Consider the following 215,208-nt stretch of genomic DNA (forward strand, 5'->3'; position numbering starts at 1 on the left):
GCTTCACTGAAATATTGGGTGGCTTCTGGATTTGGTGCAATAAAAACTGATATGTCAAACATTAGGTGCAGCAACGTGTCACAGGTGTTTTATGGAGCTGGCCTTCCACAAAGGGAAGCATGGGCTCCATGTTGAATGCAAAGCCCTGCGCAAAGTTGGTGCTGAATACCTCCATAACATTGACCACATTTAAAGATATGTTCACTGACCTTGACTATTCGTGTGGGGCACTGCATCCACATACATTGGGGCTTGATTCCTGGCATTGGCTGACATGGATATGTAGTTCCATTGCTCTCACAAACATTGTCTGGAGGGTGTTCACACTCCCAGTGGATAGATGTCATCTCTCTTCCTCCTGCACCAAATTATCAGAAACCTTGAAGACTATTGTCTGCCATCTTTTGTCATTCTTCTTTCTGGGCCATTGTAGAAGCAGTTGTCAAACAACTTTCAGCAATTGCTGCACCAGAAAATACACACTCTTGAAGAAGTGCACACTGGTTTAAGTAGCACTGGCAGGTTTTTGACTTGAATGAACCTTTTGCAGTTTTACAGCTCCTACTCAGGCCTGCAGACATTCAACGCCACTAAGCATTCTTGGTGCAGACTGAATGTTGCAATCATTTTAATTGCCAAGAATGGGCACAGGGTGATCCAACAATGTGATTCCTGTGCATGTTTGCGCACCCTGACCAATTTCATGGCCATGGACTGTAAACTGAGGTAGCACAAATTACGCTGATGGCAATACACATTGAGGACTTGGGAAAGGACTGTTCCACTGTACATAGATGACAGCACAGAATGCCTGGGGTTTGAGTGTAAGCTTGTTTGAGCCAAGTATCAGAATGGCAGAGGAAGTGTATAAGAAACATTTGTTTCATATATCGCTGCACTTCTTTGGGCCGTGTTTGAAAAGAAGTGATTTAAGATTATGTGGCATGGATGGATCTGCCTGACAGGATTGCCTCAGTACATGTTATGTAACTTGAGATTGTTCAAGCAGGAAGCTTCACCTGGACTGGACATAAATGTAAACATAAATATATGAAAATATGCACAACATGTACTGAATAACATGGTCAGACAAGATGAGCAGGATATGCCCAAGGCCAATCTACCAAGGGTCATTTGTTACAAGTGACAGTAACTTGCTTTAGTTTAAAACTCGTTTTGATTTATGTCACTCCTAAAAGGTAACATAGTTAAATAGGTTTGCAATCTGATCATAAATGTCACTCCTAATCTTTCATCAATATTCATAGCTCTGTGAAGGACACATCACATGACATAAGTCGACCCATATTGAGAGCTTCATCAGGCCTGCATATGTGTACGTTGTACAAATCTTCACATTCTCCCTATCAAGCTCTCTGTTTATCCAACTATCCTTTTCACCAAATCTTAGAAATACTTATATTGAAGGAGACCATTTAGTCTTTTTTTTTAACCTCTCACTCTGTTTCACTTCCCAACTTAAAATCTAACATGAAATTCTTCATTTTGATTGTGATAATATTGTGAAGTAAGTAAAAAGGAACTAGATGGTGCAACTTTTGCTTTGATGTGGGAGATAAATGTAAAGAGCTTAGGGCCATGAATTTCCTCTGCAATTTGCCTGAAATCACAGGGGGACAAGGAAAAGGGTGAAAGAAAATATCAGTGGTGGGGCTGATTCCAGCATCACCATCTGACTTTTACTTCTAGTCTCTGTCCACATTTCATTTGTACTATCATTGGCCTTTTTCTGGTCAATGCAGCCACCTACCACCAGTGGGAATCAGCAGAACCCAGATTCCTAGTGGAATTTCCATCCATCCACGTGTATTACTCTCACTGCTTGGAGTCCGAACAGGGAATTTTAGTAAGAAAAGTGATCACAGGATCTCAGGACCTCCCGTTGAGGGAGAGTATTTTGTAGTATATTCCTCCTCTCCTTCTGGCAAAGACCTCATTCTCTATTGACATGATAGCTAATTCCTTTACATTTAGTCACATTAAGTTACAATGGCATTTCACAGCTGAAGGCTCCCACTTGGCTACACCCAGGCAACTGGCAATGTTGGAGCATCGGGTGCCCTGCCCCACTGGAATACCACTGATGAGGACAATTCTGCTTTAAATGTGTCTTAGAATTGATCTGGATGGTTTCTGTGAGCTAAGAAAGACAAGGGAATTTATAGGAGGATACCAAAATATACAATTAATGCAATCTGCAATGCTTTGGGCCACGATTCTCTCATCCTGCTGTGCTACTTTTTTATTAGGAAATCAGGAGAGAGGCTTAAAGATCATTTATATGGTCACTGGAACATAATTTAAATGTAATTAGCAGGCCTGGGACTGAAGTCTCCAAGCCAGCTAGCATCTCTATCCCAGCTGGAGTGCTTCATTCCAGTGGGGTTTAAAGTAGTCCCTACTAACGAGGAACTAAGCAGCCTGACCCCACTGAAGTGAAGGAGAGGGCAATCAGGCTCCTCAAAGGGTTGAGTGGCAGGAAAGGCAGGATGTCCCTGGGCGCTGGCACCCTGGCAGTGCCAGCCTGTGCCCCCGACACTGCGGGGGGGGGGGGGGGGTGGTGGTGGTCAGGACAGCGGGGAAGCTTAGGACCGTGGGGGTAGGGAATCGGCGGGGGGGGGGTGCGGGGGGGGGGGCGGCTGGAGATCGGGGTGGGCCAGGGGAAGGGGTAGTTCAGGCTGGCCTGGGAATGGTCAGGAGGGCCTATGATTGGGCTGTTGGGAGCTCCTTCAGTGCAAGAGCTGCGGAGCCAGCAATCAGTAGGCCATTGGTGTGCATGCTCCAATCTCGGCACTGACAGGTCGATGCGTGCACAAAGGCCAGCTCAGCGCACTGATTTCAGCCTTCCCAGTAGGGATAGGCCCCCCCCTCCCCATTAATTTTTTATGATATTCACATTGGTGGCCCCTGCAGTGCACAGTGTGGGAGATTCTTCTCTGAATTCTCACTGAAAAAACAGTATGAATGACTCCAGTTTTCACACCAATTCGACACTTAGAATTTTTTGACAGAATTCCACCCTTGGTCACCAAGTAGCATTACTCAAAATGTGTTGCTACACTTACACATAAAAAGATTCTAATCATACTTGCTGGGAGAAAAGTCCAGGGTAAGAGGAATGATGTCAACTTTTTTTTAATGCTTGCTTTTTTCCTGTTTGTTCCACACCTTTCCTAAAAATGTCTGTTGATTTTTGGCCAATTCTACATTTAGCAACAATTCCCTGCTCATCAAAGTGCCATTCTCCACATCAGCAAAGATAGTCAGTGTTGGAAGATATCACAAATGAAGGATACATTCTTCTGTCACATTTATATGCATGCAATTTCCAACAACAACTATTACTTGTATTTATAAAGTAATGTTATACAGAAGGTTTCTCAAGTCATGTCATAGAGGTTTAGACTGGAATTCTCTGACCTCGCATCCCCCCAGCTGGGATTTGCACCAAATTCTCCATTCTCACCAGCAGCAACAGTGGGGCAAGCGAGAATGGAGAATTCTGGCCATAATCAGGCAAAAAAAAATCCAAACAAAGGAGATACTAAGAGAGGTGAAAGAAGTGGGCTAACAGAAAGTCTTAAAAGACGATGGGGAGATGGAGAGGCAGCGGGGTTTATGAAGGGAATTCCAGAATGTGGAACTTATACAGTTAAAGACACGGATGCCATGCTGAGTTGAAGGGAGTGGAATGTATATAAAAGACCATTGTAACAGGAACAGAATGTTTGGGGATGAATAAGGATTGTAGTGCTGAAGGGATTGTCAGATCACGATTTGGAACTGGAACATAAATGATTTTGCTTCTTTCTAGCCCCAGGGATTTTAGCTAAATGTCGTCCCTCAAGTGCCATTCCAAAGGGATGAGCTAATTCAGCACACATCAGGAAACTGCATAAGGCTTGAGCTGATGCATACATAATTCTGAGCTTCTGAGTTCCAGACAAAAGCTTGAAAGTCTGTTATAAACATTATCCACCTTTGCAGCATATCTTTGGCCTTTGATATCATTTGATTGGATTTACATAAGAACATAAGAAATAGGAGCAGGAGTAGGCCATCTGGCCCTTCGAGCCTGCCCCGCCATTCAATAAGATCATGGCTGATCTGTCGTGGCTGATCTGTCGTGGCTCAGTTCCACTTTCCCGCCCTCTCCCCATAACCCTTAATCCCCTCTCTTATCAAAAACCCATCAACCCGCTTCTTAAAAATATTTAGCGAGGCAGCCTCCACCACTTCAACGGGCAGAGAATTCCAGAGATTCACCACCCTTTGAGTGAAGAAGTTCCTCCTCAACTCCGTTCTGAACCGCCCCCCCTTTATCTTGAGGCTGTGCCCCCTAGTCCTACTGTCTTTTTTGAGCGGGAAGAGTCTTTCCACCTCTATCCTATCCATCCCATTCATCATCTTATACGTCTCAATGAGATCTCCCCTCATTCTTCTAAACTCTAACGAGTACAAGCCTAGTTTATTCAGCCTCTCCTCATAGCTCAACCCCCTCAACTCCGGTATCAGCCTAGTAAACCTCCTCTGCACTCCCTCCAAGGCCAAAATATCCTTGCGCAGGTGCGGCGCCCAAAACTGCACACAGTACTCCAGCTGCGGCCTCACCAATGCCCTATACAGCTGCAGCAAGACCTCCCTACTTTTATATTCAATCCCCCTCGCTATGAAGGCCAGCATCCCATTCGCCTTCCTGACCACCTGCTGCACCTGCAGGCTGGGTTTTTGCGACTCATGCACAAGGACCCCGAGGTCCCTCTGCACCGTCGCCTGCTGCAGTTTTTCGCCACGTAAGTAATAGTCCTTCCTACCATTCTTCCTACCAAAGTGGACCACCTCACACTTGCCAACATTAAATTCCATTTGCCATTTCCTGGCCCATTCGCCCAGCCTATCTAGATCCTTCTGCAGACTCTCCACACCCTCCGCACAATTTGCCTTTCCCCCAATCTTGGTGTCATCAGCAAATTTCGACACCCTACACTCGGTTCCCTCCTCCAGATCATCTATATAAATGGTAAATAGCTGAGGCCCCAGCACCGACCCCTGGGGCACCCCACTAGTCACCAACTGCCAATCCGGATAGCACCCATTGACCCCCACTCTTGATTTATCATTGTCACATGTATAAACATACAGTGAAAAGTATTGTTTCCTGCACGCTATACAGATAGAGCATACCATTCATAGAGAAGGGAAGGAGAGCGTGCAGAATGTAGTGTAACAGTCATAGCTAGGATGTAGAGAAAGATCAGCTTTATGCAAGGTAAGTCCATTCAAAACTCTGACAGCAGCAGGGAAGAAGCTGTTCTTGAGTCAGTTAGTATGTGACCTTAGGCTTTTATTTCTTTTTCTCAAGGGAAGGAAGTGAAGATAGAATGTCCAGGGTGCATGGGGTCCTTAATTATGCTGGCTGCTTTGCTGAGACAGCAGTAAGTTTCGACAGAATCAATGGATGGGAAGCTGATTTGCATGATGGATTGGGCTACATTCATGACCTTTTGTAGCTTCTTTCAGTCTTGAGCAGAGCAGGAGTCAATCCAAGCTGTGATACAACCAGAAAGAATGCTTTCTATAAAGCATCTATAAAACTTGGAGAGAGCCGCAGCTGACATGCCAAATTTCCATAGTCTTCTGAGAACGTAAAGGGGTTGGTGGGCTTTCTGAACTATAATGGTGGCATGAGGGAACTAGGACAGGTTATTGATGATCTGGACACCTAAAAACCTGAAGCTCTCGGCCCTTTCTACTTCATCCCCTTTGATGTAAACAGGAACATATTCTCCTCTGTACTTTCTGAAGTCAATGATAATCTCTTCCATTTTGTTGACATTGAGGGAAAGATTATTATCGCTGCCCCAGTTCACCAGATTCTCTATCTCATTCTTGTACTCTGTCTCATCATTGTTTGAGATCTGTCCCACTACGGTGGTGTTGTATGTTGATTGGCCATGGAAGATTGCCCCTTAGTACAAGGGGACTAGCAGGATACATATGTGAGGTTAGAAGGTAGGGGCTAACTGGGATTGTGGTTGGTACAGGCTTAATGGGTTAAATGACCTCATTCTGCACTGTAGGGATTCCATGATTCTTGTATCTACCCACTCAAGATTTTTATATATTTTAATAAGATCACCCCTCATTCTGCTAAGAGGAGAGGCTGAATAAATTACAATTGTTTTCACTGGAAAGCCAAAGGCCAAGGGAAGACCCTGATAGAGGACTACAAAATTATGAGAGGCATGGACAGGGTGGATAGTCAGAGGCTTTTCCAAGCGTTGATGTGTCAATTACAAAGGGGCATAGGTTCAAGATGAGAGGGGGAAAGTTTAAGGGAGATGTGCGGGGAAGTCTTTCACACAGAGAGTGATGGTGCCTGGAATGCGCTGCCAGAGGAGATGGTGGAAGTAGGCAAATTAGCAACATTTAAGAGGAACCTGGCTGGGTACAAGAATAGGGAGGAAATAGAGGGATACAGACCAAATAAGGGCAGAAGGTTTGCTTTAATTAGGGCTTTGTGATCAACATAGGCTTGTAGGGCCGAAGAGCCTGTTCCTGTGCTGTACTTTTCTAGGTTGGTCTTTGTTAAATATTTTGACCACTCCCCCCCAAACCCCCACCATATCTTCAAATTTATCTGATATCTTCAAATTTATCTTACGTTTGTATTCTCTGCCCCTTCCCGCCACACTCTGGTTATCAAACACTACTTTACTCTATTACCTTGTTGTTTCCCTTTGATTTCTCTCATCTCCTCTTGCATGATCCCTTCCATCCATTACTTAGTTTAAAGCCGTCTCTAAAACCCTAGTTATGTGACTCACTAGAATACTGTCCCAGCACAGTTCAGATAAAGACCATTCTACCAATACAATTCCCATTTTTCCCAATAATGTTGCCAATACCCCATGAATTGAAACCTATTTCTCCCCCATCCAGTCTTTGCGCCCCACATCTTCATTCCTCTAATCTTATTTACCCTATACCAACTAGCTTGTGGCTCAGGTAATAATCCAGATATTATTATCTTATTAACTAGTGCCATAAAAAGGTGTCTTCTCCTTGCCTCCGGTGCTGCAGCCCTGGATAGAAGGCTAATGGCAATCTGCTGTGCTGCACAGACCTCACCCGGCTTGAGTTGGCAGGTCGGGGCTGGATTTCCAGATAAGAAACTATGATCAGAGTGATCTGACTTAATTGCCACTGCATCAGAAGTTTTGGCCAACTATTAACCAAAGTAGTATCCCAATGTTCTCCTGTTGGCAAGGACATTGGAGCATGGACACATGATCATGGTACGGGCCAGGCAGGGAAGACTAATTTGATTCCCGTTCACCCCATCCTACTGGCAACAATACTGCTGTTTTAAAAATCCCTTGTCAGTACTAATCAGTAATAAGACAGTTAAACTGGTGCACACAATGTCAATAACAGTATCTGTTATAGACAGTGAATGCTAATTATTTTGAAACAAAAACATTAAAAATGTTTGTTCCTTACTCAACAAATTGCGTGAGGATCTGTAATTAATATCCATTTCTCCTGAAGCTTGATCCTATTCCCACTGACCTCTCTAAAGTTCCAGATCATGTTCTCACTGAATTATTTGAAGCTCCAACCCTGCCAAATACATGCACATCCAATTATGTGAAAATTCACATCTGTTCATAACGTTTAAAGTTAACTAAAAATTATTTACTTGTCAATTTGATTAAATAGTCTGGTAATAGATCATTTTATTCCAGTAACCATAAACGTCCTTCAGTACCAGGTACGTCCGATTCACTAATTGAGAACAAAAAGGAAGGATCTGCTCTTAAAAATCAAGCAATAATTACGCCACACATTGAAGCAAGAACTAATCTAGTTAATTTAACCTTCTGTGTCTTCTAGACCTCCACTAAAAGAGTGAGTTGCATAGTTTAACTTCAGCAAATTTGACCGCTTAAGGTTTGAGATTTTACAATGGCAAATCTGTGTGACAAGATTTTTAGACAGACACTTCCAGACAGGCATGTGCAAAAGAAAACAAGTGAATTGAAAGAAAGGCAGAACAACCAAGTGATAATACAACCTACCTTTCCTGTGTAGTGTATTTCAAACATTTTCTTTTTTATTGCTGAAAAAGCACTGTTTTCCCAATGAAGAGAATCGATTTAATACAAAGAACACAAGGGTGTGAGGGGATCTACAGTATTGGCAATCTCTTTGAATATACTGGTCCATTAGAACTAGATAGAGACTTTGAAGTTAAATTGAAGCACATCTGTGTTGTTCTAGAGATACCAGCTTTTCAACTCTAACCAGGTGATGTTTGAGCACAGCATATTGCAATGTGAGGAAGCTGCTACAATCTCTTGCAATGATTGAATAAACAACTAATAATGGGCAGCTACATTCTGATGATTTCTGCTGTATTTTAGAGTGCCAAAATGTGTTGTACCAAAATGCAACATTTGAAGAAGTGTTCAAAGAAAATTGAACTGACAATTTATCTGATTGATTGTTGCACGTTGGAGGCAATTAGCTTTAAAACAGTGAGGCAGAAATTTAAAAAAAAATTTATAGCTGAATATCAATCCATCAAAACATTCAGCCTTTGTAGAAGGTCTAACTTGGAAGTGATACTTCAAAATGCATGTGTTATGTTATGTACATTGCATGTTTGCTGTTACCTGTTAATATCATTTTCCAGAAGGAATCAATAATCCAAATGAATGAACATATTTCTTTTTCCCATTAAAAATGCCCTTTACTTCATGCAAAACCCAGAAAGCTTCAGACACTTTTAACAAGGTTAAATGCATTTTTATGTTAGTGCTGGTTTCAGGAGCATCTCTTGATGTTCCATCTCTCACTTGCATTTTAATCCGCTACAGTACTTCAATAAGTGCCACAGGCCAATGCAAAGCTAATCAAAACATCATCACCACAGCGTTGAGCAGTTTATACTGATAATTGTAGCAAAACAGGAGAACTGTGTATTTACCTGAAGCTGCTGCTTCATAACATAAAAGCTGATAAAGGAATAAAAGCAAATATTTTTCCAACAACAGCTCAGACAACTTGGAACTTGTGTTTTGAAATTGTGAACTACTATAAAGAGATTCATAATGATTGTGCCACATTTGTCCAAGAGAAAATGAGGGACAAGCAATATCTGTGTTTGTTTCTACACCTTTATTAACTTTCATATTATGAAGCAGTAGCCAACGGTGAGGGCAGAGTTCTCCTGATGTATCTTTTTTTGGGACAGCATTGATGATATTTTGATTGGTTTTGCATCCACCGGGCACCTATGTGCCACATGACATTGTGAAAACACAGAGTGATATGCTTTGCACAAGTGCTACTCCCTGTGACCTAGGCATAGGTTTGTCTCTTTATTTTTTATTTTTGAAATAAAAAAACACTAGATTTAAAATTGATAGTGCTCTCTCTTCACTAATCTAAGAACCAAAAACAGACATTCAAGTTCGCAAGAAACAGGTAGTTTATAAAAGGATTTGTTTGATGGCTGGATAAGATACATTGAGGATGTTAACATACACAGCTGACAGATGGACATAAAATTTCTATGGCATTCAGCAATTATTGAATAACTGCTGGACACAGAGAGTTCAGTATTCCATGAGTGCTAAACCATTAGACAATTTATTGTAAATTGTGATTCGGGATTGGCATCACTGTCATGGGATAAAATACAATTGTTGCTCTGACAGCTAATTCAATCTGAGAAGATGAGCAATATTATTCTCAGTAACTATGTTTCTATGTCAAGGGAAAAATGGGTTCATGATCACATAATCTAAGCTGACACATCAGCGCAGTTTACAGGGAATATTGCATTGTCAGAAGAGTCACGTATAGGGAAAATTTCAAACAAGGATTCTGTCCATCCGTTCCAGCACGTGTAAAAGATTCCTAGGCCATATTTGAAAAAGAGTAGTGAGTTACTCCAATGCTGGGGTCAGCATACCTCCTTCAGTCTTTACTGCCAAGAACAGGTTAACTGGCCATTCATCTCATTTGCTGTTTTGGCATTTTGCTGTATCCAAATTGTCTGCTGAATGTGTCTACATAACAACAGTTATTGCAACCCAGAATTAATCATTTGGTTGTAAAGAGCTTTGGCATGTCCTGAGGATGTAATAAAATGTTATGCAGTTTGATAAATATTTTAGCTTTGTCTCCTCTGAATATTTCATATGACTATAAATCTTTTAAAATAAGTATAATCTAACAATAACACAGAATTATTACATTTTGAGAATACCAGCTGGGTCGCTTTTTAGTTTTTGTGCCAAACTATTACTGTGTTTACAGCTTTGACTTTCAGAAAATGTAATCATACAGGTCATTTCTCAAAGAAACAAGTGTGGTGGAATTGTGTCCATTTGTCCTATGGTTCCAGTACAGGACCTGACGCCAACACACATACATATCGTTTGGTAGCACACCTGAGCACTTCATTTAGAGGAATAACTCCTGTATAGTGATAATGCTTTCCAGATGTTATGTGTACCTGTGAACAAATTAACTAATCTTATCAGATATTGAGGACAAGGCAAGTTTTCTAGTGCCCTTGATCCATCATTCAAGACATGCTGGGAGCCACAAAACTTGTTTTGTGATATCAGTTGTTACGATCCATGTACAGAAAGGTAACTCTTTCAGAGGAAGGGATCCCCATGATGAAAAACCGATGCACGTTATTTCACATTTTAAAACTTTTACCACAACAATCAAACAAAAATCAACAAAATTTAAACATTAATTAACTGCTAAATTCTGGTCATCCATTTACAGGAAGCATGTAGAGGTTTTGGAGAGGGTGCAGGAGAGATTTACCAAGATGCTGCATGGATTAGAGGGTATGAGCTATTAGGACAAGCTGGACAAACTAGGGTTGCTTTCTCTGGAGTGGCAGAGGCTGAGGGGTGACCTGATTATGAAAGGCATAGATAGGGTTGATAGTAGAAAATGTGATACTAGAAGGCATGTACCTAAAATGAGAAGGGGAAAGTTCGAAGAAGATGTGAGGATCAAGTTTTTTACACAGACTGGTAGGTGTCTGGAATGCACAGCCAAGGATGGTTGTGCAGGCAGATACATAGGCGTGTTTAAGGGGCTATCAGATAAGCATGTGAGTATGGAAGGAATAGAGGGTTATGGACCAACCGAAAGCAGAAGGGATTAGTTTAATTTGGTGTCATGTTCGGCACAACATTGTGGGCTGAAGGGCCTGTTCCTGTGTTATACTGCTGTATTTTCTATAAATGATACTTCAAATCAAAGGTAAATTTCAAATTTACAGCAATGATACTTACTACTCGTAATGACAAGCACTTGAATCACTCCTCACAAAAATGTGGCACTATGAATAATCTCACAGTCCTTCCAACTCCAACACTAGTAAGCACATAGTATCTCTTACTTCCCACACAATGGGCTTGGCAGTCGGTCGGTTTCACCAGCAGCTGTATTCCACTCAAAATTCCCAGCTGTGGTCAACACTCAAATAGCACACCCCTGAAGAACCTTCCCAGCAAGGCTCATAGCAGTCTTAATGGTACATAATGTCCAGGAACTCCCTTCTCCAATTCCTGTGAATAGTCTACTTGGCTCAGGCAAATTTGAAAGTCCAGCAATCTTGTTTTTGTCCCTTTCCAATTGTATAATATAGGATCTGTTCTGTATTGCTGGATCTGAGGTCAGCTGTAACCTGATCTCCAATTAGCTTTGTATTTACCCTTTGCTTTTTAGCTTTCATCGCCACAGTAACTACAGATCAGAGGGGCATTTATTAGAACTAAAATGCTTGCTAGGAAGTCCAATTACATCCTTTTAGAATACTCCTCAATTTCACTTTGGACTGAGTGCTGTACTTGGTTGAAGTCATCAGGTTACATTATAGCTTCATTTGAAGCAATTTTTAAAAGCGGCATCTCAGCCTTTTGGCTAAGATGCAAATGAGATCAAGCCTTGGAGGAGGTGCAATGCCCACTCCAATCAACTTGGATCACATAGATCGAGCCCAAGAGGTGAGAGCCCTCTCATGTCAGCTTGGATCGGGAATGTCTCAACTTGATGAGACTCCGAATTGGGCTTGATTGGACTGAATTGGATATATAAACAGAAAAAAGGGAAACCACATGTTAAAAAAAGTTTTCTCCTCTCAAAGCACAAGTGTTATGATAGAGTAAAGGGATGCGTGTTACTGTTGTTCTGTACTTAATGGAACTTAATTCTGCAGTGCATATGAAACTGAATGGCATCAGGCAAGAATGATCTCTTCCATTTTTCCCAGCATTTCTACCGAAGGTGAAAAACTCATTTATACAGCATTGCCTCAGGAATGTGCCAAAAAGCTTTGCAAAAACAAATTACTTTGAAGTGCAGTTACAACTTGGATGTGGGCAACTGAGGCAGCTATTTTATACTTAACAATGCCCAGAAACAGCAATGAGAAAGTGATTCGTTAACTAGTGAAAATTTAGTGATGTTGGTTCTGGACTGGATGTTGACCAGGACATAAGAAGGGCCAGAATCCTCCTCCCATCCACATCCCTCCCCCCACCCCACCCCACCACCACCGCCACCGCCATGGGAATCGGAGTAGGCGAGGAGCGGACAATGGGAAGATCCATTGATCACTGGTAGAACTTCATATTTTCAGGATGAGCAAGGCCATAAAATCCCAGTCATAATCTCTCTGCTCTTCCAGCGCATTTCGATGTTTAACATCCACATATACCACCTGAGAAATAATAGGTTTCAGTTCAATGTGTTATCTGAAACAGCCTGTCAACAGTACTACACTCCCTCAATTCTCACTGAAAGAGCAATCTGAAATGGAACCTGAATCTGCAATCTTCTGAGTCAGAGGAAAAGCATTATCAAACCTGAAACACACAGGCCGTGCAAAATGCCAAACAGGAGCAAACTGTTTCCTTTTATCTGTTGTATACTATTCACATACAGGAGCTACAGGAACGAACATACAAGCCATTTCAGGCCAGGTAGGAGTGAACTGTTCCCTTTTTACTCTTTATGCGTTAGTGAATTATTCTCTTTTATCTGATGTGCCAGTAAACAAACTGATGCTGGGACATGCAACAAAATGGTGCTAACCAGGGGTGCATTGTTTACCCTTACCCAGTTGATCTTGTAGTTGAGCAGATACAAAAAGAAACAAACTATATAAAATAATTCTAAGCAAGACATCTCCCTTTGCTTAGTGTAGATTGCATCCATACATGGATGAGCACCAAAACAAGCATAAGCATCCCAATATTATATGTGTAATCATTACATACTCTCTCCAAGTTACTTGTAACCCTATAAGACTATGTGCCTCTGGGTCAGCATTCCTAGATTAACAGCTTCAGGATGTTAACCAGCCCAGAGTTCAGTGTTTACTCTCAACTGATTGCTGTCCAGAAAACGAAGGTAAAGAAATGATATTAGAAGACATGGGAAGCCTTTAGGAAATTAGAATTGATCTCGTAGTTTGTTTTTTCCTTTGTCTGCCTGTTGGAAAGTGTTTTGCCTTCCACTTGGCAACTAACCACAGTAGCATTCAGGAGTTCATCGTTTGAGGACTGACAGGCACAGATTTTACTTCACAGCCCAGCATGTGCTAGCATTCTGGAGTGGGCCTGAAGGAAGACACTATGGGGAATTTTGACCCTGCACAAACAAATGATTAGTACTTACATCCTTCCAATGATGTGATTAAATTGCTATGTTCCATCTATTTTGTTCTATATGCTGAACAGCATGTAAGCATCAACATTCGTGATATCCTCTTCCAGGTACTCTCTGGGGTCAGATATGAGTTCAAGGGTTCAAAGCAAATTTGCAGCAGATGTGGTGTGTTGTGACTTTGAATCAATTCCGGTTGCTCTGAGCAAATGAGTAAGGTGAAAGGCCATTGAATATCAGTTACTCCAAACATCCGTCTATTGTGTAGTCACGTCTGTGACCACCAGAAGCAGCTGAGGCAAACTGTGTTTGTGTCATGACTCTAAAAGGCCAGCCAACATCACAGGCCTCAGCCTGAACAGCATTAACTCCAGTGAATCAGACGCCACCACAAATTTCATCCCTCGGAGGCTTTTACTGTGCTCGAGCCTCTGGATAATCAATAAACTAAATTCAAACCCTTTTATATGTGTGCCGCCACGTATCACATTTCATCAAACTCAGTTACATCAGTAATATGTTTGGCTTATCAATGTGCAGATAGGCAACATTGGCTTTACTGTCTTCTTTACCTTCACATCTCTGTCTGAAGGCTGGTCCTTTGCGATTATTCACCAAATCCTGGCATTATGCCATGATTTTTATTAGTACAAGTGTGAAGAGGCAAGCCCTGAGTCTATTTTAGCCTGATTGGGATAAAATCTTGTGCTAATCCTGTGTTCATCTGATCCGGGTACTAGTCATCTAGCCAAATGACCAGTTCCCCCAGGTTTTACCTATGAAAGAAAAAATTACGCTTAAATTATAAATAGGAATTACTGGAAATTAAACAGGTATTTTGGTCTCAGGTGTGTTGCCTTTTTCATTGACTTGACAACTTACATTTATAAAGTGCCTTTAATTTAGCAAAACTTCTCAAAGTGCTGCACAGGAGCAAGATCAAACAAAAATTGACACCCAACCACACAAAGAGATAAAGGGTATGGGAAAGAGGCAGGTTTTAATGAATGTCTTAATGGAGAAGGGGTGGAGTAATGTGGAGGGTAAAGGAGAATTCCAGAGCCTAAGGCCCAGAAAACTGAAAGCATGGTACAAGGTACAAGGGACCATTATTGGAGGATCACAGAGGTTTGTAGGGTTCGAAGAAATTAGAGACAGAGAGGCACAAAGCTATAAAAGGATTGGAAAAGAAGGATGATCATTTTAAAACTGAGGTGTAGGCCTATGCACAAAGGGGTGATGAATGAATAAAACTTTGTGAAAGTGGGAAGACAAATAAGAGTTTTGGATGAGTTCAAGTTTATGCAGACAGAAGGTCTGTGAGGAGAGCCGGCAAACAGAGACTACCATTCCTGCTGTGATTACTGGGACTCGACACCTGCCAACCATTTGATTGGCCAGCAGCTCTCAGAGGCAGGACTTCTTTCACCACAATCAAACGGAGGCAGACTGAACCCCAATTTTCAATAAGGAAAGAATGGTGGCGAGGTGATCACCTCCACATAAATTTCCAGTAAATGGCATTGGTATTTCTAATACGTAGTTGAAGGAATATTTTGTAATGACCTCAATAAAGCCCATGAGGTTGGCCTCTTAGAGTATGAGCTCCCTGATTCAGGTAATGATTGCCTGCCCAGTCAGGGAGTCTCACCTGTGTATACTATAAGGAGTGCCAGGCCTGCTGACACTCTGGAATCTGACTTTGTATCTAAAGCATTCTTAGGAGTGGAGACAAGTTTGTCAGTAAAGAGAATCTGGTGAAGACACACCAGCCTCTGAGGACTTACAACAAATAAGGCAGGTAGGAGTTAGTAGTCTTTTTAATGATATTTTTATGATGTTTGTTGTCTTTTAATGCCAAGGCCAAGTTGCAATGATAGCTAATCTTTTCCAGAAAAAGTTAAGGTTATGATTGCTAAATAATGTGGCTGTTAAATAATATGGTTAAGGAAGCTGTGATAAGGACAAAAGTTCAGCACTTAAACATGATTTGTCTGACACTTTATGGTGAAATAGAAATTACATAGTATCGTAGTTTATAATGTGTTGAAGTTTAAGGAACAAGTCATTGCGTGGAGAAGCAAACTGATAGTCTAACTATAAATATCAATGCCTTAGAGAACACAAAAGTGGTTACGCACCTTGTAAAATGTTTAGAATTTGTTGTACTAGGAAATTACTTGAAATGCTACGCAGGATTGTGACCTTTGAAATCTTTTACAAGAACTATTGAGAAGAACAGGAAACCTGTGAAGGTCTGTGGACTCAAATGTAAGGAGGTTATGACTTCAGACTAAGAATCATGTAAGAGAGATTGGGTATGCCCAAACAATGCACAGCATCAGGAAAATAGGATAAAAGGTGAAGCACTTTGAGACATTAGTGAATACCAATAGAAGAAGATTCAAAGATCATCAGTCAATAGAACACTTGAAGTAATAGTACCACAGCTGTCTGGGAGGCAAGGACTGAAGTCATGGGTGATACAGCTATGTATCACTGCCAATGTGAAAAACTGCAGAGTTTAACTTGTGTTAGTTAATAAATTTATTGACGCTCATAATCACAATCTATATCTGTGGCAGTAATATGGAAGGTGGACTGGTCATTAATCAGTCACAAATGAGTTTCAAATCTATGAATCTAACAGGTACAGGGAGGCCTTAGCCTAGTGATATTATCACTATTATTCCAGAAACCCAGAAAATGATCTGAGAACCCCGGGTCAAATCCCATCATAGCACATGATGGAATTTGAATTCAATGAAAATATCTAGATAAAAATCTACTGATGACCATGAAACCATTGCTGGAAAAACCAATCTGCTTCACTAGTGTGCTTTAGGGAAGGAAATCTGCCATCTTTACCTGGCCTACAAACGACTCTGGACACACACCAATGTGATTGCTGCCCTCAGGTGACTAGGAATGGGCAATAAATGCTGGCCAGCCAGCGACAGCCGTAGCCCATGAATAAATTTTAAAAATGTTAGAATCAGAATTTACTGTTTTCAGAAACTGACTGCTTTGCATTTCTAGCGTTTTCTGTTCTCATTCCAGATATCCAGCATTTGCAATTTTTTTGCAGATTATTTTAAATTGCTAAATTCTAGGTAAGTACTTCATTTCACTCTTCTTACCTCAAATAATTTTGCTTATATTCAGCAAATGCACACTAAATCAGCTAATGAATCAGAAAGACAGGTTAAAGGTGATAAAAATTACTTGGTTCCTGGATCCAGATTCTACTGCTGGGCTGACAAATATTTGAGAGTCTAAATATACTGTGGGCTCCAGTAATATTTTTAAACAGGATGACTACAGTATAAAGTGAATAGAATTTGGCACAAGTTGGCAAAATATTTGGGGGTTGGGGTGATGATGGGGCATGATGGTGCTGGAACTGAATGTAGGGAAAATTATCTGAGAATGAGGGTTAAGAACAAAAAACAAAGAAAATTACAGCACAGGAACAGGCCCTTTCGCCCTCCAAGCTCGCACTGACCATGCTGCCCGACTTAACTGAAACCCCCTACCCTTCTGGGGAGAATATCCCTCTATTCCCATCCTATTAACGCATTTGTCAAGACACCTCTTAAAAGTGACTACAGTATCTGCTTCCACTACCTCCCCTGGCAACAAGTTCCAGGCATGCACTACTCTCTGTGTAAAAAATCTCCCTCCTACATCTCCTTTAAACCTTGCCCCTCACACCTTAAACCTGTGCCCCCTAGTAATTGATTCTTCCATATGGGAAAAAGCTTCTGACTATCCACTCTGTCCATGCCTCTCATAAGCTTGTAGACTTCTACCAGGTCGCCCCTCAATCTCTGTCGTTCCAGTGAGAACAAACCAAGTTTTTCCAACCTCTCTTCATAGCTAATGTCCTCCATACCAGATAACATCCTGGTAAATCTTTTCTGTACCCTCTCCAAAGCCTCCACATTCCTTCTGATAGTGTGGCAGCCAGAATTGAACACTATATTCCAACTGTGGCCTAACTAAGGTTCTATAAAGCTGCAACATGTCTTGCCAATTGTTAAGGAACATTGTGCAACATTGCAGACAGGACATGAAAGTAAGGTTAAATAGGACTTCGTAAGATAAACTGCATAGAAACAGGCCATTCAGCCCAACCAGCCCATGTTGAAGTTTATGCTCCACTCGACCCTTCCCCTATCTTTCATCTAAATCTACCATCATAACAATATACTCTCCCATGTGCTTGTCTAACGTCCCCTCAAGCGCATCAAAACTCGTTGCCGCAGTGAGATGCACATTGTCACCAGTCTTTAGGTAAAGAAGTTTCTTCTGGATGCCCTATTCTCAGTAATAAAAGCAAATTACAGCGGATGCTGGAATCTGAAACCAAAAGAGAAAATGCTGGAAAATCTCAGCAGATCTGGCAGCATCTGTCAGGAGAGAAAAGAGCTGACATTTCGAGTCCAGACAACCCTTTGTCAAAGCTAAAAGGCACAGAAAGTGGGAGATATTTACACTGCAGGGTGAGGGAATGAAAGATGACTCATAGCCACAGAAACCAGGAAAACCAGCTAATAGCTGTCCACAGAGAGAATAAAGGGTGTGAATGGCCAAATGGCAGAGAAGCTAAAATGAAGATCTTGTGGGGGAGGGGGGGGGGCAGAGAGGAGGGGATGGGTGGGATGGAGGTAAAATTTAGAAAAGGAGAAGCAAAGTTAGGGAAGGGGCATAAAGGAGGGAAATAGAGTGGGAAGAAAAATGGTCCTATACTCACTAACTATCTTATATTGTGGCCTCCAGTTTTACTCTTCCCCTCAAGAGGAAATATTCCCTCTGTATCCACTCTATCAAAACATTACATCATTTCAAATATTTCCACAATATTAGACCACCCATTTGCCTTCGTTTTGCAAAAGAGACCCAAAAAAGGCCTGCAATCCTTTCCTGACACGAATACCTACAAACTTCTGGTGTCATCCTCATAAATCTTCTCTCCATCCAATCTGGTGCCTCTATAACCCTTTTATAAGACGACGATCAAAACTGCGTGTGAAGTTATGTAAGTGTGGTCTAACCAAAGTTCAACGAAAGTTTAGAGTAACTTCCCTACATTACAATTCTATATTTAACCTGAGCAAAATGTACAAGATGTACAAAAAGATCTTTTCATTCAACAGACTTAGCTGTTATCCTGATTACCAGGAAAAAAATGGTGAATCAGCCTGCAGCACCTGGTGATAGTTTCCTCTTAGCCAAAGGCAAGTTATTAATATTCAAGAGAACCATTGGCACCATTAACAACAAAATGAATTTCCCACCGGATAACAAAAGGAAAGCTGAAATTCCTATCAATTCATAAGACATCGTTTTATGATCGCTTTGATGGCAGGTTTGCAGATTGGGCTGTCTGTAAATTCCCCAGACTAGATTATTTGCTCAGGTTAAGCTCCCCCACATACTAAAGTGTAAATTTCAGGGGAAAGCCCACCTCTGCTTGACCAATTCATCCTGCTCTAATTCTCTGTGCAATGGCCCTTTAACTATTATATAGGGATGGAACTTCCATCCATCTCCAGAAGGAAATCCCACCTCATAAATTTGTCAACAAGTTGTGTACCATACACAGGTTCCATATCCACAGCTAGCATTGCAGGAGGCCCACCACCATCTTTGTCCTTGAGCCCCTCTCACCAGCGGTACAATTGTGGCTTGTGGGAAACAATCCTTAAGTGGGCATTCAAAGGCATCATGAGGGTGGTTGAACTGCCCTGGGCTTTGACCAATCCTCCATAAAAACGTGGACAGGTTGTGGGTGAGTGGAAAGGACACAATTTTAAGGGTGGCAAGGAAGTCATGGATGCACTGCCCATCTATGACCCATTAAGTGGGCAATCGATGTTCAATTAAGGGTCTTGTTCCACTAATGCTCCAATTTAATGCTTGGTAAGAGAGGCCTATGCTCAACATCATCAGAACTCGAAAGGTCAACTCTTTTCTTTCCTTATAATTGCTGCCAAATCTACTGAGATTTTCCAGATTTTCTCTTCTGTGCTGAGTGTGTTGTCTGTGAGTGTTATCCTTGTGGTTTGCTGGTCAGTAAAAGGGGGATGTCTACCTCCTTTCTTAGCCCCCTGTGCTAATCAGAGTCCCTGCCACAGGATAGTCTAATTAGAATCTCTGTCCCAGCCCTGGTGAAATCCTGGATGTCATTGGGTTTGGAGGCAATGTGAGCAACAGGCTGTGCCAAAAAGCCAGGCATTGCAGCGCTGGGCCTTGTTGCTTTCTTCTTCACCTGAAAGCAGCTGTGGGACAGCAGGCCTGACCAGTCACACCGCTGACTATTCAGCAGCAGCCTTCTCTTTTTCATAGAATCCACTAGCGTTCACATGGAACTGTTGAACATAGAAAATAGGAGCAAGAGGAGGCCATTCAACCCTTCGAGCCTGCACCACCACTCAATATGATCATGGCTAATCATCATGCACTTTCAGTATCCCATGATGCCTTTGAATGCCCACTTAAGGGTTGCTTCTCACCAGTCACAATTGTACTGCTGGTGAGAGGAATTCAAGGGCAAGGGTAGAGTGGGGTGGGGTGCAGGACTGCGGGAAGGGAGTAGGGGTAGGGTGGTTAAGTCTGGCAGATCACCCTGCTTGGGCCTTGGGTGAGAAAGCTGCACCACTAACCTTCGCTTTTCAGTTGATCTCAGCTGACGAACTAGGTGCAAATTAAATATTACAGATCACCTCAGTGGTTTTGGTCTTGGCAAAGAGAAAACTGGATAAGATTTCCACACTTAGTTATTTTTCGGGGAGCGCTGCTGGAAATTGCACACACCAGACCTCTGTGTAGGCAGGATCAGGTTCAGCTGCAATGCTCACCTTAGTCAAACAACCAGCCAACAACCTAAAGTCACATGAGGAATGGGTGTTGTCAGGGATCAGGAAATCCAGTTATAAAGAGAATGCAAGAAGTTAATTTGAGCTAAGAGCCCAAACCAATGTTCATTTAATAGAGGCCTTCAGAATTATGAAGATTTGTGATGCGGTACATGAATGGTTTTCAATGATCTGTAAAATAGTAACAAGTGACCACAAATGTGAAGTCATCATAGAAAGGTTTGGAAAAATTAGAAAGAACATGATCAGAATATGTAAATTCCCTGCAACCTCATGTTAAGACAACAATATATTTTTTAATGTAATTAGGTAGTTCCTTTAAGATAATTAATGTTAAAATATGTGGGGCCATGCAGATGAATGGCTAGTGGTTCATATGGGGAAAAGATCTGTACAACTTGATGGGCCAAATGGCCTCTAACATACTATAATTTTAGCAGTTTGTCAAGTTTATGAGAGATTTTTCAATAGGCTCTATTCAATTAATGGACATGGAATAAATGTAACTGAATGCACAATGGACAAAGATCCCAATTAATGTGACAGATCTCCCTCCATTTAGCTTACTAGCTGATTTTCCAAGCAGGCTTAGAATTAGAAACAACAGCCAGTTAGCAATTAATTATGTTTAAAATTATCGTGCAATTGCATTACTTATATGTCCATGGATCCTCAGTGTTTTTGCCAGTGGTTTCAATCATGCACCCAGCCATAAATGAGTGTCCACCAGCTACCCACGACTCCACACCTCTCAGGGCTGCATCTATCTGTGTGTGTGATTTAAAGATTTTACAGAAAGATTTGTACTAGCACTTTTTAGGATAATTCTGCATCTTTTCTATCTTTTTGGTAGAAGTAGAGAAGCAGTAGAGAAGCAATGCCAGGTACCACTTCCCACCTACGTTAACTGGCAGCTTTGCTACGACCATACAAAACAGTCTACACAGGCTCCAGGTCAAGCCAACCAGATGTGCACTCCACGTCAAGTACACTTGAAAGTTTTAGCCTGGCCCAAGGAGCAGGAAGTGCATTAACAGTCAGGCAGATATTTATCAAGCTTCAAACTGCTGCCACTTAATTGGAAAATCTACTCAATTTCTTCTTATCCTTGATTCTTTTAAGGCATTGAAAAATAAGTTTCATGTTTGATTATCCTCTCCTGCCACCTAGTGTAAAACAGAGGTAACTGACGTATCTGTTGAGTTAACAGAATATAAAGTTGTATTAAATAACATAACAATAGACTGTCCTAAGAGATGGCTATTAAAAACCATAGGTTATGCACTGCATCCTGGTGGCTGCTGAAAGAAATTTTAATGAGGATCAAACCTGTCACTTTGGCTGAGTGGTATCACTTTCCATCTTCGAATCAGAAAGTGGCGGACTCAAATCCCACTACAGATTTCAGCACAAAATCTGGAGGCAGGTTTTAAGAAGTGTCTCAAAGGAGGAAAGCGAGTTAGAGAGGCAGAGAGGTTTAGGAAGGAAATTCCAGAGCTTTAGCAGCCAATGGTAAAGCCACCAATCGTGATGCAATTAAAATTAGGGATGCTCAAAAGACTGGTATAAATAACCTGGAGGTTTTTAGGGCTAGAAGATATTACAGAAATAGGAAGGGACACTCCCACAGAGAAAGGGATTTATTAACAAGGATGAGCATTAAAAATGGATGTTTTAAACTGGTCACCAGTGTAGATCACTGAGCACAGGACTTAGGAATGAATGATATTTGGTACAAGTTACATCATGTCCAGCAGAGGGTTTGATGACCCAAGTTTATGTGGGTTGAATGTGTTGGAAGTCAAGTCTGAAAGTAACAAATACATGGATTAGAGTTTCAACAGCAGGAAAGATGACAGGAGGCACAGCAGAGACAGGTACAGGTGGAAACAGCTGGCCTTAATATCTGGTTCAAAGCTCATCACGGGTTTACCAAAAGTCTAGGTCAGTCTCAGGCAGTTTCCGGAAAGGGACGGTATCAGTGGATTGATACTCTCCCATTAATAAAAGAGGCAGTTTGCAGCTCCTTCAGTGACCCTACTAGATAACATTTTAGTCCTACAGGTTTGAAACAGCAATACCCTAGACAATGGAATGAAAACAAATACAATACAAACATCAAAAACGTTTTTGTGTTCGTCATTCACCCCCTCCCCACGAAAAAAAACAGAAATAACAAAAGCTGTGCAAGTCTTCCACCACCAAAAATCTCAGTAGATTAGAATGGCAAATAATGGAAGTTCCTCTGTACACAAGGATTGTCTAACTTTTACAAATGCTCACATTTTAAAATGGGACTGCTAACAAATTATGAGAACAATTTTAATTACAAACTGTTAAAATTTTCCTAAACAAATTAGAATTTTATTTCACAAATATTATTTTAAAGTTTAATGCAGGTGCATATATCATTTTTGATTCAAATTAAGGTTTAATTTGTAGATAGAATATTATTTCGTAATGTTTATATTTGCAGTATTGACAATTAACACTGCTGACTAGCCACAACTAACTATTATGACACAGTTTTAACCACATGCACTAATTTTAGTGGAAAAATGAATTGCAGGCACTCACACAGTACACTTTTTGGTTATTTGTTCAAAGCATGTGGGCTTTACTGATTCAGCTAGTGTTTATTGCCCGTCCTAATTACCCTTGACAACATAAGAAATAAGAAATAGGAGCAGGAGTAGGCCATCTAGCCCTTCGAGCCTGCCCCGCAGAGAAGGCATTGGTGAGTTGCTCATTTGAACCACTGCTGTCCATATGCTACAGGTACATCCATAGTGCTGTTAGGGATGGTATTCAGGATTTTGACTCAATGACAGTGAAGGAACAGCAATATGTTTCCAAGTCAGGATGGTGAGTGGCTTGGAGGGCAACCTGGTGGTGTGTTCCAAAGTAGCTGCTGTTCATGTCCTTCTAAATGGTACTGGCTATGGGTTTGATAGGTACTATCAAAGACACCTTGATGAGTTCCTGCAGTGCATCTTGTAAATGGTAAAAACCATGGCTATTATGTCGGTGCTAGACGGAGTGAATGTTTGTGAATGGAGTGCCAATCAAGTGGGCTTTGTCTTGAATGGTGTGAAGCTTTTCTTAATTGTTGTAGCTGCACTCCTCTAGGCAAAGGGAAGAGCTTCCCATCACACTCCTGACTTGTGGATTATGGAGTGGCTTTGAGGAGTTGGGATGTGAGTTATTCACCTCAGAGTTCCTAGCTTCTGATCTGCTCTTGTAGCCATAGTATTTATGGGTAGTCCAGTTAAGTTTGTGGTCAATGGTCATCCCCAGAATACTTCACTCATATGCATATTTACTTAACATCCAACATTCAATAAAAGAATGTAAAGTCTGATAATCACGTGCCCTGAGAATCCTGAATATTGAGATTGCATGCTCAATACAGTATCTACTACTCATTTTTATTTAGTAGTTTGAAATGCAATTAGCTACATCGGAGTTTCCAAATGGATAGCATATTGCACAGAACTAATTTAGTGAGCAAAGCTTTCATTAAATAGTCTTACAGTGTTAGAATCATAATGTTCTCTTCAAATCAAAACTACAAATGAGGAACAAGAGTAGGCCATTAAGCTGCTTGATTCTTCTTCACCATTCAATAAGATCATGGCTGATCTGATTGTGATCTCAACACCACTATCCTTTTGATTCCCTTGTTAGTCAATAGTCTATCTTCTGCTGCCTTAAAAATACTCAATGACCTTGCCTCCACCCCTCGCTGGGAAGGAGAGTTCCACAATCTTACAACCTTCAGAGAAAAAAAATCCTCATCTCCATCTTCAATAGGAGATCACTTATTTTTAAAGTGTGTCCCCTAGTTCTGGCCTTTCCAATAAGGGGAAACATCCTTCTAGATCCACTCTGTCAAGGTCCCTCATGATTTTATATGTTTCAAAATTCCAATGAATAGAAGATCCAACCTTTCTACATGGGATTACTGTCCATCATTCCCTGCACCACCACCCTCCTTCCCCACCATACAGCCATCCAAGCTTCTGAACTATCAAGTATATCCAAATAATTATGTAGACAAAAACTATACAATTTCTAACATGAACAGAAAATGTTGGAAAATCTCAGCAGCTCTGACAGCACCTGTGGGGAGAGAATAGAACCGAAGTTTCAAGTCTGGACGACCCTTCGTCAGACTCATCCAGACTTGAAACGTTGACTGTTCTCTCTCCACAAATGTTGTCAGACCTACTGAAATTTTCCAACATTTTCTGTTTTTGTTTCAGATTCCAGCACCCGCATCATTGCTTCTATCCAATCTCACATGTCTGTTGAAAAAAGGGTTTAAAATGTCTTTGATAGCCAACTTTGGCTAAATATTAAAGTTATCAAATTGTACATCTATATTGCAACTTGCTCTAAAATTAAACATTCTAAGATAATTTAACAGTGCAAAGTGTCAAACTGTAGACATTCACCAGAGATATTACTTTATTCATGATTAAATTTAAGGAGCTAACTAAACTTTCACATTAAGTCGACCTTCTAATATTCTTTCAAAGAGGAAATCATTTCTGCTAATCACTGAAGCTCAGAATTTGCTGGAGCAATTTATTTTTGCAATGAGCATCATAAGTTGTATGTTTTTCCTCACGCTTAACCTTCAACTAATTATGTCACCCATCACTGGAAATGAGAGTTGATAATGGAGCTCAGAGGTCAGCAGGGCACTTAGCACCTAGGTGTCTGACAGGATCTACAATATATCTCCCTAACCAACTAAATGTAAGGATTTGAATGAAGAGCAAATATCTGAAGTAACAGCCTGAACATCTGATTACTTAAATGGCGTTTATCACAGTATCACATACAGGATATTGTGTCTGCCTATGAAACATGACACATAAACCTCCAGCCTAATGTGCAGATTATTTTTTTTTAATTCATAAAATTCAGAAACTGAATACAGCTGCTGCCTATGTGGAAAAATGAAAATGATATATTTTATAGTATTTTAAGGCATGATGTTGTTTATGGAATCAGCATGGTAATTGTTGATCATTTAAGATTGATGGAATGACATATTTTGCAGGGCTATGGGCAACTCTAAATTCTGGCAAAGTGAAATGAACTTAGCATTGACACTAAATCCACAGTAAATTGATTTCTAAATGGATTCAATCCGTTAAGTAAATCAATTTAACTAGCGCCCTGGTTACACACTTTATGTGACACTGTGGAATGAATCATCCTTTCACTGATAACTAGTTTCAAAAATAAAAAGGTCATTTGGAAATAAAGCAACAGGGTCACTATGCTGCTAAACAGAAGTCCTGGATTTCAGTGACAAACTTTATTTTTATTGTGCAAATGCAGCATTTTCTTCTTAAAGCTAATGAGGCAGTTGACCTTCAGTTTTGCAAGGCTAAAGGCAAAGCAGCACAAACCACCCAATAGTTTGTGGGTATTCACAACTCACAGCACATCTGTTCTTCACCATAAGTTACTGGATTTATCTTATGCACTAATAACAACGTGAATCTTTATTACACTATTATTTTTTCAGCAAATTCTGTGGCTATGCATAGCTATACGTTCAAAAGGAACATATTTATAATTTCACAACTAAAATCATTTAACATTATGGTATGATGAAACCACACAATACAACTGGAGGAAATCAACCCCAAGGGTATTTTAAAATAGTTATTTCATTATCCGCTATCACTCAGGGAAAAAAGTTAATTAAACTTACCTAAAGCTATTCTCTTAGAATGCTGTACTTTCCTCTTTAGCATGCTTCTCATGTTGGAAACTTTGGGATAAATAAGACGCCAAATGATTTGCAGCCTTAATTTTCAGTTCAAATTTACCTTCAGCCGCTCAAATCTGCCACTGAAAAGACAATTTTTCAAAATGTTCCTTTTGAAACCGGCCATTGAAAGAATATTGTAATCTATTTTTCTGCAAGTATTAAGAACATTTCTTTATTAAGAACATTTCTTAATTAAGATCTCTTGGGGAAGAGTTAGGGCTCATCATAAAAACTAAACCAAGAAATCCCTGTCTCCAATTAATTCAAGGTGAGATATGTAAAGTGTCAGAAGACTTTTGTGCCAAAGATTTGTTCTGAATTTGCATCCAGGTTCCAGACACCAAGGATGATGCTTTAATCCATTGCATCGTAAGACAATAATGGAAATAGAGAGACCGGAGAAGAGTGGATGGTGGAGCGGGGGGCAGGGGGCTGGGTATGGCAGTGGTCGAGGGAAGTGCTTTCTATGTGTTTATTTAAAGTACTGTACAATTTTAAAATACATCTAACTATACATATATTTGATTTTCTTTTAAACTTGCACAAAGAAGTTCAAATCTACATGGCTAATCTAGTGATACCAATTTTAGAGTGCAACTTCAAATTAGCTGGTAGGCCACACCAAAGTAACGTCTGTTTCTTCCTCCAACCATAGAAAACTATACTACGTGTCGAAAATCCAAGTTTCCAGACTGTATCATGATTTCATAAGTAGCTCCAAAGCGGCCATCAGGCTCGATTATACTAGGATTGTTAAGTGAATTGAGCAGCCTAGCAAAATCATACTAAAACAAATCCATGCCAATAAAAACAATTATAGAAATATCTGCTGAAAGTATATTTGTGTTATAAAAGAGATAAAGGAGAAAACGATCCCATCTCCAGTTTCCTTCACAAAATAATTAGAATGAAGAAGGTCTTCAGTCTATTTGATCCAATCCTAATTCTAACACAAATTCTAACTTTTTCCAATACAATACCTAGCTAGTTCTTTTTCAAATAAGTCCAGTATCATGTTCCCATAGTCCTGAAGGACCAGTAGAGTAAGATTGTGGTCAAAACTGAGCTACCAATGTGTAGATTTCCCAGAGCAAAAAGGAAAAACAAAACTGGTGAAACATCTATGCCCTTCCTAACATGCCAGCTTCATAGCAATGTTGGTAATAGTTAAGGCAGATGTCATCGGTCAAAATTTGACAGAACTAAATGTAGAAGTGAATACTACCAAATGAAATTTAGGAGAAATAATGGGAACCATCAAGTGGAGAACTGCGGAAAATATAAAATGTAATATTTCCCCTACATATCAGCCATCTGGCGGCCAACTAACTGCAAAATAATAGGGAAGCCCATTACATCCCTGCTCAAAAAGGTAGGCATATTGTAGTTCTATTTACTATTGCATACAGACAAAATAATGCAGCAAGCAGCCAGAAACTTAAAAACAATATGTCCAGTGGGATACTCAGTCAGTTCTTCTAACAGTAATCTATTCAAGTGGTGCTTTTTTTTAGTAAACAAATGACAACTAAGCTTTAGTTCATGCTTTGTAATTGCACACTGGGTCATGCATTTTCTTGATCAATGTTGAAGATGATGTAACAAGTTTCCAAGTGATCAGATCCCAGCCGATGCTCGAATTGAGGTTGGAGATCCTCGGGGGTTAAACCCTTGAGAAACTGAGAAGCAACCTCGTGGAAAAGTGTCTGACCGATATCATCTGTAAACAAAGAAAGATGTCAACAATTTGGTTACAAATTGGGCTGACTGTTGATAAATGAAAATGCTTCAACAATCAATTTGAATAAAACTCAAGAATTCTAACTCCAACCAACCTTAAATGTATCAATGCTGAAATTGCTGAGGCCAATCCATTAATGCAATATGGCAGAATTAAAGCCTCGCTTCCCACGGCCAAAGATGTGAATGCCATCTCAAAGCCTGGGGACAGGATTATTTGCATTACTGTAGCCAGAATTTCATACTTGTAAGGGTGCTTCAGTGGCACCAGAATCTGGTAGTGGTGAGAAGGCCAAGTAGTCATCTTGGGGAAGGCAATTGAATTCTTTCCAAAATCAATTACTTTTCCTTCATAAATGTCTGGAGTCTTCCCACTGGAGCAACCTTTCCACTGGAGCAAGTTGCACTGAGGCACCATAAGGGTATAATGGTTGGAATTTCCTGACAGAACTTGAGGGCTCCTCTGGACATAAGGCAAGACAGCAGTAGATTTGCCAATGTCTCCCTTCCACATCCGAATATAAAGCTGCATCCTAACAGCAAAAAATCATTTATTTAAACCTACAGGAATTGTCATGATGAAACTGTTCACTGTTTCTCTAGCCAATTATGATGCAGAACTATCAGGAATTTTTAACAACCCACACAATAGCTCACTAGTTTGCTATCCTGCAACAAAAATGATTTATGATTGCTGTACTGAGTCAATAATTCCCTGTAACTAATAATTTTTACAAGTACATAAGTACAGTAGTTCAGACTAATCAAAAACCAGTATTAAATGAGCATTTAATCAAGGTTCCTGATACCATCTATTACAGTGTCCAAGTATTTTTTTGAATGATGCAATTTGAGAAAAGTTGATATTGTCCACCAGTTGAAGCAGACTCCTCAAATAAAATAATTAAGAAACTGTGGCAGAAATAGTCAAAACAAAAACTGAGAAATACCCAATTAAAAGCCTTTTACCACCACTAGCACTCAGTGAGGGGAAGAAAGAAAAATAATCATTTTTGAAGAGTGGAGTTTAAGAAAAACATTTCAGAAGAAAGCTGGCTGTCGAGTCAACATTTATGGTCTGTCACGTATTCTCTAACCCTGCAAGCAAGCTTATTATTCCAAATCTGATGTATCCTCCATCCTAAACTCCTTTTCTTCCCCATTTAATCATTTGTGAGAATCTTCATACTGCAGCACTCTGGTATTGCCATTCTAAATCTCTTCATCTTGCTATTGCTTACCCAATCTTCAAAATGGATCTCCTTGGCCTACTTTCAATCGCCTCCCCTAACTATTCTCCCACTTGATTAGCATCCATTACTCCTTGCAAATTACTTTGAAACATTTTATGCGAAAGATGTTAGATAACTGTGCCTTTTAACTCATAAAAATAGATATAAATCTCTTTATGTGAAAACGTGAAGTATTCCTGAAACTATGCCTCCCAAAATCAAATAGTTTTCTGTTCTCCTTTATAAAAAGTATAGTAAGTACTGTGCACCACAGTTAACACAATTTTCACAAGAATACATTGTACCCAATATTTGGTCCAGGACATTTAGCAATCATTCACAAATAGCTTTGAATACCTTAGACACAATTATATAAACAGCGTAGATTTGTCCCGATATAATAGAGCTATACAGCTAAATGGCCTTTGAATCAGACCAGTACACAGTGTGCTCATTTAAAATGTGTTTAGCAAACTTTGATTACACTTAAGAAAATTCTCCCATTGTAAAAGGATAATCACACAAAAACCCAAGATGTCAATGATCTCATAGAATCGTTACAGCACAAAAGGAGGCCACACGTAACTGCACCAGCTCACCAAATAAGGAAGTGATCTAGTGCCATTCTCCAACATTCTCCATGTAACCCTGCACATTCTTCCTTTTCAGATAACAGTCTCTTTCCTATTTTGAATGCCTCAACTGAACTTGTCTCAGTTCAGTCAACTCTCAGGCAGTGCGTTCCAGATGCCAATCACATACTGCCTGAAAAACCTTTTGCTTCTTTTACAAATCATTTTGTACCCTCTTGTTCTTGACTCTTTTTTAACAGTGAAAACAGTTTCTCCCTTTTCATTCTGTCAGATAACTCATGATTTTGAATATCGATATCAAATCACATTTCACCCTTCTCTCCAAGAAAAACAGTTCAACCTTCTCCAATCTACTCTCATAACTGAAGTTCCTCATTCCTGGAACCATTCTCATGAATCATTTATGCATTCTCTTCAGTGCTTCACAACTTCCTAAGACATGGCCTTGGATACAATATTCCAGCTGAAGCTAAACTATAGCATCATCTGAAGCAGTTTACTCAGATGATCCCAGGTATGGAGGGAATGCCATATGAGGAAATATTGAACAGATTGGGTCCATACTCCTTGAAGTTCAGAAAATGAGAGGTGATATGGTTGAAACATATCAAATTCTTGCGGGGTGAGGAGGGATAAATGATGGGAGGATGTTTCCACTCATGGGAGAATGTAGAACTAGAGGGCCCAGTCACAGAATAAGGGGATGCTCATTTAAGATGGATTTGAGGAAGAATTTCTTCTCTCAAAGATGGAATCTTTGGAATCCTTTACCCCAGGAAGCTGTAACAGCCAAGTCATTGAATCATAGAATCCTGACAGTACAAATGGAGTCATTCGGCTCACCGAGCCTGCATTGACATCAATCTCACCCAGGCCCTATCCCCGTATCCCCATGTATTTACCTTGCTAATGGCCAATCAATCTAACCCGCACACCTTTGAAGTGTGGCAGTAAATTGGAGCATCTGGAGGAAACCCACACAGACATGGGAAGAATGTGTAAATTCCACACAGTTGCCCAAAGCCAGAATTGAATCTAGGTCCCTGGAGTTATGAAGCAACAGTGCTAACCACTGTGCCACCCCTGAATATTTTCAAAGCTGAGATGGAGAGGTTTTTAATCAGTAAGGGAATTAAGGGTTACTTAGAGAAGGCAGGAAAAGGAACTTGGTGTTAATTAGCCATGATCTTATTAAATGGTGGAGCAGAGGCAAAGGGTTGAATGGCCTTCTACTCTTATTTCTTATGGTCTTATTTGTCTTAATCTTACGCATGTTTCCCGATTGCATTAGCAGATTACTCCACAAGGAACTCAGTCCCAGTTCTATTGAAGTTCAACCTGTACAAGTTCCACCTCCCTTAGAGCTGGCGCCAACATCCCAAAAATTTAAAGCTCTCCTTACTGCATCACCACTCCAGCAATACTTTCATCTGCTTTATCCTCCTTTTATATACTAATTTAAGCATGGTACCAGGATTAATCTGAAGATTACTAGTTTTGAGGTCCTGTATGGTAATTTTGTACCTAGCTCCTTAAATTCTGATAGTGGAACCAGACCCCACTTTCTGCCTACATCATTCATATTGATGTGTACTATGACAGCTAGCTGTTGACCCACCTCTCAGAGTGCTATACAGCTGTTCAGTGACATCCTTGACCCTGACACCAGAGAGACAATACACCATCCTGAATTTGCATCTGCAACCACTGAAACTCCTCTCTATTCACCTATCACTGTTGCTGCTGCATTTCTGGTGTTCCTTATATCCCCCTATACAGCTAAGCCACTTGTGATGCTTTGGACTTGGCTCAGGCTGGACTCCTTAAATGAGCCATCACTTTCATCTCAGTGTTCAGAACCGAATACTGGTTGGAGAGTGGGATGCACTCAGAGCATTTCTGGACTCCCCACCCAGCACAACATAAGAACATAAGAAATAGGAGCAGGAGTAGTCTATCTAGCCCTTCGAGCCTGCCCCACCATTCAATAAGATCATGGCTGATCTGAAGTGGATCAGTTCCACTTTCCTGCTTTCTCCCCATAACCCTTAATTCCCCTGTCTATCAGAAACCTATTTACCCATGACTTAAATACATTGAGCGAGGTAACCTCCACCACTTCAACGGGCAGAGAATTCCAGAGATTCACCACCCTTTGAGTGAAGAAGTTTCTCCTCAACTCCGATCTAAACTGCCCCCCCTTATCTTGAGGCTGTGCCCTCTAGTCCTGCTATCCTTTCTAAGAGGGAAGAATCTCTCTACCTCTATCCTATCTATCCCCTTCATTATCTTATATGTCTCTATAAGATCCCCCCTCAACCTTCTAAACTCCAACGAGTACAGACCCAGTCTATTTAGTCTCACTTCATAGGCTGACCCCCTCATCTCTGGCATCAGCCTAGTGAACCTTCTCTGCACTCCCTCCAAGGCCAATTTATCCTTCCGCAAGTGCGGCGACCAAAACTGCACACAGTACTCCAGCTGCGGCCAGTACCCTGTACAGTTGCAGCAAGACCTCCCTACTTTTATGTTCTATCCCCCTTGCTATAAAGCCCAACATTCCATTCGCCTTCTTGATCACCTGCTACACCTGCAGACTGGGTTTTTGCGACTCGTGCACAAGGACCCCCAGGTCCCTCTGCACCGTAGCACGCTGCAGCTTTTTGCCTTTTAAATAATAATCCCTCCTACTATTATTTCCACCAAAGTGGATAACCTCACACTTACTAACATTATACTCCATCTGCCAGGTCCTCACCCACTCGCTCAGCCTATCCAGATCTCTCTGCAGACTTTTCACACCCTCTACACAATTTGCTTTATCATTCATCTTCGTGTCATCAGCAAATTTCATCACCCTATACTCAGACCCCTCCTCCAGATCATCTATATAAATGATAAACAGTTGAGGCCCCAGCACCAATCCCTGTGGCACTCCACTAGTCACCAACTGCCAACCAGAATAGCACCCATTGATACCAACTCTCTGCTTCCTATTAGACATCCAATCCTCTATCCATGCTAACACCTTACCCCCAACTCCGTGCACCCTAACCTTCTGTAGCAACCTTTTGTGAGGCACCTTATCAAATGCCTTTTGGAAATCTAAAAACACCACATCCACCGGTTCCCCTCTGTCTACCGCACTAGTCACATCCTCATAGAAATCCAATAAATTTGTCAAACACAACTTCCCCTTAACGAATCCGTGCTGCATCTGCTCAATCAAACCATTCTGTTCTAGGTGCCTCACTATTTCTTCTTTGATGACGGATTCCAGCATTTTTCCAACTACAGACGTTAAACTAACTAGCCTATAATTCCCTGCATTTTGTCTGCTACCTTTTTTAAACAGCGGTGTAACATTAGCCGTTTTCCACTCTTCCAGCACTTCCCTGGAGTCCAGCGAATTTTGATAAATAATTACTAAGGCTATCACCTCTGCCATTGCTTTCAGAGCCCTGGGATGCATTCCATCCGGTCCCCGGGAACTTGTCTACCTTCAGTCCCGTTAGTCTATCAAGCACCACCTCTCACAAGGAGCAAAGAAAATTACAGCTTAGGAATCGGCCCTTCCAGCCTGTGCTGACCCTGCTGCCAACTTAACTAAAACCCTCTACTCTTCCAGGGACCATAATCATCTATTCCATCCTGTTCATATATTTGTCAAGACGCCTTATAAGTCATTACCGTATCTGCTTCCTCTACCTCCCCCCGCAACGAGTTCCAGGCACCCACTTCTTTCTGTGAAAAATCTGCCTCGCATATCCCCTTTAAACTTTGCCCCTCACACCTTAAACCTGTGTCCCCTAGTAATTGACTCTTCCACCCTGGGAAAAAGCTTCTGACTATCCATTCTGTCCATGGCTTTTACAATCTTGTTTACTTCTACTAGGTCGCCCCTCAACCTCCGTTGTTCCAGTGAGAACAAACCAAGTTTCTCCAATCTCTCCTCATAGCTAATGCTGTCCACACTAGGCAACATCCTAGTAAATCTTTTCTGTACCGTCTCCGAAGTCTCCACATTCTTGTGATAGTGTGGTGACCAGAATTGAACACTATATTCCAAGTGCAGCCTAACAAGGTTCTATAAAGATGTGCACTCTAGAAGTTGGTATAGTCTTGCCATTCCTTTATATGTTAGTTAATAACCTTACTCCTGCTAATGAGCCTCACAACTGCTGATATGTCTTACTATGGCTAATAAACCTTACCAATATTAATATACCTCACCTATATTAATAACCCTTATGAATACTGATAAACCCTTATCGTCCTCAATACACTTTACTAATAAACTTACTAATACTGATGAGCTCTAATAATACTTAATCCCCCCTTACTATGAAAAGGAAATCTTACTTTAGAAAAGATAAGACAAATTAATTTATTCCATTGTTTAGAAAAGATGAAGAGGAAATGAAATTTCCTCTGGGTGCTCTGGTTTCTTCCTGCAGTCCAAAGATGTGCAGGTTAGATGAATTAGCCATGCCAAATTCTCCCTCAGTGTACCCAAATAGGCGCCAGAGTGTGGCAACTAGGGGACTTTCACAGTAACTGCATTGCAGTGTTAATGTAAGACTACATGTGATTAATAAATAAAACTTTAAACTTCATCAGACAACTGCCAAACTGTTACTCTGTGAAATTTCTTCCCAAATCATTACTCTGAAACGACATCACGCCTGCTGGTGGGGGAAGATAGCCCCACACCCCTCGTTGTTTCCTGCTCACTCCAAGAAAATACTTGCACTCTTCATGCTGTCTTAGGACAAGCTCTGTTCACCAAGTGAAGGCTTGCTCCTCTCAATCTGTTTGAAATCTCCATCTGCTCTCACTGTTTCTTAGAGTTCGCAACATCTTTTTTTTTAAGTCTATCCAGTCTCTTCACAGTGACGCTGGCCTGTTTCACTCAACTCCGGGTTCCTTCGCAGTGATGCTGACCTGTTTCACTCTCCTCTGGGTTCCTTCACAGCGATGCTGACCCGTTTTTGTTTCGGTCTTCACGGAGGAGGACGTGAATAATTTGCCGGATGTTAGAGATGGAAAGGTGGTAGGACTGGAGGGTCTCAATGACATTACTGTTACTAGAGAGGTGGTGCTCGACAGACTGGAGGGGCTGATTGTGGACAAGTCCCCAGGACCGGATGGAATGCATCCGAGGGTCCTGAAAGAAATGGCGGAGGTGATGGTGGATGCCTTGGTGGTTATTTTCCAGACGTCGCTGGATTCCGGGGAAGTGCCGGAAGATTGGAAAACGGCTAATGTTACGCCGTTGTTTAAGAAGGGTGCCAGGCAAAAGGCGGGGAATTATAGGCCTGTTAGTTTAACGTCTGTTGTAGGTAAAATGTTAGAATCCGTCATCAAGGAGGAAATAGCGAGGCATCTTGAGGGGAACTGCTTGATAGAGCAGACGCAGCACGGTTTTGTTAAAGGGAAGTCATGTCTGACAAATTTACTGGAGTTCTATGAGGATGTGTCTAGGGCGGTGGATAGAGGAGAGCCGGTGGATGTGGTCTTTCTTGATTTTCAGAAGGCGTTTGACAAGGTACCTCACAAGAGGTTATTGCAGAAGGTAAGGGGGCATGGAGTTGGGCGTAGGGTGTTAGCGTGGATAGAGGACTGGTTGTCAAATAGGAGGCAGAGAGTGGGGGTCAATGGGTGTATTCAGATTGGCGGATGGTGACTAGTGGAGTGCCCCAGGGGTCGGTGCTGGGGCCTCAGCTATTTACCATTTATATAGATGATCTGGAGGAGGGAACCGAGTGTAGGGTGTCGAAATTTGCTGATGACACCAAAATTGGTGGAAAGGCAAATTGTGCGGAGGGTGGTGAGAGTCTACAGAAGGATCTAGATAGGCTGGGCGAATGGGCCAGGAAATGGCAAATGGAATTTAATGTTGGCAAGTGCGAGGTGGTCCACTTTGGTAGGAATAATGGTAGGAAGGATTATTACTTACGTGGAGAAAAACTGCAGCAGGTGACGGTGCAGAGGGACCTCGGGGTCCTTGTGCATGAGTCGCAAAAACCCAGCTTGCAGGTGCAGCAGGTGGTCAGGAAGGCGAATGGGATGCTGGCCTTCATCGCGAGGGGGATTGAATATAAAAGTAGGGAGGTCTTGCTGCGGCTGTACAGGGCATTGGTGAGGCCGCAGCTGGAGTACTGTGTGCAGTTTTGGATGCCATACTTACGCAAGGATATTTTGGCCTTGGAGGGAGTGCAGAGGAGGTTTACTAGGCTGATGCGGAGTTGAGGGGGTTGAGCTATGAGGAGAGGCTGAATAAATTAGGCTTGTACTCGTTAGAGTTTAGAAGAATGAGGGGAGATCTCATTGAGACGTATAAGATGATGAATGGGATGGATAGGATAGAGGTGGAGAGACTCTTCCCGCTCAGAAAGGATAGTAGGACTAAGGGGCACAGCCTTAAGATAAAGGGGGGGCGGTTTAGAACGGAGTTGAGGAGGAACTTCTTCACTCAAAGGGTGGTGAATCTCTGGAATTCTCTGCCCGTTGAAGTGGTGGAGGCTACCTCGCTAAATATTTTTAAGACGCGGGTTGATGGGTTTTTGATAAGAGAGGGGATTAAGGGTTATGGGGAGAGGGCGGGAATGTGGAACTGAGCCAAGACAGATCAGCTATGATCTTATTGAATGGCGGGGCAGGCTCGAAGGGCTAGTTGGCCTACTCCTGCTCCTATTTCTCATGTTCTTATGTTCACTTTCCTCTGAGTTCCTTCACAGTGATGCTGACCTGTTTCACTCTCCTCCCAGTCTCTTCACAGTGATGCTGACCTGTTTCACTCTCCTCCGGGTCCCTTCACAGCGATGCTGACCTGACTCACTCTCCTCCTAGTCTCTTCACAGCGATGCTGACCTGATTCACTCTCCTCCTAGTCTCTTCACAGTGATGCTGACCTGTTTCACTCTCCTCCGGGTTCCTAGAAAATCCCCTAGTCGCCACTCTCCGGCACCTGTTCAGGTACACTGAGGGAGAATTTAGCATGGCCAATGCACTTAACCAGTGCATCTTTCAGACCATGGGAGGAAATCAGAGCACATGAAGGAAACCCAAACAGACACAAGGAGAACACATAGATTCCACACAGACAGTGACCCAAGCTGAGAATCAATCCAGGTCCCTGAACATAAAGCACCTTTCCATTCTGTCCTCTCAGGTAATAAGCATTTAACAAGGGGGAACTCAAAGGAGAAATAATTTGGCTGAATGCTCCTATGAAGTATTTGTTCTGCTTCTCTGTTCACACAGTTAACCTGGAAAAAAAAGGAACACATTGGGAAAAAAATCCAAAATTACTCTGGAATTCCCATTGTATAAATTTGTACTTTTCATTAGATCACACAATGTTCTAAAGTATTCTTATTAAGTAGTGATATAATAGCCCATATACTAATTGATATATGGCAGGATAGTAAGCCAGAATCTATGCACCGTCTCTTCCAAGACAGGATATTTGAATAATTCATATGCCTCCCTACCTATACACCTCTCTCGCAGAGTCTTAATGGTGGTGGACAGATTGCCAGCAGCTTCTCCTTGATCGTCTTTTTCTTCTCGAAATGCTTCATTATTTGCCTCAAGGTCCATGGCAGACCGAGCATTGCATACTATCTCTGCAACATCGTCCTCCCATTCCTCAAAATCATCGGGGTATTCTGCAAAGTCCACCTCATCAGTGGCTACTAATCATAAATATAAAGAAAGATTAGAACAGGTATATATGCTTAGTTACAACTTGTTCATATTCTCAAGGTGCCCAAAACATACCTCCTATCATACAGTGCAATGTTATTTTAGATGACTCTGGGTTTACTAAATAAACGGCACAAAATGCAAACTTAACAATGTGGCATCTATCTCAAGCATTTCTGTTCACACAGTTTATACTATGTCTGGCACAAAAGCTGATCACAAAATTTGCGGGTACTTAAAGAACTAGCAGACCAAATTATTTTAGTACCCGTATCTGGACTCCAGTTGTGCTCAGCCAAGGAATGCATGATAACTTTGTGAAGGGAATGCTGAGAAGGTAGTGAAAAGCTGCTTCAATAGTAATTTCAATTTAGCTAAACAATGGATAAATAGCAGGATAAAGAATTCCAGTCAATGCTCTTTTCCATTAGTATCTATGTATATAAAATGCACTGAATGATTTTTTTTCCCCCTCAAACCTTAGGTAACTAAGCATTTTGAAACTACTATGTATTTCCTCACAATTGATTACAATTCTCACTCTTTTACATGAACTAAACCATTTCTGGGAGGAGTGCTTGAGTGTGGAGGCAGGTGGATTGAGGGTGGAGTGGGGCATGGTTGATGATGGTGGTGCAATTGCCTAAATCTAGGTTTGCATCAAGTTAATGTAGTTGCTTAACCATCTAACACCATTCAACTTACCTGTTTAGAGCACTGTTAAGTTTTCCACAATTTGTTCAGCTTTGATAATGAGGTTGCAGGATTTCCTGGAAAATAGCAGGCAGAATTCCAAGGCAGCCCATCCAGATCCCGTCAACATACAGCTCTTCACATAAAGACCCAGCTGCATGCCCTAAATCCCAGTTTTATGCTCTTAATGATAAAATAACAATCCCTAATCCATATATACTAAAATATCTTTTCCTCTGTAATATGTATTTTTTTTATTTATCATATACACTTAATGCTGATATGGGACACCAATCAATTACTGCATAACACAATGCTATCAATCCTGTCACCTGCAATAATCTGAGATTTAAAAAAAGCAAATAAATAACGCAACAAGAGATGGGACTTCCTGGAATAGGAAACTGAAAAGAAACTTATCCTGTAATTGCTTTTGAAATGTGCGAATAGAAAGTATATGTTTAACCTCTTTGCAAGGATTGCAAGGCTATGAAGCACCAGGTAGTAACAGCTTGGCTACCATGCACATCACAAATTAAATTCAGGTTCGGATAACATTTTTGAAGTAAAATACTAACCTTAACATCTTGATAAGCAATCCTCAGGTACATTCCTTCAGATTGTATCACTCTTTTTTTTTACTGCTCCTCTTTCTTCCAATAGACTACTTTACTGATGGCATCATTGGTAAATCTCAGGTAAACCATTGCTATTGTGTGTTCAACTCATGGCACCAAATGGAACCAATTATATAAGGAGAGGGGGTGACATTATTGTAGCAATGCAACATATAATGAAAATTTCTGATGATGCCGGATAGCAGCATTGTATGCTGGAAGTACAATGCAATGAACATGGGATGGCTGTTTGTGATATTGTGCCTTCTTGCCTGTCCTCAACCAGGAGCCAAGTATTACCCCATCATATGGAGAGACATCAGCTACAGAACAGCACTTCTATAATTTAGGGGAAGTATGATGACTTCAAAGATTTTCACATAGAATTGTCCAGTTGTTGTCATGTAGAGATCTCACAAATAGCAATGAGATGAACCAACAATTTATCTGTTTATATGGTGCTGTTTCTTAAGGGATGAATGTTGGCCAGAACACCAAGGAGGCTATTTTATCATTTGGATTCTAAGTGCTGAATCTGGGCATAATTCAGGTCCGACATGGAAACCTGTTCTCAGGCGCACCCAGACGCAATTAGCCTGAAAAAAAAATTGCGAGTCTGAATCGCGCTGTGGACGTGGCTTATTGCACTCAAAATGCTGCTGCCCCGATTGGAGCCTTCAACTGCGCATGCGCAGTGAAAAAAATTTGCTCCTGGTCCGCAAAAAGTGGATAAAGCGGACTGGGAGTGGTGCCCCCCAAAGATATCGCCCCAATCCCATAACATAACTAACCCCCTTATCTACTCACCCCTCGCCACTACGCAGACTGATCACGATCCCCTGCCCCCCTTCCCCCCACCGATTGCCCGCAGAGTGACAGCGGATCCCCCTGCCCACCCCCTTCCCCCCACCAGAGATCCATCTGGCCTCCTCCTCCCCTCCCATTAGAGATCGATCTGGCCTCCCTCCACCAGAGAATGATCAAGCCCTCCTCTTCCTCTCCCCCCTCACCCCCCAGCAGAGAATAATCTGCCCTCCCCGCGCCCCCCCCCCCAACAAGAGAACCATCAGCCTCGCTCCCCAGAGAATAATTGGCCCTCCCTCCTCCCCACCAGAGATCCATCTGGCCTCCTCCTCCTTCACCCCCACACCAAATAACGATTTGGCCCTCCCACCTACTCCTCCACTGCCAGAGAATGATCAGGACCCTCCTCCCCCACCAGAGGTATATCTGACCTGCCTCCGCCTCCCTCCTCCCTCCTTCTTCACTGCCAGACAATGATCAGGACTCCCTCTTCCTCCACCAGAGGTGCATCTGACCCACCTCCTCCTCCCTCCCCCTGACCAGGGAATGATCTGGCCTGCCTCCCTTCCCCTGCCCCGCCAGCAATCTGAGTTAGAGAGCTGTTGGAAGATCTGAACTTATCTCTTCAGAAGCTGGAGTACCTGAAACAGCTGTTTGCCGAACATGTCTGTTTCGTGTTAAATCTGGATGACAAACACGATGGTAAAGGGGGAAATGCAGGTAAGATTGGGCGTCCAGCATGCAAATGTATTTAAATTGACATTGTGCCTGTTTCGGGCGCGGTTCCAATTGCAGCCATTTGATGAAATTTGATAAAATGGGAATCTGCATGGACGCAGGTACAGATCACGTAATCACCTCATACCTGACTTTACCAAGTTTTTGCGCCCAAATCGGACCCCAAGCATCAGTAAACAAAATTACAGCAGAGTAGATTTTTGGATTTTTAACAAGATATTATGTATTACAATATGGAAGACATCAATAGCATTGTCACTAGGATTTCAATGAAGCATAATGATAAGAAATGTTCAACTTAAAGTGATAATATGAAAACCTACAAAAAGTGTTTTTGGAATTTACCCTTCCAAACTTGGATTGTGACAGAGATGATACTTGATCATTTCTAAATGAACAAGTGTTACTTGGACGTGTTATAACATAATGGTGAAGGACAGATGAGTTATAGATTTGTCACTTCTCACTGATAATCGTTGTGGTGAAAATGATCAGAATTAATGAATTAAGAATATTACTGAGAAACATATTGGATCAAATAGTAAAAAGTACCAACAATATTTATCTGCTTTGGCAAATTTCTATAGATATCAAGTAACACCAGAAGTATGCTTATATTGGGGATTGAATAAAATGTGTTAAAATTTATTCTAAATTCCAAACTACCTTCTGTCTCTTCAGAGGTTTCAACACTTGAAGGTGGTACTGATATTTCATCCTCCTCTGCACGCTCCTCTACTGAGGACAAACTATCCTGATCAAAGTCGTCAGAGTAATTACACTTATCTCCTTCATCAGAGGGCCCCATATTTTCACATATCTCGGCGGCCATCTCTTTTATATTTTTATCATCAAGACAATGTGAAATTGGGACTACTCTGATGCTCTCGGGACACACGCCCTCTTCACAGTGATCCAGAGATTCATGTGGATTGTCAGTAGTCTCATCACTCTCCTTCTTAGCCAAATGCAAATGTTTTACAGAATGGTATTTTGTAAGCTGGGATTCCTGATCTCTGATGAAGAGCTTGAGGTGTTCTTGGACATAAGGTATTTTCAGTATAGTGCTGGCACTGGGTCTCTCTTCAGGGCTCTTGTTGAGAATGTTTTTGATCAAGTCTCGCAGGTTTTCTGAGTAGTTCTTGGGTACACAGGCATATTCTGCCTTTACAATTTTATAAAACAAGCTCAAGAGGTTCCTTGCATGAAAAGCAGGTTCCAAAGCACAAAGTTCAAATAAAAGGCAACCAAGTGCCCAGATATCAGATTTGGAACTATAGGGAATATCTTGGCAGAGTTCAGGGCTCAAATAGCATGGTGTACCAACACAAGTATTTGCCATATCCAAAGTGTGTGCCATCACTTTCGAAATTCCAAAATCTCCAAGTTTAACTGTGCCTTTCTTTGTAAGAAAGACATTGGATGTTTTAATATCACGATGAAGAATCTTCAGGGAGTGAATGTAGTGAATGGCCATAACTAACTGAACAAACCACCGCATAATATCCTCCTCAGCAAAGGAACCCTTTGCTTTTTGGGACTGGATTAAGTCATCCAAAGTGCCACCATCACAATAATCTTGCACAATGAAGACATACTCTTCTTGATCAATGAAGTACTCGTGACAAGTGACAACGTGAGGATGCTTGAGTCTGGTCAAAATGGTTGCTTCCTGCATAACAGCTTCTTTCGTTCTTGTCTTAAGCGAGGAATCAATCTTTATTCTTTTGACAGCATATAACTTCTTTGTTTCTATATTATTCATTAAGAGGACCTCTGCACTTGCACCCCTTCCTATTGTCATAACTTTCTCGTACTTCTCCATGTTACGTTGTTCAGTTACAGTTGAGAGGTCTTGGAGTTATTCTATACATGCACATAAAGATACAAAACAAAAAAGTCATTTCTGCTCAATTTGCATAACCAGACCATTTAAAAACTATAATTTATGGTCCTTAATTAATTGGTTGGCAAGAATTATTTCTGTGGCAAACGAACAGTGAAGTGCCATTGAACTGTTGAGCACAGACTACAATTTGTGATCCTATACGGGCATGTTCCTCATATTTATGAAAAGGCTGAAAGGTCAATGCTCTTTTGTGGAAAGAGAAAAAGGGAAGAAAATGTTCAATCTTTACATATCTTTGAGAATGAGGGGGAACCTGATGCAGGTTTACAAGATCATGTCAGGCTTTAACAGAGTGGATAGTCAGAGTCTTTCCCAGGGTCAAAGGGTCAATTACTCAGGGGCATTGGTTGAGAATAAGAGGGGGAAAGTTTAAAAGAAATGTAAGGGGGAAGTTTTTCACACAGAGGGTGGTGAATGGCTGGAATGCACTGCTGGAAGTGGTGGTGGAAGTAGATTTTGTAACAATGCTCAAGAGACATCTGGATAGATACATGAATAGGGAGGGAATGGATACGGACCACACAGAGGCAAGAAAATATTAGATTTGAGAGGCATCTGTGTCAGCACAGAGTTGGTGCAATGAAGGGCCTATTCCTTTGCTATGCTGTTCTTTGTTCTTTATGTTATCACAATAGATGTTACAAGTGTATGTATAGTTTTCCCTACTGAAGGAAAAAAATACTAAGGAGCAAACTTTGTATTCATATATTCCCCAGTCAGATATGGAGCAGGGACAATAAAAGTTGCTAAAATGGGAATGGCAAATCTTAGTAATGGGAAGAATGTAAGATCTGAAACTCAGCTCAGGGGGAGCAGACAATAAGGATATCAAGCGTCTGTTCTAATCCATAATAATGGTCTAGGAATATAGCAATAGTCTTGTACAGCCTGCGGCAGTAGTTAGCAAAGGATCACAAAAGCATCACTAGCCAGTTTCAAGACACAAAGCAAGGAATGAGAGTGAAGGATAGATTTTCATAGTAGCAGAAATTAGGAAGCGGTGTTCCACAAGATTCAGTGTTAAAACCACTGCTCTTCACAATTTATATTAGCGATTTGGACTTTGGAATCAGCAACACAACTCAAAATTGGGTAGAGGACTTAAACTAATTACAAGAGGATATTAATAAACTTGTAAGATGGGCAAGTAATTGGCAAATGAAGTTCAATACAGAAAAAACGGAGACAATACATTTTGGTATGAAGGATGGGGAGTTTACTTATTAAATGGAAGATGGCAAGTCGAGGTGAGAAAGACAAACAAAGGACTCTCAAGAGTCCAAATATACTAATCACAAAGATTTGCCACAGTTTAGCAAGGCTATTAAAAATAACCAAGTTAGAGGAATAAAATTGAAAAGTAAGAAAGTTAGGCTTAATCTATATCAGACCTTGGTTAGAACGTACTTAAAAGTACTGTGTGCAGTTCTGGTCACCATATTATAAAATGTAAGAGGTACCACAGAAGATGCAGAAATGTACAAAGATAATACCAGAGATGAATGAGTATACACATCAGGAAAGGATTGACAGGTTCATTTTCTTCTCTTGAAAAAGAGCAATTTAATAAAAAGTCTTAAAATTATGAAAAGAGCTTGATAGAGTGAATGCAAAGAATATGTTTCCTCTTTTGCTAAAGAGCAAGCTAGATATATCAAGAAATATAAGAAATCCAAAATCATGACTACCAGATGTCTCAAAGTGCTTTACAACCAAGGATGTACTTCTTGAAGTGTAGCCACCGTTGTAAAGCAGCAAATGTGGCAGCTAGTATACACAAAGTAAGCTCCCACAAACAGCAATGAAATAACGACCAGCTAATTTGCTTTTGTGGTGTTGTTTGAAATATAAATATTGCCCCGGACACCAGGGACAATACCACTCATCCATCCCGAGAAGGCAGCTCACCATTTCACCTGAAAGATAGCACCCCCAACACTCTCCCACTACCCAACTGCAATATCAGCCTTTATCTTTTCCATCGACCCTGGGGCTTGAACCCAGAAACTTGTGGCTCGGATGTGTGTTATCATCTGAACCACTGCTGACACAATCAGCAAGAATGTGGAACTTGCTACAACAGGGAGTGGCTTAAATGAATAGTCTGGATAGATTTTGCAATCTAGACAAGTTTATGAGGGAGAAGGAAATAAACATTTACGATGGTAGATCTTGATAAGAAAACTAAGGTGATGATTTTTGTGAAGCATAAACACCGGTATGGGCTGCTTAGACCAAATAGCCTATTTTTGCACAGTATGTACTATATAGTCTGCTCCAACTTGTTAAAGCATTCAACAACAACGAAACTGCCTAAACATCACAAGACAAAATATGACACCAAGCCACAAAAAGAGATATTAGGTCAGATATTAAAGCCTTAGACAAAGAGGTAGGTATTACAGAATTTCTTAAAGGAGGAAGCTGAGGTAATGTAGCAGAGAGGCTAAGCAGCAAATTTTTGGGGGTGGGGGTGGGGCAGTGTCCTTCTGTCCCATTTGATTGCGAGGTGATGCAGTCATAATTGAGAGTGCACAACTGCCAGAATTCGAGTGCCAGTTCAGAGGGTTGTCCAGTTGACTGATTTATTACTGTCACATGTATTAACATAGTGAAAAGTATTGTTTCTTGCACACTATACAGACAAAGCATTGAAAGAGATTACAGAAATAAAGCAATAAAAAATTCAAAAGGAAGATGTTGCTTGGTTAAGAGCTAAAGTAGGTCAGAAAGCATAGGAGTGATGAGGAACAAGAACAGGGCTTGGTGCAAATGAAAACACAGGTTTTAATGACCTCAGATTTAAGGCGGATAGAATATGGGAAACCAGCCAGGAACAGTCCGGTTTAAAGGTAACAAAGAGGGTGTCATCAACAGATGGGTAAGATATGGGTGAAGTCTAGTGATGTTACCATGAAATTAGTCAATCTTAGCGATGGCACCAACGAGGTCTGAAGCTCACCTTGAAATCAAATGTGCCACCGAGATTATGTGCAGACTGGTTTAATCTCACACTGTTGCCAGGGAGGAAGCTGGAGTTGGTAACTGGTGAACAGGGAATTTCGGGTGCTGGTTGCTAGGGGGGGGTAAAATGGTAAACAGTGTGCCGGCAATGACCAAGGTGGGTGTGTGTGTGATCCGTGCGGCAAGGAACCCCAAAATTGCTAGCGTTAACGAATGTAGCGGCCGAGCGAAGATTGGGTCAGGCTCGCCTTCTGCTGCAGCCTTTCCCCCACGGCGGCTGCAGCCTTCAGTCGCTGGCTCGCGGAGGGGGCGGGTCGCACTGCCCCCGCTCCTGAGGATCTCTCTATTGCCCCGATGTCAGGGCAGCTTCGCCCCTCCCCCGTCTTCGGTGGCTCCGTTCTACCTGTTCACCTGCTTCCGGCGTGGCCTGGTCTCTCGGGAAGTGACGTCGTGCTCACCTGTAGCAGCCAACCTAAAGGGTAAAGGTCATTAGGTAACCACCCACCAGGTAAATGCCCAGCAAGACACTTAATCTTAAGGGCATGAACTGAGATGTAGGTCGTTAAAATGTTAATTCTTAACTTTGAAGATTACTAGATCCTCCATCTGAGCAAAGCCAGTTTTCTTAACTTCGCAATTACCCTAATCTTTATTCAAACCCCACTGCTTGGGTCAGTGTCCCTATTTTAGTCCTCTATCCCATATATGGTAAACGTGGAACTCTAACTCGTTTTATCTGAAGGGCTGTGGAAGATTTTACTACAAGTTTGGCGTCATATGTACAACTGGAATCCAGCCTTCTTGCATTAAATTGACTTTACTGCCCATCATTCCATCAGTGCAAACATTTGCACAATTGACAAGAGTTTGAAATCTCAGCTCCAGTAGGATATGTAAGATATTTAAAATAAAAGATCAATCCTGCTTTACAGTTCAAGCCATTTCTTTATTGAGTATGCAAGTTAGACAAGACAGTACAAATACTAGGATCAGTTCAATAAGAATCTGTTAAAATTTTATATACAGTACTTTGTAGGGTTTACAATTGCACAAATCCAAGAGTTTACACATTGGCAGTCTACAGTTAGACGCACTATTTAATTTAATCCAAACATCTAGCTGGTTTGAAACAACTGAGTCATTGGCTAACTACTTAGGTTACTCAGAATTTCTCTATCCAAGTTAGAGCTAGTTGACTTCATACTTCAGGAAGTTCACTGATCATACATGTAACAGCCAAATGAGTATGCTATCCCAACAAAGCATGTAATGGCAAGATGTCAACTTTTGCTGAAAAAGAGTGCAGCAAGCTGGTGATTAGGAAAACAAGACTAGCCGAGTGAATAATTGAGAACATGAATGCTTCAAACTAGATAGTACAGCTTTCAATTCTACCCGCATACATTTCAGATTATGTTAACCCTTGAGAACTGCAGTAGCCAAGATTAATTTCTTTCAGTTCCAATCTCCTGGTACTGCAGAGAAGTTAAAAGTTAAGATGCAAAATAAATTGGGGGTTTAAAACCAAAGTGCATTAGTTATTTTTAAAATTGTTAAAGTTTACTGCTCCATTGTATATACACAATAGTGAACAAAAAATAGTTGCTCACTTGTGAGTTTCCTAAGCCCCCCTCCCATTGTCCTGTGCTTTCTTCTCTCCCACCCTCCAGTTAACCCCCACCCCCTGCATAATTTGTGCATCATGTAGGAAAAAAGTTACCCATGATGAAGGTGCAGACATTCACTTGTGTAATTTATATCAGGGCTGCCCAAGGCACCTAGTGAATTACCCTCAAGTGAAACAGTATGGCTTAAAAAGGTTACTGCAGTTCAGATTAAACAACTTTGATGGAGTCCTAATTTTTGCGAGTTAAAACTTTACTATTTACACTTGGCTTGAAAGGATTCCTATTTTGATTGGTTCAAGAGTAACAGACTTGACAACTTTAATATAAAAGATGGACAAAGTTTTAACTGAAATTTGATTACAAAAAAATCACAATTATAAATAGACTACAAAATCACTCTACATTAAGTGGATTTGTTATTTCATTGACTTTGCAGAAGGTTCTTGGGCTACCCACTTTGCCCATTTCCTGCTGCAAATATGATTATCTTCAAAAAAATCTCAATCAAAGTGTTGATATCACAGGCTACAATTGCACCATGAATTAGACAGATTCCCATAATGGTAGCAGGAACAAGAGAAGAGAAGCCTTCACTGCAATTAAATCCAAGGGCAAGTCAATGAATGAATTTGCTTCATAGATGTCATTAAGTAGACAACATGAACAGTTCAATTTGCTTCAGCATGCATTTTATAATAATCATCTCAGAACAAGTTTTAGTGCACTCAATTCTTTCTTAAACGTGCTAGCCAATTGGCAATTCTGGATCAGGTTCTATTTGCACATACAAGACATTGCAATCATGTCCTTGTATTCCTTGTACACAATGTGATCATTTTGCTCCTTCAATAGGACACTAATTGGGCTATATTTCAAAGGCACACAGGATGGACGGGGAACATTTTTGTCAACAATTTCATTGATAAAATTTTGCACTATTGCATGATTTGGTGAATGGTAACCATAGTGAAGAATTCTAGGACAGTCACCCCTGCAAAACTTGGGATTGTACCTGTGAGGAGCCACAATCCAGTGATCCCATCCTAGTTGCTCAAAGCTTACCCAGAATGAATGGAGCTTGCATCTGTTCCTTGGAGGGCTTCTGTGGAGATAGTTAGGAATGTCTGAGCCAATGTTACTTAATTGTCGTGGCTTCCTCGATAGCACACGGGATTTGGATGAACTCTTCAGAATGCGCTTTTCTAGTTGTTCTTCCTTCCTCTGATGTGCAGTTTCATCTGTATCATTCAAATATAGCAGCAGTGAAGGCACATGTAGATGAACGGCATCATTTTTGTCCAGAGTTCTTTGATTGACCTTTCCAAACTCCATGCACTTGTAACTGATGTGCAGGTCGACTTTCTTCAAAGAATTCCCAGGTGAGGGTAAGACACAAGGAGTTACATCAGCCTCTGCCCATTGGTCATTCAAATTTAATATAAACCTGATGGGCAATTCTCTATCAGTGCCATTCTGTATAGAGTTTAGGTTAACATAATTTGCAAGACATTTGATTTCACAGGAAACCAGAAATTGATTGGGAAGAGGACTGTGCAAATACACAACTACAACTTTAATCAAATGCTCCACTTCTGGAAGATAGCGCAGATTGTACTGAACATGTTGAATGTGCCAATGACCTATAAAAAAGAAATATTGGCAATTAGCATCTAAATGTTTGCATCTTAAAATTAATTCATAAATCTCATCATTCCTCAATAAAAATTTATATTGGTGGTATTTAAAATTCAATCCTGTTGATATTTCAAATGCACAATTTCAGCATAAATTAGGTTGAATGCACATTAGGGGGACAGAGCATTCTTCCACCCTTTTCAAATATTGAAGCCAGAATTTTTCTCCCATTAGTCAGAGATTTACAGTTTGGAAACAGGCCCTTCAGCCCAACTTGTCCATGTTGTCTTTTTTAAAGCCATTAAGCTAGTCCCAATTGCCCACATTTGGCCCATATCTCTATACTTATCTTGAGTGTTTTGACAGTCACAAAGGTTAAAAAAAAATTGTATCCACCTCTGGCAGCTCATTTCAGACAATACTCTATGCCCCTCTGGGGCCTTTTGTATCTCCCCTCACCTTAAACCTATGCCCTCTAGTTTCAGTTTTTCCCCCCCAAAGGGAAGCCTACCTAGCTGATCTGCACTTTTTTTTAAAAAAGGTAGGCCTCTACAAGATCATCCTAAAGCTCTTAAGTGTCAGAAAAAAGTCCCAGCCTAGCCAACCACTTGGGAGCAGCTTAGTACATCTTTTCTGCACTCTTTCTAGTTTAAGATCTTTTCTATAATAGGGTGACCAGAATTGTACACAATATCCTGTGTGCCCTTACCAATGGATTGTACAACTTCAACAAGACATCCCAACTCCTGTTTTCAATGTTCTAACCAATGAAATCAACCATGCCAAATGCCTTCATCACCATGACTCCATTTGAGCTCTGAAGCTGTATTCCTAGATCTTTGTTCTAGGATTCTCTCCAGTGCCCCATTAATTGAGTAATCTTTCCCTGGTCAACCAAAATACATCACCTCACATTTATGTAATCACCATCTGCCATTCATCAGCCCAATTGATCAAGATCCCAATGCAACCAGATAACTTTCCTCATGGTCCACGATGCCAATCTTAATGTCATCTGCAAACTTACTAACCATGCCACCTATATCCAAATCATTAATATAAAAAAAGTGACAAAACAGTGGACACAGCACCAGCAATCCTTGTGGCACACTGCTGGCCACAGGCCTCCAATTTGAAAAACAACTTTCAACCACCCTCTGCCTTCAAGCCAATGTTACATCCATAGAAGCCATCAAGTTAACTAGGCAGCAAGTCCACAGCAAAAGCCATGATAAATTGTCCCATGGGTTGAGCTATGAGGAGAGGTTGAATAAACTGGGCTTGTACTCGTTAGAGTTTAGAAGAATGAGGGGAGATCTCATTGAGACTTATAAGATGATGAATGGGATGGATAGGATAGAGGTGGAGAGACTCTTCCTGCTCAAAAAAAAAGACAGTAGGACTAGGGGGCACAGCCTCAAGATAAAAGGGGGGCGGTTTAGAACGGAGTTGAGGAGGAACTTCTTCACTCAAAGGGTGGTGAATCTCTGGAATTCTCTGCCCATTGAAGTGGTGGAGGCTGCCTCGCTAAATATTTTTAAGACGTGGGTTGATGGGTTTTTGATGAGAGGGGATTAAGGGTTATGGGGAGAAAGCGGGAAAGTGGAACTGAGCAGCGACAGATCAGCCATGATCTTATTGAATGGCAGGGCAGGCTCGAAGGGCTGGATGGCCTACTCCTGCTCCTATTTCTTATGTTATGTTCTTATAAATTATAATATACAAAGATACTGCAGAATCTGTCAAATGCTGGAAAAGCCTCAGCAGACCTGATAGCAGATGAGAGAGTACAGCCAACATTCTAGCACTTTCTGGGTTTTATATTATAAAAGTATAACAAGAGGAAGTGAAAATGAAACAGTTGTTTGTTGTAAGTCAAGGGTGTAGTAATTTCCACGAATTCATAACGTTAGGCACTTCCAATTGCCATCTTGCAAAGCAAAACCATGTACACGAGCAAGTTCTTAAAATGTGAGTGCAGTATCCTATCGTGAGCGAAGGTGTGAATAGAGCCAATGTAAATCATCTTGCCAGGAAACTGAGAATGAGTTACAATCCCCATGATTAGTTACTTGGTTATCTTACAAAAGTTCAGACGTTTAAAGGATATTGGCAGTGAGAAGGAGATCAACATTCTCGAACAATTTTTCTTCCAAAAGCCATCCGTGAACTTCACTAAGTAGCATTTACGAGTACTAGGTTTAAATCAAAGTGAAGGTCATTCCAGTTTGTGAAATTAGCTAATAGAGTCCACCACACTTGAGACCAACTCACTAAAGTTTGAAAGACACCATTTGTGAATATAAAGTGCCCATATAACTCGAAGTTCCTAGAAAGTGTTGATTTACCTGAGTCGGCAAGCAGGACACTTGCGCTGGGTCTGACCAATCGAATGGTGTTAGTCAGAATCGTCCGATCAATTTTGGGCTTCCCATCCCAGTCTGCCAACTGCTTGTAGAGACTAGCCATGTATTCCATGTGTTGATCATCTATCCTCTGTTTGGAAAGCAGCGGAGGGCGGGGGCTGACCTTCCTAGCCAACATCTCGATTAGGGGACCCAAGTCCCTGACTTCCCTCCCACCAGGTTCTTCACTCACCCCGACTCCTTCATGTAACGCTACAAGCTGCAGCAAACAGATCAAAATGCGAAATACATCGCAATTCCAAAGCATCACCCAGCACATGTTGGCTCCAAAAGGTATCACCATGCAGGTTTCTGCAAGCCAGGTGGGACCATATCTCTTTGGCACTACTAAACTCAAAGGCGTTTCTCGGGAATGCGCCATAAAGCAGCTTGTGCAAATTACCTCCTCATTAAGGGTCATCTCATGTGATATCATCTGATCGTGACGTGGTTTAATTTCCATTTGACATAATTGACTGAACGATTAGATCAGAAATGCTGCACTCTCGTCGTTGTTCATTAAGAGGCATCATGTTTAATATATGAGAGTTATACATACGCTATTTTATTATGTGCTTCACTGTGTCCAGATTTCGGAGGGCATCAAGTTAGGGGGCTAATTGGTTTTCTCATCATCTTAAACGGGCATTTACAAAAGTCCTGTCCCATTGGAGCATCAACTTAGATGAGAGAAGTCTGTTTCCACGTGCGGTATTATTGACCATTCCAGCACGCCTTAATAGTTCACTGAGAAGCAACAACAATTTGATTTTGAGCAAAGTCATCTAAGCCTCTCTGTACTTTCCTCCAGTGTTCTTGCGCCCATTAGTAGGTTTGTAATATCTTTAAAGGAAAAAAACACCCTCCTTCCTTTAAACTGATGGTAAATATCAACAGTTAACATAGTTATAAAACCAGTTCAAAGTTCTGATAAATAAACTGGAGGACCTTTGTTAGCTGTATGTATTCTTCAGAACCAATGTGGAACAAGTCTTACCAGTAAATAATCCACCATTAACAAAATTATAAATTTTAATTGAAAAATAATATGTATATATATAACATTTATAAAGGGAAATCTGGAAGCATTTTTTTAATTCAATTGTTCTGTTGGTTATTTTATAACACAATTCCCCATCATGATCAGCATGTTTTTTTTCTCTGCTTTCCAATATTACAACTGAATGTGAAGAGGGAAATATTATAAGGAAAACTTTAATAAACAAACAACTTTAATTCTGAAGGTGCATACTAGATGGATCCCCAGCTGCCTGTTACTCATTGTAAACAGTGACTGCAAAAAGCTTTCCTATCTTTAGTGACCATACATTTTTATGTTACCAAGCATGGGTAATATTTGCTAGTTCCTGATGCAGCGCACAATTAACATGAGAATATCAGATTATTAAAAATAATAGCAGGAAAAGACCATAACGCTCATCAAACTGTCCTGGTCTCCTCATGCCCTCAGTTAAGAAAGCCCACCAATGCCTCTACTTTCTCAAAAGACTAAGGAAATTTGATTTGTCAGCCACAACTTTCAACAACCATAGAAAGCGTTCTTTCTAGCTGTATCACAGCTTGGTGTAGCTCCTGCTCTGCCCAAGACCGCAAGAAAATACAAAAGGTCATGAATGTAGCCCAATCCATCACGCAAACTAGCCTGCCATCCATTGACTCTGTCTACACTTGCTGCTGCCTCGGAAAAGCAGTCAGCATAATCAAGGACCCCATGCACCCCAGACATTCTTTCTTCCATCTTCTTTCATTGGGAAAAAGATACAAGAGTCTGAGGTCACGTACCAACCGACTTAAGAACAGCTTTTCCCTGCTACCATCAGACTTTTGACAAAGAATAAAAAACCAAGAAAATTACAGCACAGAAATAGGCCCTTTGGCCCTCCAAGCCTGCACCGACCATCCTGCCCGACTTAATTAAAACCCCCTACGTTTCCAGGAACCATATCTCTCTATTCCCATCCTATTCATATACTTGTTAAGGTCCCCCTTAAAAGTCACTACCGTATAGGTTTCCACTACCCCTCCCAGCAACGAGTGCCAGGCACCCATTACTCTCTGTGTAAAAAATCTGCCTCGTACATCTCCTTTAAACCTTGCCCATTGCACTTTAAACCTATGACCCCTAGTAATTGACTCTTCCACCCTGGGAAAAAGCTTCTGGCTATCCATAATCTGGTAGATTTCTATCAGGCCTTCCTTCAACCTCCATCACCCCAGTGAAAACAAACCAAGTTTCTCCAACCTCTCCTCATAGCTAATACCCTCCATACCAGGCAACATGCTGGTAAATCTTTTCTGTATCCTGTCCAAAGCCTCCACATCCTTCTGGTAGTGTGGCAACCAGAATTGAACACTAAATTCCAAGTGCGGCCTAACTAAGGTTCTATAAAGCTGCAACATGACTTGCCAATTTTTAAACTCAATACCCCAGCCAATGAAGACAAGCATGCCGTATGCCTTCTTGATTACCTTCTCCATCTGCATTGCCACTTTCAGTGACCATTGTATCAGTACACCCAAATCCCTTTGCCTGCCAATACTCTTAAGGGTTCTGTCATTTACTGTATATTTCCTATCTGTATTAGACTTTCCAAATACATTACCTCACATTTATCCAGATTAAACTCCATCTGCCATCTCTCTGCCCAAGTCTCCAACTGATCTATATCCTGCTGTATCCTCTGATGGTCCTCATCACTATCCACAAATCCATCAATCTTTGTGTCGTCCGCAAACTTACTAATCAATCCAGTTACATTTTCCTCCAAATCATTTATATATACAAACCGCAAAGGTCCCAGCACAGCCCACCATTCAGAAATGTACCCTTCCACTGCTACTCTCTGTCTTCTTTGACTTCAGGTAAGCGTTCTCCGAGGTAGCCTTCATGACACACGACAGCGCAGAGTTGCTGAGCAGAGACTGATAGCCAAGTTCTGCACACATGAGGACGGCCTCAACCAGGATCTTGGGTTCATGTCACACTATCTGTAACCCCCACAATTGCTTGGACTTGCAAAATCTCACTAACTGTCCTGTCTGGAGACAATACACATCTCTTTAACCTGTGCTTAACACTCTCTCCACTCACATTATCTGTACCTTTAAGACTTGATTACCTGTAAAGACTCACATTCCAATGATTATTTTGTAATTTGAGTTTGTGTCTTTATATGCCCTGTTTGTGAATAGAACTCCCACTCACCTGACAAAGGGGCAGCACTGCAAAAGCTACCAAATAAACCTGTTGGACTTTAACCTGGTATTGTGAGATTTCTTACCTTCTTTGACTGAGCAGTTTTGTGTCCACCTTGCCAACTCACCTCTGATCCCATGCGGCTTCACCTTCTGCACCATGGACCTACCTTGCATTAAGCTGATCTTTCTCTACACCCCAGCTGTGATTGAAACACTACATTGTGCGCTCCCTCGTTTCCTTCTCTGTGAATGGCATGCTTTGTCTGTACAGCGTGCAAGAAACAACACTTTTCATTGTGTGCTAATACATGTGACAATAATAAATCAAATCAAATCAAGTCTGTGCTGTCATCCAACATGATCACGACTGACCTTGGACTTCACTTTCACTTTTGCACCCACTCCCCATATCTCTTCATTTCTTGAGAGACCAAAAATCTCTTTATCTTAGCCACATTCAATGATGGTGCATCCACAACCTTCTGGAGAACTGCAGAGAATATTATTAAATCAGTACAACAAACAACCTCCAGGTGGCAAAATAGCATAGGCCATTTTGCATATTCGAAGGAAGAAAAACCTACTTAAAACTGATGTTTAGATGAGTTGAAAATTGTCTGTGTCCTCTTGATAATTTGCTTTCTCACTTAGCTTTGTATTAGTCAGCAGATGTAGCTGCAATACATTCAATGTCTTCATTCAATATCCAGACAGATTGTAAATAATTGGGTCCCCCCTCTTTATTTGTTTTAATATCTTTACTGGCTTCTAAATGTTTCCAATTTTCTGGCTAACACTATCTTGGCAACATTGTATGCCTTTTCTTTCAGGTTGGTGACAACTTTAGTTAGCCTCACACACGCTTAATGCGTCATAGTCACATCACTCACCCACAAATTTTGAATGGTTGGCGTGAGTTGTAGGGACAGACATTGTTGGTAGACACGAAAGTCTGTGGGGCAGATGATGGAGTATAGCATCTGTGGAAATATTAACTGATCTTGATCACTCTTGTGAACAGCTTGTGACACTGCATCCTGACCCTTGGTGTAGACGTGTGATATTGACTACCACAGCTACCTGCTCCCAGTGTCTCTGCAAAGTTTGCCAGGGGAGCCACCTAGCCTCCTGTACATGGATGACAGTCCATTCCGCATTTCCTCCATCAAGGTCTCAAAGAGGTTGGTGCACTTTTTGTAGAGGGTCAGGTAGATAAACGTAAGAATACTGTCTATCTGAGGGCTTGTATAATGTCCACTAAGTTAGTGCTGAGCACATTTTGGGAAGTTGCTCTGTATCCTGTTGTAAAAAGCTTGAGGAACGCTCAGCTATCAGTTTGAAGGAAATGCACTGACTGGACACTAGATGGTAGTGTCCTGAGATTATGTAATTTTCTGAAGCTCAGAGGCACCTGAAAGCTATGTGAATCTGCAACGTAGTTTTGCTGAGAATCATTGCCATTACTTCGAAAATTCAAGTTCTGAGTATTTGTAAGGTACTTTGTAAAGCTTACTGAGGGATTAATAAGGAGCTCTGCAATGTGAAAATCCACTGTGCCTATTCTTTAAGGAGAAGGATGGCAAGGATTTGGAACATGAAAGAATGGAAGTCAGATACGTGAGTGCAATATGTTGCAAGCAGGCAACACCTGCAAGTTCCCATGTCATTGTCCGTGGACTGTGGAGGACCATTTTTCTTGTAGGCATTGTCTGAATAGGCTGCATTTTCCTCTTATCACTAATGGTAATATGTAAACTGGTTTATAGCATCCTGGGGCAGTGCCGGATTTACGCATAAGCTAAACAAGCTGTAGCTTAGGGCCTCACAATCCGCAGGGGCCTCACAAAATTTCAGAAGGTTTACAATGAAGAGAACATTTAAGCGCGGATACTAGAAAGGGAAAAGAAAGCGCCAGCTTGAAGAGAAACTCAAAAAATTACCAAAAGTTGACAGTTACTTTACTCCGGAAACAGAAAAGGATCCACAAACCCAAGGTGATCAGCAAAATCCAAAACAACCACAGCCTAGTGCCTGTGCTACTGAGACAACACAGTCTGAAATCTCAGCTGAGAAAAACACTGGAAGTGATACAAATGTGAGCGTTGCAGAGCCGACATCCACAGTTGAGACAAAATTCACAAAACTCAATGATATAGGTCAATGGGGTGTCTTAACTGAGGATGAATTCTCATAGTGGATCCTTAACGGTCCTTCAGAGTGTCAACACTGGAACGGTCCATTTGAAAACTCAAAGCGGTCCTTTAAAAATCAAGATAGATATTGTTCAAAAGGTCTTTTCCAGAACAGAAAAGTTAATGGTGAAATATACGATTGGGAATGGTTCGTGTACGCTTCAACAACTGGCTGTGTTCACTGCTTTGTCTGCAAGCTCTTTTCAACATCAATCTTTGTGAGATCTTTTGGTGTAACTTTTTAACAAGGGGCCTCCAAGCTTTATATAGCTTAGGGCCTCACCAAGCCTAAATCCAGCACTGTCCTGGGGTCAGTGTTTGTGGCTGTAAAGGTGATGAAGCATTTAACTTCTGTGCACCTAGGTCTTTCCAGGCAGCCTCTGATGATATTCATCACATCAGTCAGTCAGCCTCTTATTACAGCATTAGATACATTAAGAAGGTTTGCCTCTGAGTTCATGCAATTCCACATGGATTCAGCAAATCAAAATAGAAATAACCACATCAACTTCTTGAGTAGTTGAATTTCTAGAGGAGCGTGGTGCCATTGATGTTACCCATGTTGCTGTAAGGTATCATCTTAAGAGCCCATCAATATGAACCTCCATAAACAGGAACCATGTTTGCTGGGAATTCAGATAGTGAGAGTAGCCATTTATTTTTGCAGCTCAGTGCATGCTTTCCAGGAGGTAATCATTACTTGTTTAATCCCAGGATACCGACACTATTTAGCCAATGCAATGTGACAGGATGGCTGATAAGAGATTAGAAGTAGCCAGTTCAGACTTGGCCAATTACATCTTTTCAGAATCACAGGTTTACTGAGAACATTGAAAGCTACCAGAATCAATGTGGAACAGACCATTGAGATTCTCAAGTCCCGTCCTGATGCTTGGACAAGTCAGAAGGAGCTCTGCAGTATAACACAACAAGGATTTTCATAAATGTAATGGTTGACTGCACTCTTCATAAGTTTGATCACTACAAAAGAATTAGGTCTTCAAAGTACAGAGATGAAAAGAAGCAAAAGGATGCTGGAGATCAAATCCCTGCTCCTAATGATGAATCCCAAGGAGAAAAGAGGTGGGCTTATACACTATGCTGCCAAGAATATGTCATATCAGACTGGATATCATCACCAACATCTTCCAATAAAGAGAATAAAAGTCTATCTGCATGATGCAATAAATCCTTTCACGATCTCTTGCCTTGCTCTTTGCTCAGTTAAGCCTTGTACCTTTTATGCTTTCCCTGTGAGATAATAACTATAAACAATAATCACTGTAAAAGAGTGATAATAGGAAACCACTCAGAAAAAAGTACAACACTGACATATCCCTAAGGTATAAAATGACTCATAAACTGTGAATATCAAACTTTTAATTCTTGCTTATTTAAGAGGCTGCATTTTCTGCCAACAATGTGCATGGGTGACTGCCATCTTTATAGAGGGCAAAGTGCAGCAGAAACACCTCTGGAATCTAGGGGGAGACTCCACCTCAACTGCCCACACATCACAGAGCTCAGAAATTGAGTGAACGACTTCCAACCAGTACTGTGTCTCCTGCAAATGACTATATAGGATTCTGGACATGTGGGGTCAAGAGCACATGCACAGACAGGTCATAGAATCATAGAGGTTTATAGTATGGAAATAGGCCCTTTGACCCAACTTGTCTATGCCACCCAGTTATTACCATTAAGCTAGTCTCAATTGCCTGCGTTTGGCCCATATTACTCTATATCCATCTTACCCATGTAACTGTCTAAATGCTTTTAAAAGACAAAATTGTAACCATCTTTACTACTGCCCCTGGCAACTTTTCCGGACACTCACTGCCCTCTGTGTGGAAAAGTTGCCCCTCTGGACCCTTTTGTATCTCTCCCCTCTCACCTTAAACCTATGCCCTCTAGTTTTAGACTTCCCTACCTTTGGGAAAAAATGTTGACAATCTAATTGATCTATGCCTCTCATTATTTTATAGCTCCCTGTAAGATCATCCCTAAGCCTCCTACATTCCAAGAGAAAAAGTCTCAGCTTATCCAGCCTCTCCTTATAACTCAAACCATCAAGTCCTGGTAGCATCTTAGTAAATCTTTTCTGCACTCTTTCTAGTTTAATAATATTCTTTCTATAATCAGGTGACCAGAACTGTACACAGTATCCCAAGTGTGGCCTTACCAATGTCTTGTACAACCTCAACAAGTTGTCCCAAATCCTGTATTCAGTGTTCTGAAACCATGCTTGCCAAATGCCTTCTTCACCACTCTGTCCTCCTGTGATTCCACTTTCAAGGAGTTATGAAGATGTAACTTAGGTCTCTTTGTTCTATAACTCTCCCCAGTGCCCTATCATTAACTGAGTCATCTAGCCCTGGTTCAATCTACCAGAATACATCACATTGCATTTATCAAAATTAAATTCCATCTCCTATTCATCAGCCCACTGGTCCAATTGATCAAGATCCCTTTGCAATTTTAGATAACCTTCTTCATTGTCCATTATACCACTAATCTTGGTGTCATCGGCAAACATATTAACCATACCTCCTAAATCCTCATTCAAATCATTAATATAAATGACAAATAACAGCAGACCCAGCGCCGATCCCTGAGGCACACCACTGGTCACAGGCCTCCAGTCTGAAAAGCAACCCTCTACAACCACCCTCTATCTTCTGTATCACTGGCCATCTTGCATTGGCAGAATTACAATGTATTTTGAAATTGTCTTTGCTGAACCAAAAGATTCAGCAAAAACTGGTCACATGACTCACTAGAGTGGCCACAGGTTCTGAAAATTTCCAACCACAGTTACAAGAACAAAAGTGTTCCACCCTTAGCCTTGTAGAATCTCACAATTCATTGTAAGAACACACTATAATTCATGAAACCAGTGGACCAGAAGACAACTTGTTTGTCCATCCTGGGTTATAACAGGTGGAACCATTGAAGTTCATTATACCTGCACAAGCGCTTAAATGCCAGTATTTATCTCCTGTTTTCAAATTAAGGTAAACAATGGATTTTGGTCAGAAGCACAAAACTGTTTGTTAAATTTTGCATCTTACTCAGTAATGGACAAAATTACAAGACCTAAGCTTCTAGCTGTTTGACAGCTTTTAATATTACTTATCCAGCCTCATAAGACAGTGTGCTGAATTAACTCTAATCTGTGAACATTAAAATGACTACTACTGGTCTGAGCCTCTTCAGAGTTTATTTATCTGGAATGCATTGGTCATCACTTGCCTAACAGACCAAGTATCTGAGAATCAATCTCATCTCACTGCACTGTTGTCATCATTAATGGAATTATGTACTTCAGCTTTGAGCCAGAATCCTGCCTGAATTGGAAATTCTTTGTGAAGGAACCCCTTCTAGGTTTGGATTTTCTGGAAATCATGTGAACTGATATTGATTTTTGTGGTTCTTTTTACTATTAAGTTATTCATTGTTATAAACATTCTCTTTTCTATCCCCTTTATTATATATTTCTCCATGTATGAAGTTACTATACACAAAATTTTGAGAAATGCACATATATAATACCATCTTGTCCTTTCCGTGTGCCCCATGATTACTACTGCTTATCATTACTATGACAGTCTTTTGAAACTAAAACATTTTTTCATGCATGATCCTGACCTCTTATTCCGATGCAGCATGACATCCAAGTCAGAAGGTTGTGATCACTTGTAGCAAGGACTGCACTAATGGACTCCTTGAAATGGAAGAGGCATTCACGTTGAAGCCAAGCACCTGTTTAAATGACATTCTGTTCGTGTGTCTAATGTCTACTGAGCACAGACCTGAAACTTTCTCATAAATTGGTTTTGAAAGAATTGTATTGATGCTAGTACAATGACTCTGCTTGAAAAGAGAGTAATATCTTCATTAACACCTTCCAGCTCACTGTTGCTGGCCTACCATGGAAGGAAGAATGAAAGGGAAAGAATCAATATCCACCACTGCTTCACAAATCTGACAAGACTCTGAAATGAGCCTTACAGAAACAAAAAGTGGATAGCAGAAAACCAATTTCATTTTTTTCATTTTCTTTATCTCCACCAAGGCTGGAAAAAAGGACAACATTGCAGAGAAAATAAACCAATGCTAGAACTTGCAGCATCTGTCACTACCAGTAGCAATTCACCAACCCTTTATGAATTCTGTTACTGGCATCTTTCATCCCAGATTGGTTCAGCCCAAATCTATTAACTCAGAGTAAGACAGATAACCTACATGAGGCTTAAACATAGGGTGATTCACAATGCACTAGCGGGCCAGATAATTATGCATCAGATTGAAGACTTAGGCGATCTCAGACGCCACCTGTTGGGAATTAAGATGTTGATACTAGGGGTTCTGATATGAAATGACAAGTGCATGAAGAACATTAAAACATTGCAAAAACTCTGAAGATGTGTGTCAGGAATTATGACAAATTCAATGCCATCCTCTTCAAAAACTAATGGGTGGCGCAGTGGTTAGTACTGCTGCCTCACAGCGCCAAGGACCTGGGTTCAATTCCAGGCTCAGGTCACTGTCTGTATGAGTTTGCATGTTCTCCCTTCGTAGATTTCCTCCCACAGTCCAAAGACGTGCTAGTTAGGAGCATTGGCCATGCTAAATTCTCCCTCAGTGTACCCAAACACATGCCAGGGTGTGGTGACTTGGGAATTTTCGCAATAACAAGTGTGAATGTAAGCCTACTTGTGATTAATAAATGAAAACACAATGAAAAGGCCTCCTTTACTGTTCAGTGTCTCCTGGAGCAAGAGGCAGTTCCAATAACTTCTGTATCTATTCTAAGGTCACAGGCTTCTGGCACATAATTGCAGAGATATATTGAATAAAGATTTTCTCTGGCTATATATTCCAATGTTCAGATAATTGTTGGAGAATCTAGGCTTCCTCTTTTACCAACTATTCTTCTACTTCCAATCAATAATTGTTAAGGATATGAATCCCATATTTTGACACTCAATGTTTTTGCTGAATATGCCATCAGAATATAGGCTTTGTTGAAAGGCAATTCAACAAGAGGACAGCATAACCAAGCCCAATCACATTCGCATCTGATATTTATATACTATTAATAAGTGTGACCCAGTATAACGTATCCCTTTCCTAATCCATGATACCGAAACCAATCACTATTTTCCAGCTCAAATCAGTTACTTCAGTATACAGCAAATATACAGTCTAGGCCCTCCTCAGTTGTACCACTCTACACAAGCCATCTCATATCAATTGCGTGAGCAGAAAAGTATGTGAATTATTTTGTTATCACACAGATAATTTTATTTTTGTCATGTATATATATGACTTTCAATATTTGCATAACATACTATGTCTGCAGGTTGCAGTATATTCATCAGTTCCCAGTTTAACATCCCTACAGCCAGGTCTCAATTATCTTCTGTATTTGAAAGTTGGCCTTAGCTTTGTGAGATGGGCTTTTGTCCAGCTAGCATCTGTATCATTAGCTTCAATTAATTTTCTGAATCAGACTCCCAGTTGGGTAGGGGTTCAAAATTTTGACCTACTGAAAAATGTAACTTCATTAAAGGGCTAACTATCTTTAGGAGCCCTTGGACTTCAAAGAATAGGCCAAGTTAACACCAAAGGGGAAATTTGAGAAATACAACCACAGAATTTGTCTGACTGTAATGGAGGTTCTATTGCAGGAAAACAAAAGAGAATAGGCACAGGTTATTGGTGGCAGGACCGTTGAGACTGGGATTTCAAGGTTCTTTGGCTGAGGCCAGACAAACACAAGTTATTGTTGGCAGAGAGTTGGGAGGGGGGAGGCAGACGGGTGAGGGCAGGGCATGAGAGTGGGCCACTCAATTGCAATAGATGCTAGTGCCTTTGGTAGTTAGTGACATTCCTATGATTGCATTTCTGACATTTTTGTTAAAACAGGTTTAATGACCTATTAGATCAGGCAAGTTAATATGAGTACCATACTTTCAAATGCAAACTGTTCGAATTTGAGTGTAATAGTTCTTGTACCTTCTTCCAGAGTTACTCAATGAGAAGAAGCAGAGGAAGAGGAACATGATCTGCTGGATGTTTATCCTCCATTGTACCAACTACCTACTCTCTGCTTGGCAATTGCCAGCACTGAGATGGTTACACATAGAGAACATCAAAGAGAGATCACCAAGATGTCAGGGAGATGCAAGGCATGGATGAACAGGAGTATCTCGGTTTGAAGTTAAGGAAGCCAGTATTTGTGAGCAGAGAATCATCTGGCCTCAGCCAAAGAACCTGGAAATCCTGGTCTCATTGGTCCTGCTTTTAAAAGTAAGGTTGTTGCTGGGTATTAGACCGGTGTTTAGGCATTGAGTTGGGAAGAAGTGGATCTTAGTATTCAGTGAAACAATGGGGGCAACTTTCAGCCCGTGTTCACTGTCGGAGAGAACAGCACCACGAGCTGAAAATCTGGAAATGTAACTCCATCTGGAAAACTCACATTCTACAATTTTCTCCACCCCTCACTGGTGACATAGCAAGGTATATGCCCACAAAAAGACCAACAACCTCATTTTAATGATTTTACATATATTTTAATATAATTAACAGGCCCCTCCTTCCATATATTCACCCTTGACATATTTTCAAACATTGTCGATGTGACAACAGATGACACGACCCAGGCATGAACCTGTTGTGGGATCCCTCTTGGGCATAAATATGAATATAGCCCCTGAGGGAGAGGGACACGGCCAGGCACTGTGCCCTGGCACTGCCTCTGCTACATGTTGGAACTGCTAGGTTGACACAGTGCCAACCTCATTGTGCCAACATGTGCCAGGAGGCAGTGCCAGGGGCATACGCTAGGGTAGTCTCAAAGAACAAAGAACAACCCAGCACAGGAAACAGGCCCTTCGGCCCAACGAGCCCGTGGGGGGAGGCATGTGTTTGTGTTGGGGGAGGGGTTAGAGATGCCAGTGATGACTGTTGGGTGGAGAGGTGGGGGGAAGAGAGTCAGAGAGATGCCACCATTTGTTGCAAAGCATGGGGGAGTCTTTGAGACCACTGTGATGGGCTGAGATTATTTCTTAGTCTGATTGGGACACCCTTTAAAAATGGTGGCCCAATCTCTGTTTAGCAGCTTTACTGACATGTTTAGGTCGCGCCTCTCAAAATGACGGCATGTAACATGCCCCCCTTTTTTCTGACAAAGTGCCATAGGTTCTGGAGAGGAACGCATAGGTTTTGAGTCAGATTCTGATAGTTTTTGGTAAGATTTCACCTAGATAGTGAAGGAAAAAAAGAGGGTGTGGCAGTATTGACCAGAATTATTGGGTTGAATTTTCCCATCCCACCTGCCATGGAAATCAGAGTAGGCGAAGGGTAGACCATAAGAACATAAGAAATAGGAGCAGGAGTAGACCATCTAGCCCTTCGAGCCTGCCCCGCCATTCAATAAGATCATGGCTGATCTGAAGTGGATCAGTTCCACTTTTCCGCTCTCTCCCCATAACCCTTAATTCCCTTGTCTACCAAAAACCTATCTACCCGTGACTTAAATATATTTAGCGAGGTAGCCTCCAACACTTCAACGGGCAGAGAATTCCAAAGATTCACCACCCTTTGAGTGAAGAAGTTCCTCGTCAACTCCGATCTAAACTGCCCTCCCCCTTATCTTGAGGCTGTGCCCTCTAGTTCTGCTATCCTTTCTAAGCAGGAAGAATGTCTCTACCTCCACCCTATCCGTCCCCTTCATTATCTTATACGTCTCTATAAGATCCCCCCTCATCCTTCTAAACTCCAACAAGTACAGACTCAGTCTATTTAGTCTGTCTTCATAGTCCAACCCCCTCATCTCCGGTATCAGCCTAGTGAACCTCCTCTGCACTCCCTCCAAGGCCAAAATATCCTTGCGCAAGTGCGGCGACCAAAACTGCACACAGTACTCCACCTGCGGCCTCACCAGTACCCTGTACAGTTGCAGCCAGAAAGATGGAAAGATCTGTTGACCTCAAGCAGTATTTTCTGGTTTCAGGCGAATGTGGCCGGAAAATTGCGCTCATGATCATAGCACTTGAAAGAGATAATGAATTTCAGAGCTTAAATTTTAACAGTTTAAAGAATTAGAATTAAGAAGCAATTGCATTTAAAATAGCGTAAAGGAGATTTGCAGGCAAATTACGGAAGATGCAAGATTTAGAATAGTGACAATTGGTGCTGTAACTGAATACAGAGATTGGAAAATAGCAAGCAGATAAAAAAATTCCTATAATGTGTTGAGAATTATTTTGATAATCTCTTTGCATTCAAATGAGGCAGGGAGCAGTGCACGATCTAGTCCTGGAGAATAAAGTGGATTAAGTAAGCATGTTTCAGTGGTTACCACTATTTGAGTAATGGTGATAATAGTTCCATTAAGTTTAGAGTAGCTATGGAAAGGCACAAGGAAAAAAATCAAATATGAAAATACTTAACTGATAAGGAGCTAATTTTAATGAGTCTAAATGGGATCTGACCCAGGTGGATTGCGATCAAAGATTGGGGGGTAAATAGTAAATGTTTAGGTTCAAATTAAACACAAATCCCCGTAAGAAGGAATGCAAGGCATGCAAAGCTGAGCCCATCAGGTGACAAAAGGTATGGAATGAAATTGATGATGAAGGCCTATGGTAAAGGTCAGGTTCATAATTCAGTAATGAATCAATCTGAATTCAAAAAGTACAAGGAACAGTGAAAGGAAGTACCAGGAGATAGGAGAATACATGAGAATAGTTTTGTAAATAACACAAATCTATAAACATATGGGTAGTGAAAGGAAGGATGGGTCTGATTAGGAACTGAAAGTAGCATTTGTAGTGGAGGCAGAGGGCATGGCCCTCTGAGAACAGAGTTGAGGAGGAATTTAGAACGGAATTGAGGAGGAACTTCTTCACTCAAAGGGTGGTGAATCTCTGGAATTCTCTGCCCGTTGAAGTGGTTGAGGCTACCTCGCTAAATATATTTAAGACGCGGGTAGATAGGTTTTTGGTAGGCAAGGGGATTAAGGGTTATGGGGAGAAAGTGGGAAAGTGGAACTGAGCCACTTCAGATCAGCCATGATCTTGTTGAATGGCGGGGCAGGCTCGAAGGGCTACATGGCCTACTCCTGCTCCTATTTCTTATTTTCTTATGTTCTAAGGCCCTTTTACTTTTCATCTGTCTTCACTAGAGTACAGTATGATGTGGAGATGCCGGCATTGGACTGGGGTGGGCACAGTAAGAAGTTTCACAACAGCAGGTTAAAGTCGAACAGTTAGTAGTTAGTTCTAACAGTCCTGGCTTGAGAAAATTCACACCTCTTTAACCTGTGATTATCCCTCTCTCCACTTGCATTGTCTGTACCTGTAAAGGCTTGATTAATTGTGAAGACTCGCATTCCAACCACTCGGCACATTCCAATCTGAAATTATCTTGCAATTGTGTCTTTGTCAATATATGCTGTGTTTGTGAACCTACCTCTCCACACACCTGATGAAGGAGTAGCGCTCCAAAAGCACATGATCCCAAATAAACCTGTTGCACTTTAACCTGGTGTTGTGAGACTCCTTACTGTGCCCATCCCAATCCAATGCTGGTATCTTCCCCTCATCATACTGTTTGTGCATCCCCTTTAAAGTTGTATCATTTCATGTATATTGCCCCTCCTCAATCATCTTACCAAAATGAATCGCTTCACACATCCCCGCATGAACACCAGTACAAAAACCATTGTGCAAAGCAATTTGTTCGTTCAATGTTTCTATGGACTAATTAACCTGAATTTTACTGCTTCGCTAAGTCATGTAAGATTCCAGTATTCCATGATTTGGCCAAAGCTATGGGTCCACAAAATGCGAATAAAATATATTTTGAAATCTTCCCAGATTGAACAGTGCGATTACAACTCAGCACAGGCATATAATAAAAAATGTCACATATAATTACCTCATCATCCAAACGACCATCTGTTCAAGGAGTTAGTAAAGGAGAATTGGAACATTTACTAAATACAGGAAAAATGAGTCATAAACAAGTCTTGAGGGAAACCTTGAGTACTTCCCGAGAATCCTCTTGTCATCCTGGCGATTTTAGTGTTTAAGGGTGTGTGTTATGTTTAATAAAGGATTATAATTCTTATCTTTTCTCTCCAGCATTACGAATTGGGTTTTATTCCATTTACGCATTTTGAACGATAGTGTTTGTCAATACAGCACACTATAAATGTTAGATTCAGTTCACTAAGCAGGACTTTGATATCAACCCTGAAATGTTTGGTGGGCTGGGATTGCTGACATGGTATATTGAAAAAAATGAAATGGCTATAGCGCAACACTGAAGAATAGCAGTGTTAGTTGTGATCCAATTCAAACCAGGCTATATAAAAAAAGTATTGATCTTCCTTATTTATTTTGCAATTTCTTCCTAAGTTTGGCTTCCTGCCCCATTGTACCTATTATAAGAAGCAGGTAAACAATCTGATCTCTACCATGCTGCAATCTGCCATGAATATTTGTACTCTTTAATTCCTAAGACTTGTCATTCCACTTCATATCCCTGCCAGCTGGCACAGCTAATTTTAAAATGATCAATACAGACAATTGTGGGAGCAGCATTATATTATCCCAAGTGCCAGTAATCCAACAGGCCATCCCTTTATGACTACTACCTTTGAGTGAATCAAGGGATAACAGGTTAGGGAGGCACAAGATTCTTTATTAAAAACAAAATGGTTCTAATCCCTGGAGGTTACATTGTCCAGAAATTGAACTGGACCAGTCATATAAATATTGGGGCCACATGAGCAGCTACAAAGCTGGAAATTCTGCAGCACGTGTCTTACCTCACTCCTCAAAGCTTGTCCACCATCTGCAAGATACAAGTCAAAACTGTGATGGAATATTTTCCACTTGCCTGGATAACTGCAGCTCCAATAACACTCAAGAAACTTGACCCCATCTAGGTCAAAGCAGCCCCTTTGATTGCCACCTCAACCATTACATTCAACATCCACTCCCTCCACAACTGACGCACAGTGGTTACAGCATGTACCATCTAAAAGATGCACTGCACCAACTCACAAAGACTCCTTAGACAGCACCTTCCAAACCCCTACCACCTAAAAGGACAAGGACAGCAGATGTATGGGAACACCACCATCTGCAAGTTCACATCCGAACAACGCGCAATCCAACTTGGAACTATATCATCTTTGCTTCACAATTGCTGGGTCAAAATCTGTGTATTCCCTCCCTAACGGCACCTACACAACATGGACTGCAGTGCTTCAAGAGGGCGGTTCACCACTACCTTCTGAAGGGTATTTAGGGATAAGCAATAAATGCTGGCTGAGCCAGTGAGCTCAAACTCACGTGAAAATATAAAACATAAAGATGCACACTAGGTGAGAACAGGATCATGATCGGCTGTGGGGAAGGGTGGCACCATGGCACAGTGGTTAGCACTGCTGCCTTACAGTGCCAGGGACCCGGGTTCATTCCTGGCTTGGGTCACTGACTGTATGGAGTCTGCATGTTCTTCCTGTGTCTGCGTGGGTTTCCTTCGGGTGCTCCGGTTTCCTCCCACAGTTCAAAGATGTGCTGATTAGGTGCATTGGCCATGCTAAATTCACCCTCAGTGTACCCGAACAGGCGCTAGAGTGTGGCAACTAAGGGAAACCTACTTGTGACACTAATAAATAAACTTTAACTTTAAACTGAGTGTCCAAGGCTAGGGGTTCAGATAGCGGGATATGATATTTGGAAATATATTTACTGACCATCATCTTGTGTGATGCCATGAACCTCTTGTGACAGTACATCCAAGCCCTTGAGGCATGACACCTGGCATTGATCTTCATGACTGTATCTTCCTGCTGCCTTTTGTCAGTGTGCTAGGAAGACCTCATTCCCCCTACAGATGTAGGATATCTGTCCTCCTTTTCACCTCCTCCAACAAGGCCTCAGTACAATATCTGAAAACCTTACAGTCCATCTTCTTTCATTTTGTGTCATTGCTCATTTTTTTCCGGGAACTGGTTCACTTCTTGCACAACTCCAGCTGATATTCCTTCCAAGCTGTGCAGCATCCTGAAAGTCCCTGTGCAGGATATATACAAATTGAACTCTTTAAATTATTATGCAAAATAATTTAAGGGGCCATGCACTTAAAGAAACAACCCATACACTCAAAACAAAATTACAGGGAATGTTGCTTCCATCATCTGACCAACCATAATACACTTCCCTTTAAAGGATGCAGGTTACCTTAAGGCAGTGCAATCTAGCTTTGATTGGGATCCCAACTGATCTTTAAAAATTTATTCATTAAGAGGATATAGATGTCACAAGCAAGTCCAGCATTTATTTCCCATCCCCAATTGTCCTTGAAAAGCTTGATTGTGAACCAGCTTTTTGAACCAGTCCAGGCTGTGTGGGGAAGGTGCTCCCACAGCGTTTTGAGACAGAGTTCTGGGATTTTGACCTGGAGTCAATGAAAGGTTGACAAAATACTCTCATTTTATGGATGTACACACTGCAGTCAAGGCACATCAGTAAACGACAGAGTGGAGGCTTAAGGTGGTGAATGGGTGTCATTCAAGTGGGCTATTTCATCTTGAGTATTGTCGGAGCCAACCTCATCTGGCAAGTGAAGAGTATTCCATCACGCACCTCACTTGTCCCTTGCAGATGGTGGAAGGACTTTGGGAAGTCCAGAGGTAAGTTACCCGCCATCAAATTCCCAGCATCTGACCTACACTTGTAGCCACATTATTTATCTGGCTAGTCCAGTTAGATTTCCCGTCAATAGTATTCTCCAGAATGTTGATGATGGGAGATTTCAGTGCTGATATTGTATTAATGAAGAGTGTTTAGACTCTCTCTTGATGACGATGACCATTGCCCACATTTGAGTAGTGCACATGTTACTCACCACTTATCAGCTCAAACGTGAATCTTTTCCAGGTCTTGCTGCATGCAGGCTTGGACTGTTTCTTAGGGAGGGAACTTGAGCCCAGATTCAGAAGGACATAGAACATAAGAACTAACAGCAGGAGTAGGCCATCTGGCCCCTAGAGCCTGCTGCGCCATTCAGGAAGATCATGGCTGATTTTTTTTGGACTCAGCTCTACTCACCCGCCCACTCACCACAACCCTTAATTCCTTTACTGTTCAAAAATTTATCTATCCTTGCCATAAAAACATTCAATGAGGTAGCCACAACAGCTTCTCTGGTCAGGGAATTCCACAGATTCACAACCCTTTATTTGAAGAAGTTCCTCCTCAACTCAGTCCTAAATCTGCTCCCCCTTATTTTGAGGCCGTGCCTCCTAGTTCTAGTTTCACCCACCAGTGGAAATAACTTTCCTGCTTCTATCTTATCTATTCCCTTTATAATCTTATATGTTTCTATAAGATTTCCCTCATTCTTCTGAGTTTCAGTGAGTATTATCCCAGTCTACTCAGTCTCTCCTCATAAGCCAACCTTCTCAACTCCAGAACCAACCTAGTGAATCTCCTTTGCATACCCTCCATTGCCACTATATCCTTTCTCAAGTAAGGAGACCAAAACTGCACACAGTACTGCAGGTGTGGCCTCACCAGCACTTTATACGGCTGCAACATAACCTTGTTGTTTTTCAACTCCATCCCTCTAGCAATGAAGGACAAAATTCCATTTGCCTTCTTAGTTACTAGCTACAGCTGCAAACCAAATCTTTGTGATTCTTGCACAGGGATACTCAGATCCCTCTGCATAGCAGCATGCTGCAATTTTTTACCATTTAAATAATTGTCCATTTTGCAGTTATTCCTACCAAAATGGATGACTCACATTTACCAACATTGTACTCCATCTGCCAGTCCCTTGCCCACTCACTTAGACTATCTGTATTCCTTTGCAAACTTTCAGTGTCCTCTGCACACTTTGCTCTGCCACTCACCTTCGCGTCATCTGCGAATTTTGACACACTACACTTGATCCCCAACTCCAAATCATCTATGTAAATCATAAACAATTGTGGTCCCAACACTGGTTCCTGAGGCACACACGAGTCACTGATCGCCACTCATCACTGGTTCTCTGTTCACAGGATCACCAGCAGGGGTGCAAAATTTGGAGAGAACCAAAAATCATAAAGCTCAGCAGGTCGGGCAGCATCTGTCAAGAGAGAAACAGAATTAACCTTTTGAGTCTGATATGACCCTTTTTTGGAATTTCTCTCTCCGTAGTTGCTGCCAGACCTGATGAGTTGTTGCAGCATTGTCTGTTTGTATTTCAGATTTTCAGCATCCGTGGTATGTTGCTTTTATTTTATTAAAGGCAAGTTTCATTCACTCTTGTATGGGAAATTGGAGTCGTCTTGGCTGAATTGTAAAGTATACTTGTGTTGGAAAGGGCTGCCATAATGGCTCAACATTAACAAGTTGTACTTCTGTTCAAATAGTCCAATAATTGTACTCATTCCAGCAGCGTCAAATCACCCTAATTATATTGTGGAAACTACCAGCAAAAAAAAATTGTGTGTGCAAGTTAGCACAGCATTTCTACTGTTTGAGGAAGATCTGTGCAAGCCAGGAATAAGTAAAGCATAACATTTCAGGTCTATGTGGGTATGCTTTGAGGTCAACCTGCCTACATCCAGAGACAAAATCATGGGGTTTGTCACCAAATGTCATCAGCAATGTTTTCAGTTGAGTCTATCACATAGATTTGCCATGAACAATGATTATTGCCAGTAATCCTGTTACATAAAGAAGGATCATATGGCACAGTGCCAGGAGACTGACAGCATTTGGGCCTGGGGATTTCCTTCTTTAGAAAAATATTAGGAAAAGATGTCAGCTTATCATTATTTAAATTTCTCTCTTTCTGTATTGTCCCCTTTGTAGGCTTTTCACTCCAACTCTCCTCTCTGATTTACCTTTCTATTTGGCCCATGCTGCAGGTTTAGCATTTTTCATTTAGATTTACATTTTCAGAACTCCTGATCTCTTCCCCTTGTCTCTTCCCAGTCCTTTATGCCCTTTTCTTAACTTTATAGCATACATCATAATCAACTCCCCCCCCCGCCGCCCCCTGCTACTTATAAATATCGAGATTCCTCTCAATCTCTTTTTCCTCCAACCCTCAGTTTTTTTCTTATTTCTTGACGGATACTTCTATTCTTCAAGGAAGTTCCAGTGACCAGAAATGAAGCCATAAAGCAAGACTTTCAAACAACTGTTTATGAAGCATTGTATGCCTGTTGCTGAAATGTACAGCAGCAAAAAGTCTGACAACACTAGGTTTTAGTCCAACCGATTTATTTGCTAGTAAACTCACAAGCTTTCGAGGGTGAGTTTACTATCAAATAAATCGGTTGGACTAAAACCTGGTGTTGTCAGACTTTTTACTGTGTTTGCTCCAGTCCAATGCCGGCACATCCACATCATGGCTGAAATGTACAGCAGATGCTCCAACTCCAATGATGTGAGATATTGCCAAACTGTTCTTCATTGTGCAGCTAACTAATGTAAAGAAAATACATCTCAAGGGTTCTGTCTTCAGGGGTTGCGTATTGTGGATCAACCTGCCTGTGCCTTAAACCCACAACTACCACCCAACCTCCTCCATCCCTCCTCCCTAACCCTCCATGCCCAAGACTTATCTGTTTTAATGGATCCATTGGGCCTTTGTCGGCTTCCTTGTTGCAGTCCTGGCAGTGCCAACTATGACACTCTTGGTGCTGCCAGCTCCATCAATCCAATTAAGTACAATTCTTAAGGACTGGACTTCCTCCCTAGTGATAGGCTGAAGTCACACACTGAGCCCGTTTTGGCCACTCATGGAATTTTGTTCTTCAACACTTTATGGCCATGGGGTGGGTCAGTGTAAGACAGATCGGCACCACAACAACTTTCCTTCTAAGGGGGTGTGGGGGTGAGCTGTCCCTCATCCTGTAATATTCAGCCCACTAAGTTGTCAGTTCTCTCCTCAAATGTGTTTCCAGCATTATCCATCATTAGTAAAATGGAAGGGATAAATATCTAATTGGGCAATAGATTTTATACACCAAACATATCAGTGGTAGTTTAATAGCCTATCCTCAACTTTCCAAATGCTAATTGGGTTAATTTTTCAATCAAATGGTTTCTTTACTAGTTTGTAATTTATTAACCAGCAAAACATATGTAAACTATATTCTATGAATATGACATAATTTTTCTTATTGCCAGATTAGCTATGTCAGATGCGACATTATCTATTTCCCTGAACCTTCTCCTGACTTCCAAATTTGATTTCTCAAGAATTCATTTTTGCGCCATGCTTAATTATAAGATTAAGTTTTTATTTATTAGTCACAAGTAAGGTTTACACTAACACTGCTATGAAGTTAGTGTGAAATTCCCCTAGTAGCCACACTCCGGCACCCATTCAGGTCAAAGCACCTAACCAGCACGCTTTTCAGACTGCAGGGAGAAACAGATGCACCAAGAGGAAACAATGCAGACATAGGGAAGATGTGCAAACTCCACATAGACAGTGACTCAAGCCGGGAATTGAACTTGCAGTCACGGTGAGAATGTTGGCTGGCTTTTTTTCCCTTTCTTAGCCCATGAACAATTATTTTTGGAAATGAGTTGTTTAATTTGAAACTAGCTGCAACGGAGAAGAGATATGGTAGCCCAATCCAATGATTTCATGATGCATCAGTTTCCTTTATGTAGCTGTCTGTATTTCTGTCACTATATTGTATAGAGTGTATTGTGTAGAGCATATGCCTATTTGCTTCCACTACCTAACAGACCAGCTTAAACCCAGAAATTTTTGTAAACATTGAAAAGCATCAAGTTGCTGTTATGTTTTTGGAAACTACTGACACCTCATGTCAACCACATCTTGACAAGAGCAAAGTTCAAGGGAGGAATGCTGACTTTGCCCACTGCACTACTCACACAATTTTTTAAGAAGTTTATTTATTTGTGTTTTAAGTAGGCTCACATTAACACTGTAGTGAAGTTACTGTGAAATCCCCTACTTGCCATATGCTGGCGCCTGTTCAGGTACACTGAATGAGAATTTAGCATGACCAGTTGACCTAACCAGCACATCTTAGGACTGTGGGAGGAGACCAGATCACTCAAAGGAAACCTGCACAGACACGGGGAGACTCCGCACAGACAGTGACCCAACCTGGGAATCAAACCTGGGTCCCTGGTGCTCTGAGGCAGCAGTGCTAACCACTGTGCCACCAGTAGTGACACTGCCAGAAGTTTACATCATTTTCTGCTTCCCTAATAGCTCAATAGATGAATGCATCACCCAGTTACCTAATATTTCACCACTGAGCTAAGAATGAGAAAAAGCCACTCAGCATCCTCAACTCTAACAGTCTCCCAGTGAATGTTGTTGGATCAAAGAGTGTTGTAGATTAAAACAGGATTCAGTTCAGATGTGATATTCCCTCACTCCCATCGGCTAAACTGAGCTGGAGAGTAAACTAAAAGAGAATTACTGGTGCCCATTTAACATAAGCACGTAATTTCAATTTCAGAAAAGAGAATTAGATATATTTGAAAGGGAAAGATGCAGGGTTAATACACTAATTTCTGACTAATAGGCTCTTTCAGACACAATGGGTTGAAAGGTCTCGTTCTGTGCTGCATGATCCAATGGTACAGAAACAAAGGAAATACAATGCAGAGGAAAATATAGGTACAAAACTCACAGAACACAAACAAGTCTGCACATTCAGTGAGAGAAACGTTGCATCATTTATTAAACTGGAGATCTGGGTATACTAGGTTGTAAGAACCCTTTGAAACTAATCACTTCGCAGAGGTCTTTCGGATTGCAAACAAGTAACGGGTTAAAACCACACACTAACTTCCCAATAAGTAACAGTGAAATCCCAAATTCCCAAGTCCCGCCCTTGCGCTGCGTTGGTTTGGTGCTCATATTTTGCGGGGAGAGGTGATTGGCGGGGCTGGATGTCAATCTAAGAGGAGGCGGTTGGGGAGGGGAGCGGCGGCGGTTGTGTTGGGGGAGATGCAAGTCAATGTCATTTCCGTAATGGATGTACTGTAGCAGTTAGTGGGAAGAAGAAAAAATATCAATGGGAATGTGATGGAACTGCGAGTAATCAGAGGAGATTATGGAGAGCAGCAGAGAGACAGCCAGCATCTACCAGCACATTCATGTGCAGTTGCAAGGAGGAGCTCCATGGGGCTTCACCCTCAAAGGGGGGCTGGAACATGGAGAGACCCTCACTATCTCAAAGGTAAAAAAATTAGGAAACTAATGCACCCCCTCCCCCTCGAAAGTGTCCATTATCGCTGCATAGAAAAAAGTTGGCTCCTTCATTGTTTGCTTGTGTTTTGATCAATGACCCATTTCAAAGCAGAGGAAAAATCCCAAAAGTTTTTATTTTAAATTTCAAATCGAAATGTGGTGTGCATAAGTAATTAGGGTCTTAAATGATCAGCGTGTATTCGTTTCTTCCCAACAATTGTTTGCAATTGGAAGGGAATTTGGGAAATGCAGTTTAAATAACATTGAAAACAAACTTAATTCTGGCAAAAAGTTACTTATGAAGGATGTGGTGGGAAGAATTAAAAAAAAATTCTCAGGCTAGAAGATATTTTTTCTCTAATAAACTTTTTTTTTCTGAGGGCACTGTGGCATTTGAAGGACATAGTTCCCATTATTTTAACTTTGCATTTTAAAATAGCTGTGCTGGGGCTATTGCAGGGAGCTTGTTTTAATTCCACCTTGGGTTTGGTGTTTAGTGCCCCGCGGGCAGTGGAAAGGTTTGTTTTGGAGCGCAGGGAACAGAGAGGCACCGGCAGGAACGGAGGGTTGATGTATTATTTGGGTAAATGATTAACAGTCCTCTCCACCAGCGAAACTCGCCCCTAGCCTGTACTCACTCTCTACTGGAGAAAGTGCACGGGGATCTGTATGGAGCCGATAAAGTATCCAACGGTACACTGTAGTTCAAAAGAAGTTGTCACGATGTTGCTTTACTTGTGGCGAGGAATATACGCAATTCAACTTTTAGTATTTATGCCTTTTGTTTTACTGCATTGTTGCTGATTAACCCGTCTCTCTCTCTCCTCCTCCCCCCCCCCCCCCCCCGTACAGAAATGCACGGTCCTAGGTTCAATTTCTCCAGTGTACTGATTTCAACTGAACAGCAGTGAGCCATTACAATCCTTTTAATAGTTGTCGCCAGACCAAGAAAAGTCTTTACTTTTGTGGGCGGGTGGGAAGCCATGGAAATTGCCAATCGGCCCGTCGATCCTCCGCCAATCATTTAAGATCATGGTTAAATTGGTTGTGGTCTCAGTTCCACCCCCCCCCCCCCTTGATTTCAGTGTCTACCAAGAAATCTGCTTAACACTGCTCTGAATAAATTCAGTGACTTAGGTAAGATTATTCACCCATCATCTCGAGTTCAAGAGAAACCACTGATATTTTGTTGAGGGAAGGAATTTGATTTGATTTATTATTGTAACACACATTAACATAGCGAAAAATATTGTTTCTTGTGCTCTATACAGACAGCAAATCGTTCATTGAGAAGGAAACGAGAAAGTGCAAAATGTAATGTTACAGTCGTAGCTAGAGTGTAGAGAAAGGCCAACTTAGAATGCTTGGGAGCCTCCTATTTTTAATGTGAGCCAACAGTTGTTGTAGAAGAGGTAACTTGGTGTTTTTTGGGAGGGAAGAGAGGTTCAGCGCGGAGTGGTGTTTCAGAACAGAGGCACATGGTTTAGTGATCTTGTGCTCTGCTTTCCTCTGTCCAATTTCAATGCTGCAACTACTTCTTTCTGAGTGCTTGCAACTAACGTTTTGATTTGATTGTGGGGTTGAGGGGAACAGGGGAAGGGGTTATGGAAGAGTAGGGATTAACTGGCTGCATGTACACGACGGCAACCAATCCTAACACACCACCTCTGCTCACCCCTCAGTTGCCCCAGATTTGTCATGCAGCAAGTCCAACATCCAATAGTGGGTGTGCAGAATTTTCCTTCAATGAAGTATAGGGAAGAAATGTCTTTGGCCCAAGCATCCACTTTCATTCACTAGCTTCTGGCTTCACAGTTCTCCCTGTGACTGTTGAGAATCAGTTGGCATATTTGCAGGCTCCGTGTCCTGTATGCTTCTGAGCTGAGCTTTCAAAGAACAAACAAACAAAGAACAGTACAGCACAGGAAACAGGCCCTTCAGCCCTCCAAACCTGTGCTGCGCATTGGTCCAACTAGACCATTCGTTTGGATCCTTCCATTTCCAGGCTGCTTATGTGACTATCCAGGTACTTCTTAAACGATGCCAGCATGTCCACCTCCACCACCCTACTTGGCAGTGCATTCCAGGCTCCCACCACCCTCTGCGTTTAAAAAAAAAAAGTCCCTCTGATATTGGAGTTATACCTCGCCCCTCTCACCTTGAGCCTGTGACCCTTCATGATCGTCACCTCCGACCTGGGAAAAAGCTTCCCACTGTTCACCCTATCTATACCCTTCATAATTTTGTACACCTCTATTAGGCCTCCCCTCATTCTCCGTCTTTCCAGGGAGAACAACCCCAGTCTACCCAATCTCTCCTCATAGCTAAGACCTTCCATACCAGGCAACATCCTGGTAAACCTTCTTTGCACTCTAAAGCCTCCACATCCTTCTGGTAGTGCGGCGACCAGAATTGGATGCAGTACTCCAAATGTGGCCTAACCAGCGTTCTATACAGCTGCAACATCAGGCCCCAGCTTTTATACTCTATACACCGTCCTATAAAGGCAAGCATACCAAATGCCTTCTTCACCACTTCGACTGTGAGTCTACCTAGATTACCTGTCTGTGCCACTGTTTAGGTTCAAGTTCAGAGGGTTCTGTGACTGAAGAGATGACAGAGATGGGGAGGGGCAAGGAGGGATTTGAAACTAAGGATGAGAGTTTTAAAACTTTCGGCTGTGCTGGACTGTGAACCAGTATAAAGAAAAGAACAAAACAGGCCCTTCGGCCCAACGAGCCCATGCCACCATTTTAACATTGAGTCCCTCTCCACCCATAAGTCAGCAGGCACAGAGTGATTGGTGAGTGGAACTTACTGCAAGTTAGGAAATGGGCAGCAGAGCTTTGAATGAGCTTAAGTGCGGAGAAGGAAGATGGGAGACTGGCTAAGAGAGCCTTGGAAGAGTTGGGTCTGGAGGTAACAAAGAAATGATTGATTTTAGTAGCAGAAAGAATGAGATGGGAGTGGAAATGGGCAGCGTTATGAGTTGGAAATAGCTGCCTGGATAATGGTAGAGGTGGGTTGCCTCACATCCTTTAAGAAGTACCTGGATGAACACTTGGCACATGATAACATTCAAGGCTATGGGCCAAGTGCTGGTCGATAGGATTGGGTGGGAGTTCAGGTGTTCCTCGCATGTCGGTGCAGATAACATAAGAACTAAGAGCAGGAGTAGGATGTTGGAGAAGTAGCGTGATAAATTAGAAGCAGCATAGGGGTTGAAACATGGTGTGAATTGTTTTCTCACTTTGTAAAATGAAGTGACTTATTCAGGGGAAGCGATGGAATTGCCACTGGAATAGTGATCCAGAGACCCAGGGTAATTCAATGAAAATATGGAATTAAAAGTCTAATGATACCATTATTGATTGTCATGAAAATGCCACCTGATTCACTAATGTCATTTAGGGGGGGAAATCTGCCATTCTTACCAAGTCTGGCCTACGTGTAACTCTAGATCTACAGTAATGTGGCTGACTCTTAAAAATGCCCTATGAAATGGCCAATCAAGTTCAAGGGCAATTTGAGATGAGAAATAAATGCCATTGATGCCCATATCCCATGCGTGAATAAAAAAAATTTGATTAAATAAAACCACCCAGGATGAACGTAATACACTGTAATTTGCTTCCTTGCATTGGCACCCACCCACCTATATCCTCTGTCTTTGGATAATGGACAAATGAATATTGTTGTACTTTGTTGTTTAGATGACAACTAATGAATCATTCTTTTAAAAAGCAAAGCTGATAGCAGTGAAAGATCAACTCAACAGTTTCACCAGATTACACTTAATTTGTGAATTGAGAAATTGGGAATTGACTTGAGTTTTTACTAACCTCGTGCTGTTATACATGATTGAGGATCCGCAAAACTTCCAAAGATAAAAACCCTTTAGTGATAAGATCAGGTATTGTATGGGTGTTATTGCAGGATAGCTTGGTACTAGGTCCAGTGGCAGTTTAACAACTAGATTTGTTGTTGGTCTGAAACTGCCTGTTATCAGCTGCAGTCTTTGCTAATTTCCACTCCTTTGTTTTTCTTTCCAAAAATATATGAGGCTTCCAGATAAATACTGGAAAATCACAGTGTTGAAATACCCTTTTGGATTAGTAGGCATAGTGTAAGCAGATGGGGTATACTTGTGGGTGAAACTATAAGCAGGTTATTTGCTAAAGACCTCTTACACTTTTTTCATAGACTTGGATTACAATATTTAAATCAATATAGATGAGAAAGACAGGACCAGAAAAATGTTTGCAATTTGTCTGGCTGGGCTAAACAAAAATCTCCTAATCTCACTCTCTGCCTCCCTGGATAAATGTCCAACATTTGACTTGATTTATTGTTATCACATGTATTTGTATACAGTGAAAAGTATTATTTCTTGTGCCTTATACAAACAAAGCATACTGTCTGTACAGAAGAAAGAAAGGATTGTAGAATGTAGTGTTACAGTCACAGCTGGGCTGTACAGGAAGATCAACTTAATGTAAGATGGATCCTTTTAAAAGTCTGGCAGCAGGAAAGAAGCAGTTCTTGAGTTGGTTGGTACGACACCTCAGACTTTTGCATCTTTTTCCCACTGGAAGAAAGTAGAAGAGAGAATGTCCGGAGTGCGTGGGGTCCTTGGTTAAGCTGGCTGCTTTTCCAAGATGCTGTGAAGCGTAGACAGAGTCAATGGATGGGAGGCTGGTTTGATGATGTGCTGGGTTTCATTCATGACTCTTTGATAACATGTTTGTTACCCTCATGAATCTGCCTATGTTCCTTCATCTAAGCTTGAGCTTATTTGTAAAGTTGTGACAAACTGTAATACTGCTGGAGTTCAGTCATTTTGTTCTGTTGAATGCAATTCCCTCTGAACCTGCTCTTGTCCAAAAGTAAACAAACCCAGGCTTTCAACCAGGTTTCAGAGCTCTAGTGCCTCAAACCAGATGTCAGTTTACTTACCTCTTACAGATGGCCTCTGGTATAGTGACTAGAGGAATGCAGGAGGGAAAACGAAGGTGTGATGCTGGAACATTTAGTAAGGACGGATGGTAAAATATGAGAGGAGGTGTAAAATGTCTTCACACATGAGCTCAGTTTCAGTCTCAGCTGACATGTCAAGACTGTGGATGATGAGGATCGTGTTTGCAAGTGAACAAGATTTTGGAGAGCTTTCTTGTTTTCTTTGTTTTTTGTCATTTATTCCCAGAGTAGCCGAAAATTCTTATTTTTGAATTCAAGATCTTTTATATAAATTATGTTTATTATAACCTGATTGCATTTATCCATGGATTGTCTTGCATAAAATAAGGACATAATATGGGATTTTAAAATGCAGGCTGATTTGTATTTGTGCCCCCTTTTACATTTATACCTGTGGCTTCACTGAAAAACTTGAGCTTTGACCATTCCACTGCACCCTTCACATATCCACCCCCACCACCATCCTGGGCAGTGCCATGGGAGATTGACTAGTTACTTATAAAATTAAATAGGCTGATCCTGATTTTGTTTTTCAATGTTTTGGAAGAATCTCATATCATGTGTTTCACTAAGCCAAATACCTTTGAAATGTTAGCTGTTGAGCAAAGCCACTTTCAGGCGCCTCAGTGAAGTCTTCAAAAAAAGAAACATAAAAGCTTCCTTTGTGAGGTGAAATAATGCAACCTCTGGCCAAAACATGCTTTTTTTAGGAAATGGTGTTAATGTTACACACAAGAATTTGCACGCTTAATAGAGTAAAAAATGCAAGGATTATGAGCCATTTGGAATACTGACGTGCATGGATTTATGGAATAGCTAATTATGACTGCTACTCTAACTGTAAATCCCATCTTGCAGAAGTCATTTAATCTAATTATTATTATTCTATCACCCTGGCTTGTTACTGGTGGGTAAAAGTATAGGATGGATATTTGCTTAACAGGCCCCTTTGGTAACCCTCTATTTAGCTAATTGCATCTGTTCAATTTTTAACGTTTTTTTCCTGGAATGTGAGTGTCACTGACAAAGTCAGCATTTGCTGTCCATCCCCAATTGCCCTTGAGAAGGTTGCAGTGAGCCACCACCACCTAAAACTGCTGAAATTCATTTGGTGTAGGCACACCCATGGTGCTGTTAGGGCAGGAGGTCTGGGATTTTGACCCAGCGATAGTGAGTCATTCATTATATTTCCAAGTCAAGGGCGGCGTTGTGGCACAGTGATTAGGCACACAGCACCAGGGACCAGGTTTACTTCGAGCTTCGAATTATTATCTGTGTGGAGTTTGCACGTTCTCCCTGTGTCTGCATGGGTTTCCTCCGGGTGCTCCAGTTTCTTCCCATAGTCCAAAGGTGTACAGATTAGGTTGATTGGCTGTGCTCAGTTAACCCTAGTCTTGGGAGATTGGCAGAGTGGGAATGGGACCTGGGTGTGATTGTGATAGGTGCAGACTTGATGGGCCAAATTGTCTCTTTCTATGATTCATATGTGGTTTGGAGAGAAAGTTAAAGATGGTGATGATCCCGTGTGTCTGCTGCCCCTGTCATTGTAGGTGATAAAGGCTGGGACCTGAATGTTGAAGAGTTTTTGACATATTGGACCAACAGGAAGCTAGAAAAGATGATGGAGTAGCTCTGTTAATTAAGGGTGGCATTTGTTGAGTGCTGAGAAAAGGCCTTAGCTTGAAAGAGCAAGATGTAGAATCAATTTGGGTACACATGAAGAAGTCACTTGGGGAATAGTCTACAGGCTCCTGAATAGTAGTTGTACAGTAGAGCAGAATATACAGGAAGAAATATATTGAGTGTGTAAGAAAGGTACTGCAATAATTATGGATAACTTTAGACTACTTGCAGATTGAGATAATCAGATTGGCCTGGAAGGTGAGCTCACAGTGTTTTCAGGGCAATTTTAGACCAGCATGTTCTAGAGCCAACCAGAGGGCAGGCTATCCTAGACTGGTAATGTGCGATGAGACAGGATTAACCAAATGTCTCATTGTAAAGTAACCGCTTGGTTACAGTAATCACAACATGATAGAATTCCATGTCAATTTGAAATGGATAAATGCAGATCCCTGTCCAGTGTTGTTTTTATGTTATTCCTTCCTCAAAGTTACACAGCCAATGAGCAGAGTGAACAGGGCAAGCCCTTAAGCTATCTCCTTATTTGCTCCAAAGATCAATTCAAATTGAATCCAATTCATGGTCACTATAAGAGAGACATACTAGATCCAAGCTTACACCTGATCTCAGGCTTGATCCTACACTTGATCTTAGCCAAAGACACAGTACAAAACATTTAAGTGTTATCGTAGTAAAGTGCAATGCTGTTTACATTTTCTGTACAGATCAAGCTGCACTCTTGGGGTGTTTCAGTTCAGTAAAGAGAACATTGCATTTATTTTGTTGCTTTCATTACAGACAGTCAAATCCTTACAAACTATATACATCAGTCATGTTGCACTCAGAGGTGCTTCAATACAGTTACGTACGCTTGGTATTAAACCATAGGAGTTTTACAGTTATCAGCCCCTTAGTGTACATTGGTTGAAAGGTCTTATATAGTGGCCTTTCCCCGTTGCACCTTGGTGGTGGCTGCCCCAAGCTTGAGTGTGCCCCTCAGCACATGTGTTATAGGTCTGGCCCATACCCTGAGCCTGTGCTGCAGAAGCCACCAACTTCATTTAGATATCCAAAATGGATCATGTCCAAAGAGCACTATGCACAAATCTCTAGACAAGGGAGGAAGAAATGTCCCCAATGCCACTCTCGTCCTAAAGGCTGCATTTGTGTGTGACTGAATCCAGCTGTGCGTATATCTTTGATCCACGAACACCAAGTGTCACTACGTGCTGAGGTTCGCCACTGTTTGGAAGGATTGGCCTGGTCATCCTGCAGCAGAATGTTCCAAGCAATTGGGCCATACTGTGTCAGCTGTCCCTCGTGGAAAAACTATTTCAGAAAAACACTTTTGACCACAAAGCGATCAAGCAGTGGTCTTCATTCAATGTCCTCGAGCCCTGTGGGAAAGGAGATGGTGGATCCTGTCAGATGATTTCCTGAGCAGACTGTCAGTCGTTTGGCTGAATGCCTCAGTACCAGAATTTTCAAACAAGCACCAAGACCTAGCTTGGCTGATGGTGAGAAGGGCACTGCCATTATATCCTTCACGTACGTTTGAAGACTCTGAGCCACTGCATGTTGCCCTCAAAGTGGTTGCGGAGGAAAGAGACAGTTGCGCACACCTTGTGGAATTTTCCCTAGCAAAGAAGGTGTTGTACAACATACAGTGATATTTGTCATGACTCATCCCAGGCAGCACTGTCATACAGGACTCTGCTCCATGGGCTGTTCTCAGGGATGCACGCTGAAACAAACATCAACTGCTGCTGGAGGGTATTCAACTTGCTGAAAGATGATCTTTGGTCCTTGAAATAGTGTAGCAAGCAACACAGTTCTATAAACCGGCATAGAAACGTTGAATAGTAATAAAAATGGATCTCTGCTTCCTCCGGAGGACCCCAGCATCACAGATGCCAGTCTTCAGCAAACTTGATTCACTCTAAATGATGTCAAGAAATTATAGAATCTACAGTGCAGAAGGAGACCATTTAGCCCATTGAGTGTGTACTGACGACAATCCAAAGATCAAAAAAAAACAGCCGGGGAAGCAGGTCCTTCGGCCCAACGAGCCCGCGCCGCCATTTTAACATTACCAGTCCTCCCTCCACCCATGACCCTTATCTATGATTATGGCATTCCACATTGAGGGAAACTAATTTAGGGACAATTTATTACCTTCAATCAGCCTAATAGCACATCTTTGGGGTGTGGGAGGAAACCGGAGCACCCGGAGAAAACCCACGCAAGCACGGGGAGAATGTGCAAACTCCCACAGACACTGGCCCAAATCCATGTGCCTGCACAGCAAACAATGATAGTCACTGAGCTGTCGTGTTGCCCAGCGTCTGGTCCAGTTTAAGCGCACGCTAACTACATGAAGCACTAGGCTACTCTCAAACATCCAAGAGCAGCCCTAGTACAACCCACTGCGTGTATGCCCCTCGTTGGACAAGCAGACCGACTTAAAACCTCTGAATTAAAAGAGAAAAATCTGTCCTAGGTCTCATCCCTATAACCCCATATATTTACCCTCCTAGACCCCCTGATGCTGGGGTAGTTTATCATTGCCAATCAACCTAACCTGCACATCTTTAGACTGTGGGAGGAAACCGGAGCACCCAGAGAAAACCCATGCCGACATGGGGAGAACGTGCAAACTTTGCAGACAGTCACCCGAGGACTGGAATTGAACTCAGGTCCCTGGCGCTGTGAGGCAGCAGTGCTAACCATTGTGCCGCTATGCCAGCCACGCTTTTAAATGATTGAAGGCACTAGATACTGCAAAGGCTATAGATAACATTCCAGCAATAATGCTGAAGACCCTGTCCGTCATCCCCAGGGCACAAGTCAGGAGTATGATGGAATAATCTCCACTTAACTGGAGGAGTGTGTCTCCAACAACATTCAAGATGATCAACATCATCTGAGGCAAAACAACCTTCCTGATGGCACCTTATCCACCTCTAACATCCAGTAGCTGCATCTCTGATGCACAGTGGCATCAGTGTGCATCATCTGCAGGATGCACTGCAGCAATTGACCAAGGCTCCCTCAACAGCAACTTCCAAACTCATGGCCTCTATGACCCAGAAGGACAATAGAGGGTTGGAAATGCCATCACCTGGAAGTTCTCTTCCAAGCCACTGACCATCATGATGTAGACCTATATCACTCTTCCTTCACCCTCACAGGGTCAAAACACCGGAGCTCCCTCCCTAACAGAACTGTTGGTGTACCAACAACAGTGCAGCGGTTCAAGAAGGCCACCATTTTCTCAAGGCAAGGCCAATCAGAGGGAGGGCTCAGGAGGGCTATTTGGCCTGAGCCTCAAGCTCAAAGAGAGCCTCTATTTAGACACTCTTTTTGGCAATTGCTAAGTTTTGTAACTTGTTTGTTGATCAGTTGAGCAAATGGGCTGATGAATAGCAGATGGATTTAATTTAGATAAATGTGAGGTGATGCATTTTTGGTAGATCAAACCAGGGTAGGACTTATTCAGTTAATGGTAGGGTGTTGGGAAGAGTTACAGAAAAAAGAGATCTAGGGGTACAGGTTCATAGCCCATTGAACATGGAGTCACAGGTGGAAAGAGTGGTGAAGAAGTCATTCTTTCATTGAATAGAGGAGTTGGGATGCCTTGTTGAAGTTGTACTGGACATTGTAAGGCTGCATTTGGAATACTGTATATTATATATTGTTATAGAGAGGATATTATTAACCTAGAAAGAATGTGGAAAAAAACTATTAGGATGCTATCGAGACTCTGGTTTGAGTTATAAGGAGAGACTGGATGGATTGGGACACTTTTCTCTGGGGCATTGGAGCGATTTTATAGAGGCCTACAAAGTAATGAGGGGCATAGATCGGTTAAATAGTCAACATCTTTTCCCAAAGGTGGGGGAGTCTAAAACTAGAAAGCATAGGTTTTAGGTGAGTGGGGAGGGGTACAAAAGGGTCCAGAGGGGCAATTTCTTCACAGATAGTGGTGAGTGTCTGGAACAAGCTGCCAGAAGTAGTAGTAGAGGCATGTACAAGTTGGGCTGAAGGACCTGTTTCCATGCTGTAAACCTGTATAACTCTATATGCACATAAGGAAATGATAGAGGAAAAGACAATTTGCTGTTCCATTTTGTGAATCAGGCAATGTCTGCATAGCCTATCCTACTGGCACCTGAAGGAGTTTGAAAATATGCAGCAGGCCTAGAACATGGTTGAAGTTGTCATATTATTTGCTCTCAGCGAATTTTTATTATGGATTGTTTTTCAGCATAGAAGGCCTAAGTCAAAAAAATTATTTTAAGAAATACTTGAACTCTGGAGTGTTTCCTAATATCACGGTCAGTTTTCCTGCAACAGTGGCTTCAGGTGAACACGCTTTCAATGTGTTGAAGCAGGTAAAGAGCTATAACCATTCAGCCATGGGACAAAAGCGTTTGAATGGTCTGTCCATATTTAGTATCAACAGTGACATTGCACAAAATGGTTTTTCAATAATCAATGCATTTACACAGAAAAAGCTGAGAAAAGTATTTTTTTAAATTAAAAAAAATCAAATTGCCCTTTTTTTTGGGTGCCTTATTTTGTGTTCATGTATCTTCATTTTTTTATTTTTTTATTATGACTCAGGGCCTGAAAAGGGGCCTGGACCTTTCTGGATCTCTGTGAGGGCCTGCCTCCAGGGCAAGTAGGGATAGACAATTAAAAATGCTGATCTGGGAGCAACCCCTGGGTCCCATGAAAGTTTAAAGAAGAGAACCAAAATGGTTATCACAGGAGAAAATCATCCCATGCATTTATGTCAGCTGTGTACTGCGCAATCTCAAACCAATCCCAGGGAATCACATTCTCATAATCTTGTACCTTCCCATACTTCAAATTTTACCTATTTTTTTTCCCATACAGATTGCAATAAACTCTGATTCAGTCATTCATGTTGCAAAACATTTCATCCTTACATAATTCTATGCAGAAATATATTTATCCCAATCTTCTTACTCTTAGCAAAAATTTTTAATGGACTTGCCCCCATCACTGCACCATGTTGAGAAACAGTAGTATCCAAACAAAATGCAGTTATCATAGACATTTCTCATAATCAAGAACTTCTATCCATAAGTAAGCCATGAACAAGACTAGTGTGCTTGTTGTAGGATTAATAGTCACTCTTTTTAACTAATATTTTTTGCACCAGTGATTGTACAGGCTATTCACCAGCTTGTCTCTTTTGCCTTTTCCTTATTATTTAATGTTCGTATTTTTGTTTTGATGAGTGTTGTGTTCTTAAAGTCAATATATCAGTGGAGTGCAGAGCATTGTTAAGTTTTTAACCTGAATGTCATGGATAAAAATAATTCAATTAAATTGAAGCAAAATATATACAACAGATGATTCAGAATGCTATCCCTTGGTTGGGTGCTGCTGCTTGTCTTTGGAAATGCTATGTGTCTTGATTGTATTTTCAAGGATTGTTCACTCATAGAATCCAGCATTGTCACCACAGCTGGACAACAAATGGTTAAGGAAATCAAAGCTGCAGAGTCTGAAAGTTTAGTGAAGAAAGATGGGTTAATGTGGTAGAATGGTCTCTTTAAGGGGGCGTCCCCTGGCCCCTATGGAGTGTCGAGGTGGGAAGCTGAGTCAGTCTAGAACAAGGGTGTGTAACCCAGATCAGGGAGTCGGGGAGGAATGTTGTTCAGTTGCATAGTTATTCTGTCTGACACCATTACTATAAATGCTTATTTATCATTGGCAGTTATGGTTCTGTTGCTTTCAGCCACATTGAGTCGCACTAATTTCTTACAATTAACAATTAAAACCATTATCTGTATTAGCTTTAGACAAAGTTGGTATTGTCATAATGTGTTTGAATGACTTGGTTCATGTGACCACAACAGAGGTTAGCTTCCAGGAATATAATCAGTTTAGGAGGATTATGATCAGTTTCGCTGGCAGTGTCAGTGGCCAGTCTTCAGGTAAAAGAGTTGAGAGAAAGTTAGAATTTGTACCTTTAGCTTCGTATCTAGCTGAGACAAGTTAAACACAGTTAAATGAAACCTGAACTGGTAGTTAGATGGAAGGTGAGATCTCTTCATAGTACTAACTGAATTTTGAGAATTGCTACTAAGTGAACTTCACTGCAGTGATAGTAGGACATGCTTTATCAATTTTCATTTTTTTTACACTAAATACACTTATTTATTTACACTAAATATTCACTTCTAAACATGATGCTGTTCATTCATGCAGGCAGAATTATATTAGGCAGTGCAGGTAAACTTGTGCGTATTGGAAGCACAAGGTCCACTCACGACTGCTCACTGATGTTGCATTTGAATATCTAGTGCAGAAGTGAAAATTATAACAAACGGAGGTAGTTAGGGTACAGGAAGATATTTTTGTTGGAATATTGATAAATGCAAGTTGACAAATTATAGGGAACGGTTAGCACAGGAGGTGGATTTGGGAGAGAGAGAGAATGCGATTGACTGGGGGCAACTGTGAAATTGGAGGCAATTGGGAGACAAAGGTTTCTGGAAAATGATAATCTATGAAATAATGTCTGATCGTAGGATTATGGAACAGAAGGATGCTATTGGTTCTACAAGCCATTTCTGGCTGTCTCGAATAATCTGATCTACCCCTGAGGCCTTGCAAGCTTTTTTCCTTCAAGTACCCATCCAATTTCCCTTTGAAATCATTGATCTTCTCCACTTCCACTGCCCTCTTAGGCAACAGGCATTGTACCTCATTGCCTTTCTGCATAAAGGTGTTGTTCAGCTGCATGGGACTGCAATTACTTGATTCCTTCTCAACCATCTAATCATAGCCAGAGACCTCCTCACAATTATTTTTCTTCCCACCCCCCTACCATTAGCTCTGATGTCCCCTAAAGACATTTATTTGTCCCATTTTTTTCATCTACGTATTGCCGCTCGGCAGCATCATCAGCCAATAACACAGGTTCAATTTCCATACTGGCTGAGGTTAATTATGAAGGCCCTGCCTTCTCAATCTTGCCTCTTGCCCAAAGCATGGTGATGCTCCTTTAAAATCACCACCAGTCAACTCTCCCTCTCAAAGGGGAGAGCAGCCTGTGGTCATCTGGGACCATGGCAACTTTAACAACAGCAGAGGTGGAGAGGAGGATGGTGTAACCAACCATGTGAAAGGTTGCAGACAGGCCTAGGAGGAGAAATAGTTTTCCATTGCCGCAGTTATGTAAGGTGTCATTTGTAACTTTGATAAAAGCCATCCATCCTGTACTGTGGCAGGGGTGGAAACCTGATTGGAAGGATTCAAATATTGGATTTCCCGGGAAGATTGAAACAAATTTGGGAACCAACCATATTTCTGAGACTTTGGAAAAAGAAGATGAGGAATAGGGCTGAGGGAACAGTAGATGGTTGTTAAAGGCAGTATGAGCTTTGAGAGGCATGAGGAAAGATGGGAGGTGAACTAGAGAAATATGTGAGTGCAGGGAGCTGGTGGGCAGAGATGGTTGATTGGACATTCCCAGTCTTAGTGATAAATAACACCAGGAGCTTTTCATACTTATTGAGGGGGGTGAAGTTGGAGGAAACAGGGACGAAAAGGAGTTTAAGATGGGTTTGCAGAATAGGGAAGAGAAGCTTGGGATTTTCCTTGTTCCAGGATGATTCAGGAATAGTGTTCAGATTCAACAGCTGAGGTCAGGGCTTGATGCTGCTTAATGTGACCCAGATGTGGAGATGCCGGGTTTGGACTGGGGTAAACACAGTAAGAAGTCTGACAACACCAGGTTAAAGTCCAACAGGTTTATTTAATAGCAAACGCCAATAACTTCCGGAGCGGTGCTCCTTCAACAGGTGAGTGGAGAGTTCTGATCACAACTTCCCTGGAGCGGAGAAGCTATGAAATCTTCTCTGGAGTCTTCAATGTGTCATTGATGAAGACAAACATCTCACCAAGGCCATCCCCACATCCCCACTTCTTGCCTTCAAACAACCGCACAACCTCAAACAGAGCATTGTCCGCAACAAACTACCAAGCCTTCAGGAGAACAGTGACCATGACACCACACAACTCTGCCACAGCAGCCTCTGCAAGACATGCCAGATCATCGACAGAGATGCCATCATCTCACGTGAGAACGCCATCACCAGGTACACAGTACATACTCTTGCAACTCGGCCAACCTGATACGCTGCGGGGAAGGATATCAATAAAGGCATGGGGAGACCAGGCAGACGCTACGACAATGGATGAATGAACACCGCTCGACAATCACCAGGGAAGACTGTTCTCTTGTTGGGGAACACTTCAGCGGTCACGGGCATTTGGCCTCTGATCTTTGGTTAAGCATTCTCCAAGGCGGCTTTCACGACACGTGACAGCGCAGAGTCACTGAGCAGAGACTGATAGCCAAGTTCCACACACATGAGGGTGGCATCAACCGGGATCTTGGGTTCCTGTCACACACTATTTGCAACCCCCATGATTTGCCTGGGCTTGCAACATCTAACTTATTGTTCCGTCTGGAGACGATATACATTTCTTTAACCTATGCTTAATGCTATCTCCACTCATATTGTCTGCACCTTTAAGACTTGATTAGCTGTAAAGATGCATACTCTAATCAGTATTCTGTAAACTGAGTGTGTGCCTTTATGTGTCCTGTTTGTGATCAGAACTATCAAATAAACCTGTTGGGCTTTAACCTGGTGTTGTGAGACTTCTTATTAATGCGATCCAGCCAGATCTGGTGATAAATGGCTAAACTAGTTGTCCACTGCATTCATTCAGGGCTGTATCCCTCTGTCTTTAGGGTGCAAAGATGAGGGTTGGAGAGGAGGCTGCAGAAATGTTATGGTGGACGGAGTTGGTATTTTGAAAGTGCAGTAGAAAGTTAATTTTAGGTTTAGCTTTTTTCCATCGATGGGTAAAGAAGGAAATGGGATTGGGGCAAAGTAAGGTTATGTGGGTGGAGAGCAATTATAAAGTGATCGTCAATGGCCTTATCTGTAATGGATAGAAATGGCCGAGAGTGACCATGTGAGATGTGAAGGTCAAAGGGTTGGCTGTGAATATGGGATGGGGAGTTCAAGAGGGCAGTGAAGTCTGAGCAGAGAGAACATGAAAAATTGTGATGGAAATTGAAATTGCTGAAGGTGAGAAATTGTTTATGCAGTGGCTGAGGGAGGAAAGCACCAGCAGTATCTGTGAGAAATGCCATTGTGTTTAGGATGGTAATAGAGAATGAAGATTTTAACCCCAGAGTGATTGGACAGTTAAGAAGCCCAGAGAAGGAGAAAATACCCGAGGAGTGATTCACTGAGCACCAAACCCCACCACCATGGTGGTCCTAAGATCGAGAGAAGGCCAGCGACCTGGAAGGGCTCCATGAGTTTTTATGAATTGAATCATCAAACTGAAAAAGGAAGCATGACGGTAAGGATGTCTGAAAAAGAGCTTTGGATCATGCAAAGTAATGTGCAATATTACGGTCGGAACATGGGGAATGGCCCTTCTAGAGAGCAGGTTATTTGGAGTTAAAGGAAGATTTTTAGCTGAGATGGTGAAAATTCAGCAATTTGAAAACTGGAACAGTGAGGTCAGATGTGGTGATAGGTTTGAAGAAAGAGATAACAAAGTTGGAGATGGCTGGAACACTGACTTCAAGCAGTTGCCGGAGCTTCGCCTTAACACCTTGAAAATTAGCAATGGTTAGTGCGACAGATCAGATAAAAATTAGCTGTTAACACTTAACTGTGTTAAACTGAGGATGAAGACTCTGTGCTGCTGGGAAGAGAGTTTAAGAGCGCATAAAGGTGATCACATAAAATGTTACTGAATTGACTGGAGAAAATTTGAAAATGGATTTGTGATACACAGTCACCAAGAAGTGCAAGGAACAGCAATAATATTGAATAAGCTGAAAAATACAAAGCATAATCTCAATATGAAAGGGAACAGATTATTTTCAAGGATTAGCTAAATTACCAGCATTAAAATCACATGGGTAACTGATGTAGAAATGAATTAATGAAGACAGTAAGAAGCCTTACAACACCAGGTTAAAGAGAACCTGAGGAAGGAGCAGCGCTCTGAAAGCTTGTGATTCCAAATAAACTTGTTGGACTTTAACCTGGTGTTGTGAGACTTCTTACTGTGCCCACCCCAGTCTAATGCCGGCATCTGCACATCATTATTAATGAAGATAATATGACAATAAAAACAAAGTGCTGGAAAAACTTAGCAGGTCTGGCAGCATCTATGGAGAGAGAAACAGTTAACGTTTTCATTCTATTGACTCTTCTGCAGCATAGAATGAAAATGGCTGGATTGCCTGTTTTGTAGAGATTCAAGATTGAACCTGTGACCTTCCTTAATGGTATTAGTCAGCAACAGGCACTGTGTTTAATCTGTAAACCACTTTTTAAAGTATATGTTTTTTGTTTGAGTGTTAATTGTCGTCTTAAGTCATGTTAAAAATTACTCCGCTACGACTGACTGCACTCTTGTGTAATTCAGCTGCTGTTGAAAGTTGTAAGACTTATTTGCGCGTTTTTAAATGTATTTTCAGATTGAGGACGGAGGCAAAGCTGCTTTGTCGAAGAAACTTCAAGTTGGCGATGAAATTATAAACATCAATGGCTCCCCACTGTACGGCTCAAGACAGGAGGCACTTATCCTCATTAAAGGATCTTACAAGGCATTGAAGATGGTGGTGAAACGGTTAGAAATCAATCCAATAATTATTAGAAGGCCTCAACAAATTGTGTTCCATTTCAGTGAAATCTTCAAATTTGGGTTTCGAGAGCTACTGTTTCTCAGAACTAACAGAAATGCACATGCGTCTCCTGGGAAGGTGCAATATACTGGCTGCCATTTTGCGTATAATTTCCTTTTATAAAGTTTAGTTCCACTGACGTGAAAGGAGCCAATAATTTTTGGTACTTGTTCTCCCGGTAACAAAAGATGTATCTGTGATTTTGTCATTTGGTGATTTTACCCTACAATTTTCCTTGGGGATTATAACCAGGCACAATTCAAATCTTGCTGATGACAGAAATCCTGGCAGTATAGTGAACTGTGAGGAGAATAGTGAAAGGACGTAGGCAGGTTTGTGGAGTGGGTGGACACAAGGAAAATGAAACTGGGAGAAAAGTGTGATGTGATATGTTTTCATAGTAAGAATAAGGAGAATTAATGTAATTTAAAAGCTGCAATTCCAAATCAGGTGCAGGCGTAGAGCGATCAGAGTAAAAGTGTTCAAATGTTTGAAGGTGAGAGGACAGATTGAGAATGCTGTTAAAAGGCATATGGGATCCTAGACTCTACAAAGAGAGGCAGATGCCTGGAATTTGGCTGAGTTGGGCTAAATATGGACACCTTTAAAACTAGAGGGCAGGCCCCGACTCCACATTTCCCATCTGCATTTCCGGCAATTTTTACTGGCATAGGATAAGGGTGAAGGTAGCCCAGCCCACACAGTGCTCTCTTCCTTGTCGGCTCCATTGCTGGAATGGGCAAGTCAAACCCACTAAAAGTTTGATTTAGCCAGGCCTATTTTGCTGGGGGAGAATGAAGACATGAAGGGGAGTATATGGTGGAGCTGGGGGCTTGAGGGCCTGAGAATCTGATCATCATGGATTTAACTGTGGCAACCTTGCAGTAAAAGGAGAAATATCTTTTTGCTGCTGGATTGAAATGTCAGGGGGTTGCTTCTGAATGAGATGAGGTTGCGAATTTTTCTTAATCTCACTTCTGTCGTTTTCACAAAAATCTGTTCCGTAGAATACAAAAGCATGCAGGTTATGGTGAACCTTTACAAAGCACTGGCTTGCCCTCAATGGAAGAATTGCATTGAATTCTGGGCAACGCACTTTAGGAAAGATGTAAAGTCTTTTGACTTAGAATGACTGAAAATCCCTACAGTACAGAAAGAGGCCATTCAGCCCATCAAGTCTGCACCAACCACAGTCCCACTCAGGCCCTAGGTCCATATCCCTACATACCCACTAATCCCTCTAACCTATGCGTCTCAGGACACTAAAGGCAATTTTAACATGGCTAATCAACCTAACCCGCACATCTTTGGACTGTGGGAGGAAACCCATGCAGACATGAGGAGAATGTGCAAACCCACACAGACAGTGACCCAAGCTGAGAATCAAACCCAGGTCCCTGGAGCTGTGAAGCAGCAGTGCTAACCACTGTGCTACCGTGCCACCCAAATGCTTTTGAGATGGTGCAGAAAATGTTGATGAGAATATTCCCAGGAATGAGGCTCTTCAGTTATGTTTATAAATAGGGATCGCAGGGGCTCTTGTCTGTGAGGAGGAAGCAATTGAGAGGAGCTTTAATAGAAATGTTCAAATTCATGAGAGGTTTAGACAGGAGGTCGGGAGAAAATGTTCCCGATGGTAGAAGGGCCATGAAGGGCAGTAGAACTAGCTGAGTCATACTTGTTGAGAACTGACATAGACATGAAGGATCTAATGGCTTCTTTCTGTCCCAGAACTGTATTATGATTCTATTCCATTGGGTGAAGGTAGATCCTTCAGTTGTGCTAGTTAGCCATTTTCTGTATTATTTTCTTTCAAGGGACATTGACATAACTGGCTATGCCAGCATTTATTTCCATCCCTAACTGTCCTAGAGAAGATGGTGCTATGTTGCTGCCTTAAACTGCTATTATCATTGTATGGTAGGAAGTGTTAGGAAAGGAATTCTAGAATTTTGACTGAGCAACAGTGCAGAAATGGCAGTATGGTTCCAAGTCGGGATGGTGAGTGACTTGGAAAATTTGCAGGTGCTGGTGTTCCCATCTACTGTCCTTGTTGTTCTAGGTGAATGTTTGGAAGTTTCTGTTGAAGGGGCTTTGCAGAGTTACTGAAGTGCTTCATGTAGATTTTAAGGGCATTAAATTGAGCAAACTCATTTCATTTTGATTATTTTGCCTCACTTCTGAATCTCCAGAAATTTGTCAAATCTCTAAGTATCAGGAAGCCTCATTGTACTGAGTACAGCTCAATTTTCTGATCAGGTAAGAGGCTAGGCTTGCAACGTGATGGATTGCCAACAAGACGAAGCTACTGTCCGTGGTGGAGTGAATGGATGTTGAAAATGAATGATGGGTGTCAGTTAAGTGGGGCTGCTTTATCCTGGATGAGGTTGAGCTCCTTGAGTGTACTCACCAGGCAGATGGAGTGTATTCCGTTGCACTCCAGATTTGTGCCTTGTAGATGATGGACAGCCTTTGAGAGTCAGGAGGCGAGATACTTTCTGCAGAATTCCCAGCCCCTGACTTTGCTTTCTATCGCTGTCCAATTCAGTTTCTGGTCAATGGTAACCCCATTGCACGTTGATAGTGATGTTGATATTTTCTATTGCACCAAGACTGACATCCTCACAGCATGATGTTGCCTGGTACAAGAAATGAAAATGAGGGCCATTTAAACCAAAAGAAGGCAGGCTGAGATCTTGATTTCTTTCTTAGTCTTTGTGTACTGTGATGAGCAAATAGATATGAATAGTACTGAAATATGGAAAATGCTTGCGGGTTGGAATCTTGCAAAGTGTTTGAATGTGTGCATGAATCGGTGCCATTGTGACATAGGATGGAATTCTTCCATTTTGAGATTAAGTGCTATGGTGGGGATGGGAATGTGGAATGTTTCCTGCTATGGCTGCAGGAAAACACGCCCATCTTATTAATTATGCACCTGGGTATTTTACACCACATTCAGTAGTGGGGCAGGCCTGGTCGGCACATTGTCTTCTGTTGTTTGCGAGTGTCATATTGAAATGATGCCATTGTCACTGATCCACCATTGAAAAAACAAAGTAGAGCACCTGAAAATAAAGAACAGTCTCTGGGAGCAACCGGAGACTGGAAAGTGGATCTCTTGAGAAAGAAAGATAAATCTCCAGAAATATTTTGTGGCTGGAAGATGGAACCCCTTCCAGGTCACCTAATCTGCTGTAGTGTTCCAGGGATGCAGATGGTGTCCATCCTTGACTCCGGAGACAATCTACAGATGAGTCCCAACATCCCCACAATGCATTGTTCTGAACTTGTTTTACACTAGCATCGTGGAGAATCTGGCATTTGGGGTTGGGCCTTCATCTGCATCCTATTAACAGAATGTAAATGAGGTTCCTGCCAAATTCTGGCGGGTTTTCTGACCTGCCAAGGCGTGTACCAGTGGAAGATCCTGCCGTGAATTCCTGCTGGCATGAAACCGATTTCCAGACCTGCTGCCATATTTTGCTTCCATGCCCACCATCAAACATACCAGCAGGGACTTGGGGAGAATTCTGCCCATGGACAGAACAGCTTCCTGAGTGCAACATACATCAATTGAGAGTAAACACGCATTTAACACAGTGAGAAACCTGAAGTTTGCAGTATGTGAGAACCTATTGTTGCAGTGGAAGTTCATTAACTTTCCTAGTTGGTAAAGCTATCTACAAATGGACAGGGGAGCCAGACAAGACTGCTGCACTGTGAGGCCACAGCATAGACGCTGCTGGTGAGTTTCATTTCCCTTGGCTAGCGGAGAGGTCAAACAAAATCTTTGAGTAAACAGTGGTGGACTGTATTGAGAATATTTTTGAAGATAAATGAAGATTACACAGTACAGTACTGAATTTTCTGTTGATTTAATTTTAGTTGTGATTGCTATTATAATTATTAATTGTGTGACCTGAACAATAAGATGGGTAAAGATTGCTTTTAATCACTGAGTTTGGAGAATCCACATAATAAGAATGTGTGTGGCACAGCCAATTTTTAAAGATCAATTTACTGCAGTATATAGTGATGGAATATGCGCCCACATCTGTTATCACCTTATCCAGTACATCTGGATCACAAGAAGACGCTGAATGGAAGGCTGGGAGCAGATAACGTAAGGCATGAATTCGCCAACAAGTTATTCTCACAATGCACTACCTCATTGCGAATAGGGGTTCCCTGCATGGCCTGTCCCAACTCTTGTAAATTTTGCCAGCGGTGTGACTCAATGTGCAGCCTTTTGTTTTTCCAAATCTGAATGCGTTTTCCTCCTCCTCCTGCACGGCACCCCCCCCCCCCTCACCATTTCATGGCACAACTTCAGCCACCAGCCTGTTCACTTACTAAATTCCTGTTCCTTGCTGCACCTCTTAGTTCTTCGTCGCCTCCAGTTGCAACTCTGTATTCATGGATTCCCTTCAAATTGTTTTTGAGTTTCATAACATGCGTGTTGTTGTGATTTGCAATTTTGTTTGTCGCAAGATCGTTTTTTGAAACTATTTCTGGCTTTGTAGATATTAAGAAATCCACAACTTTCATTATTGGTGAATTGTCAGTGGGACAAAGTCACATTAGTTTGCAAATCAGTTCTTGGGCTGTGTTGATATTGTATTGTCAACTAAGCCAGTTGCTGCAGCAAATGCCAGTGGACACTGTCTGTAAAGACCGCTAGTGATAGTGCATTATGTTCAATAGGGGGCCACCTACCACAACTTAAACTGGTGGCTGACCTATATTTTACTTGACCCAGGTGTTAGTTCTTGACATTTGGCAATGTTTCTTTACCGCTCTATGGTGATTCTCATTTAATCAGCAAATCTTTGCGTTTTAAGCATTCTTTTTTAATAGATTTGAAAGTCACTTGTTACTATCCCACACTAATAGAGTTTGATTCTTGTTCAGTGATAAATTTAGCTGATTTTGGTCACCTCTACAATTAAGGAATTACAATTGACTTTTCTATCCTAAACTAAGAGGAGACAATTAATCAGGCCTCTAATCATTATTCAGTGATCTCTGTTGGAAAGCTTGTGTTCTTGTGGATTTTGGGCAAGAACTGGATTAGTTGTGATGTGTTTTGCAGTTCCATAACCTGTTAACACTCCCTGCCCTGGCCGACAACGGAATGGCAACTTGTGCCTTTGGCATTGAATCTTGTGCTTTGAGGGGAGGAGCAAAGATCATGGGTGGCAAAGGTAAGCATAATTCTTTGCTTCCTGTATGCAGTTTGAAGGGAGAAAACCTTCTGCCATATCAAGTGTAGGTATATTGTGACAGAGTTCATAAAGCATCCTTTAAGCAAAGGAACAGTTGCTTGAGAAAAGGAGACATACTTAAAAACTGGCCAATTTGCAGAAGAGAGGAACTTGGCGATGGTTTTGTGAGAGGCAAATGCTGGCACAGACTTGATGGACTAAACTTTTCATATTGTGGTATTCTGCAGTTCTTTATTGGGGAGCTACTATTTCATAGAGGGGTTTAGCAATGTAGGTACTGGACACAACCCAGTAAGCAGTTAGTGGATAATGCACTCCTTATTCAGTATTGTACTTAGGTATGTTTTCATACTTAAACTGGTGATATATTCCTTACCTATTGTAAATGGTAATTTTTTTTAATAAAATGAGGGTAATTCTGCGCTGGGGGAGATAGCATGATCAGGAATTAATAATGTGTAATTAATGCTTTTTCAATATTTTACATAGAACATCTTTGCCAGAAGTAAAAGTAGTGAATACTATAATCCATATTTGTTATGTTGAAAGTCATGTATGTAAATGGTTGGAGGGGCTAAAGTCATCTCATTTCACTGTGTTTACTTATTTGAATTAATTTGCGCTGATGCGGAGAACTTTGCTTGAGTTCGTAATGAAAATCTAGTCTGCTGACTGCAGTGATCCTTTTAAGAAATGAATTTAAGGTAGTCTCAGTTGTGCTTTGAGATGTGCAAAACTACCCATAGTGTTGCACTATATTGGCAAGCTGATTCGAAGATTGGTTGGTGGAAGCAGTGATAAAAAAGTGACATTGCTACATGAAGACATTCTTTTGTGATGAAGGTGAAGGCATGTTGTTGGGCAGAATGAATTCCTGTACTCAGACAGGTCTGCTGGATGCTGATGTTGACAAAAATGTCTCATATTCCTTAAGTGACAGAACTTGAGTACAGATAGTCACCAAAATAAAGATAAAAATTAAACAAGTGTGATCTTTCTTCACAGATGTTGCCTGACTTTCTGGGTATTTCAGGCATTTCCATTTTGTTTCAGGGTTCAACATACACATAATGTTTTTATACTAATGATTTCAGATGCACCTTTCAAATGCTTTTCTGTATCTTTGAAGAATTTTTCTTCCTGGGTGAATAGGTTACTGTGTTTATTGTTGAGAAGGTCAAGGGGGAGGTAATGGAAGTGGATTTGATAGTGACTTTTAAGGGGAGTCTTGATGATAAATACATGAATAGAATGGTAATAGAGGGACATGTTTCCCGGAAGGGTAGGGGGTTTTAGTTAAGTCAGGCAGCATGGTCAATGCAGGCTTGGAGGGCCGAAGGGCCTGTTCCTGTGCTGTAATTTTCTTTGTTCTTTGATATTTAACTGCAGTGAAAAGAATAAATAATTGAAATTAGAAGTCAACTTGTGAACCAGACTATTTGCAACCTGGATGTCATACCTGATGCTGAGGTGAACTCCCAGTGACATGTCCATGTCATCACTAAGATTGCCTATTTCCATCTCCTGTAACACCCACGCCTGCCTCAGCTCAACTGCTGCTGAAATCCTCATCCATACTTTTGTCACCTCCAGACTTAGCTATATCAATGCCCACCTGGTTAGCCTCTGGGTTCTATGCTCTGTATTTTACATTCGTCCATTGTCCCTGTTGATGTTGACCTACATTGATTCCCAGTTAAGCAATGCTTCAATTTTAAAATTTTCACTCTTGTTTTCAAATTTCTCCATTGCATCCACCCTACCTTCATCTCTTCCAAACCTGTTAATCTCTGATAAATCTGCAAACTTGTGGTTTTGACCTCTAGAGTATTCCTGTTTTAATCATTTTGCCTCGACCTTTCAGTCACTCTGGCTAATTTTCCTCCTTTAAAACCTACTCTTTAACCAAGCTTCCAATCATCTGACCCAAGATAGCCTCATGTAGCTTGGCGTTAAATTTTGTTTTATAATGCTTGTGATAATTCTAATACATAAGTACAAGCACTTAATTTAGGATAGCACTGATACTTAGGTTTCAGTTGCTTCAGTTGTGCTGGGATAAAGTGGGAGTTGCTTCATTGCTTTGACTTTGAAGAATGTACTTCTTTCACAATTAGATCAAGAGTTATTTTCTGGCTTGCTGTGGTAATTGGGCTGCAGGTTCTGTGAAGAGTGCCGAATTTGTTCTGCACGATTACAAATGGAAGATCCTAGAAAAAAAAATCATTAAACAGGTCAATACAGTGCAGAAGGAGGCCATTCTGCCCATTGAGCTTGCACCAATCACAATCCCAGCCAAGCCCTATTCCTGTAATCTCATATATTTACCCTAGATGGTCTTCTTGACGATACCAAAGCTATATTCCAGGAAAATTGTCCTTTTTTCATTACCCAGGATCTTTGTTGTTGCAGCTGTATTTTTACCCCTGTCTGTTTTTGGATGGAGAAGGGGAAGTTCAGCTCTTTTTCTCTTTAACAGAGTGGTTCAGAATCTACTATATTGCTAAGTATTAAAGTCCCATATGGGCTGAGTGGGTAAGGATGTCAGATTCCCTTCCCTAAAGAACAGTAGGGTTTTTAACACAATCTGATAGCTACTTGGGCACCATGACTGAAGCTTGCAATTTCTTTCTGACTTGTGTATCTCAGCTGCCAAGGTGATATTTGGTGGATTACTAGTCCAGAAACATGACTACGATGCAACTATTCCTGGATGTGTTGCTTGCACTTGGGCAGTAATAAGTATTTTGCAGCTATGTACTTTGGTATAAATCACTTTTCCTTTCCCCCATTTCCCCCCCCCCCCCCCCCCCCCCTCATTGTTATGTTCATGATACTGCTAATCTGAGATTGACAAAGGAACAGTCTTTTAAAAAATTGTAGTTTGGGTGTGGAAGGGAGGTGATATCAGTTGGCTGGAATAACTTGCAATTCGTTTTAAGATCATTGCATTCATGGGAATTTCTGGCATCTGAGTGACATGGCTTTCATTGATTTATAATATTCACTTCATTCTTTGCTTTCCCAAGAGCTTACGGAGTTTTTTGTTTTTTTTCCTAGCCTGCTTGTCTTCCTCTGTATTAATGAATTATACAGCTTTATAGTGGCATGATTCATATATTTGCAATGTGCTGTTGCACTATTTAGGTATAGCTCCAACTGAGCGTACCTTCGCCCTTTTTCCCCGTTTTATTCTTTCTTCTTTAGGAGATTTCCACAGTAACTTCACTGCAGTGTTAATGTAAGCCTTCTCATGACATTGAAAAATAAACATAAACTTGTTCTTTAGAAGGCACTGACTTATGATGAAGTATGGATTTACTTGGGCCTGTGAGCCAAGGCATTGTGGGGTGGCAGACCATTTGTCCATGATGACTCGTGGAGGAGAGGGAACCTCGCTGAATAATCTCTTTCACTTGCGATGCCAAGGTCAGTTGTAGGATGCAAGTTCTTGCCTCAGTTACATGGGGCTGCATCTCATGGTAATGTCCTTAGGAGAGGAGGGGCAAATCTAAGGTATTCGAAATGGATAAGCCAATGCAAAAGCTGATGCAGAAGGGACAGTGTTCTGCCATATCTTTTTCAGTTATGGTAAAGCTAGCAGAGCATTAGCACTAATATCTGATCTTTGATTCCAGCGTGCATCTTCTGAAAATCAGATCTCTGTTCCAGTATACTTTTGAATCTAAATGAGGTATAAAGCATAATTTTGTTTGGCTTTGAAGGCATGAGGCCTTCTTCAGTGATAACATGAATCTATGTGGCAGTTACTTTGTTCAATTAATTATATTCCTAATTTTCAAGTAATTAATTCAGTAAATGAAATTCAAATTGATTTTAATTAAATTGGGAGCGCGGTGAACCAAGCAAATCTCTGTTCTGTGCTCTACAAACATTGAATGTTCGAGTATTTTACTAGGTAATCCTCTATGGGTGGCACGGTGACGCAGCACTGCTGTCTCTCAGCACAAAGGACACGGGTTCAATTCCTGGCTTGGGTCACTGTCTGTGTGGAGTTTGCAAATTCTCCCTGTGTCTGCATGGGTTTCTTCTGGGTGCTCTGGTTTCCTCCCATAGTCTAAAGATATGCGGGTTAGGTTGATTGACCATGCTAAATTGCCATTTAGTGTCAGGGGACTGGCAGGGTAAATACATGGGCCTATGGGAATAGGGACTAGGTGGAATTGTGGTGGTGCAGACACGATGGGCCGAATGGACTCCTTCTGCACTTGTAGGGATTCTATGATATTTCATCTGACTGATGAGTCTAGAACTAGAAATGACATCCTGCAAATAGTCCAACATGACAAAAAGAAAATTTCAGCTGTCTGGAAAAATATACAATCTCTCAAGAAAGTACTTATCGTTGACATCTATTTCTTTCTCATGCAAGGCAGTCAAAACACAAACTAATGTTTGTTTCCATGACTAGTTTTGCCTGCAACAGACTGCCTGCCAGCTACCAGAGACTATAGTTTAACAGCATCAGTCCACATCAAGTATGGTTGAGCAGGAGACTCTCCCATTTTCGCTGCCTGCTAAAGGCATATTGGAAGGATATACAGATTGGTAATTTTACATGTGATGAACGCAACCGTGACCCATCAGTCCTGGAGCTGGACTTGAACCTGGAGCTTATTAGTCAGAGGCAGGGGCACTATCAATGCACCAGAAGACTAGTCCTAGAAGCAAGGCCAATGATTACAGAAAAATGTACCACAAGTAGACAAAATTCAAATCACCTTTCAGATTTTGGGATTTGAGAATCCCAGTATAAAACATCTGTGTTATAGGAGGAGCTCACCTGTGTAACGAAAACATAAATATTGCATCCTGTGAGTGAATAACATGGCAACTGAGTTCTTGAGCAAACTATTCCAGCAGCACAGAGTCTTCTCAGTCTGTGAAAACCTGCTTTTGAACAAATGTCCCACATGTTTATTTCCCAAATCTTCAGTATTGGGGTTGTTGGATTAGGCTACGGTTGGTGATGTGAACAATGAAGGTCTGTGAACAACATGTTCCGGCCCCCACCCTCTCTCTTTTCAGCAGCCCATTCAAAATTTGAATGCGTGAATCATAGGCACAGTCTCTTCCTTTTACTTTTCCTCAGAGAGATATAGCTCTGTATTTTCCTGCTGTACTGTATTTGCAATCATCTAAAACTTGGAAATGTTCCTTAATCCCAAAATCTGAAGTTGGTTATTGCTTGTACATTTGATGTTAGTTAGAGCTAATATTGGACAGTTAAAAGTCCATTAGGAGGGTGCCACCATTTCCCGAAATGGTTGGTATTGCAACCCCATGCTGCAGAAAAATAATGATTTTTATTCAGTCCATTGGTAGATGCTGGACCAGATGAGCTTCCTGGGTACTTGGCAGTGTTTGAAGATTATGGCTGCCATTCATTCAGTAACAGAAATCTAGATGCTATGTTCTTGTCTACAACAACATCCTAAATACCATGCTTTGGTACCATTATCCCTCCTCCTCCAAATTTGCCTAAATTTCTCCTTGGCAAATTATCTCCTTGGCATTCATCTTTTGAAAACCACTTCAAGTCAGGGGCCATATGAATATTTGGTCAAAGCAACGGTTTTAAAAGTTTTCCCTTTTTGAATAGTGATGTCTCCATGCAAATGAGAAGAGGTCGCTGTTCCAGTATTGCTTTGGCTAGACTTTCATACGATGGTTATTGCGGTAAACTGTTTGGGAGGAACTATCAGCAGGAAATCTAGAACTGTTACACCCACCAAGCAATTAGCTAATTGAGGCTGGCTGCTTCTAATTAAGAAGCACCTCTCAGGGAAATAGTTGTAACTTTTCTAGATACGTCATTTATTTGGAAGCTCAGACTTCTGCTCGAGAGGTAGCAGTCCCAGGCAAATGTGTGTCAGGTGAGTCTGTATTTAATCTGCTTGAAGTTACAGTCAATCTTGTGTTGTTCTGAGTGGGTTATGTTGAGCATGCCACGAGAATTATTCAGCCTAGAAATCTGGTTATTAATATTATAATTTTCAAAATGTAGATCCGGTGACTGAAAAATTAAATTTTCAATGTGAATAAAATGCTGGTTACATCTTGCAGGCAGAGAATGAATTGGCAGGGTTTCCGGTGAGGTAAGAGAACTTGATTTAAAAAGACTGAACAGTCTGTCCATACTCACTGACCTCGAATCACATGAAGATCACTGGATTGAGTGCAATACTGGAGAGACTGAGATACTATACAACACGAGTCAGCAGGAGGGAGAGGATGGAGGAAACTAATATTGTCTCTTTCCCTTCCCCCTCTCATTTTTGCACCCAATCCAGTAACCCATCCCATTCGACCAAGATTGCTCAAACTGAATTGCAATGGAGTGAAACGTAGGATTTGAGTAAAGCTTGGATTTTTTAAAACTGGAAATGAATGAGTATTTAGTTTAAGAATATTCAGTGCTGCCTCTGCTTGTCCTGAACAAAGAAATCTGAGGGGTGACTTGATTGAAGTGTACAAAGATAAGAGGCGATCAGGATAAAATTGTTTCTTATGATGGAGAATTTGAGAACTAGGAATCATAAATTCAAGATAAGTTTCAAAGTGTAAAGGGAACACAAGGAAGAACATTTTTACAGAAAGGCTATGGCAGCCTGGAATTTGCTATCTGAGTTGGTGTTGGAGGCTGAGAGTCCAAAAAGTAGCTGGATCTGCACCTCAGGTGCTGTAAGCTACAGAGCTATGGTTCAGCTGCAGGAAGGTGGGATTAGAAAGGGCATTTAGATGCCCTCAGGTTGGCATGGACAAAATGGGCTGAATGGCCTCCTTCTGTGCTGTAACTTTTCTGTGGTTCTAAATTATATGATTTAATGTTAGAATGTCCTAAGGGTGCCACAGTGGTTAGCACTGTTGCCTCAGCTCCAGGGATCTGGGTTCGACTCCCAGCTTGGGTCACTGTGTGGAGTTTGCACATTCTCCGGTGTCTGCGTGGTTTCCTCCGGGTGTTCCAGTTTCCTCCCACACTCCAAAGATGTGTGGGCTAGGTGGATTGACCATGCTAAATTGCACTTTGGTGTCCCAGGATGTGTAGGTTAGAGGGATTAGCAGGGTAAATGTGTGGGGATAGGGACTGGGGTGGGATTATTGTTGGTGCAGACTCGATGGGCCAAATGGCCTCTTTCTGCACTGTAGGGATTCTGTGATTCCAGTTAGAGTGGGATACTTAAGCGTGTAGCCCTAACTACTTGATTTTAAGACTTAACCTTTAACATGAGAAAAAAACAACAGATGTTTTATTTAAGTCAGGATTTGACAAAAATGATGTAACATTATCTATGAAAAATATATTACGGGGTTCAGTGTTACTGGACTGCTGATCTAGAGCAAACAAAAGCAGAAAATACTGGATATACAGGTCTGCTGCAGGTGGATGCTGCAGGTCTGGCAGCATCTGTAGAGAGAGATTTCAGATTGATTATCTTTCATTAGAACTGGAAGTCAAAGATGAAACTGATTTTAAGCAATTACATTGTTAGTGTGTTTTGTGGTTCCCAAAAGTTGAAATAATCACATTTTTACATACCCAAATGCTGGATCTTCCTTTGAATGAATCTCTCAAATCACATGCCACATTTTGTGGACTTCTTTTTGCTTATTGCTTATCCTGGATATACATGGGCATAGCATTATATTTCCTAACTCTCTACGATAGCAGGTTTATCTGTTTCCGTGACGTAAAACATGCAGTTGATGTGTTTTCCTTTTCTTCCTCTGATTTGGGTCATTCCTAGCTGTTTAATCTAGGTATGATGTTGGGATAATGTACTTTTTAGAGAAGATCTTCTGATTATAGTCTAAGTGGGATGATAATACTCTGCTTTAGTGTCAAGTTTCAGCTTTTAGGTTTACAATTGTGGGCTTATTTCTTACCCTCTTCCTGATCTGAATTCTTTTCTCTGGGAACTGTCACATTTTAAGCAGTCATATGGTTCCTATGTTTATTGTGTCTTAAACTCCTTTGTCATCTCCCAAGGTGTCAATGTTTTGATTTATTTTCCTCCTCATTTACCCTGTGGCTCGGCCTTTGGTGACTCATCTTTTGCCTTTTTTTGTTCTGTACATCTTTCCTCTGTGATTCTACTTTCCATTAGCTCTGCAGTTTGATCCATATATGAGACACGGCTTTCTTTCTGTGAACTCGTGGTCAGACAAAGCTCTTGCCCATCTTTCTCTCATGGTCTGGTGTGCATTTTTTCATCACTGATTCAACTTTGCTTCCTTTCTCTGGGGACTCAGCATCAAATATCTACTAGTGGCTTCATATTTTGAAAGTGTCTATAACCTGCAATTTTGTGAGCTTGTCCTTTACCATCAGATCTTTTTGTGCATCAGGGTGTACAGAGAAACTGAGCTGATCCATCAGCCTTCTGGCTGTTTCCTGTCAGGGTCTGAAATTCCCACCCAACGTCGATGGACCTTTGGCTGATCCATCAATTTTCTATCCTGCCTGTGGTGATTCCTGCCAAGGGTAGTTCTGGAAAATCCCAGCCCTTAATTCACAGTTGCTGGCTACGTTTTTTGGTCTCAACAAGAACTTATTAACACGCTCACCTGATTCCTGCCTCAGGCTTTGAAATTCACCTGATGATTTGACTTGAGTAAAAACATTGTCCAGGTTGTTACTGTTGTCCTCACTCAAATACAAATTTAATCCTTTTTCTCCTGCACACACAAGGGTGTAGGCTGACCTTTTTCACAACTGTATCTTTGAAAACTAGTGAATGTCTGTCTGCACTTGTACTTAAACACGTCAGTTGCCTTGGTGTCATCATCAACCTTCAATTCAACGTGGGCTGGAGCGATATGTGCATTGCTGCAGCCTTTTCATTTTTGTAAGAAGCGTTCTTTATTTTCTCTCTGATCTTAATTTGGGTTGATTTTTTCTCAATCTGTTTCAGCACTAAATCAATATAAAATGTTTGGGTTTTACTCGCGACACCTGCTGCTGCCATCTTGCATCTTGTGCTTCCCAGAAGTTCGAAATTATCACATTTTTTGTCACAAAAGTTCTTTGCACCTATTGACCTCCAGCAGCTGTAAGCATCTTCCTTTGTGTGAGGTATGACTCCAAGCAGCAGAGAGTTTTCCCATTGATTCCAGTTTTGCCAGGGTCCTCAATGCCTTACCTAGGTCAAATACTGGCTTGATGTCAAGGGCAGTCACCCTCACCTCACCTCACCTCACCTCACCTCACCTCACCTCACCTCACCTCTGGAGTTCAGCTCTTTAGTCCATGTTTTAACCAAGGATATTAAGAGGTCAGAACTCCAATGGCCTTGGTGGAATCCAAACAGAACATCAGTGAGCAAGTTGTTGCTAAGCAAGTGCTGCTTGATAGCACTGTCGATGACTCCTTCCATCACTTTACTGATGATCAAGATTAGACTGATGGGATGGTAATTGGCCAGGTTGGATTTATCCTGCTCTTTGGTTACAGAACATAACTGGGCAATTTTCCATATTGCCAGGTGGATCTCAATGTTGTAGCTGTGCTGGAACAGTTTGGCTAGGGGCGCAACAAGTTTTAGAGCACAAGTCTTCAAGACTGTTGCTGGAATACTGTCAGAATTGATAGCCTTTGCAGTATCCAGTGCCTTCAGCCATTTCTTGATATCACATGGAGTGAATTGAATTATTGAAGACTGGCATCTGTGCTGCTCGGGGCCTCCAGAGGAGGCCAAGATGGATCATTCCCTCAGCACTTCTGGCAGAAGATTCTTGCAAATGCCTTTTACTTTGAGCTGGGCTCCTCCATTATGAGGATCAGCAATGTGAGAACATAGGAATTAGAAGCAGAAGTAGACAGATTCAGCCCTTCGAGCCTACTCTGCCATTCAATCAGATCACGGCTGATCTCTCCCTGGTTTGAAATCCACCTCCACGCCTATTCCTTAGAAACATGTCTATCTCCCTCCTGAAACCATATAATGATTCAGACTCTACCATGCTATGGGTTAGCGAGTTCCACATTCACCACTCTCTGCGAGAAGTAGTTCCGCCTCATCTCAGTTTTAAATCTACTATCTTGCAACCCATACCTTTGACCTCTTGTTCTAGATTTCCTCATAAGAGGAAACATTGAGTCTACATTTACTTTATCAATCCCTTTTTAAAATTTTATATACCTCGATCAGATCCCCGTCATCCTTCTAAACTCCAGCAAATACGAGCCCAAACTGTTTAATCTCTCCTTGTACGTCAATCCCTTCATCCCCGGAATCATTCAGGTGAACCTCTTCTGAACTGCCTCCAATGCCATCACATCCTTCCGCAAATAAGGAGACCAAAACTGGACCTAACTCCAGATGTGGTCTCACCAACACCCTACACAATAGCAGCAACACGCCTACTTTCATACTCCAGTCCTTTTACAACAAATGCCAACATCCCACTTGCCTTTTTTTATTCCATGCTGCATCTGCATATCGACTTTCTGCAATTTATGAACATAGACACCCAGATCCCTCTACCTGGATGCATTTTGAATCTACTTTCCAGGTAATAATTTGCCTTTCTATTTCTTTTCTGCCAAAATGGACAACCTCGTACTTATCCACCTGAAACTCCATCTGCCAGATTTTGGTCCATTCTCCTAACCCATCTATATCTGTCCATAGAATCTTTATATCCTCTTCACTGCCTGGTTTGGGATATTTGTCGAGCCTCCTTCAGTGAATTTAGTTGTCCATCACCATTCACTGCTGGATGTGGCAGGACTGCAGAGCTTAGATTGATCTGGTTAGTTGTGGAATTGATTGGCTCTTGTCTATCACTTGCTGCTTATGCTGTTGGGCATGCAAATAACCCAGTGTTAAACACCAGGTTAACACTTCATTTTAGGTGTGCCTGGTACTGCTCCTGACATGCCCACTTACACTCTTCATTGAACCAGGGTTGATCGCCTGCCTTAGCAGTAAAGGTCAGCAGGAAGGCATTTTGAGAGCATTGTGAGAATGGGGCATATGTAGACCATGAGGTTACAGATTGTGGTTGAGTACAATTCTGCTGCTGATGATGGTCCACAATGCCGTATCGTTGCTTGGTCTTGAGCTGCTAGATCTGTTCGAAATCTATTCAATTTAGCATGGTGATAGTGTCACCGAAAATGATGGATAATATCCTCAGTGCGAAGACAAGACTCTTCTCCGCAAGTAGCAGTATTCGTTACTGTTGATACTGTCGTGGACAGGTGCATCTGTGGTAGGCAGATTGATGAGGATGCGGTCAAGTATGTTTTTCCCTCTTGTTGGTTAATTCACCGCCAACTGCAGACCCAGTCTGACAGCTATGTCCTTTTATGGCTCGGTCCATAGTGGTGCTACTAAGCCACTCTTGATGATGGACATTGACGTCCCCCACCCAGAGTACATTGTGTCCTTGCCATCCTCAGTGCTTTCAGTTGATGTTCAACATGGAGAAGTACTGATTCATTAGCTGAGCGACAATGGTATGTGGCAATCAGCAGGAAGTTTCCTTGCCCATGTTTGACTGACAGTTTATGGGAACCAGAGTTAATGTTGAGCCAACTCCACCCTGACTTTACTTGTGTGCCACTGCTAGGATGCTGATGGTGGTATCTGGGATGTTAGCTGTAAGGTATGATTCCATGGGTATTACTTTGTTAAGCTGTTGCTTGACTAGTCTGTGATATAACTCTTCCAATTTTCGCACTAGCAAAAGGGTTGATTGCCATTGTCAGTGAGACTTCTGGTTTCATTTCTTTAGGCTTTTCAGCATTGATACATAGACTGACTTGCTAGGCTATTTTAGCAGGCATTGAAGAGTTAACCATATTGCTGTATATCTGGAGTCACAGGTAAAGACATCAGATTTAATTCCCGAAAGGAACGAACCAGTGTTTTTATAACAATTGACAATGGTTTCGTGGTCATCATTAGACTTCCAATTTCAAATTTTTATTGAATGCAGTTTCGCTGTCTGCCATGGAGGGATTGGAACCCAGGTCCTCAGAGCATCAGACTCCACATAGACAGTGACCCAAGCCAAGAGTTGACCCAGGGCCCATGGTGCTGTGAGGCAAAGATGCTAGCCACTGTGCTTTTGTGTGATAAACGTGTATTTTATCGGTATGTAGCAATTATATGACTTCAGTTATGACACTACTTCAATGATTCTGATTTGAGGTGTTTTTGTCTTGCATTATGGTTAAGTATATTCAGCTGCTCAGTGCTGTTCATGAAATCTTTTTCTCACGGTGTGGGCCATGTTCTCAAAATGCCTTCCTGCTGACCTCACACTTCCTGTCCTCTCTGGCTTATTCCCCAGACCGCATCCTGCAGGGGTTGGATTTGGCAGGGAGCAGCCACCATACAGAATGAGCTCATTTAACAGGTCTGAGACAATCAGTGCAACTGTTAAAATAGAGCAGCTGGCTGTGCGAAAGGGAGTGGTGCAGTCATTTGGCAATGTCTTCGTACACACTGCTGTATAAGGGTGGATCCAAAAGTAATGCCCTGTAGTCTAGACATGGAATTCTAGAATTGATTTCACTTTGGTCTTTTAACAGTTTTCAGTTTGACTATATGCTACAAATTCCATTTTGAGAACTATTTTACAGTAATGTTTGGTTCACCCTGAGTATGTTCAGAAGGGATTAGGCCAAGAGTGGGATGGGGCAGGGTGAACCTTTTTAGCCAGAGCGCACATCTGAGTATGGAAATTATATGGGAGGCTGACCATAAATATTCAGGGAATGAACAGTTAGAATAAAGATAAATTTTAGTATAAATGTGAAACCATTATTGCAATGAAAATTATGCCATCAACACACAGGCTTTACATACAACAATGAAACCAAATTTGTCCCTGTCTTTCATACACTGTTGGCTTAATGTGAACAATGCAGTTAGCCATCGGGCTTTACAATGGTGCCAAAATCTGCTATAATTTCTTTTCACCCCCGCTCTCCACAGGTGCTGCCTGACCTATTGAGTACTTCAAATATTTTCTGTTTTTGTTTCCAATTTCCAGCATCTGTAATATTTTTCTTTTCCTTTGCCAACATAACCGTTGCTTTACTGTGACATATGGTATGGTATTGCAAGAATTACCATGAGGAAAAGAGTGAATCATAAATCCCCTACAGTGCAGAAGGAGGCCATTTAACCCATCAAGCCTACAACAAAACAATCTCACCCAGGTTTTAACTCCGCAACCCCACATGAAGGAAAAATGTGGAGAGTCAAAGATGCACCTGGGAGAAGCGTACAGTGATCTGTGTCGTCGCTTCACCTCTCATTCCAAGAGCTGGTGTTTAATAACCACGTGGTACATTGTAAAAGCAGTGCTTCCAAGTGCCTGTGTGTAATCTGTTCCACACCTATTAGGGAACACGTTCCTAATTTTTTTGTTTTCTCAAACGCAAAACCCCAAAGTTAAAATCACACTTCACTTTCTACCACATTCATCGTCCTCCTTCTAAAAGTCTAAACTTAGCTGTACCTCTTGCAGGAAAGAAGATAGTTTTGCAACTCTTAAATTTAAAGACATGCATATGCAAATTAATCACAGGTGTTCATCTCAAAAAGTTAAACTGCAATTGCTTATAGAAAGACATTTTAAGTCATACGCATCTTGGGTCTTGCTAAAGGAGGCATTATAATAATGGCTTTCTCTGGTTCGCTCACTTGCAGATGAAAATTCAACAAACTCTTGCCGTTGGTTTTATTTGGTCTACTTCAATCTGCTTTGAGTAATGTTTAGCAATTACTTGTGTTCAGGAGCAACTGTATTGTGAGGTGTTTCCTTTGTATATTATCATAAGATTCTATTCCAGTTGCATTATGAATTGGAATTGGTGGGTGGAAAAAAATAATTGGGTAGAACAGAAGTGAATGTAGAGGCCTGAGAGACATCAAAGAATTCTTCAAAATGGTTCAGACGTAAAATCTGCTTATTGAAAAGAACACTACTTCAATTATTAAAACACTGGATGAGAAGCTAAGTAATGTGGATTCAATCCCATCTTTTAAATTATGAGGGATGAGGTAAGTGTTTTTAATATGCTGGTTTGTTAAATCCCTGTTTTTACCATGGGCTGTTGTAAAGCAAATGTGGGCAAGAAAAATATCTGACATGCTAAACTGGTCCAAATTCTGCAGCTCATCAGAGTTTTGTAAACACAGCTACATAACAGTCAAAATCCAGAATATGCACCTTTCACGTTGTTTGCATTTTGTTGCTCCCTTCCGCCCATGTGGACGGTGGTACAAGCTGAAGTCATCAACAAACTGTTGTTAATAGTTAGTAGGATTATGGGTGATTACCTCAGAGCAATTTGCCCTCACCAGGACAATGGAGATATTGTTATCTCTGAAATGTGGGGAAATGGAAAATCATTCAACTCTTTCATCTCCATCGCCACAAAACATTTGACTCCTCTGACCAGACTTCCAGAGTTTAATTCCTAGAACATGGCCTCACCAATGTTGCTGCAGAGAGACTCCTGGCTAGCTGGCTGACTGATCATCTGTTAGAAACGCTGTGATGAGGCTAGGTATAGCCCACTGTGAGTTGAAGCCACTACACTAATGTGTATAGAAAGCTGGTGACCCCAGTGAACAAAGAACAGCAGAGCATAGGAACAGGCCCTTTGGCCCATCAAGCCTGTGCCGACACAGATGCCTCTCTAATATTTTCTTGTCTCTACGTGGTCCATATCCCTCTATTCCCTGTATATTCATGTATATATTCAGATGCCTCTTGAACGTTGCTATAGAATCTGCTTCACCGCCCCTGCCGGCCAGCACTGGTATTTCAGCTGAGATCTTCAAATGCTGGTGCACTTTGGCTCACATTAAGAAACCATCCTACAGATTTGGGAGGGAAAAGAACCCCACCCATGTCTTCAGGAAAACGACAGTTGTAAGTTTGAGAAGTGGGGCATTCATTCTGTGGAAGGCGTAGAGGTATTTTTCTGTTGTCCAAAGCAGGAAAGATCCTGACGTGTGTTTTCCTGAATCGCCTACTTTGTGTAAGAGAGGAAATCCTCCCCGTGACACATGTGGCCTTTAGACCTTCCAAAGAAATTTCTGACATGGTCTTTTTTGCTAGACAAATCCAAGAAAAATGATGAGCATAATACCAGCAACTCATTGCATTCATCAACCAAACCGAAGTATTTGACTCAAAATCGTAAGACACTGGGTTGTATTCCAAAAATTTGGGCTGGGTTCTCCCAAAAAACTGAGTCCCCAATTCCCATGAAAATGGGAGTAATTCCCACTGATTTATGAATGAATCTCTGACACTCTTTGCATTGCCTCAGCATGATTTGCTTGAAAATCTGGGGTTAGTGCCTGTTCCTGCCTGAGAGGCCTGTAGCATAGTGCAGAATGGGCCACTGCACATTATCTAATCTGTCAGACCGGAGATCAGCGTATGTGTACATTGCCGACCATCTTTGCCACCTGGCCTTGCAAAGTCCCCCACCACCCTGATGGCTGGCCTCCTGGATCTCCCTGGGCTGGCCTCGTTCTTCCAATTTTCTTTATCTCCCCACGAGGATGGGCAGTCCAATCGCAGTCCTTCCTTTCTCTGTCATCGATCCCAAATGCAGAGTGGTAGTGAGTCCCTGCACCCCTGTCCCTTGGCACAACCCAACGCCCAGTGGACAGTGCCAGTTTACCCCTTACCCCTGCCCTGGTTGGGGGGGTGGGAAGGGTCCTCAACAGCCCCTGTTCACTCCAGTGGGGTCAGTCGCCTGTTCCCCATTCACCCTGCTGGAATGAACTACTCCTGGCGATGGCGGGGGAGATGCTCGAGGGCCCAGAAACTTCAGTCCTGGCCCTGCTAATGATATGGAAATGAAGATTTCCAAATTGTAATCAGCCCTGTGCCAATTTCCAGCGCAGAGCTGATGATGCTGGTAATCTTCGGCTGGGAGGCGCAGCAGGAAGCCCCAGCAGCCGATGATGGTATCTGCCATCCTGCTGTGCTGCTTGAGCAGCATGCTACGAGCGTCACCCCATTGAAGTCCAAGAAGCTGATGCTGCAGTTACTTCATGATGATGTGACTGCAATTGTCTTGAGATCTGACATGGACGTCTTCAAAATTTGGACCAGGGTTAAGCTGGGCTGTGAGGTAGCTTCCAAGCTATTTACAATCTACATGATGGTGGCTATTCAGTTCATCAAAGATCAACTCCACCCTGGTGTCAGCATGAAATATCATGTTGATGGGAAATTATTCAGTCTCAAATGACTGTGCCAAAGCTGGATGACTGTTTGCTGACTCCACCAAATTTTGGATAGATCTCACTGCGTCACGGGACATCCTGTTCCATGTGCCCCTGATTTGTGGATCAAGAATTCACCTGTACAGTCGCATGAGGAAACCAGCAATCCTGAGTAGTTGGCACCCAGGAACCGAGGGATAGCACCAATGACAACTTCTTTGTGTTCTTGATTACCATTGTAGATACTTCATACTTCACTTGCTCCCCAGTATCATTCCGTTCTCTGAAAACATTTAAATAGATTCTTCGCAATATGCTGTGGAGTTCTCTGTTGTGCAAATTATCTGTAAAACTATGCTCACTGGTAGCTTAGTGGATAAATTTACTGCACTTCCTATTACTGAGGAAGACTGACTAGTGGGTCTGAAGTTGAATTTTGATGTGTGCTTCATTATCTTATCCCATCAGAAATGTTGACAGTATTCTGGTCTCCATTTGACTGGGTATGGGAGGGGAAGAGCCAAGAGATGTTCCAACAGTTTCCAGTGGGCCCTCCTGAAGAACAGACATTGGGTAGGGATTGGATTGGATTTGGTTATGGTAGCCTTTCATGGTTGAAGAGCCAGCTTTGTTTGGACTGTTCATTTATTATTACTGTAATGGCTGATGTTTCCCATTCAAATTTCTCTCAGGGTAGCACATGGCTTTGCAACTTTGTTCAACAGCAAGAGAAAAAATCAGAGCTAAATAAAAACTGAAGCGATTGTCAAATACGTGTTAGTAGTAATGAAAGTTGGAGCAATGTTGTAAGAATTTGGGTTATGTCAGAGGTGGCGGGCAATCACATTGTGTCACAAATAGGATGTGACTGTGGAGAACATAATCCACTTGTAGCAAGCTGGGTGACCAGAGTAGCATCAGATATCACCATATCCATTTTTTGGAAAATGAAGCAATTGCTACTTTTATATTAAATGATGGAGCAAGTTACAGTCAACACAACACTTTGTTGCTAGGGTAGCATTTAGCTGCCTTACCAACAAGAACATTCCAGTCGGCTTTGATCAAACTATTCTGTTAATGAACAGAAGAAAACGTTTGATGCACAGGAGTTTCTGTGGTGCTTTTCAGGTTCTCCATGGAAACATCTGGTCTGCAATTAGAGCAGCGCTTTCCAATTCAAACCCATTGAAGTTTTGTTCAGTTCATGTAAATTAGATTCTCCTGTTCTCTACCTCCTTTATATGATGCTTGCAAATATGAGTAACTGAATATACATGTTTCTCAATGGCTTAGGGAAGGAATAGATTGTTGTGATACTGAGCCATGTAAAACTAAAAGATCCCCGGCTTGACCTTGCATTTATTCTGAGTTGGGCCAAGCTGTAAATGGATATATTAAAGTTGGTTGTAACATCCTTGGGGTACAAAAAAGAAACTTTCAGTTTCAGTTCCTGCTCCTGATGTCTAATTTTTTTAAAAGAAGTTCTATCTGGCCATCCAAGATGCCCTCGCTCACTGTTGACATTCACTATTGAGATTTGCATTTTAAGAATGGCCACCTGGTTGGAGGTACATGGGGGAGCCAGTGGACCATGTACCTTTTGTGTGAAGAAGAGAGAAAAGGAGATGAAAAGAGTAAATGCTTCCAGTAAGTTGGTGATAGGTATGTAAAACCTCTTACAATTCCAAGGCCAAATATCAAAGTAGTTAGTTTGTAACAGATATTACACTGTCATACTACCCCATGCTCCATTAATAGCATTTCATGATATAAGTTATTTTACTGTGTGTTGGGGGGGGGGTCATTGTGCAAATATTCATACAGACTCAGGGGACCTTCTGCAAATAGTGACCCACTACTGATGGCTACAACTCAGTCTCTCAAAAGAAAATGGTGTTATAATTACAGAAAACATGTTTATTAATGTACAACAGTAGGAAAACATGCTGGGAAGCAAACAAATACAGGAAAATTCTGCTCAGCTTGAGGATCACCCAAGGATCACATTTTGCAAATCTGTTATAAACAAATCTCAATACCATCCTGTAGTAAAGAAAGCATTTGACGCAATAGTAACTCACCATCCAATAACAATAACATCCTCTTGGTATTATGATATTTTCATTTATTTGTGTAGTTAAACGCCTATCATTTATCGATTTCTACTCAGAAATACTAAAACGCACTGCAAAGAAGGCTTGAGCATGTTCTCAATTATCTTAGCAGCAAGGTGGACCTAGTTTTCAACTGCTTCATTAGTTATGAGAAGCACTTGGACAGCAGTGGGAAGTATGGTCTTCTTTTGGTGAGGAGTACATAGTGCTCATATTGGCTTTTACTTAACTGATTACATAACAGAATCCCTACGGTGCAGAAGGAGGCCATTCAGCCCATTGATCCTGCATCAACTATCCAACAGAACGTCCCACCCAGGTCCTTTCTGTAACCCCATGTATTTATCCTGCTATTCCCCTAACCCATATATCTTGGGATAATTGAGGGGCAGTTTAGCATGGCGACTTCATCTAACCAGCATGTCTTTTGGATGGTGGGAGGAAACCAGAACGTTTGGAGAAAACCCATGCAGACACAGAACGTGCAAACTCCACATAAACAGTCACTGAGGCTGGAATTGAACCCGGGTCCCTGATGTTGTGAGGCAGCAGTGTTAACTACTTTGCCACCATGCCACCCTTCATGTAGAATGTCGAAACCTTATGAAGCCTTCTCTACAAAGCCCGTGAACAATTTTTTTCTATGTCCCACCCAATTTATTTCATCTGCTGTGATCAGGAAAAATACCCTGGAAGATTTTGGGATAAATGTGGACAAGGAGGTCATATGTTCCATTTCGTAAGATCCATTTGGAAAAATCTACTTAAATTCCTATCACAGCAATCCTCTGCTCCTCAAGCGAACTGAAGTTTTTTGTATCCGTAATTCTACATATAACTGTTCAATATGTTGATCACAATTTGTGTGAAAATAATTTCCTGACTTGAACTTAAAGTTTGCCATTCACCAGTTTAGGTTTAATTTTAAACTGAGACAGTGTTTAAGATTAACTGTTTTTGTATTGAGGTCACCTCTATCTGCTTTGTACTTGCGTATATCTGCCCAAAGCTGCCAAGGAAGAGTGAAGGCTAACCTGGGGCCAGGTGCAGCCCGTGAGACTTTTTTTTGACTCTTGTCCACTCAGTTTCCACATCTGATTTCCTTCCAAATAGCCCTTTTCCTACTGGTGTAACTGAAATGATGCACATATTAAAATAAGGGTGTGTAAAGTGAGGGGAGCCATGTGCTCCCACTGCATCCAATGATGTGTAAATATTTTTATTTTTACCACTTGTAATTGATAAGTTTTATTAATAAATGAATAATTAAGCATTTTCTAGATCTGGTTATGAAATATTTGATGCGTTACATATATTCAATCTTATTCATGCGGTCATATTTAGTGAACATGCCTGATTTTAATCCGACTGCACTGGAGAGCCACTCATGCAGCCACATACTAGCCTAGAGTGCTCTGCACTGGTTTATCTAGGAAACTTGTTTCCTTCTATTCTCTTCAGAGATGATACTTTGCCATTGTGCTTTGGTGGCTAAAGTAGAACATGGCATTGTTACGATCCCAGTTTTATTTTGAAAAAAAGAGATGAATTTTCTAAACAGCCAACAGAAATAACCACAGGACAAGATTTTTGCATTATTAAGACTTCAACTGCAACAAACTGAAATTAACATAAATCGAACATTAATTGACAGGCCATTAATAAATCAAACTAAAGAAAAGATGCCTTTACATTAATTATGCCACTGAGATATGTCTTGATACCCTTCTTTCTGTGCACCCCACTTTTGGTAGATATCCATCCAAATGTTTGGAGGGCCAGAATCAAAATGGTGAACAGTAATCTTGGTTTCATCAAAGCCATGTAAAATTGCAGCAAGGCTTCTTTAATTTTGTACGTTAATCCTCTTGCAGTAAAGGATTGTGTACCATTTCCTGATACCAATTTCATGCTGTACCTACATGGCTAATTTTGTGGGGTTTTTGTATAAGGGCTCCCAAATCATTCTGAATACCAATGTTTAATAGTCATGTTCTTTTACAAGTTGTTCTGCTATTCTTTCCACTTTTAATAATAATAGGTAATTTCATATTTCTCCATATTATACACCATCTGTCACATAATTGCTCAATAACCCTTAATTGGTCGTTATCTCATTGTGGGTTATAGAGTCATTGAGACTTCTGGCATGGAAACAGTCCCTTCAGCCCATCTTGTCCATGCCGCCCCTTTTTTTAACAACTAAGTCCCAATTTTTAATGACACTAGTCCCAATTGCCTGTGTTTGGCCCATATGTAACTATCAAATGCTTTTTAAAAGACACAATTGTATCTGCCTCTCCTCCTACGTCTGGCAGCTTGTTCCAGACACTCACCACCCCTTGTGTGAAAAATTTGCCCCAATGGACCCTTTTTTGTATCTCTACCCTCTCACCTTAAACCTCTAATTCTAGACCACCTTTGGGAAAAGGTATTGACTATATAGCTGGTTTATGCCTCTCATTATTTTACAGATCTCTATAAGATCACCCCTAAATCTCCTACGCTCCAGAGAAAAAAGTTCCGATCTATCCAGCCTCCTTTTAACTCAAACCATCAAGTTCTGGTGGCACCCTAATAAATCTTTTCTGCGCTCTTTCTAGTTTAATAATATCCTTTCTCAAACGGTGACCAGAACTGTACACAGTATTCCAAATGTCGCCGTATCAGTATCTTGTACAACTTCAGCAAGGTGTTCCAACTCGTATATTCAACGTTCTGACGAATGAAACCAAGCTTGCCAAATGGCCCCTTCACTGCCCTGTCCACCTGTGACTCCGCTTTCAAGGAGCAATGAATATGTACCCCTAGATCCCTTTTGTTCTATAACTCTCCCCAATATCCTACCATTTAACTGAGTAAGACCTGCCTTGGTTTGACCTATCAAAATGCATCACCTCCCATTTATCTAAATTAAACTCCATTTGCCATTCATCAGCCCACTGGCCAATTGATCAAGATCCCATCAATCTTGGTGTCATCTGCAAACTTGCTAATCATGCCTTCTAAATTCTCATCCAAATCACTAACATAAATTAAAAATAACAGTGGACCCAATAAGGCGCACTGCTGGTCACAGACCTCCAGTTTGAACCCTCTACAACCAACTTCTGGCTTCTGTCATCAAGCCAATTTTGTATCCATTTGGCTGCATCACCCTGGATCCCATGAGATTTAACCTTATGCAACAAGCTACCATGTGGTAGCTTATCAAAGGCATTGCTAAAGTCCATGCAGATAACATCTACCTTCTTGGTTACCCTTCCAAAAAACTCAATCAAATTTATGAGACATGATTTTCCACTCAAAGCCATGCTGTCCCTAATCGGTCCTTCTGTTCCATAAGAACATAAGAAATAGGAGCAGGAGTAGGCCATCTAGCCCTTCGAGCCTGCCCCACCATTCAATAAGATCATGGCTGATCTGTCGTGGCTCAGTTCCACTTTCCCGCCCTCTCCCCATAACCCTTAATCCCCTTGCCTATCAAAAACCCATCAACTAATATAGTTTTGTATCACCAACAAATTCAGATATATTTACAAAGTGTAATGGACAATATCGAAAACCGTTCCAGAGATGTGATTAAACTTTTGATTTTAGAGTTTTCTTTTGTTTTGAGACATTGAGTTCTACGATTTCCCTCCATATGGTGGCGGCATGGAGATTTTTTTCTTTCTTGCATCCAGGAGGATGTTTCTGTGGGTATGAGCTTAGTTTTATTTTCTAACTAAGGTTCTGGCCAGGAGGATTGAGAGAGGGTGATTTACAAAACCCTCATGTCTCCATTTCTGCCCAACCACAAACAAAAAGTTAGTTTAATTTGCTTCCCCCTTAATATCAATGGCATGTTTCCCAACCCCTCAGTTTTGGCGTGGAGCTATTTTCTATGAATTATACCCCCTACAGCAAACTCAAGATAAGATGAACTCGGAGGGTTAACTTATTTGCACACAAATGTGGGAAGAGGGTCACCACACAGCCTCTGTTTCACTCATACAATGAAGATGCGATTAAGAAAGATAGATGTGCAGGGCAAAGATAGCAAAAAGAATTATTGTTTCACATGGGTCCCAGTCCAGAATCAGAGTGCGTTGGAGTATTCCTTCAGAGTTCAGCAAGCTGAACTGATTGTGGAAAATTCATTTTCCAATAGAGTTGATTTCTGTGGTGAGATAGATGCTAGGAGAGGATCAGTCTTATTGGTGATAGTACATAAGGTGCAGTAGAAACAGTGTAGATGGATTAAGGCATTCAAATATAGACAGAGCCCTTTTTCTGTACTGCTGTTTGACTGATAGAAAGATGGAAGACTGAAGTTTGCAGCTCCACAATGCAATATTACAGATTCTACCAGCAAGTGGTACATCACATGACTCACTTTGGTTTTGACAAATGGTGTATATCCCTTTCTCTGGGTTTCTAAGATTTGTTAATGTTCCAATCATTAAGAATTTGAACGGAAAGTTGCGGGATATTTTGTCCGAGCAGACTAGTAGACTCCATTGGCCAACATGGGTTCTGAGTGCACATGGGTTTTGTATAGTTCCTTTGAATTTGATCTCTGCAGCCCACAGGGACTATTGGACTCTTCACAGACGAGGTGTGAATTTCCCGGATGCTGCCAGATTAGCTCTATTGTTTGAAAATCACAGAGATATAACTTCAGTCGTTTTTAAAAGGTCATTGTCCAGTTTTGAATTTGATAAAACTTTAATTCTACAACTCTCGTCAGAATTTCTGTTTGTCTCTTTTACCTTGTTCCCCTTTATTTGTCTCCATTTCCTTTATGGTTTTTGATGAGGTGTTTCTCTGCTGCCCTCTAAGCACTTGCTGAATTCCTCTTTTACTTCATCTGCCCTTCAGCCCTTTTTCAAGAGCATAAAGCACATTCCATTCCTATCTCTCAGTTCCAAAAAAGAGTGAAATTGAACTCAAAATATTAACAGCTTGTTGCTCCAGAGGTGCTGCCAGTCCTTCTGAGTTAGTCCAGCATTTTCTTGATTTTACTTCATATCTCCAGCATCCACAGCATTTTGCTTTTATACAAGAAATAATAAGTTTAGAAGTGACTCGTCACCCACCTGATGAAGGGGCAATGCTCTGAAAGCTCGTGCTACCAAATAAACCTGTTGGACTTTAACTTGGTGTTGTGAGATTACTTACTGTGAAAAACCCCAGTCCAACGCCGGCAACTCTACATCATGACTATCAGAGCAGAGTGTGAGGGGAAAAGTCAGTTAATTGGCCAATGTGCCACTAATTCCCCTTTAATTCTGCTCCCTGTGCTGCATTTTCCTCATCTAACCATGCCTCTTTTCACCTTCCTTTTCATGATCACCATGCCTTCCTCAATTCTTTTCACCATTCAGCAATACTTCTCAGCCTACCTTATTGTCCCACACATAAGCTCCGCTTATCAATTGCCACCATTTCACAGAAGTAATGGGACCCACACTTTTTGCACAGTCACAAGGCTAACTGCACTCACCATAGAGTAAAAAATTATCCTTGCTTTCGGCTGCTTTTTATTAAGAAGAAATTACCCTAAAGCCACAAATTGGTAAATGATGAGCTTTCCAAATTTTTAATTTGATTTGGCTTGATAACAAGTTAAATGGGCCTTGCATAACTTACTCTTTGAATTAAACGATAAAATACAATACTTAATTGCTGAAATTAGATATCTAGCAAGAAAATGTTATCAGTTTCTCTCATACAGTTTAATGGTGCATTACTCTGGTTACACTTACATTTATGATCTCTGGCATGCCAACATCAACCAAAATGCAATCCCAAAAGACTAAATACCCACAAACTGTGGTGTTGGCAGAAAACAAATGAGTCTGTTTTTGTGTTGAATCTGGTATTAATTGGATTGGTTTCTAGACAATCAGGTTATCAACGTGAGAAAGAAATACAATTTATTTTATTGCTAATCATGTATTTACACAACACCTTTCATTTTGAAAAACATTGCATAGGAAATCGGATCAAAGCAAAAGAAGGAAATAGCAAACGAAGTAAAGAATGAATGTCAAGCCAAGGGTAGCTAGGAAGAGTTGAATAACTTTGTGACAATGGCATCATGAGCACAGGATTCAGTCCTACATAAGCTTGAGAGGGTGGGTGAGTTGAATGAGTTTAGATGTATGGCAGGGGGAAACCTTGGTGGAAGCTTGCCTTGAGCTAGGTAGGAAATCAAACGATCTGGCAAAGATAATGTCTGGGTCCACACTGTCCAATTTACTCAGCTACTTTCTTGTGCACTAGATTGCACCGTGATTTAAGGATGGGGATGTTCATGGAGTCGTCTCAAAACATAGAAGTTAGGAGCAGGAGGAGGCTTTTTGGCTCTTTGAGCCTGCTCCACCATTTGTTACTATCATGGCTGATCATCCAACTCAATAGCCCAATCCTCCTTTTTCTCCAATAGAAATGGAGACTTGCGTTGTAGAGACACCGAGAGAACTAAAAGAAAAAGCAATCAAACAACTCACTGATTTTTTAATTATATCTTCGCATTGAAGGTTAACACAATTCAGTGTGAGAAGGGATCAACAGGTGGCTAGTCTGAGACTTAAACTGAGAATTTTCTAATTTACTGATTGATAAGTCAAGAGTTGATGAAATGCAAGTGGGATAAGATTTCTAGATCTCTGTAGCAGTAACTGGATCGTAGCCCAATTCTCTGGGCCAGACTGATTTGGTCCCTGTGATACCATGTCTCCATCCTTCCCAGCACCCCCCCCTCCAAACCACTCGCCACTTTCCCCCCATCCACTGATTGCAACTGCAGACAGAATGGCAGCAGCTCCCCCACCCTCATCTTCACTGATCACAGATCTGCAGAATGCACATTGCTCCCCCCACCCCCATCCCCTCCACTGATCGCAGCTGCAGGGTGCACAGAGGTCCCCCACCCACCCTCTCCCCTTCCCTCACACACACCACACCAATCAGTTTGCCAGGGTGCCAGTTTCTAGTTCTACCTGTGATGCCATCATCTTGCTGGAGAGAACCTTTTCCAGCGAGGCCACCAAGGCAAGTGAGCCGGATGCTAATAATCTGGGCTCGCTAATTACAATTAAATTATATTAAAATTTAATTTGTATAATTTTTTTCAGCCCCACAATGGAAATGGGGTCAGGTTGACCTCGTCGAATATCCAGTGTCAGTAAGATTGCGAGAGATGAGAAATTGGGCATGAACCTGATTTCTCGTCTCTCGTAAATCTTACCAGCTTGTCCCCCCCATCGTTTGGTGGGGTGCAATGGTAAGATCGTACCCTTTGTTGTCTTAAGGGTTGTATAGTGACCAGTTCTACCAATACTGTTGTAGAATACATGGTTGTGACAAGTAGGTTGGTGAGCACATGAGCCAATAAGATGATCTTTCATCGCCTAGCATGTTCAGCACTTGTGTCTTTCAGAATTTTGCCAGTTTGGGCAAAGTTTTACTTTCAAAGCACTTGAAGATGGACACGCATCCTACCCTGATGTTTCATCCAAGTGTACACGTGAAGACAGCCTTGCACTATCTGGTTTTTACAAAAATCTGGCAGCTCTCAATCTAATTTGTTCTTGTGCTAATGACCAAATCCAGCAAATTGCGTAACTTGTGATGTTGGTTTTGAACATGTAACATTGCCATCACCATTCTGTTTCCATTTTGACATGGAATTTTTTTTTAAAACCCAACATTCATGATCAAATGGCAACTGGGTACAAAATAGCCACTGTGTATGATCTATGGAAAATTAGCATTTATGGAGCCTGCCTCTAGCATGAATGGAAGAACCATGTCAGTGTTGAATATTTGGTCAGTGGGAGACTGTGTATGTCTGACTAGCTGTTTTCTGATCTCATATTTCATAGACATCATCCCAGTTTTCATTGATAATCTAATGGTGACCTTTCAAAATTTGAGCTTGAACCCGGCAGAATAGAAATATTTGGGCTATGGGAATCTTCATCTCCATACTTATGCTTACACACCCAAAGAGTTGGTGATGCATCTCCAACAAGTCATGAGATCAGCAGTTGAATTTAAGATGTCTTTATAATACACGAAGACCTGTGTTAGTGGCTGTGTGACTCCCACTGTGTTGATATTGTGCAGCTGGCTGCAACTGAAATCTAAACTCATTGGAATTTGCCAAGTTTATATTTCAGTTAAAGCCGACTTTGTGGGATGTATATGTGCCAGAGGCATTAACATGGATGCTGTGGAATATAAAAGTAGCTAAAGAGGTTGACTGTCTGGCTTTTCAGGTCTGTTAAGTTAAAAGCAAAGCGATAAAGTTTATTTATTAGTTACAAGTAAGACTTATATCAACACTGCAATGAAGCTACTGTGAAATTCCCCTAGTTGCCACAGACCGGCACATGTCCGGGTCAATGCACCTAACCAGCATGTCTTTCAGAATGTGGGAGGAAACCGGAGGAAACCCACGCAGACACGGGGAAAACGTGCAAACTCCATACAGTCAGTGATCCAAGCCGGGAATCGAACCCAGGTCCCTGGTGCTGCGAAGCAGCAGTGCTAACCACTGTGGCCCCCAGGCTATTGTGATCTCTGTTAAACAAAACATTCAATGCCAGTTTGTACTGTGAACTTTCACCTATTGGTAACTGGATGTAAGACAGTTTCAATTTAATTTCAGCTAATATTCTTGGAGATGCAGAGAGGGCAGATTTTCATTCCATTAGTCTAGACGTGATTTGATCCCAGGTTCTAGGGGTGAAGGATCATTATTCAACTGGGCTGTGTCATGCAACTCTCTGGCTATTTGATGGATCACTTTCAGATAGAGGGTTGGACTGGCCTGCTTTTCCAACTAAAACAACGAAGGGTATGTTCAGCATAAACAAGTCTCGGAAATTGCGCAAGTCCTTTCTTCTCGGCATGTATGTCTGCCGTTAGACCATTGGAATTTGGATTCAGTTTAATGGTTAGCAAAATAGATTCTGAGTTGCAGCAAGCAGCTGTGTCTCTAAACTACTGAGCCTTTGTACTGAGGAAAACCCCTGGTTGGACGGAGTTCAGGAATGTATTTTCCATGTTCTTTGTTCAAATTCTGGTTGAGTTTTATATTTAATTTGATTCAATACTCTTGAGAGAGAAAGGAAACTGAATTCTCTCTCTTGTTTCTTCCTGGGGCTCTGTTCAGGGTTAGCAGAGAGGCACCATACATACGTTGGTTACAATGGGTTTGCTCAAATGTTTCTGTTCTGGTTGTCTTTCACGTTCCAGTAGCTCTGATCTGTACCTCACCATTGATACAATTCGATTATTCTATTGGTGCTTACCATCACTAGTGATGATAATAAAAATGTTGAATTGTCACTGCTCCCAGCACATGAACCTTTTGAAGCCAGGAGATGTTTGTAATGCTTTACACAAACCTTTAGGAAACTGGAGGCAAGGTGGGAGGGGTGGTTTAGAAGGGACTCTGGATAATCACCCATGATCAAGCTGACTATCCCCGGTTTCTCCAGTCGTTTCTTTTAAGTCAAATCTTTGACTCCAGGGTCAACCTCACCGCTGTTCTGTACTCTGCCCCCAGGCACACTCGGTGTGTTTTAGCATGTTACATTTTTCTTTGTACCGTACTGATTTGAAACGAATTCAGCATTTACCTTGTTTGTTGCAGTTACGTTGTTACTTAATGTCAAACCTTTATTATTCCCAAATTCATCTGAGTCAATTTTACCTATCTTTGCCACAAAATTTACCCACGCTGTAACTTTTTCCTTTCATTTCTTTCTGACTCCCTGGATCATTGTTGAGTCTTCAAAGGAAGCCATTCGGTCCATCTAGTCTGTGCCATCACAGGCAGTCCCATCCCCCTGGAGCCCTGCAAATTTATTTCCCTCGAGCCCCAATCTAGTTTCCTTTTTGAAATCATTGATCATCTCTGCTTTCAGCACACCCTCCAGCATCAAGCTGTCACTTGCTGAATAATAAGTTTTTTCCTCCATCTTCTGTTTCCCTACATCTTGTGCCCAGAGTCTTAAATCTCTGTCCCCAAATGCTTATACCATCAGCATTTCTTTGTTGACTTTATCCAAACCTGTCACACTCCAGTTGGGAGCTGAAACAGAGCATTCAACGTAATTTCCTTATGATGCAGTTCTCTTGTCAACTGCTGACATTCCTCATAAATTGGCTAATAAAGCTGACCTCAATTCTCCCTTGCCTAAAATTTATATTTGCACACTTTCCAGCAGTGGGTCACTAAATAAAAATGAAGAGTTGGGTTCCTGGCTGATTTTATTTTTCCCCTCTATGTCCGTAGTCACTGGGGTCAATCATAGTGCCCCAGTTGTTGCCACAGCTGAGGGCAGCTAACAGGTTATATTTTAGAGCTGCAATATTTATGAAATAGATTGTACCTCTAATATCTTATTAATATTGTTCATACAAAGCCCAATCTTTGAATGTGTTGTCTCTCAAATCCATTCCCATCTTTCCTGGAACTTCATGTTTGAATCCTTCCGATCAGGATTCCATCCCTGCTGCTGTCATGAGAGAGTTCTTATCGAAATCACAAATACATCCTTTGAGTCTGTGATAATGGTAAACTTTCCCTCCATGTTCTTCTTGACCTTTCTGCAGTGTTTGACATGGCTGACCACATCTTCTTCCAACATCTCTTCACTATTGTCCAGCTGGCTGGGACAGCTCTCAGCTAATTCCAGTTGTACTTACCTCATTGTAGCCCAAGCATCACTTGCGATTGCTTCTCTTTCTGCTCCCATTACCTCTGGTGTTCCCCAAATTTCTGTCATTCACACATTTCTGTTTCTCATCTACATTTTGCCAACATCATCCAAAAGCACAGGAGCAGTTTTCAAGTGCACTGGTGACAACCAGCTCTATCTCACCATCATCTTTCTCGAGTACTCTTCTGCTAAATTATCAGACAACTTATCTGATATCCAGTATACTAGGACACCCAGATGTCTTTGTATGTCAACTTTTCCCAATCTATCACAATTTAAATAATATTTGCCATTCTGCTCCACCATCTGAAGTGGAAAGCTTCACATTCACCCATATTATACTGCATCTGCCATGTGTTTGCTCACTTATTCAACTTGTCTAAAGCTCCTTGAAATCCCTGCGTCTCCTCACCACTCGCTTTCCCACCAAGTTTTGTGTCATCAGCAAACTTGGAAATATTACTCTTTGTTCCTTCATCCAAATTATTGATGTATGTTGTGGATAGCTTGGGTCTAAGCACTGAACCCTGCATGACCCCATTAGTCACCACCTGACACTTCGAGTTAGAGCCATTTATTCCTGCTCTCTGTCTGCTAACCAGTTCTCAATCTGTGCCAATAATTTATCTCCAGTCCCGTACACGTCAATTTCGCACACTAACCTCTTTATCAAAAGTTTTCTGAAAATTCATCTGCACCACATTCACTGGTTCATCTTTATTTATTCTACCAATTATGTCCTCAAAAAAAATCTCCAATATGTTTGTCAAACATAATTTCCCATTCATAAACCCATGTTGATTTTTGTCTAATCCTGTTTATATTAAGTGTCCTGTTATCATATCCTTTATAATAGACCCTACCACTAATATTAGGCTAACCGGTCTGTAATTCCCTGTTTTATGTCTCCCTCTTTTTTTTTAAATAATTGTTAGCATTGCAACCCTACAGTCTGCCAGGACCATTTTGGAAGATGACAACCAATGCATCCACTATTTCAATGGCCACCTCCTTTGGCACACTGGAATATAGATTATGAGACCCTGGAGGGGATTTATCTGTTTTGGTTCTATTAATTTCTCCAGCACTATTTATGTAGTGATAATTTCCTTCAATCCTTTCTTCTCACTAGAACCTTGATTTTTTTTTATCAATTCCAAATAATTTGGGAGTTATTTGTGTCTTCCTCTATGAAAACAGAATTAAAGTAACTGTTCAGTTGCTCTGCCATTTCCTTATTCTTGGTTTTAAGTTCTGCTGTTTCAGACTGTAAGGGACCCACATCTGCCTTCACTAATCTTTTTCTTTCTATATACTTGTAGAACTTTTACAGTTCATTTTTATGTTATTTGCAAGTTTACTCTCATACTCTACTTTCTCACTTTTAATCAGTCTCTTTGTCCTCCTTTGCAGAATACTGAACTTCCCCAATCCTCAGGTTTGCTACTGTCTCTAGCAACTTTATAGGATTCACCTTTGGAGCAGTGCTCCAAATGTTCGTGATTCCAAATAAACCTGTTGGGCTTTAACCTGGTTTGTGAGGCTTCCTATTTGAGATGGAGACCAGCTTCCGATCTGACTCACACCATCACTGAGGCTGCCTATTTCCACCACTATAACATTGCCCAACCTTACCCTTGTCTCAGTTCATCTAGCACTGAAGCAGTCATTCATGCCTTTGTTACCTCTAGACGCGACTAATCTAATGTACTCCTGGCTGGTCTCCCACATTTGACTCTCCGTGAACTCTGCTGCACACATCTCGATTTGCACCAAGCTCTGTTCACCTCTTACCTCTGTGACTGTTGACCTTCATTAATTAACTCCCAGTCAAGCAACATCTTGACTTTATGATTCTCATTTTTTGAAAATCCCTCTATAGCCTTGAACCCATAACCCCGTGAAACATCTGAGCTCCTCGAAATCTGACCTTTACAGCATTCCTGATTTCAAACATTGCGCCATTGGTGGCTGCACTTCAGCTGTTTAGTCCCTAAGCTCTGAAATAAACTTCCTAATGTCCTTACCCATGTCTGTACTTCACTCCTTTAAGGCATCTCTTTAAAACATACTTTTTTGACCAAGCCTTTGGTTGACTGGCCTAATACCACCTCTTTGGCTTGATCTCATAATTTGCATTAAAATGCTTCTGTAAAGCCAGGCTTGAGACATTTAATTTCAGTAAAAGTGCTCTCTAAATATAACTTGTTATTAAAGTATGAGTGGTGCATTTTGTAGCGCTTCTGCCTTTCAGCGGGCAGGTCCAGGGCTTGAGCCTTACTCTAGGAGCTGTTGGTCATAAAAGAATTTAGTAACTGATACAGGCATGAATGAGGTCCCAGCCTGGATAAATGGAGAGGGTTGACATCAGAAAGGGCATCAGACTGAAGAACAACTTGCCATATCTAAAGGAAATGATCATTGACATGAAAGGTGATCACACCACGTTGTGGCTAGCCCATGTAACGTAGAAGAAGAGGAAGCAAACCAGCAATAAATACAAGTTGTTGTATTTCTTCACATCCAATATGTCCAAATGTTGTCTTGCATGGTGGCTTATTTTCTGCCAGACTAGTTGCAGCTGGGTTTGAATATTCCTGTCAGAGTATTTTAAGAGTTGACCGAGTTTGAAAACAAAACAAAATGGGCCACAGCAATGGAAGAATGACACTTGAGGTACCTTTCTTCAAGAACTGACAACTGTATCATGTGGCGTGAGTTGTAATGTCCTGCTGCATTCCTCACCTTTTGAAAGGTGTTTTCAGTTATCCATGTATCCATGGTGAAGGTCTCTTCATTAGCAAGCTTGACAAGTTGCTGCAGTACATCTTGTGTGTGGAAAGGCTGTTGCCACTGTGCATCGGTAGAGGGTGAATGTTTAAGGTGGTGAATGGGACATCAAATAAGTGGGTTGCTTTGTCCTGGATGGTATTGAGCTTGTGTTGTTGGTGCTGCGCTCATTCAGGCAAGAGAAGAATATTCCAGCACACTCCTAACCTGTGCCTTGTAGATGGTGAATAGGTTTTGAGTAGTTCACTTACTGTATTATCTCCAGCTTCTGATCTTCTCTTAGCCAAATGTAATTGATTATGTCATTGTCAGGAGAAAAGACAGGCAGGATGTCAGAGTTACCAAGGCCATGTGTGGTGCTGACTGCTGGACGGATCACAGGCTCATTGTCTCCAAAATGAGGCTTCGCATCAGACCCAAGAGGTGACCACAAGGAAGCAAGGTTATGAAAAGAACCAATGCGGCCAAGCTAAAGATCTCCAGCATAGCTTCAGCACTGGCTGAAGACTTAGAAATCAAGGTTGCTGACCTACACCTCGCAGGCAGCACTGAGGACGACTGGGAACACTTCAGGGATGCTGTCCATACATCTGCGCTGAAGACGCTTGGGCCCTCTACCCGCAAGCAGCATGACTGGTTTGATGAGAATGATGAGGAGATACAGGCTCTACCTGTTGAAAAGCACCATCTTCATCGGGCCTGTCAGAATGACCCATCTTCAGCTGCCAAGAAAAATGCTTTCACCAGTGCTCGCAAGACAGTCCAGAATAAACTGCAGGATGTCTGGCTGAGTGTCAAAGCAGATGAAATATGGGGATATGACTCAAAATGGTCCTATGAAGTCCTCAACACCCTCAACGGACCTCAATCTCTCGGGAGTTCCCCCCTCCTGAGTACAGATGGTACAACTCTCCTTACAGAGAAGGATCAGATCCTGCGGAGATGGACTGAACACTTTGAAGCCGTCCTCAACCGACTGTCATCTACTAACGATGAGGCGATAGACAGGATTCCCCAGGGTGATATCAACAGCGCCATGGATGACCCACCGGTAGTAGCCGAAGTCACGAAAGCTGTCAGCCAGCTATCCAGTGGCAAAGCCCCAGGGGCAGATACCATACCCACAGAGATCTATAAAGCTGCTGGTCCTGTACTTATTGAGAAGCTCACCGAGTTGTTCCAGTCCTTTTGGAAGCAAGGATCCATTCTTCAGGAATTTAAAGATGCTTCCATCGTACACCTCTACAAGAGGAAGGGCAATCGGCAAGTGTGCGCCCACCACCGAGGAATCTCGCTGCTATCCATCACAGGAAAAACCCTCGCAAGAGTCCTGCTAAATCATCTGGTCACTCATCTGGAGCTGGGCCTGCTTCCAGAATCACAGTGTGACTTCCGCAAAGGTAGCGGGACTACTGACATGATTTTTGCTGCGCGCCAACTTCAGGAGAAGTGTCAGGAGCAGAATTGCGAGCTGTACACAACCTTTTGTTGACCTCGCGAAAGCCTTTGACACTGTAAGCTGACGAGGCCTGCGGAGGATCATGTCAAAGCTCAGCTGCCCCCCCAAATTCATTCAGATGGTATGCCAGTTCCATGATGGCCAGAGTACTGGATGGTGGAGAATCCTCTGAAGCATTCCCAGTCACCAATAGCGTCAAACAGGGCTGTGTGCTCGCACCCACACTGTTCAGTATGATGTTTATTGCCATGCTGAATGATGCCTTCCAGGACAGTGTTGCTGGAATCAGCCTCAAGTACAGAGTGGATGGGAAGCTCTTCAACCTGAGGAGACTTCAAGCTATTACCAAAGTGAAAGAGACTGTTCTGAGAGATTTCCTCTTTGCTGATGACTGCGCCCTGTGTACTGGCTCAGAGACAGAGATGCAAGTCAGTATGGACAAATTTTCCACAGCTTGTGACAACTTTGGACTCACATCAACATTAAAAAGACCGAAGTCATGCACCAGCCTTCTCCTCATGCACCGTACACAACCCATAATCACAATCAAAGGGCAGAAACTACAGGCAGTGGACCAGTTCACTTATCTTGGCAGCACTCTTTCCCAAGCAGTGACTATTGATACAGAAGTTAACTGCAGAATAGCAAAGGCAAGTTCTGATTTCAGTAGACTGCGCTGCACTGTATGGGAACATCAAGGAATCAGCCCAACAACAAAACGGAAGGTCTACAGCGTCGCGGTACTCACTACCTTCCTGTGTGCCTGTGAAACGTGGACTGTGTATCAAAGGCATGCAAGACAGTTCAATCATTTCCACATGACTTGTCTTCGCAGAATATTACGCATCTGATAGCAAGACAAAGTACCAGACAGTGAAGTTCTCTCTAGAGCAAATCTCCCATCAGTCCACACACTGCTGATGAGAGCGCAGACCCACTGGGCAGGCCATGTCATCCGTATGTCAGACAAGCGCGTACCCAAGCAGCTCCTTTTTGGGGAACTCTCTGCTGGAAGACGCTCACGTGGAGGGCAGAAGAAACGTTTCAAAGCCTCCCTGAAGTCGCTTGACGTAGACACGACCACCTGGGAAACGCTGACACAAGACTGCCCTACCTAGCGCTGCCTCATCCACAAAGGCTGTCAAGCTGACGAAGCAAGGTGTATTGCTGAAGCACAACTTAAGCGCAAGATGCGCAAGTCTAGAGCCACCAGTGCAACAACTACAGTGTCTACACAAGTCTGTCCAATATGTGCCAGGACATTCCTTGCCCGAATTGGCCTGATCAATCATCTTTGGACACACCGCAACCAGCCTCAAAACGACTAATGGTGTTGAGGTCCTCGTTGATGACGATGGACGAACAACGGCCAAATGTGACTGTCCAGCTCAGTTTCTGGCCAAAAGTAACCTCCAGGATTTTGGGAATGGGAAATTTATTTGATTTCATTTATTATTCTCACATGTATTAGTATATAGTGAAAAGTATTGTTTCTTGTGCAGTACACAGACAAAGCATACTGTTCATTGAGAAGGAAAGGAGAGAGTGCAGAATGTAATGTTACGATCATAGCTGGGATGTAGAGAAAGATCAACTTAATGCAAGGTAGGTCCATTCAAAAGTCTGATGGCAGCAGGAAAGGAGCCATTCATGAGTTGGTTGGTACATGGCCACGAGACTTTTGTATCTTTTTCTCAATGGAAGAAGGTGAAAGATAGTATGTCTGGGGTGTTTGTGGTCCTTGATTATGCTCGCTGCTTTTCCGAGGCAGCGTGAAGTAGTGACAGTATCAATGGATGAGAGGCTGATTTGAGTGATGGGCTGGGCTTTATTCATGACCCTTTGTAGTTTCTTGCAGTCTTGGGCAGAATAGAAGCCATACCAAGGTGTAATCCAGCCAGAAAGAATGCATTCAATGGTGCGTCTGTAAAAGTTGGTGAGAGTCATAATGGACATGCCAAATTTCTTTAGCTTTCTGAGAAAGCAGAGGCATTGTTGGCTTTCAAATTTAGTGATGGCAATGCCGCTGAATTTTGAGGACAGATGATTTGCTTTTCTCTTGTTGGAATTGGCCACAGCTGGTGCAAATGTAACTTGCCATTTCTCGGTGCAAGTTGAGTAATCAATCAGCAAGAATAGGAGAGATTGCAGAGCTAGACTGAAGGCAAACATTGTTTTTGAATATTTTGGCTTTTTTTTAATGTTCATTTCTCCAGATCCAGGTTTAACACTATTGGCCTGGGGCCACAGCCTAATGGAACTCGAGCTTCAGTTCCTTATGGCTGCGATGACAGCAGTTCTCTTCATTTCTTGCATTTTTCTGGGCGACAGGAAGGGTTTGCGTTTACAAAATTTTTCACGCTGTTTTTTTTAACATCTTTTCCGGGCATTGTTTCCTTGCCGTTTCTATCTCAGTTCCTGCATTGTAATTGTTTTTTTTCAAAAATGGGGCTGTAAAACAATCATTATCTGATTTGGAACTGAGTGTGATGAAAGGGTGAAATGAACTCAATTTAAAATGGAGCGAGGGAAACTCTTTTGTTGTATTCACAATGATTGGCTATAACAAGCTTGCAAAAAAAAATGATTGTTCTGTAAGTTTTCCGTTTACTGTCCAAATCAAAAGTCCAGACTCGCATCGTCTGATTGTTCCTGCAGTATTTTGCTGTTTTAATATTTCTGTTCGTGGTCAGCGGCTGATCAGCTCTCCTCTATTTCGTGCTATTGAGTCATATGTCGCTTGTTGGAAATCTCACCAGTCGAATATAGTAGCCATGAGGGCACCCATTTCATGAAACTGCTGTGCAAGAAATAACGACACACAGGGTTTGACAGAATGTGCGAGTGAGTTACAGGACAGCATTGAAAAGCAGCCTCAGCATCGAGGAGCAGGCTGGACTCTGGTGGAAATCTGCTGCAGGACCACTGAAAGCAGGGCAAGGGCAGAGAATTCTCGCGGTGAGTGTTAAATGCAAGCGTAGACAGTGACATAAAACACCATTTGAGTTAGTTGCAAAGATTTATTTTTGAAACGAGTGTTTTAAATATGTTTAAAAATTTTAGCCCATTACTTTCCATGCAAATGAGAAGCTGTTGAAGCAGCATTTATGACATTATTTATCTGAAGTAATTTGAATTGAACCAGATCTTATCATGAAGATGTCAGTAAAATAGTGGACATTTTTTTGAACTATTCCCTGAATTGTGAAAAACATCTAGTAATACAGTTAGTTAATCTGTATTATTAAGTTTGTGCTGTATCTGGGGAGGTACATTTTTTTGACCACACAGTAATAGAGTGAAATGCCTGTGGTTACAAGCATATCACTGGCGGCGTTAATGTCAGGATCAATTTTAAACAATAAGTTAAGTGTATCACACAAGAAAGCTGCACAACATTAAATTCTATTGTCTTGAGTGTGGTTACTGTTTTTCTGTTTTAGTATATTGGCTTTTGCATTTATGTGGTATCCTATTGCATCTTTCAGAAATGTATCAAGCGCATCTTGTACAGTGAATTACTTTTAAGTGCATTGACTGATGCCGACAAATGTGGCAGGCAAATCAGCAAAGCTGATTAGAGTAGTCAAAAATCACAGGGAAACGTGAGGAATAGTAATAATAATAAGGGTATAAAAGATTATAAGCACCAGACTTAAAGGCAGTCAGGACAGGTCCCTGCGAGCACAATGTTCAGCTCATTCATTCTGCAAAACATGTTTTCGTGCATTTTAATTTCTTCATTAATGATTGCAGTTTGCAGTAATTATACTTTCAGTTCAAAGCACAGTAATTTTTGGCCAGTTCTGCTGTTTGGATCTTTTCACAAGAGCCAAAAGAACAGTATAGCCAGAAATTATTGTTGGCGATGCTAGGTGATGCATTCAATTTAAAATAACATTTTCTCTCATTATAATGGAATACGGTAACTCATTTTGTTCAACTAAGTTAGCCTTTGTGTTTAAAAAAAAAAGCAAAAACCATGAATTTGCTGGATAATCATAAAACCCCAAAATATTCACTGATGTCCTTTTAGAGTAGAAATCTTGCTATTCTTATCTGGTTTGGATGATACATGACTCCAGACGCTCAACAATGTGGCTGATGCTTAACTGAACTCCAAAGTAATGTAGAAAGCCAGTAAATTGTATTCAGCTGCTCAGGCATCCACCACCACTTTCTCAGGGCAATTTAGCCTGGCAGTAAATACTTGTCTAGTCACTGATGCGAACATCCCAAGAATGAAGAAAAGTAAACCAGCAAGTGTCGTATAACCATGTTAAACTTTTATCCATGTTTTACTTTCAGAAGCAGCTTTTCACATTATTAGGAAATATTTAAAGTAAACAGTTTTTTTTCTTTTTAATAATTCATGGAGAGAAAGATGTGTGGGTTAGACTGGTTGGGCATAATAAATTACCCTTAGTGTCAGAGGAATGCAGGATAGGTACATGGGGTTACAGAGATAGGGCCTGGGTGGGATTGTTGTTGGTGCTGACTAGATGGGCTTAAAGGCCTCCTTCTGCAATATAGGGATTCTATGATTAAGCATCACTTGCAAGGCCAGCATTTGTGGCTTATCCCTAATTTCCTTTGCGAAACTGGTGATGAACTACCTTCTTGAATCACTGCAGTCTATATGGTGTAGGTACACAGACAGTGCTGTTAGGAAAGGAGTTCCAGGATTTTAAACAATGAAGGAACTGTGATATAGTTCGAAGGCAGGATTGTGTGTAGCTTGGAGGGGAACTTTTAGATGATGGTGTTCCCAAGTCTCAGTGCACCTGTCTGTCTAAGCAATAGAGGTTATGGGCTTGAAATGTGCTGTTGTAGCTTGACAAGTTGCTGAAATGCACCTTGCAAATGGTACACATTGCTGCCGCTATTCATTAGTGAAGGTTTGAGGTGCTGATCAAATAGCCTGCTTTGTCTGATATGGTGTAGAGCTTCTCGAATGTTGTTGGTACTGCACACGTCCAGGCAAGTGGAGAGTATTCCATTGGGATGCTGGCTTATGCCAGATAAGGTGGACAGGCCTTTGGAATCACTCTCTGCAGAATTCCCAGCCTCTGAACTGCTCTTTTAGCCACAGTATTTATGGCTAGTGTGGATAAGTTACTGATCAATAACAACCCGCCAGGTGTAATCCTCAAAAAGAATTAGGAAAAAGAATAGTTTGATGTTTGACTCTCCCTTTCCATCAGAAATCTATTCTCATTTTGATTCCATGATATTAACTTGCAGTCATTGCTTCAGAAGTTTCATAAAAATAAATGCAGTTTAGTTAAAATAGTTAACAAAGAATGACCTCAATTCTTGTGATCCCCATATTATTTATATTTTATCTGTCATTGGAAAGAAATGGGGAGCAATATGAGAGTGATCCTTGTCTGTCGTGTTAATGTAGATTGCACTGCAGGTTGAGATATAACTGGTGTACTGAAATATTTAAGTTTGCAGGGTAATGTATCTGTGGCTAGATTTACTAAAATTGTGTTGAAATCCTTCCAAGTAAATTTACATTAAGTATCTTAGTGTCATAATCCATCCTGGCAAAAGTTTGAAAGGTAGAATTTCATTAGGCTCCAAGTTCCAGGGATCTGAACCAAAGTGTCAAAAGTGAAATTTTTGGAGCTGCTATTTGCAGCCTTCCCAACCAATTCCACCTCATAAACTTCATGTTTTCAATACTTGCCTCTCCCTGTAGTAAGTTCTAAATCCACCAATGCCACAAGCTGCTCTTTTGTATCTTTTAGATTCATGTTGCTACTAAATTTCAACCTCAGCTTCTGGATGCGGAACTGGAATCTTATACTAGCATTCTGGGTTTAACAAAGGTATTCACAAAGGCACGAAGACAGATTTAGCCCTAGTGGACTGGGCAGGTAGACTGAAAGGTAGGACATTTGATGAACAGTGACAGATATTCAAGTCCTCACAATTAAAATATATCGCAAATTAGATTGGGAAATGACTTCCATGGCTAAGCAAAGAAGTTAAGGATAACAGTGTGATTTGATTAGTTTATTATCGTCAAATGTATTATTGTACAGTGAAGAGTAATGTTTCTTGCGCACTGTACAGACAAAGCATGCCACACATAATGAAGTAAAGGAGAGGGTGCAGAACATAGTGTTACAGTCGTAGCTAGGGTGTAGAGAAAGATCAACTAAATCCAAGGTGGGTCCATTCAAAAATCTGATGGCAGCAGGGAAGAAGTTATTCTGGAGTCGATTGGTACATGACCTCAGACTTTTGTATTTTTTTCCTGAAGGAAAAAGGTGGAAAAGAGTATGTCCAGTATGCATGGGGTCCTTGATTATGCTGGTTGCTTTTCTGAGGTAGCAGGAAGTGTAATAGAGTCAATGAATGGGAGGTTGGTTTGAGTGACGGACTGGTCTTCGTTCACAACCCTTTGCAATTTCTTGCAGTCTGGACGAATCTAAGGCATGTCATATTGCAAAGGCCAGTGGCACACTATGAATTTGGGAAGCTTCTAAAGATCAATAGAGGGTCTCTTTAAAAAAAAGGCAAAGGTAAATTATGAAAGAAAATTAGCACAAAATATATAAATGGATAACAAAATGTCCCATAAGTATATAAAGAGGAAGGGAATAGCTGAAATGAATGTTGGTCCTTTGGAAGATGAGGCTGGGGAGTTAGTAGTGAGGAACTCAGACCTGGTTGAGACACTGAATCAATATTTTGCCTCAGTTTTCCCATCCCAATACTGAAGGAAATTGCAAAGGTGACAGAAAAGGAGAACTTAAAACTATCATCATCACTAGTGGAAGAAGTACTGAGAAATACTATTGGGTTTCAAGGCAGGCAAAGTCCCAGGGCTGGTGGCCTATATCCTTGGGTCCTAACAGAAGTAGGTTGGAGACAGTGGATCCATTGGTTACAATATTCCAAAATTCCCTGGATGCGGGATTGGTTCCAGTTGATTGAAAAAAAGCTAATAATAATGCCCTTATTCAAAAAGAGTGGGAGGCAGATGGAGGAAACATAGACCAATTAGTTTAACAATTAGCATTGGGAAATTGTTAGAATCTGCCATTCAGGAAGTAATAACAAGATTTAGAAAGTCAAAATACAATCCATCAGACTCAGCATGGTTTTATGAAGGGTAAATGACACTTGACTAATTTTCTTTTATTATTTGAAAATGCAACAAACAAGGTGGATGATAAGGATCCTGTAGATGTTGTATATTTGGACTTCCAGAAGGCATTTGATAAACTGCCATACAAAAGGTTAAGTTCACATGAGATTAGGGATAATTAGCTTGGATTGAGGATTAGCTAACCAACACAAAGCAGAGAGTTGGGATAAATGGGTGTTTTGCTGGTTGGCAAGATGTAACGAGTGGGGTGCAACAGGGTTTGGTCCTCGGGGCCCCAACTAATTACAATCTATATAAATGAGTTGGATGCAGGAGTAGTAGGTACTATAGCCAAATTTGCAGATGACTGTAAAATAGATGGGATAGTAAGTTGTGATAACAAAATAAATTTACAAATGGATTTGGATAAATTAAGTGAATGGAGCAAAATTTGGCAAATGGAGTTTATCATGGATAAGTGTGAGGTTATTCATTTTTAGGAGAAAAAATTCAAAGGCAAATTATTTAAATGGAGTGAAATTTCAGGTAGCAGAGTGGACTTCAGGTCACAGCGCCAGAGACCTGGGTCCAATTCCTGGCTTGGGTCAAAGTGTGGAGTCTGCACATTCTCCCAGTGTCTGCATGGGTTTCCTCTGGGCGCTCCAGTTTCCTTCTACAGTCTGAAAGACATGCTGGTTAGGTGCATTGGCCATGCTAAATTCTCCTGTGTGCCTGAACAGGCACTGGAGCATGGCAACTGGGGGATTTTCACAGTAACTTAATCGCAATGCAAGTAAGCATACTTGTGACTAATAAATAAATAGATCTATGTGCCTGGTGCATGAATCTCAAAAAGCTGATATGCAGGTACAGCAGCTAATAAGGAAGGCAAATAGAATATTGGCATTTATTGCTAAAGGAATAGAATATAGAAGTAGTGATGTGTTGCTGATTCTGTACAAAGTATTAATGAGACCTCACTTAAAATATTGTGTACAGTTTTGGTTCCCTTACTTGAGGAAGACTGTAATTGCACTGGAGGTGGTACAGAAGAGGTTCTTTAAATTGATTCCAGAAATGAGTGCTTTGTTTTACAAAGAGAGATTGGGCAGTTTAGCCCATACTGCCTTGAGTTTTGGAGAATGAGAGGAGAGCTATTTGAGGAATACAAGATGATGAGGGGGGAATTGATAAAGTAAACATGGAGTGGAAATTTCCTTTTGTAGAGAAATCTAGAACAAAAGGTCATAGTTTTAGGATAAGGGGTGACAAATATAAAACACAGATGAGGAGAAATTACTCTTCTTAAAGTATTGAGTCTGTGGAATTCACTAGCCCAGTCTGGTGGATGCCGGGACATTGATTAAATTTAAGGAAGAGGTGGACGGGATATTAATGAGTAAGGATTTGAAGGGCTGTCGTGAACAGACAGGAAAGTGGAGCTGAGGCCAAGGTGAGATCAGCCATGATTGTATTAAATGGTGGGTCTTAACAGAAGTAGAGTTGGAGATAGTGGATCCATAGGTTACAATATTCCAAAATTCCCTGGATGCGGGATTGGTACCAGTTGATTGGAGAAAAGGTTAAGTGAAGGGCTAAATTGCCTACTCCTGCTCCTAGTCCTTGTGTTCTTCTTGTGTTGGGAGTAATGAAATCTTTGGATTATCCGCTATTTATGATAAGATCATGGGAATCTTACCAGGAGACCCAGAGGTCAGCAGGAATTCTGAGCAGGCAAGAGGCTACAGCAGCTGGTCAAAGTGATGACTGTACTGGTGCCATGTATGTGTCAGGTACAGTTCCACATGTGCTCTCAGCAGTAATGTTGTCCCCACTGTCTGTTGGCCTTGCTCCATTCACGGGTCCAGCATTAAAGGATAAAGGCTGAGTAACATAGAAGATGCATATTGATCTTGTTTTGTATCAGGGTATAGGGAGATGACTAATTATATTCCATAAGACACAGTCCTGCTGCTCTTTGATCATTTTTGTGGTATCATGTTTTTCGCATAATGCAGGCTTGAATGTCAAAGAGATTGTCAACTTAACCTCAATACAATACAATGTTACTGGTTTCTAGCCAATGTTCTGATACCCCTAAGTCTTTTTCATCAGACCCACTCCCTCTGTTCTGCTGCCCCTCCTCCTGTGAAACATACAGTAATGGCTGACCTCCACCTCCCTGCTTCAACACCACCAGTTTTCACCCTCTGGGCCCATGATTCCTGCTCATCACTCGCGTAATCGCCAAGGTTACGTTCAATTCCATTCACCAGCGTGTAAATCAATTGTAACTGCCTTAACTATTGCATTAGACTTCTCACAGTTTTGCCATGGGCTTGCCACCTTATTGCTGTAAGCTAGCAGTAATTGCCTGCATTCGACCCATATCTCTCTATAGGCATCTTACCAGATTTCAATAACCTGCCACAAACAGGTCTCAGCAAAGCTGAGGATAGGAGCACCCTCTACAGTCTAGACTATCAAACCTGCTAACAATAATATCCATAATCCTATATTAACCATTAAATAAAACATAGACTATTTCAGAATCACTTTCCTTTTCAAAAAGGGTGCACAAGATGAAAAGGGACCAGTCAGAAAATTATTCTCCTGAATTGTGTCTATTTTAACTTTCTATCTAAATGCTTTTTAAAAGACAAAATTGTACCTGCTTCTACTGCTACCTCTGGCAGCTCATTCCAGACCATAACGCTCTCTGAGTATAACAATTGCACCTCTGGACTCTTTTAAAACTCTCCCCTCTCATTTTAAACTTAAACCTCTAGTTTTAGACTCCCCTACCCTTTGGGAAAAGATGTTGACTATCTAGCTGATCTGTGCCCCTTATTATTGTATAGACCTCTGTAAGATCACCCTAAGCTTCCTATGCTCCAGGGGAAAAAGTCCCAGTCTATCCAGCCTCTCTTTACAATTCAAGCCACCAAGTCCCAGTGGCATCCTAGTAAATCTTTTCTGCACTCTTTATAGTTTAATAATATCCTTTCTATAATAGGGTGACCAGAAATGTACACGGTATTCCAAGTGTAGCCTTACTAATGTCTCAAACAACTGAACAAGACACCCCAACTCTTGCATTCAACGTTCTGACCAATGAAACCAAGCATGCCGAATGCCATCTTTACACCCCACTGTGGTGATTGCCCCATTAAAGATCACTCTGCTGAGTGAGGGTCATTGACCAAGGGAACCGATCAGGAAGCAGGATGGGGGACTAGTGAGCTTGGGTTTCTGTCCCAGACCCTTCTCAGGAGCTGGCTCCTTTGTACAGCCTTTACCTGTAAATACACATGTTGTTGTTTTTCCCATAACTGGTGAATAAGGGTTTTTATTATTGGTGACAAGGCAACAAGCCTTGAACTGTGATTATTCAGTTTCTGTTGAAGTTGAGGCAAAAAAGAGTAATTACAAAAATGTCCCTATTTGGATGGATAGATCATTTTTTGTTTCTGTGGAGGACTGGGCTCAATACGTAGAACATTCTGTCTATGACATTCAGGCAAGTAGAATGGAGGAAATAGGCAATTCACCTGAGTGCGTATGGGACCCAGGTTTATAATTTGATTTACAGCCTCACAACCCCAAGTATGCCCAACTCCAAGCCATTCAGTGAGATTATTACATTTGAAAGTTACATTTCCACCCAAAGTCATGAGTCATGTTGCAGAGATTTGAGTTTAGTTGAAGGAGGAAAGCCCCAAGGGAAACTATTGCAACTTGTATCACCAGGTTGAAGCAAATCTCGGAGCACCGTGACTTTGGAATCACTTTGGATGATGTGCTATAGGATAGGTTCGATGGAGGAGTGAATAATGAGGCTATTCAATGCCAGTTACTAGCAGAGGCAGATGTAAATAGTAAGTGAGAATTGGAGATAGAGCTGGCAATGTAGAGCGCTGAAAAGAGTTGCAAAATGATACCATTCACCTGTTTGGGTGAGAACCTTCAGTCAGCAGTGGGGCTGAATCAAAGATGTTGTGGTGAAACAAATTCAGCCACAAATAAAAACAAGAGGAAATCGATTGGCAAAGATTGAAACAGGATGTTATAGATGTGGGGGTAACCATTCCCCTAAATCCTGCAGGTATAAAGGGGCTGAATTGTTGGTTCACTTCAAGGAACAGTATTCAATGGCCACATGAATGAATTACTTTAGGGCAACAGATGCCATGAAACCATATTAGGAAGGAGCCAACACGTTACAGAAGGAGAGGAGAAAATTGCCAAGAAAAGTTTGGCTAATGTAGGAACTGGGAAGAAATCTCCTATCAGATTTGTTTCTTCGCACAACTTGAACGATTGGCAAGCAACGCTGATTAAATCAACTGAATCTGCCCTTCTCTGTTCAAATTGTAAATTGTGTGGTAAACATTTTGGTGCTCACTCCTCGAGGGAGTTTAAGAATTCTTGTTATGCTGCTATTTCAATGTTGATCACAAAAATAACAATGTGTTTCTTCTTTTTATGGACAGAAGAATTGCAGGAAATAGTTTGAGTTGGGCAGTTGAAATATCCTGTGTTTAAAATTTGAGAGGCCAGCAAGCTGCTGTGTTTTCTTAAGCCTTGCAGTCAGATAGGACTTCCAAACTCGTGCAATTCTTCCCCTCCCCCTTAAAGGAAAGGACTTTGCTTTCAGGATTCCTTTTTGAAAATCAAGCCATTATAATGAGTTCTGACTAATTTAGTTATTGACCTGTTTTATTAATTTTGTTTTACATGAGACCTGGTAATTTAAAGTCTGAGAGAGTTCCTTTGTGGGATGTGGTGATAGAGTTCAGTTAACCTGAGCATGTGATAACAACTCCAGTATAACCAATTCTATTGATAATATAGCCCTTCCACTTTGGGCACTTCTACATTTGGTACTGCTGTTCTTCAGGTTGTAGGAGAATCGTATTGTACATTCGCTCCCTATCTTTAAACACTTCCTTGTGTGGCAGTTCCATAGTTAGCCTACGAAAATGTGAGTTAGTTAATTTTAGCATTCTCAGTGCACTGAGGTCAATCCTACAATCTGATCTAGAGAAGTGTCAAATATTAAAAAAATACTTTCCTCAGTTCTATTCAGCCAGCAGCCCTGTTGCTGAAATAAAGACAGAACATGCTAGAAATATTCAAGAAGATCAATCAGCATCTCTGGAGAGAAGACAGTCAGTGTTTCGGCATGGACAATGTTAGAGATGTGTCGCTGACTAATGTTACTTCAGGTCTTTCATGCTATCGATCCCAGTAATCATGTTCACCCAGCACCCTACCATCTGGAGATGCATATAGACGTAGGATTAGCCAAATGCAAACATCCAACTGGATTATGAACCAACAGGACTATAGACCCATAAGAATGTAGTTTGTGAATCTTGAGCAGACTGAAGAGTAGCTTCCATGAAGTAAAAGCAGGGACCCGTTTATTATTTGCAGAGTTCAACAATGTTTGGGCATGTCTTTCAGCCTAAAAGTGAGTGACAAGCTCTCCTGAACTTACATAGAAACTCTTCATGTACAATCCAGTCCCTTGCACCAGCAAGCTCAGTAACTCTTTCTAGCCAGCACATTATCCCTGTGCTGCTGTAAGTTAGGTTTCCTCATTATGAACTCGAAGTTTGAAGAAATGTTAGAAGTGAGATTTATTATCGAAAATGTGAGACTGATGGCAGACTTCTTAAATGTATCAGAATCTTTAGTTTTCAAAATAAGATGCATCAAAATATACCATTTTTAGAAATAATAGTGCACAAACCACAAAGGTGCTATCTAGCTCAGTGATTCAGCCAGTACCTCTTATTATCTAAGTCACAATCCATTGTCTTCAGTTTGTTGTGGGTTTCCTGAAATTATAAGGCAAAGCTCACTTTTTTTAATTGTGGATGTGATGGTGATAAAACCCCTTAAACAGGATTAAAAATGGTAGGATGTGCAACTGGCAACTCGTAATCCTATTCTGTGATTTTGTAACAACCCAAGTTCAATTGTATGGGAAAGTTTGAGCGCTGAGTGACACAAACACATGGCGCTAGTTTCTTTATTTTGCACTGCAGAGTTTGTGCATATTTTCTGGAAACATGCTGAATTATATTTTTGTCTTTTGAAATGACAACTGGCACTGGACCTGCTTTTATGGTAATTGCAGATCTCTTGTTATGAGGCAGGTGTTGATTTTGCTTTCACCTGGATCTGTCTGAATCATGTCTGGCAAGAGTAGCAAGCTGCTTTGAGGGACCTAATGCACTAATTCTTGCCAACTCAGCAGAGTTGAGAATTGACTAAGATGTTGATTGGTGTTTCTTTCAACAAACAGAGCTTGAATGCTTGCTGAAGAAACAAGTCAGTCAGATCTTGTTGAAAGGATATCACTGACATGAATAAAATATGAAGTAAGCACTTTTTTACGTTTGGGGCATGAGAGAAATTGTGCACACCATTTTATGCTGTACGTAACTTGACGATTATGCATTTCTATTGGTTTCTAATACATTTTGTGCATCCAAATACAAAAATGTTTTTCCTTTTCATTTAAAAATGAGATTTTTAGCTGGTGCAGGCATGCTTAATGCAGAAAGGGATTTCTTTGCTTCAAGAGAAGGAGAAATTGGACTGAAGATAGGAAATATTAACAGGAGCCCCATGATTGACTCAGTGGTTTAAGATGATAGTAAAAAGTCTGACAACACCAGGTTTTAGTCCAACCGATTTATTTGATAGTAAACTCACAAGCTTTCGAGGGGACTCCCTCTTCGTCAGGTGAATGGAGAGCTCTGGCCTCGGACAGAGCGTATAAAGCACAGACAGTGGGTAAATGCAGTGCTGAGTGTGGTAAATGCAGGCACAAATTCTTTGGGCTGGGGAGAATCAGCTGGGTTCCTCCACCTGACCACTGTTGTTGACCTTTGTTAGAAAATATATGTTAGTGGAGGGAATTGTTTTCCATGCTAGAGAAGCCCACTGGTATTTATCCAGGTACTTGTACATGAGATGAGGTACTAGACTGCCACAGTGCCTGTGGAACTGTACCGTAATGAGAATCACCAGTTTCAAGGAAGAAGGGTGATCTTGGGGTTGTTGAAACTGTAATGCACCAAATAGCACCCAAAAAAGAAAGCTATTGAAATGCAACTTTAACATGTATTAATCCTATCAAAATACCTGTCTGTCGTACGTTTCCCAGCATCTGTTGAATGCAACACTTGATCAACTTCCCCTTTTGAACTTACTTATATATGTAACACCTTTTATGTCTTAAGGGCATCCCAAAGTGTTTCAGAGTTAGTTTAAGTACTTCTGAAATGTTTACTATATGGATAAGGTCTACAGGCAGAAATAAGATAACTGACCAATTGCTACACATAATTAACTACATCCACAGCTCACGTTTGTGTGTTTTCTTGTTTCAGGAGGAATGGTCCAGGGATAAGACCTTACACATGGCACTTAGCCAAGTTATCAGAGGCACAGCCTGAGGCCACTATGATGCACCATTCGTCAGGATGTCTTAGTCTGTCGTGGCACTCTGGATATGACACCAGGTAAGTCTTATGGACTGTTAATGTGGCATTGTTACAGAGAGAAGAGTGAAATTTGTGAAAGGAAACCATCCAGCTTGCCCAAAAGACCCATTTAATAAATACACAGAAAAGTATAGCACCAAGCAGTACAGAAAATGTCACCAACTTAAATCCTGGCCTGAGTCAATTAACCCAAGCTTGCATTCTAATTGCAGGACTAGAGATATCTTCAGTGCTGCTTGGCAAAGGAAGGGAAAGCCATTCTGCTCCTGATTGATCCCTGTTAACCTTTGCTGGGGTGTGTGTGTTGGATTTAGGACCTCAGTCAGTTTGACTGTCACTTCCCCCATTAACATGAAGAATATTAACTTAGCGAAATATCAGCAGTGTTCCTGGAACAGAAACTCAGAATAAGTCATTCCCTACAGAAAAGCAAAAGAAAAAAAGAGCGGTAGACATTTATAAACCAGTCTAGAAATATAGGAATGCTGACTATTCAGTATGGCATTCCTGCCTTCTTTTGTGTGAATGTTTATGGATTGCTGCTGTTTGTCACTGCTGCTGATCTGACAGGAATCATTGTATTTGTCTTAATTACAGTTGGACCCTGTCACATGCTACATCAGACTGGTAAAATATTTTGTTGAAATGCATGTTGATGACCTGCTGAACATACACGTGGCAGTTGTCTTTTCAACTTGATTAAACTCTACTTCCATTAAGCATTTGATTTTTACAACCATTTTCATGCTGTTTAATAAGTTACACATTGATTTTCATGATTCACTTTCAAGATGCAGAACTGTTGTTTCCCTGTGGACAGAAAATACCAAGACAAAAGGCAGTTCTTTGAAGAAATGTCTTTTGTTATGAGATGTATAAAGAGACCTTAAACTGAAGGATCAGGGCTAGTGTTCTTTCCTCCTCCTCCTCCTCTTCCTCCTCTCTCCCTCCTCTCTTTTCTCTCTCTCTCTCTCTCTCTCTTCCCCCCCGCCCCCCCCGAGCTGGTAGCAAATCGTTCTGTTGTTTTCCACAATGGTGGATTGGCAGACAGGAAAAGACCGGAAGGTCTGTCCAGCCGGTTTCCAATGGCTGTGACGGAACCGAGGAAGTATCAGGACTACCTGTGTACCCTCCCAGATGTAATCTCTTGAAAGAAACACAGTAGAACAGATATTGAAACTCCTAGGCCAAATTGCATTGAATTTAAAGGACAGAAACGGGTCATTCAGCCCAACTAGTTGTGCCAGCATTTATGCTTCATGCATACCTTCTCACACCTTCTATCCCTAGCAGCATAACATTGATTTCTTTTTTTCTTCACATATTTATCTGGCTTCTCCTTAAATACATCTATTCTCTTTGCCTGAACTACTCCATATGCTTATGATTTCTGTGCTTTGATTACTGTCAGGGTCCAGAGGTATCTCTTGAGTTTCTGATTTGGAGTTATTAATGACTGCCTTGTATACAAGAGAAAATTCTCTTGTTGCTTTTCCCATTCTTTGAATCTCCCACTCTCTTTTACTGGATTTCCTTTGCTGATTTATTTTCCTCTAATCCAGTTTTGCCCTCCCAGTAACAATAATTAACATCTAATTCAGGTTGACATGTAGGGACATGAGTATGCCATTCAGCCCTTCTAGCCTGTTCCTTTATTCAGTGCGATCAAAGGGTTGAGTCCCCCATTTTCAAATGGATTTGTAATCATTGATCCCCTCCTCCATCCGAATTAAAATGATACTTTCTATATGCTTCAGTTGCAAAGTGTAAATATTTTAGTAACTTTTAAGAAAATGAATAGTTACATAAAGTAATCAGTAAAACAGACATGTTTACTGTCAGAGCACATTCTTATTGTGATGTTTGACTATATCATAAAAATACTTCTTCACTTCCAGACAGGAGGACATGTTTGGCTTCATTGCTGCCAGAGCAGAAACTGAAGTTTGTTGTTGGGAAAGATAACAATTGTGCTGCTCTTTTACCATTTCTGGGTAGTAGATGGCCAAAACTGGGAATGTGTTCCTGTTATTTAAACTTTAGCAAAGAGCCACAGGCCAGTTCTACCAGCTCCTCATCTGTTTTTCCGTGTAAATTCTAAATTTAAATATACCGATAAGAGTACTTCCAAAATATTTAGTGGAAGAACATTCCAAACTTTAAGCAAAACAGGCTAATATGCCACTGACGATATTAAATGTACAACAGCAAATCTCAGCTGTTAAAGATTCCAGCACCATCTGATCAACAAGATGTGAAAGCTGAGTCGCAGGGTGTGACTGCGCATGGCACCAGGATATCAGCTTTAACTGCCCATCCTCAGTGATAGGTGGCAGTGACAGTAAGGGCTGACATGTGGACGAGCGGCTTGTCCTTCTGATGGGAGGAGGAATTGTTGCTGATTTTTGTTGCCTTGATACAAACTGAAGTTACAAACAGGAGTGCCAAAACTTTTTCAGCCTGAATAATGCGGCCGTTACCACAGCATGTACTGGTTGCAATTGCTAGCTCCTTACAGCCTAAAGTTTAGCCTCACCATCTGAGACCCAGATGTGTTCTGATCCATCTCACCCAACTCCAGCCATCTTGTATCCGCCTGACTCCCGTTACTTGGCTCCATTCTGAGTTATTGAGCATTCCCACATTATCTCAGGACCTTTGAAATCTGTATAGATGTTGAGGGGTCTACAGGCCTCAATTTGAGGGCTGTTGAATTAGATCATTGCTACTCTGTATGTTAACGTTGGTTGCATTGGTTCTATTGCCTTTGATACTCTTGCTTACAATTAGCCTCTAAATGATTTAAAGGTGATCACCTTGGCAAATACAAGATCGTCCAAAGTCCCAGTGACTTTCCATGTGCAATGTTATTAGCCTCAATTAGGAAGTTGTTTACAGTACATAAAATTCCCAAGAATGGTAAATTTGTGGCCTTATAGCTAGAAATTGTGGTATAGATACCCAAAATGGGACAGTTACAAATCGCATGCTCATTTTATCTGCATTCTGTTGTATCTTTCAGCGACTTTCCAACGCAGTGGGATCAACTAGCTCTGCATCGTAGCTCGGATCAGAGGAGTTCATTTGGAAGCATGGACAGTCTTGACCAACCCAGTCAAAGCTGTGACCAAAGCACATGTCCTAACAAAAGAGACTCTGCCTACAGCTCATTTTCTGCCAGTTCTAACGCATCTGACTATACTCTGTCCTCATCGGTGAAAACTGATGAGTCGGCCTCCATGGACAGCATCCTACATGGCTTGGGGCCATGGCTGCCAACCAGGTACGGAGAAGCCCAGTACCTTCCAAATGGGAGTGAAGGCAGGGAGAGGGCAGCTGAAGAGCAGCTTTGTTCTCACTGTGGGAAAGCATCACCTGTCGGTGACAACATGCTTCCATGCCAAGTACATGAAGAAAGTGCTGCAAGTTCTACCAAAACAGCACCTCCCCCACCACCTGTTCGTAGAGAGAGTTTTGTGGCTGCTAAAGCTCGCTCTGCCTCTATATGTGTGACTAATTCAGAGGCATTTGCAGCAACAAACATGTTGCTTCAACCTGGAAGATGGGCTTCTGAAACCTTCCTGTCTAAGAAAGATAAAGATTCCGAGGGACAATATTATACCTGTATTCCCAAGTGCTTTACGCGCACTGTCTCACACTCAAGTAACCGAGCATCCAGCCATTGTTCAGTTGAGTGCTGCTGCTTGTTAAGACAACAACCAAGGCTTTATTGCCATTCTCACAGGCATGGTGAAAAAATTATTTCACACGAAAATACAACAATCCCTAGAAAATCCAGTCGATATTTGATGGGGCAGTTGGATTTGTACAACTTGATTGAACCATCCTTTGTTGCCAGTCAGTACCGGAGCCGGAATAAAGTGGAGCAGAATGAAAGATTGCCTTTGAATTTGCATAGGCACAGTGCACCTGAGAAGTTGTTATCGGCACAGATGCATTCACTACCTATTTCAGACTGTGGTAAAAATGGTTTGGGATCACGGTATAATCAGGAAAGTCACGAATGGGCCAACTGTATACCAATATCTCAGCAAGAACATCAATCCAACATAGAGCATCCTCATAAAACTTTAAATGAAATGGATTCTTCATTGGAAAAGCAGATGAAGGAGAACCCTTTGAGCCCTGAATCTACAGCAAAGGGGAAGCAGCAAGAAATTGAAGAAACCACTTGCAATCACTGTTTGGATGGTCAGCTCAGTTCTCCCTCTTGCGGAGCTGAGCTGAGTAGTGTGAGTTGTAAACGGTCATCATTTCAAACTACAGACCAGCAGCAAAACATACAATTGCCTTCAAGACCACCCGATCAAATGAGCGAGATTGGAAACACATCTCCAATTAGCAATACCTTGGAAGATGAGGCAGATTTAGAAGAAACCAAAAATGAAACTGGCAGACATGCTCGGGTCTTGGGTTCTAGAGTAGCCAGATTGCGGCGCAAAAGTGACCGTTTTGCCACAAATCTGCGGAATGAAATACAAATGAAAAAAGCTCAGTTGCAGAAGAACAGAAGTGCAACTGCATTGTTACAAATGGAAGAAACTTCAGAGGAACTGGTTGATTCAAGAGAGAAGCCATCCAGTTCCTATACTTGTAATACTGGTGAGTCTGATGTCAGTGGCACAGCAGAAGAAACCACAAATGTAATGACACAGACCACAGATTCCAATAAAACTCCGGATGATGTGGAAGAGGATTGTAAATCAGGAAGTATGTGTTTTTATCCATTGGCCTGCAGCCCCTATGTTTCACCAAACAAATGCAAAATAGGAGCTGATTCATTATCCCAAAATTTTGATGAACCAAAGACTGCTCAGGGGGTCAGTGGATATAAGCAAAAAACTTGGACACCTGAAGATAAAGAGGAGGTGCAAAGTAAGGTGACAAAGGAAGTTGGATCCAACGAGGTGAAATCTTGTGCAGTGGCAGTGTTAGAGGAACCAGATACCTCCCCACTGGTGTCCTTTGCAGAGAGGAGAAAATTCTTTGAAGAGACCAGTAAAGGTTTATCTGTATCTGATTCTTGCAATTTTCCGAGACTTCAGAGTAAATCGGGTACCATAGGAAAATCTAAAGGGCAGAGTCTTTCCAGTAAGCCGCATGCCTTCCCAAGTGATCGCCTGAGGCAATCCACGGAAGAAATCTTCCAACACTCCACAAGTAGAGTCAGTCAAGATTCTGAGCAATCTCCTGCTTGTTCAGCCAGAAATTTGGAGCAAGCAGTCCACCACGGGCAAGGAGAGAAGTTACAGGAGCAGGAATGTGAAAATTTAGAGCGCCTCAAACTAAATAAATCAAGCATTTTGAAAGAACGTTGTATCTCTCATGTTCAGCAGGTGCAACACTCTGATCCAGCTCCAACACTGCGCTATCAGTATTTCCATCCAGCTAGCAATCACCTTGAAGAACCTCATCCCATTGTAAGGTCCGACCAGCTACAGTCCTGTTTACCTGAGGTAGGACATTAAATTACTGGCTCATTTTAATATGTTCAATTTTTGTTGCAAGTTCATTTTCTCTGAGTCATTCAACCTGCCTGCTCTGGCCAGATCAACACTGACCTGAGGATGCCATAAACCATCCAAGAGAAACAAATTGGCCGTTATTCTTCCCTTTCCGCTGATACAAAGCATCCTCTGGTGAAGGCTCGCCCTTTCTACAGTTTGATTGAGATCATGTTTGGCAGGGAGGGTTCAGTCAAAGGGAAGCTGTGCGAATCAACAAAGACTAAGGTGTCCGTGTACATAAAAACTATCACGTCTGTCTTGTTTACATGGCAATTATTTTTAATTGCTGTACCTGTTTTATAACTGGAATATAAAGACAGCACCTTGACTGCCAACTGAAGTAATTTTAGTTAGTAGTAATGCAATTTGGAACATGACAAAGCTAACGCATAAACATTGGTTGTGTCTTGTTGAGGCAGTTTCAGGCCTTGGATATGATGCTGAGTTTTTGGTGAAATCGGTGGAGCCTTTAGGCCCACGTTTTCATTTGAGTTGGATAGTTGGAGTTGGGAATTCTCCTGGCTCACTATGCTCAACTCAGAAGAAACTCTTTGAATGGCAGGGTCTTCACTTCCGGAGGGTGCAAGTACCAAATGAAAGTCAGGACTCATCGTTCTTGGCTGTAAATTGGAGGTGGCCCCAGGCTGCAAAGTGCTGAAACAAGTGATTTCAAAAGCCCGCCTTAGTTCTTTGGGACTTTGTCATAATTGTTTTGTTAAATATTAAGACGCTAGATGTCACTCCTCATACCACCTTGCACCCACGCCCCCATGACCTCTCCCCCCACCACCCGCTTTGACGAAGGGTCATCCTGACTCGAAACACTGGCTCTATTCTCTCTCCACAGATGCTGTCAGACCTGTTGAGATTTTCCAGCATTTTCTGTTTTTGTTTCAGATTCCAGCATCCGTAGTATTTTTCCTACTGGGCCAGACTTTTCAACTCTCATTGATACTGGAATTTTTTTTTCAGAAAGGGCTGGGCATTTAAATAACTCCTTCAAGAGCACTATGATTACTCTAAAAGGTCACAACTCCAACACTGCAGGTTAAGGCCCTTACAGAGGAAATGGGGTCTGTTTGAACTCGTCATTGGTTCAAATGCCCCTGTTGAATTTGGGTTTCCTGTGTGAGTCATGCCCCTTTCCTCTGCTGGCAGAAATGGAATCTGTCATCAATGTGTGAAGACTTCTGGATTCGTGTCCCGCCCACCAATTTTTTTTAAGGATTGGGGAGTTTCCGGATCTCTGCAAAAGTCCAGACCATTGTGAGCAACCCTATCAGGAAAAATTCATGTGGAGATGTGCATGCCTGCACATTTTCATGCTTTCACCAGGCTTAAGTGCCATTGATTAATTATTGACCTTTTGATTTTTCCAACCTGATTGCAGGTTGTGATCACAGCCCTATATTCTAATAACTTTATTTTCTTATCCCTAAGATTCAGAAATATTGAATAGATTGCTGGTGAGAAATACTGAATATTGCCACTCATCAATATTATTTGGACACCACATCGTCAGAAATTGGTTTTCTTTGTAGAAGAGAAAAACATTTTACGTCAAAAGAGCAACTTGCATTGCTTTCACCTTGCAAAAAAGAAAAAGCCTGTATTGGCTTTTTTTCAGGAGCTTGTAGCTTTTTCCCTTCCTCCTCCAAGGCATTCACTATGCATGAAAAATGGTTCCATGTCCTCTGGTGCATTTCCAATAATGGTGCTGTTTAAACTGCAAACAAAACGTGACTCTTCGCACATGATGTGGCACTACAACCAAGCCCTGAATCTGTCCTTGCCCCAACATATACACATGTACTTTTCATCCAAGAATGATTAGTGCAGTCAAGGAAATGGGTTTTTGTCCTCCTTCCAATGTCCTGGATCCTGCTTGTCCTTTTAGCATATAAAAATGGATAAACAGAAACATTTACCCAAGTAAATGTTGGGAAAACCAAAATCATTGTCTGCAGTCCTTTCTATAAACCTTGTTCCCTAGCTGCTCACTGTATCTCTGTCTCCCTCAACTGTATGAAGCTGTTCCAAATCATTCATACGCTTTGATATTGTACTTGTGCCCAAGATGGGCCTTCAACCACACATCTGGACAGTCACTAACTACACCTCCTGTAACGTCACCTGTCTCTGCCCCTGCCTCAGTTAATCTGCTGCTGAAACCCTCATTCAGTGTCTATGTAATCCTGAGACTGGACTATTGTAGTAATGTATTGTAATACAATACTGTGTGAAGTTTAGATCACACAGGTTTATGAAGGGTGGAATATGGGAGGCCATAAAGGTGTCAAGGAAGAGGAATGCACGACAAATGGGAAGATAGTGATTCGCGTGGAGGAACAGAAGAAGTTGCATTGCATGCCCAGAGATCCTTAGGGGTGGTAGGACAGGTCTAGAAGATGATTAAGAAAGCATTTGCCATGTTTACCATTATTAGCCAAGGCATGGAATGTAAGAGCGGGGTGGTTATGCTGCAACTGTATACAACACTAATTAGACCACAGCTCGTGTACTGCAGATAATTTTGGTTACCACATCACAGGAATGATGTGAGTGCACTGGAGAAGGTACAGAGGAGATTAATATTGGCTGGGAAATTTTGGTGATGAGGAAAGCTTGGATAAGCTGGGTGGTTATTTTCCTTGAAAACAGAGGAGTCTGAGGGGTGACACAGTGAGGGATATACAATTATTGGAGCCTAGATAAAGGAAATAGGGACAATCATTTTACCTTATCAGACAATCCAAAAATAGGAAGTTTAGACCTAATTGTATTAAAAGTATTAGAGATGCAATGAGAAAATTTTGTTTCACCCAGTCTGTGTAGTAAAGACCCACACAGATTGTCAAGGCAGAACCCCTTCTGAAATCATGTACCAACCAACTCAAGAACAGCTTCTTCCCTGCTGCCATCAGACTTTTGAATGGACCTATCTTATATTAATGCTGATCTTTCTCTTCACCCTACCTGTAACTGTACCCTATCCTTTCCTTCTCCCCATGTACTCTAGGAACAATATGTTTTGTTTGTATAGCTCGCAAGAAACACTACTTTTCACTGTAAATTAAGACATGTGACAACAATAAATCAATTCAATTCAATAATAAGTACTTGGGATTTGATTTATTATTGTCACATGTATTAGCATATTAGTGAAAAGTATTGCTCCTTGTGCGCTATACAGACAGAGCATACCATTCATAGAGAAGGAAATGAGAGTGCAGGATGAAGTGTTACAGTGATACATAGGGTGTAGAGAAAGATCACATCATTCACACGCTTTGATAGCATACTTGTCCCCAAGATGGGCCTTCAAACACACTTCTACACAGTCACTAACTACATGTATTTGCACCTCCTGTAACTTCACCTGCCTCTGCCCCTGCCTCAGTTAATCAATTAATGCAAAGTAGGTCCATTCAAAAGTCTGATGGCAGCTGGGAAGAAGCTGTTCTTGAATAGGTTGGTACGTGACCTCAGACTTTTATATCTACTTGAGGAGCCGTGATATGCATTGTTAAGAATAAAGTGCAAAAGGGTGGGTTTCGGCTGAGTAGTTCTTTGCTGCCTGACACAGACACGATGGGCCTAATGGCCTCCATCTGTGTGATCGATTTTCTGTAATTTTTATGAAAGCTCACCATTCCTTTATAACAAGCTTGGCTGGCCCTAGAGAATCATTGATTCTGAAACAAAATGGCTGAGTGGAATCTGCCTTCCTATACAAATATATAAATAGCCTTTTGGAGCATTGTGAGACCCTTATGTGTACAGTCTGTTCTTTCAATAGGCTGTCTGAATTTGAAAAATTCCTTCTCAGTAGAAGCTGTCAAGCAGTGGAATTTCATGCGAGTCACCATGTATTTTCAGGCTGAAAGGAAATAGAATACACAAAGGAAGCCATGGCTGAGTCATGCGGGAGGGTCTCGTGAATGCCTGACAATGAATTGCATGGATGGTAACAGAATCAGTAATACAGTTTGCATGTGGAGACTGATGTATCATCATTGAATTAAATTATTGACTTTGTAAACAGTTGTTAGCACATGCGCCTTGAGTCATGAGTTTTGCGGTTCAAGTCCCACTCCAGGGCTTGAACAGAAAACTCGCAATTGATGCTCCGATGTATTGGGGAATGCTGTAATGTCAGGGTGCCATCTTTCAGATGAGACATTAAACTGAGCTGCCCGCTTGTGTCGAAGTAAAAGATCCCATGACATAATTTTGAAAAACAGGGGCATTATCTCTGGTACTCTGGCCAATATTTCATTGGGGAGGCGGTGGCATAGTGATATTGTCACTGGACTGAGAACCCAGAGACCTATAATAAAGACCTGGGTACCCAGCTTCAAATCCTACCGTGAAACCATTGTCAATTGTCATAAAAACCCATCTGCTTCACCAGTATCCTTTAGGGTCATCCTTACCAAGTCTGTCTGGCATTATCTCCTAATAATGTGATTGACTCTGAATTGGCCACTCAGTTCAGCAGCAATTAGGGATAGGGAACGAATGCTGGCCTAGCAGTGACGCCCACGTCCCATAAAATAATTCTTAAAAATTGACTGTAAGGTGCTTTGAGGCATCTGGTGATCGTGAGAAACTCTCTATAAGTACAAGTCCTTTTTTAAGTTGCTGCAATACGTATTTTAAGTCGAGCACTAGTCTCCCTTCCAGTGCTGCATCTGTTACATCATGGTCAAATGAACTTTTTTCTTCCCTCCCTGAACATCATCTCATTTAATAGCACAGACCTTTGCTGAGGTATAGATCCTTTGGTATCTGCCTCTCCCAGTCTGGATATTCTTCACCCATGAACCTGAACAGTCCATTTGACCACAGACTGAGTCAAAATGTTGTTCTCCCTGAAAGCAAGGGCCGTGAGTTAATGAGTAGTAAGAAGTTTTTTTAATTTTTCTAATCTCTGTAATGCAGGGGGCATTAAGACAATTTGTTAATGGTGCTGCTGCCTATCTGGGAGCAGCCAATTAAAACTGGGTAAAGGAACTTGTCTTGCTCAGCATGATTCATTAATGAAATGTGCCAGGAACAATAGGAGTACAGTGATCTGTTTCCAATTAACTATAGACACAATATTGAAGACATTAATTCAGCATTGTTTATTTTGGGGAAGGTTATTAGTGAAAGTGTTTTTCTGCCTACCTTCATCTTACTGTCAGCAGGAATGTGTTACCAGCATCTCCAGTGCTGGGGTCTAATAGAATTAAATGCATGGAAGTCACAACACAAACAAATTCTTTCGCCCAACCCTTCAATTTTTTTTCTTTCATCCTGCCATCAAATCTAGTCTTAAGAACGTTGACACAATTTCTTCTGAAATCACTAGCCCTGGAAGTGAATTCCACATCCTCCATAACTTTGTACAGAAAGTAGCTTCTCCTGCATTCTGTTCCAAATTGTTTGCATTTAAGCTTTTATCAATGTTGCCCCTTGATCTTGACCATTCAACTGCTGGGAATGTTCTGCTTCTGTTTCCATATCCAGTATATCCTATAACCTGTTTTGTTCCAATGGATAAAACTATAATTTTTCAAGAATTCTTTATATTTCTATTTCCTCAAATTGAATAGCATCCCAGTAAATCTGTGCTAACCCATGTCTAAGGCCTTCATATCCTCAATGATGCAAGAGCTTTCAGCTTTTCAACTTTCTGCTGATTAATTTTTATTTTTGTTTTCATTTATTTATGAGATGTGAAAATCATTGGCGAGGCAAACATTTGTTGCCATCTCTAATTGCACTTAAGATGCTGATGAGTCATCCTCTGGAATCAATACACTAAGTACATTTGGTATAATTAGGAAAGAAATTTTCAAACTTTTGGCCCAGCCACAGTGGCAGTAGGTGGTGCTTTGCTCAAAGGGCAGCTTGCAAGTGGTGGTGTTTCCCATGGATTTACTGCCTTTGCCTTTCTAGTTGGAGGTCCCTGAAGAACTGTTACAGCGAGATCCTGGGTCTGAGCTGTTTGGCTTTCACCAGCTACAACCATCTTCCTTTGTGCTTGGTATGACTCCAGCTGTGAAGAGTTTTTCCTTGATTTCCATTGACTTCAATTTTGCAAGGGCTCTTTAATGCTAGGTCAAATGCTGCCTTGATGTCAAAGGCAATCACTCTCACCTAAGCTTTTGAATCAACTCTTCTATGTTTGGAGCAAAGTTGTAATGTGGTGCGAAACCAGTGACCCCGGTGGAACCCAAACTGTGTGCTGGTGATGAGGATATTACTGTGTAAAACTAGTTAACACTGTCAATGACACCTTCCATCACTTTTCTGATGATTGGGTGTAGACCAATAGGGCAATCAGATTGGATTTGTTCTGCTGTTTGTGGTAGACCATACCGAAGGAATATTCCACGTACTTCATTGGCCCTTCATTACAACCTTTGTCCACAACAGTATGGGGAATGATTCCTGCTAAAGTTCTGTAAATTAATACTCCAATAATGCGTGCAGAGTCTTGAGGTCCACATTTAAACATTGGGGCTTCTTCCTGGATAAGTGCAGTCAATATGGTGCTAAGTCACATGAACTTTGGAGATACCAGTGCTGATTCCTGTTTTCCCCATCCTTGGAGAGATGGAAAACAGGGTTTCCCACTTCTAGTTTCAGTGTAGTAATGTCTCACTGCAGCGAGCAGCCCCACCCTACGCCAGAGTCCCCTCAACTTCTCCGCTAGGGTTGGGTCACCCTGACAAGAAGTGCAAGTCGGCAATGATTTTTTTGAAAAATTCAACATCTTCTCCCAAAATACGGTGTGAGAGGTCAATCTGGTGGCTCGCTGAACGGAGACTGTAAAGAGATGAAATTCTCAGTTAACTATCAAAATGCTGTATAATTATGCAGCTGTTTGCATGTTGTGTGAAAGTGGACAAGACTGATAAGTTCCCCCCCTTACCATAATTGAATAACCTGCTAATATTTGCGTCTAATGTAACCACACCCAATCTTGCTGAAGAGAGAGATCTGTTGCTGAAGTTTTTTATTGTGCACTCATCAGGGCAAATGCAAGAATGCCAAATTTCAAAAGGTCACAATTTATATTGGAGGAAAAGAGCATGTTGATTGGTTGGTGAGTTGAATCTCATTAACCAAGGTGTTGCAATGGGGAAATAATGGCTCCCTAAGCTCCAGGGTAATTCATGAAAGTTGCAAGACTAGAATATATTCCTTTTGTTTGCTGACAGCTGTATGAATCTACATTGTTTCCAGCAAGCATAAATGAATCATATTATGAACTCAACTGATTATCTTAAATTGATTGTTAGTGTAATTATTAGCACAATAAGGATTGTTCAGCAAGTGCTGTCACATTGTGGAAAATGATGGCCTGAATTCTCCAGTTGGTCACACCCCACTGCCGCTGCCAGAAAGAAGAGTGATCTGGCACTCAGGCAAATCCGATTCACTGTAGCGGGATCAGAGAATCCTGGCTGCAGGCAAGGTCGGAGAGTCTGGCCCGACATCGAACTGTAAGCATTTTGTTTTGTGTTTTGAAAGCATGAGCTGGTTGACTATCATCTGTACTCTGTTTATTACTTGCAAAATGCCCAGTCTACCTCAGATTAACCTGGAATGGTAAAGTGTCTCAAAACTTTGAACAATAGTTTAAGCAAGATCCTTCATGCTGCTATTACAGTGGCTATGCAAGTGGCATTTTCTACGAACAGAATGCTACCATAAAACCCAAGAAGACATCCTGCCTACCACTGTTTAAAAACCCAGCTTATGTTAAATCCCAGGTGGGAAACTTGGAATGCTGTTCCTTACTATATTTTTTGTAATTTGGTGTAACATGAAGAGTGAAGACCAGGCAGCAATGTTGCATAAGAACATAAGAAATTGGATTTATTGGATTTCTATAAGGATGTGACTAGTGCGGTAGACAGAGGGGATGTGGTGTTTCTCGATTTTCAAAAGGCATTTGATAAGGTGCGCACAAAAGGTTGCTTCAGAAGGTTAGGGGGCATGGAGTTGGGGGTGAGGTGTTAGCGTGGATAGAGGATTGGTTGTCTAATAGGAGGCAGAGAGTTGGTATCAATGGGTGCTATTCTGATTGGCGGTTGGTGACTAGTGGAGTGCCGCAGGAATCGGTGCTGGGGCCTCAACTGTTTACCATTTATATAGATGATCTGGAGGAGGGGGCTGAGTGTAGGGTGACGAAATTTGCTGATGACACGAAGATGAGTGGTAAAGCAAATTGTGCGGAGGGTGTGGAAAGTCTGCAGAGAGATCTAGATAGGCTGAGTGAGTGGGCGAGGACCTGGCAGATGGAGTACAATGTTAGCAAGTGTGAGGTTATCCACTTTGGCAGGAATAATAGTAGAAGGGATTACTATTTAAAGGGCGAAAAGCTGCAGCATGCTACGGTGCAGAGGGACCTGGGGGTCCTTGTGCATGAGTTGCAAAAACCCAGTCTGCAGGTGCAGCAGGTGATCAAGAAGGCGAATGGAATGTTGGCCTTTATAGCGAGGGGGATAGAATATAAAAGCAGGGAGGTCTTGCAACTGTACAGGGCACTGGTGAGGCCGCAGCTGGAGTACTGTGTGCAGTTTTGGTTGCCGCACTTGCGGAAGGATATATTGGCCTTGGAGGGAGTGCAGAGGAGGTTCACTAGGCTGATACCGGAGATGAGGGGGTTAGACTATGAAAAGAGACTAAATAGACTGGGTCTGTACTGGTTGGAGTTTAGAAGGATGAGGGGGGATCTTATAGAGACGTATAAGATGATGAAGGGGATGGATAGGGTGGAGGTAGAGAGATTCTTCCCGCTCAAAGGACAGCAGGACTAGAGGGCACAACCTCAAGATAAGGGGGGAGCAGTTTAGAACGGAGTTGAGGAGGAACTTCTTCACTCAAAGGGTGGTGAATCTCTGGAATTCTCTGCCCGTTGAAGAGATGGAGGCTGCCTCGCTAAATATATTTAAGTCACGGGTAGATAGGTTTTTGGTAGGCAAGGGGATTAAGGGTTATGGGGAGAGGGCGGGAATGTGGAACTGATCCACTTCAGATCAGCCATGATCTTATTGAATGGTGGGGCAGGCTCGAAGGGCGAGATGGCCTACTCCTGCTCCTATTTCTTATGTTCTAAATTGGAGCAGGAGTAGGCCATCTAGCCCCTCGAGCCTGCCCCGCCATTCAGTAAGATCATGGTTGATCTGAAGTGGATCAGTTCCACTTACCCGCTTGCTCCCCACAACCCTTAATTCCCTTATAAATTAGAAATCTATCCACTTAAACATATTCAACGAGGTAGCCTCCACCATTTCAATGGGCAGAGAATTCCAGCGATTCACTACCCTCTGAGAGAAGAAGTTCCTCCTCAACTCTGTTATAAACTGACCCCCCCCCCCCCCCCCCCACCCTTTCCTTATTTTGAGGCTGTGCCCTCTACTTCTCTTTTCATTTCTAAGTGGAAAGAATCTCTCTACCTCTATCCTATCTAGCCCCTTCATTATCTTATATGTCTCTATAAGATCACCCCTCAGTCTTCTAAAATCCAACGAGAACAGGCCCAATCTACTCAATCTCTCCTCATAAGCTAATCTCCTCATCTCTGGTATCAACCTGGTGAACCTTCTCTGTACTCCCTCCAAGGCCAACATATCCTTTCACAAATAAGGGGACCAGAATTGCACACAGTACTCTAGTTGCAGCCTCACCAGGGCCTTGTACAGTTGCAGCAAGACCTCCCTGCTTTTATATTCTATAAAGGCCAACATCCCATTCGCCGCCTTGATCACCTGCAGACTGAGTTTTTGTGATTCATGCACAAGGACCCCCAGGTCCCTCTGCACAGTAGCATGTTGTAATTTTTCACCATTTAAATAATATTCCATTTTACTATTATTTCTTCCGCAGTGGATAACCTCACATTTGCCAACGTTATACTCCATCTGTCAGATCCTTGCCCACTCGCTCAGCCTATCTAAATCTCTCTGCAGACTTTCCGCGTCCTCCACGCAGTTCGCTTTCCCACTCATCTTCCTGTTATCAGCAGATTTCGTCACCCTATACTCAGCCCCCTCCTCCAGATCGTCCATGTATATGGTAAACAGTTGAGGCCCCAACACCATCCCTACGGCACGCCACTAGTCACCAACTGCCAACCAGAAAAGCACCCATTTATTCCAACTCTCTGCTTCCTGTTAGATAGCCAATCCTCAATAAATTCGTCCCAGGTTCGAATCTCAGCACGGCACATGTTTGAATTCAACAAAAATATCTGGAATTAAGAATCTACCGATGACTGTAAAACTGTTGTTGATGGCCAGAAAAACCGATCTGGTTCACTAATGTCCTTTAGGGAAGGAAAACTGCCACCTTTAACTGATCTACCCTATATGTGATTCAAGACCCAAGCAATTTGGTTGACTCTTAACTGCCCTTGGGCATCTAGGGATGGGCAATAAATGCTGGCCAGCTTGCGATGTCCATGTCCTATGAATGAATTTTAAAAAGGCCAAAATTGTTCAATTGACTCAGTTTCAAGCCCCTCTATTTTCCTAAACTCAGAGCTAAACCTTCTCAGACAACATCCTATAGGATTTAAATCTATTTGGATTTGCAGCGAGACATAGATAGGATGCAAGACTGGGCGGAGAAGTGGATGGACAGATGGACCTCAATGTGGATCAATGTGGATAAATGTGTAGTGGTCCATTTTGGCAGGTCCAATGGGATGAAGGAGTACAATATCAAGGGTAGGACTCTTAGCAGTTTTGGGGAGCAGAAGGACCTTGGGGTCCGGGTCCATAGGACTCTTAAATCGGCCTTGCAGGCGGAGGATGTGGTCAAGAAGGCATATGGTGTGCTGGCCTTCATCAATCGAGGGATTGAGTTTAGAAGTCGGGAGGAAATGCTGCAACTTTATAAGACCCTTGTCAGACCCCACTTGGAGTACTGTATGTAGTTCTGGTCGCCTTACTACAAGAAGGATGTGGAAGCTATTGAGAGGGTGCAGAGGAGATTTACAAGGATGTTGCCTGGATTGGGAGGCATGCCTTAGGTTGAGGGAGCTAGGTCTCTTCTCCCTGGAGAGATGAAGATTGAGAGGCGACCTGATAGAGGTTTATAAGATGTTGAGAGGTATAGATAGGGTGGATTCTCGGAGGCTATTTCCCAGGGCTGAAACGGTCGCTACGAGAGGACCCAGGTTTGAGGTGCTGGGCAGCAGGTACAGAGGAGATGTCAGGGGTAAGTTTTTCACTCAGAGGATGGTGAGTGAGTGGAATCGGCTGCCGTCAGTGGTGGTAGAGGCGAATTCGCTGGGGTCTTTTAAGAGACTTCTGGATGAGTACATGGGATTTAATGGGATTGAAAGTTATAGATAGGCCTGGTAGATATGGATATGATTGGCGCAACTTGTGGGTCGAAGGGCCTGTTTGTGCTCTAGTGTTCTATGTTCTATTAACAAAATCCAGCAATGGTTACCACACTTGGTACCTATGTCTCTTTTGGGATTGCTTCTGGTTCAGAATAGCAACAAACGGCAGTTCAGATAGGATGCCCCTATCAGCGACTTGTCTGGAATGAACACAGCTTCCGGCTGACTGTGATCTTGGACCAGCTCTGCTCAGTGCAGGTCAGCTCTCGGTGTAGGATGAATGTTGCCACTAATATATTGCTTTTTCTTTAATCTTTTCTTACCTGAGCTACTTGTCGTAGAGGTCCCACTTAATTATATGTCTTACATGAGCTCATCTTCATTGAATGTAAGCGTGCGGTTCACCCTCATCTTCTTTTAAACTTTTACTATCTTTGCTGTAACTCCTGAAATTCTATGCCCTATGTCACTGGTAAATAACTGTTTACAGTGTTGCTAGGCTAATTCACATATCAAAGACCTCAGTCAATCTGACTTCCTAAACAATTCTCATTTTAAAAATAATTTGTTCTCTTTCAATGATACGTTAACCAGAATACATTGCCATTATTAGATTCGTTCATTTTTATTTTATCACAACTTCTTGACACCACACAATTGAGCAACACTGTAGATAAATTTTCAGTACCAGTGCAACGCAAGGTACACGGGCTGATGATCAGCTGGTAGAATCAACCAGCGTGTCCCTTCAGCTGTTTATAATAGACTGAGTACAGACCATACTCAACCAGCCAAGCTTCCAAATCCCAAAGCAAAGTATCTGCTGTTAGATGCAATCCCACAATTGGACAGTAATTGTTGAACAATCCTGAATGTGCTAATAATTACAATAAGAATAAATTTAAGATAACCAGTTGAGACGTGATTCACTTAGACTTGCTAGAGGTGTCATATATTCATAAGCAAGAATCCATTCTCTGCAAAGAGCAGGAATATGTTCAAACCTTACACCTTTTCTTTGGAATTACCTGGGAGTTTAGAGAGTCTATAGTGCTCAGTTGCTTTCTCCATGGTAATGCCTCGGACAATCAAAGTTGACTTGCCAACTGATCAGCACTCTTTTCTTATGTAGTATAAATTGTTTTGATCATTTGAAATTTGATATTCTTGCCTTTGTCCTGATGAGTGCAAGATAAAAAGCTGTGGCAGCAAGTCTCTCTTTTCAGTAATATTCAAGCTCTGTATTGCTAAATTACACTTGATTTAAGGCAGAAGAGTTTCCCAATGCTTATGGAATTGTGCCCCCAGCTGCTTTAGCATCTTATTATTAACTTAATTTTTACCTCAGTTTTTATGAAAAAAATGTCACTGCATCTGATGCAGCACAAAGCAGTGTGAAATGAATGAAAAAGTAATGAAGAATTTCAATGAGATGAAGAGAACTGATGAACATTTGGAGTGTGTTTCTGGTATTGAGGTATTTTTCCAGACCACATTAGCTATCAAAGGAATAAGTCTATACTTCTTGTAAAGTTGGCCCTCCAAGGTGTTTTTTTTTTCAAATTCTATATATTGTATCCAGTCATTGTGATATATTTTCTTTGATTGCTACTTAAAGGAACTGTCTCACTCCAGCTCGCGAGAGTAAAGCCAAGACAATGCTGATGTGTTTCCCAACTGTGCTGTAAATAGGGTTGCGGATGTTTCTCTGTATTAACTGGCAATCTTCTTTGCAGGGATATCCGGTGGAAAAATTGGATCAGACTGAGATAATAAACAGGAAGTTTACTCCAACAGAAAGGTAGGAACTTAGTGATTAATCTGTGGAACTCCTTCCCTGCCCACTGTTCAGTTTAAGATAACAATTATATATTTAAACCGTACATGTTGATGTTGGATTTTCAAGGCATGTCCTCCAGATTAGTACAAATTAATCTTAGTAATGGATTGAATCCTTGAGCTCATGTTTCCATGCCAACTTACAGGTACCCATTATCACAATCCCTGCTGACCCGGTGATTTAGGGAGCACTAGAACTTCAAATGTGAAATGTCCTGATAGGAAGCAATTAGCCAACTGATAACATAGACCCTGAACTATCTGCCTAACTCGGGGGAGCTCATCAAATAAGCGGTTTATTGCTTACCTCTTTTTCATCTGTGACCTTTGGCAGAAGCCATAGGAGCTGACTTCCATTCAGACCTTGGCATCTGGTCAAAGCTCAGATTCCGTGAAGTTCACACATGTTATTCAATGACAGAAAGAAAAGCTGTAGCTCTCCCAGTGTCTATTTGCACAAGTTAAAAATACCTTTCTTGAAACTCATTGTAAAGAGTTACTATTCTCCCTCCCTTTCTGCTCTTTTCTGGGTTGAGAAAGTCCTGTACTTAGCACCTGGCCAAAATCAGTAGCTGTTTCTATGGCGAATTTTGGGTATATCCATCACATTGTTTTAACATGTATGTGCCCTGCCCAAGACACACTCTGTTCATTATCATGGGCTAGTTTCATGGGTATGATTTTAGTAAACAGACTGAATCCTTTTCTGTGATGCCATAATATCAGTCCTTCTTGAACTCCACATAATGTGAACAACAGTTTATTCCTAATACCAATTTATTCCTAATGCCATGTTGATTGATCTAGAATGTACATACCTTTCCCCATCTTCTCACTCGTACTTGAACATTGTATAATATTTCTCCATTTACCTTAATTATTAACAAAAAACTACATTGACTGGTTTTGTAGCCCCTTCACCCATTAAACTTTAAAGTATTTCTTGGTTAATGCTTCCAAGTTTGCGTCAACAGTACAATAGTTTTTGCGTTTATTTTTCTTTTATTCAGATGATGTGGGCATCATTGGCATGGCCTTATCCATTCCTCCTTGTCCTTCAGAAGGTGGTGGTCAATCTGCCTTCTTACCCACTCTGGCCTGTGTATTGCCCAGACCCTTGGCAATGTGGCAACCGCCTTTTGAAATTGAAATGCTGAGCAAGCCATTTATTTGTCAAGAAGGTGGCTCACACCATCATCTCACAGGCAGTTATGGGATGGGCAACAAATGCTGGTCTTGACAGCGATCCTGTGAATTTAACTCCAATTTCATTCTAGTTAGTCATACACTAACTCACTGGTCCATGTGTAACTAGCAATAATGGGTGTACTAAATGAGAGAGAATAACAACATTAAATCTTCAGGAGAGGTTTTTTGTTTGAATGAGCTTACTCCAGGGAGGTTTGAGGCATGCCTTCAGCTCCTCAATGTAGGCTTACCTTTCCAGTTTAAAGGCATCTATAGATGTTAGCATCTATAACTAGAAGTAATACTGTAAACCACTGATATTCATTGTGAAACTTTTGCTTGATTTATTCTGCAGTGAACAAGGGTTTCAATTGCTACCGCTTTTAAAAGGCCTGATCAGTTTCTCCACCTCCTTGCACTCTGGTTTGGACTCAGGTTGAGTGTGACGGTGACAGCTCTGAACTGGAATTGGTACTAGCATTTCACACCTCAAAGCTGGGTCGCACAGACCAACCCAAACCAAACCAAGAGATGACATGCAGGGGAGCAGACTTAGTGTTTGGGACATACTGCTTTTAATTCAGCTGCTACTATGTCCTGTAACCTCATTCATCCCTCTGACCTCACTTATATTTCTCCTTTTCAAATGTATATCTGATTGCCTTTAAAATTAAAGTTCTAATCTGTCCCTCAATAATGATGGGTGGTGAAATATTCCACAGTGTAATAGCCTTCATGTTAGTACCTTTCCTCATCCTCCAGTGAAAATCTTCCATTCTGGGTTCACTCAATAATTTTTCATTATTTATCCACAGTAAAGGCTTTTGCTTCCACCTGCCTCTTTTATGGGCTGCTGTCCTCTCACTGTTACTTCCAGCTACCAAATTGCTCTTGCTGTTCCCAGCTCTCTGATAATTGTCTGCTGACTGTGCGCCACACAATCATGGCATTCTTTCGTGTTGGTTGAGATGTCACCAGGTTTCAAGCTGTGGGGAAGTAGTGGTGGTGGTAGGGGGCATGGGGGCGGGGAGGGGTGGTTAGTAGTGGGCACATTACGTGGGAGATTTGAGTAGCTGATCTCCCAAAGCTGCTGGACGCACAGCTCGGAAGAAGCTCCTGAGATGATTAGGAATCCCATCACAAACTGCAGTGGCAGAAGTCCAGCTTTTGACAGCTTGCATTACCTTCAGTATCCTCACCATCTCTCTTGATTCCTGCTTAGTGATTTTGTGAAAAAGCACCCTTCTCTGTGATACTGCTCCTGACTTGAGGCATTCCACCCTTTCCACTTCCAGGGTGAAGGCGCAAACATTATTTCCATTTCTTAATGCAAACATTCATTATCTTGAAGAACACAAGTTAATTTCATTTGATAAGATTTTTTAAATTGACCAGTTCCTGACGAGCTTTCAAATTTTTAAAAATGCATTTCTGAAGTGATTCATCACATAATTAAAATTTGTCATTACCTCTCACACAGGATTACTTTTGAGCCACAGTTTTTCTCACTTTAATTTTTCTGTTCATCAAAGGAACTCCAGCCACCTTTGTTAACTTTGTACTTTCTTAAAATTTCATTGAATTTCAATGATCAACTTGGATCATGCACTCAAGTCTTCAGTAGATTTTAAACCCACAATCTTGTGACTGAGGGCCAAGCATTTATTTAATTTGCTTCTCAGGCGACTATCCTTCTAACCGTAGACCCTCCACCAATCTTTCCCCTTTTGATCATGCCCTGATGTCCAATAATTCTGTAAGGTTGTCTTGGATTGCTCAAAGGCAAAATCTAGTGCTCTAACTATCTCCTGTAGACTTGGATGGTGTTTGGTGAAAATGTTAAAGCAGTGGGTTGCTGGAGAGCACAGATTAGCACACCTGTAAATGCACACCGTGGACAAATTCATTTGCTCACTGTGCTGCAGAGCAAACCTAGCCACAACCCTTATAACAACCAAGTGGATGAAACCTCTTCTGGAATTGAGGAACTGGCAAGTAAGCTGGGGCTTCCCTCGCCCCCATTACCTAATTCATTATCTCAGAGCCAACTAAAGAATCTACTTCTAAAACCAGACAAAGAGAACAGCTTCAACAATAGAATCATTTGTGAAAGTAGATAGGACTTAATCATCCTCCTCTGCATAATACACGTATGACCATACTTTGGGGACTAACATGGTAAAGCCAATTACTCACATGATAGAACCATACACACAGATTGCTGTAGAATCATGCAAGTTCAATTCAATCAAAGCATCACAAAATATAGCTTCACAAAATATGTATTTGTATGAAATATTTGTGAAATTAATTAAATTAAAATTAATGTTTGTCGTCTTTCAGAGAGATGAAGACATTGGATGTTGGTGATGTGCAAGAATCAATTTCTGAAATAAATTCAAAAGGAAGCCTTAAGAATGAAGGGGACAAACTGGCAAGGAAACCAAGACAGGAAATATCTGCTTGGGAGAGGCCCAGTACGGCTGCTGCACCATCAGAGAATTTCTCTGAATACACCCTGCAGTACCCACAGAGGGAAGGACCTTGCACGTGCCTCACATGCCATTTCAATCATGGATCACTGGGTATAAATAACAAGTTTGAAGAAGGGAAGATTGTTACACGTGATTCAGAGATGAATAGGCCTGAAGACTTATCTACCAATAAGAAGAAGAAAGGGCCCCCACCTCTAAGACCACCACCACCAGACTGGGAGAAGTATTGGTCACAGAAGCTGAGTGGACATGAATTACCAGATTTGGAAAGATACCAGTCCCGGAAACTATCCCAACATGAATTGCCAGATGTGGAAAAATACCAGTCCCGGAATCTATCCCAACATGAATTGCCAGATGTGGAAAGATACCAGTCCCGGAAACTATCCCAACATGAATTGCCAGATTTGGAAAGATACCAGTCCCGGAAACTATCCCAACATGAATTGCCAGATTTGGAAAGATACCAGTCCCGGAAACTATCCCAACATGAATTGCCAGATTTGGAAAGATACCAGTCCCGGAAACTATCCCAACATGAATTGCCAGATTTAGAAAAATACCAGTCCCGGAAACTATCCCAACATGACTTGCCAGATGTGGAAAAATACCAGCCCCGGAAACTATCCCAACATGAATTGCCAGATTTGGAAAGATACCAGTCCCGGAAACTATCCCAACATGACTTGCCAGATGTGGAAAAATACCAGCCCCGGAAACTATCCCAACATGAATTGCCAGATTTGGAAAGATACCAGTCCCGGAAACTATCCCAACATGACTTGCCAGATGTGGAAAAATACCAGTCCCGGAAACTATCCCAACATGAATTGCCAGATTTGGAAAATTACCAATCCCGGAAATTATCCCAACATGAACCAGCGGATTTGGAAAAATATCAGATGTGGAATATGTCCCAACATGAACTGGTTGATTTGGAAAAATACCACATGCGGAAACTGTCTCAACATAAACTGGCTGATTTGGAGAAGTACCAGATCCAAAAGCTGTCTCTACACGAAATGCAGGATTTACACAAATACCAACTTCGGAAACTGTCTCTACACGAATTACCAGATGTGGAAAGATACCAGACCCGGAAGCTGTCATTACACGAATTACCAGATGTGGAAAGATACCAGACCCGGAAGCTGTCGTTACACGAATTACCAGATGTGGAAAGATACCAGACCCGGAAGCTGTCATTACACGAATTACCAGATGTGGAAAGATACCAGACCCGGAAGCTGTCGTTACACGAATTACCAGATGTGGAAAGATACCAGACCCGGAAGCTGTCGTTACACGAATTACCAGATTTGGAAAAGTACCAGACTCGGAAATTGTCATTGCTTGAATTTCCAGATTTGGATGAACATTGGTCACGGAAAGGTACTCCGTATGAAATAGATTCTGTATTGATTTCTCAGCCCACATCAATGAATTGGAAAAGGTCAGAACAGATTTCTGATAGAGAGACGTTGGTTTATTCAGATCTGCCTCCGAACACTGGATCTGCTATGAACACTGCAGCACGATATTCTCATCCATCACACTTGTGTGCAGACTACAAAATGGGCCTTGAATACAGGTATCCAGAATCCAATTTCATTGATCCAAGATGCTTAATGTCCTCCTCTGTAGTTCCTGTTTCAGGAGAACATATGATCTCTTCATTGTATAAGTCACAGAGACCAAAGATGAAATTGGTAGCATCCCTGGGGAGTGATGTCAATTCAAGGTAATTATATAGAAACTAATGTTGAACGTTGCTGTGGGTCTGTTTGAAACTGCAGGGGAAACTTCCACCACCTCTAACCAACCAACCAAATTAGAAGGTGATATATTTGAATGCTGAAACATTTACTGGTATAAAGCTGAACCAAGTACTTGTAAGCACAGTACTTACCATCAAGCCTCTGCTAATTCTACTCCTAAATGTATCTTTCTGAGCCTAGAGTAATTTATGCTTTAATGCACACAGTAACAAGTGAAGAGGGTACTCAGTTGAATACATATTTCTGTCACGGTGTTAACTCAGTATTATTACAATTATGCAGCTCTTCCTTGAGGCTTTTTCTTGCCTGGTCTGCAATTGCAAAGCAGGGAAAATGCAACTTTTATTAAGAGCTTCCATGTCACTGAGAAAGCTTGAGGCCAATCCATATCCAACAACCTGCTGTGAAAACTCTGCTTACATTTTGACAGCAATGAGACAAACCACAACATTCTTAAAACAAAAAGCAGCAACATTCCAAATAAAAAATATATTTTTAAAAATTCAGTTTGCCCCAACTCCCAATGTTAGCAAATCCTTCAAATAAATCCCAGGATGCAGATCAGGACCTTCAAAAATTAATTAGTTCTTCCTTGAGCCATATGCTACCTGTGTAAAACGTTTCCACAAATTCTATCCATTAGGCTTTGAGATGCATTGTTTACAAGTGTTGACTATCTGGAAAAATATTTACTTCTGAGATAATTACCCCCTTTCCTAAGACAAATTTTACCATCCACTGACCATTTCTGTTGAATGGCATGGCTACAGTTGGGAACTTGCTGCAAGTGGGTCAGGACAGTTTCTAACTCTTATTACTATTATATTGCCCTCCACAAGAAAAAATATTTTTCCTTTGTTTTAAGAATCCGGAAGCTTATTATTTTATAGCTCCATTCATTTCTTTAGCAACTCTTTTGCATGAGTCTCCATACTGAAACTGAGTATATATTTATGTTAATGGGCCCAAGGTACTTTCCTTTCAGTACCGAAATACATATCCAAATTTTGACATTTATTTCCAGTGAAATTCAGACAGTGTCACCTTTCCCAATTCTGGTTTTCTCAATTGGTTTCGGTCTCAGTTTTTTTTTTGATACAGCTATACTGCCAGGATTGAACTCAGTGTCCCAAGCTAGAAAGGGAAAAATCAATCAGATACCCATTCTAGACTTTGATACCTGCTGGAATGTGTTCCTATTTAGACGTTTAGTTAAAAAAAAAGTACGATGTTGGGCTGTGACTCCACATTTGGATAAACTGTCCATATGTATTGATAATGTGCTAGTACTTACTTTATTCAGTTAGCTGAATAGCTGGTTCATGATGCAGAGCGATGCCAAGAGCGTGGGTTCAGTTCCCATACCAGCTAATTCATGAAGGCCTGCCTTAACCATGCCCCTTGCCTGAGGTGTGGTGATCCCCAGGTTAAATCACCACCAGTCACAGCCTGTGATCATCTGGGACTATGGCGATTTTAATTCATAGAATTCCTAGAGTGTAGAAGGTGGCCATTTGGCCATCAAGTCTGCGCTGACCACAATCACACCTTACCTCCATAATCACATGTATTTACCCTAGCTTGTCCCCCTGACTCTAAAGGGCAATTTAGCATGGTCAATCCACCTAATTAATCCGCACATCTTTGGACTGTGGGAGGAAACTGGAGTACGCAGAGGAAACCTGCATGGACACGGAGAGAATGTGTAAACTCCATACAGACAGTAGCTCTTGTTGGTTAAATAGGTATGGTTAAGTAATTAACCATACCAATTTAACCAATAAGAGCCAGCTTTAGGTGGGACAAAAATGGTTAGAAAGAAAGAGGCACAGGCATTTTACTTTAAAATGTTCCCTAGTTGAGTAGAGAATGCAGTTTACCAAGACATGCTACTTGTGGCATATTTGCTTGGACCTAAATGGCCGATGCAATGTAGGAAGGATTCAGTATTCCAAAGACAGCAGCTTTTAATGTGTAATTTCATAACCTCTGACCTCCATTTGTAAGGAGGAAAAGTCCCATTGTGTGTGTTTGCAATGTGCAGTTCTATTCTCAGTCACTGCTTGTAAACTTTTAGCATTGTTTCAAAGAACACTCAATGTGAGGCACATTTAGGGGTTATTCCATACTGATTTAAGGTATTTTGTAACAAGTTCGGAGCCTCCTTATTAATATACTTAGTCTTTCCCTTTTCTAGGTGCTTCCTCTCTTGAAGGCACTATCTGCAGTTGGGGGTGCGGTTTCATAGGTGGCAGCTGCACTGTGGCACCTCACACAAATGGTCATTATTCATCTGTGAGCCTTATGCAGAGTACTGGCAGGCTAGTCAAGCATGGGTGGTGTAATTTCTGTCCACACATGCACTTTCTAGCTGGAGTCAATAATTAGGAGAGAACTCAGTCTGATTATTTGCCCCTTGTTTTTTTTCCTGCTCCCATGGCTTTTGTGGCCAACTGTCACATTCCAATAGCTTCCCTGGCAGATATTAGCTAACACGGACTTTTATGAACCATTTGGCTCAATGCCCCACCAGATGTGTGGCTGAGTTCATTTCCAGCTATCAAGGGACCTGAGTTATATTGTTTCTAAATGATGCTGTGAAATAGGGCAACATTTTAGATAGCTAGTTTGTTACCTTGTAAAATGGCTGCCCAACATGTGAAATCTAGAGTTAAAGTGGGCACTAGCCCGTTTGATGTGATGATAGCACATGGTTTAAAAAGTAGTGTTCTCGAATGTGGGAGTTTAAGACAGACGGAGTGCCTTGTCTAAGCTTCCATTTAATTACTCACTTTGTGATTGTATTGTGCACTCTCCTTCCTCTGGCTAATGAACAAGGAGGAGCATTTAGACACATTTCCACAACCAAAGCAGTGAACAGACTTCTATCTGTTTGATACAGTGACAAATTCAAGTTGTTAATGAGTCAAACTTTATGCAGCATTGAAAGGTTTCAATAATTTCGCTGCCAATGATCCACCACACAATGGAAAAGATCACAAAGTAGGAACATGGCCCACAGACTCCGAATTCTCAGCTGAATTGACCCATTTAGTTCTTTGCTGCTTTGTCCATATTGCTATCGCTCCTTTTCTTGTGTCAGCACATGATCGTATGCTGCACATGCTGTATCACACATTAGCCATGTTTGATACTGGCAGTTACTTCGGTAAGACTGTCTGCATTTCACTTTGTGGAAAATGGAACCAGGGTTACTACCTATAGCAAGGAAAATTTGACAGGGAGTTATCCTGGGAGACCCATGGGCAAATTTGAACACAGCTGTAGAGTGGCATTGGCAGAATCTAAGAAGAGATCTGCAGCCTGTCTCTGGAGAAAGCAAGCAGCATGGAATAAAATTCTGAATAAATTCCTGAAACAAGCAAACTGAATGAATCATTGCTGTGGCAACTCTTTTCCTTTGCAATGGGATATTAAGAAGCACACAACCACATTACCAATGAGCTTGGTTTGTATTTTAGGCGCTACAATTAACTGAGAAGTTGATTGCAATACAGGTTAAAATCAGATAGATGTCTTTCCCTTGATTGTTATGTACTGACTCCTGCTGATGGGGGCAGGTTTGTATATGTGCGCTGGTATAGGGTGAGAACAGAATTGAATTCAGTTATGATAGCCTCCACTATCAAACCACCTGGTTTCACACAAACAGAATGAACACTTGAGCAGATTAAATGTTGCCAGTTACATAAAACTGCTGCCCAGGGGTCAAAATCTTTGGTTTGTGTTGGGAGCAGGAAAGAATTTAAAGGTAAGACAAAAAGTTAGATTTGTGATTAGTGGTAAAGAAATGGTTTTGCTATAGCCAGACAGGAGTCAAATTCACTGAAGCTCTTTGAGAACCTGTGTACTGTAGCCCAGTGCAATTCATCATTCATTCTCCTGGAATGTAGGAGCAAACGCAGCATCCCAATAACAGGAGCCTTATCACAGGGGGTGTTTATGCTGCCACCAGTCACACAGTGGACCAACACTCACAGAAGAAATGTGAAGAAGATGGGATATTTTCACTGGATGCCCTTATCACCCTCTAGGAATAATGGCAATGAGCACATCCCGAGCTCTGATCTGCCTCTTCTGGACATTGCCATTGCCTCATGGCCGATACCCTCTTCCTCAAGGACCTCCTCAGCCTGATCATCTTCAACATCCTCCTTATCAGAGGAAATGTGTCACACCTTCTTCTCAGGCAATTCCTCCCCCTGCATGCAGTCCCAGGTTGTGTAGGACAGAGCAGATGACCACAGTGCACAATATTCTCCGAGGACTAAACTTCAGGGCTCCACCAGACTGCTCCAGACACTAGGACCAGCATCCCTACTGTCTGCTCCACCAAAATGGGAGTAGTAGCCCAAGCTTCACCATATCTTGCCTCAGTTCTGTTCTTGAGGCCTCCAGATATACATCGTCAGCCACCCCCTCAGTGATGGTCCTTCTTCCCGAAGAGCCAATCATGTAACTTCTGTGAATGTATGTCAGGAATCTGAGAGTGGCTCAGAATGTAGGAATCATGCACACTCGGAATCGAGCACATACCTGAAGATGTGTTTTGTGTGATCGCAGACCAACTGAACATTCAGCGAGTGGAAACCCTTGTGGTTCATGGAGTTCATTGCCTGATGACCCAGAGATCAGAGTGCCACGTGAATGCAGTCGATGAAAACCTGACGTTTGCAATATGTCCATCACTCTTGCATGTGGGCTTGCCTGATCCCGGTCAAAATGGTTGCAGTTGTGTGCCCACATGATTATTGTATCGGTCACCTGTAGGATGCACTTGTGTGCAGAGGTTTGTGAAATCCTGCAGACGTCAACTGTGAAGCCCTGAAAGCAAATACTGGGTAAAAAATTGAGTGCTGCCAGTGACACTAACAGTGGATGTCCTTCACTTCTTCATGGCACCAAATCCTGCAGAATGTGCCAGATGTGGCCAACCAGCTCCCTGGACATGCAAAGTATTCAGCAACACTAGTTTTCGTATATCTGCAGGTGTGTTGATGCTGTCTGTTGACCCTGGGTCAAGTGAGATGCCTTTGAGCAATGGCTCACTGGGGTTCATCCTTTCCTTGCCCCTGAGTAAACCCTGCTATCCCTTCCTCTTCTGCTTCGGCCTTTGGTGAGCCAGGCAGCTCTGTTGACGCCATTCTCTTCCCTGTTGCCAATAGAATGAGAGGATTGGCAGCGAGATCATCAGTCTCCATGTGTTGTACATTCTGCTCGCTGCAGTTTCAAAGACAGACTTGAAGGTTAGTATTTGTTTCTGAAGGATCACTCTTTGCACATTTATTGTCTGAAGCTGCCTCCCAAAGCACACTGACTCATGTCCAGACTACAACACTGATGTCTAGTCCTTACTTTCCATTCTGCTTTGACAAGATGCCCACACCATCCTTGCCATACACACATGGCCAAGTCCCCACAGTTTTGGCCACTCTATTGCATCCTGAGCTCTCATCTGAGGTGCAGACATTGTCCAGAGCTTCATTCCAAGGCCTTGCGCCCAACCTGGTCTATAGGGGACACTTGTCAATACGTAGCTTGACACACAGCCAAGGGTTAGGAGCACTGTCCTCTGGCAGTGTGCCATTGCCATCGTCTAAGGGGATAGAGTTGCATTGATACAGGCGCACAATGGCATTTATTGCTTTTGGAAGACAGTGTGCCAATGCTGAGCGAATCAGTGGCACCCACACAAATAAGTGGTGCTTGAGTGGACCTAATTGTGTGACTAGTTTGACTCCAGGCATGTCAATTGAATTGCAGCTGAATGATCTGGGCTGCAATGGGGTACTGATGACTGACAAGTTTTTAAACCAGCATTGCCCTTGGCAACATGCGTCTCCAAATCCAAACCCCTCACCCCTCCCAGATTGAGTGGAAACATCCGAGTCCATGATGACTTCCCTCGCCACGCTGCACCAGGTTTCCCTTTCTTCAGTGAGGGGTCTTTAAAGAAACCCTGGCTGCAAAAGACAGCCTCAAAAACAGTGCTTTTCACACTTGACAGTCAACCCAAGGTAATCTGTCCCCTGAGTCATGCTGCCACTCAATATTCCTGCCTGAATATGTGGAGCTGCGCTATGAGTGCTGTGCTGAACTCCTGTACTGCCATCTGAGGTGTGCTCACCAGATGCATTTGGCTTTTGAAGCTAGTCATACTTCACACTTTCTGATATCGTGATGCTGCTATGGGTGGATTTTTTTTGACCATGGTTGGGTGGTTTGATTCTGGTATAAGATGCTGAATGCAATCAAATGAGGTGCCCAACATTTACATCAGGAATTGTGACCCACCACTGATGGGGGAAGGGACCCATCATGGCAAGCTTTCACGCCAATTATAAAATGCAACTTTGCATTTCTTGTGTCATTTTCCACTCCCATCGTCAAACTAGCCCAAAGTGAACAGGAGCAGAAAATCCTGGTCACTGAACCCATTCAGTTTTAATTTTTGTAGTGGGAGAGATGTGGGGTAAAATCCCCCTTTTCCTGCCTTACCATTAACTGCAGCGTGGTGATATATTTTTGAGAGAGCATGTTTTAGCCCCTTGAGTGCTGTGACTTTAAAAAACGACCATGAAAGGGCTTTTTTGTAAGTTTAAATCAAAATGAAGGATAATTGTTTATTTCTTGCAACATCTGAAATGTAATCACAACAGCAATCAACTCCTCACACATACTAGACATAAAACAGATGATTTCTAAAGATAAAATGCACCCAAACAGTAAATTCCTTGAAAAGATTTTAAAAAGTTCCTCAGCTCAGCATTTATGTCCTGAATTTCCGAAGCAGGTCTTATCCAATACGGAGCCTACCTGTTCCAGGCATCCTTCCTCAATGTTGGAATGATGAGGGGAAGCCAAACCAGGGCACCCGCTGATTTATTCTGCTAAGTTTTCATTCGCTAACACATTGAAAGGCTTCAGGTCATTTTAAATAACTTTTCTGTGTGTCGGTGAATGAGGTGTGAGTGAGGTTGGTGAGCAGGTGTTAGCTGCAGAGGGCGGTGGGGCTAGGTAGCAAGCTGGCAGCAGAGTAGGGTGGTGAGGTTGAGTTGGGAGTGGTTTTCGATACCTAGAGGTTGGCCATGTTTTTTCCAGTCTAAAATTCTCTAGTAACTCTCCCTGGGGAAGAGTGTTGGACATCTCTGAAGTCTCCAACTCTGAGAGTTGGAGACTTTTTTTTCGGAGGGTCACAGGGAGATGAGGAATTGTCCATCGCTGTTGAAACTTCCCGGGCAATTCCTGCAAAGTCCTTGCATTGGGACCTCCAAGGGATCCATGAGCACACCTTCCGAGAAACTTCTTTGACCACCCAGAGCCAGAAAAATTGGGTTCAATACTTGAAGGAGAAGAATCTGCAGTCTATGGGGAAAGAGAAGGAGTGGAACTAATAAATTCCTTCCAAGATCTGGCACTGTGACCGTCAGCCAAATGACCACCTCCTGTGCTGTATTATGATATTGGTATTGCTGAATTCAATAATAGTTCATTCAGTTCCACAGACGTACATCTTCCGACAATAGTTACTGGAACGTGATTAGGAGAAGGAATCCTAACTATTTTTCCTTCTGGCCAAACCCCTTTCTTGGGGTTCATGGACATTGGAACCAACTGTAGTATTTTGACACTAATCCAACTGAAATTAATGAATTCAATGCACATAATGGACTGAACCTGAAATCTTCAAGTTCGTATAACTTGTCACATTTGAGGAGCCCAAAATCCTAATTTTGAGTAGTATTAAATGAAAAGTGTCCGATCCAGCAGCCAGTGAATCTCTTTGAGGCTATGATTTCTGTAATCTCCTCTGCACAGGGTTTTGTTTCATTATACATGTCTGATGCTGCTAATCTTTCAGCCTGCATGTTGGCAGCTTAGTTGAAGCACAAGTTCAGCAATCACTAGTCTGCAGCATCATCTGTTAACTTCTGTTTCCTTAGAACTCAAAAATTAATAGATCCGGTGGGAGAGATGATATCCCGAGGAGGAAGAAACTGGCCCTTTGAAGGAGACCGGCCCTATCTCCCACACAACGTGTCGTCTACAAAAAATGAGCTGGATCTAGGCTGCCAGAGATGTGGGGAGTCGTACTTCAATGTTGTCAGCAGAGAGGATGAGAGGTGGGAAAATTCTGAGGTTTTCATAAAACCAGGCGTCAAGCCACCAAGAAACACCATCAAAAGCCCCCCTCGTGATCCTGGTGAAGGAATTGAGACTGTAAGGTGCTGCTCAAATGTGAAGAGCAGACCACCTACCAAGCTGAGTTCAGAGGAACTGGTGAGAGACATTGCAGAGAAAGACCGTTCTCTGGCAGGCATACTAGATCCTAACTCGAAAATGAAGAGTGCTGTAGGCCTGATGGGTGGGATCTTTCCAGAAAGCAAAGAGGAACTGTCACGCGCACGTGAGCACAAGAAAAGGAATCCACTACAACTGAGCCTGAATATTAACCAGGAGAAGTAAGTTTCTTCTTGATCTTCTAGGTTCTATGTAATGTTATCTGAACTTAAGATCCAGGTCCCGTCTCCCAATCTGTGCTGTGTTAAGTGATCCCACTGTAAGCAGCAATTGCAGCACAATAATTGGCCTCTGTAATCTTGGGTTACGGAAGGGGAGATAAAAAGGAGGGTTGGGACTCATGATTAGTATCTAATGAGTCAGCAAGGCAAGCATATATTTTAAATGTCAGGTAAGAAAAGGCTTAGATTCAGTTGTGATGGTAGAATGGGCATCGGCAGAAAAAATAACTCGCCTGGCAAGGTGCCAGAGTGGTGCCGCACCTTAGAAACACACCTCGGCAAAAGGCTGGTAAAATTGGTATCCTTATTAGCGACAAAATAATGCTTCCATTTCCCTCCTTAGTCATACTTAAGGTCTAATTTGAAGCTTAATTATGACCAGCTTTGCATTGCAAATTTTATTTAACCACAGATATATTCCACATGGTGTCTCTTTAATCCAGTCCCAGATGTGCATTACAGCCACTACAAAATGCTTCCATACATATGAATTTATGATATGGTTACTCAGGGACAGATGTGGATGTTTTGCAATGTTGTAAGTTGAGGTGTATTTGGGCACTGGACCAAATGTAGTCAGTTAACAGTCAAACTCTTAGTTTCTGAGAAGCACACAAGTATCCATTAACTGCCCCCCAAGACTGCTCAGAGAGTATCACTCAAGTGTTATCTGTCGTCTCCTCCATCTTCATTATCAGTCCCCCACACCAGCACTCCTGCCAGATACTAACTAACTTATGGAAATCATAATTTATATATATGTTATTATCACATTACATTGCTGTTCCTTCATTGTCCCTGCACCAAATTCATGGAATTCCCTTCCTAAAGTGACCTAGACCAGATGGGCTGCAGCAGTTCAACATGGCCCACCTTTTTATGGTCAATTAGGGATACATAACAAATGTTGGCTTAGAAACCGACATCCCATGAAAAAATAAAAGAAACTTCAACACCTTTAGTGTTACTAAATGACCACAGTTCACTTTTACCTGGCAAATAGATTCAAGTCTGACCGATCTGCATTCTATCTCCACAATTTGCAGTTTTTCTTTTTGTTTCCTTGTTCAACAGTTCCTGCCAGTGATGAGGTCTGAGGTGCATTTACACTTCCGAGGTTGACAATATTGCAGCCTTTGGAGTGCGTTTTAAAATGGAGCAAAAAATAAACAATCAGATTAATGTTAAAAAATTTTTGTTCTGTTTATTGGACCTAATATGATGGAAATGCTTCAAGTAAGAGTGCTGATCCTCACTTGGTGACTGACTCCAGTGAAACAGCATCTTTGACAGGATGAAATAGGCTTCAGTCAATGCTATTTAGAACCAATTAGCGAGAGATGCACAAGAACTAGGTAGACAAGATACTGGCTTAATTTTCCATGTTCTACTTTTGTAGTAGCAGAGCATTTACCTTGCCAAAATGAAATATAATTGATCTTGTAGCAAAGCTTAAGGGTGAAGGTTTTTTGCTTCTAATTTTGAGGTACTCCTTCATAACTTGTCTGTATGCGAGTCGCAAGTTTGGGGAAAAAATAATAAATTTGGCAAACTTTTAATGATGTAGTTCCTTGATCCATGTTGAGACTTTGTGTGTCAGTTGTGACTTAATTGGTGGCACACTTGCCTCAGAGTCAGAAGATTATGGGTTTAAATCACTCCAGGATTTGAGCATGAATTGCCTAACATAAAAATCCATTACTGACGGGAGTACAATCCAATATTGTCAGAGGCGCTGGCTTCATATGAGACATGAAACATCAGGCTCTGTCTGCCCCTTAGGTAGATGTAAATAATCCCATGGCACTATTCTGAGGAAGAGCAGGGGAGGTGTCCGTTCTGGTCAATATTTCGCCCTCATTCAATATCACAGACAAATTATCTGATCATTGTGTTGTAGTTTGTGGGAACTTACTGTGTGCAAATTGGCTAGCCTGTTTCCTACATTACAATAGTCACTAAACTTCTAATGTATTTTCTTGGCTATGAAGGGCTTTTGAAGCATCTGGTGGTCATGACTAGCCCCAAATATAAATGCAAGTCTTTCTTTATTTCTGTGTTTAATTTATCAGTTGATGACTGTGAAATTCTACAATGTCGATTATGGATATGTAAAAAGCATAGAACAGTAAATCATTACTCATTAACATTTCAAAATGAAGTCAATAGAATTTGTTTTATTTTTGGCTGTGTGTGTGAAGGCAATTCTAAACGAGGCCTGCATCTGTGTGGCTTGGCCTCAAGGCTTGATTTCAAATCCTTTCTGAATAACATCTTTCATTTATGTGTTGCTGTAATTATGTATCAATCTTGCCAACCAGAGGACTTCTCGAGGGAGTTGGTGGTGCAGTGGCTTGGCACAATGCCTATTTTTAGAATCCAAAATACCAGTGTATAACTCCATTCAAGATTTCTGATAATCATGCAAAATATTTGCATCTGTAAGGAACTTACTAAGCTTGTCATGAGTTCACGAAACGCACTCATAGCAACAATGTTTTCCATATTATTCAGAAAATGACAGACCTGAAAATGAAATCTAAGAGATCCAGTTACGTTCAGTTGGATATTGCTAAGTACCCATGTTTTGCACTGTAAATACCAGCCTGGTGCCGGAAATAAAGCAGCATTGGAAATAGTATCAATGTGTCCCCACGAACATTTTTTACACTCCACATTGCCAAAAATTAATTCCTACTTAAAAACTTGACATCCCCTGAGGAAACAGCACAACAATCATCGGTTATATTCCATTTGAATCCAGGGCAGATTACTTGTAAGGAGATAATTATCAGTCTCTTGGTTAGCTGCTGCTCAACTCGGAATTCCTAACACTGTTAAAAAGGCCAGTGCTAATGTGTTTCTATTGTTTGTTGGCACCAGCTAATCTTATTATCCCTTTGTGTTCATTAAACCAATTTGCAAGTATTTCCCTCTGCAATCATTGGAGCTCATCAAAGCCATAAATCATAAAGGATTTCTCAAAATAATCATGGATCTATATGAAGGTAACTTCCATATAAAGATTTTTTAAAAACTAGGCAGTTAAAGCGTTGAATTCAATGGGAATAGGAGGAAAACTCTGTACTGGTTGTCTACCTAAGGCAAAGCAAGATGGTTGGGAGGCCTCAAACATCTTGGCCTCAGAGTGACACTGCAGAAATTCCTTGGACCCAACCATTTTCAGCTACTTAACTAGTGCTCTTCCCTCCATTATAAGTTTAGAAATAGGGATGTTTACTGATAATTGTACAGTGTTCAGTGCCATTCGTGAAACCTCAGATACTGAAGCAGTCTGTCTGGCAAGTCCTGAACAACAATGAGGCTTGAGCTGACAAGTAATATTTGCACCACACAATTGCCAGGTAATAACCATCACCAACAGAAAAGTCTAACCATCTGCCCTTGACACTAAATCCCCTACCAGTAATTTCCTAGGGATTACCATTGACCAGAAACTTAACTGGACCAGCCATATAAATATTGTAGCTACAAGAGCACGTCAGAGGCTGGAAATTGTGCAGCAACTAACTTAACTCTTGACTCCCCAGAGCCCATCCACTATTTACAAGACAAGACTCAGGGTTTAATGAAATACTCTATTTGGATGAGTGCAGCTCTCAAGTGTTTGAAGAGGTTCAACTCCATCCGGACTTTATCAACACCCCATCTGCTACATTAAATATTCGCTCCCTGAACCACCGGTGCACAGTGGCAGCAGTGTGTACTATATGCAAGATGCACTGTAGCAATTTGCGAAGGCTCCTTTTATAGAATCTGCCAAACCTGGGATCTGTACCAACTCAAAGGACAAGAGCAATAAACACATGGGAACAGCGGAGCCTGAAACTTCCTCTGCAAATCATACACAATCCTGACTTAATTTCTTCACTGTTACTCAGTCAAAATCCTCCAATGCCTTCCTACCAGCACTGAGTATACCTGTAGCAGCTCAAAATGGCATCTCGGCTCCACCTTTACAAGAGAAATTGGGTTGGGGAACAAAGTTTGGCCTTGCTAGCAATGCTCACATCCCATGAAAGAATAAAACAAAAATGCCCCAAGCTCTGGAACTCCCCATTTATACCTCACCATGTCTCCACCCTACTTTTTTTCTCTAAGACAGTCTTTAAGACCAAGCTTTTGATCATCTGCCTTTATAGCTCCTTATGTGACTCAGTGTTATTCTTTGTTTTATAATGCTCTGGTGAAGTGCCTTGGGACATTTAATTATTTTAAAGGCACTATATAAATATAAATTGTTGTTGTTCCCTAATTCAACTTCGAGGTAAGGTTATCAACATAGGATGTCCCAAAGCTGGTACAGTGGTTAGTACTGCAGCCTCACAGCGCTGGGGCCTGGATTTAGTTCTGGCCTTGGGTAACTGTGTGGAGTTTGCAAATTCTCCCCGTGTCTGTGTAGGTTTCTGGCAGATGCTGCAGATTCCCCTCTCAATCCAGAGATGTGCAGGATAGGTGGATTGGCCATAGTAAATGCGTGAAGTTATGTGTATGGGGCAGATGGGCTTGTGTGGGATGCTCTTTTGGAAAGTCAGTGCAGACTTGATGGACTGAATATCTCTTTCTGCATTTTAAAGGTTCTGTGTTTCTCTTCAAACCTCTTCTTGGCATCCAGATTTCCACAAAGTGCCTTTTAACATTCAGGATACAGCATCTCTGAGTCCGATGCTTGAGATTTGCCGGCACAGCTTCACAGTCCATGGGAATCAAACTTTTAGAGTTTAGTTCCGTGCAACTTAGAAGAAGGTTTTCTCTTTCCAAGAAGGGCTGTAGATCTTTAACTGTTACCTACTACTTCTAGAAGTTTTTTTTGCAACTCTGAGAAACAGCACGTTTGGAAAAGTAAAACCAGAAGATACTGGAATTACTCCAGCCTAGCAGCATCAATGGAGAGAAAAACATCATTAGCCTATAATGAAATTTCAGTTCTGGTGACAATCTGAAACTTTCACTCGTCTTCTCTCCATAGGTGCTGCCAGACCTGCGGAATATTTCCAGCAATTTCTATTTTCATTACAGATTTCCAGCATTCGCAGTAGAGTGTTTTGCTTTTGTTTTGAAGAAATGACTGATTGGATAAACAAAATAAATGTGCATAGTCATCCAGAAGGCAGATGATGAGCTGTGTCAAAAGATTGTTGCAAAACTTCAGGTGTATGTAAGAATAACAAATGGACAGAACATTAGCCAAAAATCAGAATAAGTTTCAGTACATTGAGGGAGCAGTACTGGGTCCACATTTGTCCTTTATGTACAGATGACTTGGATGGAGGTCTGGAACCACAATCTTGAAATCTGGTGATGCTGCAAAAATAGAGAGTTTGGCAAACTATGGAAGACTTTATGAAGATATGAAAAGCTAGCAAATTGGACCAATAGCTGGAAGGGGAAATATAATGCGGAAAAGTGTAAGGTAATATATTCTGATAGGAAAAATGAAGAATGAGTATACGTTCAATGAAAACTAGGCCATTGTTGTGGATGAAGACCAATTGCTTTACAAGCTGTGGCAAATATGTTGAAGTTATGAAGTAATAAATTGATATAAAATGTTTGCTATGCTGCAGTTGGAGTACTGTGCTCAGTATAGGGAATCCCAGTATAGAAAATATATTGAAGCCATTTATAAATTCACAGCATGTACCAGAAGTTGGAAGCTACAATTAGGGTGAGACTTGAAGTATTAGGACAATTTACACAGGAGCGGAGAAGGCGTTTAAATTAAAATGATGCAAGATTTTGATAGTGAGTAGGGAGAGACAGTTCCCTCTGGTTGAGGAGTTGGTCGTAGACAGTCATCAATTTAGAACAATCACAAAGAAAATGAGGGGAAATGTTAGAAGAAGTTTCTTTAGACAGAGGATTGTTGGAGCACGGCATGTTTTGCCACAGGAAATGGGTCAAACATAGGTCATCGTATCTTTGAGGAGAAAAGTATAAATATTTGAAATACAAGACAATGAAGAGAGTGCAGGAAATAGCATTCATTTTGGATTGCTCTAGTAAAGAATTGAAACAGATGATAGGTGGAATAGTCTCCTATGGGTACAACCTATTGTTCAGTAGTATCTGACCATGTCAGCTGAACTTTATTCAGTCATCTCCCCACATAACCTCTCCTTTTTCCCACCAGTAAAGAATGTTTGGGCCTCAGTTACTTTTAAGTACATACAGTGGTCATGAAAGACCTATTTCAGTGCAATTTCCTATTTAAATGGAAGTTAAGATAGACAACATATTGCCAAAAAGTCCCCATTATTTTGCTTTTGTCGTCCTAGGTGGAAAATCCACTCACATTTCAGGATATTTCATATTTTAGAGCTGGAGAAATTGTACAATAGACCTGTAAGTCTCTCCAGCAAATACTTGCTCCCTTGGTTCTGCTTGTGGATTGGGATAAATGGAGGTTTCCTCCATTTCTTCTGCTACCTCTAGTAGTTTGAAAAATATGAATGAGAGGGATGGAGAAATTGGGTTGTGCTTAATTGTAGCTGATATGATCACAGAGCAGGTAGAAGAAGGTTTGATCACAGGACAGATAGAAATAGGCTGTTTTTATCAGTCCATCCGGCCACAGATGCTGGAAAAAAATTACGTTCCTTCTGCAGACTGGAATCTCTTGTTGGCAAAAGGTGAACCATGTTCGTCATCTGGTGTTTTTGGTAGGATTCTGGTGGTTTTGTTGGTGAATACTAAGACAAGTCTTTCAATAGGACAAGATACCACAGCAATTGAATTTTGGATGAGTTGGCTGACGATTTTTTTCTCTTTGCGTTTTCTCTGCCTGGGAATGAAGAGGAGTCGGTCTGCCTACCAAACTGAAAGCCTATAGGCTGATCTGTGCTTGCTTTCAGAGGAGCTGCATTATCTTTAATTTGGCTGTGCAGGTGCAGCAATCCTGGGCACACTTCACTCAGGTATTTAAGTCAAAATCAAAACTCGTATGTTATGCCACGAGTGTCCTTGTAGTGTTTCCTTTGACCGCCATACAAATGCACCCCAGGCTTGAACTCTGCATAAAAGATTTGCTTTTGGTAATTGAATATCAGCCATTATGGCCAAGTGACCAGTTCAACTCAGTTGTAACTGTTTCGATATGGTGTACATACTTGGTACACCAGCTTAGATCCTCAGTATCTGATATTTTATCCTGCAATCTGATCTTAAGACTTTTCTAAAGGTGACTTAAGTGAAAGTTAAGTTTCTTGGCGTTACTCTGGCACACAGTTCAAGTCTTGCATATAGAATAGAGTGGGCACTACTTATAGACTTTCAGCTTGATAGGCAGACCGACTCCTCTTCATTCCCAGGTTGACGTTGGAAGTGTGCCAAAGAATATGCTTGCTTTGGCAATTATTGCACGTCTCATTTTCAAATGTAGACAACTTGAGAGAGTTTGCTGCTGAAATAAGCGAACCTATCCTGCGTGAACTAGAACCTGGGGTTTGGGGAAAAAGTTTTCCTGTAGCTGGCTAGTACATAATTTCAGTTTTCTTTGTGCTGATTGTAAGACTGAAGTTGTCACATTCATTGGGGAACAAGTCCATGCTATGTTGCATGTCCAACTCTGCACTTGCTACTGGTTCAGTCAATGGGACACAGTTGCATAGACAATGTGGACTGTCAAATATTGGACCCAGTGGCCATTATTTATGTTTGACAGGCCAGTTAACTGCTGAAGGAAGTTGAGCCACATCCTTTCCATTTGTATGTCACACCAATCATATGCAGAATACTGGCTGAGTAATTTTTTCTCATCTAAGGATTTTGGTGGGACAAGAAAAGACCGATGCAGTTACTGGGATTTGAATTCAGGATCATTTTTATTTATTCAAGGATGTGGGTATGGCTGGCTAGGCCTGCATTTATTGCACATCTCTAATCACCCTTGAGAAGGTGGTGATGAGCTGTCTTCTTGAACTGCTGCTGTCCATTTGCTGTAGGTGCTCCCACTGTGCTATTAAGGAGGTAGGAGTTCCATGATTTTGACTCAGCAACATTGAAGAAACAGCGATTATATTTTCAAGTCAGGATGGTGAGTGGCTGGGAGGAGAACTTCCAAGTTGTGGTGTTCCCATGTATCTTCTGCCCTCATCCTTTTCGGTGGTACTTTGGTAGGAAAAACAAAAACATCATTTGCATCTTAGAAAACAGGGTTCAAGAGCAAAGCGATATGGGTGAACTAATCATTAAGCAGCATCGCAGATCAGCAAATCAATTAAAAAATAACTGATGTATTTCAAAGGGTATAGAATTCAGAAGCAGTGAAGGTTTGCTAAATATTGTGCACTGTTCTAGTTTGCATCCTGAAAACAATAAATAAGCACTGGTGAAAGTATTAACAAGATTTGCAAGAATGATAACAGAACTGAAAGATTATAGGTATTGGGAAGGATTGAACAGATTGATGGGTTTTTTTTCTCCTTGGCAAACAGAATTAACCTGATAGAGGCCTTTAAAATTATGAATGGATCAGACAGGTAGATGTAGAGAGAATTATTCCACCTGTGGGAGAATCCTTAACAACTCTTAAATACAAGGTAATGTCACGGACCACACTGATGTTTGTCCCAACTCGAAACACCAGTTCGTGGTGAGTGTATAGCTTTTTCAGAATATTGTGAGGAGTCAGGTAAAACCCAGTGAAGAGCTAGTCCCGTCATCGTATAAACAAAGGACTATAATGCTCGAAGACACTTAAGTACACAAATAACTAAACACACGGTTTATGTTGAAATTATCACTTGTTCCAAAATATATCTACGATTCTTGAGTTCACCAAGACTTTGCTTTCCCAAACAACATCCAACTTAAATAAATCTATAAGTCAAATCCAGCTTACAGTTACCAAACAATTACAGGGCTGATGATCAAAACTGGGAAATGTGTTTTCCTGGTCCAGCAAGAATATTTAAACTGCCTTTACGAAAGTTTCTGCAATGTCTTGGCTCTAAAATTTGGATGCAACATTATAGCATCCCTGAGGAGTGACAGATGTTACAGAATCCCTTGAGGGAGGTGTGGACTGGGTTCTGGATGTGAGGTGTGGAAGGGACTGTCTGCTTCTGAGGGAGGTAACTGTTACACTTTTTCATTTGTTATTTCAAACTTGAGAAATTATTCCCTTTTTGAAGCTCAGCATTTCCATAGCACTGAATCACCCAGTCATTGAGGTAAACTGTTTTTGCGAGTGGAAATTAACGTTTTATAGCAGTCATCTAAGTATTTTATTTCTACTACTGAACAATTCACACCTGATTACCTCCAGATGCTGTCATGCCTTTGGAATGCCCTGATTACTTTTAGAGGCATGCCTATCTCTGGAAATGCTGGTTGTTACTGTTGCTGGGTCGATTTCTACCTTTCAGGCTTTTTTACATTCTTGTTACTGTTTTTTTAAATTTGATTTTATTTATTATTGTCACATGTATCGGGATACAGTTAAAGTGCTGTTTCTTGCGTGCAAAACAGGGAACATACTGTCCATAGAGTACATGGGGGAGAAGGAAAGGAGTGTGTGCAGAATATAGTGTTGCAGTTATAGGTTGCTGCTAGGCAAATCCTTGACTGTAATTAATAAATCCAGTAAAGAAGTGAGAAATATGTGTACTGAGTGGTTGGAATATAGAACCCAGAACCACAGAAGTGGTTTAGCAAACAACTTAGACGGTTTCAGAAAAAAACTACACAAGTAGATGAGGAAATTTAATAGACAGACTCTGAAATGTTGGGATGAGTTTGATGGAGTGTAAGGAAACTTGTGTGGAATATAAACTCTAACACAGATTAATTGGACCAAATAGTCTTTCTATGTTTACATTTGATGTAAGCCATGTAATAACAAATTCATGAGGGAAGACTACTTGATTTATTTTATTGGGATGTTTTTACAACTTGTCTGAGTTTGTCATACAGAGGAATGTGATAACTGTCTGTTTATTTGCAGGTGTACTGCACAGGCCACCTCCCCAACGCCAATGGTCAGCTCAACTTGCTCCACTTACTATAGTACATCTGCTGCCAAGGCTGAACTGTTGAACAAAATGAAGGATTTCCCGAAGATGGCTGAAGAATATTTAGAGGAGCAAGAGGATGAGGAAGAAGAGGACAACAAGTTGATAGAAAAGAAGGTATCACATTTTCCCTAGATGTAGAATAGTCCTGGATGATGGGAAGAAGCAGGAAGAAGGGCAGAAAAAAAATCTTAGATGCCCAGCAGCCATTATTTTGGTCCAGGCCTGTGCTTAGACTGCTTCTGCTAAAAAAAAAAAATCACTTGTCATATGGAGATGTACATTTTCAAATTATTTTTGGTTCAGCAAGCCCTTTTCTAATCATGTTTTTTCCTTATAAATTTCCACAGAAACAATTAATTAGCAGTCTTAGTAAGAAACTCTTAGTGTTGCATGAGGCCCAGAAGAGCCTCTTGGAAGACATCAGTGCAAACTGTGTGCTGGGAGAAGAGGCTGAACGAATGGTGAAGAATGTCTGCAAACCAAATGAGTTTGATAAGTACCGAATGTTCATCGGGGATCTGGATAAAGTTGTGAATCTGTTGCTGTCTCTCTCAGGCCGACTTGCTAGAGTAGAGAATGCCTTAAATAACTTGGATCCTGATGCATCTGAGGAAGAAAAGGTAGGAATTATCAGAAAATTCCAGTCAATAAATGTATTCTGATGCTCTCTGGAAGTTCAATAAATTGTTTCCAGTGAGCTGGGCCTCGCAGTGCATCCAACAGCCATTTGCATCCTCTCTTCATCTATATCTACAGTGACTTCATACTTCCAGCCCAGTGATGGGATATCAGCAAGGTTCTACTTGCTCTCCACAACCTGTCCCTTATCCACTTCTCTTGTCCTGAAGTAATAGAGAAAGGGAATAATAATTGGAAGCTGAAAGAGGAGTCCATTAAAAGATTAGAATGGATTGTGCAGCGCTATGCTTTTTAAATCCCTTTTGCCTTTTGAAGAAGTATCTAGCTTCCACTTTCTAACTGACACAGATTGAATTTGTGTCATACTGTGTGAGGATATTCTGAGAAGATCCCAACTCTAATCACTCCCTGGTGAAATATCACTCCATGATTGGTGGTCTTCATAAAAAACGCTGGGACTCGACATGCCACATTGTTGACCCAAATTGTATAATGTAAAACCAGTTTTACCCAGCAGCCACAACTACTCATATCTAACCAAAAATACAAGTGCTTCAAAACAACCATGGTAACTGTTGCTCTCTCTTTATGGAAAACCAACAAATTTATCCGCATAGAAAATTAATAAACAGATACCACCCCCCCCCCCCCCTTCCTTATGCTGCCCCAGTCTCCATCAATTTCATTGTTCTCATCTAAAAGTACATCAAAATCTTGTCCCTATAAAAGAATATGAAAAATCCTTTTCCTTTGTACCATCTTGAAGATAATGATATGTTGTGGTAGTGCCCACACGTTGCTTTATAATTACATGGAACTTGACAGATGAGAGTGAAACCACAATAGAAGTAGATAATGTCTTTCATTTACAACCAACATGCCAAATTCTACTTATTGTAAAATTTAGATTTAAATGTTTAGGATAATTTTGACATTCTTCCTACAAAAAATTTGGGTTAGTAGGGATTCCTCATATGATGCATCTAACAATACCAGAAATCTCTCATAATTCAGTGTAGTATATTTGATTTTCTTGATGTTGAAGTGAGTGTGCACTGTCCAGCAGAGTGCTGAGGTCATAAATGTTCGAGGATTGATTCTGTACTGAATTGGCTGACATTTCCACACCAGATAGCAAGCCCAAGGAAAAAACAAAAAATACTCGAGATACTTTGTAGCATCTTATTTTTAACAGTCGTTTCGGAAGCTCAAAGGCTGTTTAATTTACTTTATTCTATACCATAATAAAAACAAGCAGTATCCATGCTGTTAACTTGCTATCAGACAATTTCATTGAAACATGTGGATACAATGGCCGAGTGTATTATTGCTAGACTATTAATACAAAAATTCAGAAATAATGTTCCAAACAAAACAAACAAAGAACAACCCAGCGCGGGAAACAGGCCCTTTGGCCCAATGAGCCCACGCTGCCATTTCAACAAAGCATTTTCCTACACCTACCTTGCCCCGTGTGTATGTGAATGGTACCCCTAATGTAGCCAGATTCAGGGGAGAATAGTGTAGGGTCAATTTGGTACACCAATCAGCCTAAGAGCACATCTTTGGGGTGTGGGAGGAAACCGGAGCACCCAGAGGAAACCCACGCAACCACAGGGAGAATGCACAAACTCCCACAGACACAGGCCCAAATCCATGTATCTGCACAGCTAGCAGTGATAGTCACTGAGCTGTTGTGGTGCCCGTCTGCTGGTCCAGGCTCAAGCACACACAACGACACGAAGTACTAGGCCACCCTCGAAACCTCCAAGAGCAGCCCACGCACGACCCACTGTGTGCATGCCCCTCGCTTGACAACAAGGTGGACCGACACCTGTGAATTAAAAGAGACAAAACGTTAACATGTAATATTACATTCCCAGTGTCGTCCCGAGGCTCTGACCCTTTTTAATACCGTCTTCTATAACCCTCCATCCCTGTTTCACTCATGTGCCTATCTAAGTAAACCTTAAACAAGTCCAGCGTGCCTGCCTCCACCACCTTACTTGGTAGCGCATTCCATACCCGCACAACCCTCTGCGTGGAAAAACCTTCCTCTAGTATCCAAATTATACTTCTCCCCCCTCACCCTTAGATTGTGACCTCTCATAATATTTGCCCCCAATCTAGGGAAAAGCCTGCCACTGTTGACTCTATCTATTCCCTTCATTATTTTATATACCTCTATCAGATCCCCCCTTAATCTCCGTCTTTCTAAGGAGAAGAGCCCCAGTTTTTCCAATCTTTCCTCGTAACTCAGTCCTTCTATGCCAGGCAACATCCTGGTAAACCTCCTCTGCACTCTCTCCAGGGTCTCCACGTCCTTCCGGTTGTAAGGTGACCAGAACTGGACGCAGTACTCCAATGGGGTATAACGAACGTTCTGTACAACTGAAGCATTAGACGGCAGCTCTTATACTCTATACCCCTTCCTATAAAGGCTATCATTCCATAAGCTTTCTTCACAACCTTCTCTACCTGGGTTGACACCTTCAGAGACTTGTGCACCTGCACTCCCAGGTCCCTCTGTATTTCTATACTCTTAATTGGTCTACCTTTTATCATGTAACTCCTCCCTGCATTATTCCTTCCAAAATACATCACCTTGCATTTGTCAGGATTAAATTCCATCTGCCATCTATCTGCCCAACCTGTCTATATCTTGCTGTGTCACCTGACAATCCGCCTCAGTATCCGCCAAACCTGCCATCTTGGTGTCATCTGCAAATTTGCTGATCATGCCACGTACGCCCTCTTCCAAGCTCTTTATATATATATATATATATATATATTACAAAGAGAAGAGGTTCCAGTACTGAGCCCTGCGGCACACCACTGGTGACTGACCTCCAGCCAGAAAAGGACCCTTCCACTACTACTCTCTGTCTCCTATTGCCCAGCCAGTTTTCAATCCATCTAGCTACCTGTCCCTGTATCCCATGTGCCTTAACCTTTTCTACCAGCGTACTGTGAGGGACTTTGTCAAACGTACTGAAATCCATATAGATGACATCAACGGCTCGCCCATCGTCAACCGTTTTTGTCACCTCCTCAAAAAATTCTACCAGATTCGTAAGGCAAGACCTCCCCCGAACAAAGCCATGTTGCGTATCCCTAATCAGATCGCAACGCTCCAAATGCTCATACATCCTACCCCTAAGTATTTTTTCCAATAATTTTCCTACCACCGATGTCAAACTCACTAGTCTATAATTACCAGGGTTATTCCTACTACCCTTTTTAAACAGCGGTACCACATTAGCTACCCTCCAGTCCTCTGGGACCTCACCTGTGTCCAAAGAAGAGACAAAGATTTGCGTCAGAGCCCCAGCAATTTCATCTTTCACCTCCCTAAGCAGCCTGGGATAAATACCATCAGGCCCCAGATCTTTATCCGTTTTTATGCTACCTAAAAACCCTAGCACTTCCCCCCTCGTAATGGATATTTCCTTCAAATGATCTACAGCTCCCTCCAAGACATTACACGACACCAAACCCCTCTCCTTTGTGAATACTGACACAAAGTATTCATTCAGGATCTCCCCCATTCCCTCAGACTCGATGCATAGCTCCCCTCCTTTGTCCCTAAGAGGACCAGTTTTCCCTCGAAACACTCTCTTGCTCCTAATATAAGAGTAAAATGCCTTTGGATTTTCCTTAATCCTATCAGCCAAAGCCATTTCATGCCCTCTTTTCGCCCTTCTAACTCCCCTTTTAAGCTCCCTCCTGCTCTCTCTATATTCCTCCAGCGGTCTCTCCGTTCCTAGTTGTTTCGACCTAACATATGCCTCTCTCTTATTCCTGACCAAGTCTTCAATACCCCCTGTAATCCACGGCTCTCTAATCCTGCCTTTCCCATCCTTCCTCTTTGCCAGCACATGCCTTTCCTGCAACATTTTCAGTTTGCCCTTGAAAGCCTCCCACTTGCCAACCGTGGACTTGCCCGCTAACAACCCCTCCTAATCCGGCTATAGCTTGCCTTCCCCCAGTTCAGAACCCTCCCCTTCGGACGGCACTCATCCCTTTCCATTCTTATCCTAAAGCAGACATACTTATGGTCACTGTTAGCCACATGTTCGCCTACTGCAACCTCAACCACCTGCCCCGGCTCATTACCCAACACTAAATCCAATATAGCCCCCTCCCTAGTCGGGCTAGTTACGTACTGCTCCAGGGACCCTTCCAACACACATTTTACAGACTCCTCTCCCTCCGTACCCCCAGCTCTAGGCACCTTCCAATCCACTCCGGCAAGATTAAAGTCACCCTCTACAACCACCTTATTCTTTCTGCACCTAAAATGCCTCTGCAAATACCTTCCTCCACTGACCTTGGGCTGTTGGGTGGCCTATAGTATAACCCTAGCATCGTAATCTCTCCCTTTTTATTCCTCAACTCCACCCACAGCAACTCGATCCCTAACTCCTCCATATTGTCCTCCCTCTGCACTGCTGTGATGTGCTCCTTTACTAACAGCGCCACCCCACCACCTCTCTTCAACCCTCCTCTGTCACACCTAAAACACTTATACCCTGGAACATTCAACTGCCAGTCCTGCCCTTCCTTTAACCACGTCTCAGTTACTGCCACCACATCTAACTTCCTCACAAACATCAAGGCCCTAAGCTCATCTGTCTTACCCGTCACACTCCTTGCATTGAAACAGACGCAGTCCAACCCTCCAGGCCCACTTGGAACCTCCTTTCCCCCGATAACTTTCCTTTCACCCAAACCTACCCTGACACCCAACTCGCTCCTGACCCCAGTGTCTAATGAGCAATCAGTCTCATCCCCACCTCCCTTCCCTATTAGTTTAAACCCTGCCTAAACACTCCAGCTAACCTCCCTGCTAAGACATTTGTCCCTCTCCCATTCAAATTTTCCCCATCCCTCCTGTACAGGTGCCCTTCTCTCACAAATACTTCCCAGTGATCTACAAAAATAAAGCCCTCTACCTTGCACCAATCCCTCAACCATGCATTCAGCTGCATGATCTCATTATTCCTAGCCCTGCTGGTACTAGGCAGCAGCCCAGAGAATGCCACCCTGGAGGTCCTGCTGTTCAGTTTGGACCCCAACTCCCTAAATTGCCTGCGTACATCTGCCCTACTCTGCCTTCCTACGTCCCTCTCTCCTACATGTATAATTACTTCTGCCTGGGTCCCCTCCCCTTTCAAAATTCCCTCTATCCTCTCCAATATGTCCTGTACCCCTGCTCCAGGGAGGCAGACTACCATCCTGGAGTTCCGACAGGTTTGAATCCTGTCTCGGCAGATGGTGGAATTAGAACTCAGCAATAAACATCTCTAATTAAAGGTCTACCGAAACTATTGTCGGAAAAACCCACCTGGTTCACTAATGTCCTTTAGAGAAGGAAATCTGCCGTCCTCACCTGGTCAGGCCTACGTGTGTCTCCAGAGCCACAGCAATGTGGTTGACTGTCAACTGCCCTCAGGAAACTAGAGATGGGCAATAAATGCTGGCCATGCAGTGATGCCCATGTCCCATGAATGAAACAAAACAGGGAACTGAAAGGGTTTCAATAGCTGATGCCCATCACAACCATGTAGCATGCTTAACATTCACTGCATTCACGTATGAATAATAATTATTTGGGAAAGGTGCCACAAAATTGCAGCTTCCTGTGGCTGCCTTAGCGTGATACAATAGCTGGGGGATAATGGAGGGAAGTACAAAAAAAAGGCAATGCAAATCAAATTGACTAGCACTGTTTATTTTAATTTTCAGCATACATTGACTGAAAAGAAAAAACAACTCACAGCACAGCTTGAAGAGGCCAAAGAGCTGAAGGAACATGTGGACCGCAGGGAGCATGCTGTCCATAATATCCTGGTCAAGCACCTGTCAGAGGACGAGCTTCAGGACTATACTCACTTTGTAAAGATGAAATCTGCTCTCATCATTGAACAGAGAGAGCTGGAGGACAAAATCAAACTTGGGGAGGAGCAGCTCAAGTGTCTGAGGGAGAGTTTATCCTTCAGATTATGCTAAAACAGCAACAGCGAAATGTTTGGTCTAAATCATTAAAGTTAATCTCTTCAAATTTTAGCAAACAAAGAATTCCGTGATCAAATGTTTTAATATCTAATGGTTTTAAAATCTGGAATAGATGTCCCCTCTCTATTTCTGATTTGAATGTTACAGTAATGAGACCTAGTCATGCTTACTATCTTAACTGTCATTCTTCAGTGAAAGTACGGATACGCTTACTTCTCACGATTGGTAAAGGCATCCCATCGGGATCAGGAAGATTCTAAATTCTAGCACCCAGCAGTATTAATTTGTCTGATCTAGTTGGAATATTTTGAGGATTAAAAATGGCCTCAGGGTCCAGAGCTAGGAAGAATAAATTTAGCTCTGATTTCTGGTCTTGATTTTATATAGTGACCTTTTGGAAAATGTGAATGTTGGTTGAGAACAACATTGGGCTTGACTGTGATCAGCTAAGCAGTTAAATAGCCTACTGACTGATATTCAAAGTCTGGAATCATGATCAGGAATGTCTCATTGAGCAAGGTATTGGAGGACTGCCAGTCCTGATTGAAACCTTACCTTGATAAGAATTGGTCCCTTCAGCAGAGGGTAACAGTGATGAAAAGAAAGGACTGTCATATTTTTGTGATAAATAAATGGCATGAATTCAGGACTTGCGGAAATAACCCCCATCTACTGATTTTTGTTTTAGCCAGCACAGAGCTGTACTCTGCAAAAAGAAATCACCCATAATCTGTCCATCCAGATGACATTCTCTCTCAGTTGATGCTGTCATGGTGAAAGAATGTTGTAATTAATTGATTTCTTTCAAAAATTCCAACTTTGTAGTTGTCTTTCGCTTGCATGCCTCAGTGGTGCATGCACTATTGCACGAGTCAGTGAACGTATCCTTGATCAGCATCACAGGAATGATTGCCATAAGAGGTTATTGCAATTCAGATTTTTACTTTAATGACTGGTTAGATCATTTGGCCCATTTATAATCCAGAAGAATCAAAAGTCATCTTGCATCAAACTCAAATGATTTTCACTTGAGAAAGATTAATATAAATATTGCCCAAATATTTTCAGTGTTACTGTACAAAGGCCTTCAATGTAATTTTCAAATAGAAAAGAATTTAGTCTTCCTCTAATGGCTCATAAGTAAATGCACTGCCCAGTGTTTAAATGAGCAACATAGACCAAAGAGTCCAAGTTTTGATCCTTGGTCCATGCTGAGGTAACTGGCCTTAGCTAAGGTAGTATAGAAGGGGAAAATCAGCCACAGTCCTGGCATCTGACCACCATCGAGTAAGCTTTATTAAAAGTGTGAATGCAGATGTCAGGCAAGGACAGGATTGGATTCCATTTTGATTATCTTCCGTAAGATAGTTTCCCTTCACGGAATATGTGCCAGCACACATGGCCACTTGGTCAAGATACTGGAAGTTAATTGGCACCCAGTGCACTTTCAGGGTTAAGAAAAGGGAGGAGGAGGAAGCTTCTCATTAAAAGATGGCACTTTTATTCTTTGTTTAAATTGCAATTGAAAGACAAATCAATCTCAAACACTGAAACTGCTATGATGTATCTAGAAAATCAGAGCAAATTTCAGGGTTCAGCATTGGATTCAAAATGACCAAGTGTAGAAAATAATTGGTAGACGATAGTCTAATCCTATGCGATGTGCTTGTGACATCTAGTGACAAGTATCAGTATTACACTAATCTTTGTTTTCATTCCACACCAGCTAATTTGTTAGATGTTCCCAGTCCTCTCTGTAAAAGATTAAAGTAGGAAAAACTGGTTTCATAGAATGAGCTGTGGATTGACAGCTGGACATTAGTCTCAAGCATTGTTGATGTCATCAAACTGGCAACTGCTTTTATCGTTAGAAATAATTGTGCGCAAGCGTGGAGATGAGATGAAAGTGGCCGAATAATGAAGGAATAGTAAGACCTCTGTTTGAGAAAGAAAGGTTTGAATGATTGTTGTGCCATTCTGTTACATTTTGCACACAGTTTCTCATTTATCAGACTGTAATTATTTTTGTATCATGTAGACTTGTATGGGCTGGGGTGGGGCGGAAGAATGAGATTTGTTTTAACATTGTTTCTTATGTTATGTTAGTCTAAAACTTTTATTCTAAAACTGGAATTATCGAATTTGTCAAAAATTACAAGGCTGCTTTTATTACATTGTACTGCAAATTACTGTAATCCAAAAAAGACTTCCAGTTGCAGTGCCTCATTCAGCATTCAGTGCATGGGAAAGTTATTTTGCTGTATATGTGCAGAATTGCTGTGTTAAGAATTACCTTTGAAGTTGGGGTTGATAACTGAAGGTGCGAGTGGACAGGTTTAGTATCTGGAAGACTTGGAAGTACTTCCAAGTACTTGGCATAACCTGATTTTTTTTTATTTTAATTTCTATTGCATGGTTGTTTGAGGGCCAGTCTGCAGCCAGAGATCAATGAGCTGGGCCCTCCCAATCACTGGGGAGATTTGGACAAATGCTCAGGTCTGGGATGTGGGGCGGGGGGAGGTTGGAACAACTGACTGAGTAATGGAGAAGAACAGACTGGAGAGGGCTGAAGGCTGAACAGACTGCAGGAAATGTAAGACAAGTTGTGGAGGAGGTTTGTTTGTTGGGTTGCCCCTCATGCCCACATTCCATTCATTCTGATCATTCCAATTCTTCACGTTGTCCTTCAGGACTGAGACACATGACTCGCAGGCATTAAAATAAAGGAAATGGAGGCATTAAAATATTTTTTAAAATATTAAACTTTCCACTTGCAACCTTATCAACTTCCTGGGAGCAGGTTGGCCACCTGGTCCCTAACCCGCTGACCCACCTCTGTTAAAACTAGAAATTTGTGGTCAAGTTGCCCAAACTAATTTTTACTTCCCCCACCCTCAAAAGCTACCACCAGTGGTTAAGATATCCTCATTATATCTGACTGATCTAGGTCTTCGAAGTGTATGTATGGAGCTTACAATTTATTGTGTTATAACAGACAAATTGTATGGTGTACCTCCATCATTTTTCATTTCTTCTTCACCTTTTACTTCTGGCATTTTATATTCTAACGTAGTTTTGCAGGTTTATTTTTATATCTCTGTGGATTACAGAAATTCCTGAGTAGGAAAATAAATGTAAATCTAATCTAATGACACTATGATTTCTGTGTTAAACCTATTGCCACTGTTCGCAGTATTAGGTGAATGCCTTAAACCTTTAGTATTATGTTCAGCTATCTACAGTTCCAATTCAGGATTTAATCCCCGTGCTAAGATAGCAGACAAAAGAATGCCATACAAAAATGTTAACTCAATCGTTGTTTGAAAAATGAAACAGTATTCCACTGTTTCAGTGGGATTCTTCATCAGAATGCTGTTCTGATTACAGGTTGACTTATCAAATCTTAATGAAGGCTCCCCCTAATTTACAATCAAACCACTCTCTCTCTTAACTACCCCCACCCTGCTATCTGTTTTTGCAAACTTCTGATGCCTTTCTCCTATATCTGTGTTATCTTGGCATTGAGGAGAGAACGTATGGAAATAATTTTTGCCGTGGTTATAAGATTGACTAACGTTTGTCATTTATTGTACGCATTAGAAGCCAATAGTTGTGTGCTGTTTGGCGACACACATCACTTTTCTTAAACTAGAAAATGAATAATGCTGCAGTATTACAGTATGTTACTGCTCATTTTATGGGTAAGACATCCAACTCTCCCAGTTTCTATTGACACTATTGGCACACCAGATGGCAACACTGCTTCATTGTAGTAGCGCACCATAAATACACATTGGCCACAGATGGAAGAAATACAATGCATTGCATGTACATCTCAGCATTGAGTATATGGGGCGAATGTGGGAGGAAAATCATGTGTTGTGCTGTAATTCAATCCAGATTGAAACATTGAAAATTCTAATAATTCTGTGGGATCATGGAGGAAGGGTTTTACCCTTCAATTTCCATATTCAACTCGTGGCAATCCAGACTTATGGTCCCTTTTGCTGATTTAATAATGATCTGAATTTTCTAGCAAATGTTTGACACAACATGCCACTGATTTTTTTTTCCCTCATTCCTTACTTTATTTTTGCTTTATTATTTATGTCCCCATTTATTTTGTTTTTAACCAGAATAACCTTCTATTCATTCTAACGCTCATCAAAAAATGCTTAAAAACACTTTAGTTACCTGTTTTTTTTCTGAGTTGCTTTGTTCCCTTTGTTCATTTTGAATTTGGGAGTCACATTCAAAAAGTTAATGTGCATGATTATGAATTGAACTTAAAGATTCTCGAACACCAGAAGTGTAAAGATTGATTAGTTGTGTCACACATGCAACTTGAATTTGACAAACTGATGCACTGACAATTGGGTTTGACCCCCAACAAGTTTAGTTATTGGCTGTGCAGGTCTAACAGAAATAAGATTTATAAGCCAGGGTTTTCCAATCATGCACTTACTATCTAATGTTGTAGAATCCCCACAGGGCAGGAGGAAGGCCTAAGGCCGATTTAAGTTTCGGATCGACTCCCAGGAAGGGCACTGTACCTAGGCCCACCCCTCTGCTCTATACTCATAACCCCATGCATTTTACCATGGCTGATCCACCTAACCTACACAACTTTAGACACTAAAGGACAATTTAACATGGCCAATTCACCAAACTTGCACATCTTTGGACTGTGGGAGGAAACCATAGCACCTGGAAGAAACCCACATAGACATTAAGAGAATGTGTGCACTCCACACACAGTCACCCAAGGCGGGAATCAAACATGGGTCCCTGGCATTGAGGCAGCAGTGCTAACCGTTGTGTCACCTTGTAAGCAGGCAAGCATGGAAATGGAAAATCCAGACACATTGTTTTCCTAATCAAGTTTGATTTAAAGGTGCTCTTTCTCATATGACACATTGTTAAATTTCCAAACCTACTGCTTTCTCACTAGAACTTTAATGTTTAGAGCAGCTTGTCTGAATGGTGTATCTGTGCAGTGCAACGTTCTCAATGCACTAATTTCCGAGTGTGGAATTCCAACCCACAATCTTTGCCTTGGGTAAGGAAGCTGTTAACTGAGCCAATGATTAGTGCTCTTGGCTAGTGCTCTATCATTCATGGTGATTTGCAATTGTCCTCTTGTCCAATCCTTCCCAGCAAATTTGGCTTTGAGGTTTGATGAGGACCGTTTTGGGGGTAGGGGGGGGGGATGCTAAGAAATATAGTTGAAAGAAATCTTTAGAATGCACAAACTGCACAATTTAAAATTAAGATTTTTCACATTTTTGAGAACTTGAAGCAAGTTGAAGGAAAGACTGGCTTAAAAGGTTGACTCCTAATGCCATCTTGTTTCAAAAATCAATTGGGGTGCACAACTTCAATGAGCTTAACTTTGTATGTATGTAAAAATCTCCTCACCTCACCTTAAGTAGAAAAAACAATTCTTAGGTTGCCTCCAAACCTTCAGCGCTGAAACAAGACTGAGCTTTTTTCGCTGAGCTCTGCTTCCAACACCACCTTGTTACTCTTTAGGTATGTGCTTCAGTGTCACTCTGAATATTTTGTGATACCTTTAGTTAATGGAGCCAGATATTGAGAGCATGGCCGACTATTTGATTTGTTGAGCAAGATTTGTTGGGAACAGACTTGTGGGACATGGATTCGCATTAGCAGTTCTTAATGTTGGTGGAAGTCAGTAGCAACTAAGGTGGTATACAGCAGAAGCCCTATTTGCAGTATGGGGAGAAGTGCAGGATGATGAAAGTCAGAGGAAGAGCCATTGATGGATTTCATTGTGACAAATGAGTTGAGTTGGTGCAGGAAACATAGCATAGCTCCATGGAGTAAGTGGAGGACAAGGGAGACAGAAAATAGGTGGTGTGAAAGTGCCAAAGCATTGAAAGTTAAGGCCATTATTCGGGAAAAAAATATTTTAGAACACTGCCTGGGATGCTCTGGAAGACATGAAAATAATTGAGCTACCCAGAGCCTTGCACTGATGAGGCAGTACCTTGTGTTCCTGTTGTGCATCACTGAATCATGAAGCTTAATCTTCGTGCAAAACCAAAGCAGATAAAATATTTACCAAATGAAAGCTGTGCAGAACACAGCATCCAACAGGAGAATGCCATGCAGTGATTTCAGAATCTACTAGAAAATTGAAGTTGTTTAATCGAAAAATATATAAAAACTGTGAATAATTTATTTTTTTATTGTACATAACAGAACCCAATTTGATTAGTGATAAATGTTTGGATATATTTGTAATCCTAACATTTTTTCTTTATTTAGCTTTGAAAAGCAAACAAAAATTGTAGATATCTGGAATTCTGGTGATGAAGTAGTAAATTGTTAGATGATGTTGACTGTTCATTATATATAAGTCTGCTTCATGATTTGAAAAAACTACAGGACTCCGCCTTTTCACTGTATGCAAGTAACTGTAAATTCACAAGGGTCAAATGTAATTCAAATTGATTTAATCTTAGTATGATATTTAGTTTAAGAATATTCATATGCACTTGTAATATCTTGTATTTTATACAGGCACCTAATTAAACTGCTTTGTTATATATACCATGATTCAGTGTGAATTTTAATGCATCTCAGTAGAAAATTAATTTTTCAGATGGTCAACAATGCCATTTATCAGCAGTATTGTTGATTGATTACTGATATACCTAAAAACCTACACCTGTGCTTTTCTCCTATAATCCAGGTTAGATTGGATGTCTTTTCAAATGAACTGGATTTGGGATCTTTCTACGTCTGTCTGCTAGTTACAAAGTTCATTTATGTCTATTGTTGTAATTTTCTCAATTATTTCATTTCTCTCACGTTTAAGTGGCCATGTGTGTTAAATCTTTAGACAGGGGATGGGAGTTTAGACACAAAGGTAAAATATTGCAGATGCTAAAAATCTAAAATAAAGACAGAAGATGCTCAAAATACTCTAGGCCAAGTAGCATCTATGAAGAGAAACACAGTCTGTGTTTCACGAGGTGAAGGTTATCTCCATAGATTTTGCTTGATCAGCTGAGTATTTCCAACATTAATGCAGATATTGGGAGTCAGGTCGCGCAGGCTCAAGATGGCTTGTGGCACAAAATGAGTCCACCTCCATTTTAAAAAAAACATGCATCAGTGCTTGACAGTTTTTCCATTACAGTCTAGTGGAAAGTCTGCTTTAGAATAGGCTGAGCTTCCACAGCAGTACTCATCAATGGGGAAATCATGGGCTTATGGTGCCTGATTTTTCATCAATTTAAATATATTTTTGCTCTGCCTTTGCCATAAATATTGCAAAATAGAATTGGATGTTGGTAAAGTTAAAAGTTATTTATTAGTGACACTGCAATGAAGTTATTGTGAAAATGTTTGAGTTGCCACACTCCAGCGTCTGTCCGAGTACCCTGCAGGAGAATTTAGTATGGCCAGTGTATCTAACCAGCGTGTCTTTTGGGCTATGGGAGGAAACCAGAGGAAACCCATTTTGATACGGGGACAATGTGCAGACTGCACAGACAGTGACCCAAGCCGTGAGGCAAACCTGCTGTGAGCTAGCAGTACTAACCACTGTGCCACTATGTGATTAAAATTGTTGAGTAACTTTGGCAATTTAAATTGAATTGAATCTACTAACATTATAATAAAATGCCATAACATTAAATTGTGCTGTGAATTCTTTTGAAGCGTTTTAATAAAAGCAATTTAATGTCATTAAGGAAGTCACCTTGATGACAAAGTCAACAAAGTGAATGTCGTGTTTTGTAAGGCTTAGAACTTGGGCCAAAGTACATGAAAGAGTACTATTTAAAGTTCTTCCAATGTTTGGCTGCCTGAGGGACAATCTAACCAAATAAAATATTTTATCTACAAATAAATGTATTTATATTTAACCTTGTAATTTTTATCTGGAAGGAAATTGTAGAAAATCCCTCTAAGCAAAATTCAAATATCCAAAATCTATGTCTCCATTGGAATAAGGGAAAGGAACATTGTGACACATAGAAAACAGGAGCAGGAATAGGTCTTTTGACCTCTCATGTCTGTGCTGCCATTCAATATCATCATGCTTGATCTTGTGTCTCAACACTTCTCCCCCACTTTAAACATACTCCTTGACACCTTAGAGTCTACAAATCAATTTCCTTTTGATTTGATTTAATATTGTCGCATGTATTAGTATACAGTGAAAAATATTGTTTTCTACATGCTAAACAGACAAAACATACCTCACATGGAGAAGGAGAGAGTGCAGAATGTTGAGTTACAGTCATAGCTAGAGCGTAGAGAAAGGTTGGCTTAAAATGATTACAGCAAGGAAGAAGCCATTGTTGAGTTGGTTGATACGCGCCCTCAGACTTGTGGAAGAGAGTATGTCTGGGGTGCATGGGGTCCTTGATTATGTTGGCTGTTTTTCTGAGGCATCAAGAAGTATGGACAGAGTTGGTATTCGGGAGGCTGGATTGCGTGATGATCTGGGCTTTGTTAATGATCCTTTGTAGTTTCTTGCAGGAGCCACACCAAGCTGTGATACGAATAGAAAGAATGCTTTCTATGGTACATCTGTAAAAGTTGGTGAGAGTCATAGCAGACATGCCAAATTTTCTTAGCCTCCCGAGAAAGTAGAGGTGTTGGTGAGCTTTTAAATCATAGATCATAGAAACCCTGCAGTGCAGAAGGAGGCCATTCAGCCATTGAGTCTGCACCGACAACCATCCCATCCCAGGCCCTATCCCCCACAACCACATGCATTTACCCCACTGTTGTCTACACATCCAGAGACACTAAGTGTCAATATAGCATAGCCAATCAACCTAACCTGCACATCTTTGGACTGTGGGAGGAAACTGGAGCACCTGGAGAAAACCCAAACAGACACAGGGAGAATGTACAAACTCCACACAGACAGTCATCCAAGCTGGGAATCGAACCCAGGTCCCTGGAGCTGTGAGGTAGCTGTGCTAACCACTACATCACCGTGCTGCCTTTCTTAACCATAGTGTCAGCAGCATGGGGGGACCAGGACAGATTGTTGGTGATCTGAATACTGAGAAACTTGAAGCTCTTGACCATTCCACTTTGTCCCCATTGATGTAGACAGGGGCATGTCCTCCACAATACTTCCTGAAGTCGCTCTCTATCTCCTTTATTTTGTTGAAATTAAGGGAGAGATTATTTTCATCATACCAGTTCACCATATTCTCTATCTCTTTCCTGCACTCAGTCTCATCATTGTTGGAGATCTGACCCGCTGCAGTGATGTCATCAGCAAACTTGAAAATCGAGCTGTTGGGGAATTTGGCCACACAGCCATAAGTGTAAAAGGAATATAGTAGGGGCTGGGGGCACAGCCTTGTGGGGCACTGGTTTTGAGGATGATCATGGAGGAGGTGTTGTTGCCTATCCTTACCGATTACAGTCTGTGGTTTCGGAAGTTCAGGATCCAGTCACAGAGGAGTGGAGCCCCAGGCCTTGGAGATGAGTTTTGTTGGAATAATGTTGTTGAAGGCTGAGCTGTAGTCAATAAATAGGAGTCTGATATAAGTGTCTTTGTTATATCTTGAAGTTCCAGGGTTGAGTGTAGGGCCAAGGAGATGGCGCCTGCTGTGGACTTGTAGCGATGATAGGCAAACTGTAGTGGATCCAGGCAATCTGGAAGGCCAGAAATGATTTGTGTCATGTCTAACCTTTCGAAGCACTTCATAATGATGGATATCAGAGCCACTGGACAATAGTCATTAAGGTAGCTGTCTGGCTTTTCTTTGGTACCTGGATGATGGTTGTCTTCTTGAAACAGATAGGGAGCTCAGATTGGTGAAAAAAGAGGGTTGAAGATGTCTGCGAATACTCTCGCCAGCTCATCCACGGAAGATCTCTGCACTCATCCGGGTACCCAATCCGGGCCAGTCACTTTCATGGATTGATTTTCAAGAAAGCTACACTGATATATGTGATGGTGACCTGGGACATGGGTTCGGCCAAGGCTTCCAGGTAGAAGGCATGCTCTTGCTGACCTCTTGCTCAAAAGAGGCATAAAATGCATTGAGCTCACTGGGGAGGATTGCATTGATGCCAGCGATTTTACATGCCATCGCCTTGTAGCTTATGTCTTGCAGACCTTGCCATAGTTGTTCCGAGTCCATCTGGCTAGACTGGTACTCTAGCTCGGTCCGGTATCGTCTTTTGACATCTTTGATGGATCTCTGAAGATTATGTCTGGATTTCTTGCATAGCTCAGGTCGTCTGACTTGAAAACCTCAGATCCATCTGTGGTGGGTAAGTTGTTGGAAGGTATTTTGAGAGACAGGATCTACAGGCATTGAGAGAGGCAAGGACTAATTAGGGACAGTCAGCATAGCTTTGTGAGTGGAAAATCATGTCTCACAAATTTGATTGAGTTTTTTGAAGGGGTAACCAAGAAGGTAGATGAGGGCAGCGTAGTTGATGTTGTCTACATGGACTTTAGCAAATCCTTTGACAAATACCACATGATAGGTTGTTGCATAAGGTTAAATCTGACAGGACCCAGAGTGAGGTATCTAAATGGATACAAAATTGCCGCCTTGACAGAAGCCAGAGGGTGGTTGTAGAGGATTGTTTTTCAAACTGGAGGCCTGTTACCAGCAATGTGCCTCAGGGATCAGTACTGGGTCCACTGTTATTTGTCATTTATATTAATGATTTGGATGAGAATATAGGAGGCCTGGTTAGTAAGTTTGCAGATGACACCAAGATTGGTGGCATAATGGACAGTGAAGAAAGTTATCTCCAATTGCAACAGGATCTTGATCAATTGGGCCAATGGGCTGATACTGGCAGATGGAATTTAATTTAGACAAATGCGAAATGATGTATTTTGGTAGATTGAACCAGGGCAGGACTTACTCAGTTAATGGAAGGGCATTGGAGAGAGTTGTAGAACAAAGAGATCTAGGCGTACATGTTCATAGATCCTTGAAAGTGGAGTCACAGGTGGACAGAGTAGTGCCGAAGGCATTCGGCATGCTTGGTTTCATCGGTCAGAACATTGAATACAGGAGTTGGGACGTCTTGTTGAAGTTGTACAAGTGTGGCCTTACATTGGTGAGGCCACACTTGGAATACTGTGTGCAGTTCTGGTCACCCTATTATAGAAAGGATATTATTAAACTAGAAAGCATGCAGAAAAGATTTACTAGGATGCTACCAGGACTTGATGATTTGAGTTATAAGGAGAGGCTGGATAGACTGGGACTTTTTTCCCTGGAGCGTAGGAGGCTAAGGGGTGACCTCATAGAGGTCTACAAAATAATGAGGGACATTGATAAAGTAGATAGTCAGTACCTTTTTCCAAAACTAGACAGCATAGTTTTAAGGGGAGAGGTACAAAAGTTCCAAAAGGGCAATTGTTTCACACAGAGGTGAGTATCTGGAACAAGCGGCTAAAGGTAGTAGTAGAGGCGGTACAATTTTATCTTATAAAAAGTATTTAGATTGTTACATGGATAAGATGAGTATAGAGGGATATAGGCCAAATGAGGGCAATTGGGATTAGCTTAGGGGTTTAAAAAAAGCGGCATGGACAAGTTGGGCCGAAGGGCCTGTTTCCATGCTGTAAACTTCTATGACTCTATGACAGTGTGAGACCAGGACTTCAGCAGTGGATATCCCTCTTCATCCTTGGTTTCCAGTTGGGAAACACACCGATTTGCTTCTTTGGCACACAGTCTTCTAAACACTTACTAATGAAGTCAGTTACTGTGGTGGCATAGTCGTTCAGATTGGTCACTGAGTTTTTAAATTGTGACCAGTCTACTGACTCAAAGGAGATCTTCGATTCCTCAGACCAATATTTCACAACTTCCTTTAACGGATTTTCCTGTTTCAGTTTTTGCTTGTAAGCCAGGAGCAGGAGAACAACCTTGTGGTCTGATTTACCACAAAGTGTGAGCGATAGAGCAGTAGCATGTTTAACAGCGGTCTAGAATGTTTGGGCCTCTAGTGGAACAGGAGACATGTTGGTGGTATCTTGGTAGGACTCTCTTGAGCTTGGGTTGATTGAAGCCCACAGCCGTAATGAACAAAGCTTCGGGAAGTTTCATCTCAAGGCTATTTGTGGTGGTGCATATTTCATCTAGCGCGATCTTCATATCTGCTGTCAGATATGAAGTGAGCTCCCCCCGAAGGTAGTAGGGCAGCATTTTTGCATCAGGTATTCTAGGCTTGGGGAGCAGCAATTTGCCAGTGTTGTTATGTCTATGCACCAAGAGATGTTGATTAAAAGGTAGACCCCATCTCCGCTGGCCTTGCCTAAGGCTGTTGTCTGGTCCATTTGATGGTTTAAGAAGTCCTCTGGCTTTAGGCACAATCCAGTGAAGCAGGAGTGAGCCATATCTCTGTAGAACGGAATACACTGCAGTCTCTCTGTTTCCTTTGGGAGCTGAGTCTGGCTTTAAGTTCATCTAGCTTATTTTCCAGAGTTTGGACATTTGCCAGGAATAAGCTGGGGTGGGGGTTGCGTGGGGGGTGGGTTTGTTTTGGACCCATGTTGTTTCACTCTCACCTGCAAGTCTGCAGATTTTCCATGCTTCCTGGGGTGATGGCTTCTTTTTGTGCCTAGAAGACGGTGAGAGTAGTATGCAGTATTAAGGGTATCGGTGCGTCAAGTAAGGTTCTTCGCTTTGGTTGTTGTGTGGATGGAGGATTTGTTGTCTTGTTTTCAATTCCTGCATTGCTAAATGGATCTGCGTGGTTGGGTGTTTCTTCTTCACTATATTCAGTGACTTGGTTTTCACATCCTCTGCGGTAAAGAATTCCACAGCTTCACCACCCTCGGAGTGGAGAAGTTTCTCCTCACCTCAATCCTAAATGGCCAACTTTTTAAATATCAAAAATGTTTTTTGTACATATTCACCTGTTCCTAATTTTGCTTTCACCAAACACTGGCCTTTATTCTCCCACTAGTACGTTCTGTCATCTTACCTTTATGCAACTACCAGCACCTTCCCCTGATGTTAATGCTTCCTCTATCTCATCATAGAATCCCTACAGTGCAGAAGGAGGCCACTTGGCCCATTAGGTCTGCACCAATTCTCTGACAGAACATCTTACCCAGGCTCACCCACCAATCTATCCCATAACCCCAAGTATTTATCCCACTAATTCCCCTAATCTACACTTTGGACACTAAGGGGCAATTGAGCATGGTTAATCCACCCAACATCCACACAGACATCGGGACAACGTTTCCTCTCACAGTCCAAACGTACAGGTTAGGTTGATTGGCCATGCTAAATTGATCCTATGACAGCAAATTAGCAGGGTAAATGAAGGTTATGGGAACAAGGCCTGGGTGAAATTGTGGTTGATATAGATTCGATGGGCTGAATGGTCTTCTTCTATACCGTAGGGATTCTATGAATGTGCAAACTCCGCACAGATAGTCACTCAAGGCTGGAGTTTAACCCGGGTCGTTGGTGCTATGAGGCAGCAGTACTAATCACTGTGCCACCATGCTGTCCATCTTGTGACCTAAACATCTTTGTTGCAATCTCTCTTATCTCCCATCAATCATTGATCTTCTAATCTGCTCCAGCTGATCCATTCCCCCTTACACAGCTTTTCCAGCATTTTCTGTTTTTGTTTCCGCTTCCAGAACCTGCAATACTTTCTTTTCATTAATTAACCCTTTCTCATTGCACAATACCAAAGCTAAGGTAGCCTGTTCTCTAGTTGATATAGGTCTAAAAGAAATCTTGTACACACTCCAAGAATTCATCCACCACAGGTATTACTAGCTTGTCCAGTCTATATGTGGATTCAAGTCATCCATGATTACTGTAACATTTTACACACATCTCTAATTTCCTGTTTAATGACATCTGCTACTTTTGCACTGTTGTTCAGAGGTCTTTAGGGAGTTCTCACTATATATTTGTTGGCTCCATGTTGCTTCCTAGTTCCACCCTGATTCTACATCTAGATCTGAGCCAATACCCTTTCTATTACATTAATTTCATCCTTAAAGAACAATATCATGCCACCTCCTTTTGTTTTCTATCTGTCCTTCCTAAATATCTAAGTATACTTGGATATTCAGTTCCCAGCCTTAGTCACTGTGCCTTATCACAATCATATCATGAATATTTACATCTGGTTGAGCAGTTAATTTGTCTACTTTACTGTGAATGTTACATGCATTAAGATACGGTGCCTTTCTTTGTACAATGGCCCTAATTTCTGCTAGTTTTTTTCCTCTGCTTTTAACTTTTGCTCTCTACTTTTCAGTCTTAATTTCTATCTTTATTTTCCTCTCTTGTGTCTTCCCACTCAGGTTTCCACTCCCCTGCCACTCCAGTTTATTCCTCCTCTACAGTACAACTAAATATCCCTATGAGGTTATTGGTTTTGGACCTGCTGGTGTGCAATGTGTTTAGCTTACACAGGTCCCATCTTCCCCAGAATCAATCCCATAGTTTCAGGAATCTAAATCTCTCACTCCTACATTATTTCTCCAATCATGTGTTCATCTGGTCTATTCTCCTCTTCTGGATCTCTCTAGCATGTGGCAATGGGAGTAATCCTGAGATTATTACTTTTGTGGTCCTATTTTTCAATTTATTTCCTAGCAGTGGTTTTACATGTTAATTGAGATGAAGATAGTTTATTAATTTATTAATGAAGAACATTCTAAACTTTGTTTTCAATCCAAACAAAGCTAATTCCATGACAAAATGGAGATGTCGAGGGGACTGCCTCTTCGTCAGGTGAATGGAGAGTTCTGGCCTCAGACAGAGCATATAAAGCACAGACAGTTTAGAGATTACTGATTAAAATGCGAATCCTTACACCTAACCTGCTGTTCAAGACCTGAAGTGGCTGATAATGTGAGTGGAAGGAGCACTGCTCACAGTTTAAAGAGATGTGTATTGTCTCCAGACATGGTACATTGGGGAGACCATGCAGACGCTACGACAACGGATGAATGAACATCGCTCGACAGTCACCAGGCAAGACTGTCCCCTTCCTGTTGGCGAACACTTCAGTGGTCACGGGCATTCAGCCTCTGACCTTCGGGTAAGCATTCTCCAAGGCGGCCTTCACGACACACGACAGCGCAGAGTCGCTGAACAGAGGCTGATAGCCAAGTTCCGCACACATGAGGACGGTCTCAACAGGGATCTTGGGTTCATGTCGCACTATCTGTAACCCCGAACACTTGCCTGGGTTTGCAAAACCTCACTTACTGTACTGTCTGGAGACAATACACATCTCTTTAAACTGTGATCAGTGCTCCTTCCACTCACATTATCAGCCACTTCAGGTCTTGAACAGCAGGTTAGGTGTAAGGATTCGCATTTTAATCAGTAATCTCTAAACTGTCTGTGCTTTATATGCTCTGTCTGAGGCCAGAACTCTCCATTCACCTGACGAAGAGGCAGTCCCCTCGAAAGCTTGTGAGTATATTATCAAATAAATAGGTTGGGCTAAAACCTGGTGTTGTCAGACTTTTTACTGTGTTTACGCCAGTCCAACGCCGGCATACCCACAAAATGGAGATGTAGCAGGATTAAATGGTACAGTATGGTAGTGATATAATTGCAAAGTTCAGGTGCTGTCTCTGTTATGCTAGTGAAAAAGGAAATGGAGTGTTAAAATAAATGGTTGTTGACAAATCCACTAATCATTAATCCACTGGTCAGTGGAACTGTTCAGGATTGATTTCACATTCAGTCACCACGGAAAGAGAGACACTTCCAAGAAGAAAAACCATCCTTTTTTATTTCCTGTCTGTTAAAATTAATATATGGAAGATCAGGGACTGCAAGTTCACAATTTCTTGACCCGTGATCCAGGTGAGTTCCACTCTTTGTTGGAAGAATTTAACTAATTGGGAATTCAGTCATGTGGCTTACTTCACTGAGTAAATTTGCATTATTTGTTGAACAGTACAAAGGACAATCCTAGAGTCAAAAAACATGACGTGGGCTTTACTACAATGCAAGTAAGATCTGACCTTTTGGCACTGTTGCCATAGTGATGACTATGCAGACTAGAGCATCCCAGGTTTTGTGTGCTGAGTTAGTTGATTGTAATAGTTTTCATGCTACAACCAGCTTTATTTCCAATCAGTTAAGATTTCTGCTTCTTATTTCAGTACAGAACTGGAGAATATGTGTAAATGTTTAGGTATCTGGATCATGTCCTCTTGTGGTACCTTCCATCTATTAGCTCCTTGTCTTAGTTTACTCACGAGGAATAATTTGTTTCACTGAACCTTGCTCTTGACTTTTGTTGGTGTGGTCTTGGTGTCAGGGACCACTGAATGATCATCAGATATTACACTGTCTGATTTTCTTTTGTTCCCTTGTTCTTTTAACAGCTGTTTTTAACACCCTAATTTCTGCACTGGTGGAGGTGAGTTCATTCAAAGGAGCTCAGTATGGGTTAATGCCTTCGGAAGTGGAAATGAGCAAAACCAAATCAACTGGTTCCAACTCTTCAACGGTGTATATACTCTCCTATGTTGGCAACCATCCCCTTTATTACCATTTTTCCTTTCAAGCATTCCAAAATGGATGCAATTGACCAAATGCTATGGTTGATTCCCTATGGGTTTTGCAACTCATTTTTGAAGGACTGGGGTGGGTGCAATCGGGCAATCCAGTGCCAATGCTGCTCTCAGATTATTACCAAAAAGTGTACAGTAACATTCTGGTGAAAATCCTTCTTTTCTTATTTTCAGAAGTATTGATTGTACTCTTGTTTCCCTTTTCTCACTTGAAATTTAGGGCTTTTGGCTAAAATTTGTAAGTAAGTTTGTGTATATTACCTGTTGTAAATAAGATAGTATTGTCAACTGTACATCAATCAATGCTTTTTATTTTGAACATGTTATGGTTCAAATCAGAAACTCCAAGGTGTTCTATGGAGCCCGCCTGGATCATAAGTTTTGTATCTTAAATTTGGCTAAGATAAGTATGAGATGTTTCACTTCAGGTATGATTCATTAGTGATCTTTTATCAAAGTTTATTTAACAATATAGTTAACATATATAGTGAGAAAATTAGCAAGAACTTTCATCAATTACAAACAATCATGATAATGTATAACAAAGAAATCTACAGTGTTCCAGTCAACAAGATACCATAGACAAAAAACCCTTTTCATAGGTTTTACACAGCACAGACTAATGCTCATGTGACACTGGAAATTAAGTCCTTTGGGTTGAGAATTGAAATCTCTCAATCTTGATACACTCAGAACAAGTTGAAGTCAGAACAGCTTCTCAAAACATCAGGGACTTTAGGCAGATTACTAACAGCAGACTCTTTCCTTCAAGAAAACAAAACCTTGCTTTAAGATCACTAGCAGTATTTCCAATTAAAACAGGGAGAGAGAGACTTCTGTCCAAGTTGCTATCCCTGTTAAAATCCAGCTGCAATTCAGACATAAAAATTAAGTCTTAAACTCACTGGGAAAAAAATTTGTCCAAAAACACATGACTGAACTCCTAACAATGCAGGATCATAAAACTAATCCCAGAGTAAACATAAACAACCCCATTTAAACCACTTAAGTAGGAATTAAAGGTCTCATTGTAGTCAGCCCAGCGACATAATGACATCAGCTAAGGCTGTGAGCTGAGAAACACTGACTGTGAGAGGTGCAGAGATCATGATTTTAAAAAAATCTCTTAAAGCTACACTAATGTCATAAACAGAAAACAGAAATGCTTAAGTTAATTAACTTTAAAGATATTGTTACCACCACTTTGCACTGTAATTTTAATAGATATTGTTTGGTTAACAACTAAAGATTTTAACAATGAAGGGTTAAGATTTAGTATTTCTGGCAGGTTTGCACACATCTTATGTCAATGTGTGTGTGAACGTGGATCAAGATGTATCATACAACTTTTATTTTTGTACTTGCTTCTGTAAAACCACACCACACAGTGTACTATGATAACTAGGCACATAATGTACAAGAACTAGAAAAACAACAGTTTCAGAAGATAATTGAAAATAGAAGAAACTTTTGTTTGAAGTTAAAAGCATAAGTAAAATTTCTGAGCTAAAGTTATTGTTTAGATAAGTATTTTCTTGTTCATACTGAGCGGAACTAGTTTGTGCCAGTGGCCTAAGATTAGTGCAAATAGGGCTTCCCTTGTTACTGAGCCTACTTTTTAAAAAGTTCACTCATGGGATATGGATGTCGCTGGGTAGGCTAATAATTATTGCCTATTCCTAATTGCCCTTGAGAGGCAGTAGTGAGCTGCCTTCTTGAACCTTTACTGTCCAAGTGATGTAAGTACACCCACAGGAAGATGTTCCAGGATTTTGACCCCGAGAAAGTGAAGGAAAGGCAATATATTTCCATGTCAGGATGGTGAACGGCTTGGCAGGAACTTCCAGGTGATGATGTTCCCACGTATCTGGTGCCTTTGTCCTTCCACACAGTATCAATTATTAGTTTGGAAGGTGCTGCCTAAAGATAAGTAGTGAGTTTCTGCAGCACACTGGTACACACTGCTGCCACTGTGCATTGGTGGTGGAGGGAACAGATGTTAGTGGATGGGATGCCAATCAAATGGGCTGTTTTCTGGATGATGCTAAGCTTCTTGAGTGTTGTTGGAACAATCATCCATGCAATTGCAGAATTTTCCATCTCATTCCTGACTCATGTCTTGTAAATGATGGACAGGCTTTAGTGAGTACTTGTCACAAGATTCCAAGCTTCTGATCTGCTCTTGTAGCCATAGTATTTACATGGCTAGTCCAGTTCAGTTTCTGGTCAATGGTAACCCCCAGAATGTTCATAATAGGAGATTCAGCAATGGTAAGGCCATTGAACATGATGGTTAGATTCTCTCATTGAAGCTGGTCATTGCCTGGCCCCTCTGTGGCACAAATGTTACTTGCCACTTGTCAGCCCAAGTTGCTGAACATTGTGCAATCATCAATGAACATCCTACATATTGCCTTATAATAGAAGGAAGGACATTGATGAAGTAATTGAAGAATTGGGCCTAAGAAATTACTCCTGTAATGATATCTTGGAATTGAGCTCATTGATCTCCAACAGCTACAACCATCTTCCTTTGTGCTAAGTATGACTCCAACCAGAGAAGAGATTCTGATTGACTCCAATTTTGCTTGGGCTCCTTGATTCCACATTTGGTCAAATGTTGCCTTGATGTCAAGGACAGTTAATCTTATTTTTGTCCATGGTTGAACCACGGCCGTAATAAGGTCAGAAACTGAGTGGCCCAAGCAGGGAACCCAAACTGACCATCAGTAAGCAGATTATTGCTGAGTCAGTGCCTTTTGGTAGCAGTGTTGATGACCTCCTCCATCACTTTATTAATGGACAAGAGTAAACTGATAGGGTGATAATTGGCTGGGTTGGATTTGTCCTGCTTTGTGTATACAGGACATACCTGAGCAATTTTCCACATGGTTGGGTAGATGCCAGTGTTGCAGCTGCACAGGAAGTTTGTTTTGAAGCACAGAAGGTTCTGGAGTACAAATCTTCAGTGCTAATGCCAGAATATTGTCAGGGCCCATAGCCATTCCAGTATCCAGTGTCTTCAGCCTTGATATCATGTGGAGTGAATCAAATTGGCTGAAAACTGGCATCTGTGATGCTGGGGAACACTGGATGAAGCCTAGATGGATTATTTATTTGGCCTTTTGGCTTAAGATTGTTGAAAATGTTCCAGGCTTATCTTTTGCATTGACAGGCTGAGCGCCTCCATCATTGAAGATGGGGATATTCACAAAGCCTCCTCTTCCAGTAAGTTGTTTGATTGTCCACTACAATTCATGACTAGATGCGGCAAGACTGCAGAACTTAGATTTTTTTGTTGCAAAAATATCTGAAAGAGCATTTCAAAATGGCCTTCTCAGTGCAATGATATTTAAGTTTTCTACAGAGGTCATTTTACACTCTAAGATGCTTCAATACAATCAAAAAAACATGACACACATTTTAAAATAGCTATTACAAAAAGTGCCATGGCATTTAAGCTGTCTACATAGATCAAGTTGCACTCAGAGGTGCTTCAATGCAATTGTAATACATGTAATACTCACCGTATACAGTCAATATGAGTCATACAGCCCGAGTGGTTCTGTACAATTCCCTTTCCCTTGGTACTTTAAAACATCCTTCTGCAGGTCAGTCTTGGCCTTTGAAATGTGCCAGAACTTAGACTTGTTTTTGCAAAAATATACTTTATTTGTAAAATATCGTAAAGAACAGATGAGTTTTGTTTTGCAAAAGTATACCTTATTTGTAAAATATTTGAAAGAACATTACAAATATTCAAAGTGGTCATTACACAAAGTGCAATAATATTCAGGTTCTCTACATACTTCATATCGCACTCTGAAGTGCTTCAGTACAGTCAATGAAACATTACAGGCATTTCAAAATGATCATTACAATCCATTGATTGTGGAATCATTTAGCTCTGTCTATGGTTTACTGCTAT

The 215,208-nt window shown here is 41.4% G+C and overlaps 3 protein-coding genes across 4 annotated transcripts; 1 reads left to right on the forward strand and 2 right to left on the reverse strand.

Annotated features, from left to right (window-relative positions):
- Nucleotides 1-24,876: 24,876 nt before the first annotated feature.
- Nucleotides 24,877-45,821, reverse strand: nek12 (NIMA-related kinase 12). 2 transcript variants are annotated; one of them, XM_080187572.1, is made up of 4 exons: nucleotides 45,405-45,821; nucleotides 41,200-42,399; nucleotides 37,468-37,668; nucleotides 24,877-28,126 (listed from the first exon to the last, which is right to left on the reverse strand). In XM_080187572.1, exons 2-4 carry the CDS (start codon nucleotides 42,356-42,358, stop codon nucleotides 27,972-27,974), a joined length of 1,515 nt encoding a protein of 504 aa, XP_080043698.1. In that variant the 5' UTR covers nucleotides 42,359-42,399; nucleotides 45,405-45,821; the 3' UTR covers nucleotides 24,877-27,971. The 2 variants fall into 2 exon arrangements, with proteins under 2 accessions (XP_080043698.1, XP_080043697.1); XM_080187571.1 differs by having other exon boundaries at nucleotides 37,468-37,671.
- A 1,987-nt stretch (nucleotides 45,822-47,808) lies between these two features.
- LOC145342666 (bone morphogenetic protein 15-like) lies at nucleotides 47,809-51,354 on the reverse strand. The gene is made up of 2 exons (XM_080188216.1): nucleotides 51,018-51,354; nucleotides 47,809-48,674 (listed from the first exon to the last, which is right to left on the reverse strand). The coding sequence occupies exons 1-2, from the start codon at nucleotides 51,352-51,354 to the stop codon at nucleotides 47,809-47,811; spliced, it is 1,203 nt and encodes a 400-aa protein (XP_080044342.1).
- Nucleotides 51,355-74,554: 23,200 nt separating this feature from the next.
- Nucleotides 74,555-199,915, forward strand: LOC145342213 (uncharacterized). The gene is made up of 10 exons (XM_080187573.1): nucleotides 74,555-74,747; nucleotides 91,920-92,071; nucleotides 145,194-145,325; nucleotides 148,330-150,784; nucleotides 163,925-163,989; nucleotides 167,559-169,451; nucleotides 177,453-177,971; nucleotides 187,999-188,182; nucleotides 188,416-188,688; nucleotides 194,456-199,915. The coding sequence occupies exons 1-10, from the start codon at nucleotides 74,622-74,624 to the stop codon at nucleotides 194,717-194,719; spliced, it is 6,063 nt and encodes a 2,020-aa protein (XP_080043699.1). The 5' UTR covers nucleotides 74,555-74,621; the 3' UTR covers nucleotides 194,720-199,915.
- Nucleotides 199,916-215,208: the final 15,293 nt, after the last annotated feature.

Source organism: Carcharhinus amblyrhynchos, chromosome 4 (genome assembly GCF_965287045.1).
Source record: "Carcharhinus amblyrhynchos chromosome 4, sCarAmb.v2.hapA, whole genome shotgun sequence".
Taxonomy (NCBI): Eukaryota; Metazoa; Chordata; class Chondrichthyes; order Carcharhiniformes; family Carcharhinidae; genus Carcharhinus; species Carcharhinus amblyrhynchos.

Bases quoted from the DNA above. Each gene is read 5' to 3' on its own strand.
- nek12 (XM_080187571.1), bottom strand. From the start codon at position 42,358: ATGGAGAAGTACGAGAAAGTTATGACAATAGGAAGGGGTGCAAGTGCA. The intron at 37,672-41,199 runs GTAGTTTGGAAT...ATTTATGATTAG, and splicing joins AACCTCTGAAGAGACAGAAG to TAGCCACTGATGAGGTGGAC. The intron at 28,127-37,467 runs GTAGGGAGGCAT...CTTTGTTTACAG, and splicing joins TCTGCGAGAGAGGTGTATAG to ATGATATCGGTCAGACACTT.
- LOC145342666 (XM_080188216.1), bottom strand. From the start codon at position 51,354: ATGTGCTGGGTGATGCTTTGGAATTGCGATGTATTTCGCATTTTGATC. The intron at 48,675-51,017 runs GTAAATCAACAC...TCTTTTTTATAG, and splicing joins TGTCCTGCTTGCCGACTCAG to GTCATTGGCACATTCAACAT.
- LOC145342213 (XM_080187573.1), top strand. From the start codon at position 74,622: ATGGAGAGCAGCAGAGAGACAGCCAGCATCTACCAGCACATTCATGTG. The intron at 188,183-188,415 runs GTATCACATTTT...AAATTTCCACAG, and splicing joins ACAAGTTGATAGAAAAGAAG to AAACAATTAATTAGCAGTCT. The intron at 188,689-194,455 runs GTAGGAATTATC...TTTAATTTTCAG, and splicing joins ATGCATCTGAGGAAGAAAAG to CATACATTGACTGAAAAGAA.